Source organism: Bos indicus, chromosome 18 (assembly GCF_029378745.1).
Source record: "Bos indicus isolate NIAB-ARS_2022 breed Sahiwal x Tharparkar chromosome 18, NIAB-ARS_B.indTharparkar_mat_pri_1.0, whole genome shotgun sequence".
In the NCBI taxonomy this organism is placed as follows: Eukaryota; Metazoa; Chordata; class Mammalia; order Artiodactyla; family Bovidae; genus Bos; species Bos indicus.
The window spans coordinates 61,703,091-61,989,623 of record NC_091777.1 but is presented as its reverse complement, the minus strand read 5'-3'; the positions used below and the strand labels follow the sequence as shown (position 1 = coordinate 61,989,623).

General features: G+C 43.9%; 11 protein-coding genes across 22 annotated transcripts in view; all 11 read right to left on the bottom strand.

Annotated features, from left to right (window-relative positions):
* The window catches only part of LOC109572186 (cationic amino acid transporter 3-like), an 8,202-nt gene extending 2,362 nt beyond the window's left edge, over positions 1-5,840 (bottom strand). Inside the window, exons 1-4 of the mRNA XM_070770251.1 lie at positions 5,471-5,840; positions 4,482-4,640; positions 205-391; positions 1-13 (exon numbers count right to left, since the gene is read on the bottom strand). The exon at positions 1-13 is cut by the window's left edge and continues 100 nt beyond it. Of these exons, the coding sequence (XP_070626352.1) occupies positions 1-13; positions 205-391; positions 4,482-4,640; positions 5,471-5,840 (729 nt within the window). The remainder of the gene's footprint in view (positions 14-204; positions 392-4,481; positions 4,641-5,470) is intronic.
* A 21,610-nt stretch (positions 5,841-27,450) lies between these two features.
* Positions 27,451-34,589, bottom strand: LOC109572188 (cationic amino acid transporter 3-like). The gene is made up of 11 exons (XM_019978768.2): positions 34,220-34,589; positions 33,449-33,607; positions 29,962-30,148; positions 29,658-29,770; positions 29,281-29,503; positions 28,974-29,113; positions 28,782-28,884; positions 28,386-28,600; positions 28,021-28,187; positions 27,665-27,773; positions 27,451-27,512 (listed from the first exon to the last, which is right to left on the bottom strand). Exons 1-11 carry the CDS (start codon positions 34,587-34,589, stop codon positions 27,451-27,453), a joined length of 1,848 nt encoding a protein of 615 aa, XP_019834327.2.
* Positions 34,590-76,815: 42,226 nt separating this feature from the next.
* On the bottom strand, positions 76,816-84,013 carry LOC109571840 (cationic amino acid transporter 3-like). The gene is given in 12 exon segments (XM_070770250.1): positions 76,816-76,937; positions 77,090-77,198; positions 77,444-77,610; positions 77,804-78,000; positions 78,183-78,285; positions 78,385-78,524; positions 78,692-78,914; positions 79,061-79,173; positions 79,363-79,549; positions 82,887-83,045; positions 83,646-83,740; positions 83,742-84,013. Coding segments are annotated over 12 exon segments (1,887 nt in total).
* Positions 84,014-103,358: 19,345 nt separating this feature from the next.
* On the bottom strand, positions 103,359-111,703 carry LOC109572110 (cationic amino acid transporter 3-like). Its single transcript, XM_019978650.2, has 11 exons — positions 111,331-111,703; positions 110,657-110,815; positions 109,647-109,824; positions 109,332-109,444; positions 108,940-109,162; positions 108,625-108,764; positions 108,418-108,520; positions 106,735-106,931; positions 106,369-106,535; positions 105,993-106,101; positions 103,359-105,535 (listed from the first exon to the last, which is right to left on the bottom strand). Exons 1-11 carry the CDS (start codon positions 111,701-111,703, stop codon positions 105,414-105,416), a joined length of 1,884 nt encoding a protein of 627 aa, XP_019834209.2. The 3' UTR covers positions 103,359-105,413.
* A 19,857-nt stretch (positions 111,704-131,560) lies between these two features.
* LOC109572162 (cationic amino acid transporter 3-like) lies at positions 131,561-136,836 on the bottom strand. The gene is made up of 11 exons (XM_019978735.2): positions 136,464-136,836; positions 135,754-135,912; positions 134,298-134,475; positions 133,995-134,107; positions 133,602-133,824; positions 133,303-133,451; positions 133,084-133,186; positions 132,716-132,900; positions 132,350-132,516; positions 131,962-132,070; positions 131,561-131,795 (listed from the first exon to the last, which is right to left on the bottom strand). Exons 1-11 carry the CDS (start codon positions 136,834-136,836, stop codon positions 131,674-131,676), a joined length of 1,881 nt encoding a protein of 626 aa, XP_019834294.2. The 3' UTR covers positions 131,561-131,673.
* Positions 136,837-147,624: 10,788 nt separating this feature from the next.
* LOC109572080 (cationic amino acid transporter 3-like) lies at positions 147,625-155,162 on the bottom strand. The gene is given in 11 exon segments (XM_070770249.1): positions 147,625-147,728; positions 147,895-148,003; positions 148,273-148,439; positions 148,636-148,820; positions 149,212-149,314; positions 149,416-149,546; positions 149,706-149,928; positions 150,099-150,211; positions 150,403-150,580; positions 152,363-152,521; positions 153,080-155,162. Coding segments are annotated over 11 exon segments (1,941 nt in total). The 5' UTR covers positions 153,549-155,162.
* Positions 155,163-156,598: 1,436 nt separating this feature from the next.
* On the bottom strand, positions 156,599-173,706 carry LOC109573090 (cationic amino acid transporter 3-like). 3 transcript variants are annotated; one of them, XM_070771687.1, is made up of 14 exons: positions 170,390-173,706; positions 169,455-169,602; positions 168,575-168,781; positions 165,406-165,803; positions 164,448-164,606; positions 162,659-162,836; positions 162,343-162,455; positions 161,955-162,177; positions 161,649-161,788; positions 161,452-161,554; positions 161,065-161,261; positions 160,702-160,865; positions 160,313-160,421; positions 156,599-160,141 (listed from the first exon to the last, which is right to left on the bottom strand). In XM_070771687.1, the coding sequence occupies exons 3-14, from the start codon at positions 168,595-168,597 to the stop codon at positions 160,020-160,022; spliced, it is 1,929 nt and encodes a 642-aa protein (XP_070627788.1). In that variant the 5' UTR covers positions 168,598-168,781; positions 169,455-169,602; positions 170,390-173,706; the 3' UTR covers positions 156,599-160,019. The 3 variants fall into 3 exon arrangements, with proteins under 3 accessions (XP_070627788.1, XP_070627787.1, XP_019835873.2); XM_070771686.1 differs by having other exon boundaries at positions 168,575-169,602; XM_019980314.2 differs by lacking the exon at positions 170,390-173,706 and having other exon boundaries at positions 168,575-169,763.
* Positions 173,707-179,405: 5,699 nt separating this feature from the next.
* Positions 179,406-197,273, bottom strand: LOC109572915 (cationic amino acid transporter 3-like). Of its 2 annotated transcripts, none has more exons than XM_070771685.1 (12): positions 196,871-197,273; positions 188,945-189,347; positions 187,305-187,463; positions 185,792-185,969; positions 185,257-185,369; positions 184,868-185,090; positions 184,561-184,700; positions 184,357-184,459; positions 183,971-184,167; positions 183,610-183,776; positions 183,229-183,337; positions 179,406-183,072 (listed from the first exon to the last, which is right to left on the bottom strand). In XM_070771685.1, the coding sequence occupies exons 2-12, from the start codon at positions 189,315-189,317 to the stop codon at positions 182,951-182,953; spliced, it is 1,884 nt and encodes a 627-aa protein (XP_070627786.1). In that variant the 5' UTR covers positions 189,318-189,347; positions 196,871-197,273; the 3' UTR covers positions 179,406-182,950. The 2 variants fall into 2 exon arrangements, with proteins under 2 accessions (XP_070627786.1, XP_019835643.2); XM_019980084.2 differs by having other exon boundaries at positions 179,407-183,072; positions 188,945-189,344.
* Positions 197,274-200,962: 3,689 nt separating this feature from the next.
* Positions 200,963-208,150, bottom strand: LOC139177199 (cationic amino acid transporter 3-like). 3 transcript variants are annotated; one of them, XR_011561695.1, is made up of 6 exons: positions 207,198-208,150; positions 206,983-207,095; positions 206,612-206,813; positions 206,304-206,443; positions 204,964-205,912; positions 200,963-204,797 (listed from the first exon to the last, which is right to left on the bottom strand). XR_011561695.1 is itself a non-coding variant. In XM_070771683.1 (5 exons), the coding sequence occupies exons 3-5, from the start codon at positions 206,770-206,772 to the stop codon at positions 205,857-205,859; spliced, it is 357 nt and encodes a 118-aa protein (XP_070627784.1). In that variant the 5' UTR covers positions 206,773-206,813; positions 206,983-207,095; positions 207,198-208,150; the 3' UTR covers positions 200,963-205,856. The 3 variants fall into 3 exon arrangements, 1 of the variants encoding a protein (XP_070627784.1); XR_011561696.1 differs by having other exon boundaries at positions 200,963-205,513; positions 205,711-205,912; XM_070771683.1 differs by having other exon boundaries at positions 200,963-205,912.
* A 2,275-nt stretch (positions 208,151-210,425) lies between these two features.
* Positions 210,426-237,495, bottom strand: LOC109572917 (cationic amino acid transporter 3-like). Of its 4 annotated transcripts, none has more exons than XM_070771679.1 (14): positions 235,792-237,495; positions 233,490-233,610; positions 231,781-231,853; positions 228,770-229,169; positions 228,033-228,191; positions 216,365-216,536; positions 216,034-216,146; positions 215,651-215,864; positions 215,345-215,484; positions 215,141-215,243; positions 214,763-214,962; positions 214,403-214,566; positions 214,023-214,131; positions 210,426-213,860 (listed from the first exon to the last, which is right to left on the bottom strand). In XM_070771679.1, the coding sequence occupies exons 4-14, from the start codon at positions 229,146-229,148 to the stop codon at positions 213,820-213,822; spliced, it is 1,794 nt and encodes a 597-aa protein (XP_070627780.1). In that variant the 5' UTR covers positions 229,149-229,169; positions 231,781-231,853; positions 233,490-233,610; positions 235,792-237,495; the 3' UTR covers positions 210,426-213,819. The 4 variants fall into 4 exon arrangements, with proteins under 4 accessions (XP_070627780.1, XP_070627781.1, XP_070627782.1 ...); XM_070771680.1 differs by having other exon boundaries at positions 228,770-229,166; XM_070771681.1 differs by lacking the exon at positions 233,490-233,610.
* A 16-nt stretch (positions 237,496-237,511) lies between these two features.
* On the bottom strand, positions 237,512-269,592 carry LOC139177198 (cationic amino acid transporter 3-like). 4 transcript variants are annotated; one of them, XR_011561694.1, is made up of 15 exons: positions 269,244-269,592; positions 266,978-267,100; positions 261,905-262,713; positions 261,131-261,289; positions 257,461-257,647; positions 257,147-257,259; positions 256,758-256,980; positions 256,449-256,588; positions 256,232-256,334; positions 255,836-256,032; positions 255,471-255,637; positions 255,092-255,261; positions 254,768-254,928; positions 244,534-244,611; positions 237,512-243,653 (listed from the first exon to the last, which is right to left on the bottom strand). XR_011561694.1 is itself a non-coding variant. In XM_070771676.1 (13 exons), the coding sequence occupies exons 3-13, from the start codon at positions 262,275-262,277 to the stop codon at positions 254,877-254,879; spliced, it is 1,884 nt and encodes a 627-aa protein (XP_070627777.1). In that variant the 5' UTR covers positions 262,278-262,713; positions 266,978-267,100; positions 269,244-269,592; the 3' UTR covers positions 254,519-254,876. The 4 variants fall into 4 exon arrangements, 2 of the variants coding, with proteins under 2 accessions (XP_070627777.1, XP_070627779.1); XR_011561693.1 differs by having other exon boundaries at positions 237,512-244,611; XM_070771676.1 differs by lacking the exons at positions 237,512-243,653; positions 244,534-244,611 and having other exon boundaries at positions 254,519-254,928.
* Positions 269,593-286,533: the final 16,941 nt, after the last annotated feature.

Below are 286,533 nucleotides of genomic sequence, written 5' to 3'. Positions count from 1 at the left end.
CAGAAGGCCCAAGCTACGGTGAGAGAAGGAGAGAGAAAGAACGTGGTTGAGGTGAGTTCAGCCATCTCTACTGAGCTTCTCCCTTCATGCTTCAAGTCCTGGGCTCCAGAACTTGCTTCATCTGGATCCATCAGCCCAGATATCTTTTGTCCACACTTTACCAGCTCTGCATGCTCTTCACCCATATATTAAGGCCAGTATTACCCTCCTAAGCCATAGATGTCTCTGGATCCAGATGTGTTCAGTTTGTAGTCCTGTTCTCTGAGCCTCCAGTTATGCAGATCTCCCTTAATGAAGCCAGTGATGATAATGAAAATGAGAACCAAAAGGTTGGTTCCTATGGATATTTTGGTAACCAGGATTAATTCACGAGCTCCCAGAAGCAGTAGTCCTGTGGGAAAGATGTAATATGAAACACTCAAACCATTGGTACTTTCATAGATACAGAAAGCAGGACACACTGGTCATGGAAACACCCCTTTCCAATAAAAAAAGAGAAAACTCCTCACATGGACATCACCAGAAGGTCAATACTGAAATCAGATTGATTGTATTCTTGGTAGCTGAAGATGGAGAAGCTCTATACAGTCAGCAAAAACAAGACCAGGAAGTGACTGTGGCTCAGATCACCAGCTCCTTGTTGCAAAATTCAGGCTTAAACTGAAGAAAGCAGGGAAAACCACTAGACCATTCAGGTATGACCTAAATAAAATCCATTATGATTATACAGTGAAAGTGACAAATAGATTCAAGAAATTAGATCTGGTAGGCAGACTGCCTGAAGAACTATGGACAGAGGTTCCTATCATTGTATAGGAGGCAATGACCAAAAGCATTCCCAAGGAAAAGAAATGCAAGAAGGCAAAATGGTTGCCTGACATACAGATGGCTAACAAACACATGAAAAGATGCCCAACATCACTCATTATCAGAGAAATGCAAATCAAAACCACAATGAGCTATCATCTCATGCTGGTCAGAATGGCTGCCATCAAAAAGCCTTACAAACAATAAATGCTGGAGAGGGTGTGGAGAAAAGGGAGCCCTCTTACACTGTTGTTGGGAATACAAACTACTAGAGCCACTATGGAGAACAGTGTGGAGATTCCTTAAAAAACTGGAAATAGAACTGCCATATGACCCAGCAATCCCACTGCTGGGCATACACACTGGGGAAACCAGACTTGAAAGAGACACATGTAACCCAACTTTCATTGCAGCACTGTTAACAATAGCCAGGACATGGAAGCAACCTAGATGTCCATCAGCAGATGAATGGATAAGAAAGTTGTGGTACATAGGGACAATGGAATATTACTCAGCCATTAAAAAGAAAGCATTTGAGTCAGTTCTAATGAGGTGGATGAAAGTGGAACCTATTATACAGAGTGAAATAAGTCAGAAAAAAAACCACCAATACTGTATATTAATGCATAAATATGGAATTTAGAAAGATGGTAATGATGACCCTATATGCGAGACAGCAAAAGAGACACAGATGTGAAGAACAGACTTTTGGACTCTGTGGGAGAAGGTGAGGGTGGGATGATTTGAGTGAATATCATTGAAACATGTATATTACCATATGTGAAATAGATGACTAATGTGCTTGATGCATGAAACAGGGCACTCAAACCCAGTGCACTGGGACAGCCCTGAGGGATAGTATGGGGAGTGAGGTGGGAAGGGGGTTCAGGATGGGGGGACACGTGTATACCCTTGGCTGATTCATGTCAATGTATGGCAAAACCCACCACGATATTGTAATTAGTCTCCAATTAAAATAAATAAATAAATTTTAAAAATGGTTGTCTGAGGAGTCTTTATAAATAGCTGAGGGAAGATGAGAAGTGAAAGGCAAAGGAGAAAGGGAAAGATATATCCAACTGAATGCAGAATTCCAGAGAATAGCAGGGAGAGTCAAGAAAGTCATCTTAAGTGAACAATGCAAAGAAATAGAAGAAAACCATAGGATGGGAAAGAATAGAGATCTCTTCAAGAAAACTGGAGATACTAAGGGGACACTTCATGAAAGGATAGGCATGATAAAGGACAAAACTTGTAAGGGCCTAACAGAAGCAAAAAAGATTAAGAAGTGGTGGCAAGAACACCCAGAACTATATAAAAAAGGTCTTAGTGGCCCAGATAACCGTTATGGTGTGGTCATTCACCTAGAACCAGACAGCCTGGAGTGTGAAGTCAAGTGGCTCTTAGGAAGAATTACTACAAATAAAACTAGTGAAGGTGATGGAATCCCAGCTGAGCTGTTTCAAATCCTAAAAGATGATGCTGTGAAAGTGCTGAATTCAATATGTCAGCAAATCTGGGAAACTCAGCAGTGGCTACAGTACTAGAAAATATCAGTTTTTCCAATTCCAAAGAAGGGCAATGCCAAAGAATGTTCAAACTACCATACAATTGCACTCATTTCAATGATAGCAATGTTATGCCAAAAATCCTTCAAGTCAGCCTTCAGCAATATGTGAACCAAGAACTTTCAGATATACAGCTGAGTTAAGAAAATGCAAAGGAACCAGAGATCAAATTGCCAACATTCGTTGAATCATAGAGAAAGCAGGGGAATACAGACAAATCATCTAATTCTGCTTTATTGACTACGCCAAAGCCTTTGACTGTGTGGATCACAACAAACTATGGAAAATTCTTCAAGAGATGGGAATACCAGACCACTCTACCTGTTTCCTGAGAAATCTGTATGCAGGTCAAGGAGCACCAGTTAGATCTGGACATGGAATGGTGGACTGGTTCCAAGTTGGGAAAGGAGTATGTCAAGGCCGTATATTGTCACCCTGCTTATTTAACTTATATGTAGAGTACATCATGTGAAATGCTGGGCTGGATGTAGCACAAACTGGAATCAAGATTGCCAGGAGAAATACCAAAACAATCTCAGATATGGAGATTATATCACCCTAATGGCAGAAAGCGAAGAAGAACTAAAGAGCTTCTTGATGAAAGTGAAAGAGGAGAGTGAAAAAGCTGGCTTAAAACTCAACATGCAAAAAGCTAAGGTCATAGCATGTGGTCCCATGACTTCCTGGTGAATAGAAGAGGAAAAGGAGGAAGCAGTGACAGATTTCCTTTTCTTGGGCTCCAAAATCATTGCAGGTAGTGATTGCAACCATGAAATTAAAAGACACTTGCTCCTTGGCAAGAAAGCTATGACAAATCTAGATAGCATATTAAAAAACAGACATCACTTTGCTGACAAAGGTCTGTATAGTCAAAGCTACAGTTTTTCCAATAGTCATGTATAGAGTTGGACCATAAGGAAGGCTGAGCGCTGAAGAATTGATGCTTTTGAGTTGTGCTGAAGATGACTCTTGAGATTCCATTGGGCAGAAAGGGGATCAAACCAGTCAATCCTAAAGGAAATTATCCCTGAATATTCATTGGAAGGACTGATGCTGAAACTCCAAAACTTTGATCACCTGATGGGCAGAGCCAACACATTGGAAAAGATTCTGATGCTGGGTAAGATTGAGGGCAGGGGTAGAAGAGGGTGACAGAGTTGGATAGTATCACTGACTCAATGGACACAAACTTGAGCAAACTCCAGAAAATAGTGGAGGACAGAGGAGCTTGGCATATGCTAATCCATGGGGTTGCAAAGAGTTGGCTATGACTTAGTGACTGAACAACAACAGGAAGCAGAGAAATAGTTGCCCAGGGCTGGCAGTTGGTGGTGGTGGACAAACAGACAGTGCTCAGTGGGAACAGGGTTTCCTTTTTGAGGTGATGAACGTGTTTGGAACTAGAGGAAAGTGATGGTTGCCCAATATTACAGATGTACTAAATGATTGTACACTTTGAGGTGTATAACTATTGTGGCAATCTTCTCAGATACAAGTCTAACAAAGCAAGATGTTGTACACCTTAATCTTACACAATGTTGTGTGTCAATTATACCTCACTGAAGCTGGGAAAAACAATAAAGTGGTTAATTTTATGCTACGTGAAAAAAAGTGAATGTGAACTTCCTCTCAATTAAAAAAAAAAATCTTTGGCCTCACTACAGAGGAAGATTGGTTGGTCGAAGTACATGATCTCAGCTGGGGGGTAATTTTGTCCCCCAAGGGTTAGGGTTAGGGACAAAATTGGGACAAAAATTCCCCAATCCCCTAGGGATTGGCACTGTCTGGAGACATCCTGATTGCCACAGTTTGGGGTGGGTAGATGTCACTGGTATCTAGTGAGCAAAGATCAAGGATGATACTCAACACTCAATAATGATTAAAAAAACACTAAAATTCACAGACAGCCCATGTACACCAAAGAATGATAAACCCAAATTGTCAACAGTGCCAAGTGTGAAACACAATGGTTTATGTCTTAGCTTCTGTCTCTAAGCCCTTCTTGCTATTTCTAATCCCCCACCATTCTGCCATGTCAAGCCTTTCCTATACCAGCTCCCACTCCACACCCCGCTCTTCCCACCCTATTGTTGAGCCCTGTCTCACCTGTCATCAGCAGTACCAGGCCCAGGGCAAAAAAGTCTGCATATGTGGCCAGGGAGTAAGGCAGCTGCAGAGAGAAACTTTCCTGTAATGCCTGAGAGATGTGATTCCCAATCAGGCTGTCAAAGATGTAACTCGAGGCCCTGGCCAAGCTGGCAGTGCCTGCAGAGGCAGAAGAAGGAGCGTTCATTGACAAACAAAAATCGATGTGCCATAGTATCTAAAAACACAGACAAAATACATGTATATACAAAAAGCCTAAATATACACAAATTCCTGTATATACAAATACCTGCTACAAAATACAAAATATCAAAGAGTTTCTTTTCATGAGTTGGGGAGAGTAGAACCAAATGATTCACCAAAATGTCAGGTGTTTTAATACGTTAGGAGCAGATCAATGTTATACAAGAAAAGAAAACACATAAGTGGGACTGGAGGGCTGGGATAAGGCATGGAATTTAAAATCAAGTGGTAAAGGAAAATCCCAGGAAGGCAAAGTGAAAGTGAAAGTGAAGCTGATCAGTCGTGTCCGACTCTTTGCGACCCCATGGAGTCACAGGCTCCTCCATCCATGGGATTTGTGCTGGAGTGGATTGCCATTTCCTTCTCCAGGAGATCTTCCCAACCCAGTAATCGAACGCTGGTCTCTCGCATTGCAGGCAGATGCTTTACCATCTGAACCACCAGGGAAGCAACCCAGGAAGGCAACAACTGAGCAAAGACTTCACTATGATGAGAGGATGAACCTGTGGGACATCCCCCCCTCTCACCCATTCCCTACACTTCCATTTCCTCCTGGGTTCATGGTCCATCATTTAAGGACATAGGATAGAATCGAGTTGAATGCAGTTGTGGGGTCTTCCTGACACTATTATCAACTTCCCTCCATGAGGCCAAGAATAAAGTGCTCATGAATGACTGAGAACCCAATCCTCCAACATAGTTTCCCAATCTTCAGCCCCACACCATTCGCTGCCCCATCATCTCACCAATGACTAAGGGAAGTATGCGGTTCCAGCCAATGACGAAGGCATAGAGTTGACCCATCATGACATAGCTGTAGCGATACGCAGAACCGGAGTGTGGTACCCAGGCACCAAATTCAGCATAGCAGAGCCCAGATAACATAGAAAACAGGGCAGCCACCAAGAACGAGATGATGGTTGCTGGTCCAGCTATGTACTTGGCCACTGTACCAGCCACAAGGTACATGGCACCTCTCAGCATCCTGCCCACACCCAAGATCACCAGGTTTAGGATATTCAGATGAGCCACGGGTCTCTCAGACTCATCTATGAGTTCCAGCGGCAGCTTGCGGATGAGCTTCTGACCAAACTGGCGAACAAACTGACGCACCATCCTAGACATAGTTAAAGAGGCTACAGTCTGCTGAGGAAAGAAGACAGAAAGCCGTTAAGAATGCCCATCCGCCCTTGGCAGTGGGGTCCAGTTCTATGGAGTAAGGAAGTGATGGAGCAGGTGGTAAAAGGACACACTGGGTAAGCTGTCCATCTCTGAGATTTGGTTTCTACAATCATAGAGAAGACTTCTAATTTGTGTCAAAGTTACTGGAAAGTTTGCCTGAAAAGAAGTGAGACGGAGTGGATTATGTCTCCCCAAATGTGCCCTTTTGACCAGTAAAATGTTTTGAGCTAAAGTTAATTAAGACCCATTACATTCAGGAGAAGCTCTTCACCTCTCCCTTAACGGTTCAAAATAATTCAGATTAGGGGACCTATGCCAGGAAGAGAGCTATTACCACAGAGAACTTTTTAATCTCAGAAAGACTTACCTGCTTGGAATGGGCAAACATTTGTTCACCAGGCACTTGCTCTTCTCATCCTTCTGTGCATGGTCTTCCTCCCATTTGAAGGCCCAGATCCCCACCCCTTTCTCCTTAACTCAGGGGGTCATATAAGCCTCAACTGTCTGACAGTCTTTGAGCCTCAAACATTTTTATGGGGCTCCTGTACATATTAAACTATGTTCATCTGTCTTATGTCAACTGAATTGTTAGCCCACCTGAAGAATCTAGAAAGCCAAGTCTTCTGCTCCTACAGAAGCAAAAGTTTCCAACACAGAGGCGGGCACACCATAGGTGCTTAATTGGTATAAGTTGGATGGATAAGAATGCTGATTTTTGAATTGAAATCAACCAGCCCTGCTTGTCTGATTTTTCCGAAACTACATTTCACCTTTGTTCTCCTTTGCCCCACGAAACAGGGGAAATTATCATCACTATTTCCTCCCCTCTTTGATAGGGCTGGAGTGACTCTTTTAGAGGCTTGCTGAGCAGAGTGCTCAGATTCTGCACTTTTCTTCACAAAGGATCCTGAAACCTGGACACTTTCTGTTTCATTGTTTGCAGAGTGACATGGAATAGGAACTCTGTTCTAGGGCAGAATGAGATGACATTTGAGGGGAGGCACCCCATGAATTGCAGCATGCCAGGCCTCCCTGTCCATCACCAACCCCCGGAGTTCACTCAGACTCACGTCCATTGAGTCAGTGATGCCATCCAGCCATCTCATCCTCTGTCGTCCCCTTCTCCTCTTGGCCCCAATCCTTCCCAGCATCAGAGTCTTTTCCAATGAGTCAACTCTTTGCATGAGGTGGCCAAAGTACTGCAGTTTCAGCTTTAGCATCATTCCTTCCAAAAAAAATCCCAGGGCTGATCTCCTTCAGAATGGACTGGTTGGATCTCCTTGCAGTCCAAGGGACTCTCAAGAGTCTTCTCCAACACCACAGTTCAAAAGCATCAATTCTCCGGCGCTCAGCCTTCTTCACAGTCCAACTCTCACATCCATACATGACCACAGGAAAAACCATACCCTTGACTAGACGGACCTTTGTTGGCAAAGTAATGTCTCTGCTTTTGAATATGCTATCTAGGTTGGTCATAACTTTCCTTTCAAGGAGTAAGCGTCTGTTAATTTCATGGCTGCAGTCACCATCTGCAGTGATTTTGGAGTGCAAAAAAATAAAGTCTGACACTGTTTCCACTGTTTCCCCATCTATTTCCCATGAACGGATGGGACCAGATGCCATGATCTTTGTTTTCTCAAAGTTGAGCTTTAAGCCAACTTTTTCACTCTCCACTTTCACTTTCATCAAGAGGCTTTTTAGTTCCTCTTCACTTTCTGCCAGTCGCAAACAGTTCGACACGACTGAGTGACTGAACTGAACTGAACTAAACAGACTCTAGCCCAGCTCAGTCAAAGCATCAAACTACAGTGGCCTCCCAAGTGCCTGGAGGGAGGGGGGACTAATGTTCATTCTGAATCAGAAATGCCAGGACTGTATTTCCTGCTGATTTGGGGCATGAAATGTTTCCTCACTACACTGCTCTGCAAGACTAGTCTGACCCAGTGACCACCAGTTATTGTGAGGGGAGCTTCAACCCCTGATAGTCCAAAGCCCAAGATTAACATTTTGGTTAAGAGCAAGCATTCAAAGAGCCAGGAAACTATGAATACAACCTTGGTTCTGCAAACACTGCAGCACTCTTAAACAAGTCATATCTTTCTCTGGACTGTTTTGTTCTTGCTCAAATGCTGCTACTGAACCTTTCTGCACTGTGAGTAGCAATGTAAAATGGGGCAGGAGCTATGGAGGCAGTATGGTGGTTCCTCAAAAATGAAAAATACATTTGCCACACTATCCAGTAATTCCACATTGGGTGTATACCCCAAAGAATTGAAAATAGGGTTTAAAGACATATTTGTACACCTGTGTTCCTTAGCAGCATTATTCACAATAGCTGAAAGTTGGAAGCAACCCAGATGTCCATCCATGAAGGAATGGATAAACACAATGGATAAATACAGTGGAATATTATTCAGCATTAAACAGATAGAAAATTCTTTTTTTCAAATATATTTTTTAAAGTTTATTTTTAATTGGAGGATGATTGCTTTGCACTATTGTGTTGCTTTCTGCCATACATCAACATGAATCAGCCATAGGTATGCATATGTCCCCTCCCTCTTGACCCTCCCTCCCATCCCCGGACTCCATCCCATCCCTCTAGGTTGTCACAGATCACAGGGTTGAGCTCCCTGCATCACATAGCAAATTCCTACTGGTGATCTCTTTTACATATGGTAGTATATGTTTCAATGCTACTCTCTCAATTCATCCCACCTTATCCCTCACCCTCTTTCCACAAGTCTGTTCTCTAAAAGAGACAGGAAATTCTGATGCATGCTATAGTGTGGACAATGCTACTCTTTCAATTCATCCCACCTTATCCCTCCCCCTCTGTGTCCACAAGTCTGTTCTCTAAAAGAGACAGGAAATTCTGATGCATGCTATAGTGTGGAGGAATACTGAGGACATTATGGTTAGTGACATAATCCAGTCACAAAAAAACATGCTATGATTCCATGTCTATGAACAACTGAGAGGAGTCAACTTCTAAGAGACAAAGTAGAATGGTGGTTTGCCAGGGGCTCGAATGAAGGGTGAAACTCTATTAACTGTTGTTAATAGAGATGCAGTTTTAGTTTTCTTCTTAGAAAAGAGGAGAAAAAAGATGTGAAATGAGTTATTGAGATTGGTTGCACGACAATATAAATATACCTAACATCACTGAACTGTATAGTTAAAAATGGTTAAGATGGCAAATTTTAAGCTATATGTAATTTACCACCATATTTTAATTTTACTGCCAATAAGAAGAAATAGAGCCAACTTCACAGAGTTGCTGGGTTAGCAAACCAATGGTGACTCAATATAAATCACCAGACAGCCCTCCTTTGAGGACACCAAAATCCATGGATGCTCAAGATCCTTACAGTCACTGGAGCATCCACAGAGGAGGAATCTATGGAATCAGAGGGTCAACACTACACAGGAGACTGACATCAGTGGTCCTCACAGCATAAACCCTGATCCAGGGGGAACTTTGACACTGTTTGAGCGCCAGTCAAGAAAAATGAGTCAGAATCTCCATGGTCTGATCCAGCCCCCTGCATCCCCAATTCCCACATAAACCTGACAACTCCCAGCTCCTGTTTTCATCTGGAAAATGGGTCTGTCCACCCTCAGTCAGGAGCCGGGCTGACCCCCTCCACTCTGGGATTCAGAGGTCTCTTTGGGAGGATGTGAACTCAGCACCAAGTCTCCTACAGAAGAGGGTGACCCAGGACTTACTGGATCCTTGGAGCAGAGCCTGGAGCACTGGATCAGTCAGGGAGGCTGAGGTTCATTCATGCAGGACTGGAGCTGAGACATCTCTAAGGACCAAAGAGCGGAGTCCTGAGCAAGGAAGACGTCTGTTACCCTCTGCGTTGTTAGGGTGGAGATGAGGCTGGGCGGGTGGGGAGCATCTGCCATGTAGCTATCAGCCTTGACCCTTCTGTGGTTACTCTCAGGGAGTGGTTCTGGGAGGATTTTTTTAATTTTTATATTATTATTCATAACATAAAATTGACCATTTTAACCCTCTTTAAGACTTCGCTGGCAGCTTAGACGGTGAGATGTCTGTCTACAATGCAGGAGACCCAGGTTCAATATCTGGGTCGGTAAAATCCCCTGGAGAAGAAAATGGCAACCCACTCCAGTACTCTTGCCTGGACAGAGGAGCCTGGTAGGCGAAAGTCCTTGGGGTCACAAAGAGTTGGACTTGACTAAGCGACTTCACTTTCACTTTCAAGTGTCCATTTCAGTAGAATTAAATACGTTTGCATTTTTTGCAACCAAACTCCAGAACTTTTTTCGCCTTGCAACATATCAACTCTGTACCCATTCAACAACAATCCTGCCTTTCTCCTTTCATTGTTCTACTTTCTCTAAATCTGAGCACTCCAGGTGCCTCATTTCAGTGGAATCAAAGTTTATTTATCCCTTCCTGTCAGGCTTATTTTGCTTAGTAGAATGTGTACTAGATTCCTCTGTGTTGTAGCATGGGTTATACTCTTCTCCTTTTTAATGCTGAATAATACTCTAGTATATGCACATACCACAGGGACTTAGCGATTCTTTGATCAGTGCGTACTTGGGTTGCTTTCATGTTTTAGTTATTGTAAATAATGCTGCTGTGAACAAGGATGTAGAAATATCTCTTCCAGAGTGTGCTTTCAATTCTTATGGTTATAGCCTCAAAGGTAGAATTTCTGCATCATAAGGTTCTAACATTTTTATATCCTGTGACGGAGAAGATGTTCACATATTGAGGAATGGGGAAGTCATTTTGGCTTATCCATGGTTTAGGCTGCACTGTGTGTGAACTAAGACAGTCTGTCCAACTCTCACAGCACATCTTTAACCCTGAGGTAAAGAACATCTGTTTTAAAGATAAGAATGAAGAACTCCCTTCTCATGGCATCCATGTTAACACTCCCTGGAAGATAATGTTCCCTTCCCAGACACCAGGGTCCTACTATCTCACTGTCTATGTACTAAGTCTGTTTCTTTTGAAACTTTAAGGAATACACCCTGTCATGTTGATGTATGTGCTTCGTTTGGATGAGGTATAAGACTGTGCTTCAATGGAGCAGTTCCCCAGAGCTATCTGAGAGGGTGCCCCCAAGCTATAGCCCTCCGTTTGGGTCAAATAAAATTTTCCCATTTCTCTTGTGTTTCTTGATTATTTTCCTGGACAGTGGAATTCATTGATCAGCAAGAACACTGAAGTAGAAAGAGTGTAAAACTAGGGGACCCAGCTCACAACCCTCCTCCCTCCCAGTAATTAATTGATTTGTTTTTGGTTGCACTAGGAGTCTGTTGCTGTGCACTGTCTTTCTCCAGCTGCAGTGAGTGGGGCTGCTCTCTAGCTGTCGTGCACTCTGTAGCTGCATTGTATGGGCTTATCACTGCAGGTGCTTAAGTCATAGACTGCCTTTACTTAGTGGCTAAGTCTTGTCTGATTCTTTCACAACCCCATGGACTGTAGCCCATCAGGCTCCACTGTCCATGGGATTCTCCAGACAGTAATACTGGAGTGGGTTGCCATTTCCCCCTCCAGGAGATCTTCCCAACCCAGGGGTCAAACCCACATTTCTTGCATTGACAGGCAGATTCTTTACTGTTGAGCCACTAGGGAAGCCCAGTTACAGACATGGCTTTAAAATCTAATTTTCCACTCCAAGTAGTTTAACAATATTATTTTTCCCAATCAAATACTGTTGTCTCCCTTTAATAATTTTTGGTAAATAAAAAGTTCCCCATCTTGGGTCATGTAAATTATTACATGTATGTGTGATTCTTTTGTTATGCAGCTCATGAAATATGCCTGAGCACTTATTGTATTCCAGACACTGTTTTAGGTGCTACAAAGCAAATGGTAGTCAGAAGTGTGATGGGACTGAATGTATCTCCCCACTTTCAAATTCATATATTGAAGTACTAAACCCTAGGACCTTGGAATATGACTCTATTTAGTGATGAGAGGGTAACAGGCAGAAAGGTCAGGGGTCTCCAAATGGAAGAAATAGGCTGAAAGTGTCAGACATTTTTTTAATGTCCCTTAAGTGGCAGGAGGAAACAAACTACAAGTGTCAGATTTTTTCCCCCTTCTCTAAATTAATTTAAGAGGAGGTTTCTTTTAAAATTCTGTATTGCCATGACAATACCTGGTTCCACCTGAACTTATCTTTTCTCAAACCTTGAACTAAGAATGCGTTTTTCTTATGGAAATGTTTTTCTTACGTATGTTAATGAACTGTGTATTTACCTTCAGTCTGTCTGTCTTCAAGTCATTTCTAGTTAAGACTCAGAACCGATAAATGGCTCAGCAAACCAGTATGTTTTACTCATACAATTATTCTCCTATGTTAAGGAAAGTATATATTTGATTGGAAACCTTCCCTCTTCAAGATTCATGTCAATCATTTTATGGCCCAGGATGACTCACATTGTGTCAATGTTGTCTCAGAATGCATTTTGTGGATGAGGGGCCTGGTACCACTCTCTGAGTTTTGAGACATTTCCTTTCTCTAATTAGCAACCTGCTAGTAGCTATATGGCAACCTACTCCAGTGTTCTTGCCTGGAGTATCCCAGGGACTACGGAGCCTGGTGGGCTGCCGTCTATGGGGTCACACAGAGTCGGACACGACTAAAGAGACTTAGCAGCAGCAGTAGCAGTAGCTATGTAACTTCCTGCTAAAGACTAGCAGGGGGGCACTCTTTCTGCTCCCTTCTGATGTCTATGTCAGAAGCTCTGTCTATTTCTTTTATACTTTAATAAATTTTTATCACACAAAAGCTCTGAGCAATCAAGCCTTGTCACTGGCCTGGGATGGAATTCCTCTCCTCCAGAGAACAAGAATCCCAGCATCTTTCATGGTTCAGCAACAACCTTTCAGTATAGTGCTGCAGGCAGGGGGACTCCTTCCAGGGCTCGAAACTGGGCTCTTGTCTAACATTCGGAAAAGAATTGTCAGAGGAGACACGTGCTGACAAAGCAAGAGATTTTATTGGGAAGGGCACCCGGGTGGAGAGCAGTAGGGTAAGGGAACCCAGGAGAACTGCTCTGCCACGTGGCTTGCAGTCTCGGGTTTTAGGGTGATGGGATTAGTTTCCAGGTGGTCTTTGGCCAATCATCCTAATTCAGAGTCTTTCCTGGTGGCACACGCATTACTCAGCCAAGATGGATGGTAGCAAGAGGTATTCTGCAAAGTGGAGGGACACTCAGTGTCTCCTTTCGACCTTTCCCGAACTCTTCTGGTTGGTGGTGGCTTATTAGTTCCGTATTCCTTATCAGGATCTCCTGTCATAAAACAACTCATGCAAATGGTTACTATGGTGCCTGGCTAAGGTGGGCCATTTCAATCAGTGTGCTCCCCCTAACAGTAGGGCGTTAAAGAGATAATGAAGATTCTATGAGGTCATCAGGATGGGCCCTAAGTCATATAGAATATGATTATACTCCTTGTGTGTGTTAGTTGCTCAGTCATGTCTGACTCATTGCAAGCCCATGGACCATAGCTCTTCAGGCTTCTCTCTCCATGGGATTCTCCTGGCAAGAATACTGGAGTGGGTTTCCAATTCTTTCTCCAGGGTATCTTTCCAATGCGGGGATCCAATGAGATCTCTTGCATTGCTGGCAGATTCTTTACTGTTAGATAGTTAGAATAAGAAAAAGGAGTCCAGAATGGAGCTGGCTAAAAGACAAAGGAGGGAAAAGCTGGCAAAAAAAGAACAAAGGAAGGTCTGAGGTCTGGAGTGAGAACCTCAGGTAAAACAAACAGCCCTCCTGGCTAGCCCAATTTACAAAGGGCAGGCTCAGAGGGGAGGAGACAAATGTATAAAAAGAGGAGCCAAAATTGAGACAGGGGCTTCCTTCTCTTCAAGTCTTTTGGGTCGGTCTGCCCTCCCGCCTCGAGGATGTATTTTCCTTTGCTTTCTAAATAAAACTGAGCTATAACACAGAGCTATAACACTGTTCAGCCTGAAGAAATTACATGGTGCTGTAACACTGGTCTGTCCGAGGAAATTTACACAGGGCTGTAACATTGGTCCATCCGTCGCTTCAAATTTTTGTCGTGAGGAGTCAGAACCCAGGAAATTACAAACTCCCCCAAGATATATGGTGCCATGACTCAGGTTTAACCTGGCTGAAACAACATTGGCTCGGCCCCTGTGGAGCGGAGGCCAACCACAGGAGAAGCCCAACTTGGCGAACGCTCCTGCAGTGAAAGCTGAACGGAAAGAAAATCCAGCACAGAAGAAGTACCAAGAAGCCAAGCATGCTGGAAACCAGGACAGCTAAAAGAAACTCGGCAGAAAGCTCACGTGGCTCAGTCTCAGATTCCAGAGGACCTCCGGTTAAGTTAATAGGTCCTCGCTCCTATGGCTGGTAGGACATATGGCTAACAAAATCTTAATTACTTTACAATTTCTTGTTTCTTGTTTCCTCAAACCCCTGATGAACAGGCAAGCGGCAGTGGGTGCAACTGAGGTACCCTGGCAGGGGCTACTCCTCAGTTCAGTTCAGTCGCTTAGTCGTGTCCGACTCTTTGCGACCCCGTGAATCGCAGCACGCCAGGCCTCCCTGTCCATCACCAACTCCCGGAGTTCACTCAGACTCATGTCCATCGAGTGAGTGATGCCATCCAGACATCTCATCCTCTGTCGTCCCCTTCTCCTCTCGCCCCCAATCTTTCCCAGCATCAGAGTTTTTTCCAATGAGTCAACTCTTTGCATGAGGTGGCCAAAGTACTTGAGTTTCAGCTTTAGCATCATTCCTTCCAAAGAAATCCCAGGGCTGATCTCCTTCAGAATGGACTGGTTGGGTCTCCTTGCAGTCCAAGGGACTCTCAAGAGTCCTGTCCAACACCAGAGTTCAAAAGCATCAATTCCTCGGCACTCAGCTTTCCTCAGAGTCCAACTCTCATATCCATACATGACCACTGGAAAAACCATAGCCTTGACTAGATGGACCTTTGTTGGCAAAGTAATGTCTCTGCTTTTCAATATGTTATCTAGGTTGGTCATAACTGTCCTTCCAAGGAGTAAGCGTCTTTCAATTTCATGGCTGCAATCACCATCTGCAGTGATCTTGGAGCCCCCCAAAATAAAAGTCTGACACTGTTTCCACTGTTTCCCCATCTATTTCCCCTGAAGTGATGGAACCAGATGCCATGATCTTAGCTTCCTGAATTTTGAGGTTTATGCCAACTTTTTCACTCTCCTCTTTCACTTTCATCAAGAGGCTGTTTAGTTCCTCTTCACTGTCTGCCATAAGGGTGGTGTCATCTGCATATCTAAGGTTATTGATATTTCTCCTGGCAATCTTGATTCCAGCTTGTGCTTCTCCCAGCCCAGTGTTTCTCATGATGCACTCTGCATGTAAGTTAAATAAGCAGGGTGACAATATACAGCCTTGACGTACTCCTTTTCCTGTTTGGAACCAGTCTGTTGTTCCATGTCCTGTTCTAATTGTTGCTTCCTGACCTGCATACGAATTTCTCAAGAGGCAGGTCAGGTGGTCTGGTATTCCCATCTCTTGAAGAATTTTCCACAGTTTATTGTGATCCACACAGTCAAAGGCTTTGGCATAGTCAATAAAGCAGAAATAGATGTTTTTCTGGAACTCTCTTGCTTTTTCGATGATCCAGCAGATGTTGGCAATTTGGTCTCTGGCTCCTCTGCCTTTTCTAAAACCAGCTTGAACATCTGGAAGTTCATGGTTCATGTATTGCTGAAGCCTGGCTTGGAGAATTTTGAGCATTACTTTACTAGCATGTGAGATGAGTGCAATTGTGCGGTAGTTTGAGCATTATTTGGCATTGCCTTTCTTTGGAATTGGAGTGAAAACTGACCTTTTCCAGTCCTGTGGCCGCTGCTGAGTTTTCCAAATTTGCTGGCATATTGAGTGCAGCACTTTCAGAGCATCTCAGTGTGTCCCAAAGGCTCCACTATCTGCTGGGCCCCAGTAGCTCTTACCCAAGAGGGTGGGGATACTTCTGTCCTTATGCTTCTTTGTGCCAAGGATCAGGCCAATGAAAACTGTGAGCACAGGTCAGGTATTTAGCAGATTTTCTGGAAGGTTATGAAGGAGATTCCTCAGCACATTTTTCCCACTGATTTTTCCTCCCATCCTTCAACTCCTCTCTCCATCGATGCCACTGCTTACAAAGTATTGGGCAGGTCATCATCTTTCCATTCCTGAAAGTTTAGCTTGAAATTATTTACCTAAGATTGGGGCTCAAATCCACATGGCAGGGACTCTGTGCTATGCTTAGTCACTCAGTTGTATCCGACATGGACTTGAGCCTGGCCAAAACCCATGGTGCCTGGCTTCAGGATCTAATGAAGCTCAGGCTCTTGATGTCTCATTGCAAAAAATTCAGTGAGAGACACAGTGATAAGAAGAGGTGGATTTGTCTGGATGCAGAGAGAAGCACACTCCACAGGGTGTGGGCCATCACAGAGGGTGAGGGCAGCCATGGAATGTGGTGTGGTTAATTTTTTCGAGTGGGTTGATTTCATATGCTAATGAGTGGGAGTAACAGGCAAATTTGGGCTTGGAGTACAGAATGAAGCAGAGGAAAGGCTAATAGAGTTCTGCCAAGAAACCGCACTGGTCATAGCAAACACCCTCTTCCAACAATACAAGAGAAGGTTCTACACATGGCTCTCACCAGATAGTCAATACCAAAATCAGATTGATTATATTCTTTGCAGCCAAAGATAGAGAAGCTCTATACAGTCAGCAAAAGCAAGACTGGGAGCTGACTGTGGCTCAGATCATGAACTCCTTATTGCCAAATTCAGACTTAAATTGAAGAAAGTAGGGAAAACCACGAGATCATTCAGGTATGACCTAACTTAAATCCCTTACAATTATACAGTGGCAGTGAGAAATAGATTCAAGGGATTAGATCTTATAGAGTGCCTGATGAACTATGGATGGAGGTTCATGACATTGTACAGGAGACAGGGGTCAAGACCATCCCCAAGAAAAAGAAATGCAAAAAGGCAAAATGTCTGTCTGAGGAGGCCTTACAAATAGCTATGAAAAGAAGAGAAGTGAAAAGTGAAGGAGAAAAGGAGAGATATACCCATTTGAATGCAGAGTGTCAAAGGATAGCAAAGAGAGATAAGAAAACCTTCCTCAGTGATCAGTGCAAAGAAATAGAGGAAAACAACAGAATGGGAAATATAGAGATTTCTTCAAGAAAATTAGAGATGCCAAAGGAACATTTCATGCAAAGATGTGCACAATAAGGATAGAAATGCTATGGACCTAACAGAAGCAGAAGATATCAAGAAGAGGTGGGAAGAATGAATAGCAGAACTGTACAAATAAGATCTTCATGACTGAGATAATCACGATGGTGTGATCACTCACCTAGAGCCAGACATCCTGGAATGTGAAGCCAAGTGGGCCTTAGGAAGCATCATAGAAACAAAGCTAGTGGAGGTGATGGAATTCCAGTTGAGCTATTTCAAACCCTGAAAGATGATTGATGCTGTGAAAGTGCTGCACTCAATATGCCAGCAAATTTGGAAAGCTCAGCCACAGGACTGGAAAAGGTCAGTTTTTATTCTAATCCCAGAGAAAGGCAATGCCAAAGAATGCTGAAACTGCCTCACAATTGCCCTAATCTCACACGCTACTAAAGTAATGCTCAAAATTCTCCAAGCCAGGCTTTAGTAATACATGAACTGTGAACTTCCAGATGTTCAAGCTGGATTTAGAAAAGGCAGAGGAACCAGAGAACAAATTGCCAACATCCATTGGATCATTGAAAAGGAAGGAGAATTCTAGAAAAACATCTATTTCTGCTTCATTGATTATGCCAAAACCTTTGACTCTGTGGATTACAATAAACTGTGGAAAATTCTGAAGGAGATGGGAATACCAGACCAACTGACCTGCCTCTTGAGAAGCCTATATTCAGATCAGGAAGCAACAGTTTGAACTGGATATGGAACAACAGACTGGTTCCGAATCAGGAAAGGAGTACGTCAAAGGCTTTATATTGTCACCCTGCTTATTTAACTTACATGCGGAGTACATTACAAGAAACGCTGGGCTGGATGAAGCACAAGCTGAAATCAAGATTGCCAGGAGAAATGTCAATAACCTCAGATATGCAGATGACACCACCCTTATGGCAAAAAGTGAAAAAGAGCTAAAGAGCCTCTTGATGTAAGTGAAAGAGGAGAGTGAAAAAGTTGGTTTAAAGGGCAACATTCAGAAAACGAAGATCATGGCATCTGGTCCCATCACTTCATGGCAAATGATGCAGAAACAGTGGAAATAGTGGCAGACTATTTTTGGGGTGTGCCAAAATCACTGCAGATGGTGACTGCAGCCATGAAATCAAAGTACGCTTGCTCCTTGGAAAAAAAGCATACTAAAAAGCAGAGACATTACTATACCAACAAAGGTCCATGTAGTCAAAGCTATGGTTTTTTCAGGAGTCATGTATGGATGTTAGTTGGACTATAAAGAAAATTGAGTGTCGAAGAATTGATGGTTTTTTTTTTTTTTTTTTGCCCACCCCCTCTTTTTTTTTTTTTTTTCCATTTAAAAAAAAAATTTTTTTTTTCACATCCCATAGCTATATATTCCTAAAATACAAACTTTTTAAACTTCAAAATAGAACAGAAGTCCTGATTAAAATTAGACATGATGTCTTTGTTTATCAATGAGAAATCAAATATTAATATGTTTTCATTTTTTTTTATCTTTTTTTTTTTTTCTTTTTAACCCTCCTCCCTCCTCCCTCCCCATACCATCCCTCTGGGTCGTCCCAGTGCACCAGCCCCAAGCATCCAGCATCGTGCATTGAACCTGGACTGGCATCTCGTTTCATACATGACATTTCACATGTTTCAATGCCATTCTCCCAAATCTTCCCACCCTCTCCCTCTCCCACAGAGTCCATAAGCCTCTTGGCCCCGCCCCCTCGAATTGATGGTTTTAAATGGTGTTGGAGAAGACTGTTGAGAGTCCCTTGGACTGCAAGGAGATACATCCAGTCCATCCTAAAGGAAATCAGTCCTGAATATTCATTGGAAGGACTGATGTTGAAGCTGAAACTCCAATCCTTTGGCCACATGATGTGAAGAACTGATTCATTTGAAAAGACCCTGATGCTGGGAAAGATTGAAGATGGGAGGAGAAGGGGACGACAGAGGATGAGATGACTGGATGACATCACCGACTCAATGGACATGAGTTTGAGTAAACCCCGGGAGTTGGTGATAAACAGGGAGGCCTGGCGTGCTGCAGTCCATGGGGTTGCAAAGAGTCAGACACGACTGAGTGACTGAAATGAACTCAACTGCACTATGTCATTCTTTCAAAGTTGTGCCCTGCTCCCTTTCCTTTGTTTCTTACTCTTTTCCCGAGCCCCATCTGGGTCCACCATGTTGCCTCTACAACCTTCTGGAGGGACAACTAGAAAACAGCCGGCCCTTGGGAGGGAAATACTGTACAATATCCAATCCCTCTAGATATTCAGGCCTTCATCTTCCGTGTTTCCTATAACATCTGCAACCAGAGCATCTCTCAGGGACCCTGCTAGGGCAGATGACAGGCACATAACACCTGTTAGAAGTCCATCTGTTGGTGGCATCCCTTCAAGAGCAATTGGGCTTCCAGGGATAATGTTTGCCTCTTTGGGAGTTAGCACTGCAGGCCATTTGGGCACAAACCCTTGCCACCCTTCTCCTTACAAACATACCCCCAGATCAAATCTCCACTCCAGTTTTATGGAACATGTGGTCCATTGCCTCTTATCAATTTGTTCTTAAGCCACTTACTAACCCCTACAACCAGGACTCTGCCCCCTAAAATACTCTTAATGCCCCTAACAGGACCAGATAACCTACTCCTTTGTCATTACTTCTGCTATTACATAAAGTGGGTCTATGACAATGAAATGTTTACCACTGGAGACACTCTAATCTGCTCTTAGTGAGGAGTGCTGCTGCTAAGTCACTTCACTTGTGTCCAACTCTTAACAACCCCATGGACTGCAGCCTACCAAGCTCTTCGGTCCATGGGATTTTCCAGGCAAGAGTACTGAAGTGGGGTGCCATTGCCTTCTCCTAGTGAGGACTAGGGGAGGAAATCAGCAATAAGAGAATAAGGCGTATGGCTTATTCATCAGGTTCCCAGTCTCAGGGCACTGGCTTGGATTGCTTTACATCATGTTGTATATTCCCATCCATCGTGGACAAACCAGCCATGGGTTAAGATTACAACCCCTTAATCCTACCCAGCACTGTTCATGCTGGAGACTTTGGGGGCACCCAACTCCAGTCTGCGGGTCCCAGGAGGTCGACATGCCTTGACCTGCCTAGGGATCTGGCCCCTAGGAGGTAGTCACACCTCAACCTGCTCAGAGATCTGCCAGTTCAGGGGTCCCAGGAGGTCGCCATGTCTCGACCTGCCTAGGGACCCAATTCTTGTGAGGCTGTCGCATCTCAGCCTGCCTGGATATCTGTACCCAGGCAGATGTATAAAATATTTATATAAAATTTATATCAAAAAAGTAATATAAAATTTATAAAAAGTCTATAAAAAATAATGTTGTGATAGTTTCAGGTGGACTGCAAAAAAACTCAACCAAACAGATATATATATATACACACAGATATACATGTATCCATTCTCTCCCAAACTCCCCTCCCATCCAGGCTGCCACATAGCATTGAGCAGAGTTCCCTGTGTCCACAGTATGTCCTTGTTGGTTACCCATTTTAAGTATAGCAGTGTGTGCATGTCCATCCCAAACTCCGTAACTACCCCTTCCCCCTATCCTAAAGGCATTCTTTCATATTGTTTGAACATCAGTCTAAAAAGAGTCTCCCAACCTCCAGACTTGATCCAAACCCCCACCCCGACCCCTTCTTTCACAAACACAACAGTTCTCAGCTCCTTCTCCTTTCAACTAAAAAACAGGTCTCTCCACCCTCAGGATGGAGCCAGGCTGACCCCACTGCACTCTGGAGTTGCAGAGGTCTCTTTGGGAGGATATGAACTCAGCACCCAGTCTCCTAAGGAGAGGGTGACCCAAGACTTAATGGATCTTGGAGCAGAGCCTGGAGCACTGGGTCAGTCAGGGAGGCTGAGGTTAATCCGTGAAGAGCTGGAGCTGAGACATCTCCAAGAACCGAAGCAGGGAGTCCTGAGCACAGAAGACAGTCCTGAACTCCTGGGGATGGGGCTGGGTGTGCAGGAAGCATCTGCAGTGTTGCTATCAGCTCTTGACTCTTCAGTGGTTACCCTTGGGTAAAGTTCTGAGTTTCTTTTATCTTAAAATACATATTGCATTACATTTACCATTTTAGCCATCTTTAAGTGTGCAGTTTAGCCATGTGAAGTTCATACACATTTTGTGTAACCAAACTCCAGGACTTTTTTCATCTGGCAAAATTGAAACTCTACCTTCTTTCTCTATGAATATGACCACTTACTTCATGTAAATGGAATCATATAACATTTGTTATTTCTTGTCACACTTCTTTTACTTACCACAATGTCCACTAGGACATTTGCATTGTAGCCTATGTTATATTCCTTTTTTAATAAAACATATTAAAAAATTTTGGCTGTGCTGAGTCTTTGTTGCAGCTGGCAAGCTTTATTTAGTTGCAGCTCTCAGACTTGCTCTGGGGCATGTGGGATCTTAGTTCCCTGACTGGGGATTGACCGACATACATTGCATTGCAAGGAAGATTCTTAACCCTAGACCACCAAGGAAGTCCCTTCCCTTCTTTTTAAATGCTGAATAAAACTTTGTTATTGGTATATACCAATTTGGTTTACCTATTCTTTGGTCAATGGATACTCGGGTTGCTTTCATGATTTAAATATTGTGAATAAAGCTGCTATGAACATGAGTGTACGAATATCTCTTCCAGGGTATGATTTCAATTCTTCTGGGTATATCCTCAGAGGTAGAATTGCTGGATCCTATGGTTCTAAGATTTTTATCTGCTTGTTCCTAAAGGAGATCAGTCCTGGGTGTTCATTGGAAGGCCTGATGATGAAGCTGAAACTCCAATATTTTGGCCACCTAATATGAAGAACTGACTCATTTGAAAAGACCCTGATGCTGGGAAAGATTGAGGGCGGGAGGAGAAGGGGACGACAGAGGATGTTAGGAAGGTCACATTAAAGGGAAAACATCTGAGACTCAACGGATGCAGAAAGAAGCCTTCTCTGAGTTTCTCTCATCTGACTCAAAGCAGAAAATTCTAGGAATTAAAGTGGTAATAAATTCCTTAGTGGAGAGGCTGCTCCCAAGAGGATGAAGGTGAGTAAAACTGTGACTATAATTCTATACTATGCTTTTATATTTGTAGTAGACACACCCTTCATCTTTGGTGGTTAACTTCACCTGGGGTACTGCTGTTTCATGGTGGAGTTATTTTCTGGGATTTTCTCTGTCTTTGTATCAGTACACTTATTTCACTCTTTCTGCTCCCTCTTGTGGGATAATCCTTTTTAATAATCTTAAATTAATTGATGAAGTGTGTCTGCCCTGGATCTTGGTTACTGCACAGTCTTTCCCTAGTTGCGGTGCACGGGCTTCTCCTTGGGTGGCTTCTCTTGCTGCAGAGCACAGGCTGCAGAGGTTGTGGTATGTGGGCTTAGTTGCCCCGTGGCATATGGGGTCCTCCCAGACAGGGGACTGAACCTGGGTCCTCTGCCTTGGCAGGCGGATTCTTAACCACTGAACCACCAGGGAGGCCTTGTGGGAGAATTCTGAAGCTTTTCTGTCTCTCTAACTCTGACAACCCACCAGGCTGCCTCCTGGAAACTTGTCTCTGGATTTCCAGAAGGTGGCTCTAGAGCTCCAGTCTGCGGGCACCCTCGCCCAGAGCGGGGACTGGGTTTTTGAACCTGCTTTTAGTCTACCTGAGATCCCCAGGACATTGCAGGGGGAGGGTCCCACAAGGAGCCCCCAAAGAGTGTGGGGAGGTGTGGAACCAGCACTCGGCGTACTGAGGGTTCCTGTGGACACAGCAGAGAGATTTCCCATTGTGGTGCTCCCAGAGGCATGCAGTTGGACTCCCTGAGAAAAGCAACCCCTTTCATGCCCTTTGACATGTTTATCTGCATCTTTCCAAATATTTTTCCTCTCCCTCCTCACGGAGGTCCTGTCTCAGGTCTCTGGTGCTGTTGTGGATGTCCTTCTCAGGTGTCTGCTGTGATGTCCTGCAGAACGAGGGTAGCTGAGCACTCACTCATCACTCCCCTTTTCTGTGGGGGGATGTTTCCTTGTGTAGGGCAGGGGAAAGATTCCCTCAGCTCCATCTTTGCTTTGACCAGAATTGTTTTTATTTTTTTTGGAGTGCCAGAATCTCTTTGCAGGAAAGCTGACCTTCTGCAAGTGCTTTCACACATGAGAATCTGCCCGTGTCAGAACCCATGTCTCCTGCCTTGGCAGGCAGATTTACCACTGAGCCACCAAAGAAGCCCCAAATGAAATATTTTTTGACTTCTAGTTATTCTGGGGATTTTTCAGAGAGCTCCTAAAACATCTCAAGGAATGATACTGACCTCATTACAATTAGGCATACTGGCACATATAATTACGTGGGAACCATCAGCAGATCCCCTGGAAGAGAGCAGGGCAACCCACTCCAGTATCCTTGCCAGGAGAATCCCATGGACAGAGGAGCATGTAGGGCTATAGTCTGTTGGGTCTCAAAAGTCAGACACGACTGACTGAAGTGACTGAAGTGACTTGTCTGGAATGACTAAGTGACTAAGCATACACATGTCAAATAAGTGATGATAAACCTTCTTAGGTTATATTGGAAGGATAAGTGTTATTAATATGTGTTCTAAAAATTATATGAAATTCCTAAAAACCTGATATGTCCTGGTAAATTATGTCACATTTCAGGATATTATCTTAAAAATATGAATGTTACAGAAATAACCAAAATTCTCTTTTCTTTTTCTTACTTGAGTGTTATTTAATTTTCCATCAACAGAGCCAGACACCTCAGCTCTGAAATTCCCATCTTACATAGGTTATATAAGCACTCATCCTGTGTCTTATTTCTCCACCTCTTTGCCAAGCCTTTAGACAGTTACAAGGAAGGTTAGGTGATGTTTCCAGGTTCACATGGCCAGTAAAGTGGGGAGGCATGGGGTTGGAGGAGAGGAATGTGTGACGTCTGGAGGGTTTCCATGTTGTATCCCTATCCCTGAAAAGACAGCAGACCCTCAGTCATCTCTCAAATCCCTTCCTCACCTTCTTGCCCTGCTCCCAACCACTCATTGACTTCCTGCGATCTGTGGGAACCACCCATTGAAATAACAGATTCATGCAATAACACACTAATGATTTGTTCTTTCTCCTTCTTCTGCCAGCTGTTTTCCCCCGTCATCAATCTACACCAAGAATAATCATTTTAAAAATCTTTGTTTCCATGAGATGCCCACCTACATCAATCACTTCATGATTTTCATGTGAAAGTGAGATCAGATCAAAGGAAGAGGTTCTCATCTCACAGAACCCTTCACCACCTTCTCACCCCTCTCTTCACTCTCCTCTTCCCAATTTCCCTCTGCATTTTTCTCTCCTGTGAAATGATCTATCCAGCACCAGCTATAGACATTGTTATTGTTTAGTCTCTAAGTTGTGTCTGCCTCTTTTTCAACCCCCTGGACTGTATCCCATCAGGCTCCTCTGTCCATGGGATTTTCCAGGCAAGAACACTGGAAACAGTTGCTATCTCCTCCTCCAGGGGATCTTCCCAATCGAGGGATTGAACGTGTCTCCTGCATTGGCAGGTGGATTCTTTACCATGGAGCCACCAGGGAAGACCAGTCATAGATTAGACATGGCCTTAAAGTCTCATTTTCTGTTCCAAGTCATTTAACAAAATATCATTTTTCCCAAACAAATACTGTGGTCTCCCTTTGATAATTACTGGTACATAAAAAGTTCCCCATCTTGGGTCATGTAAAATATTACATGTACATATGATTCTTTCATTAAATATCTCATCAAATATAACTGAGCACTTATGGTATTCCTGACACTGTTTTAGCCACTGGGAAGCAAATGGTGGTCAAAGTGTGAAGAGGTGAACGCATCTCCCTTCTTTCAAATTCATATGTTGAAGTCCTGATCCCCAGGACTTCAGATTGTGACTGTATTTTGTGGGGGGCCTTAAAGAGCTAATTAAGCTTAAATGAGGTCATGAGGATGGGCCCTAACAAAGTACGACTATACCATATGTCAAGAGGATATTAGAATGCGCAGAGCATACAGAGACACCAAGAGGTGACAGATACAGAAAATAGTATTACAAGATAACTAGATACATTGATTTTAGATCAACAATGAACCTGAACACCTATACTTTAATACATATATTACATATACATCTTTTGTGCACATTAACTATACATCTTTTAATATATACATACACATGTACAAGCATATGTCATTTTATTGTGCTTTGCAGATGCTGCAGTTTTTGCAAACTGAGGGTTTGTGGCAACTCTGGGTTGTAAGATGACAGCTAGCATTTTTCAGCAATAAAATACTTTTAGGTTAAAGTATGTACATTTTTTAGACAGAATATATATCACACTGAATAGACTACAATGTAGTGTGAATGTAAGTTCATATGCACTGGGAAACCAATGAATTTGTGTGACTCTCTTTATTGCCAGTTCTCTTCACTATGGTAGTCTGGAATCAAACCAGGAATATCTCAGGGGCATGCCTGCAGGGTCATGTTGTGGTTGCTCAGTTGCTAAGTCATGTGCAAGAGTTTGTGACCCCGTGGAATGCAGCACACCAGGCTCCTCTATCCTCCACTATCTCCTGGAGGTGTCCATTGAGTCAGTGATGCTATCTAAGCATCTCATTGTCTGTTCCCTCTTCTCCTCCTGCCCTCAGTCTTTCCCAAAATCAGGGTCTTTTCCATTGAGTCAGCTCTGCACATCATGTGGCCAAAGTATTGATGCTTCAACTTCAGCATCAGTCCTTCCAATGAATATTCAGGGTTGATTTCCTTTAGGGTTGTCTGATTTGATCTCCTTGCAGTACAAGGGACAGTCAAGGTCTTCGCCAGTGCCACAGTTTTCAAAAGCATCAGTTCTTCAGTGTTCAGCTTTCTTTATGGCCAAACTCTCACATCGGTACATGACTACTGGAAAAACCGTAACTTTGACTAGACAGACATTTTTTGGCAAAGTAATCTCTCTGCTTTTTAATACACTGTCTATGTTTGTCATAGGTTTCTTTTCAAGGAACAAGCGTTTTTTAATTTCATGGCTATAGTCACTGTCTGCAGTGATTTTGGAGCCAAAGGAAAGAAAACTTGGCACTGCTTCCACTTTTTCCTCTTCTATTTGCCATGAAGTGATGGGACCAGATGCTATGATCTTAGTTTTTTTGAGTCTTGAATGTTAAACCAGGCTTTTCACTCTCCTCTTTCACCTTCATCAAGAGGCTGTTTATTTCCTCTTCACTTTCAGTCATTAGGATGGTATCATCTGAGGCTGTTGATACTTCTCCTGGCAATCTTGTTCCCAGCTCATGATTCATCCAGCCCAGTATTTGGCATGATGTACTCTGCATAGAAGTTAAATAAGACGAGAACATCATACAGCCTTAACATACTCCCTTGCCAGTTTTGAACCAGTCCACCATTCCATGTCCGATTCTAACTGTTGCTTCTTGACCTGCATACAGGTTTCTAGAAAGCAGGTGAGATGGTCTGGTATTCCCATCTCTTTAAGGATATTCCACAGTTTGTTGTGATCCATACAGTGACAGGCTTTGGCATAGTTAATGAAGCAGAAGTTGCTTTTTTCCCTGAATTCTCTTGCTTTCTCTGTGATCCAACAAACGTAGGCAATTTGATCTCTGGTTCGTCTGCCTTTTCTAAAGCCAGCTTGTATCTGGAAGTTCTCAGTTCATGTACTGCCGAAGTCTAGCTTAGGATTTTGAGCATTACCTTGCTAGGCTGTGAAATGAGTGCAGTTGTATGGTAGTTTGACCACTCCTTGGCTTACCCTTCTTGGGATTGGAATGAAAAGTGATCTTTTACTTCAAACTTATTGATGACCGAATATTTAAGGTGTAAATCTTACACAATATATGATTACCTATGTTTCCTCCTCAAGTGGCCAGCTCTGTGCTCATGCTGGAGATGGGAACAAGGAGTTGTTTCTCAGGTGCCAGGTTAACATTTTCTTTCTCCTGCTGATTATGTTGTTGTACTTTCTTTGTGAAAATCGGTATTGCTGCACACTTAAGAAGCATGTGTTTTTCTGTATGTATATCATGCTTTGAAAAGCTTACTTAAAAATTAGACAACATTAAAGTCACTTTGTCCACTGGCAATAAAGACAGGGCTGTAGATGCATACACCTTCACACTCCATAGAGGCTGAAAGTGTTCATGTAGCAGAAGACACCTTCTGTGTATGTAGGGATTCTACACAGCATCTGTGACCTGTGGTTAAGATGAGTCAGCAGTACGGGTGTTTTTGTCAAGAGTCTGGGAGGTGGATGCTGGTGGTTAGTGCTCATCGTTCTCCTCTAAGCTGTGTCGGATCCCGTATCCAAAGTATATGAGAAATCCTAGTAAGGAAATGAGAAAATGAGAAGGATAAGCAGGTACTCTTCCTGGTTAAAAACATCCAATAGGCCTCCTATGGTGGTCAAGAAGCTTAGGGGAGCTCAGTTTGGGATCTGTCACTCAAGAAGTCCCTTTATGCCAGAAAGCCACTTACCAACCACATTCCAGATGCCAAATATGGCCCAGGTCCCAGAAGTTATCTGCATCATCAAGTAAATGTTCACAAAGATGCTCACCAGTGGGAGGAGAGGCAGAGCAGGGACCTGTGGGGCAGAGTCAGTTCATCCCTGAACACACCCCAGATGCCTGAATGAGAGACTCTACCCCAAGTGGGCAAGAAGACCAGCCTTCAGACTGCGTATTCAGTGCCTACTCAGACCGTGTATGTAACATACTGAGGGGGATCAGGAAGAGTCCATTGGTTTTAGCAGTTCCCCTCACTCCCTGGATGTTTAGACCATGAAGCAGTTTCACTCCAGGTGGACAGTTTGGGCACATAAGGTCACTTACCTTAAAATAAAGAGGAATGGGGTTCTGGGGCTGCCTCCAGATTATGACCATGACTCCAATGATGAGCAGCAGCAGCAGCACAGCCACTGGTGTGTACTTGGAGTCTCCAGAGAACCCCTGACTGGACCACTGGACCAGGATCAGGCTCAATATTATCATCAGGAGAACTATAGGGGTCAAGGTGGAGGAGAACAGGTTCACCTTCAGAAGCTGAAGATGTCAAGACCTTGGGCCACACCTCTCCCCAGGCTGCCCACCTCAGCAAGGGCCCTCATATGACCAAGACTCCTCAGTTGACAAAATACACACTCCAACACCATACTGTCAATTTCAGAAAATGACCAAAGAGAAATCCCACTGCTCACCGAGTAGTGAGGCACATCCGTAGACAATCTGGCCAGATTTCCTAGTGGGGATGGTGCTGATAGGGAACCACAGACTCTTTAAATGGTTTAAAACTCTTTGAATGTTTGAGTGTCTTGCTTCAGGTTCAGAGTCCAACGGATGTTCATCAGGGCCAGGCATCTCAAGTCCCTCCTCTGTATTCTCATTCTTGCTTAATTTCTGGTCTGGCTGGTACCTGAATTTGAGATTTTAAGGCAATATTAACAGCAGCCCCTACTCATCCAACATCACACAGCCTATTCCCCATGTGTCCTGTCTTAACCAAGCAGGACTTTTAGACGATAGCATGAAGGCAGAAGATGCTTACCTCCCAACTAATCCCCAAGACTCCCTACTGAAGTGTAGTGGGGTCTCACCTGAGCACAAGAATAGAAAATGCCACCAGGGAGTAAATGAGCAGGGTCCCGACTGCCACGAGCTCCAGAAGATCTGTGTACTTGAATAGTAATGCCATGACTCCTAGAATGAGGGCACAAACAAGGTGGGAAGGGAGTGAGAAACAGCTGGAAAAATGTAAGTTAAAGGTGGGTTTCAATTTTGTTTTTAACCTGCAAGATTTCCAGCAGACATGATGGCCACAATACGGGTGCCTGTGCGGACATGGATCCGGGTAAGTACCCGGAAAAGGAGCCCGTCCTGTGCCATCGTGTAGATCAAAAGAGGCATTCTGAACACGGCACCATGGAGTCTGGAAGAGAAGATGGAAACATGTAAGGATGTGGAGAAGCAGACAGACTGGGACTTCTGCTCTCTTGTCAGCTTAGCGTAAGGTGTCTCCCTGTCTTCACTACCAATTCTAAGGGTTGGGAGATCTGAGTATCTGACAGTAGACAGGGAGAAAACCATGGCACTGACCTGGATATAAGATCACATAGTGTGCCAATAGTCACGAAATATCTGGCAGGGAGCCACCAACTGTGGAGAACGCTTTGTGGCAAAAGGTCGTGAGGCTGAATCTGGTAGTAGGGCACAATGAGGGTGAGTGCCGCTGAGACATTGGAGTAGGCCAAAAAGCAGATGAAGATCGTGATCATGATGCTCCAGGGGATGGAACGATGAGGATTTATAGCTTCTACCCCTGCCAAAAGGGAAGAAGTGTTGGGTCAGGAAAACACAGTCAGGTGAAATCACAAAATCCCCTTTTTTTTGCACTCCACAAACAGGTTTCCCCTAAGCCAGGGGCAGCCAGTCTGTTCCCAAACCCCAGATGGGACCCACAGTGACCATGTTACCTTTAGTGGCAAAGCCATCAACACCCAAAAAATAGTAGAAACATGTAGCTGTTCCCTGGAGAATCCCTTCAAAGCCAAAAGGTGCAAACCCTCCAGAACCCAGAGGGCCCAAGCTATGGTGAGAGAAGGAAAGAGAAAGAATGTAGGTGAGGTGTGTTCTGCCATCTCTACTGAGCTTCTCCCTTCATACCTCAAGTCCTGGGCTCCAGGACTTGCTTCATCTGGATCCATCAGCCCAGATATCTTTAGTCCACACCATATCAGCTCTGCATGCCCGTCAACCATATATTATGGCCAATATTACCCTCCTAAACCATAGATGTCTCTGGATCCAGATGTGTTCAGTTTGTAGTCCTGTTCTGTGAGCTTCCAGTTATGCAGATCTCCCTTAACGAAGCCAGTGACGATAATGAAAATGAGAACCAAAAGGTTGATAACTTGGGATATTCTGATAACCAGGATTGACTCATGAGCTCCCAGAGCCACTATTCCTGTGGGAAAGATGTAATATGAAACACTCAAACTATTGATACATTTATAGATACACTGGTCATGAAAACACCCTTTTTCAACAACACAAGAGATGACTCCTCACTTGGACATAATCAGAAGTTCAATACTGAAATCAGATTTATTATATTGTTTGTAGCTGAAGATGGAGAGGCTCTATATAGTCAGCAAAAGAAGACCTGGAGCTGACTGTGGCTCAGATCATCAGCTCCTTAATGCAAAATTCAAGCTTAAATTGAAGAAAGTAGGGAAAACTACTAGACCATTCAGGTATGACCTAAATAAAATCCATTATAATTAAACAGTGGAGGTGACAAATAGATTCAAGGGATTAGATCCAGTAGGCAGACTGCCTGAAGAACTAAGGCCAGAGATTCCTAACACTGTACAGGAGGCAATGACCAAAACCATCCCCAAGGAAAAGAAATGCAGAAAGGCAAAATGGGTGTCTGAGGAGGCTTTACAAATAGGTGAGGGAAGATGAGAAGTGAAAGACAAAGGAGAAAGGGAAAGATATAACCAACTGGATGCAGAATTCCAGAGAATAGCAGGGAGAGACAAGAAAGCCATCTTAAGTGAACAATGCAAAGAAATAGAGGAAAACAGCAGAGTGGGAAAGACTAGAGATCTCTTCAAGAAAACCTGGGATATTAAGGGAACATTTCATGAAAGGATGGGCATGATAAAGGACAGAAATGGTAAGGAACTAACAGAAGCAGAAGAGATTAAAAGAGGTGGCATGAAAACCCAGAACTATACAAAAAAGGTCTCAATGGCCTGGATAACCAAGATGGTGTGGTCATTCACCTAGAACGAGACATCCTGGAGTGTGAAGTTAAGTGGGTCTTAGGAAGCAATGGGCTTCCCTTGTGGCTCAGACGGTAAAGCGTCTGCCTACAATGTGGGAGACCAGGGTTCGATCCCTGGGTCGGGAAGTTCCCCTGGAGAAGGCAGTGGCACCCCATTCCAGTATTCTTGCCTGGAAAATCCCGTGGACGGAGGAGCCCGGTAGGCTACAGTCCATGGGGTCGCAAAGATTTGGACACGACTGAGCGACTTCACTAGGAAGCAATACTACAACAAAGCTAGTGGAGGTGATGGAATTCCAGCTGAGCGATTTCAAATCCTAAAAGATGATGCTGTGAAAGTGCTGTATTCGATGTGTGAGCAAACTTGGGAAACTCAACAGTAGCTTCAGGACTTCTAGATCAGTTTTCATTCCAATCCAAAGAAGGGCAATGCCAAAGAATGTTCAAACTACTGTACAATTGCACTCATTTCACACATTAGCAAGGTTATGCTCAAAATCCTTCAAGCTATGCTTCAGCAATATGGGAACCAAGAACTTTCAGATGTACAACAGAGTTAAGAAAATGCAAAGGACCAGAGATCAAATTGCCAAAATTCATTGAATCACAGAGAAAGCGGGGGGAAATACCAGTAAATCATATACTTCTGCTTCATTTGACTATACTAAAGCCTTTGACTGTATGGATCACAATAAACTGTGAAAAATTCTTAAAGAGATAAGAATACCAGATCAATTTACCTGTCTCCTGAGAAATCTATGCAAGTCAAGAAGCAACAGTCAGATCCAGACATAGAATAATGGACTGGTTCCAAATTGGAAGAAGAGTACATCAAGGCTGTATATTGTCACCCTGCTTATTTAACTTACATGCAGTAGTACATCATGCAAAGTGCCAAGCTGGATGAAGCACAAGCTGGAATCAAGATTGCCAGGAGAAATAGCAACAATCTCAGATATGCAGATGATACCACCCTAATGGCAGAAAATGAACAGAAACTAAAGAGCCTCTTGCTGAAAGTGAAAGAGGAGAGTGAAAAAGCTGGCTTAAAACTCAATATTCAAAAAGTTAAGACCATAGCATCCGGTCCCATCACTTCCTGGCAAATAGAAGAGGGAAAAGTGGAAGCAGTGACAGATTTTCTTTTTTGGGGCTGCAAAACCACTGCAGATGGTGACTGCAGCCATTAAATCAAAAGATACTTGCTTCTTGGAAGGAAAGCTATGGCAAACCTAGACAGCATATTAAAGAGCAGAGACATCACTTTGCCTACAAAGGTCTGTATAGTCAAAGCTATGGTTTTTTCAATAGTCATGTACTGATGTGAGAATTGGACCATAAGAAAGCTGAGCACCAAAGAACTGATGCTTTAAAATTATGCTAGAGTCCCTTGGACAGCAAGGGGAACAAACCAATCAATCCTAAAGGAAATCAACCCTGAATATTCATTGGAAGGACTGATGCTGAAGCTCCAATACTTTGGCCACCTGATGAGCAGAACTGACTCATTGGAAAAGATTCTGATGTTGGGTAAGATTGAGGGCAGGAGGAGAAGAGGGTGACAGAAAATGAAAGGGTTGGATATCATCAATGATCAATGAACATAAATTTGAGCAAACTCCAGAAGATAGTGGAGGACAGAGGAGCTTGGCATACATAATCCATGGGGTTGCAAAGAGTTGGATATGACTTAGTGACTGAACAACAACAGGAAGCAGAGAAATAGTTGCTCAGGGCTGACAGTTGGTGGTGGTGGACAAACAGACACACAACTGCTCAGTGGGTACAGAGGTGTTGAACATGTTTGGAACTAGATGGAGGTGATGGTTGCCCAACATTACAGATGTGCCTAATGCTACTGAATTGTACACTTTAAGATGTTAATTATTGTGGCAATCTTCTCAGAATACATGTCTAACAAAGCAAGATGTACACCTTAGTCTTATACAATGTTGTATGTCAGTTATATTAGACTGAAGCTGGGAAAAATTACAAAGTGGTTAATTTTATGCTATGTGAATTTCCTCTCAATTAAAAAAAAAATCTTTGGCCTCAGTACAAAGGAAGACTTGTTGGTCTAAGTAAATGATTCTCAGCTTGGGGTAATTTTATTCCCCAAGGGACATTGGCACTGTCTGGAGACACCCTGATTGCCACAGTTGGGGGTGGGTGGATGTCACTGGTATCTAGTGAGCAAAGGCCAAGGATGACACTCAGCACTCAATAATGATGAAAAAAGAAACTAAAATTCACAGAACAGCCCCTCCCCCCTGCCCCACCAAACCAAAGAATGATAAGCCCAAATTGTCAGTAGTGCCAAAGGTGGAAAACAATGGTCTGTGTCTTAGCTTCTATTTCAAGACCATTCTTTCTATTTCTAATCCTCCACCATTCTAACATGTGAAGCCTTTCCTACACCAGCTCCCTCTCCACACCCTGTTCTTCCCATCCTGTTGTTGAGCCGTGTCTCACCTGTCATCAGCAGTACCAGGCCCAGGGCAAAAAAGTCTGCATATGTGGCCAGGGAGTAAGGCAGGTGCAGAGAGAAAGTTTCCTGTAATGCCTGAGAGATGTGATTCCCAATCAGGTTGTCAAGGATATAACTCGAGGCCCTGGCTGAGATGGCGGTGGCTGCAGAGGCAGAAGAAGGAGCATTCATTGAAAAGCAAAAATTAATGTGCCATAGTATCTAAAAACACAGACAAAATACCTGTATATACAAAAAGCCTAAATATACACAAATTCCTGTATATACAAATACCTGCTACAAAATACAAAATATCAAAGAGTTTCTTTTCATGAGTTGGGGAGAGTAGAACCAAATGATTCACCAAAATGTCAGGTGTTTTAATACGTTAGGAGCAGATCAATGTTATACAAGAAAAGAAAACACGTAAGTGGGACTGGAGGGCTGGGATAAGGCATGGAATTTAAAATCAAGCAGTAAAGGAAAATCCCAGGAAGGCAACAACTGAGCAAAGATTTCACTATGGTTAGGGGATGAGCCTGTGGGACAAGCCTCCCTCTCAACCATTTCCTATGGTTCCCTTTCCTTCTGGGTTCATGGTCCATCATTTAAGGTCACAGGATAGAATCAACTTGAATGCAGTTGTAGGGTCTTCCTGACACTATTATCAACCTTCCTGCACAAGGTCAAGAATAAAGTGCTCATGAATAACTGAGAACCCAATCCTCCAACATCCCAGTCTTGAGCCCCACAAGATTGCTGGCCCATCGTCTCACCTGTGACTACGGGAAGTATGGAGTTCCAGCCAGCGATGAAGGCATAGAGTTGACCCATTGTGACATAGCTGTAGAGGTATGCAGAACCAGAGCGTGGTACCCAGGCCCCAAATTCAGCGTAGTAGAGCCCAGATAACATAGAATACAGGGCAGCCACCAAGAGCGAGATGATGATCGCTGGTCCAGCTACGTACTTGGCCAGTCCACCAGTCACAATGTACATGACAGCCATCAGCATCCCACCCACACCCCAGATCACCAGGTTTAGGGTATTCAGATGAGCCACGGGTCTCTTAGACTCCTCTATGGGTTCCAGCGGCAGCTTGCGGATGAGCTTCTGACCAAACTGGCGAACAAACTGATGCACCATACTAGACATAGTTAAAGAGGCTACAGTCTGCTGAGGAAAGAAGACAGAAAGCCGTTAAGAATGTCCATCTGCCCTTGGCAGTGGGGTCCAGTTCTATGGAGTAAGGAAGTGATGGAGCAGGTGGTAAAGGACACACTGGGCAAGCTCTCCATCTCTGAGATTTGGTTTCTACAATCATAGAGAAGACTTCTAATTTATCTCAAAGTTACTGGACAGTTTGCTTGAGAAGAAGTGAGATGGAGTGGATTATGTCTCCCCAAATGTGCCCTTTTGACCAGTAAATTGTTTTGAGCTAAAGTCAATTAAGACCCATTAGACTCAGGAGAAGCTCTTTACCTCTCCCTTAACTGTTCAAAATAATGCAGATTTGGAGACCTATGCCAGGAAGAGAGCTATTACCACAGAGAACGTTTTAATCTCAGAAAGACTTACCTGCTTGGAATGGGCAAACATTTGTTCACCAGGCACTTGCTCTTCTCATCCTTCTGTGCATGGTCTTCCTCCCATTTGAAGGCCCAGATCCCCACCCCTTTCTTCTTAACTCAGGTTGTCATATAAGCCTCAACTGTCTGACAGTCTTTGAGCCTCAAAAAATTTTATGGGGCTCCTGTACATATTAAACTAACTGTGTTCATCTGTCTTATATCAACTGAATTGTTAGCCCAGCTGAAGAATCTAGAAATCCAAGTCTTCTGCCCCTACAGAAGCAAAAGTTTCCAACACAGAGCCCGGCACATCATAGGTCCTTAATTGGTATAAGTTGGAAGGCTAAGAATTCTGATTTTTTAATCGAAATCGACCCCCTTCTTGTCTGATTTTGCTGAAACTACATTTCATCTTTGTTCTCCTTTCCCCTGCAAAACAGGGCAAATTATCATCATCATTTCCTCCCCTCTTTGATAGGGGTGAAGTGACTCTTTTAGGGGCTTGCTGAACCGAGTGCTCAGACTCTGCAATTTCTTCACCAAGGATCCTGAAACCTGGACACTTTCTGTTTCATTGTTTGCAGAGTGACATGGAATAGGAACTCTGTTCTGGGGCAGAATGAGATGACATTTGAGGGGAGGCACAGACTCTAGCCCAGCTCAGTCAAAGCATCAAACTACAGTGGCCTCCCAACTGCCTGGAGGGAGGGGGGACTAACGTTCATTCTGAATCAGAGATGACAGGACTGTGTTTTCTGCTGCTTTGTGACATGGAATGTCTCCTCACTACACTGCTCTGCAAGACTAGGCTGACCCAGTGACCACCAGTTATTGTGAGGGGGACTTCCACCCCTGATATTCCAAAGTCCAAGTTTAACATTTTGATTAAGAGCAAGCGTTCAGGTGCAGAGCGGTTTGGTCATTCATTGGAAGGAGTTTTTCCTGTGTTTCAGCTACTGCGGCTCTTTGGGCAGCAGCGGCGGTGCGCTGGTCGGAGAAGCTGCGTAAAACTTCGGCATTCAGATCAGATCAGTCGCTCAGTAGTGTCCAGCTTTTGCGACCCCATGAATTGCAGCACGCCAGGCCTCCCTGTCCATCACCAACTCCCGGAGTTCACTGAGACTCACGTCCATCGAGTCAGTGATGCCATCCAGGCATCTCATCCTCTGTCGTCCCCTTCTCCTCCTGCCCCCAATCCCTCCCAGCATCAGAGTCTTTTCCAATGAGTCAACTCTTCACATGTGGTGGCCAAAGTACTGGAGTGTCAGCTTTAGCATCATTCCTTCCAAAGAAATCCCAGGGCTGATCTCCTTCAGAATGGACTGGTTGGATCTCCTTGCAGTCCAAGGGACTCTCAAGAGTCTTCTCCAACACCACAGTTCAAAAGCATCAATTCCTCGGTGCTCAGCCTTCTTCACAGTCCAACTCTCACATCCATACATGACCACAGGAAAAACCATACCCTTGACTAGATGAACATTTGTTGGCAAAGTAATGTCTCTGCTTTTGAATATGCTATCTAGGTTGGTCATAACTTTCCTTCCAAGGAGTAAGTGTCTTTTAATTTCATGGCTGCAGTCACCATCTGTAGTGATTTTGGAGCCCAGAAAAATAAAGTCTGACACTGTTTCCACTGTTTCCCCATCTATTTCCCATGAAGTGATGGGACCGGATGCCATGATCTTCCTTTTTTGAATGTTGAATTTTTAAGCCAACTTTTTCACTCTCCACTTTCATCAAGAGGCTTTTGAGTTCCTCTTCACTTTCTGCCATAAGGGTGGTGTCATCTGCATATCTGAGGTTATTGATATTTCTCCCGGCAATCTTGATTCCAGCTTGTGTTTCTTCGAGTCCAGAGTTTTAGGTGAAAGAAAATGGCCCGAAACAAGCAGACTGCTCTCAAGTCAACAGGTGGGAAAGCGCCCCACAAGCAGCTGGCCACCAAAGTGGCCAGGAAAAGCGCCCCCTCTACCGGCAGGGTGAAAAAAACCTCATCACTACAGGCCGGGGACTGTTGGCGCTTCGAGAAATCTGTTGTTACCAGAAATCCACTGAGTTTCTGATCTGGAAACTGCCTTTCCAGAGGTTGGTGAGGGAGATCGCCCAGGATTTCAAAACCGACTTGAGGTTCCAGAGTGCCGCCATCGGAGGCACTGCAGGAGGCTAGCGAAGCGTACCTGGCGGGTTTGTTTGAAGATACTAATCTGTGTGCCATCCACACTAAGAGAGTCACTGTCAGGCCCAAAGACATCCAGTTGGCTCACCGGATACGGGGAGAGAGAGCTTAAGTGAAGGCAGTTTTTACGTGTTTTGTAGTAAATTCTGTAAAATATTTCGGTTTAATTTGTGACTTTTTTTGTAAGAAATTGTTTATAATATGTTGCATTTGTACTTAAGTCATTCCATCTTTCACTCAGGATGAATGCGAAAAGTGACTGTTCACAGACCTCAGTGATGTGCACACTGTTGCTCAGGAGTGACAAGTTGCTAATATGCAGAAGGGATGGGTGATATTTCTTGCTTCTCATGATGCAAGTTTCTGTATGTTAATGACTTTTTGGGTAGCTATTAAGGTACTAGAATTGATAAATGTGTACAGGGTCCTTTTGCAATAAAACTGGTTATGACTTGATCCACGTGTTTAACAATTGGGGTTGTTAAATCTGACCATACATCACTGTGCCTGGAAAATCCCATGGACGGAGGAGCCTGGAAGGCTACAGTCCATGGGGTCGCTAAGAGTCGGACACGACTGAGCGACTTCCCTTTCACTTTCACTTTCATGCATTGGAGAAGGAAATGGCAAGCCACTCCAGTGTTCTTGCCTGGAGAATTCCAGGGACGGGGGAGCCTGGTGGGCTGCCGTCTATGGGGTCACACAGAGTCGGACACGACTGAAGCGACTTTGCAGCAGCAGCATACATCACTGTGATAGAATGTGGGCTTTTTCAAGGGTGAAGATACAAGTCTTAACCACAGTGTAACTTACAATTTCCTTTAAAAAAAAAAGTAAACCTGGCAGCTATAGACTATACTATATGCATTTATAATAGTTATTTTATATATTGTAGTGTCAACATTTTAAATTAAATGTTTTACATTGACATGTGGTGGGGAGTGTTGTCTTTAAGGTGGGTAATTTAGAGTTCGATTGGGTTTCTCCTGAGTAGACTGCACTTGTTTATGTAGTAAAATGCTTTGCATGTAATACCTTGCATAAGTCCTCATTCTATCACATTTTGAACTAACCTTCTAGCTGATAATGCAAACACTAAGGGGGAGGGGGATTTATTTATAAGGGCTCTAGACTATAATACAAGTTATTCACACCAGCATCATCTGTTACTAATATAGTAGTTAGTGCAGCTTTTCTTTGTGTTGTGATTGGTCTCATAACTAGGTTGAACTTTTCTCTACCAAGGAGGAACAATACCTAACTTTTTTTCCTTGTGGGGTTTGTATTATAACTGTTAGGGTGAATTTGCTGTGAGGGAGGGACACAGCTTCAGCTTATGGAACCTCTGCCAGTTAAAATGGTGTTCATGTGGCATAGGTTCTGGAAAATCACTTCATAGAGATGGCTTTCCAAGTGGCTTCAAAATTTATCCTTCTATTGAAGTTTTTAGATCAATTATGTATGTTGACTAAATTTACAAAAAACTTGTTTATTCAAAAAAAAAAAAAAAAAAAAAGAGCAAGCATTCAAAGAGCCAGGAAGCTATGAATACAACCTTGGTTCTGCAAACACTGTGGCACTCTTGAACAAGTCATATATTTTTCTGGACTGTGTTTTCTTCTTGCTCAAATGCCGCCGTTGAACCTTCTGCACTGTGAGTAGGAATGTAAAATGGGGCAGCAGCTATGGATGCAGTATGTGGTTCATCAAAAATGAAAAATTCATTTTCCACATGATCAAGTCATGTCACTTTGGGTGTATACCCCAAAGATTGACAATAGGGTTCAAAGACGTATTTGTACACCTGTGTTCCTTAGCAGCATTATTCACAATAGCTGAAAGTTGGAAGCAACAAAGATGTCCATCCATTAAGGAATGGATTAATACAATGTGGTCTATACATACAGTGGAATATTATTCAGCCTTAAACAGATAGGAAATTCTTTTTTTCAAATATATTTTTAAAATTTATTTTTCATGGAGGATGATTGCTTTGCACTATTGTGTTGCTTTCTGCCATACATCAACATGAATCAGCCATAGGTATGCATATGTCCCCTCCCTCTTGACTCTCCCTCCCATCCCGCTACTCCATTCCACCCTTCTAGGTTGTCACAGAGCATGGGGTTGAGCTCCTTGCATTACATAGCAAATTCCTACTGGTGATCTCTTTTACATATGGTAGCATATATGTTTCAATGCTACTCTCTCAATTCATCCCACCTTATCCCTCCCCCTCTGTGTCCACAAGTCTGTTCTCCAAAAGAGACAGGAAATTCTGATGCATGCTATAGTGTGGAGGAAAACTGAGGACATTATGGTCAGTGACATAATCCAGTCACAAAAAAACATGCTATGATTCCGTGTCTATGAGGAACTGAGAGGAGTCAACTTCTAAGAGACAAAGTAGAATGGTGGTTTGCCAGGGGCTCGAATGAAGGGTGAACTGTTCATTATTAATAGAGATGCAGCTTTAGTTTTCTTCTTAGAAAAGACGAGAAAAAAGATGTGAAAAGAGTTATTGAGATTGGCTGCATGGCAATATAAATATACCTAACATCACTGAACTGTATAGTTAAAAATGGTCAAGATGGCAAATTTTAAGCTATATGTAATTTACCACCATATTTTAATTTTACTGCCAATAAGAAGAAATAGAGCCAACTTCACAGAGTTGCTGGGTTAGCAAACCAGTGGTGACTCAATATAAATCACCAGACAGCCCTCCTCTGAGGACACCAAAATCCATGGATGCTCAAGATCCTTACAGTCACTGGAGCATCCCTAGAGGAGGAATCTACGGAATCAGAGGGTCAACACTACACGCGAGACTGACATCAGTGGTCCTCACAGCATAAACCCTGATCCAGGGGGAACTTTGACACTGTTTGAGCGCCAGTCAAGAAAAATGAGTCAGAATCTCCATGGTCTGATCCAGCCCCCTGCATCCCCAATTCCCACATAAACCTGACAACTCCCAGCTCCTGTTTTCATCTGGAAAATGGGTCTGTCCACCCTCAGTCAGGAGCCGGGCTGACCCCCTCCACTCTGGGATTCAGAGGTCTCTTTGGGAGGATGTGAACTCAGCACCAAGTCTCCTACAGAAGAGGGTGACCCAGGACTTACTGGATCCTTGGAGCAGAGCCTGGAGCACTGGATCAGTCAGGGAGGCTGAGGTTCATTCATGCAGGACTGGAGCTGAGACATCTCTAAGGACCAAAGAGCGGAGTCCTGAGCACAGAAGATGTCCGTTACCCTCTGCGTTGTTAGGGTGGAGATGAGGCTGGGCGGGTGGGGAGCATCTGCCATGTAGCTATCAGACTTAACAGTTCCGTGGTTACTCTCAGGGAGTGGTTCTGAGAGGATTTTTTAAAATTTCGTATTATTATTCATAACATAAAATTGACCATTTTAACCCTCTTTAAGACTTCGTTGGCAGCTTGGACGGTGAAATGTCTGCCTACAATGCAGGAGACCCAGGTTCAATATCTGGGTCGGTAAAATCCCCTGGAGAAGAAAATGGCAACCCACTCCAGTACTCTTGCCTGGACAGAGGAGCCTAGTAGGCGAAAGTCCATGGGGTCGCAAAGAGTTGGACTTGACTAAGCGACTTCACTTTCACTTTCAAGTGTCCATTTCAGTAGAATTAAATACATTTGCATTTTTTGCAACCAAACTCCAGAACTTTTTTCGCCTTGCAACATATCAACTCTGTACCCATTCAACAACAATCCTGCCTTTCTCCTTTCTTTGTTCTGCTTTCTCTAAATCTGAGCACTCCAGGTGCCTCATTTCAATAGAATCAAAGTTTATTTATCCCTTCCTGTCAGGCTTATTTTGCTTAGTAGAATGTGTACTAGATTCCTCTATGTTGTAGCATGGGTTATATTCTTCTCCTTTTTAATGCTGAATAATACTCTAGTATATGCACATACCACATGGACTTAGCGATTCTTTGATCAGTGGATACTTGGGTTGCTTTCATGTTTTAGTTATTGTGAATAATGCTGCTATGAACAAGGATGTAGAAATATCTCTTCCAGAGTATGCTTTCAATTCTTCTGGTTATAGCCTCAAAGGTAGAATTGCTGGATCATAAGGTTCTAACATTTTTATATCCTGTGATGGAGAAGATGTTCATATATGGAGCAATGAGGAAGTCATTTGGGCTTATCCAGAGTTCAGGCTGCACCGTGTGTGAACTAAGACAGTCTGTCCAACTTTCACAGCACATCTTTAACCCTGAGGTAAAGAACATCTGCTTTGAAGATAAGAACGAAGAACTCCCTTCTCATGGCATCCATATTAACACTCCCTGGAAGATAAAGTTCCCTTCCCAGACACCAGGGTCCTACTGTCTCACTGTCTATGTACTAAGTCTGTTCCTCTTGAAACTTTAAGGAATACACCCTGTCATGTTGATGTATGTGCTTCGTTTGGATGAGGTATAAGATTGTGCTTCAATGGAGCAGTTCCCCAGAGCTACCTGAGAGGGTGCCCCGAAGCTATAGCCCTCAGTTTGGATCAAATAAAACTTTCCCATTTCTCTTGTGTTTCTTGATTATTTTCCTGGACAGCGGAATTCATTGATCAGCAAGAACACTGAAGTAGAAAGAGTGTAAAACTAGGGGACCCAGCTCACAACCCTCCTCCCTCCCAGTAATTAATTGATTTGTTTTTGGTTGCACTAGGACTTTGTTGCTGTGCACTGTCTTTCTCCAGCTGCAGTGAGTGGGGCTGCTCTCTAGCTGTCGTGCACTCTGTAGCTGCATTGTATGGGCTTATCACTGCAGGTGCTTTAGTCATAGACTGCCTTTACTTAGTGGCTAAGTCTTGTCTGATTCTTTCACAACCCCATGGACTGTAGCCAACCAGGCTCCAATGTCCATGGGATTCTCCAGACAATAATATTGGAGTGGGTTGCCATTTCCCCCTCCAGGAGATCTTCCCAACCCAGGGGTCAAACCCACATTTCTTGCATTGACAGGCAGATTCTTTACTGTTGAGCCACTAGGGAAGCCCAATCATAGACATGCCATTAAAATCTAATTTTTCACTCCAAGTAGTTTAACAATATTATTTTTCCCAATCAAATAATGTTGTCTCCGTTTAATAATTTTTGGTAAATGAAAAGTTCCCCATCTTGGGTCATGTAAATTATTACATGTATGTGTGATTCTTTTGTTATGCAGCTCATGAAATATAGCTGAGCACTTATTGTATTCCAGACACTGTTTAGATGCTACAAAGCAAATGGTAGTCAGAATTGTGATGGGACTGAATGTATCTCCCCACTTTCAAATTCATATATTGAAGTACTAAACCCTAGGACCTTGGAATATGACTCTATTTGGTGGTGAGAGGGTAACAGGCAGGAGGGCCAGGGGTCTCCAAATGGAAGAAATAGGCTGAAAGTGTCAGACATTCCTTAATCTCTTTCTTAAATGGCAGGAGGAAACAAACTACAAGTGTCAGATTTTTTCCCCCTTCTCTATACAAATTTAAAAGAAGGCTTCTTTTAAAGGTTTTAAAGACAGTTTCTTTTAATTCTGTGTTCCCATGACAACACCTGGTTCCACCTGAACTTATCTTTTCTCAAACCTTGAGCTAAGGAATGCATTTTTCTTATGGAAATGTTTTTCTTACATATGTTAATGAACTATGTATTTACCTTAAACTCTGTCTTTCTTCAAGTCAGTTCCAGCTAAGACTCAGAACCAATAATGGCTCAGCAAACCAGTATGTTTTACTCATACAATTATTCTCCGATGTTATGGAAAGTGTATATTTGATTGGAAACCTTCCCTTGAACTTCAAGATTCATGTCAGTCATTTTATGGCCCAGGATAACTCACATTGTGCCAATGTTATCTCAAAATGCATTTTGTGGATGAGGGGCCTAGTTCCGCTCTCTGAGTTTTGAGACATTTCCTTTCTCTAATTAGCAACCTGCTAGTAGCTATATAACTTCCTGCTAAAGACTAGCAGGGGGGCACTCTTTCTGTCCCCTTCTGATGTCTATGTCAGATTCTTTGTCTATTTCTTTTATACTTTAATAAAACTTTATCACACAAAAGCTCTGAGCGATCAAGCCTCGTCACTGGCCTGGGATGGAATTCCTCTCCTCCAGAGAACAAGAATCCCGGCATCTTTCACGGTTCAGCAACAACATTTTAGTGGTAGTGCTGCAGGAAGGCGGACTCCTTCCAGGGCCCAAAACTGGGCTCTTGTCTAACATTCGGAAAAGAATTGTCCAAGGAGACACGTGCTGACAAAGCAAGAGATTTTATTGGGAAGGGCACCCGGATGGAGAGCAGTAGGGTAAGGGAACCCAGGAGAACTGCTCTGCCACGTGGCCTGCAGTCTTGAGTTTTATGGTGATGGGATTAATTTCCGTGTGGTCTTTGCCCAATCATTTAATTTTTTTTATTTTTAATTTATTTATTTTAATTAGAGGCAAATTAATTTACAATATTGTATTGGTTTTGCCATACATCAACATGAATCCGCCACGGGTGTACACATGTTCCCAATCCTGAACCCCCCTCATCCCAGTGCACCAACCCCAAGCATCCTGTATCCTGCATCAAACCTGGACTGGTGATTCATTTCTTATATGATATTATACATGTTTCAATGCCATTCTCCCAAATCATCCCCCCCGCGCCCCCCCACACACACATACACACACAGAGTCCAAAAGACTGTTCTATACATCTGTGTCTCTTTTACTGTCTCGCATACAGGGTTATTGTTACCATCTTTCTAAATTCCGTAGATATGCGTTAGTGTACTGTATTAGTGTTTTTCTTTCTGGCTTGCTTCACTCCGTATAATAGGCTCCAGTTTCAACCACCTCACTAGAACTCATTCAAATGTATTCTTTTAAATGGCTGAGTAATACTCCATTGTGTATATGTACCACAGCTTTCTTATTCATTCATCTGCTGATGGACATCTAGGTTGCTTCCATGTCCTGGCTATTATAAACAGTGCTGCGATGAACATTGGGGTACACGTGTCTCTTTCAATTCTGGTTTCCTCAGTGTGTATGCCCAGCAGTGGGATTGCTGGGTCGTATGGCAGTTCTATTTCCAGTTTTTAAAGGAATATCCACACTGTTCTCCATAGTGGCTGTACTAGTTTGCATTCCCACCAACAGTGTACGAGGGTTCCCTTTTCTCCACATCCTCTCCAGCATTTATTGCTTGTAGACTTTTGGATAGCAGCCATTCTGACTGGCGTGAAATGGTACCTCATTGTGATTTTGATTTGCATTTCTCTGAGAATGAGTGATGTTGAGCATCTTTTCATGTGTTTGTTAGCCATCTGTATGTCTTTTTTGGAGAAATGTCTATTTAGTTCTTTGGCCCATTTTTGATTGTGTCGTTTATTTTTCTGGAATTGAGCTGTAGGAATTGCTTGTATATTTTTGAGATTAGTTGTTTGTCAGTTGCTTCATTTGCTATTCTTTTCTCCCATTCTGAAGGCTGTCTTTTCATCTTGCTTATAGTCTCTTTTGTTGTGCAGAAGCTTTTAATTTTAATTAGATCTCATTTGTTTATTTTTGCTTTTATTTCCAATATTCTGGGAGGTGGGTCATAGAGGACACTGCTGTGATTTATGTCGGAGATTGTTTTGCCTATGTTCTCCTCTAAGAGTTTTATAGTTTCTGGTCTTACTTTTAGGTCTTTAATCCATTTTGAGTTTATTCTTGTGTATGGTGTTAGAAAGTGTTCCAGTTTCATTCTTTTACAAGTGGTTGACCAGTTTCCCAGCACCACTTGCTAAAGAGATTGTCTTTTCTCCATTGTATATTCTTGCCTCCTTTGTCAAAGATAAAGTGTCCATAGGTGTGTGGGTTTATTTCTGGGCTTTCTATTTTGTTCCATTGATCTATATTTCTGTCTTTGTGCCAGTACCATACTGTCTTGATGACTGTGGCTTTGTAGTAGATCCTGAAGTCAGGCAGGGTGATTCCTTCAGTTCCATTCTTCTTTCTGAGGATTTCTTTGGCTATTCGAGGTTTTTTGTATTTCCATACAAATTGTGAAATTATTTGTTCTAGCTCTGTGAAAAATACCATTGGTAGCTTGATAGGGATTGCATTGAATCTATAGATTGCTTTGGGTAGTATCCTCATTTTCACTATATTGATTCTTCCAATCCATGAACATGGTATATTTCTCCATCTATTAATGTCTTCTTTGATTTCTTTCACCAGTGTTTTATAGTTTTCTATATATAGGTCTTTAGTTTCTTTAGGTAGATATATTCCTAAGTATTTTATTCTTTTCGTTGTAATGGTGAATGGAATTGTTTCCTTAATTTCTCTCTCTATTTTCTCATTATTAGTGTATAGGAATGCAAGGGATTTCTGTGTGTTGATTTTATATCCTGCAACTTTACTATATTCATTGATTAGCTCTAGTAATTTTCTGGTGGAGTCTTTATGGTTTTCTTTGTAGAGGATCATGTCATCTGCAAACAGTGAGAGTTTTACATCGTCTTTTCCAATTTGGATTCCTATTTTTTTTCTTTTTCTGCTCTGATTGCTCTGGCCAAAACTTCCCAAACTATGTTGAATAGTAGTGGTGAAAGTGGGCACCCTTGTCTTGTTCCTGACTTTAGGGGAAATGCTTTCAATTTTTCCCCATTGAGGATAATGTTTGCTGTGGGTTTGTCATATATAGCTTTTATTATGTTGAGGTATGTTCCTTCTATTCCTGCTTTCTGGAAAGTTTTTATCATAAATTGATGTTGAATTTTGTCAAAGGCTTTCTCTGCATCTATTGAGATAATCATATGGCTTTTATTTTTCAATTTGTTGATATGGTGTATTACATTGATTGATTTGTGGATATTGAAGAATCCTTGCATCCCTGGGATAAAGCCCACTTGGTCCTGGTGTATGATCTTTTTAATGTGTTGTTGGATTCTGATTGCTAGAATTTTGTTAAGGATTTTTGCATCTATGTTCATCAGTGATATTGGCCTTTAGTTTTTTTTTTTTTTTTGTAGCGTCTTTGTCAGGTTTTGGTATTAGGGTGATGGTGGCCTCATAGAATGAGTTTGGAAGTTGACCTTCCTCTGCAATTTTCTGGAAGAGTTTGAGTAGGATAGGTGTTTGCTCTTCTCTAAATTTTTGGTAGAATTCAGCTGTGAAGCTGTCTGGACCTGGGCTTTTGTTTGTTGGAAGATTTCTGATTACAGTTTCAATTTCCTTGCTTGTGATGGGTCTGTGAAAATTTTCTATTTCTTCCTGGTTCAGTTTTGGAAAGTTGTACTTTTCTAAGAATTTGTCCATTTCTTCTACGTTGTCCATTTTATTGGCATATAATTGCTGATAGTAGTCTCTTATGATCCTTTGTATTTCTGTGTTGTCTGTTGAGATCTCTTCATTTTCATTTCTAATTTTATTGATTTGATTTTTCTCCCTTTGTTTCTTGATAAGTCTGGCTAATGGTTTGCCAATTATATTTATCCTTTCAAAGAACCAGCTTTTGGCTTTGTCGATTTTTGTTATGGTCTCCTTTGTTTCTTTTGCATTTATTTCTGCCCTAATTTTTAAGATTTCTTTCCTTCTACTTGGCCAATTATTTTAATTTAGAGTCTTTCCTGGTGGCCCATGCATCTCTCAGCCAAGATGGATGCTAGCGAGAGGGATTCTGGGAAGTGGACGGACACGCAATGTCTCCTTTCAACCTTTCCTGAACTCTTCCAGTTGGTGGTGGCTTATTAGTTCCATATTCCTTATCAGGATCTCCTGTCATAAAACAACTCATGCAAATGGTTACTATGGTGCCTGGCCAGGGTAGGCAGTTTCAATCAGTGTACTTCCCCTAAGAACTCCCCCCAGAGAGACTTCATACGCAAGATACTTCTTGGGAATTGAGGCGGAGGTCTCTTTCTTCTGTAACTTCTTTCTGCTGTGCATGGGCATAGGCTTGCCTAGCAGAGCAGAAGTCTCTCTCTATCAGATCTAAGTCAAGGTATTTTTTTTGCCTGAAACCAGCATTCACCCTTGTAATAACAGCAATTTAGTGTGAAACTTTTAGCCCCTCTCAGAGATGAAATAGACAGGGCCAAACAGGAGACTTAACAGGATGGTCATCTCTGGTCCCCAGAAACAGAAGGCAACATTTGGGGTGAGGGTTGCAGGGTTTGTGATCCTTTTTGATTGGTTGGTGGTGAAGCAACAGAGCTGTGTTCCAGGAATCTTGTGTTCAGTCTGAAGTTACCATCCTCCACCTGGGTGGGGGCTCCAGTTCTGTAGAAGAACTAAAAAAGACATTGTTATGCATATTTCTTTGAGTAGGAACCAGGACTGGTTGTAGGCTGTACCAACCTTTGATTGTTTCTCCTGTTTCTGTATCCCCTTCCTTCCCTGATTAGCAATTGTTTGGATCCACTCTTTGAAACTCATGGAAGGTCAAGGAGGCTGAATGAAGCCTATATCCTATAGACAAGAAATGGAGAACACAGAACAGATCTCTACTCCAGAGCCCCACTGAGTTCTACCCAGTTTTAATTTAGGGAACTAGGCAACTATGACTGTGATAAGTTCCTGTCAAAATGGAGCATAGGACTGCCTCAGCTTGTAGTATAGACACTGAATTGGAAGTATTTCTGAGTTCCAAGTTCTAGATCTGAGTCTTGTATGATTAAAATCTCAGTCCCTTGGTCTGCCATTTTTGGTGTAACTGAATTAGAAGTAGTTGGAGGAGTGATAACTGGAATTTAGTAGACAAAATAAATCTCATTTCTTTTTAGAAGAATAGGCCTGAAACCCAGTCTGGACCTGGCACTTCAGGGAGACTTGTAGCCAGGTAGCCAGTTGCCTAGTTTAATAAAAAGTAAGGTTGCAGTTACTAGCTTCCAGCAGACACTGTTTTGAGAATGGTGGCATCTAAGCCTGACACGACTCAGAAAACTCAAGTGTTTAGCAACACAAGGTCTAATCTGAAAGCACACCCATAGCATCACCTAGTTATTTCCCAGGATATCTGAACCATAGCTACTCTATTTTGACTTTTAATTGTAAACTTTTCCTTAATAGCCAAAGGAGATTTCACTGTTAATGATGTCAGTGTTTCTCTAGATATGAGAAGATGCAAGAATTCAGACTCATAAAATCTTCTCCTGAAAAGATCTAACTATTGGAAGGCCTGTTCTGCCAGTTTTTCACAGAGCACAGAGTGCCTCATTGCTGATTTTCACCCTGAACTCCTTTCAGGGGCGTTGAAAGTTGGCAGTTGCAGTGGCCATGATTTAATCTTTGTAGATGTAGATGGCAAATGTCAGTCTTCAGTTGGCAGAGCCCCTTTTTGCTCATAAGCTTGATCATGATTTTGAGGGGGGCATTTCATGACCATTTTATCCCATGGTGCTGAGAATGTCCATTCTCAGGTTTAGCAAAGGTTTTGTTGACAGGCCACTTAATGTACTGTTACTGGACTAAGCCATAAAACAGTATCCAAAATTCTCTGGACCACCTATCTTACTAGGCTCTTGGTCCAAGAAAATATTCTTGTTGCTTCTTCCCATATCTAGAGTTACACTGTTACCAACATCGATCTCATATGGGACTATATATTATTCTATTGGAGTCCTCAGACACACATTTGGCAGTGTAAGAAACAGCAATTTTGTAAAACAGGTGAAATACAAATATCATAGCCAGAAGTATTAGTAAAGTCACAAGTAAGACTTAAGTTAAGAGCTTCCATTAGATGTAGCCCAGTATATCTCAGGTCATCTGACTTAGTCTACTCTGTAGAATTTTTATATTCCAGGGAAATTATATATTGGGACCACTGTCTATAAGGCACATAGCCCAGTTTTCTAGTGTTATGATTATCCTTAGTATGATTTAATTGTTTCCAACACAGAGGAGACTTTAAACCTAAATTACTATAGCCTGGTGTTATCTATATAAATCCATCCCATAATTGTGGGAGAGTTTTTCCTCCTTTGCTGAAACTTTTCTTGTTGCTCTGATTGAGCTTGAGTAATAGAAAAAAGCTCAAATTTATGGCCAGAGTCAGAGCAGCTATTATTAATTGGCCTGGTGAGGGGATCTCATCTAGTAATATCACAGTGACCTGAATATGACTATACTTTTTTTTTTAAGTAAATTTTTTCAGGGCCAACCAGTTAGAGTCTTGTAGTAGAGAAATTTACTAAGGTAACCCAGAACTAGACACAGGTAATTGGCCACAAACCCAACAATTGGATTGATTTCTAAAAGTAGCATAGGATCAGGCCTATGATAGAAAAGCATTTGATTTATATGCAAAGGTCTAAGAAGTCAAGAAAATATTATAAATGATCATATGAATCAGGTCCAGCATCTTGGGCAAGTTTCTACCTCTGATGTCGTCTTCTCATCCTGATGTAGTGTAGTTTCTCCTGATAAAAGAGTCCTTCCATCTAGGTTTGAGACAGTCCCTTAAATTATGTCTTTTTCCAGTCCTGGTTGCAGGTCACGAGGCATCTGATCCTCATCCAAAGATAGATTACTGAGATAAGCTTTATTTATTTTTTTTTTCCATATTGAAATTTTTTTTTCTAATTTTATTTTATTTTTAAACTTTACATAATTGTGTTAGTTTTGCCAAATATCAAAATGAATCCGCCACAGGTATACATGTGTTCCCCATCCTGAACCCTCCTCCCTCCTCCCTCCCCATACCATCCCTCTGGGTCATCCCAGTGCACTAGCCCCAAGCATCCAGTATCGTGCATCGAAACTGGACTGGCAACTCGTTTCTTACATGATATTTTACATGTTTCAATGCCATTCTCCCAAATCTTCCCACCCTCTCCCTCTCCCACAGAGTCCAGAAGACTGTTCTATACATCAGTGTCTCTTTTGCTGTCTCATACACAGGGTTATTGTTACCATCTTTCTAAATTCCATATATATGCATTAGTATACTGTATTTATGTTTTTCCTTCTGGCTTACTTCACTCTGTATAATAGGCTCCAGTTTCATCCACCTCATTAGAACTGATTCAAATGTATTCTTTTTAATGGCTGAGTAATACTCCACTGTGTATATGTACCACTGCTTTCTTATCCATTCATCTGCTGATGGACATCTAGGTTGCTTCCATGTCCTGGCTATTATAAACAGTGCTGCGATGAACATTGGGGTACACGTGTCTCTTTCCCTTCTGGAGAAACAAACTTAGGATGTTTTTTAAGAATTTAATTAAATTTTACATTAATATTACATAACAGCAAAGAACTATCTAAGAAATGAATCTTACTACATGTAGACCTCCATTAACAAACTAGGATTTAACATTTATTGAAACATTTTTTTCCCTAAAATTACCCTCATTTTTATCAAATATAACCAAATTAAGGCCAGTTTGTTTGCAAAATAGGTCTGTTCTCACTAATTTTGGTCTGATGATTTATATAACCATAATTGATCATAGACTTTTTATTTGCTGAAACATTTATAGAGTCTCAGACTGAACTTTTAGAAATAAAACAGGGCTGGGAAACTCACACCAAGGCTTATCACAGATTTTGCCTAACAAATCTAGGTGAATTCTTCCCTTTTTAAGGTCTCAAAAATTTCTTGAGATTTTTGTATCCGTGAGATAACCTTCCTAACTCATTTGATAAACTTACTGGAAACCTAAGAATTTCCAATTTTTGCAGCAGTCAGATAGAGAGAACGTATAATTGTTTTGTTTATAATGTATAATTTTACCAAAGTATTGTCATAATTAGTTTGAGAGAAAGGTTTTCCCTACTTCTGGAAAACATAAGATTCAAACCCGTAATTTTTCAGACAGAAACCATAAAAGTTATAAGCATATTCACTGGTTCATTCAGTCCTTTTGTAAACTTTTGTGAAGTCATCAGGTTTTCCACTAGAATACCAGGACATATCAGAATGTTAAGAACTCCATATAATTTCTAGGATATCTGTATTAGTAATTTTACCATACATTATAACATGAGAGGATTTATTACTCCTTTGATAATCTTCTTCATGTAATTTAACCAACCAAATAAACACAGTTTAGTATCTCTCTTTGGGATGTTTCAGGGGCCCTCTAAAGCACGCCAAAGTTAGCTAGAGGTCAAAAGAACTTCAAAAGAATTCGGTTTAGGAAGTTTTATCGACAAGATCAATTAAAAGCGTTTAGAACATTTGGTCAGATTTAGTCAACGTTGATGGATGTATCATTTAGCTTGTTGATATGTCACAATGGGCGTAAATACCCAGGTTCAAGGTCTAGTGAAAGTCAGCTCCGCCATCTTGGACCTAGTTGGCTCTAACCAGTTTTCTTATGGCTGTGTCATTCCTAACAAAATTCATTTATCTAACTAGTTGTAATCCAATTTTAGAAAATCCTGATCATGCATAACTCTTTTTTGTATTTTTCATACCCCCCCCCCCTTTTTAAACTGAAAACACACTTCCTACTTTCCTTTAGCAACCAAGAACTAACTTTTATATTAGCATTTTATAGATTGGTGAGCATAAATACCAGTGATAATTTCTAAAACCTTTGCTTTCTTAGAATATTTTAGGATGGCACCGAACTTATAGTCCCAAATCTCTTTGTTTCTCTGTAAAAGGAAATTAGTGTTTAGTAGTAAATGTTTCAAAACCTTATTTTATTTGGAAATGACCTAATTATTCAATAGATTTTTAACACTTAGCACACTTGGCACAACCCTTAGAAATTTAAGTTATGCCAATCTGAAGAGACTATTTTAGACAGATATTTCTAAAGAATAATTATCCTTAATAGAATTTATATAAAAGCTCATATCTCATTTACATTTTTAAATTTTTTTTATTTTTCTTTTTTAAAATTTTATTTTATTTTTAAACTTTACATATTTGTATTAGTTTTGCCAAATATCAAAATGAATCCACCACAGGTATACCTGTGTTCCCCATCCTGAACCCTCCTCCCTCCTCCCTCCCCATACCCTCTCTCTGGGTCGTCCCAGTGCACCAGCCCCAAGCATCCAGTATCGTGCATCGAACCTGGACCGGCTAGTACAGCCACTGTGGAGAACAGTGTGGAGATTCCTTGAAAAACTGGAAATAGAACTGCCTTATGATCCAGCAATCCCACTGCTGGGCATACACACTGAGAAAACCAGAAGGGAAAGAGACACGTATACCCCAATGTTCATCGCAGCACTGTTTATAATAGCCAGGACATGGAAGCAACCTAGATGTCCATCAGCAGATGAATGGATAAGAAAACTATGGTACATATACACAATGGAGTATTACTCAACCATTAAAAAGAATACATTTGAATCAGTTCTAATGAGGTGGATGAAACTGGAGCCTATTATACAGAGTGAAGTAAGCCAGAAGGAAAAACACCAATACAGTATACTAACACATATATATGGAATTTAGAAAGATGGTAACAATAACCCTGTATATGAGACAGCAAAAGAGACACTGATGTATAGAACAGTCTTCTGGACTCTGTGGGAGAGGGAGAGGGTGGGGAGATTTGGGAGAATGGCATTGAAACATGTATAATATCATTTACATTTTTTAAGAAGTTTCTTTACTCGAGGTAATTTCCTTGTTGACAAATTTGTAACAGATATAATATTTAACTTACATTAAACCTAGGTACAATGAAAATATTCTACTTAATGTTAATTACTCTAAGACATGTCTATATTAGATAGGTCAACAAACAAACAGTAATATCAGGTGTTTAATACTGAATGTTTCCCAGTTCACATGAACCTGCAATTTATTGTTTAATTTAGAATTATTTGATTTGTAAGGGCTTACCTTTTTTTAAAGCCAATTAAATAGAGCTCATTTACAAATTAACCTCAAAAATATTACCCAGAGACAAAGACATGCCAAGACATATTTAGACAGACACAGTGCAAGATCTAGCTTCATTTTCTAAGTTTAGTAATCCAATCCTTCTAGATATTAAGGCCTTCATCTTCCATGTTTCCTACAACATGTGCAACCAGAGCATCTCTCAGGGAACCTGCTAGGGCAGGTGATAGGCACACAACGCCTGTTAGAAGTTCATCTGTTGGTGGCATCCCTTCAAGGGCAACTGGGCTTCCAGGGAAAATGTTTGCCTCTTTGGGAGTTAGCGCTACATTTGGGTCCAAACCCTTAACACCCTTCTCCTTACAAACATACCCCCAGATCAAATCTCCACTCTACTTTATGGAACATGTGGTCTATTGCCTCTTATTAACTTGTTGTTAGGCCACTTACTAACTCCTACAACCAGGACTCTGCCCCCTAAAATACTCTTAATGCCCCTAACAGGACAAGATAACCCACTCCTTTGTCATCACTTCAACTATTACCTAATGTGGGTCTGGAGAAGGCAATGGCACCCCACTCCAGTACTCTTGCCTGGAAAATCCCATGGGCGGAGGAGCCTGCTAGGCTGCAGTCCATGGGGTCGCTAAGAGTCAGACACGACTGAGCGACTTCACTTTCACTTTTCACTTTCATGCATTGGAGAAGGAAATGGCAACCCACTCCAGTGTTCTTGCCTGGAGAATCCCAGGGACGGGGGAGCCTCGTGGGCTGCCGTCTATGGGGTCGCAGAGTCGGACACGACTGAAGTGACTTAGCAGCAGCAATGTGGGTCTATGACAATGAAATGTTTACCACTGGAGACACCCTAATCTGCTCTTAGGGAGGAGTGCTGCTGCTAAGTCACTTTAGTCGGGTCTGACTCTGTGCGACCCCATGGACTGCAGCCTACCAGGCTCCTCCGTCCATGGGATTTTCCAGGCAAGAGTACTGGAGTGGGGTGCCATTGCCTTCTCCTAGGGATGACTAGGGGAGGAAATCAGCAATAAAAGGATAAGGCTTATGGCTGTTTCACCAGGTTCCCAGTCTCAGGGCACTGGCTTGGATTGCTTTACATCATGGTGTGTATTCCCATCCATGGTGGACAAACCAGCCATGGGTTAAGATTACAACCCCTTAATCCTACCCAGCACTGTTCATGCTGGAGACTTTGGGGCACCCAACTCCAGTCTGCGGGTCTCAGGAGGTCGACCTGCCTAGGAATCTGGTCCCCGGAGGTTTTCACACCTCAACCTGCTCAGAGATCTGCCAGTTCAAGGGTCCCAGGAGGTTGCCATGTCTCGACCTGCCTAAGGACCCAATTCTTGGGAGGCTGTCGCACCTCAGCCTGCCTGGGTATCTGCACCCAGGCAGATTTAGAAAATATTTATATAAAATTTATATGAAAAAGTTATATAAAATTTATAAAAAGTTAAAAAAATGATGTGATATTTTCAGGTGGACTGCAAAAGGACTCAACCAAATGTATATATACACACAGATATACATGTATCCATTCTCTCCCAAACTGCCCTCACATCCAGGCTGCCACATAACATTGAGCAGAGTCCCCTGTGTCCACAGTATGTGCTTTCTGGTTATCTATTTTAAGTATAGCAGTGTGTGCATGTCCATCCCAAACTCCCTAACTACCCCTTCCCCCTATCCTAAAGGCATTCTTTCATATTATTTGAACATCAGTCTAAAAAGAGTCTCCCAACCTCCAGACTTGATCCAAACCCCACCCCCACCCCTTCTTTCACAAACACAACAGTTCTCAGGTCCTTCTCCTTTCAACTAGAAAACGGGTCTCTCCACCCTCAGGCTGGAGCCAGGCTGACCCCACTGCACTCTGGAGTTGCAGAGGTCTCTTCGGGAGGATGTGAATTCAGTGCCCAGTCTCCTACAGGAGAGGGTGACCCAAGACTTACTGGATCCTTGGAGCAGAGCCTGAAGCACTGGATCAGTCAGGGAGGCTGAGATTAATCCTTGCAGGGCTAGAGCTGAGACATCTCCAGGAACCAAAGCGGGGATTCCTGAGCACAGAAAACAGTCCTGAACTCCTGGGGATGGGGCTGGGTGTGCAGGAAGCATCTGCAGTGTTGCTATCAGTTCTTGACTCTTCTGTGGTTACCCTTGGGTAAAGTTCTGAATTTCTTTTATCTTAAAATACATATTGCATTACATTTACCATTTTAGCCATCTTTAAGTGTGCAGTTTGGTCATGTGAAGTTCATTCACATTTTGTGTAACCAAGCTCCAGGACTTTTTTAATCTGGCAAAACTGAAACTCTACCCATTCAACAAAATTTCCCCTTTCTTCTTCCCTGGTTCCTGTCAATCACCACTCTACGTTCTGTCTCTATGAATATGACCACTTACTTTATGTAAATGGAATCATATAGCATTTGTAATTTCTTGTCACACTTCTTTTACTTACCACAATATCCACTAGGTCATTTGCATTGTTATATTCCCTTTCTAAAAAAATATTTTTTTAAATTTTGGCTGTGCTGAGTCTTTGTTGCAGCTGGCAAGCTTTATTTAGTTGCAGCTCTCAGACTTGTTCTGGGGCATGTGAGATCTTAGTTCCCTGACTGGGGATTGAACCCACATAGTAAAAGGTTATTGCTGAATGAAAAGATGCCTGGATTCTTGGCCTCAGGAGTAGAAGAATTCAATCCAGGGCTAGAGACAAGGCTTGATCGCTCAGAGCTTTTGTGTAACAAAGTTTTATTAAAGTATAAAGAAGATAGTGAAAGCTTCTGACATAGGCATCAGAAGGGGGCAGAAAGAGTACCTCCCTGCTAGTATTCAGCTGGATGTTATATAGTCACTCACAGTCTGTTAATAAAAGAAAGAAATGTCTTAAAACTCAGAATGGCACTAGGCCCCTCATCCATAAAATGTATTTTGGGATAATCTTGGCACCAGATGATTCATCCTGGGCCATAAAACGATTGACTTGAATCTTGTAGAAGAGCAGATTACCATACAAATAGTTTCATTTACGTAGATTAGGGAAACAATATCTGAGTATGACATACTGGTTTGTCAAGTGGGTTCTGAGCCATTAGGCAGAACGGACTTGAAGACAGAGTCTGGGGTAAATGCATAGTACATTAACATAGCTTAAGAGAAACATTTCCATAAGAAAAATGCATTGGTTAACTCAAGGTTTGAGAATAGTTAACTTCAGGTGAAACCAGGTGTCATTATAGCAACCCAGTATTTTAAGAGAAACCTCCTTTTAAATTTGTATAGAGAAGGAAAAAAAAAAAAATATCGCCAGTTTGTTTCCTCCTGCTGCTTAAGAGAGATAAAAATGTCTGACACTTGTAACCTATTTCCTCCATTTGGAGACTGCTGGCCTTCCTGCCTGTTACCCTGTCATTCCCCCCTTTTCTTTTAGGAGAATTATGTTCCCTAAGGAAAAGGGGCCTCATTCTCATTCCATACCAGCTTCCGAGCTGACAAGGAGCGTTGTTCCTAAATTGGTGAGGCAACATATTCTCTTAACCCTCATACTGAGGATTTCTGATCCAGGGGTCCCAAATAATAGTTGGAAGAAGCTGCAGCAGTAGCAGGAGTTTGAGCAACCAATTGTTACTTAAAAGCTTTCATGCGACTAGAAAGAAATCCAGTTACACAGTTAGAGATGCAGGGAGCAAACAGCAAAAACAAAACAGAATTATTGTAATTAAGATAGTTCCCCACCATGGGGAACTAGTTAACGTCTCCAAAAATGAGGCAATTGAGGCTTCAGGAATATCCATGGCCCCAATCATCCTGTTCATGTGTTTAGTAAAGTGAGTGACATTAGTGCTCGTATCATACGTACAGCATTGGGTATGAATAATGGCACACGTTCCTCCTTGCGCAGCTGTCAGAATATCTAAAGCCAGTCTGTTTTGTAAAACCACCTTTCTAATTTGTGCTTGTTCAGCATTAAGAGGTGAAATAGCTTTTTGAGAATCTTGTAATGCCTGTTGAGTAAAATTAGTCAAAGCATCCACTCGTAGCATAACATCTGTAGTTCCCAAAGAGGGAACAAAGACTGTAGCCCAATAATCATACCGGTGAAATACAGACCTTGCCCACCGAGTTTTATGGTGGAGTAAATTAGCAGGCTTTTCTGGAAGCTCTGAAAATATAAAGCCATGAGTAAAGGCTAGACCCAGGGTGCATCTCCCTATCCAACCAGGGGGAAGCCATGCCCATAGGTAAGAGCCACATATCCAGTAAGTCCCATTTGGAGCAAGCCAGCTGACTGAGATATCCAGCCCCAATTCGTGCCTGGCCAGACAAAGAGAGGACCTGAATCAGGGTTGGAAAACATGGGAATGATTACGTTGCATATTTCCTGAGGCAAAAATCCCAAGTGTTTCCAGTCATTGTAATTAAGTTGTTGGCTAAATTTGGGGATGGCTCTGTTTGTTCCCAGCATATAGGGGCAGTAGATATTAGACGTTCTTTTTCAGGAGTTAGCCATATAACATCCCATATTTGTTAAACGTCAGGTAAAAAACCATTAGATCTAGACCTATTTGCCTTATGTGTAGCGAAATAGTCATTAAACCGAGACAATGTATAATCAAAATTAAAAGTCACGTTATGTCCATAGTTAAAGTACAAAGTGTTGCACCAGTCCATTTTAGGGTTGGTAAATGTCATCAGATGAAGAAGAGGCATCACATATGATTGTTGTTGAAGGTATTCGCAGGCTTGGAGAAAGTCTTTTCCTTGAAGTGAGATGTCCACCACTGGAAGGCTTCCACTGATGAAGAAGGGAGCACGCCACAGACCCAGCAGTTAGACCAATTGTGGAATGCAGCGTAGGAGTGAGCCCAGGACAGGAGGGCATTGTCTTGAGGATCAAACGGCACACTCAGGATTTTTGGAGTCAGCAGAAGTAGGCTCACATAGATTATCAGGCCCATCTGAAAAGTACAAAGTCAGAGCATAGAAAATAAGACATAAAATGAAGTCACTTAGTTCTGGTCAGGGTGCCACCTCTTAACTCGAGTATGATGTACCCATGAATCAATTCCTGGCACTTTGACAGCTGTGGGAGAAGAAAGAATTACCTGGTAAGGGCCTTCCAAGAAGGGCTTGAGGGATGGGCCCCCAGATCTCAATGTTTTTATGAGGACCTCGGTTCTTGGCTCAAATAGAGGCTTGCTTGACTCGGAGGCTGGGTCAGGAAGTTCTGTTAATGCCTGTTGAAAAGCTGAGAGCTGAGTTACATAACTAGTTAATTCCAAGGCTTCAGGGTCTATAACAATGTCTGTGCGTAAGAAAGGCCTTCCATAAATACATTCAAAGGGGGACAGTCCCTCCTTTTTTGGGACAGTTCAAGCCCTCATTAAAGCTACGGGTAGGACTTTAATCCAATTGTCCTGCGTCTCTTGAATTAATTTGCGCACATGTCTTTTGATAATGTCTTTAGCTTTTTCAATCTTTCCTGAGGATTGGGGTCTCCAGGAACAGTGTAAGCGATATTCTATTCCTAGAGCTTTAGATACCCCCTGAGTTACAGCAGTTTTAAAAGTGGAGCCATTGTCACTCTGAAGGCTCCATGGCAGCCCAAACCTGGGGATAATTTCATGGATTAAAATCTTTATAACCTCCTTAGCCTGTTCACTATGACAGGGAAAAGCCTCAATCCATCCAGTAAAAGTATCTACCCAAACTTGTAAGAAAGAATATCCATTAGCTTTTGGCATATGAGTAAAATCAATTTCCCAGTCCTCTCCAGGATACTTTCCACTTCGTTGTAATCCAGATTTTGCTAGCTTCTCAGTCTTTGGGTTATTTTTCTGAAAAACCTCACACCTTTTGATAATGTTCTTTAAAGTTTTCATTACATTTTTTCCTTCAAACAAAAGAGAAGCCATCTGGTAAGTACTCTCTGCACCCAAATGAAAACTCTGGTGTAAACCCTTAAGAATTTTCCACTGAGCATTTTCAGTAATTATTAATCGTCCATTTTTGGACTGTAACCATCTTTTATCAGTATTCTTTGCCTCTCTTTTCTCATATCTTTCTAATTTTTCCTCAGTATTGTGGTTTTTCCTGTTCCACAGAACCTGTCCAAAGGTGTCTGTGGTGAAGGGGTTTCATAAAGTGCCGCTTTTCTGGCTTGACAGTCAGCCAACTGATTGTCTTCAGCTACTTTACTCCCATCCCTGCTGTGCCCTTTGCAATGCATAACAGCTACTTCTTTAGGACAATATATAGCAGTTAAAAGTCTCGCGGTCTCTCTGAAATGCTTAATAGGTTCTCCTGTTGCTGTTTTAAACTGTCTTTCTTTTCATATTGCAGCATGAGCATGTAAAGTCAAATAAGCATGGTTAGAATCTGTGTAGATATTTACTCGCTGCCCTTTGCTTAACTAGAGCTCGGGTCAGGGCCACAAGCTCTACTAACTGAGCACTGGTTCCCTGGGGAAGAGACTTTGCTTCTAAAACCTGTTCAGCAGTCACCATGGAGTAACCTGCTTTACGCTTTCCATCCCGAACAAAAGAACTGCCATCTGTAAATATTTCCATGTCAAGATTGTCTAATGGGATATCCATTAGATCCTCCCAAGCTGCATAGTTTATAGTTAGAAATTGGAACAATCGTGATCAGGTGTTTCATTTTCCTTCTCAGGAAGGAAAGTCGCAGGATTTAAATTTCCACAAACTTTAGCTTAGTTACTTGTACTTCTAACAACAATGACTGATATTTAAGAAGCCTACTGTCTGTCATCCGAATATTAACCTTAGAATTTAAGATTCCACTCACATCATGAGAAGTCAGTACAGTAAGTTTTCATCCATTAATTATTTTTAAGCTTCAGGTGCTAATAAAGATGTTGCCCCAATTACTCTTAGGCAGTGGGGCCACCCACGTGAAATTACATCTAATTCTCTGCTTAGATAAGCAATAGTTTGCTGGTGAGGCCCTCGGGGTTGTGTCAAAACTCCCAAGGTCATACCTTTTCTTTCAGTGACAAACAAATTAAATCCTGACCCTGTGGGCAAGCTCAAAGCGGGAGCTTGCAGGAGAGCAGTCTAAAGAACCTTAAAAGCCTTTTGAGTATCTGGAGACCAAACCAGTTTGTCTGTTTGGGCCTGCTGAGTTTCAGCTATAAGTTTATATAAAGGCCGGGCAAGTTCCCCATAACCCAGAATCCAAAGACAACAGTAGCCTGTGATTCCCCCAAATCCTCTCAATTGTCTTAAAGTCATAGGTAGGGGATGATTTAGTATAGGTTTAATTCTCTCAGGGCCTATGGCCCTAGTTCCTTCTCATACGATTAGGCCCAGATATCTAACAGATTGTTGACAAAGCTGAGCCTTTTCTCTTGATGCCTTGTAACCGCAGCCTGCCAGAAAGTTTAAGAAATCTTCTGAGGCTTGTGAACAAGCTTCCTCTGCCTCAGCACAAAGCAAAATATCATCTACATATTGTAACACCACTGCTTCAGAGCTATTAAAGTTTTGTAGATCCCATGACAAACTTTGTCCAAATAAGTGAGGACAGTCTCGAAATCCCTGGGGCAAAACTGTCCAGGTTAACTGAGAAGCTGGCTGCTAGGGTCTTCAAAGGCAAATAGAAATTGACTTTCCTCCGCCAAAGGCACAGAATAGAAGACATCTTTCAAATCAATTACTGAGAAATATTTGGCTTGCTCAGGAATTTAAGACAATAGGGTGTAAGGATTAGGCACCACAGGTATAAAGGAACTACAGCCTCATTTACTATTTGTAAATCTTTAACTAGTCTCCATTTACCATTTGATTTCTTTATACCCAAAATAGGAGTGTTGCATAGACTGTTACAGGAACCTAATAGTCCCTGCTCATTTAAATTTTCAATGATGGGTTTTAAGCCTTCCTTAACCTCAGGTTTCAGTGGATACTGCTTCTTATGTGGAAATAAGTGCGGGTCTTTGAGCTTAACAACTACAGGAATAGCATTTTGTGCTCGACCCACAGATTTTCCATTAGCCGATACTCTAGGATTTACATTTTGTTCAATTAAAGGGAGAGAAAAGAAGGGCTCCATATTCATGAAAACAGAGGCATGGATCTTTCTCAGTATATCCCTCCCCAAAAGGGGTGAGGGAGACTCTGGCACGATCAGAAACTCGTGTGAAAATAGCACAGAATCCCAGTTACAACATAAAGAATAACTGAAATAATACCATAATACCTTTTGGCTCATCCAGACAGTCCCATTACAGAAGCAGATCGGGAAGAAAGTGGGCCAGGGGCTTCAGTAAGCACAGAGTAAGTTGCCTCTGTATCTAAAAGGAAATCGACGGATTGGCCCCCTACAGTTATTAATACCCAGGGTTCCTCAGGTGTAATTAGGATGGGAGCTTGTGTGGGGACCCCCAGGCACCTTCGGTCTTGATTGTCTTGAGTGTCTGACCCCTGAGACCTACGCCTCTGGGGGCAGACTCTCCTCCAGGGTGCTTCATTGCAGACCCAGGAGCCAGGGGCGGCTTATATGCCTGAGGGCAATCCCATTTGTGGTGCCCATCCTTTCCACAGTAATAGCAAGCCCATCCCTTTTCACCTGGGTCCCTCTGGGCATTTTTCTCAGGCTGTTTAAGAACGGTGTTCATAGCCATTGGGATGGCTTCCACCTGTTCCTTTGTCTTTCTCTGCCTTTCTTTCTTTTCCTCATATTCCCTACCATAATAGGCTGTCTCAGCCAGTTGTAACAGAGTATGCAAAGACTGATTTGGATATGCCCATTTTAATAGCTTACGGTGGATATCTGGAGCCGACTGAGTGAGAAATCTATCCTTTAAGATCACTTTTCCCTCTTCACTTTCGGGATCAATCTCAGTGAATCTGCAAAGGGCTTCTCTCAGTCTAGGAATTTACCAGGAGCTTCCTTCTCCTCCTGTTCTATGTCTGACAATTTGCCATAGTTTAAAGACTTAGCACACACCTGCCTGAGTCCTTCAAGAATACATCTGACAAAATTACTCTGATCCCATCTTCCTTTAGCTGTGTTGTAGTCCCAGTCTGGTGCTGTAGTTGGGACTGCCTGATTCCCAGTGGGGAGGGCGGTTATCTCGTCCTCCCTCTTCCCTACTGATTCATTACCAAACTATTTATCTCCGTAAGCAACTGCTTTCCCCAAAACTCGAGTCTTTGAGTCGGGAGTCAGAGTTTGTCCCAAGATATACAGCATATCTTTCCAAGTAAGGTCATAAAGCAGAGTAACACCTTTAAAAGCTCTAATATATTTTTCTGGGCCCTCTAAATAGTCTCCCAGATCCTCCTTGATTCTTTGTATTTTTTGATAAGAAAAAGGCTTATTAACTCTCATAGACTGATTATTTCTCCCAGTGGGTGCTTCATGAAGAGGCAACAGCTTGTGTGGCTGCTCCTCAGTCTCTCTGGCTGCTCTGTGCATATGATCCCAGGGATAGATTGGAGAAATCTGCTTTTCTTTATCTCTTTATCTCCTGTCCTCCAACTCATCTCTTACTTTGATGGTTTGAGTTTCTACTGAAACCAGAGTAGTCTGAGGTCATACTGGGATAGGAGTTGTTTGGACCTCTACGTGGGCAGTTTGAATCTCAGTTTTGATTTCCACTGAGACCAAGGTAGTTTGAATCTCAGTTTGGGTTTCCACTGAGACAAAGGCAATCCTTCTTGGGGCGGGGGGGTGGGGGGAGGGGGTTCTCTGGCTTTCAGTTTGCTCAGTTTCGAGCCCCAGGTATGGGGGCAAAGTAGACCAAGAGGGAGCTGAAGGTTTCACACCCAAATCTATACCCTTAGGACATAAGTCTGGCATATTTCGCAGAGACAAAAAGGGCAACACATATGCTACTTATACCCATTTCCCTTATTTTTTACAGAACTGGTCTAATTGTAAAGCAGTATTATACTTAAGAGACCCTCCAACTGGCCACAGTTCACCATTCTCCAGTGGGTACCGCGGCCATGCAGTATCACATAGGAAGACCAGGTGTGTCTTCTTTAAGCCCTGGGGATCAAATCTATCCCAGTTTTTCAGCATACAGTTCAAAGGAGTGAGGCTGGAATTGTTAGCTCCCATGTGTAAGAGAGAAAAAAAAGCGACCAGTGCCATCTTTCTACCAGAGGCGTCCCTCCCTGCTCTAGATGGGGGTGTAGACAGATTTTACACCAAAAGCTTTTCCTTCCTGGTCAGACTTAGTCTGTCCCTTATTGATGCAGTCGTCATACTCGTCCCTCCCAGTTCTACCACCAAGATGGAGTGGGGATGCACCAGGGGTAGACCTGATGGCATCCCTGACTGACGTCCAGCTCTTCACCATTAAAATCCTGCTTGCCTCTGATGCCACCCGGGGTGCAATCAGAGTAACCTTCCAGAATGCTTCCCAAGCTAAGACCGCTGGGGGAAACATTCATCACCTGAGAGCCTGTGCACGACCCTGAGTATATTCCTGACCACAATAAGACCGATACTAACATAATACTGAGATGTTCCTTCCAATCGTCACCACACCAGTATAAGAGCCTCCTCTGGTCCACTAATGGCCAGCGTTACCAAAGGAAAAAACCCATTGCAGTCCCAATCTGAATAACCTTTAACCTCAGAGATGTTCTTGGAGCTAGAGCTTCATCTAGCTTCCGAACTTTTGATTCCCAGCCAGGCTAGGTGCTTCCTGACTACCAACACAAGTTTGGGATCTAACCAGTCCATTCTAAAGGAGATCAGTCCTGGGTGTTCTTTGGAAGGACTGATGCTAAAGCTGAAACTCCAGTACTTTGGCCACCTCATGGGAAGAGTTGACTCATTGGCAAAGACTCTGATGTTGGGAGGGATTTGGGGCAGGAGGAGAAGGGGATGACAGAGGATGAGATGGCTGGATAGCATCACCGACTTGATGGACGTGAGTCTGAGTGAACTCTGGGAGTTGGTGATGGACAGGGAGGCCTGACATGCTGCGATTCATGCGGTAGCAAAGAGTCGGACACGACTGACCGACTGAACTAACTGACTGACTGATAACATCTCAGTTCATAGTTACTAACCTCTCTCATGCATACAATCCACCCTATGTCACCATCAAAAGGAAAAAAAAAAAATACTGAGTGATTGGTGAGCAGTCTCACCTCTGTGCCAAGGGTTATTCTGTTTCCCCCTATCTCCCCAGGAGGAACTGGTGGTGGAACTGCACAAGGACTGGGCGGAGGAACAGTCTCTGAGTACCCTGGAGGTAAGCTCAACTGCCTTAATCTAGGATAAGATTATTGTTTCACTTCTTTTTTTAATTATTCAATCAAATACAGTTATAGTAAGCTGACAATGTGTATTATCACTGATGTATGTAATTACTTGGCTGGTGAAATACTGAGAATAAAACTATTATCATGACAGAGTTGATTCAGTACCCCTCATCCAAGGTAAGGAGCAATGGCTGCGCTTTGCTGGAGCAGCCGTGAAGAGATACCCCACACTCAAGGTAAGAGAAACCCAAGTAAGACGGTAGGTGTTGCAAGAGGGCATCAGATGGAAAACACACTGAAACCATACTCACAGAAAACTAGTCAATCTAATCACACTAGGACCACAGCCTTGTCTAACTCAGTGAAACTAAGCCATGTCCGTGGGGCAACCCAAGATGGGCAGGTCATGGTGGAGAGATCTGACAGAATGTGGTCCACTGGAGAAGGGAATGGCAAACCACTTCAGTATTCTTGCCTTGAGAACCCCATGAACAGTATGAAAAGGCAAAATGATAGGATACTGAAAGAGGAACTCCCCAGGTCAGTAGGTGCCCAATATGCTACTGGAGATCAGTGGAGAAATAACTCCAGAAAGAATGAAGGGATGGAGCCAAAGCAAAAAGAATACCCAGCTGTGGATGTAACTGGTGATAGAAGCAAGGTCCAATGCTGTACAGAGCAATACTGCTTAGGAACCTGGAATGTCAGGTCCATGAATCAAGGCAAATTGGAAGTGGTCAAACAAGAGATGGCAAGAGTGAATGTCGACATTCTAGGAATCAGCAAACTAAAATGGACTGGAATGGGTGAATTTAACTCAGATGATCATTATATCTACTACTGCGGGCAGGAATCCCTCAGAAGAAATGGAGTGGCCATCATGGTCAACAAAAGAGTCTGAAATGCAGTACTTGGATGCAATCTCAAAAACGACAGAATGATCTCTGTTCATTTCCAAGGCAAACCATTCAATATCACAGTAATCCAAGTCTATGCCCCAAACAGTAACGCTGAAGAAGCTGAAGTTGAACGGTTCTATGAAGACCTACAAGACCTTTTAGAACTAACACCCAAAAAAGATGTCCTTTTAATTATAGGGGACTGGAATGCAAAGTAGGAAGTCAAGAAACACCTGGAGTAACAGGCAAATTTGGCCTTGGAATACGGAATGAAGCAGGGCAAAGGCTAATAGCGTTTCACCAAGACAATGCACTGGTCATAACAAACACCCTCTTTACATGGACATCACCAGATGGTCAACACTGAAATCAGATTGATTATATTCTTTGCAGCCAAAGATGGAGAAGCTCTATACAGTCAGCAAAAACAAGACCAAGAGCTGACTGTGGCTCAGATCATGAACTCCTTATTGCCAAATTCAGACTTAAATTGAAGAAAGTAGGGAAAACCACTAGACCATTCAGGTATGACCTAAATCAAATCCCTTATGATTATACAGTGGAAGTGAGAAATAGATTTAAGGGACTAGATCTGATAGATAGAGTGCCTGATGAACTATGGACTGAGGTTCGTGACACTGTACAGGAGACATGAATCAAGACCATTCCCATGGAAAAGAAATGCAAATAAGCAAAATGGCTGTCTGGGGAGGCCTTACAAATAGCTGTGAAAAGAAGAGAAGCAAAAAACAAAGAAGAAAAGGAAATATATAAACATCTGAATGCAGAGTTCCAAAGAATAGTAAGAAGAGATAAGAAAGCCTGCTTCAGCAATCAGTGCAAAGAAATAGAGGAAAACAACAGAATGGGAAAGACTAGGGATCTCTTCAAGAAAATTAGAGATATCAAAGGAACATTTCATGCAAGGCTGGGCTCGATAAAGGACAGAAATGGTATGGACCTAAAAGAAGCAGAAGATATTAAGAAGAGGTGGCAAGAACACACAGAAGAACTGTACAAAAAAGATCTTCACGACCCAGATAATCACGATGGTGTGATCACTGACCTAGAGCCAGACATCCTGAAATGTGAAGTCAAGTGGGCCTTAGAAAGCATCACTACGAACAAAGCTAGTGGAGGTGATGGAATTCCAGTGGAGCTCTTTCAAATTCTGAAAGATGATGCTGTGAAAGTGCTACACTCAATATGCCAGCAAATTTGGAAAACTAAGCAGTGGCCACAGGACTGGAAAAGGTCAGTTTTCATTCCAATCCCAAAGAAAGGCAATGCCAAACAATGCTCAAACTACCGCACAATTGCACTCATCTCACATGCTAGTAAAGTAATGCTCAAAATTCTCCAAGCCAGGCTTCAGCAATATGTGAACCATGAACTTCCTGATGTTCAAGCTGGTTTTAGAAAAGGCAGAGGAACCAGAGATCAAATTGCCAATATCCGCTGGATCATGGAAAAAGCAAGAGAGTTCCAGAAAAACATCTATTTCTGCTTTATTGACTATGCCAAAGCCTTTGACTGTGTGGATCACAATAAACTGTGGGAAATTCTTCAAGAGATGGGAATACCAGACCACCTGATCTGCCTCTTGAGGAATTTGTATGCAGGTCAGGAAGCAACAGAACTGGACATGGAACAACAGACTGGTTCCAAATAGGAAAAGGAGTACGTCAAGGCTGTATATTGTCACCCTGTTTATTTAATTTATATGCAGAGTGCATCATGAAAAACGCTGGACTGGAAGAAACACAAGCTGGACTCAAGGTTGCTGGGAGAAATATCTATAACCTCAGATATGCAGATGACACCACCCTTATGGCAGAAAGTGAAGAGGAACTCAAAAGCCTCTTGATGAAAGTCAAAGAGGAGAGTGAAAAATTTGGTTTAGATGGCAACATTCAGAAAATGAAGATCATGGCATCTGGTCCCATCACTTAATGGGAAATAGACGGGGAAACAGTGGAAACAGTGTCAGACTTTATTTTTGGGGGCTCTAAAATCACTGCAGATGGTGACTGCAGCCATGAAATTAAAAGACGCTTACTCCTTGGAAGGAAAGTTATGACCAACCTAGATAGCATATTGAAAAGCAGAGACATTACTTTGCCAAAAAAGGTTCGTCTAGTCAAGGCTATGGTTTTTCCTGTGGTCATGTATGGATGTGAGAGTTGGACTGTGAAGAAGGCTGAGCACCGAAGAATTGATGCTTTTGAACTGTGGTGTTGGAGAAGACTCTTGAGAGTCCCTTGGACTGCAAGGAGATCCAACCAGTCCATTCTGAAGGAGATCAGCCCTGGGATTTCTTTGGAAGGAATGATGCTAAAGCTGAAACTCCAGTACTTTGGCCACCTCATGCGAAGAGTTGACTCATTGGAAAAGACTCTGATGTTGGGAGGAATTGGGGGCAGGAGGAGAAGGGGACGGCAGTGGATGAGATGGCTGGATGGCATCACTGACTCGATGGACATGAGTCTGAGTGAACTCCGGGAGTTGGTGATGGACAGGGAGGCCTGGAGTGCTGCAATTAATGGGGTCACAAAGAGTCAGACACGAGTGAATGACTGAACTAACTACACAGTAACAGTAGGATCACAAGTCCCTTGAAAGTCTATGATCTGATAGATTAGGTTAGTACTTCTAATTCCCAAGGAGTTATGAAACGATCAAACAGACCGAAAAGTTTGACCAAGAAAGGAGAGTTCGGTCAACACGCTTTGCCCATTTCTGGTTGGTCCCCAAAGGAAACATTGGGTGCCTCTTGGCATTGGCACGTTGGTATAAACCCCCGACAGGTTTCTGCAATAAGCAGGAGGAGATCACTGTGGAACCGCAAAGCAGGGCTCCTCACTTGCTTCTCGCAGGGCGTTTCATTCCTTCACAAAACCACACTGTAGATTTAGTAAAGTACAGTAGAAAACGTGTTTGCTAGGAGAACAAAGAACTAGAGCTCCAAGCATCCTTACCTTGTCCTGAAGGATCCCAGACGAGCCCCCAAGATGAAAGGTTGTTGCTGAACGAAAAGACACTGGGATTCTTGGCCTCCGGGGGAGAAGAATTCAATCCAGGGCGAGAGACGAGGCTTGATCGCTCAGAGCTTTTGTGTAATAAAGTTTTATTAAAGTATAAAGAAGATAGAGAAAGCTTCTGACATAGGCATCAGAAAGAGTACATCCCTGCTAGTCTTCAGCTGGATGTTATATAGTCACTGCTGCTGCTAAGTCGCTTCAGTCGTGTCCGACTCTGTGCAGCCCGAGATGGCAGCCCATCAGGCTCCACCATCCCTGGGATTCTCCAGGCAAGAACACTGGAGTGGGTTGCCATTTCCTTCTCCAAAGCCTGAAAGTGAAAAGTGAAAGTGAAGTCGCTCAGTAGTGTCTGACTCTTACCGACCCCATAGACTGCAGCCTACCAGGCTCCTCCGCCCATGAGATTTTCCAGGCAAAAGTACTGGAGTGGGGTGCCATCGCCTTCTAGCAGTCTGTTAATGAAAGAAAGGAATGTCTTAAAACTCAGAATGGCATCAGGCCGTAAGATGCATTTTGGGATAATCTTGGCACCAGATGATTCATCCTGGGCCATAAAACGATTGACTTGAATCTTGTAGAAGAGCAGATTACCATGCAAATAGTTTCATTTACGTATATTAGGGAAACAATATCTGAGTATGACATACTGGTTTGTCAAGTGGGTTCTGAGCCATTAGGCAGAACCGACTTGAAGACAGAGTCTGGGGTAAATGCATAGTACATTAGGGTAAATGCATAGTACATTAACATAGCTTAAGAGAAACATTTTCATAAAAAAAAAATGCATGGGTTAACTCAAGGTTTGAGAAAAGTTAAGTTCAGGTGAAACCAGGTGTCATTATGGCAACACAGTATTTTAAGAGAAACCTCTTTTTAAATTTGTGTAGAGAAGGAAAAAAAATATGGCTAGTTTGTTTCCTCCTGCTGCTTAAGAGAGAGAAAAATGTCTGACACTTGTAGCCTATCTCTTCCGTTTGGAGACTGCTGGCCTTCCTGCCTGTTACCCTCTCAATAGGCTGCATTTCAAGGAAGATTCTTAACCACTAGACCACCAGGGAAGTCCCTTCCCTTTTTTTAAAATGCTGAATAATACTTTGTTATTAATATATACCATATTTGGTTTACCTATTCTTTGGTCAGTGGATATTCAGGTTGCTTTCATGATTTAAATATTATGAATGAAGCTGCAATGAACATGAGTGTACAAATATCTCTTCCAGGGTATGATTTCAATTCTTCTGGGTATATCCTCAGAGGTAGAATTGCTGGATCCTATGGTTCTAAGATTTTTATCTTCTTGTTTCTAAAGGAGATCAGTCCTGGGTGTTCATTGGAAGGACTGATGATAAAGCTGAAACTCCAATACTTTGGCCACCTGATGCGAAGAGCTGACTCATTTGAAAAGTCCCTGATGCTGGGAAAGATTGAGGGCAGGAGGAGAAGGGGACGACAGAGGATGAGATGGCTGGATGGCATCACCGACTCAATGGACATGGGTTTGGGTGGACTCTGGGAGTTGGTGATGGACAGGGAGGCCTGGCGTGCAGCGATTCATGGGGTCGCAAAGAGTTGGACACGACTCAGTGACTGAACTGACCTGAACTGAACTGTGATGGAGAAGATGTTCACATATTAAGGAAAGGGGAAGTCATTCTGGCTCATCCATGATTCAGCCTGAACTGTGTGTGAACTAAGACAGCCTGTCAGACCCTCACAGCTCATCTGCTTTAACCACTGAGGTAAAGAAAATCTGCAAATCCCTTCTCATGGTGTACAGGTTAACACTCCCGGGAAGATAAGGTTCCCTTCCCAGACAGCAGAGTCCTGCTGTCTCACTGTCTATGTACTAGGTCTGTCTCTTTTGAAACATTGAAGGAATACACCCTGTCGTGTTGATGTGTGAGCTTTGTTTGCATGAAGTGTAAGACTGTGCTGGAAACCATGCTTCAGCAGAGCAGTTTCTCAGAGCTCTCGGAGAGGCTGCCTCCTAAGCTATAGTCCTCAGTGTGAGTCAAATAAAACCTTTCCATCTCTACTGTATTTCTTGATTATTTCCAGGGACACTTGAATTCACTGATCAAGGACCCTAAGTAGAACTGGGATCCACTCACACTCCTCCTCCCGCCCAGTCCTCTTATACGACTCAATTCCCCACAGCCTGCACCTGACCTGAGACACTCCAGTGTGGGGGACTGACCCCAAAGCCCAGCTGGACCCCAACCAGAAGAAGGGGAGTTTACAATCTCTGATATGAATTCAAGCAACAAAGGCATTGAACAAGTGTTGTGTCTGCAGCCTGCCTTGCACAAAGGGATGGAATAGGATCCCAAGGGGTTTGTTTTCTTGGAAGACTGAGCACCAAGTCAGGAAATGGAAATATGCTTTAAGAGGTCAAAAGCACTACGTCCCACAGAAGGAAAAATATCAGGAGTCAGAGGGGAGGGATGAGCGAGTAGCAAGGGGTTAGTGAGTGGACAAGATTCTGACATACAACAAGTGACACACTTGCTAACACACCAGCCAGACACTGTCACTGTGGGGACGACATGTCGTATTCAAGCTTCCGTTAATTTTTTTCTTTTTTACTGTGAAGTAGTGGTCCAAGTTTATTTATCTGCATGTGGATGTATACTTGTCTGATCACTATTGTTGATGAGACTATATTTTACCCATTGTATTGTCTTGGTTCCCATGGGTAAAATGAACGATAATGTAAGTATTTGTCTCAGGACTGTTGATTCTAGCCCACTGATTTAAGTGTCTATCCTTGAAAAGACAACTCCACAAAAGGAATGAAGCAGCTTAAGCTGTTGTGGTGAGCTTTAGTTGGTTGTGTGGGGATGCTCTTGAAACCAGAGTTGTTAGGAAGCTTATTTATAGGAAAAACATCTGAGATGCAACGGATGCAGAGAGAAGCCTTTCCTGAGTTTCTCTCAACTGACTTAAAGCAGAAAATTCTGGGAATTAAAGTGGTAATAAATTCCTCAGTGGAGAGGCTGCTCCCAAGAGGATGAAGGTGAGTAAAACTGTGACTATAATTCTATACTATGCTTTTATATTTGTAGTAGACACACCCTTCAATCTTTGGTGGTTAACTTGAACCGGGGTACTGTTGTTTCATGGTGGAGTTATTTTCTGGGATTTTCTCTGTCTTTGTATCAGTACACTTATTTCACTCTTTCTACTCCCTCTTGTGGGATAATCCTTTTTAATAATCTTCAATTAATTGATGAAGTGTGTCTGCTCTGGATCTTGGTCACTGCACAGTCTTTCCCTAGTTGCGGTGCATGGGCTTCTCCTTGGGTGGCTTCTCTTGCTGCAGAGCACAGGCTGCAGAGGTTGTGGCATGTGGGCTTCGTTGCCCCGTGGCATATGGGGTCCTCCCAGACAGGGGATTGAACCTGGGTGCTCTGCCTTGGCAGGCGGATTCTTAACCACTGGACCACCAGGGAGGCCTTGTGGGAGAATTCTGAAGCTTTTCTGTCTCTCTGCTCTGACAACCCACCAGGCTGCCTCCTGGAAACCTGTCTCTGGATTTCCAGAAGGTGGCTCTAGAGCTCCAGTCTGCGGGCGCCCTCGCCCAGAGTGGGGACTGACTCTTTGAACCTGCTTTTAGTCTACCCGAGATCCCCAGGGCATTGCAGGGGGAGGGTCCCACAAGGAGCCCCCGAAGAGTGGGGGGACGTGTGGGTCCAGCACTCGGGGTACTGAGGGTTCCTGTGGATGCAGCAGAGAGATTCCCCGTTGTGGTGCTCCCAGAGGCATGCGATTGGACTCCCTGAGAAAAGTAATCCCTTTCATGTCCTTTAAAATGTTTATCTGCGTCTTTCCAAATATTTTTCCTCTCCCTCTTCATGGAGGTCCCGTCTCTGATCTCTGGTGCTGCTGTGGATGTCCTTCTCAGGTGTCTGCTGTGATGTCCTGCAGAACTAGGGTAGCTGAGCTGTCACTCATCAGTCCCCTTTTCTGTGGAGATATGTTTCCTTGCATGGGGGAGGGAAAAGATTCCCTCAGCTCCATCTTTGCTTTGAGCAGAGTTGTTTTTATTTTTCTGAAGTGCCAGAACCTCTCTGCAGGAAAGCTGACCTTCTGCAAGTGCTTTCACACATGAGAATCTACCTGTGTCAGAACCCGTGTCTCCTGCCTTAGCAGGCAGATTTACCACTGAGCCACCAAAGAAGCCCCAAATGAAATATTTTTTGACCTCCAGCTATTCTGGGGATTTTTCAGATTTATTACCACTTTAAGAGTCCTATAACATCTCAAGGAATGATACTGACCTCATTACAATTAGGCATACTGGCACATATAATTACATGGGTACCATCAGCAGATCCCTTGGAAGAGTGCAGGGCAACCCACTCCAGTATTCTTGCCAGGAGAATCCCATGGAGAGAGGAGCCTGTCGGGCTATAGTCTGTTGGGTCTCAAAGAGTCGGACATGACTGAAGTGACTAAGCACCCACGTGCTGTCAAATAAGTGATGATAAACCTTCTTAGGTTATATTGGCAGGATAAATGTTATTAATATGTGTTCTAAAAATTATATGAAAATCCTAAAAATCTCATCTGTCCTGGTAAATTATCAGTCACAATTCAGGATATTATCTTAAAAATTTGAATGTTACAGAAATAACCAAAATTCTCTTTTCTTTTTTCTTACTTTGATTGTTATTTCATTTTCCATCAACTGAGCCAAACACCTCAGCTCTGAAATTCCCATCTTACATAGCTTATGTAAGGACTCATCCTGTGTCTTATTTCTCCACTTCTTTGCCAAGGCTTTAGAGGGTTCAGTTCAGTTCAGTTTAGTTCAGTCGCTCAGTCGTGTCCAACTCTTTGCGACCCCATCAATCGCAGAATGCCAGGCATCCCTGTCCATCACCAACTCCATCACTCAGACTCATGTCCATCGAGTCAGTAATGCCATCCAGCCATCTCATCCTCTGTTGTCCCCTTCTCCTCCTGCCCCCAATTCCTCCCAGCATCAGAGTCTTTTCCAATGAGTCAACTCTTTGCATGAGGTGGCCAAAGTACTGGAGTTTCAGCCTTAGCATCATTCCTTCCAAAGAAATCCCAAGGCTGATCTCCTTCAGAATGGACTGGTTGGATCTCCTTGCAGTCCAAGGGACTCTCAAGAGTCTTCTCCAACACCATAGTTGAAAAGCATCAGTTCTTTGACACTTAGCTTTCTTCATAGTCCAACTCTCACATCCATACATGAGGGTTAGAAGGAAGGTTAGGTGACGTTTCCAGGTTCCTATGGCCAGTAAAGTGGGGAGGCATGGGGTCAGGGGAGAAGAATGTGTGATGTCTGGAGGGTGTCCATGTTGTATCCCTATCCCTGGAAAGACAGCAGACCCTCTGTCACCTCCTAAACCCCTTCCTTACCTTCTTGCCCTGCTCACAAGCACTCACTGACTTCCTGCAATCTGTGGGAACCACCCATTTAAATAACACATTCATTGAATAACGCACTCATGATATGCTCTTTCTCCTTCTTCTGCCAACTGTTTTTCCCCCTCATCAGTCTACACCAAGAATAATCATTTTAAAAATCTTTCTTTCCATGAGATGCCCACCTACGTCAATCATTTCATGATTTTCATGTGAAAGTGAGATCAGAACAAGGGAAGAGTTTCTCATCTCATAGAACCCTTCACAATCTTCTCCTCACCCTTTCTTTTCTCTCCTCTTCCCAATTTCTCTTTGCATTTTTTCTCTCCTGTGAAAGGATCTATCCAGCACCAGCTATAGACATTGCTGTTGTTTAGTCTCTAAGTCATGTCTCACTGTTTTTCAACCCCCTGGACTGTAGCCTGCCAGGCTCCTCTGTCCATGGGATTTTCCAGGCAAGAACACTGGAAACAGTTGCTATCTCCTCCTCCGGGAGATCTTCCTAATCGAGGAATTGAACATGTCTCCTGCATTGGCAGGTAGATTCTTTACCATGGAGCCACCACGGAAGACCAGTCATAGATTAGATATGGCCTTAAAGTCTCATTTTCTGTTCCAAGTCGTTTAACAAAATATCATTTTTCTCAAATACTGTGGTCTCCCTTTGATAATAACTGGTAAATAAAAAGTTCCCCATCTTGGGTCATGTAAAATATTACATGACTATATGATTCTTTCATTAAATATCTCATCAAATATAACTGAGCACTTATTGTATTCCAGACAATGCTTTAGCCACTGGGAAGCAAATGGTGATCAAAAGTGTGAAGGGGTGAATGCATCTCCCTTGTTTCAAATTCATATGTTGAAGTCCTGATCCCCAGGACTTCAGAATGTGACTGTATTTTGTGGGGGGACTTAAAGAGGTAATTATGATTAAATGAGGACATGAGGATGGGCCCTAATGACGTTTGACTATACCCATATGTCAAGAGGTTATTAGAATGCAGAGAGCATAGACAGACACCAAGAGGTGACAGATTTAGCAAATAGTATTACAAGACAACTAGATACATTGATTTTAGATCAACAATGAACCTTGACACCTATACTTTAATACATATATTACATATACATCTTTTGTGCACATTAACTATACATCTTTTAATATATATATACACATACAAACATACAACATTTTATTGTGCTTTGCAGATGCTGCACATTTTGCAGACTGAGGGTTTGTGGCAACTCTGGGTTGTCAGATGACAGCTAGCATTTTTCAGCAATAAAATACTTTTAAGTTAAAGTATGTACATTTTTTAGACAGAATATATAGCACACTGAACAGTGTAGTGTAAACATAAGTTTATATGCACTGGGAAACCAAAAAATTTGTGTGACTCTCTTTATTGCCAGTTCTCTTTACTATGGTAGTCTGGAATCAAACCAGGAATATCTCAGAGGCATGACTGCGGGGTCATGTTGTGGCTCTTCAGTTGCTAAGTCATGTACAAGTCTTTGTGACCCCATGGAATACAGCACACCAGGCTCCTCTATCCTCCACTATGGTATGGAGATGTTCATTGAAATCAGTGATGCTATCTAAACATCTCATTGTCTGTTCCCTCTTCTCCTCCTGCCCTCGGTCTTTCCCAGAATCAGGGTCCTTTCCATTGTATCAGCTCTGGACATCATGTGGCCAAAATATTGGAGCTTCAACTTCAGCATCAGTCCTTCCAATGAATATTCAGAGCTGATTTCCTTTAGTGTTGACTGGTTTGATCTCCATGCATTACAAAGGACTTTCAAAGTCTTCCCCAGCACCACAGTTTTCAAAACCATCAGTTCTTCAGTGTTCAGCCTTCTTTATGGCCGATCTCTCACATCCCGTACATCACTACTGGAAAACCCATAGTTTTGACTAGACAGACCTTTGTCGGCAAAGTAATCTCTCTGCTTTTTAATATGCCATCTAGGTTTGTCATAGGTTTCTTTTCAAGGAACAGGTGTTTTTTAATTTCATGGCTACAGTTATTGTCTGCAGTGATTTTGGAGCCAAAGGAAAGAAAATCTGACACTGCTTCCACTTTTTCCTCTTCTATTTGCCAGGAAGTGATGGGACCAGATGTTATGTTATTAGTTTTTTTGAATGTTGAGTGTTACACCAACTTTTCGCCCTCCTCTTTCACCTTCATCAAGAGGCTCTTTATTTCCTCTTCACTTTCTATCATTAGGATGGTATCATCTGAGGTTGGTACTTCTCCTGGCAAACTTGATTCCAGCTTGTGATTCATCCAGCCCAGCATTTTGCATGTTGTACTCTGCATATAAGTTAAATAAGCGGGCAACAACATAGAGCATTAACATACTCCCTTGCCAGTTTTGAACCACTCCAGCATTCCATGTCCGATTCTAACTGCTTTTGCTTATGACCTGCATACAGGTTTCTCAGGAGGCAGGTCAGATGGTCTGGTATTCCCATCTCCTTAAGGATATTCCACAGTTTGTTGTGATCCATACAGTCAAAGCTTTTGGCATAGTTAATGAAGCAGAAGTTGATGTTTTTCTGGACTTCCCTTGCTTTCTCTGTGATGCAACAGACGTAGGCAATTTTATGTCTGGTTCATCTACCTTTTCTAAACCTAGCTTGTATCTGGAAGTTCTCAGTTCATGTTCTGTCGAAGTCTAGCTTAGGACTTTGAGCATTCCCAGCTAGGCTGTGAAATAAGCACAACTGTATGGTAGTTTGACCACTCTATGGCTTACCCTTCTTGGAATTGGAGTGAAAACTGACCTTTTACTTCAAACTTATTGATGACCGAATATTTAAGGTGTAAATCTTACACAATATCGGATTACCTATGTTTCCTCCTCAAGTGGCCAGATCAGTGCTCAGGCTGGAGATGGGAACAAGGAGTTGTTTCTCAGGTGCCAGGTTAACATTTTCTTTCTCCTGCTGATTATGTTGTTGTACTTTCTTTGTGAAAATCGGTCTTGCTGCACACTTAAGAAGCATGTGTTTTTCTGTATGTACATCATGCTTTGAAAAGCTTACTTAAAAATTAGACAACATTAAAGTCACTTTGTCCACTGGCAATAAAGACAGGGCTGTAGATGCATACACCTTCACTATCCATAGAGGCTGAGTGTTCAGGTAGCAGAAGACACCTTCTATGTATGTAGGGATTCTACACAACATCTATGACCTGTGGTTAAGATGAGTCAGCCGTAAGGGTGTTTTTGTCAAGAGTCTGGGAGGTGGATGCTGGTGGTTATTGCTCATCGTTCTCCTCTAAGCTGTGTCGGATCCCATATCCAAAGTATATGAGAAATCCTAGTAAGGAAATGAGAAAATGAGAAGGATAAGCAGGCACTCTTCCTGGTTACAAACATCCAATAGGTCTCCTATGGTGGTCAAGAAGCTTAGGGGAGCTCAGTTTGGGATCTGTCACTCAAGAGGTCTCTTTATGCCAGAAAGCCACTTACCAACCACATTCCAGATGCCAAATATGGCCCAGGTCCCAGAAGTTATCTGCATCATCAAGTAAATGTTCACAAAGATGCTCACCAGTGGAAGGACAGGCAGAGCAGGGACCTGTGGGGCAGTCAGTTCATCCTTGAACACACCCCAGATGCCTGAATGAGAGACTCTACCCCATGTGGGCAAGAAGACCAGCCTTCAGACTGTGTATTCAGTGTCTACTCAGACCGTGTATGTAACATACTGAGGGGGATCAGGAAGAGTCCATTGGTTTTAGCAGTTCCCCTCACTCTCTGGATGTTTAGACCATGAAGCATGTTCACTCCAGGTGGACAGTTTGGGCACATAAGGTCACTTACCTTAAAATAAAGAGGAATGGGGTTCTGGGGCTGCCTCCAGATGATGACCATGACTCCAATGATGAGCAGCAGCAGCAGCACAGCCACTGGTGTGTACTTGGAGTCTCCAGAAAACCCCTGACTGGACCACTGGACCAGGATCAGGCTCAATATTATCATCAGGAGAACTACAGGGGTCAAGGTGGAGGAGAACAGGTTCAACTTCAGAAGCTGAAGATGTCAAGACCTTGGGCCACCCCCCAGGCTGCCCACCTCAGCAAGGGACCTCATATCACCAAGACTCCTCAGTTGACAAAATACACACTCCAACACCATACTGTCAATTTCAGAAAACAACCAAAGAAAAATCCCACTGCTCACCGAGTAGTGAAGCACATCCGTAGACAATCTGGCCAGATTTCCTAGTGGGGATGGTGCTGATAGGGAACCACAGACTCTTTAGAATGTTTGAGTTTCTTGCTTCAGGTTCAGAGTCCAACGGATGTTCATCAGGGACAGGCATCTCAATTTCCTCCTCTGTGTTCTCATTCTTGCTTAAATTCTGGTCTGGCTGGTACCTGAATTACATGTTTTAAGGCAATATTAACAGCAGCCCCTACTCATCCAACACCACACAGCCTATTTCACATGTGTCCTGTCTTAAGTAGAGCAGGACTTTTAGAAGATAGCATGAAGGCAGAAGACGTTTACCTCCCAACTAATCTCCAAGACTCCCTACCGAGGTGCAGTGGGGTCTCACCTGAGGACAAGAATAGAAAATGCCACCAGGGAGTAAATGAGCAGGGTCCCGACTGACATGAGATCCACAAGATCTGTGTACTTGAAGAGTAACGCCATGAGCCCTACAATGAGGGCACAAACAAAGTGGGAAGGGAGTGAGAAACATCTGGAAATATGTAAGTTAAAGCGTGGGTTTCAAAAAAATATAAATATTTTTTAACCTGCAAGATTTGCAGCAGACATCATGGCCAGGACATGGATGCCTGTGCGGACATGGATCCGGGTAAGTACCCGGAAAAGGAGCCCATCCTCTGCCATTTTGTAGATCAAAAGAGGCATTCTGAACACGGCACTATGGAGTCTGGAAGAGAAGATGGAAACATGTAAGGATGTGGAGAAGGAGGATAGGCCAGGACTTTTGCTCTCTCGTTGGCTTGGGGTAAGGTGTCTCTCTGTCTTCTCTACCAATCCAAAGGTTTTGGAGATCTGAGCATCGACAGTAGACAGGGAGGAAACCATGGCACTGACCTGAATATAAGAGCACAGAGGGTACCAATAGACGTGATGTATGTGGCAGGGAGCCACAAACTATGGAGAATGGCTTGTGGGAATGGGTTGTGAGGCTGAATCAGGTAGTAGGGCACCATGAGGGTGAGTGCCGCTGAGACACTGGAGTAGGCCAAAATGCAGATGAAGATGGTGACCAAGATGCTCCAGGGGATTGAACGATGAGGATTTATAGCTTCTGCCCCTGCAGAAAGGGAAGAAGTGTTGAGTTAGGAAAACACACTGGGAAAAATCCCCTTCCTTATTGTACTCCTCAATCAGGTTTCCCCAAAGCCAGAGGCAGCCAGTCTGTTCCCAAACCTCAGATGGGACACACAGTGACCATGTTACCTTTAGTGGCAAGAACATCAACACCAAAAAAATAGTAGAAACATGTAGCTGTTCCCTGGAGAATCCCTTCAAAGCCGAAAGGTGCAAACCCTCCAGAACCCAAAGGGCCCAAGCTACGGTGAGAGAAGGAAAGAGAAAGAAAGTGGGTGAGGTGTGTTCTTCCATCTCTTGAGCTTCTGCCTTCATACCTCAAGTCCTGGGCTCCAGGACTCGCTTCATCTGGATCCATCAGCCCAGATATCTTTAGTCCACACCATACCAGCTCTGCATGCCCGTCACCCATATATTATGGCCAATATTACCCTCCTAAGCCATAGATGTCTCTGGATCCAGATGTGTTCAGTTTGTAGTCCTGTTCTGTGAGCTTCCAGTTATGCAGATCTCCCTTAACGAAGCCAGTGATGGTAATGAAAATGAGAACCAAAATGTTTATTCCTATGGATATTCTGATAACCAGGATTGACTCACGAGCTCCCAGAAGCCGTAGTCCTGTGGGAAAGATGTAATATGAAACACTCAAATCATTGATACATTAGGCATCACTGACTCGATGGACGTGAGTCTCAGTGAACTCTGGGAGTTGGTGATGGACGGGGAGGCCTGGCGTGCTGCGATTCATGGGGTCGCAAAGAGTTGGACATGACTTAGTGACTGATCTGATCTGATCTGATAGATATACTAGTCATACAAACACCCTTTTTCAACAACACAAGAGATGACTCCTCTCTTGGACAACACCAGATGTTCAATACTGGAATCAGATTTATTATATTGTTTGTAGCTGAAGGTGGAGAGGCTCTATACAGTCAGAAAAAGCAAGACCTGGAGCTGTTTGTAGCTCCGATCATCAGTTCCTTAATTGCAAAATTCAGGCTTAAATTGAAGAAAGTAGGGAAAACTACTAGACCATTCAGGTATGACCTAAATAAAATCCATTATAATTAAACAGTGGAGGTGACAAATAGATTCAAGGAACTAGATCTGGTAGGCAGACTTCCTGAAGAACTAGGGACAGAGATTCCTAACACTGTACATGAGGCAGTGACCAAAATCATCCTCAAGGAAAAGAAATGCAAAAAGGCAAAATGGGTGTCTGAGGAGGCTTTACAAATAGGTGAGGGAAGATGAGAAGTGAAAGACAAAGGAGAAAGGGAAAGATATAACCAACTGGATGCAGAATTCCAGAGAATAGCAGGGAGAGACAAGAAAGCCATCTTAAGTGAACAATGCAAAGAAATAGAGGAAAACAGCAGAGTGGGAAAGACTAGAGATCTCTTCAAGAAAACCTGGGATATTAAGGGAACATTTCATGGAAGGATGGGGATGATAAAGGACAGAAATGGTAAGGAACTAACAGAAGCAGAAGAGATTTAGAAGAGGTGGCACGAATACCCAGAACTATACCAAAAAATGTCTCAGTGGTCTGGATAACCAAGATGGTGTGGTCATTCACCTAGAACCAGACATCCTGGAGTGTGAAGTCAAGTGGGTCTTAGGAAGCAATAGTACAAACAAAGCTAGTGAAGGTGATGGAATTCTAGCTGAGCGATTTCAAATCCTAAAAGATGATGCTGTGAAAGTGCTGTATTTGATACGTGAGCAAACTTGGGAAACTCAACAGTAGCTTCAGGACTTCTAGATCAGTTTTCATTCCAATCCCAAAGAAGGGCAATGCCAAAGAATGCTCAAACTACTGTACAATTGCATTAATTTCACATGCTAGCAAGGTTATGCTCAAAATCCTTCAAGCTATGCTTCAGCAATATGGGAATCAAGAACTTTCAGATGTACAACAGAGTTAAGAAAATGCAAAGGACCAGAAATCAAATTGCCAACATTCGTTGGATCACAGGGAATGCAGGGGGAAATACCAATGAATCATATACTTCTGCTTCATTTGACTACACTAAAGATTTTGGCTGTGTGGATCACACGAACTGTGAAAATTCTTAAAGAGATAGGAATTCCAGACCACTTTACCTGTATTCTGAGAAATCTATGCAGGTCAAGAAGAAACACCTAGAACTGGACATAGAATAATGGACTGGTTCCAAATTGGGAAAGGACTGTATCAAGGCTGCATATTGTCACCCTGCTTATTTAACTTACATGCGGAGTACATCATGCAAAATGCCAAGGTGGATGAAGCACAAGCTGGAATCAAGATTGCCAGGAAAAATATCAACAATCTCAGATATGTAGATGATACCACCCTAATGGCAGGAAATGAACATGAACTAAAGAGCTTCTTCGTCTTTTTTTTCTTTTTAGTATCTAGTCATCAAGCAAAGACTTTATTGCTATGACACTAGAGGGATGGAGAAAACCCATAATCAGGTTACAACTGAAATCACAGCTTAAAGAGCTTCTTGATGAAAGTGAAATAGGAGAGTGAAAAAGCTGGCTTAAAACTCAACATTCATAAAGCTAAGACCATAGCATCTGGTCCCATCACTTCCTGGCAAATAGATAAGGAAAAAGTGGCAGCAGTGACAGATTTCCTTTTCTTGGGCTCCAAAATCACTGCAGACAGTGACTGCAGCCATGAAATTAAAAGACATTTGCTTCTTGGAAGGAAAGCTATGGCAAACATAGACAGCATATTAAAAAGCAGGGCCATCACTTTGCCTACAAAGGTCCATATAGTCAAAGCTATGGTTTTTCCAATAGTCATGTACAGACGTGAGAGTTGGACCATAAGAAGGCTGGGCACCAAAGAATTGATGCTTTTGAACTGTGGTGTTGGAGAAGACTCTTGAGAGTCCCTTGGACACCAAGGGGAACAAACCAATCAATCCTAAAGGAAATCAACCCTGAATATTCATTGGAAGGACTGATGCTGAAGCTCCAAAATTTTGGCCACCTGATGGGCAGAACCAACTCATTGGAAAAGATTCTGATGCTGGGTAAGGTTGAGGGCAGGAGGAGAAGAGGGTGACAGTGAATGAAACGGTTGGATAGTATCACTGACTCAATGGACATAAATTTGAGCAAACTCCAGAAGATAGTGGAGGACAGAGAAGCTTGGCATACATAATCCATGGGGTTGCAAAGAGTTGGATATGACTTAGTGACTGAACAACAACAGGAAGCAGAGAAATAGTTGCTCAGGGCTGGCAGTTGGTGGTGGTGGACAAACAGACAGTGACTGCTTAGTGGGCACAGAGGTGTTGAACGTGTTTGGAACTAGATGGAGGTGATGGTTGTCCAACATTACAGATGTGCCTAACGCTACTGAATTGTACACTTTAAGATGTTAATTATTGTGGCAATCTTCTCAGAATACATGTCTAACAAAGCAAGATGTACACCTTAATCTTACACAATGTTGTATGTCAGTTATTTTTGACTGAAGCTGGGAAAAGGTACAAAGTGGTTAATTTTATGCTATGTGAACTTCCTCTCAATTAAAAAAAAATCTTTGGCCTCAGTACAAAGGAAGACTTGTTGGTCTAAGTAAATGATTCTCAGCTTGGGGTAATTTTATTCCCCAAGGGACATTGGCACTGTCTGGAGACACCCTGATTGCCACAGTTGGGGGTGGGTGGATGTCACTGCTATCTAGTAAGCAAAGGCCAAGGATGATTCAATAATGATTAAGAAAAGAAATTAAAATTCACAGGACAGTCCCTTCACACCAAAGAATGATAAGCCCAAATTGTCAGTAGTGCCAAGGGTGGAAAACAATGGTCTATGTCTTAGCTTCTATTTCAAGACCATTCTTTCTATTTCTAATCCCCCACCATTCTGCCACATCAAGCCTTTCCTACACCAGCTCCCACTTCACACCCTGTTCTTCCCATCCTGTTGCTGAGCCCTGTCTCACCTGTCATCAGCAGTACCAGGCCCAGGGCAAAAAAGTCTGCATATGTGGCCAGGGAGTAAGGCAGCTGCAGAGAGAAACTTTCCTGTAATGACTGAGAGATGTGATTCCCAATCAGGCTGTCAAAGATGTAACTCGAGGCCCTGGCCAAGCTGGCACTGCCTGCAGAGGCAGAAGAAGGAGCGTTCATTGACAAACAAAAATTGATGTGCCATAGGATCTAAAAACACAGATAAAATACCTGTATATACAAAAAGCCTATATATACAAATACCTGCTACAAAATACAAAATATCAAAGAGTTTCTTTTCATGAGTTGGGGAGAGTAGAACCAAATGATTCACCAAAATGTCAGGTGTTTTAATACATTAGGAGCAGATCAATGTTATACAAGAAAAGAAAACACATAAGTGGGACTGGGAGGGCTGGGATAGGCATGAAATTTGAAATCAAGTGGTAAAGGAAAATCCCAGGAAGGCAACAACTGAGCAAAGAATTCACTATGATGAGGGGGTGAACCTGTGGGACATACCTCCCTCTCACCCATTCCCTACAGTTCCTTTTCCTCCTGGGTTCATGGTCCATCATTTAAGAACACAGGATAGAACCAAGTTGAATGTAGTTGTGGGGTCTTCCTGACACTATTATCAACTTCCCTTCACGAGGCCAAGAATAAAGTGCTCATGAATGACTGAGAACCCAATCCTCCAACATAGTTTCCCAATCTTAAGCCCCACACCATTTGCTGGCCCATCATCTCACCCGTAACTAAGAGAAGTATGGAGTTCCAACCAATGATGAAGGCATAGACTTGACCCATCATGACATAGCTGTAGAAATACGTAGAACCAGAGCGTGACCCAGGCCCCAAATTCAGTATAGCAGAGCCCAGATAATATAGAAAACATGGCAGCCACCAAGAACGAGATGATGGTTGCTGGTCCAGCTATGAACTTGGCCACTGCACCAGCCAGAATGTACATGCCAGCTATCAACATCCTGCCCACACCCACGATCACCAGGCTTAGGATGTTCAGATGAGCCACGGGTCTCTCAGACTCATCTATGGGTTCCAGTAGCTGCTTGCGGGTGAGCTTCTGACCAAATTGGTGAATGAACTGAAGCAACATCCTAGACATAGTTGAGGAGGCTACAGTCTGCTGAGGAAAGAAGACAGAAAGCCGTTAAGAATGTCCATCCGCCCTTGGCAGTGGGGTCCAGTTCTATGGAGTGAGGAAGTGATGGAGCAGGTGGTAAAAGGACACACTGGGCAAGCTCTCCATCTCTGAGATTTGGTTTCTACAATCATAGAGAAGACTTCTAATTTGTCTCAAAGTTACTGGAAAGTTTGCTTGAGAAGAAGTGAGACGGAGTAGATTATGTCTCCCCAAATGTGCCCTTTTGACCAGTAAATTGTTTTGAGCTAAAGTTAATTAAGACCCATTAGATTCAGGAGAAGCTCTTTACCTTTCCCTCAATTGTTCAAAATAATGTAGATTAGGAGACCTATGCCAGGAAGAGAGCTCTTACCACAGAGAACTTTTTAATCTCAGAAAGACTTACCTGCTTGGAATGGGCAAACATTTGTTCACCAGGCACTTGCTCTTCTCATCCTTCTGTGCATGGTCTTCCTCCCATTTGAAGGCCCAGATCCCCACCCCTTTCTCCTTAACTCAGGGGATCATATAAGCTTCAATTGTCTGACAGTCTTTGAGCCTCAAAAAATTTTATGGGGCTCCTGTACATATTAAACTAACTGTGTTCAACGGTCTATGTCAATTGAACTGTTATCTCAGCTGAAGAATCTAGAAAGCCAAGTCTTCTGCCCCTATAGAAGCAAAAGTTTCCATCACGGAGCCTGGCACATCATAGGTGCTTAGTTGGCATTAGTTGGATAGATGAGAATGGTGATTTTTGAATCGAAATCAACCAGCCAAGCTTGTCTGATTTTGCTGAAACTACATTTCATCTTTTTTCTCCTTTCCCCTGCACAATAGAACAAATTATCATCATTATTCCCTCCCCTCTTTGATAGGGGTGAAGTGAGTCTTTTAGGGGCTTGCTGAGCAGAGCGCTCAAACTCTGCACTTTTTTTCACCAAGGACCCTGAAACCTGGACACTTTCTGTTTCATTGTTTGCAGAGTGACATGGAATAGTAACTGTCCTGGGGAAGAATAAGATGATATTTGAGGGGAGGCACAGAAGGACTGATGCTGAGGCTGAAACTCCAATACTTTGGCCACCTCATGTGAAGAATTGACTCATTGGAAAAGACTCTGATGCTGGGAGGGATTGGGGGAAGGAGGAGAAGGGGACGACAGAGGATGAGATGGCTGGATGGCATCACTGACTCGATGGACCTGAGTTTGAGTGAACTCTGGGAGATGGTGATGGACAGGGAGGCCTGGCGTGCTGCGATTCATGGGGTCACAAAGAATCGGACACGACTGTGCTACTGAACTGAACTGAACAGACTCTAGCCCAGCTCAGTCAAAGCATCAAACTACAGTGGTCTCCCAAGTGCCTGGAGGGAGGGGGGACTAGTGTTCATTGTGAATCAGAAATGACAGGACTGTGTTTCCTGTTGCTTTGGGACATGAAATGTGTTCTGCCTACACAGCTCTGCAGGGCTAGGCTGATCTTGTGACCACCAGTTACTGTGAGGGGGGCTTCCACCCCTCATACTCCAAAGTCCAAATTTAACATTTGATTAAGAGCAAGCATTCAAAGAGCCAGGAAACTATGAATAGAACCTTGGTTCTGCAAACACTGCGGCACTCTTGAACAAGTCATATCCTTCTCTGGACTGTTTTGATCTTGCTCAAATGCTGCTGCTGAACCTTTCTGCACTGTGAGGAGCAATGTAAAATGGGACAGCAGCTATGGATGCAGTATGGTGCTTCCTCAAAAATGAAAAATACATTTACCACATGACCCAGTCACGCCACATTGGGTATATACCCCAACGAATTGACAATAGGGTTCAAAGACATATTTGTACACCTGTGTTCCTTAGCAGCATTATTCACAATAGCTGAAAGTTGGAAGCAACCCAGATGTCCATCAATGAAGGAATGGATTAACACAATGTGGCTGTACATACAGTGGAATATTATTCAGCCTTTAACAGATAGGAATTTTTTTTTCACATATATTGTTAAAATTTATTTTTAATTGGAGGATGATTGCTTTGCACTGTTGTGTTGGTTTCTGCCATACATCAACATGAATCAGCCATAGGTATGCATATGTCTCCTCCCTCTTGACCCTCCCTCCCATCCCCCTACTCCATCCCACCCCTCTAGGTTGTCACAGAGCACCAGGTTGAGCTCCCTGCATTACATAGCAAATTCCTACTGGTGATCTTTACATAGCAAATTTCTACGGGTGATCTCTTTTACATATGGTAGTATATATGTTTCAATGCTACTCTCTCAATTCATCCCACCTTATCCCTCCCACTCTGTGTCCAAAAGTCTGTTCTCCAAAAGAGACAGGAAATTCTGATGCATGCTATAGTGTGGAGGAACACTGAGGACATTATGGTCAGTGACATAATCCAGTCGCAAAAAAACATGCTATGATTCCATGTCCATGAAGTACTGAGAGGAGTCAACTTCTTAGAGACAAAGTAGAATGGTGGTTTGTCAGGGGCTCGAATGAAGGGTGAAACTGGGAGTTACTGTTAAATGGAGACACGGTTTTAGTTTTCTTCTTAGGAAAGAAGAGAAAAAAGAGGTGAAAAGAGTTCTTAAGGTTGGTTGTACGACAATATAAATATACCTAACATCATTGAACTGTAGACTTAAAAATGGTTAAGATGGCAAATTTTAAGCTATATATAATTTACCACCATATTTAAAATTTACTGCCCATAAGAAGAAATAGAGCCAAATCACAGTTTCTGGGTTAGCAAATCAATGGTGACTTAATATAAATCAGCACACAGCCCTCCTCTGAGGACACCAAAATCCATGGATGCTCAAGATCCTTACAGTCACTGGGGCATCCACAGAGGAGGAACCTGCAGAATCCGAGGGTCAACACTACAGAGGAGACTGACATCAGTGGTCCTCACAGCATAAACCCTGATCCAAGGGGAACTTTGATGTTGTTTGAGCGCCAGTCAAAAAAAAAAATGAGTCAGAATCTCCATGGTCTGATCCAACCCCCTGCACCAATTCCCACATAAACCTGACAACTCCCACTCCTGTTTTCATCTGGAAAATGAGTCTCTCCACCCTCAGTCAGGAGCTGGGTTGACCCCCTCCACTCTGGGATTGCAGAGGTCTCTTTGGGAGGATGTGAATTCAGCACCCAGTCTCCTACAGAAGAGGGTGACCCAAGACTTACTGGATCCTTGGAGCAGAGCCTGGAGCACTGGATCAGTCAGGGAGGCTGAGGTTCATTCATGCAGGACTGGAGCTGAGACATCTCTAAGGATCAAAGCAGAGAGCCTTGAGCACAGAAGACTGCCCTTACCCCCTGCATTGGTAGGGTGGAGATGAGACTGGGTGGGCGGGGTACATCTGCCATGTCACTATCAGCCTTGACCGTTCTGTGGTTACTCTCAGGGAGTGGTTCTGAGAGGGTTTTTTTTTTTCCTTCTTTTTTTTTAAATTTTATGTTATTACTCATAACATGAAATTGACCATTTTAACCATCTTTAAGTGTCCAAGAGGACTTCCCTGGTGGCTCAGATGGTAAAATGTTTTCCTACAATGGGGGAGACTCAGGTTCAATCTCTGGGTTGGAAAAATCCCCTGGAGAAGAAAATGGCAACCCACTTCAGTACTCTTCCCTGGATGGAGGAGCCTGGTAGGCTACAGTCCATGGGGTCGCAAAGAGTTAGACATAACTGAACGACTTCACTTTCACTTTCAAGTGTCCATTTCAGTAGAAATAAGTATGTTTGCATTTTTTGCAACCAAACTCCAGAACTTTTTTCGCCTTGCAAAATAGCAACTCTGGCCATTCAGCAATAATCCTGCCTTTCTCCTTTCTGAGTTCCTGACAATCGTTGTCCTACTTTTTCTAAATCTGAGCACTTCGGGTGCCTCATTTCAGTGGAATCAAACTTTATTTATCCTTTCCTGTCAGGATTATTTTGCTTAGTAGAATGTGCTAGATTCTTCTATGTTGTAGCATGGGTTATATTCTTCTCCTTTTTAATGCTGAATAATACTCCAGTATATGCACATACCACAGGGACTTAGCGATTCTTTGATCAGTGGGTACTTGGGTTGCTTTCATGTTTTAGTTATTGTGAACAATGCTGCTGTGAACAAGGATGTAGAAATATCTGTTCCAGAGTGTGCTTTCAATTCTCTGGGTACAGCCTCAAAGGTAGAATTGCTGGATCATAAGGTTCTAACTTTTTTATATCCTGTGATGGAGAAGATGTTCACATATTGAATGGGGAAGTCATTTTGGCTTATCCATGGTTCAGGCTGCACTGTGTGTGAACTAAGATAGTCTGTTCAACTCTCACAGCACATCTTTAACCCTGAGGTAAAGAACATCTGTTTTGAAGTTAAGAACGAAGAACTCCCTTCTCATGGCATCCATGTTAACACTCCCTGGAAGATAAAGTTCCCTTCCCAGACACCAGGGTCCTACTGTCTCACTGTCTATGTACTATGTCTGTTTCTTTTGAAACTTTAAGGAGTACGCCCTGTCATGTTGATGTATGTGCTTCGTTTGGATGAGGTATAAGATTGTGCTTCAATGGAGCAGTTCCCCAGAGCTATCTGAGAGGGTGCCCCCAATCTGTAGCCCTCAGTTTGGGTCAAATAAAACTTTCCTATTTCTCTTGTGTTTCTTGATTATTTTCCTGGACAGTGGAATTCATTGATCAGCAAGAACACTGAAGTAGAAAGAGTGTAAAACTAGGGGACCCAGCTCACAACCCTCCTCCCTCCCAGTAGTTAATTGATTTGTTTTTGGTTGCACTAGGACTCTGTTGCTGTGCACTGTCTTTTTCCAGCTGCAGTGAGTGGGGCTGCTCTCTAGCTGTCATGCACTCTGTAGCTGCATTGTATGGGCTTATCACTGCAGTTGCTTTAGCCATAGACTGCCTTTACTTAGTGGCTAAGTCTTGTCTGATTCTTTCATGACCCCATGGACTGTAGCCAACCAGGCTCCAAAATCCATGAGATTCTCCAGGCAATAATATTGGAGTGGGTTGCCATTTCCACCTCCAGGAGATCTTCCCAACCCAGGGGTGAAACCCACATTTCTTGAATTGACAGGCAGATTCTTTACTGTTGACTCACCAGGGAAACCCAATCATAGACATGGCTTTAAAATCTAATTTTCCACTCCAAGTAGTTTAACAATATTATTTTTCCCAATCAAATACTGTTGTCTCCCTTTAATAATTTTTGGTAAATAAAAAGTTCCCTATCTTGGGTCATGTAAATTATTACATGTATGTGTGAGTCTTTTGTTATGCAGCTCATGAAATATAGCTGAGCACTTATTGTATTCCAGATACTGTTTTAGGTGCTACAAAGCAAATGGTAGTCAGAATTGTGATGGGAGGGAATGTATCTCCCCACTTTCAAATTCATATATTGAAGTACTAAACCCTAGGACCTTGGAATATGACTCTATTTGGTGGTGAGAGGGTAACAGGCAGGAAGGCCAGGGGTCTCCAAATGGAGGAAATAGGCTGAAAGTGTCAGACATTTTTTTTAAATCTCTCTTTTAAGTGGCAGGAGGAAACAAACTACAAGTGTCAGATGTTTTTCCCCCTTCTTTATGCAAATTTAAAAGGAGGTTTCTTTTAAAAATCCTGTGTGCCATGACAACACCTTGTTCTACCTGAACTTAACTTTTCTCAAACCTTGAGCTAACCAATGCATTTTTCTTATGGAAATGTTTTTCTTACATATGTTAATGAACTATGTATTTACCTTAAACTCTTTCTTTCTTTAAGTCAGTTCCAGCTAAGACTCAGAACGGATCATGGCTCAGAAAACCAATATATTTTACTCACACAAGTATTCTCCTATGTTAATGAAACTATATATTTGTTTGGAGACTCCCTTTCTTCAAGATTCATGTCAATTGCTTTATGGCCCAGGATGACTCACATTGTGCCAATGTTATCTCAAAATGTATTTTGTGAGTGAGGGGCCTGGTACCACTCTCAATTTTGTGACATTTCCTTTCTCTAATTAGCAGCCTGCTAGTAGCTATATTACTTCCTGCTAAAGACTAGCAGGGGGTCACTCTTTCTGCTCCCTTCTGATGTCTACGTCAGAAGCTCTGTCTATTTCTTTTATACTTTATTAAAACTTTATCACACAAAAGCTCTGAGCGATCAAGCCTCATCACTGGCCTGGGATGGAATTCCTCTCCTCCAGAGGCCAAGAATCCTGGCATCTTTCATGATTCAGCAACAACCTTTCAGTGGTAGGGCCTTAAAGAGATAATGAAGATTCTATGAGGTCATCAGGATGGGACCTAAGTCATATAGAATATGACTATGCTTTTTGTGTGTGTTAGTTGCTCAGTCTTGTCTGACTCACTGTAAGCCTATGGACTGTAGCCTGTCAGGCTCTCTGTCCATGGGATTCTCCAGGCAAGAATACTGGAATGGGTTTCCAATTCTTTCTCCAGGGTATCTTCCCAATGGAGTGATCCAATCAGGTCTCTTGCATTGCTGGCCAATTCTTTACTGTTAGGTAGCTAGAATAGGAAAAAGAAGTCCGGAATGGCGCTGGCTAAAAGACCAAGGACGGAAAAGCCCACAAAAATAGAACAAAGGAAGGTCCAAGGACTGGAACGAGAACCTCTGGTAGAACAACCAGCCCTCCTGGCTAGCCCAGTTTACAAAGGGCAGGCTCAGAGGAGATGAGACAAATGTATAAAAAGAGGAGCCAAAATTGAGCCAGGGGCTTCTCTTCTCTTCACGTCTTTTGGGTCGATCTGCCCTCATGCCTCAAGGATGTAGTTCCCTTTGCTTTCTGAGCTGTAACAAGGAGCTATAACACTGGTCCGCCGAATAAATTATGTGGTGCTAAAACACTGGTCTGTCTGAGGAAATTTACACAGGGCTGTAACACTCGTCTGTCCGTTGCTTCAAATTTTTGTCACAACGAGACAGAACCGAGGAAATTAAAAACTCCCTTGACATATATGGTGCCATGACTCAGGTTTAACCTGGCTGAAACAACCCCAGCTCGGGCCTGTGGAGCAGAGGCCAACACAGCAGAAGCCCAACTTGGCGAAAGCTCCTGCGTGAAAGCTGATCGGGAAGAAAACCCAGCACAGCGGAAATGAAAAGAAGCCAAGCATTGTGGAAACCAGGACAGCAAAAATAAACGCAACAGAAAGCTCACATGGCTCAGTCTCAGATTCCAGAAGACCTCCGGTTAAGGTAAGAGTTCCTTGGTCCTATGACTGGAAGGACATACGGCTAACAAAATCTTGATTTTTTAACAGTCACTTGTTTCTTGTTTCCTCAAACCTCCGATGAACAGACAAGCGGCAGTGGGTGCAAATGAGGTACTCTGCAGGGGCTACTCCTCAGTGTGTCCCAAAATCTCCAATATCTGCTGGGCCCCAGTAGCAGTTACCCAAGAGAGGGGGATTCTTCTGCCCTTAATCTTCTTTTTGCCAAGGATCAGGCCAATGAAAACTGAGAACAGGTCAGGTATTTAGCAGATTTTCAGGCAATTTATGAAATGGATTCCTCAGCACATTTTTTTCCACTGATTTTTCCTCCCTTCCTTCAGCTCCTCTCTCTGTCGATGGCACTGCTTATAAAGTATTGGGCAGGGCATCATCTTTTCATTTCTGAAAGTTGTGCTTGAAACCATTTACCTAAGATTGGGGCTCAAACCCACATAGCAGGGACTCTGTGCCATGCATGTCACTCAGTTGTATCCGACTGGGACTTGAGCCTCGCCAAAACCCATGGTGCCTGGCTTCAGGACCTAATGAAGCTCAGGCTCTTGATGTCTCATTGCAAAAAAATTCAGTGAGGGATACAGTGATAGGTAAGAGGTGGATTTGTCAGGATTCAGAGAGAAGAACACTCCACAGGGTGTGGGCCATCACAGAGGGTGAGGGCAGCCATGGAATGTGGTGTGGTTAGTTTTTGCGAGCGGGTTGATTTCATATGCTAAGTGGGAGTAACAGGCAAATTTGGGCTTGGAGCACAGAACGAAGCAGAGCAAAGGCTAATAGCATTCTGCCAAGAAACTGTGCTGGTCATAGCAAACACCTTCTTCTAACAATACAAGAGAAGATTCTACACATGGCTATCACCAGATAGTCAATACCAAAATCAGATTGATTATATTCTTGGCAGCCAAAGATGGAGAAGTTCTATACAGTCAGCAAAAGCAAGACTGGGAGCTGACTGTGGCTCATATCACGAACTCCTTATTGCCAAATTCAGACTTAAATTGAAGAAAGTAGGGAAAACCACTAGACCATTCAGGTATGACCTAATTTAAATCCCTTACAATTATACATTGGCAGTGAGAAATAGTTTCAAGGGATTAGATCTGATAGACAGAGAGCCCGATGAACTATGGATGGAGGTTCATGACATTGTACAGGAGACAGGGATCAAGACCTTCCCCAAGAAAAGAAATGCAAAAAGGCAAAATGGCTGTCTGAGGAGGCCTTATGAACAGCTATGAAAAGAAGAGAAGTGAAAAGCAAAGGAGAAACGGAAAGATATACCCATTTCAATGCAGAGTTCCAAAGGATAGCAAAGAGAGATAAGAAAACCTTCCTCAGTGATTAATGCAAAGAAATAGAGGAAAAAAATAGAATGGGAAAGATAGAGATCTCTTCACAAAATTAGAGATACAAAGGGAATATTTTATGCAAAGATAGGCACAAGAAAAGACAGAAATGCTATGGACCTAACAAAAGCAGAAGAAATTAAGAATAGGTGGTAAGAATACACAGGAGAACTGTACCAAAAAAGACCTTCATGACCGAGATAATCACGATGGTATGATCACTCACGTAGAGCCAGACATCCTGGAATGTGAAGCCAAGTGGGCCTTAGGAATCATCACTACAAACAAAGCTAGTGGAGGTGATGGAATTTCAGTTAAGCTATTTCAAAACCTAAAAGATGATGCTGTGAAAGTGCTGCACTCAATATGCCAGCAAATTTGGAAAACTCAGCAGTGGCCGCAGGACTGGAAAAGGTCAGATTTTATTCCAATCCCAAAGAAAGGCAATGCCATAGAATGTCAAACTGTCTCACAATTTCACGCATCTCACACGCTACTAAAGTAATGCTCAAAATTCTCCAAGCCAGGCTTCAAAAATATGTGAATTGTGAACTTCCAGATGTTCCAGTTGGATATAGAAAAGGCAGAGGCACAGGAGATCAAATTGCCAACATCCAGTGGATCATTGATAAAGGAGGAGAATTCCAGAAAATAATGTATTTCTGCTTTATTGATTATGCCAAAACCTTTGACTGTGTGGATCCCAACAAACTGTGGAAAATTCTTAAAGAGGTTGGAATACCAGAGCACCTGACCTGCCTCTTGAGAAATCTGTATGCAGGTCAGGAAGCAACAGTTCAAACTGGAGATGGAACAACAGACTGGTTCCAAATCGGGAAAGGAGTACGTCAAGGCTTTATATTGTCACCCTGCTTATTTTACTTATATGCAGAGTACATGACGAGAAATGCTGGGCTGGATGAAGCTGAAGCTGAAATCAAGATTGCTGGGAGAAATATCAGTAACCTCAGATATGAAGATGACACTACCCTTATGGCAAAAAGCGAAGAACTAAAGAGCCTCTTGATGAAAATGAAAGAGAATAATTAAAAAGTTGGTTTAAAACTCAACATTCAGAAAACTAAATCATGGCATCTGATCCCATCATTTCATGGCAAATAGATGGGAAAACAGTGGAAACAGTGGCAGACTATTTTTTGGGGGGCTCCAAAATCACTGCAGATGGTGACTGCAGCCATGAAATAAAAAGATGCTTGATCCTTGGAAGAAAAGCATATTAAAAACAGAGACATTACTTAGACAACAAAGGTCCGTCTTGTCTAAACTATGGTTTTTCCAGTGATCATGTATGGATGTTAGAGTTGGACTATAAAGAAAGCTGAGTGTTGAAGAACTGATGCTTTTGAACTGTGGTGTTGGAGAAGACTCTTGAGAGTCCCTTGGACTTCAAGGAGATCCAACCACTCCATCCTAAAGGAAATCAATCCTGAATATTCATTGGAAGGACTGATGTTGAAGCTGAAACTTCAATGCTTTGGCCACGTGATGGGAAGAGCTGACTCATTTGAATAGACCGTGATGCTTGGAAAGATTGAAGGAAGGAAAAGGGGATGACAGAGGATGAGATGGTTGGATGGCATCACCGACTCAATGGACATGAGTTTGAGTAAACTCCGGGAGTTGGTGATGAACAGGGAGGCCTGGCGTGCTGCAGTCCATGGGGTCGCAAAGAATCAGACATGACTGAGTGACTGAACTGAACTGAACTGGGCTATGTCATTCTTTCAAAGTTGTGCCCTGCCCCCTTCCCTCCTGTTTCTTGCTCTTTTCCTGAGCCCTGACTGGATCCACAATATTGGCTCTACAACCTTCTGGAGGGACAACTAGAAAATAGCCGACCTTCGGGAGGGAAATACTGTACAATATCCAATCCCTCTAGATGTTCAGGTCTTCATCTTCCATGTTTCCTACAACATATGCAACCAGAACATCTCTCAGGGAACCTGCTAGGGCAGGTGACAGGCACACAACGCCTGTTAGAAGTCCATCTGCTGGTGGCATCCCTTCAAGAGCAACTGGGCTTCCAGGGATAATGTTTGCCTCTTTGGGAGTTAGCGCTGCAGGCCCTTTTGGCCAAACCCTTACCACCCTTCTCCTTACAAACATACCCCCGGATCAAATCTCCACTCTACTTTATGGAACATGTGGTCTATTGCCTCTTATTAACTTGTTGTTAGGCCACTTAATAACTCCTACAACCAGGACTCTGCCCCCTAAAATACTCTTAATGCCCCTAACAGGACCAGATAACCCACTCCTTTGTCATTACTTCTGGTATTACCTAAAGCAGGTCTATGGCAATGAAATGTTTACCACTGCAAACACTCTAATCTGCTCTTAGGGAGGACCCTAAGATCTGCCTAGGGATCTGGTCCCTGGGAGGTTGTCATACCTCAACCTGTTCAGAGATCTGCCAGTCCAGGGGTCCCAGAAGTCGACATTCCTCGACCTGCCTTGGGACCAAATTCTTTGGAGGCTGTCATGCCTCAGCCTGCCTGGATCTACACCCTGACCTAGGGATGCCCGGCTCTCAGATTACAACAGTACTGGGTAGGATAAGCTTCAGAAAGACTCACCCCTAAGGAAGTCCACCCGCAGAAACAAAAGGAAGCCTTGTAGTTGTGGGACTGTGCCTGGTCTCAGCAATAACTCAGAAGCCCAATGAAAACCCCAATGCCTTTCTGGAAAGGCTAAAGGAGGCCCTCCAAAAGTTTACCAATCTGGACTTAGACTCTTATGAGTGACAGGTGATTTTAAAGGACAAATTCCTGTCCCAATGTGCATCAGGCATCAGGATAAAGTTACAACAGCTCCAGCAGCAGGACTCTGTTGCCTCTTTAGATGAGATGTCCAGACAGCTACCGATACCTTTTATAACAGAGAACAGGAGAGGGAGGCCCAGGCCCAGGAAAGGGAGAAAAGGAAAGAGACAAGGCATGCCCAGATGCTAGCCGCCCTCTAGGGAAGCCCTACGGCAAAGCCTGAGTCCTTGAAGGACAAGGCATGAAGCAAATGCCTTATCTGTAGACAGTGGGGCTTTGGGCCAAAGAATGTCCAAACTGTGACAAGTCTCCTAAAAGGGCTTGCTACAAATCCCATCAATTGGGACATTGGGTGGCACTCTACCCTGGGGACCCAAGAGCCTCAAGGTCAAACGCCAAGCCTTTGCTCATGATGGCTCAACAGAACTGAAGCAGTCTACTCCAGCCAGCCCGCCTGTCACAGATAACCACCATGGGGATGGAGCCAAGGGTACAATTGGATGTGGCAGATAGGTCTGAAAATTTCTTGGTTGACACAGGGGCTGCCTACTCTGTCCTGATCTCCTTCCTATTCTGGAGCCTTCTCCTTCCAAACCTGTACTATTTTGGGTGCTCCAGGAAAAACAATTACAAAAAGATTCACCTGTGCACTTCTTTGTTGCTGGGATGGACACATATTTTCTCACCAGTTTCTGGTGGTCCCTGTGTGTCCTACTCCCTTACTGGGGAGAGATCTTTCCCTGCCTTCGAAATCTTAGAGCTATGGCAGTCCTGATAGAAGACGCTTTGAAACTCTCTCGTGGGGGCAAACTAACTATTTTGAAACATGGTGGATGAAGCACAAGCTGGGTTCAAGATTGCTGGGAGAAATATCAATAACCTCAGATATGCAGATGACACCACCCTTATGGCAGAAAATGAAGAAGAACTAAAGGGCCTCTTGATGAAAGTGAAAGAGGACAGTGAAAAAGTTGGCTTAAAACTCAAACATTCAGAAAACTAAGATCATGGCATCCAGAGTCATCACTTCATGGCAAATAGATGGGGAAACAGTGGCAGACTTTATTTTTTGGGTCTCCAAAATCATTGCAGATGGTGACTGCAGCCATGAAATTAAAAGATGCTTACTCCTTGGAAGGAAAGTTATGACCAACCTAGACAGCGTATTGAAAAGCAGAGACATTACTTTGCCAACAAAGGTCCATCTAGTCAAGGCTATGGTTTTTCCAGTAGTCATGTATGGACGTGAGAGTTGGACTATAAAGAAAGCTGAGCGGTGAAGAATTGATGCTTTTATAACTGTAGTGTTGGAGAAGACTCTTGAGAGTCCCTTGGACAGCAAGGAGATCCAACCAGTCCATCCTAAAGGAAATCAGTCCTGAATATTCATTGGAAGGACTGATGCTGAAGCTGAAACTCCAATCCTTTGGCCACCTGATGTGAAGAGCTGACTCATTTGAAAAGACCCTGATGCTGGGAAAGATTGAAGGCAGGAGGAGAAGGGGAGGACAGAAGATGAGGTGGTTGCATGGCATCACCAAGTCGATGGACATGAGTTTGAGTAAGCTTCAGGAGTTGGTGATGGAGAGGGAAACCTGGCATGCTGCAGTCCATGGGGTCACATAGAATTGGACACGACTGAGCAACTGAACTTACTAAGTGAAACAACTCCTGAATGGGAGAGGCCATTTATGGATGTCTGATCAAAGGATCCTCAGATATCAAGTAGTGCTGATGTTCTCCTGTCTACTTCCGTGGGCTCTCTCCCATTTCACTCTTGCCTAGAAACCTTGGACCACTGGAAAAAACCATGAGAGAGATTGTAAGAAGATCCTCTGATCAATCTTGAGGTAATCTGGTACACTGATGGAAGCAGCTTTGTCTTGGATGGAAAAAGAAGAGTGAGATATGCAGTAGTCTCCAATTCTGAGACCTTAGTGGCTAAACCTTTGCCACCAGGTACTTCAGCCCAATTAGCTGAGCTCATAGCCCTGATTCGAGCTTTAGAGCTGGGAAAAGGAAAAAGAGTAGCCATTTACACTGACTCCAAGTATGTGTTTCTGGTGCTACATGCACATGCTGTTATTTGGAAAGAAAGAGGCCACTTGACCACCCGAGGGTCCCCAGTCAAATATGGTGATCAAATCCTTAGGCTTTTTGAGGCAGCCCATCTGCCTGCTGATGTTTCAGTCTCCCCTGTAAAGGACACCAAAAAAGGGAGCAGGGAAGTGGTACGAGGGAACCAAGCAGCTTACCAGAAAGCTAAGAGAGCAGCATTACAGAACAATGACATAATAGGGGTTGCCACCTTAGTTCCACAGACAAATTTTCCAGAAACTCCTTCATATACTGAAGGTGAGACTCTTAAAGCTAAGAGTGAGGGCTTTCAAGAAGATCGTATGGGGGTGGTTCCACAAGGAGGGACTCCTTTTTCTGCCTGGGAACCTCCAATGGAAGTTGGTTAACTCCTTACATGCTACCACTCATTTAGGTGAAAAGGTCATCCAAAGATTAATAGAAAGGTCCTTCAGAGGAACAGGCCTCCAAACGACTATAAGGCAAGTGGTCTCCTTTTGTCCCACTTGCCAATTAAACAACTCCCAAGGAGCTCAAAGACCCCAGCTGGCTCAGCCCATCCAAAGACGTGGGGCCTACCCAGGAGAGGACTGGCAGATGGATTTCACCCAGATGCCAGTTTCTCAAGGGTATAAATACCTATTAGTCATGATAGATACATTCACAGGATGGATTGAAGGCTTTCCCATCTGGACTGAGAAGGCTGAGGAGGTGGTAAAAACACTGCTCCATGAAATCATTCTGAGATTTGGTCTGCCTAGTTCAGTCGCAGCACGCCAGGCCTCCCTGTCCATCACCAACTCCCAGAGTTCACTCAGACTCACGTCCATTGAGTCAGTGATGCCATCCAGCTATCTCATCCTCTGTCGTCCCCTTCTCCTCCTGCCCCCAATCCCTCCCAGCATCAGAGTCTTTTCCAATGAGTCAACTCTTCGCATGAGGTGGCCAAAGTACTGGAGTTTCAGCCTTAGCATCATTCCTTCCAAAGAAATCCCAGGGCTGATCTCCTTCAGAATGGACTGATTGGATCTCCTTGCAGTCCAAGGAACTCTCAAGAGTCTTCTCCAACACCACAGTTCAAAAGCATCAATTCTTCGACGCTCAGCCTTCTTCACAGTCCAACTCTCACATCCATACATGACCACAGGAAAAACCATAGCCTTGACTAGACGGACCTTTGTTGGCAAAGTAATGTCTCTGCTTTTGAATATGCTATCTAGGTTGGACATAACTTTCCTTCCAAGGAGTAAGCGTCTTTTAATTTCATGGCTGCAGTGGTCTGATATTCCCATCTCTTTCAGAATTTTCCACAGTTTATTGTGATCCACACAGTCAAAGGCTTTGGCATAGTCAATAAAGCAGAAATAGATGTGTTTCTGGAACTCTCTTGCTTTTTTGATGATCCAGCGGATGTTGGCAATTTGATCTCTGGTTCCTCTGCCTTTTCTAAAACCAGCTTGAACATCAGGAAGTTCACGGTTCACGTATTGCTGAAGCCTGGCTTGGAGAATTTTAAGCATTACTTTACTAGTGTGTGAGATGAGTGCAATTGTGCGGTAGTTTGATCATTCTTTGGCATTGCCTTTCTTTGGGATTGGAATGAAAACTGACCTTTTCCAGTCCTGTGACCACTGCTGAATTTTCCAAATTTGCTGGCATATTAAGTGCAGCACTTTCACAGCATCATCTTTCAGGATTTGAAATAGCTCAACCGGAATTCCATCACCTCCACTAGCTTTGTTTTTAGTGATGCTTTCTAAGGCCCACTTGACTTCACATTCCAGAATGTCTGGCTCTAGGTGAGTGATCACACCATCGTGATTATCTGGGTCGTGAAGATCTTTTTTGTACAGTTCTTCTGTGTATTCTTGCCACCTCTTCTTAATATCTTCTGCTTCTCTTAGGTCCATACCATTTCTGTCCTTTATCAAGCCCATCTTTGCATGAAATGTTCCCTTAGTATCTCTAATTTTCGTGAAGAGATCTCTAGTCTTTCCCATTCTGTTGTTTTCCTATATTTCTTTGCATTGATCACTGAGGAAGGCTTTCTTATCGCTCCTTGCTATTATTTGGAACTCTGCATTCAGATCCTTATATCTTTCCTTTTCTCCTTTGCTTTTCACTTCTCTTCTTTTCACAGCTATTTGTATGGCCTCCCCAGACAGCAATTTTGCTTTTTTGCATTTCTTTTCCATGGGGATGGTCTTGATCTCTGTCTCTTATACACGAACCTCAGTCCATAGTTCATCAGGCACTCTATCAGATCTAGTTCCTTAAGTCTATTTCTCACTTCCACTGTATAACCATAAGGGATTTGATTTAGGACATACCTGAATGGGCTAGTGGTTTTCCCTACTTTCTTCAATTTAAGTCTGAATTTGGCAATAAGGAGCTCATGTGCGGGGCCACAGTCAGCTCCCGGTCTTATTTTTACTGACTGTATAGAGCTTCTCCATCTTTGGCTGCAAAGAATATAATCAATCTGATTTCAGTGTTGACCATCTGGTGATGTCCATGTGTAGAGTCTTCTCTTGTGTTGTTGAAAGAGGGTGTTTGCTATGATCAGTGTGTTCTCTTGGCAAAACTCTATTAGCCTTTGCCCTGCTTCATTCCGTATTCCAAGGCCAAATTTGCCTGCTACACCAGGTGTTTCTTGACTTCTTACTTTTGCATTCCAGTCCCCTATAATGAAAAGGACATCTTTTTTTTGAGTGTTATTTCTAAAAGGTCTTGTAGGTCTTCATAGAACCGTTCAACTTCAGCTTCTTCAGCATTACTGGGTGGGGCATAGACTTGGATTACTGTGATATTGAACAGTTTGCCTTGGAAATGAACAGAGATCATTCTGTCGTTTTCAAGATTGCATCCAAGTACTGCATTTTGGACTCTTTTGTTGACTATGATGGCTACTCCATTTCTTCTAAGGGATTCCTGCTCACAGTAGTAGATACAATAGTCATCTGAGTTAAATTCACCCATTCCAGTCCATTTTAGTTTGCTGATTCCTAGAATGTCAACGTTCACTCTTGCCATCTCCTGTTTGACCACTTCCAATTTGCCTTGATTCATGGACCTGACATTCCAGGTTCCTATGCAATACTGCTCTTTACAGCATCGGACCTTGCTTCTATCACCAGTCACATCCACAACTGGGTGTTGTTTTTGCTTTGGCTCCATGCCTTCATTCTTTCTGGAGTTATTTCTCCACTGATCTCCAGTAGCATATTGGGCACCTACTGACCTGGGGAGTTCCTCTTTCAGTATCCTATCATTTTGTCTTTTCATACTGTTCATGGGGTTCTCAAGGCAAGAATACTGAAGTGGTTTGCCATTCCCTTCTCCAGTAGACCACATTCTGTCAGACTTCTCCACCATGACCCATCTGAATTGGGTGGCCCCATAGGGCATGGCTTAGTTTCATTGAGTTAGACAAGGCTGTGGTCCTAGTGTGATTAGATTGACTAGTTTTCTGTGAGTATGGTTTCAGTGTGTCTGCCCTCTGATGCCCTCTTGCAACACCTACCATCTTACTTCGGTTTCTCTTGCCTTGGACGTGGGGTATATCTTCACGGCTGCTCCAGCAAAACGCAACCACTGCTCCTTACCTTGGACGAGGGTTATCTCCTCACCGCCGCCCCTCCTGACTTTGAACGTGGAGTAGCTCCTCTAGGCCCTCCTGCGCCCGCGCAGCCACCGCTCCTTGAATGTGAGGTTGCTCCTCTTGGCCGCCGCCCCTGACCTCGGGTGTGGGGTAGCCCAGTTGATTACAAAGTGACAATGGGAGGTCATTTACTTCTAAAGTCACCCAAGAGGTCTCTAAAGCATTCAGATCAGATCAGATCAGATCAGTCACTCAGTCGTGTCCAACTCTTTGTGACATTACTTATTATCTCTTTTGTGCCTGGAGGCCTCAGTCTTCAGGAAAAGTAGAAAGAGCCAACCAATTCTTAAAACCAACGATAAAAAAGAAAAGCCAGGAGACCTCCCTGGGATGGAAGGAGGCTTTACAAAGAGCTCTCCTCTGCATCCGTATTGCCCCTAAGGAACAGGTTGGTCTTAATCCTTATGAAATGCTATATGGGAGACCTTTTGTTTATGTCAATCACCTCTTCTTTGATCCAGAGGCTCAGACTCTCTGGCCTGATACCATGGTCACTGGGCAATTCCAACAGGATATACACTTGTGGGGTGTCAACCAGGACCCAAAAGATTCTAAAGAGTCACTACTATCTGCTCCAGGGACTCAAGTCCTAATTAGTCTGGAAAGATGGGTCCCCAAAGGCTCAATGCCAGCCCACATGGAAGGGCCCCCACCCTGTAATACTTTCTACCCCCACAGCAGTCAAGGTACCAGGACATGACTCCTGGATTCACTACTCATGAGTCAAGCTGTGGAAGAAAACAGAAGAGGACACTCAATATACCTGTGAGCCCCTGGGAGATCTCATATACCTATTCAGAACTACAAATGAGTGCCATTCCAATGAATGCCCCCAAAATTAAGTTTCTGGGGATAAGATTTCTCAGGATATCTCTAAAGAGCCAACACAGCCTGGCAGAGGTTGTACTCCAAAACAGACAAGAGATAGATTTCCTAATCCCTGAGCAAGGAGGGACTTGAGCCATCTTGAATGAGACGTGTTGTTTCTGGGTAAATACCTCCAGCTAAGTTAAAGACAGTTTCACAGTCCTCAGGAAAATCATTCAGATCCAACAGGATCTCAAAGAACAATCTGGAGAGTTCTCAGGGTGGCTACAATATCTCTTTGGGGGATCCTCCTGGTGATGGGAAATTTGGAGGTGGCTAATGCTCCTACCAATCCCTGTTATCATATGTAAGCACCATATTGATGCTGCTTATGATTGCTCCATGTATTATCAATTGTCTAACCCATTTTGTCTCTGCCCAGGTCAACAAGCTGCAACTTGCAGTGCCAGTTCAAAAAGGATATATAAAACTAGAGACAACCATGGAAAATATCACTCACCCATAGGTGGACACCACTATAAGGACTCTGAGGCTTGAGACTAGCAAGAGAGGGAGGCCCAATGCCCCCTCGCTGTCTCAGTTCAGCAGGAAGTATCCAGAGAGATCTCGATGCCCTTATTCCCAAAGAATTGGGCCTCCCATCTCTTGAGGAGGGTATGTTAGATAGTTAGAATAAGAAAAAGGAATCCAGAATGATGCTGGCTAAAAGACAAGGAAGGGAAAAGCCCGCAAAAATAGAACAAAGGAAGGTCCGAGGACTGGAGTGAGAACCTCAAGTAGAACAAACAGCACTCCTGGCTAGCCCAGTTTACATAGGGTAGGCCCAGGGGGAGGAGATAAATGTGTAAAAAGAGGAGCCAAAATTGAGCCAGGGGCTTCTCTTCTCTTCACGTCTTTTGGGGTCGGTCTGCCCTCACGCCTTGAGGATGTATTTTCCTTTGCTTTCTAAATAAAACTGAGCTGTAACACGGAGCTGCAATACTGATCTGCCTGAAGAAATTACATGGTGCTGTAACACTGGTCTGTCTGAGGAAATTTACACGGGGATGTAACACTGGTCTGTCAGTTGTTTCAAATTTTTGTCCACAACGAGACAGAACTGAGGAAATTACAAACTCCCCCGACATTACCATCTGAGCCATCAGGGAAGCCCATACTTCTTATACCAAGAGGATCTTAGATTAAATTATAAGACAATTAGATACACTATATTTAGATCAACAATGAACTTTAACACATATTATAATACATATATCATATGTACATATTTTATGCATATTAATTATAAACATACACATTTAAATATATATACATACATACACATGTACAAGCATATGTTATTTTATTGTGCTTCACAGATGTTGCACTTTTTTCCAGTTGAAGATTCATGGCAATCCTTGGTTATCAGATGATTCACATTTTTTAGCAATAAAGTTCTTTTAAATTAAAGTATATACATTTATTTACAACAGAATGCTATATAGCACACTGAATACATTGCAGTGTAGTGTGAACATAAGTTTTACATGCACTGGGAAACCCAAAAAATTGCATGTCTTTCCTTAATGCCAATTCTCTTTACTGTGGTGGTCTGAAATCAAACCAGTAATGTCTCTGAGGCCTGCCTGTAGGGTCGTATCATTTAATTATTACAGAAAGTGCACAATTTTTCTTTCCTGGAGAATGGCCCACATTCTGGGTTTGGCTGATTGTGTTTTCAGTTGAAATTGGAAGCTATCCCTCATGTCTGATATGATCTGGTATTTGATCTGGAGATTGATTATATTCTGATACAACTTTTCATCAAGACTATGGGTGATGTTCTGTTTTGCCATTACAGCACAGTGGGAAGCACATTATATCTGGCTGTTCCACAGTAAGGGAAGAACAAGAGTCAGATGATGTCAACCTCTTCCATCAAAGTTTCACCTGACAGTTTCAGCCTCCATTGTTTCCTAAACTGATAATTTCAGTAGAACTTGCAATATAGTGATTTTTTTCCAGTTCTGTTAGTCCTCCTCCATCTACTTTTTAATTCACCTAATAATTTTGCTATACATTTTCTTGACCACCATACCCCCTTCACTCAACTGCAGTTGTTCATTCTCACAAACAATACTTCATTATTACCAACATCTTCAGTGTCCATAATCTCCATTTCAATCATTCTGTTCTGCATCAATAACTTTTTAAAAAATTTATTTATTTTAATTGGAGGCTAATTACTTTACAATATTGTAGTGGTTTTTGCCATACATTGACATGAATCAGCCATGGGTGTGTATGTGTTCCCCATCCTGAACCCCCCTCCCACCTCCCTCCCCATCCCATCCCTCTGGATCATCCCAGTGCACCATCCCTGAGCACCCTGTGTCATGCAATAACTTTTAAATCTTGTCTCTGCGATTTAACTTTGTTTTAGTTCCACTCAACTGTAACCATTTATCAATCAACCATTACTTCCCATCTTATTGCCCTTCCTCTAGCAATGCAGGAGAAGGCAATGGCAACCCACTCCAGTACTCTTGCCTTGCAAATCCCAAGGACGGAGCAGCCTGGTAGGCTGCAGCCCATGAGGTCGCTACGAGTCGGACACGACTGAGCGACTTCACTTTCACTTTTCACTTTCATGCGTTGGAGAAGGAAATGGCAACCCACTCCAGAGTTCTTGCCTGGAGAATCCCAGGGATGGGGGAGCCTGGTGGGCTGCGGTCTCTGGGGTCGCACAGAGTCAGATACAACTGAAACGACTTAGCAGCAGCAGCAGCAGCAGCAGCAGCAGCAGCAGCAGCAAGGGTCTTTGACAGAAAAGTAATCATTTATACCTTCTTACATGATATCTCAATAAAGTTGGAAAAAAGAATTAAAATGATCATTTCTCTTTACCATTATGAATGATCCACTTCATCTGTTATTATTTCTCTTTTTCTCAAAATCTATTTTGATATTACCATATCTCCCCTAGCTTTCTTGTGTTACTGTTTGCACAATTTATCTGTTTCTTTCCTTCTATGTCCAACATTGCTATGTCCTAATATTTAAAGTGCAACTCTCAACACAATATACAGTTACCTGTATTTTCTTCCAGAAGTGGCAAATTTCTGGCACAAGAACTTGTTTCTCATGTGCCAGGTTAATATTTTATTTCTTCCTCTGGTTGCTGGTAATATTTTTGTACTTTGTGAAAATTCACCTTGGTGCACACTTATGAAGCATGTGCTTTTCTGTATGTATATCATGCTTTGAAAAGTTTACTTAAGAATTTTACCACATAAAAGTCATTTTGTCTGCTGGCAGTAAATTCAGGCTTTCAATGCCTATCACCTTTAAATTCCATAGAGACTCACAGTGTCCCTTGAAGCAGCAGATCCTCCAGTGCCTGGAAGGATTTCACACAGCATTTACTTCCTCTGGTTAAGATGACTCGGTACCAGGGATGTTTTCATCAACAGTCTGGAAAGTGGAGGCTGGTGGCTGTTGCCCATTGTTCTCCTCCAGGCTGTGTTGGATTCCATATCCAAAGTATATGGCAAAGCCTAGGGGGGGAAATGAGACAGTGAGAAGGGAAAGTAGGGTCTCTCCTCACTTACAAATGCCCAATGGGTTTTCTGTTATGGCACCTGACACAATGTGGGGCGAGGGATAGTAGGAAGAGGACTGGGTTCAGTCACTCAACAGTGCTCTTTAGGGCACTTCCCTGGTGGTTCCATGGTTAAGAATCTGCCCACCAATACAGAAGCTTCGAGTCCAATTCCTGGCCTGGGAACTAAGATCCCACCTGCCTTGGAGCAACTAAGCCTGCACTGAGACCACATGCCAAAACTCAGCAGTTACCTGTGACTACGGAGCCCACATGCTCTGGAGTCTGTGTGTCACAACTAGAGAGAAGCCCATCGGCCACAACGAAGAGCCTTCGAGCTGCAACTAAGACCCAATGTGACCAAATAAATAAATATTAACAAAGAACCCTCTTTTTAGTAGAAAACCACTCACCAATCACATTCCAGATGCCAAGTTGGACCCAGATCCCAGAGGTCATCTGCATCATCAAGTAAACATTCACAAAGATGCTCACCAGTGGGAGGACAGGCAGAATAGGGACCTGTGGACCAAGTCAGTTCATCCCTGAGCACACCCCAGACGTCTGAAAGGGAAACCCTACTGGGGTGGGAAGACTCCAGTCCAACTGCAGCTGTGTGTTCAGTGTCTACTTAGGTTGGGTGTATAAAGGACTAAGTGTGGATCAGGGAAAGGTCCATTGGTTTTAGCAACTCCCTTTCTTCCCTGGTCCAGCAAAGGATATTTAGACCTAAAGCACACAGATCTCCTTCACTCAAGGTGGACACTTTGGGCACATAAGGTCACCTACCCTGAATGTAAGAGGAGAGGGGTTCTGGGGCTGCCTCCAGATGATGACCGTGATCCCAATGATGAGCAGCAGCAGCAGCACAGCCACTGTTGTGTACACGGGGTCTCCAGAGAACACATATCTGGACCCCTGAGCCAGTATTATAGTCAGGATCATCAGCAGGAGAACTGCAAGGGTCAAGGAGGAGGAGAACAGGCTGGACTCCAGAAGACCAAGATGTCAGGACCTTGGGCCACACCCCTCCCCAGGCTGCCCATATCAGGAAGGGCCATCATATCTCCAAGACACCTCAACAGCCAAAGACACAGGCTCTCACTCTATCTTGCCAATTTCAGAATATGATCAAAGAGAAATTCCACTGCTCACCAAGCAGTAAGGCACATCCGTAGACAATTTGGCCAGATTTCCGGGTGGGGTTGGTGCTAATAGGGTCACACAGACTCTTTAGAATCCTTGAGATTCCTGCTTCAGGTACAGATTCCAAAGGACTTGCTTCACGTTCAGAAATCTCAATTTCATTTTCTGTTTTCTCCTTCTTGCTTAAATTCTGGTCTGGTTGGTACCTGAATTAGAGGTATTAAAGCTATATTATTAGATTGGAACAAAAGTAATTGTGGTTTTTACATTGTTGAAATTTACCATTTGATATTAGAATACATTCTAAATAAATGTGGCTATATTATACGACATTTTAATGTGCATTATGTTTTTTTTTTATTTGCTGTTTATTTTATATTTATTTTAGACTATGGCATTGATGTTAGACAAAAAGCAAATTTGAGTGATTTTTCTATTTGAGTTCAAAATAGGTCATAAAGCAGCAGAGACAACTTGCAACATTAATAATACATTTGGCCCAGGAACTGCTATTGAATGTACAGTGCAGTGGTGGTTCAAGAAATTTTGCAAAGGAGATAAGGGACCTGAGGAAGAGGAGCACAGTGGCCGGCCATTCGAAATTGACAACGACCAATTGAGAGCCCCTTGGACTGCAAGGAGATCCAACCAGTCCATCCTAAAGGAAATCAGTCCTGGGTGTTCATTGGAAGGACTGATGTTGAAGCTGAAAGTCCAATACTTTGGCCACCTGATGCGAAGAGCTGACTCATTTGAAAAGACCCTGATGCTGGGAAAGATTGAGGGCAGGAGGAGTAGAGGATGACAGAGGATGAGATGGTTGGATGGCATCACCGAGTCGATGGACATGGGTTTGGGTGAACTCCGGGAGCTGGTGATGGACAGGGAGGCCTGGCGTGCTGCAGTTCATGCAGTCGGTAAGAGTCGGTGACAACTGAGCGACTGAACTGAACTGAATTGAACTGAGAGCCATCATCAAAGCTGATCCTCTTCCAACTACATGAGAAGTTTCTGAAGAACTCAACACTGACTCTTCTATAGTCATTCAGCATTTGAAGAAAATTGGAAAGTTGAAAAAGCTTGATAAGTGGGTGCCTCATGAGCTGACTGAAAAGTTTTTTTAAATTGTCATTTTGAAGTTTCACCTTCTCTATCTATGCAACAACAACAATGAACCATTTCTTGATCGGATTGTGACATGTGATGAAAAGTGGATTTTATATGACAACTGGTGATGACCACCTCAGTTGTTGGACTGAGAAGAAGTTCTAAAGCATTTGCATGAAAAGAAAGATCATGGTCACTGTTTGGTGGTCTGATGCTGGTCTGATCCACTACAGCTTTCTGAATCCTGGTGAAACCATTACATCTGAGAAGTGTGCTCAGCAAATCAATGAGATGCACTGAAATTTACAATGCCTGCAGCTGGCATTGGTTAACAGAAAGGGCCCAATTCTTCTCCATGACAATTTTAAATTCCATTTAAAATTCATGGTCCAAAACTGTAATTATGTTTGCACCAACCTTAAAACATCAGCCCATAGTCTCCCAACATAGATGTCCCCATCAACCTTTTTCCTGCCTTAAGCCTAGTGGGGCACTTAGAAAGTGGCATGGATATAGAAGACGATCACCTCCCCCATCAATCCCTACCAGGTCAAGACCCCCAGTCAAGGTGTAGCAGAGTCTCACCTGAGGACGAGAACAGAAATCACCACGAAGGAGTAAGCAAGCAGGGTCCCAATTGCCATGAGGTCCACAAGGTTACTGAATTCTAAGAATAATGCTGTGACCCCTAGGATGAGGGTACAAACAAGGTGTGGGGAGAGAATGAGAAACCACTGGAAACATACAAGTTAAGGACATTGATCAAAGAAGGAACGAGTTTTGTTCACTCACCTGCAAGAGTTCCAGAAGCCAAGATGGCCATGATGGGAGTGCGTGTGCGAGGATGGATCTGGGCAAGTCCTTGGAAAAGGAGCCTGTCATCTGCCATTGCATACGTCACTCGAGACATGGAGAACATGGTACCTAGGAGGCTGGAAGAGAAGATGGAAGCATAGGTGAGAACATGAGAAGTAGGACAGGCCGAAGGTTCTCCTCCCTAGTCTACATGAAGTGGAGTAAGATGTCTCTTCATCTTATCTCTCAAATAACAAGGGATGGGTTACCTGAACATCTGACAGTAAATGGAGAGAAAACTTTGACACTCACCTGGATGAAAGAGCACAGAAGGTGCCCACAACCACGACATATCTGGCAGGGCCCCACCCAATATGGAGAAAAGCCTGTGGCAAGGGGCTCTCAGGATGAATCTTGTAGTAGGGCACCATGAGGGTGAGTGCCGCTGAGACACCAAAATACGCCAAAAAGCAGATCAAGAGTGAGACCACGATGCTGAAGGGGATGGACCGCTGGGGGTCCTGGGCTTCTCCCCCTGCAAGATGGGAGGAAATACTGGGTCAGTAAACATGCCGGGGTGAAAGCACAAAATCAAATTCCCTCCTCCATGTTCAAAAGCAGGCTAACCTTCTCCCAATCCCTATGCCTGAGGATGGCCCAACCTGTGCCCAAACCCCTGATGGGAAGCACAATGACCATGTTACCTGTAGTGGCAATGGCATCAAACCCAACAAACCCGAAGAAGCATGTTGCCGCTCCCTGGAAAATCCCATCAAAACCAAAAGGTGCAAACCCTCCAGAACCTGGAGGTCCCAAGCTATGATGAGAGAAGGAATGAGGAAGAACATGGGTGAGGTGAGTTCATCCATCCCTAATGGACTCCTCCCTTCACACCACAAGTCCTGGCCCTAGGACCCCCATCCCTTAGACCTATCAGCCCAGATCTCTTTAGTCCCCACCTTATTCTCAGCTCCATACCATCTGACATGCATTACTGTGGACAAGGGTACCCTCCTAACCTAGAGGAGTCATTGGATCCAGCTGCAGCCAATGTGTAGTCCTGTTCCGTGAGCTGCCAGTTGTGCAGGTCTCCCTTAATGAAGCCAGAGAGGACGACGAAGCTGAGAACCAAAATGTTAATGCCCGTGAACCATTTGTTAACCAGTGCTGACTCACGGGCTCCCAGAACCAGTATTCCTGTGGGAGAGATGGAATACGAGACATTCAAGATAACCAAATCCATAGACACAGAAAGCAGACTAGTGGTTGCTGGGGGTTGAAGGTTGTGGAGGGTGGGAGTGGACAGATGGATAGGTGAGTGATCAGTGGGTACAGGGTTTCCTTTAAGGGTGATGCACCTGTTTGGAACTAAATGGAGGTGATGGTTGTACAACATTGTGAATGTACTAGTGCCACTGAATTATACACTTTAAGATGGTTAATTTCTTATTGTGGCCAGTGTCACACACAACGATCAAATCACCATAGTGTCCACCTTAAACTCATACAATGTTGTCTGTCAGTTATGTCTCAATAAAGCTGGGAACAATTGGTTAATTTGAGGCTAGATGAATGTCCTCTCAATTAAAAAAAAAAAAAAAAAAAAGAAGTTTGATCTTGGTACAGAGGAAGAAAGTTGTCATTTGAAATCAATGATTCTGAGCTGGGGAAATTTTATCTCCCAAGGGAATTTTGGGGATGTCTAGAGACATCCCAGTTGTCACGATTTTGGATATGAGCTTCACAATTGTCTCATAAATAAAGGACACTCAATCATCAGACAATGATTAAAAAAAAAAAAAAAAACTACAAGGCACAAGACAGTCCCTCAGACTAAAGAATGTTCCTCCTGAGAATGTCAGTAGTGCCAAGGGTGGGAAACTACGGTCTATGTCTTGCTTTCCTGTCTGTCATATCACAAATCCTTTCCAGTGCTAATTCCCTCACCATTCTGCCATCCCAAGTCTTTCCCAGCCAAGGTCCCCTCCCGCTCTCCTTTCTTCCCATCCTATCTTTGACCCCATCTCACCCATCATCACCAGCACCACACCCAGGGCAAGAAAGTCAGGATACTTGGCCAGGAAAGAGGGCACGTGCAGTGGGAAAGTTCCTCTTAACGCCTGAGACATGTGGTTCCCAATCAGGCTGTCGAAGGTGGAGCTCCAGGCTCTGGCAACACTTGCAATGGCTGCAGGTGCAGAAGAAGAAAGATTCATGAACAAGCTTTAACTGAACCCCTACCATGTGCCATGGGATGTATGTCATGGAGGGGAGCAGACAAAGTAATTAATCTCAAAGAGTTTCATTTCACGGGATAGGGAGAGAAGGTACAGCTGATTCACAAAACAGGTCATCCTCTCAGAGGGTTAGGAGGAGATTGGTGTTTTGCAAGAAAAGATAACAGGAAATTGGGGCCAGCAGGGCTGGAAGGTAAGAATTGAAATTTTAAGCTGATGTGTAAAGAAAACTTCCATGAAGCCAACAGCTGAGCAAAGGCTTCAATACGATGAAGGGATGAGCCTGTGGGTCATGCGTCCCTCTCACCCACTCACTCCCTACAGTTCCCTTTACTCTGGGTTCCTAGTCCATCACTTTGCCCGCAAAGTGGATAATGAAATTCTCGTGAATGAGTTGAAGACCCTAATTCCCCCTCCTTGTTTCCTCATCTCAACTCCCACACCTTTCCCCTCCCCATCATCTCACTGATGGCGTAGGACAGTAAGAGGTTCCAGCCAGTGACGAAGGCGCACAGTTCTCCCACGGTGACGTAGCTGTAGAGATATGCAGAACCGGACCCAGGGGCTCGGGCCCCAAACTCTGCATAGCAGAGCCCGGACAGCACAGAAGACAGGGCAGCCACCAGGAAGGAGATGACGATCGCTGGTCCAGCTTTGTTCCTGGTCACTTCTCCAGGCAGGATGTACACGCCAGCTCCCAGGGTGATGCCCACACCCAAGGCCACCAGGTCGAGGGTGTTCAGACAACGGGACATGCGGCCCTCAGACCCCTCCCTGGGCTTGAGCGGCCGCCTACGGACCAGCTTCTGACCGCATTGACGGAGGTCCTGACATCGCATCCTAGATGGAGTTGTGGATCTGTGATCTGCTGAGAAAACAAGACGCCAAACCATCAAGAATGTCCATCCAGCACTGGGGCCTGGCACACAGTACCTGCTTAATTGTTATGACTTGGGTGGGTAAGAATCATGAGAGTTTTTTCCTTTCTTTCTTTTTGTTTGCCAGGCTCATGGCTTGCAGGATCTTAGTTCCCTGACCAGGGATTGAACCTGAGTCATGGCAGTGAAAGCCTGGGATTCTAACCAAAAGGCCACCAGGGAACACCCTGGAAGGTTTTTTAAATTTTTATTTTAATTGAGGTATAGTTAACATACAATATTTTTAAATTTCAGATGCAACACATAGGGATTCATAATTTTAAAGGTCTTATGCCACTTATTGGAGAAGGCAATGGCCACCCACTCCAGTACTCTTGCTTGGAAAATCCCATGGATGGAGGAGCCTGGTGGGCTGCAGTCCATGGGGTCACAAAGAGTCGGACACGACTGAGCGACTTCACTTTCACTTTTCCCTTTCATGCATTGGAGAAGGAAATGGCAACCCACTCCAGTGTTCTTGCCTGGAGAATCCCAGGGATGGTGGAGCCTGGTGGGCTGCTGTCTATGGGGTTGCACAGAGTCGGACACGACGGAAGCGACTTAGCAGCAGCAGCATGCCATTTATAGTCATTATAAAATATTGGGAAAGATTGAAGGCGAAAGGATAAGGAGGTGGCAGAGGATGAGATGGTTAGATAATATCACCAACTCAATGAACATGAATTTACGCAAATTCTGGGAGATAGTGGAGGACAGGGGAGCCTGGTGTGCTGCAGTCCTTGGAGCTGCAAAGAGTCAGACAAGAGTTGTTGACTGAATAACAACAATATAAAACCTTGGCTGTATGGCACTGAATGTTCATAGTCACAGTGTTTATAATACCCAAGGCATGGAAGCAACCTAAGTATCCATCAACAGATGAATGGATGAATAAAATGTGATAGGCATATATGAATATGTATGTATGCGGACACATCTATATATATGTATGTGAGGTGATTATACTAAGTGAAGTCAGAGAAAGACTAATATTATACGATATCACTTCTATGTGGAATTTGAAAAATAATATGAATGAACTTGTTTGCAGAACAGAAACATAAGAAAAAAGCTTGTGGTTACCAAAGGGGAAAGGTAGGGGGGAGGGATAAATTAGGAGATTGGGGTTAACATACATACACTTATATATGTATAAAATATATAATCAACAAGGACCTGCTGTATAGCATAGGGAACTCTATTCAATACTCTATGATAACCTAGACGGGAAAAGAATCTGATGAGGAATGGATATATGTATCATTGAATCACTTTCTGTACACCTGAAACTAACACAACATTGTAAATCAGCTGAATTCTGATATAAAAATAATAAAAGAAAGAGAAGTGTCCAGGAAACATGAAATATTTGAGAGCAATTGAATAAAAGCACATATTTATTCAGAGGGAAAAGAAGCAAAAATAAGTGACAGGACTCTGTATCCCCTCCTTTGGGGCATGGAATGTCTCCTCACTACCCGGCTCTGCAGGGTGAGGCTGACCCAGTGACCATGAGTTACTATCTGCAGGCTTCTGTCTGTGATATTCCAAAGTCCAAGTTTAGCGTTTTGGATTAAGAGTGTAACTGAGCAGGACCCTGTGAGGTTTTCCCAAAGTAGACCCCTATCCATGTCCTCCACCTGCCTTTTATCTGTAGAAAAACCTCAAAGAATACATTTAATCAGAGAAGTGAGAAAATGCAGAATGAAAACAGTCAGGCAAGACAAAATAATAATACTTTAGCTGTTAAAGTCAAAGTTCTTCCTCAAGGATTACAATAATACTCTGAGTCATGTCCTTTGAAGTGTTTTGCAGATACTAAAACCCTCACCAGGTGGAAGATGTTGGCTGTATGCTACCCATAACCACAGAGACCCCAGGCTGTTTGGAAGCAGAAGGTTGATGATGCTGACTTCCAATTTCCTCACCACCAACCAATCAGAAGAGTGTCCATGAGCTGATCACAGCCAGCTCCTTGAACACTCTGACCCCTCCCTACCTGGGCCAGGGCAAGACACACAGTACTGAGGGCACTAGACCACTGTGGCTCCCTTTGCCCAGCAAAGCAGTAAACTCTTCTCTTTTCTACTTCACCCAGAACTCTGTCTCCAAGCATCTATTGGGCGTCAGTGAAGAGAGGCCGAGTTTTGGCTATAAGAACAAGCATTCAAACAGCCAGAAAACTCTGATGAGAATCTTGGCTTCACCATCATCTCTGTGTCTTTGGAGAAGTCATTTACTTCTCTGGACCTCTGTTTCTTCTTGTTCAAATATGATGAATATAAAACAATTTTAGTTTTATAAGATGAGAAGAGTCCTGATGGCTGATTGCACGATAATGTAAATATAGTTAACATTACTGAACTGTACACTTAGAAATGGTTAAGATGGCAAATTTTATAACATATGTAATTTACCACCATATTTTAAAATTACTGCCAATAATAAATAATAGAGCCAGCTTCACATCGGGTTAACAAACCCAATGGTGACTTAATTTAATATAAATCACCATACAGCCCTCCTCTCAGATACCAAAATCCATGGATACTCAAGTCCCTTACAGCCACCTGGGCATCCATAGAGGAGAAACCTGCAGATACAGTGATCAACACTACACAGGGGACTGACATCAGTGGTCCACACACCATAAACCCTATACAAGGGGAATCCTTGATATTGTTTGAGTACCAGTCAGAAAAGTGAGTCTTAGTTCATTTAAACTGAGGTGGATGAAACTAGAGCCTGTTATACAGAGTGAAGTAAGTCAGGAAGAGAAAACAAATGTCACATATTAACACACATATATATGGAATCTAGAAAAATGGTCCTAATGAATGTATTTGCAGGGCAGAAATAGAGGCACAGACATAGAGAACAGACTTGTGGACACAGCAGAGGAAGGAGAGAGTGGAACGGGTTGAGAGAGTAGTGTAGACATATATACACCACCATATGTAAGACAGGTAGCCAGTGGGAACCTGCTATACAGCACAGGGGGCTCAACCTGGTGCTCTGTGATGACCTAGAGGGGTGGGAGGGAGATTCAAGAGGGAGGGGATATATGTATACTCATGATTGATTCATGTTGTTAGATGGCAGAAACTGACACAACATAGTAAAGAAATTATCCTCTAGTTAAAAATAAATTAAAAAAAAAAGTCTTAGAATCTCTAGGAACTGATTAAATTCCAACCGATTCTCACACAAACACAACAGCTCTCAGCTTTCATCTAGAAAATGCGTCTCCCCACCCTCAGTCAGGAGCCAGGCTGACCCCCTGCAATCTGGGGTTGCAGAGGTCTCTTTAGGAAGATGGGAACTCAGGGCCCAGTCTCCTACAGGAGAGGGTGACCCGAGACTTACTGGATCCTTGGAGCAGAGTCTGGAGCACTGGGTCAGTCTGGGAGGCTGAGTTTAAGCCATGCAGGGCTGGAGCTGAGACATCTCCAAGAACTGAAGCGGGGAGTCCTGAGCACAGAAGACAGTCCTCACCCCTGGGATGTGGGGTGCGGATGGGGTTGAGTGGGTGGGGAAGAGTGTTGCTATCAGCTCTTCACACTTATGTGGTTACCCTCAAGAGGTGGTTCTGAGGGTATTTTTTTTTTTGCTTGTTTTTTGTTTTTTTAATTGTGGTTAAGTACCCATAGCGTATTATTTACTATTTTAATTATTTTAACCCGTTAAGTACATTCACACTTTGTATAACCAAACTCCAGAGCTTTTTTCGTCTGGCAAAACTGAAACTCCATTTCCATTAAACAATTCCCCCTTTCTCCTCTCCCAGTTCCTGGCAATCACCATTCCTCTTTCTGCCTCTATGAATCTGACCACTATAGGTACTTCATTTAAGTGGAATCACTCAATATCTGTTCTTTCCTGTCAGGCTTATTTTATTTAGTACAATGTCTACTAGATTTCTGCATATTTATACCATTAAAAAAAATAATTGATTTCTCTTTGGGGTTGTTAGGTCTTCGCTCTGCACATGGGCTTTCTCTAGTTGCCGTGAGTGGATCTACGCTCTAGTTGCAGTCATGGACGTTTCAATTCAGCGGCTTCTCTTGTTGTGGTGCATGGGCTTCAGTGGTTGCAGCTCGTGGCCTGAGATTGCCCCACAGCATGAGGAATTTTCCTGGATCAGGGATCAGACCTGTGTCCCCTGCACTGGCAAGAGGATTCTTATCCATTGTGCCACTAGGGAAGTTCTTGTGTGTTTATGTGTGTTAGTCACTCAGTCATGTCCGTCTCTTTGAAACCCCATAGTCTGTCCATGGGATTCTCTGGGTAAGAATACTGGAGTGGGTTGCCATTCCCTTCTCCAGGGAGATCTTCCATGCCCAGGGATGAAACCCAGGTCTCCTGCATTGGCAGGCGGATTCTTTACCATCTGAGCTAAATGCTGAATAACACTCCATTATGGGTACCTGTGGGGAGCGAGCTCCGCCCTGGCAAAGGTCTTGAGGAAGGAGGCTTGGCATACGCAAAGGCGGGATCAAGCCTCAGGAGTCTCCCTGGAAATTCTGGAGCATCTACCCCCAAAACTAGAGTGTGCCTACTTTCTGCTTTGTGCTTTCACCTACACCTCTGACTTTATGGGGGGCTGTCCCCCACTACCTCTCTGAAAAAAGAGTTAGCTTACAGCTCCAGTTAATAATTCCTGGGTGTGACAGTGTTTAACCTACAAACTGCTTTGGAAATCCTCTAGCCTGCCTGAATAGGTTTTTCCGGCCACATGTGATTGTTCAGAGCCTCCCAACTGTGAGAGGCAGGAGATGTTCTAGACTGTCTAAACACAGATTCTTTTGAGTAGTTAAAAGATTGATTAGAAATTGTATTGGTGAAGGGATTTTCACTTGTTGGGCCAATGTTTGCTGCTAAGTTTCCATATCCCTTATCTGCTGTGTCCCTGGCAGTGTATTGATTAATATAATTGGTGTAAGTAGTAGCTTTAATGTTTGTAACCTGGGACCCTTGAGTTAATTCTTTTTCTTCTTGTAGCCCACCACACCTTTGCTCTGTAGGAATGCAACTTTATCTAATGCTTTTTGGAGGCTGGCGCCTGACTTTAGAATAATCACCTTTAGAGAAAAAGGCCTCCGGGCCAGAAGATGATGCAAATCACCTAAACTTTTGCATATGATAAGTTTGCAGGAAGAAAACCTGGCTTACTGCATGACTCTACCCCTTCCCCTATTATCCTCTATGCATAATTTAAGGTATAAAAACTACTTTGGAAAATAAAGTGCGGGCCTAGTTCACCGAAACTTGGTCTCACCATGTTGTTCTTTCTCTTACCTTCTGGCTGAATTGTTCAGCCTCTTTTCTCCACTGAATTTCCTCACTGAGCTATCCTTATTTCAGCCTCTTTTCTCCACTGAATTTCCTCACTGAGCTATCCTCATTCTATTACTCTTTATATCCTTAATTAAAGTTTAATTAAGCAGTTGTTTCCTGATCCTCGCCGACGCCGTCCCCACTTCAAATACCCTGGATCAGCCGGGGCTGGTCCCCGGCAGGTACCTACCACATTGGCTCATCCATTTAATGGTCAATGGACACTTGGGTTACTTTCATGTTTTAGCTATCATGAATAATGCTGTTATGAACATGAGTGTAAAAATATCTCTTCCAGAGTATGCTTTCAACTCTTCTGGGTATAGGTTCAGAGGTGGAATTGCTGGATCATATGGTTTTAAGATGTTTTTCTGCTTGTGATGGAGAAGATGTTCACATATTGAGGAATGGAGAAGTCATTTTGGCTTATCCATGGTTCAGCCTGACCTGTGTGTGAATTAAGACTGCCTTTCCAACCCTCACAGCTCATCTGCTTTAACCATTGAGGTAAAGAGTGTCTGTTTTGAAGATAAGGATGAATAACTCCCTTCTCATGGCCTCCATGTTAACACTCCCTGTGAGATAAAGTTCCCTTACCAGACACCAGGGAACTGCTGTCTCACTCTCTGTACTAAGTCTGTCTCTTTTGAAACCTTGAAGGAATACACCCTGTCATGCTGATGTATGTGCTTTGTTTGGATGAGGTATAAGACTGTGCTGGAAACCATGCTTCAACAGAGCATGTGCCTGTTTTTATGTGCCTGTTGGCCATCTGTATTTCCTCCCTGAAAAAAGGTCTAATCATTTCTTCTGGCCAGAAGAAATGTTGATCTGTAAGAGCATTTTATGTACATGGGATTTTTTTTTGTTGATCTGGAAAAGGTCAGTTTTCATTCCAATCCCAAAGAAAGGCAATGCCAAACAATGCTCAAACTACGGCACAATTGCACTCATCTCACAAGCTAGCAAAGTAATACTCAAAATTCTCCAAGCCAGGCTTCAGCAGTATGTGAACCATGAACTTCCAGATGTTCAAGCTGGTTTTAGAAAAGGCAAAGGAACCAGAGATCAAATTGCCAACATCTGCTGGATCATGGAAAAAGCAAGAGAGTTCCAGAAAAAAAATCTATTTCTGCTTTATTGACTATGCCAAAGCCTTTGACTGTGTGGATCACAATAAACTGTGGAAAATTCTTCAAGAGATGGGAATACCAGACCACCTGATCTGCCTCTTGAGAAACCTATATGCAGATCAGGAAGCAACAGTTAGAACTGGATATGGAACAACAGACTGGTTCCAAATAGGAAAAGGAGTACGTCAAGGTTGTATATTGTCACCCTGCTTATTTAACTTATATGCAAAGTACATCATGAGAAATGTTGGGCTGGAAGAAGCAGAAGCTGGAATCAAGATTGCTTGGAGAAATATCAATAACCTCATATATGCAGATGACACCACCCTTATGGCAGAAAGTGAAGAGGACCTAAAAGTCCTCTTGATGAAAGTGAAAGTGGAGAGTGAAAAAGTTGGCTTAAAGCTCAACATTCAGAAAACTAAGATCATGGCATCTGATCCCATCACTTCATGGGAAATAGATGCGGAAACAGTGGAAACAGTGTCAGACTTTGTTTTGGGGGGCTCCAAAATCACTGCAGATGGTGACTGCAGCCATGAAATTAAAAGATGCTTACTCCTTGGAAGGAAAGTTATGACCAATTTAGATAACATATTCAAAAGCAGAGACATTACTTTGCCAATAAAGGTCCGTCTAGTCAAGGCTATGGTTTTTCCAGTGGTCATGTGTGGATGTGAAAGTTGGACTGTGAGGAAAGCTGAGGGCCGAAGAACTGATGCTTTTGAACTGTGGTGTTGGAGAAGACTCTTGAGAGTCCCTTAGACTGCAAGGAGATCCAATCAGTCCATTCTAAAGGAGATCAGCCCTGGGTGTTCTTTGGAAGGAATGATGCTAAAGCTGAAACTCCAGTACTTTGGCCACCTTGCCAGAGTACAACCCCAGCAACCAGGGATTCAACCTGAAGAGAGGGACGGTGTCAGCCAATGAGACAGCCTCTCAGTTTTCTATGGACTGCCTGTTTATCCCAAGTTTAAGATTCTCTTTTATACTTTTACAAAAGCATTAGGCCAGAGGTTTGACATTTTCAGTTCCCCCTCTCCCAGATTTATTATCTCCATAAATCATTGTTGCTCTTCAAACAGAGTTCCTGCTTCAGTGATTCTCTTGGAATCAGCCTTATCATCTATTATCTACCTCCTCTAATGTGTCCTATAGTTAACTTGTGATTACATTGTAACTCATGCTACATTCCTCAGTTTACTACTTATCTTCCTAAATCCTGTTTGCCCCTAACATCCTGAACCCACTATCTCTTAAAAAGGCTTCTAGCTATAGTGTCTCTAAAAATTCCTAACTTCTATAAGCTATAGTAAAATATGCTAACTTTACAATATTCATTAAATCTTTAACTTCTAACTATTTTAATTATTTCTAAGCCCTAAATTCAGTAAACTCCTTTGCCATAAACTTTCTCCTCACAAATAAGCTTCAGTTATCAATCCCTCCCATGGCCTCAAGCTATGGCCTATGTGCTCATCCTGGAACACTCTTTTGTAAAAGTCCTTGAACAAATGTCAATGATTAACTTTATGAATTATTTTCTGAGCAATGCTTCAGAAGGCTTTGTGCCTTCTCATGCTCCTCTCAAGACCAATAAGCACCTTAATATTCCTTTTCAATCAACTCAGCCGAGGGGAGGAAAAGACAAGTCAGAATTACAAGGCCTAACTCCTTCATCCTGGGATCCGTGCCTGCGGAATGAGGAGAGGGGGCTGGGGACCGTGCCTCCATTTTGTCAGTAATGCCTAACGTGGCTCCCGACATCTCCCCCTTTTTTATTTTTTAGAGCATAGGTATGAAACTCAGTAGATTGAGCAGAGACACTTCAACTGAGTATTCTGAAAAGGCACGGGGCTATTACACAAATCAGAACTAACAGGCATAAGCACATGGCTGCATTAATCATTATTGTAGAAAAGGATCCATTGGAAAGATACCCCTCCAGATTTTCGAAGAGGGAATTAGAAAGCCATTGAGAGGAAGAGTCAGACCCCGCCTGCTTCACATTCTGAATATCCTCATGTAACTTAGAAATATCAATAATAAAATCTGAATGATTCCAGACGCCTAAAATATGATTCCTAATGCGTTCCCAAGAGTGCACGGACTCATTCACTTCTAGAGGGGTAACGCACATCCATTTAAATTCAGCATGGCACCTTAAAGACAATTTAATTTTTAAATTTGTAATTTCTTGCCCCATAAGCAGAACTGCTTCTTCTAAAGCATTGACCTTATTTTCTATTTTCTTATCCATAATTTCCTGTGTAGTAAGAGCTGCGGAGACATTTTTTGGACAGCTGATTGACAAACGAGGCCGTATGCACTTCTTTTGACAGGGCAACAGCAGAAACCGTGACTGATGCACTATGGCAATCAAGGCAGTTATTCCAACAACCAGAGCTGCAATGAATCTCTTAGGTCAAGAAATTAAGCCACTAAGTTCATATAAAACTTTCAATGCATAATCATCAAACCATTGTCCCTCTAATTTTACAGGAACCATCAAATATAGTGGTTGCTTTACGATCATCACAGCCTTATAATTATTACAATCATTCCCATCAGCACAATTTGATATAAAACAATTTACACATATAACATTGTAAACAGTTTCTCTTTCAGAAACTTCTAAATCACTTTGATTTCAGGCTAACAAAAAGGCATAGGGAGAATGCATGCAGGCCCATACAATATATCTTTGTTCATTTAAAGGTCTATGTAAAATCACAGGTGCCATAGCAGCCAATGCTTTCCATAACTCAGGCTGCATGGGACCCGTTCCATCGAAGCTCACTAAAGGAGGAACCCATCCATCAGCATGCCACCTAGTAATTACTAAAGGCATATGGAGAAATGAATTATTCCATGTGGACCTATAAGGTTCTACATAAATCAAGCCCCATCGTTGATTTGAAAGATAGGGGCACCCCCATTCGGTCAGAAAATGTCTGGTGGTAGCAATGGGAATAGAGAATTTTATGCTGTATATGCATTCTTTCCAGCGAGGAAAGCCAGAAATTCTGCTTATGCTTTCCCAGGCCTGTAGTCCTTGTTCATCAGAGTCTGAAGTGGGAGTGCACAGTTCGGATAGTCCTTTAAATGAGGGGCTGCCTTTTTTAAGTCATCAAATCGTCTTTCTTGCGCCCCCAGCATCAGCAGCTGTAAAGACCAAAAGTCTCTCTTGCCATCGCTTCTCAGAGAATCAGTAAGCATGCCTTTCAAGGAAGTGCTAAAGCATCCATTCAAAACTGGAGCTGCTTCTTGTAGAGAGCAAGGTATGGCAAAGAAAATAGGTGGATAAATGGACACGCCTGAAAAATTGAAGGGAGTGCTGACCACTGTTTTAATATTATTAGGATAGATGGAAGCCCCGTCCAAAAGAAGAGTATCATTAACAAAAACATGAATGGGCTCATTCATCCAATCAACAGGCTGGAAAGAAGGTGGGTTAGGCAAATAGGCCCAATGAATCTTTTCTGCTCTGGAGGGCCTCGGCTGACAAGCCAACACAACAAGCATAGCCACAAACATTACCATAGGAGTGGCCTCATATCTCCCCTTTCTATTAATTCTTCAGCCTGCTGAGTGAGATGTTTTAGCTGGCCCCAAGTTGGTACCGTGCTGGAGGTGGTTGTTTAAGTACGATGACGGTGACGAGGTGGGGCAGAATACGGTTGAACTCGATCAGCATGTCTCTCCTGAAGCGCCAGGTGCCTGAAGCGATGTACTAGCGGTGAAGCCTCAGGTGAAGGGTCACTAGCCCTTTGGCGTTTCCTTGCCTCCCTCCGGTCTGGACTCAATGAGCTTCTGGTCTCCCCATCTTTCCTCGGTCCTGGACTCCAGGACTTCAGGGGTTTTAGTAACCTCAGGGGTCCAAACAGGAGAAGTGGAATCCTGTGGAAACACACAATCATGCCCTCTCCCACAAGTTAGCGGTATGTCTGGCCCTTTCCACTCTCCTGTAAGGAGGTCTTTTCACTTAACCAGAGGCCGAGTCGTAGCCCATTCAGGAGTCCAGTGTCTCGTCATTGCAGTCTGCCCCTGTGTGTCCACGTTAAAATGGTTAATTACAAACATAGCATGGTGTAAAACATGATGTGGAGAGGAATATTTAAATTCTCCCTGTCTTAATTTAGCTATCTGACTTTTTAAAGTCTGATGCGCCCTTTCCACTATGGCTTGGCCTTGGGGATTATAAGGTATTCCTGTTGAATGTACTATGGAAAATTGTTGACAAAATCTCTTAAAAGCAACAGAAGTATAAGATGGAGCATTATCTGTTTTTATCTGTTCTGGGAGTCCTATTTGGGAAAAGCATTGAAACAAGTGCTGAATTACATCTCTTGCTGCTTCACCTGATCTAGCAGAGGCTGTAACAACATGAGAAAACGTATTCACAGTAACATGCACAAAGGACAGTTTTCCAAAGGCCGGGATATGAGTTACGCCCATTTGCCAGAGAGCATTAGGCCTAAGGCCTCGGGGATTTGCTCCTAATGGTGGAGATGGATTAAATGTTGGGCAATTTGGACATAACTATTTGTCTAGCTCCTTCCCTAGGGATATGAAATTCATACCTTAAACCAGCTGCATTTTGATGGTGAATTTTGTGAGAATTTTTGGCTTTGTCAATTTTTTCATGTAAGTTTAAAGCAATTACTTTAGTTAATGTATCTGCCAAAGCATTTCCTTCATGCAAAGGGCCAGGCAAGCCGGAATGGGCTCTAATATGTCCCACAAAATATTTCTTATCTCTATGCTTAATCTCCTTCTGTAAATCAAATAACAAGGAGAAGATGGTAGTTTTATTTTCCATTAGCAGTTTCAATATGAAGAAATAACCCTACAATATATCGGGAGTCAGTCAAAAGATTGAAGGTGTGGTCTCTTAAATGTTGAAAAGCCCAAATAACTGCCCTCAACTCAGCTCTCTGGGCTGATGTCTCTTCAGTTACCTGAACATGGGATTTTCCATCAATAATTGTGACTGCTTTACCATTAGAGGAACCATCTGTGAAAACTAAAATTGCCCCTTCCAAAGGTTGAATAGAAAATTTCTTTGGAAAAACCACTGGATGTGTTTTCAAAAAACGCAATAGGGGGCTTGAGGGTAAATGAAACAAAATTTGACCCCTGAAATCTATCAGGGCAACTTGCCAATCATCACTATTTTGTAAAAGAAATTGCAGTTGATCCTTATTGAATGGATCCTAAATGGAATCACTATATTTGCTACTTCTTTTTTTTTTTTTTAAAGTTCCACACTTCTTTTTCTACCTTTTATATTTAATTGTGCCACCAAGCTGGGATAAGATAAAACTATTTTTCTTGGGGTCACTGGTAGATGGAGCCATTCCAATGGGCCTTCTTGCCACAAGCATCCTGTAGGTGTATGCTCTGTGGCAAGAATAATTAAATCCCATCCTCTGGTAATATTAATCCTAGTTAACTGATCATTTAAAGACTCATCCACTTTAACAAGAGCCGACTCTGCCTCACTAGTCAACTTTCTCTTAGAACTGGGATTAGGATCGCTTTTTAAGCAATTAAACAAAGGCTTTAAATCTGCAGTGGTCAGTTTTAAATGTGGGCATATCCAATTAATATCCCCTAATAATTTCTGGAAGTCATTTAAAGTTAGTAAACGATCTCTCCGCAGCTGCAAAGGGTCATGACTCACAGCATGGTTATTTAATACCCTCCCTAAATAAGAAAAAGGAGGATTTACTTGTATCTTATCTGGAGCTATCTTTAAACCCCAGCTTTCCAAGGCCTCAATCAATTCAGATAAAATTTATTGCAACAAGGCTCTGTCCTTATGAGCTGCCAAAATATCATCCATATAATGTATCAAATATAGGTCTTTATCTTTTCCTCTAACATTTTGCACAACTTGGCCTACAAATTTCTGACGCAAGGTAGGGCTATATTTCATTCCCTGAGGCAAAACTCTCCATTGAAACCTTCTATAGGGCTGTTTAAAATTAGTTGAAGGGAGACTGAAAGCAAACGGTTTATAATCTTGATCAGGCAGCAGAATGGCGAAGAAACAATCCTGTAGATCTATAACTATCACATTATACTGAAAAGGCACAACCACCAGGGAAGGGAGGCCTGGCTGGAAGGCCCCCATGTCTTCCATAGTTGCGTTTATAGCCTTCAAATCTTGTAACAATCTCCATTTTCCTGATTTTTTTCTTAATAACAAAAATAGGAGTATTCCAGGGGCTATTAGAAGGCTCTATATGGCCGGCTGCCAGTTGTTCCATAACTAATCCCCAGCTGCCTGTAACTTTTCAGCTGCTAATGGCCATTGCTCCACCCATACCGGGTCATCAGATTTCCAGGTAATAGGGTCGGCAGCAAGAGCAACAGCCTCTAGGATAAATTTGAATATCCCAGACCTTCTCTATTCTTGTTGGGAACCATCTCTAATGGCGAAACAATTCCCTGCTGATCTTTACCAAGCCCCTTATCAGGATTATACCTCATTTGCAGCATTTGATTAGTAACCTTTTCATCTGGGCTATATAAAAGCATTCCCATCTGAGATAATATATCTCTCCCTCATAAAGAAAAAGGTAGTGAAGGAATCACAAATGGACAAAAAAGTACCTTGTGCCCCCTTCTCATCTGGCCATGTCAAAATTTGTGAGCTCTTAGCAACCGAGGGCACTGACCCTATTCCTACCAGGCTGGCACTGGTCAAGCGTGTCGGCCAGGACCAGAGCCAATCTTTTCCAGCAATGCAAGAGATGTCTGCTCCAGTATCTAAAAGCCCTGATATTTTATTTCCTTGAATTAAAAGAGCTTTTAAAGGCCTAGAAGCTGTAATTTCCTGCACCTTTAAAAAGCTAGATCACTAGATACAAATCCTCTGGGGCCCCTAGCTTGAGAAGTCAGGGTTTTTCCTGTCTGATAATAAGGTAAAAGCAAAAGCTGTGCTGTTCTTTGACCTTTATCAATTTGCACAGTTTTAGTAGGCAGCGAGATCAAAACTTAAATTTCCCCAGTATAATCAGAATCTACTACACCAGGCACCACTGAAATTCCTTGAAAAGAAAGCGAGCTACCCCAGCACAAGTCCTACAATGCCCTCAGGTAGGGGGCCAGCCACTCCCGTTGGAATCGGAGTAACCGGCACGTCAGGGGTTAATATTGTTGCAGTGGTGGAACTGAGGTCCAGTCCTGCGCTACCTGGGGTTGATTGGCACGGCTTGTTATCCCTGCTTGGCAGGACATTGCCGCCAAAAATGCCCCATTTGGCCACAAGAGAAACATTTTTTATTTGTAGGATCGTTTCCACTAGGGTTGATCTTTTTTCTTTCTTCTTTTTTTTTTTTTAGCCTGGGTGAGGGCCCCCTGAGGGGGTTTTCTCCAAGAAGCAGGCTCTGTATTTTGTGCATGCGTCTGCTTTAAAAGCTCCTTTGTTTCAAAAAAAACTCTTAATCTTTCTCAGCTTTAGGCAATGCTCTGGGAGGCTTTGGAGGCAAAGTAGGGAACTCCTGGGCCCTGGGAGGCACAAGCAGAGGTGGCGGTGGTCGCCTTAAATAAGAAAGTGGTGGATAAACTTTTAAAGGTTTGCGTAGAGGGGGAGGGGGCTCGCCAGGGTGCCCAGCCGCAGCATCCTGTAAGCCCTCTCCTTCCTCAGGAGGTAGAGCACAGTCTCCCTCCTTTACTTCCTCAATGGCAGAAAACATGATCTGCGCAGAAGGTGGAGACCCACCACCACCCACCGCTATAGCCTCCCCCATATGCTATCTAACAGCCTCATGACGGGGGTCCAGAACATTTCTAATCATATTCCACAGAGCAAAAGCATCTACAGGAACCTTTGCAAAGGTTAAAACAACGTAGAAATTTAGACAGTCTTCCTGTGCTTACTTGATGCCTCTATGGGCTAACATATGAAGTAATATTTCAATAAACATTTGTCTATTCTTAGATGCAGAGAAACCCATTCTTCTAGAGAATATTCTTACTGATTCTGTACCCTCCTCACCCTGCCTAAACGGCAGAGGGGCGCCGGCCACCCACAGGTACAATCCTAACTGTCCCGCGTTACATTCCCAGATTACTTCCTCTTCAGTGTCCCCTGTTCTGGGCGCCACTGGCCGGAGTCCAACTCCAGCAACCAGGGATTCAACCTGAAGAGACGACGGTGTCGGCCAATGAGACAGCCTCTCAGTTTTCTATGGACTGCCTGTTTATTCCAAGTTTAAGATTCTCTTTCATACTTTTACAAAAGCATTAGGCCAGAGGTTTGACATTTTCAGTTCCCCCTCTCCCAGATTTATTATCTCCATAAATCATTGTTGCTCTTCAAACAGAGTTTCTGCTTCAGTGATTCTCTCGGAATCAGCCTTATCATCTATTATCTACCTCCTCTAATGTGTCCTATAGTTAACTTGTGATTACATCGTAACTCATGCTACATTCCTCAGTTTACTACTTATCTTCCTAAATCCTGTTTGCCCCTAACGTCCTGAGCTCACTATCTATTACAAAGGCTTCTAGCTATAATGTCTTTAAAAATTCCTAACTTCTATAAGCTATAGTAAAATATGCTAACTTTACAATATTCCTTAAATCTTTAACTTCTAACTAATTATTTCTAAGCCCTAAATTCAGTAAACTCCTTTGCCATAAACTTTCTCCTCACAAATAAGCTTCAGTTATCAATCCCTCCCATGGCCTCAAGCTATGGCCTATGTGCTCATCCTGGAACACTCTTTTGTAAAAGTCCTTGAACAAATGTCAATGATTAACTTTATGAATTATTTTCTGAGCAATGCTTCAGAAGGCTTTGTGCCTTCTCATGCTCCTCTCAAGACCAATAAGCACCTTAATATTCCTTTTCAGTCAACTCAGCCTAGGAGAGGAAAAGACAAGTCAGAATTACAAGGCCTAACTCCATCCTGGGATCCGTGCCTGCGGAATGAGGAGAGGGGGCTGGGGACCGTGCCTCCATTTTTTCAGTAATGCCTTATGAGGCTCCCAACACCACCTCATGCGAAGAGTTGACTCATTGGAAAAGACTCTGATGCTGAGAGGGATTGGGGGCAGGAGGATAAGGGGATGACAGAGGATGAGATAGCTGGATGGCATCACTGACTCGAGGGACGTGAGTCTGAGTGAACTCCAGGAGTTGGTGATGGACAGGGAGGCCTGGCGTGCTGCAATTCTTGCAGTCGCAAAGAGTCGGACACGACTGAGCGACTGAACTGAACTGAACTGAACAGAGGAACTTTTTAATGTTGATCTGTAAGATCAACATTTTCTTTTGATCTGTTGATCTGTAAGAGCTTTTTATGTACATGGGATTCTTTCATTATGTGTTGTGCTGCATGCATGCTCAATTGTGTCTGACTCTTTGTGACCCTATGGATTGCAGCATGCCAGACTTCCCTGTCCTTCACCATCTTCTGGAGCTTGCTAAAACTCATGTCCATTGAGTCAGTGATGCCACCCAACCATCTCATCCTCTGTCATCCCCTTCTCCTCCTGTCTTCAATCTTTCCCAGCATCAGGGTTTTTTTTCCAAGGATTCAGTTCTTCGCATCAAGTGGCCAGAGTATTGGAGTTTCAGCTTCAGCATCAGTCCTTCCAATGAGTATTCAGTACTGATTTCCTTTAGGATGAACTGGTTTGATCTCCTTGCAGTTCAAAGGACTCTCAAGAATCTTCTCCAGCACCACAATATGAAAGCATCAATTCTTCGGTGCTCAGCCTTCTTTAATGGTCCAACTCTCACATTCGTACATGATTTACTGGAAAGACCATAGCTCATAGATTAGACCTAGCTTTAAACTCTCATTTTCCTTTTCAATTAGTTTCACAAATATTTTTTCCCCAAATGAATATCATGCATTCCCCTTGATAACAACTTCTAAATAAAATTTTCTCTGTTTGGGGGCACATAAAATATTATATGTACATGTGATTCTTTTATCACATATCTCATCAAATATAGTTGAACACTTTCTGTATTCCAGACACTATTTTGGCTGCTGGGAAGAAAACAGTATCAAAAGTGTGATGGGCTGAATCCATATCCCTGCTCTCAAATTCACATGTTGAAGTCCTAATCCCCAGGAACCACAGAATGTGACTGTATTAGTCACTGGGCCTGAAAGACGTCATTAAACTTAAACGAGGTCACTAGAGTGGATCCTAACTCAGTATGACTGATGTCTTCATAAGAAGAGGATTAGAATGCAGGGAGTATACGCAGAAACCAAGAGGTGAGAGATTAAGCAAATATAAATACAAGACACCTACATGTAGTGAATTTCATAGAAACAGAGAACAATAAAAAATATATATTTAATACATATATCCTAGATGCTGCTAAGTCGCTTCAGTTGTGTCCGACTCTGTGCGACCCCATAGACGGCAGCCCACAAGGCTCCCGTCCCTGGGATTCTCTAGGCAAGAACACTGGAGTGGGTTGCCATTTCCTTCTCCAATGCATGAAAGTGAAAAGTGAAAGTGAAGTTGCTCAGTCGTGCCTGACTCCTAGCGACCCCATGGACTGCAGCCTACCAGGCTCCTCTGCCCATGGGATTTTCCAGGCAAGAGTACTGGAGTGGGTCGCCAGTGCCTTCTCCATATCCTAGATAGATACATATTTTATGCATGTTGATTTTACATATATACATATCTTACTATGTACAGATACAATCACAAGTACAGACATAACTTGTTTTTTGTGTGTGTGTGTGCTTTCCAGATAATGGTTCTTTTTTTTCCCTTTCTTTTTTTTTTTGGCAAATTGAAGATTTGTGGCCACTGAAGTTAATATTTACCACATTTTAAAAAATATTTTAAAATCAAGGTATGTACATTATTTTTTTACAGAATGCTCTTGCACACTGAGTAGAGTGTAGTATGACATAACTTTTACATGCACAGGGAAACTAAAAAATTTGTATATGACTCCGTTTATTGCCAGTTCTTTTTATTGGGTTGTCTGGACTCAACCAGAGATATTTCCAAAGTACGCCTGTGTGGGTGATAGTATTTGATTAATGAATGAATCTCCAGTTTGGGTCATATCACTTATTTTGTTTGCTGCACTGTGCAGCTTGTGGGATCTTAGTTCACCCATAAGGGACAGAACCCACAATCTCTGCAGTGGAAGCATGGAGCCCTAATGACCAGACCACCAGGGAATTCCCCATACCATTCAATAATTATGAAAATGCACCATTTTCTTTCCTGGAGAATTACCCACATTCTGGTTTCAGGTAATGGTGCTTTCAGTTGAAATGTGAATCTATCTGTCCTGTCCACTATGAGCTGGTGGTTGATCTGGAGGCTTGACTACATTGTGATTCAACTTTTCATTGAGTCTTGCCTATCACAGCACATGGAGTAGCACAGGATATCCGGTTGTCCCGGAAGTAAGGGAAGGATGATAATCAGGTGAGGTCAACCTCTTCCATCAAAGTTTTACCAATAGTTTCAGTCTCCGTTACTTGGATCCTATGCTTTTAATTTCATCACGGCTCTCAATTTGGTGACTTTCCTACTTCTGTTCAACCTCCTCCATCTATTTTAAAACTATACTTCCTATTTTTCTTATTTGGCTGCTCCAGGTCTCAGCTGTGGCACCTGGGGTCCTTCATTGTGGCGTGAAGACTCTCCCTGCACAGGCAGGCTTCTCCCTAGCTGGGGTGGGCAGGCTCAGTCACCCCCCAGCATATGGGATCTTAGTTCCCTGACCAGGGATCAAACTCATGTCTTATGCATTGGAGGGTGGATTCTTAAGCACTGGACCACCGGGGAAGTCCCCTGTTCCATCTAGTTTTAATTCATCTCATAACTTGCTACTCAGTTTCTTTTTTTAAATTATTATTTTATTTATTTATTATTGGCTGTTCTGGGTCTTTGTTGCTGCGTGGGCTTTTCTGTAGTTGTGATGAGCAGGGGCTCCTCTCTAGTTGTGGTGCACAGGCTCCTCATTGCAGTGGTTTCTTCTGCTGCAGATCATGGGCTCCAGGGAATGCAGGCTTCAGGAGTTACGGCTCCCAGGTTCTAGAGTGCAGGCTCTGTAGCTGTGGCACAGGCTTAGTTGCCCCATGGCAAGTGGGATGTTCCTGGACCAGGGATCAAATCTGTGTCTCCTGCATTGACAGGTAGATTCTTAACTGCTGGACCATTGGCGAAGTCCCATCTTCCATCTAGTTGTATATCATCTCATGAGTTTTCTACTCCATTTCTTTTTTTAAAAAATAATTTTATTTATTTGTTTATTTATGACTGTTCTGGGCCTTTTCTGTAGCTGCAGTGCACATGCTTCTCATTGTGGTGGTTTTTCTTGTTTCAAAGCTCAGATTCTAGGGCATGCAGGCTTCAGGAGTTGCAACTCATGGGCAGTAGAGCACAGGCTCAGTAGTTGTGGCCCAGGGGCTTAGTTGCTCCATGGCATGTGGGATCTTGCGAGATCGGGGATCAAACCTGTGTCTCCTGCATTGGCAGGCAGATTCTTTACCACTGAGCTACCAGGGAAGCCTGCTACTCAGTTTCCTGACTTTCATCCCTCCTTCACTCTATTTCAGTTGCTCAGTCCCACAACCAATCCTCTACTTCATTATAACCACTGTCTTCATTGTTCATAATCTCCATTTCAAGCATTCTGTCCTGCAACAGCTTAAACTTGTCTTTTCAGTTTCACTTCCTATTTTTCAGTTCCACCCAACATTTATCAACATACCCTTGACCCACCTCTGTCAGTGCCGATTTTTTCCCCAGTTAAGAATTTTTCCTAATTAACTCTACTGTGCAGCTCTAAGAGTCTGAGACAGAAAAGTCAAGAAAAATGATTATTTTCACTATTGACACTATATCTCAATAACGCCAGAGGAAAGGCATGAATGAGCATATCCCTTTGTCATTATGAAAGGATCCACTTTATCTGTTATCACTCTCTTTTCCTTAAGGTCAGCTTTGTCCGATATTGACCCAGCCCTGCTAGCTTTCTCGTGTTACTGTTTCCACAGTGTATCTGTTCTTTTCGTTTTACTTCCAATATATTTGTGTCCTAATATTTCAAGTGCAATACTGGACACATATACTGTTACCTGAATTTCCTTCCCATATGGGAGTCCCTGGTGTTTTTACCAGAAAGAGGCAGGCGGGGGAGCTTCTTATGTGCAGGTGAGTGTATTATTTCTTCTTCTGGTTGCTGCTTACATTGTAGTTTTTTGTGAAAATTCATCTTGCTGCACTTGACAAAATTTTTAAAAATTTATTTAAAATTTATGCAATGTTACAGTCACTGTGTCCACAAACAATAAAATACAGGGCTCTAAGTGCATCTGCCTTCACAGTCCATAGAGGCTCACGGTGCCCCTTGAAACAGAAGATCCTCCAGTGCATGGAGGGATTCTGCACAGCATCTACTTCCTGTGGTTAAGATGGCTCAGCATCAGGGATGTTTTTGTCAAGAGTCTGGGAGGTGGAGGCTGGTGGCTGTTGATGATTGTTCCCTGCCAGGCTGTGTCGGATCCCGTATCCAAAGTATATGACAAATCCTAGTAGAGAAACGAGACAATGAGAAGGAAAATTAGGCCTTCTCCTCACTTACAAATGCAAGATGGGCTCCTGCTATGGTGTCTGACACAATATAGGGAAGAAATGGTAGAAACATGGGTGAGTTCAGCCACTCAAGAGGTCTCTTTATCCCAGAAAGTCACTTACCAACTGCATTCCAGACACCAAACTGGGTCCAAGTCCTATGGGTTATCAGCATCATCAGGTAAATGTTCACAAAGATGCTCACAAGTGGGAGGACAGGCAGAGCAGGGACCTGTAGGGAAAGTCAGCTCATGCTGAACACACCCAACACACCCTAGACATTTGAAAGGGAGACCCTACTCCACATGGGTGAGATGATTCTAGTCCTTTTCAGGCTGTATGTTCAGTGCCTACTGAGATTGTATGTAAAGCACTGAGTGTGGATCAGGGAAGTGTCTGTTTGTTTTAGCAACTTCTCTTCTTCTCTGGGCCAGCAGAGGATGTTTAAATCTCAAAGCCTGCAGACTTCATTTATTCAATATGGATGCTTCTGGTATGTAAGGTCACCTACCTTGAAGTAAAGAGCAGTGGGGTCCTGGGGCTGCCTCCAGATGATGACCGTGACCCCAGTGATGAGCAGCAGCAGCAGCACAGCAACTGTTGTGAGCCCGGGGTCTCCAGAGAACACCTGGCTGGGCCACTGGGCCAGGATCAGGCCCAGGATGGTCAGCAGGAGAACTGCAAGGGTCAAGGAGGAGGAGAACAGGCTGGATTCCAGAAGACAAAGATGTCAGGACCTCGGGTCACACCCCTCCCCAGGCTGCCCACGTCAGGAAGGGCCATCATATCTCCAAGATGTCTCAATAGGCAAAGACACAGAATTCCCCTCTATCTTGCCAATTTCAGAATATGACCTAAGAGAAATCCCACAGCTCACCAAGCAGTAAGGTGCATCCATAGATAATCCGGCCAGACTCCTGGGTGGGGAAGGTGTTGATAGGATACCACACAGTCTTCAGGATGTTTGAGGTTCCTGCTTCAGGTATAGTTTCTAAAGGACTTGCTTCACATTCTGAAATATCAATTTCTTCCTTCCTGCTTAAATTCTGTTCTGGTTGGTACCTGAATTGGAGGTATTATGCTAAGAGTGGCCCATACTCATCCAACATCACACAGACTATTCCACATCTGTCCTACCTTAAGCACAGAAGGACATATAGAAAGCAGCATGAATGCACAAGATGGGTACTGTCCCATCAGCCCCCACAAGTCCAAGACCCCAGTCAAGGTGCAGTGGAGTCTCACCTGAGAACAAGCACAGAGAAAGCCACCAGGGAGTAAACAAGCAGATTCCCAATTGACATGAGGTTCAGAAGGTCACTGAACTTGAAGAGCAATGCCAAGAGCCCTAGAATGAAGGCAAAACAAGTTGGTGGAGGGGGGAGATGGTGGAGGGGGTGAGAAACTGGAGGAAGTACTCAAGCTAAAGAAATTGATTAAAGAAGGAGTGGGTTTGTTATTCACCTGCAAGACTTCCAGAAGACATGATGGCCATGATGGGGGTTCTCGTGCGAGCAAAGACTTTCCAAGGACTGGCAAGTCCTTGGAAAAGGAGCCCACCATGTGCCATATCCTTGATCACCTCGGGTATGGGGAAGAAGATGTCCTGGAGTCTGGAAGGGAAAACAGGAACATGAGGACAGACCAGGGCATCTGCTCTCTGGTCTACAAGGTGTAAGGTGTCTTTATCTCTTGTCTCTCAATCCTAAGGGCTGGGAACCTGACCATCTGACAGTAGGTGGGGAGAAAACCATGACACTGACCTGAATGTAAGAGCACAGAGGGTGGTAACAGCCACAACATATCTGGCAACGTCCCAGCCAATGTAGAGAAAAGCCTGTGGCAAGGGGCTCTCAGGGTGAATCAGGTAGTAGGGCACCATGAGGGTGAGCGCGGCTGAGACTCCAAAGTGTGCCAGAAAGCAGATGAAGATCGTGATCAAGATGCTCCAGGGGATGGAACGACGAGGGTTTAGGGCTTCTTCCCCTGCAACAGTGATGGAGGTACCATGTCAGGAAAGCATACTGGGATGAAAGCACAAAATCCCTCTCCTTCTTGTACCGTAAAAATAAGCCTAACCTTCTACCCACCCCTGTGCCCAAGGGGCAGCCCAATCTGTCCCAAACCCCTGATGGGACACACAATGACCATGTTACCTTTAGTGACAATGGCATCAAAACCAACAAGTGCATAGAAACATGTAGCTGCTCCATGGAGAATTCCATCAAGGCCAAATGGCACAAATCCTCCAAAACCCAGAGGACCCAAGCTATGGTGAGAGAAGGAATGAGGGAGAACATGGGTGAGGTGTGCTCAACCATTTCTACTGGAATCCTCAGTTAATACCACAAGTCCTGGGCTCCAGACTCCCAATATTTGGATCCATCAGCCCTGGTCTCTTAGTCCCAGCTCTGCACCCTCAGCCCATGCATTACTAAGGTCAAGAGCACCACCCTAACCTAGAAATGCCACCCGATCCAGGTGTGATGGATGTGTAGTCCTGTTCTGTGAGCTTCCAGTTGTGCAGATCTCCCTTGAAGAAGCCAGAGAGCATGATGAAGATGAGAACCAAGACGTTGATGCCTGTGTACACTTTGGTTATCAGGGCTGACTGGCGAGCTCCCAGCGCAAGGGCCCCTGTGGGAAGATGGAACATGAGACATCCAAAATAACTAAATCTATAGAGACAGAACACAGACTGGTGGTTAACAGGGGCTGGGAGTTGTGGGACTGGGGCAGATGGATGGACAGTGACTGCTCAGCGGGTGCAGGGTTTCCTTTGTTGTGATGAACATATTTGGAACTACATGGAGGTGATGGTTGTGTAATGTTGTGAATGTACTAAGTGTCACGGAATTGTATACTTTAAGGTGGTTAATTTCTTAGTGTGGCCATCATCTCACAATATACACATTGAACACCTTAATCTTATATAGTGTTGTATGTCAATTATATCTCAATAAAATTGAGGAAAAATAGTAAAATTGTTAGTTTTATGCTATGTGAGCTATCTCCCAACTAAAATCACATCTTTAGTCTTAAAACAGCAGAAGGAACTTGTCCAAGTAAATGATTCCAAGCTGGGCTTGATTTTGTGCCCCAAGGGACATTTACCAATGTCTGGAGACAAATATTGAATTGTCACGGTTTGGGAGACAGACATAACTGGTGTCTAGTGAGGAAAGCCTGGAATGATACTTATCTGACAATGATAAAAATTAAGAAAATCCTACAGTTCAAAGAGCCAACTCTTTGGAAAAGACCCTGATGCTGGGAAAGATTGAAGGCAAAAGGAGAAGAGGGTGGCAGAAGATGAGATGGTTAGATAGCATCACTGACTCAATGGACATGAGTTTGAGCAAAACTCCAGGAGATAGTGGAGGACAGAGGAGCCTGGCTTGTTGCAGTCCATGAGGTTGCCAAGACTCGAACATTACCTAGGGACTGAACAACAATAACAATGGACAACACAGCCCCCAACACCAAAGGATATTCCAGCCTAGGCGGTCAGTATTGCCAAGGATGGGAAACAACAGTCTATGTCTTGCCTTCCTCTCTCTCATATCCAGACCTTTCTTGGAGGATGGGTTGTGCGTGTGTGCTCAGATGCTGAATTGTGTCCAACTCTTTGTGATCCCATGGACCATAGATGGCCAGGTTTCTCTGTCCATGGGGTTTTCCAGGCAAGAATACTGGAGTGGGTTGCCATTTCCTCCTCCAGAGGGTCTTCCCCACCTAGGGATCGAACATGCGACTCCTGTATAGACAACAGTTTCTTTACCACTGAGTCACCAGGGAGGCCATACCCGAGACCCTTCTTCTCAGTCCTAATCCCCCACTATTCTGCCACCCCAAGCCTTTCCCACCCCAGTCCCCCCTCCACACCCCACTCTTCTCACCCTAACTCTGTCTCACCTGTGAACAGCAGCACCATAGCCAGGGCAACAAAGTCTGGGTACGTGGCTAGGTAGTCAGGCATGTACTGAAAAAAAGTTTTCTGTAATGCCTGAGAGATGTGGTTCCCAATCAGGCTGTCAAAGGTGGAGCTCCAGGCCTTGGCCACACTTGCACTGGCTGCAGGAGCAGAAGAAGGAACAGTCATTGGTCACATGAATTGAATCACTTCGTGCACCATGGTATGTATTTTGGGGAGGAAAAATACAAAACACCAAATCTCAAAGAGTTTCTTTTCATGAGATGAGAAGAGTAGACCCAGGTGACTCCAAAATAGGTCAACAATTTAATATTAGAGTGAGACATCAATGTTATGCAAGAAAACAGGGAAGAGGGAACAAGAGGTCTGGGAGATAAAGGACTAAAAATTTAAATTCAGTGCTAATGGAAACTCCATGAAGTCAACAGCTGAGCAGAGACTTCAATATGGTGAGGGGATGAGCCTATGGAATATGCCTCCTTCTCACCCACTCCCCACAGTTTCCTTTCCTCTGGAGGAGGGAAGGGAGAGAGAGAGAGCTGAGTAGAATGAAGTTGTGGAGTTTCCCTGACACTATTACTCTCCTCACCTCACTAAGTGGATGACAAAATGCTCATGAATGACTGAAGACCAAATCCCCACTCCAAATTTCTGGTCTCAACCCCCACATCCTGTCCAGCCATCATCTCACCAACGATATAGGACAGTATGAAGTTCCAGCCAGCGATGAAGGCCCACAGTTCTCCCACACTGATGTAGCTGTAGCGATACACAGAACCGGTCCACAATATCCGTGTCCCAATCTCAGCATAGCAGAGTCCAGACAACACAGAAGACAGGGCAGCCACCAAGAAGGAGATGATGATCGCTGGTCCAGCAACAAACAGGGCCACTTCTCCAACCACGATATACACACCAACCCCCAGGGTGCTGCCCACACCCAAGACCACCAGGTGGAGGATGTTCAGATGACGGGTCACGGGAATCTCAGACCTCTGTCTGGGCTTCAGTGGCTGTCTGCGGACCAGCTTCTGACCACACTGGCGGGGATCCTGACACCGCATCCTAGGTGGAATTGAGGAGCTGTGATCTGCTGAGAAAGGAAGATGCCAAGCCATGAAGAATGTCCATTCACTCTTGGCCCCAGGAGTCCAATTCCATGGAGCAATGGAGTGATGGGGGGCAGGTGGTGGAAGGACACTTGGGGCAAGTTCTCCATCTCTGAGCATTGGTTTCTTCAAACATAAAGAAGCCTTTTAACAAGTTTCAAATTACTGGAAGGGACTTCCCTGGTGGCCCAGTGTTTAAGAATCTACCTGCCAACTCAGGGGACACAGGTTCAATCCGTGGTCCAGGAAGATTCCACATGCTGAGGGGCAATTAAACCGGGGCACCACGACTACTGAGCCTGTGCTCTAGAGCCTGTGCTCCACAACTAGAGGAGCCACTGGGATGAGAAGCCCATGCACCAGAACTAAAGAGTAGTCCCCACTCACCACAAGTGGAGAAAGCCTGCTCACAAAAATAAAGACCCAGTGCAGCCATTAATTAATTGTTTTTTTTTAAGTTACTGGAAAGGTTGTTTAAAGAGAAGTGAGGTAGAGTGGATTATGTCTCCCCTGCAATTGTGCGCCTTTGTAAGATGGGTAGTTTTGAGCTGAAGGCAATAAAGACCCAGCAAACTCAGAAGCTTCTTGCCCCTCCCCCCCAACCCTTAACTGCTCAAAATAATGTAGTTTAGGAGGAGAGTTATTACCAGAGATAAATTTTTATCTCAGAAAGACTTGTCTGCATTGCACAGCAAACTTTTGTTCACCAAGCATTTGCTCTTCCCATCTTTCCTGTAGGTTTTCTTCCCCTTGAAGCCCCAGATCCCTACTCCCTTCTCTTTAGCTCAGGGGAGTGTATAAGCCTTAACTGCCTGACTGTCACCATGGCTTAGAGTTTTTATTGGACTCCAATACATAGCAAATTAAACTTGTTCATCTGACTTTTGCTGACTTAATTATTAGACTGGGCAAAGAACCTGGAAGGAAAAGCTTCCTGCCCCACAGAAGCAAAAGTTTCCAACATAAAACCTGGCACAGCAACTGCTTAATTGGCATGAGTCGAATGGATGAAGAGGCTGATCTTTGGATTGAAATCAACCATCCCTGTTGGTTCAAATCCAGCTATACTACATACTAGCTTGTCTTATTTTGCACAAACTATGTACAATCTTTGTCTTCTTTTCCTGTATAAAACAGTGAAGAATATTGTCATTGTTTACTCCCTTCCTAGATCTGAGTGAGGTGACTCTTTTAGGAACTTGCTGATCAGAGTGCTCAGACTCCATACATTTCTTCACCAAAGATTCTGAAACCTGGTAGATTTCTGTTTCATTACTTGCAGAGGGAAATGGAATAGGATCTCTGCTCTGAGGCAGAAGGAGATGGAATCTATAGGAGGCACAGACTCTAGCCCAGCTCAGTTAAAGCACCAAACCTGAGTGGTCTCCCAAGTGCCTGCAGGGAGTGGGGGACTAACCTTCATTCTGAATCAGAAATGACAGGACTCTGTTTCCTGCTCCTTTGGGGCATGAAATGTCTCCTCACTATATGGCTCTGTAGGACTTCCACCCCTGACACTCTGAAGTCCAAGTTTATCATTTTCGTTAAGAGCAAGCATTCAAAGAGCTAGGCAGCTGATCAGAATTTTGGCTCCATGATCACACTTATGCCTTTGAACAAATCATATATTTCTCCAGACCTATGTTTCTTTCTATTCAAATGCTCTCTACTGAAACCTTGTGCACTGTGAGTAGGAGTGTAAAATGCTGCAGTTGCTGTAGATAAAATATGGTGGTTCCTCAGAAAATTAAAAGTGGAATTACCATATAATCCAGCTAATTTCACTTATGGGTATACACCCAAAGGAACTGAAAATAAGGTCCCAAAGAGAAATTTGTACACCCACATTCACAGCAACATTATTTACAAAAGCTGAAAGATGGAAGTAGCCCCAATGTCCATTCATGAAGAAATAGATATATGCAATGTAGTCTGTACTACCAGTGGTATAGTATTCAGCCTTAAAAAATCAAGAAATTCTGACACAAGCTGCAACATGGAGAACCTTGAGGACACTATGCTAAGTAACACAAGCCAGTAACAAGGAGACAAATATTATATGATTTCACTTCAATGAATTACATGGAGTTGTCAAATTATAGAGATAAAAAGTTCTGAATCATGGTTCTCCAGGGGCTGGAATGAAGGGGGAAATGGGGTGTTAAATGGGGGCACACTTTCAGTTTTACAGGATAAAAGAGCTATGGAGATTGGTTGCATAACAACGTAAATAAAAAATGGATGAGAATCCTACAGCCCTTCTCCCCCTACCCCCTATTCCTCTACCTGCCTTTTGTCTGTAGAACAATTTTAACCACAGAATAACAGAGAAGTGAAAAAATGCAGAAACCAAGGAAAGTAAACAAAGAGGACAAAATAATAATTGTTTAGTCACTAAGCAAAGTCAAGGACCTTTACTTCCTTCTCATGGTCAATAGATCATATTCTGAGCCATATTCTGTGAGCTATCTTATAGGTACTGAAACCCCAGGGTGGAGACGTTAACTACAGGATGACCAGACTGTAGCCATGACATAACCTGCCAAAATTCTGAGATCTGTTCTCAAAAAATGGGAACAAATCAACCCTGGAACTAAAGATTAACTGTACTCAAAACAATCAGGATGATGCTGGTCGGGCCACCCCATAACCAATTTCAGGATGTTGGTCAGAGTTGACTGTGTTGTTTCTGAACGTATCTCCCCTCCTCCATCTATACACCCTTCAGTTCAGTTCAGTTCAGCTGCTCAGTCGTGTCCAACTCTTTGCAACCCCATGAATCGCAGCACGCCAGACATCCCTGTCCATTACCAACTCCCGGAGTCCACCCAAATCCATGTCCATCGAGTTGGTGATGCCATCCAGTCATCTCATCCTCTGTCGTCCCCTTCTCCTCCTGCCCCCAATCCCTCCCAGCATCAGGGTCTTTTCCAATGAGTCAACTCTTTGCATGAGGTGGCCAAAGTACTGGAGTTTCAGCTTTAGCATCATTCCTTCCAAAGAAATCCCAGGGCTGATCTCCTTCAGAATGGACTGGTTGAATCTTCTTGCAGTCCAAGGGACTCTCAAGAGTCTTCTCCAACACCACAGTTCAAAAGCATCAATTCTTTGGCGCTCAGCTTTCTTCACAGTCCAACTCTCACATCCATACATGACCACTGGAAAAACCATAGCCTTGACTAAACAGACCTTTGTTGGCAAAGTAATGTCTCTGCTTTTGAATATGCTGTCTAGGCTGGTCATAACTTTCCTTCCAAGGAGTAAGCGTCTTTTAATTTCATGGCTGCAATCACCATCTGCAGTGATTTTGGAGCCCCCCAAAATAAAGTCTGACACTGTTTCCACTGTTTCCCCATCTATTTCCCATGAAGTGATGGGACCAGATGCCATGATCTTCGTTTTCTGAATGTTGAGCTTTAAGCCAACTTTTTCACTCTCCTCCTTCACTTTCATCAAAAGGCTTTTTAGTTCCTCTTAGCTTTCTGCCATATACCCTTACTTGCCTTTAAAACCCTTGCCCACTGATGGTCAGTTGGGGAGTCAGCCTTTGGACTTTCTCCCCTCCCTGTCCCCCTACTCCAGTTGTCAGCTGCCAGAATAAAGCAAACTCTCCTTTCTACCAACTTATCCTCTTGACTATTAACTATTAGCTTTTGAGTGGCAAGCAGTTTTGACAGCCAATAGACTTAATAGTATGGAACTGTACACTTAAAGAAGGTTGGAATAGCAAATTTTATGTTATGTGTATTTTACCACCATTTTAAAAAATTGCTGCCCAATGATAAATAATAGAGCTGGCTTCACAGGCTTGCTGGGTGTAATAAACCCCAAGTGATTTATAGACTATAATCACCATAGTCTTCCCAAGGAATCTGCAAATGTTCAAGTCCCAGATGGAGAATCAGAAAACACAGAGATCCCACAGTATAAAGGGGACTGAATCCAGGGGTCCACATATCATAAACTCTACGTAAGTGTAATCTTTATTGTTTGAACACCACTCAACAAACACATCTAGAGACTCCAGACACTAATGCAGTCTCCCCCACACCACCTCGTCACACACACACACACACACACAAACTGAGTTCTCATTTCCTTCTGCTTTCGTCTGTAAAATGGGTCTCTCTGCCCTGGCTGGAGCCGGACTGACCCCCTGCACTCTGGGGTTGCCGAGGTCTCTTTGGGAGGATGTGAACTCAGCGCCCAGTATGCCACAGAAGAGGGTGACCCAAGACTTACTGGATCCTAGGAGCAGAGTGTGGAGCACTGGGTCAGTCAGGGAGGCTGAGGTTAAGGCGTGCGGGGCTGGAGCAGAGACACCTCCAAGAACCGAAGCGGGGAGTCCCGAGCACAGAAGACAGTCCTTACCCCTGGGTTGTTGGGGTGGAGATGGGGCTGGGCGGGCGGGGAGCATCTGTGTGTTGTTATCAGCTCTTGACTCTTCTGTGGTTACCATCGGGGGAAGTTCTGAGACGTTTTTTAAAATATTATTATTATGGTAAAATACGTATAACATAAACTTTACCATTAACTGTTTTTAAGTGTTCAGTTCAGTTGTGTTAAGTGCATTCACATTTTGTGCAACCGAACGCTAAGACTGTTTTCATCTTGCAAGACTTCAACTCTGTACCCATTCAACAATTCCCCTTTCTCCTCCACCAGTTCATGTCAATCACCATCCTACTGTCTGTTTCTGTTAATCTGACAACACTAAGTCCCTTTTCTAAGTGGGATCATAGAATGCTTGCCGTTTCCTGTCAGGCTTATTTCACATAATAAAATGTCCACAAGTTTCCTCCATGTTGTAGCATGTGTTGGAATTTTCTTCCTTTTCAATGCTGAAGAATACTCTACTGTTTGTGTCTACCACATTGGCTTATCCATTTGTCGGTCAGTGGGCACCTGGGTTGCTTTCATGTTCTAGTTTTGTGAATAATGCTGCTATGAAAATGAGTGTACAAATACTTCTTCCAGAATGTGCTTTCAGTTCTTTTGGGTATAGCCTCAGAAGTAGAATAGCTGGATCCTATGGTTCTAAGATTTTTATCTGTTCCCAATGGAGAAAACATTCACATACTGAGGAATGGGGAAGTCATTTTGGTTTACACATGGTTCAGCCTAAACTTTGTGTGAACTAAACCCTCACAGCTCATCTGCTTTAACCATTGAGGTAAACAGTGTCTGTTTTGAAGATAAGGATGGGTAACTCCCTTCTCATGGCATCTATATTAACATCCCCTCCAAGATAAAATTCCCTTCCCAGGCACCAGAGAGCAGAGAGCTGCTGTCTAACTGTTTATGTACTAAGTCTGTCTCTCTTGAGACCTTGAAGGAGTACACCCTGCCGTGTTGATGTGTATTCTTTGTTTGGATGAGGTGTAAGATGATGCTGGAAACCATGCTTCAGCAGAGCATTTTCTCAGAGCTCTCTGAGAGGCTGCCTTTCCAACTATAGTCCTCAGTTTCGTTCAAATTAAACTTTTTTCTGTCCCTATTGATAGTTTCTGTGGGCACAAATTTATTTGATTATCAAGAACCCTGAAAAGTTGGGGCTTTAAAACCAGGGACTGAACTCTCATTTTCCTCACTCCCAGTTTTATTTACACTACTTGGCTTTCCACAGTCTGCATGTGACCTGAGATACTCAATTGTGGGGAACTCTTAAACCCAGCTTGGCACCAATCAGGAGTTTGTTGTTGTTGCATTCAGTTGCTAAGTGTGTCAGACTCTTTGCAACCCAATAGACTGCAGGGCACCAGGCTCCTCTGTCCTCCATTATCTCCCTGAGTTTGCTCAAATTCATGTTCATTGAGTCGGTGATGTTATCTAACCATCTCATCCTCTGTCGCCCCCTTCTCCTTTTGCCTTCAATCTGTTCCAGCATCAGGGTCTTTTCCAGTGAGTCAGTTCGTCTCATCAGGTGGCCAAAATATTGGAGCTTAAGCTTCAGCATAAGTCCTTCCGATGAGTATTCAGGGTTGATTTCCTTGAGGATGAACTGGTTTGATCTCATTTGCAGTCCAAGTGACTCTCAAGAGTCTTCTCCAGCACCACAATATGAAAGCATCAATTCTTCAGTGCTCAGCCTTCTTTATGGTCCAACTCTCACATTTGTATATGACTACTGGAAAAACCATAGCTCATAGATTAGACCTAGCTTTAAACTCTCATTTTCCTTTTCAATTAGCTTCACAAATATTTTTTTTCCCAAGTGAATACCATGCATTCCCCTCGATAACAACTTCTAAATAAAATTTTCTCTGTTTGGGAGCATGTAAAATATTATATGTACATGTGATTATTTTATCACATATCTCATCAAATATAGTTGAACACTTTCTGTATTCCAGACACTATTTTGGCTGCTGGGAAGAAAACAGTATCAAAAGTGTGATGGGCTGAATGCATCTCCCTGCTCTCAAATTCATATGTTGAAGTCCTAATCCCCAGGAACCACAGAATGTGACTGTATTAGTCATTGGGCCTGAAAGGCGTCATTAAACTTAAATAAGGTCACTAGAGTGGGTCCTAACTCAGTGTGACTGATGTCTTCATAAGAAGAGGATTAGAATGCAGGGAGTATACACAGAAACCAAGAGGTGAGAGATTTAGCAAATACAAATACAAGACGCCTACATGTAGTGAATTTTATAGAAACAGAGAACATTTTAAAATGTACATTTAATACATATATCTTAGATAGACACATAGTTTATGCATGTTGATTATACATATCTTACTATGTACAGATACAATCACAAATACAGCCATAACTTGGTTTTTTGTGCTTTCCAGATAATGGTTCTTTTCTTTCTTTCTTTTTTTTTTTTTCCCCACAAATTGAAGATTTGTGGCCACTGAAGTTAATATTTACCACATTTAAAAAAATATTTTAAAATCAAGGTATGTACATTATTTTTTTACAGAATGCTCTTGCACACTGAGTAGAGTGTAGTATGACATAACTTTTACATGCACAGGGAAACTAAAAAATTTGTATATGACTCCGTTTATTGCCAGTTCTTTTTATTGGGTTGTCTGGACTCAACCAGAAATATTTCCGAAGTATGCCTGTATGGGTCATAGTATTTGATTAATGAATGAAACTCCAGTTTGGGTCATATCACTTATTTTATTTTGATGATTGCACTGTGCTGCTTGTGGGATCTTAGTTCACCCATAAGGGACAGAACCCACAATCCCTGCAGTGGAAGCATGGAGCCCTAATGACCAGACCACCAGGGAATTCCCCATACCATTCAATAGTTACGAAAATGCACCATTTTCTTTCCTGGAGAATTATCCACATTCCCATTTCAGTTAATGGCGCTTTCAGTTGAAATGTGAATCTATCTGTCCTGTCCACTATGAGCTGGTGGTTGATCTGGAGGCTTGACTACATTGTGATTCAACTTTTCATTGAGTCTTGCCTATCACAGCACATGGAGTAGCACAGGATATCCGGTTGTCCCGGAAGTAAGGGAAGGATGATAATCAGGTGAGGTCAACCTCTTCCATCAAAGTTTTACCAACAGTTTCAGTCTCTGTTACTTGGATCCTACGCCTTTAATTTCATCACGGCTCTCAATTTGGTGACTTTCCTACTTCTGTTCAACCTCCTCCATCTATTTTAAAACTATACTTACTATTTTTCTTATTTGGCTGCTCCAGGTCTCAGCTGTGGCACCTGGGGTCCTTCATTGTGGCGTGAAGACTCTCCCTGCGGCAGGCAGGCTTCTCCCTAGCTGGGGTGGGCAGGCTCAGTCACCCCCTGGCATATGGGATCTTAGTTCCCTGACCAGGAACCAAACTCATGTCTTATGCATTGGAGGGTGGATTCTTAACCACTGGACCACTGGGGAAGTCCCCTGTTCCATCTAGTTTTAATTCATCTCATAACTTGCTACTCAGTTTCTTTTTTAAAATTATTATTTTATTTATTTATTATTGGCTGTTCTGGGTCTTTGTTGCTGCGTGGGCTTTTCTGTAGTTGTGATGAGCAGGGGCTCCTCTCTAGTTGTGGTGCACAGGCTCCTCATTGCAGTGGTTTCTTCTGCTGCAGATCATGGGCTCCAGGGAATGCAGGCTTCAGGAGTTACAGCTCCCAGGTTCTAGAGCACAGGCTCAGTAGTTGTGGCACAGGCTTAGTTGCCCCATGGCAAGTGGGATGTTCCTGTACCAGAGATCGAATCTGTGTCTCCTGCATTGACAGGTAGTTCTTAACTGCTGGACCACTGGCGAAGTCCCATTTTCCATCTAGTTTTATATCATCTCATGAGTTTTCTACTCCATTTCTTTTTTTAAAAAATAATTTTATTTATTTGTTTATTTATGACTGTTCTGGGCCTTTTCTGTAGCTGCAGTGCACATGCTTCTCATTGTGGTGGTTTTTCTTGTTTCAGAGCTCAGATTCTAGGGCATGCAGGCTTCAGGAGTTGCAACTCATGGGCAGTAGAGTACAAGCTCAGTAGTTGTGGCCCAGGGGCTTAGTTGCTCCATGGCATGTGGGATCTTGCCAGATCAGGGATCAAACCTGTGTCTCCCGTATTGGCAGGCACATTCTTTACCACTGTGCTGCCAGGGAAGCTCGCTACTCAGTTTCTTGACTTTCATCCCTCCTTCACTCTGTTTCAGTTGCTCAATCCCACAACCAATCCTCTACTTCATTATAACCGCTGTTTTCATTGTTCATAATCTCCATTTCAAGCATTCTGTCCTGCAACAGCTTAAACTTGTCTTTTCAGTTTCACTTCCTATTTTTCAGTTCCACCCAACATTTATCAACATATCCTTGACCCACCTCTGTCAGTGCAGATTTTTTTCCCCAGTTAAGAAGTTTTCCTAATTAACTCTACTGTGGAGCTCTAAGAGTCTGAGACAGAAAAGTCAAGAAAAATGATTATTTTCACTATTGACACTATATCTCAATAATGCCAGAGGAAAGGCATGAATGAGCATATCCCTTTGTCATTATGAAAGGATCCACATTATCTGTTATCACTCTCTTTTCCTTAAGGTCAGCTTTGTCTGATATTGTTTCAGCTATGCTAGCTTTCTCGTGTTACTGTTTGCACAGTGTATCTGTCCTTTTCGTTTTACTTCCAATATATTTGTGTTCTAATATTTCAAGTGCAATACTGGACACATATACTGTTACTTGAATTTCTTTCCCATATAGGAGCCCCTGGTGTTTTTACTGGAAAGAGGTAGGAGGGGGAGTTTCTTGCCTGCAGGTGAGTGTGTTTTATTTCTTCTTCTGATTGCTGCTTACATTGTAGTTTTTCTTTTTTTTTTTGATGTTTCTATGTATTTATTTATTTTTTGTTTGTTTGTTTTTTTAAATTTTATTTTATTTTTAAACTTTACAATATTGTATTAATTTTGCCAAATATAGAAATGAATCCGCCACAGGTATACCTGTGTTCCCCATCCTGAACCCTTCTCCCTCCTTCCTCCCCATACCCTCCCTCTGGGTCATTCCAGTGCACCAGGCCCAAGCATCCAGTATCGTGTATCGAACCTGGGCTGGCGACTCGTTTCATACATGATATTATACATGTTTCAATGCTATTCTCCCAAATCTCCCCACCCTCTCCCTCTCCCACAGAGTCCATAAGACTGATCTATACATCAGTGTCTGTTTTGCTGTCTCGTACATAGGGTTATTGTTACCATCTTTCTAAATTCCATATATATGCGTTAGTATACTGTATTGGTGTTTTTCTTTCTGGCTTACTTCACTCTGTATAATAGGTTCCAGTTTCATCCATCTCATTAGAACTAATTCAAATGTATTCTTTTTAATGGCTGAGTAATACTCCATTGTGTATATGTACCATGGCTTTCTTATCCATTCATCTGCTGATGGACATCTAGGTTGCTTCCATGTCCTTGCTATTATAAACGGTGCTGCAATGAACATTGGGGTACATGTGTCTCTTTCCCTTCTGGTTTCCTCGGTGTGTATGCCCAGCAGTGGGATTGCTGGATCATAAGGCAGTTCTATTTCCAGTTTTTTAAGGAATCTCCACACTGTTCTCCATAGTGGCTGTACTAGTTTGCATTCCCACCAACAGTGTAAGAGGGTTCCCTTTTCTCCACACCCTCTCCAGCATTTATTGCTTGTAGACTTTTGGATTGCAGCCATTCTGACTGGCGTGAAATGGTACCTCACAGTGGTTTTGATTTGCATTTCTCTGATAATGAGTGATGTTGATATTGGAAATAAAAGCAAAAATAAACAAATGGGACCTAATTAAACTTAAAAGCTTCTGCACAACAAAGGAAACTATAAGCAAGGTGAAAAGGCAGCCTTCAGAATGGGAGAAAATAATAGCAAATGAAGCAACAGACAAACAACTAATCTCAAAAATATACAAGCAACTCCTACAGCTCAACTCCAGAAAAATAAATGACCCAATCAAAAAATGGGCCAAAGAACTAAATAGACATTTCTCCAAAGAAGACATACAGATGGCTAACAAACACATGAAAAGATGCTCAACATTGTAGTTTTTTGTGAAAATTCATCTTGCTGCACTTGACAAAATTTTAAAAAGTTTATTTAAAATTTATGCAATATTACAGTCACTGTGTCCACGAACAATAAAATACAGGGCTCTAAGTGCATCTGCCTTCACAGTCCAAAGAGGCTCACGGTGCCCCTTGAAACAGAAGATCCTCCAGTGCATGGAGGGCTTCCACACAGCATCTATTTCCTGTGGTTAAGATGGCTCAGCATCAGGGATGTTTTTGTCAAGTCTGGGAGGTGGAGGCTGGTGGCTGTTGATGATTGTTCCCTGCCAGGCTGTGTCGGATCCCGTATCCAAAGTATATGAGAAATCCTAGTAGAGAAATGAGACAATGAGAAGGGAAAGTAGGGCTTCTTCTCACTTACAAATGCAAAATGGGCTCCTATCATGGCATCTGACACAGTTTAGGGGAGAGGTGGTAGGAACAGGATTGGGTTCAGTCACCCAAGAGGCCTCTTTATCCCAGAAAGCCACTTACCAATGGCATTCCAGATGCCAAATTGGGTCCAAGTCCTCGGGCTCATCAGCATCATCAGGTAAACGTTCACAAAGATGCTCACCAGTGGGAGGACAGGCAGAGCAGGGACCTGTGGGCAGAGTCAGTTAATTTCTGAACACACCCCAGATGTCTGAAAGGGAGATCCTACCCTACATGGGTGGGAAGACTCTGGTCCTTTTCAGGCTGTGCATTCAGTGCTTACAGAGATTGTGTATGTAAAGCACTGAGTGTGGATCAGGGAATGGTCTGTTTGTTTTAGCAACTTATATTGTTTGGGCCAGCAAAGGATATTTAGACTTTAAGCCTGCAGACTTCATTCATTCAAGGTGAAGAGTTTAGGCACATAAGGTCACCTACCTTGAAGTACTCAGGAGCTGGGTCCTTGGGCTGCCTCCAGATGATGACCATGACCCCAGTGATGAGCAGCAGCAGCAGCACAGCCACTGTTGTGAGCCCGGGGTCTCCAGAGAACACCTGGCTGGGTCACTGGGCCAGGATCACACTCAGGATGGTCAGCAGGAGAACTGCAAGGGTCAAGGTGGAGGACAACAGGCTGGACTCAAGAAGCCAAAGACGTCAGGTGGGTCACCCCACCACCCCCAGGCTGCCCACCTCACAAAGGGCCATCGTATCTCCAAGACTCCTCAACTGACAAGACGCACACTCCCACCACCTCCTGTCAGTCTCAGAATATGACCAAAGAGAAATTCCACTGCTCACCAAGCAGGGAGGTACATCCATAGACAATCTGGCCAGATTTCAGAGTGGGGATGGTGCTGGTAGGGAACCACAGAGTCTTCAGAATCCTTGAGGTTCTTGCTTCAGGTACAGGTTCTGAAGGACTTGCTTCAGGTTTTGAAATATCAATTTCCTCCTTCTTGCTTAAAGTCTGTTCTGGTTGGTACCTGAATTAGAGATATTAAGGCAGTGTTAATAGCAGCCCCTACTTATCCAACATTAGGCAGCCTGTTCTACCTCTCTCTTGCCTTAAGCATAGAAGGACATTTAGAAGGTGGCATGAAGACAGATTTAGAAGAAGACATTTAAAAGGTGTTTTCAATGTTGGAGGTCTGGGTTTGATTCCTGGGTTGGGAAGGTCCCTGGAGAAGGGAAAGTCTCCCCACTCCAGTATTCTGGTCTGGAGAATTCCATGGGCTGTATAGTCCATGGGGTCACAAAAAGTCAGACGTGACTGAGTGACTTTCATTCACTTCAATTTATGAAGGCAGAAGATGATGACCTCCCCATCAGTCCCCATGAGTCCAAGACCCCAGTCAAGATGCAGTGGAGTCTCACCTGAGGACAAGCACAGAGAAAGACACCAGGGAGTAAACAAGCAGATTCCCAATTGACATGAGGTCCACAAGGTCACTGAACTTGAAGAGCAATGCCAAGAGCCCTAGAATGAAGGCAAAACAAGATGGCGGAGGGAGGGAGAAACCGGAGGAAATACTCAAGCTAAGGAAGTTGATCAAAGAAGGAGTGGGTTTTGTTATCCACCTGCAATATTTCCAGAAGACATGATGGCCACGATGGGGGTTCTTGTATGAGCAAAGACACTGGCAAGGCCCCGGAAAAGGAGTCCATCACTTGCCATATCCCTGATCACCTGGGGTATGGGGAAGAAGATGCTCTGGAGCCCGGAAGGAAAAATAGGAACATGAGGACAGACTTGGGCATCTGCTCCCTGGTCTACAGGTGTAAGGTGTCTTTATCTCTTGTCTCTCAATCTCAAAGTGCTGGCAACCTGAGCATCTGACTGTAGATGGGGAGAAAACCATGACACTGACCTGGATATAAGAGCACAGAGGGTGGTAACAGCCACAACATATCTGGCAATGTCCCAGCCAATGTAGAGAAAAGCCTGTGGCAAGGGGCTCTCAGGGTGAATCAGGTAGTAGGGCACCATGAGGGTGAGCGCGGCTGAGACTCCAGAGTATGCCAGAAAGCAGATGAAGATCGTGATCAAGATGCTCCAGGGGATGGAACGACGAGGGTTTAGGGCTTCTTCCTCTGCAAAAGTGATGGAGGTACCATGTCAGGAAAGCATACTGGGATGAAAGCACAAAATCCCTCTCCTTCTTGTACCATGAAAATAAGCCTAACCTTCTACCCACCCCTGTGCCCAAGGGGCAGCCCAATCTGTCCCAAACCCCTGATGGGACACACAATGACCATGTTACCTTTAGTGACAATGACATCAAAACCAACAAGTGCATAGAAACATATCGCTGCTCCACGGAGAATTCCATCAAGGCCAAATGGCACAAATCCTCCAAAACCCAGAGGACCCAAGCTATGGTGAGAGAAGGAATGAGGAAGAACATGGGTGAGGTGTGTTCAACCATTTCTACTGGAATCCTCAGTTAATATCACAAGTCCTGGGCTCCAGACTCCCATCATTTGGATCCATCAGCCCTGGTCTCTTAGTCCCAGCTTTGCACCCTTCAGCCCATGCATTACTAAAGTCAAGGGCACCACCCTAACCTAGAGATGCCACCCGATCCAGGTGTGATGGATGTGTAGTCCTGTTCTGTGAGCTTCCAGTTGTGCAGGTCTCCCTTGAAGAAGCCAGAGAGCATGATGAAGATGAGAACCAAGACGTTGATGCCTGTGAACACTCTGGTAACCAGAAGTGATTCACGAGCTCCCAGAACAAGTGCCCCTGTGGGGAAAATGGAATATGAGATGTCCAACATAACAAAATCCATAGAGACAAAAAGCAGACCGGTGTTTACCAGGGGCTGGGGGTTGTGGGATTGGGACACATGGATGGACAGTGACTGCTCAGTGGGTGCAGGGTTTCCTTTGTTGTGATGGACATGTTTGGAACTACGTGGAGGTGATGGTTGTACAACGTTTTGAATGTGCTTAGTTCCACGGTATTGTATACTTTCAGAAGGTTAATTTTTTTTATTGTGGCAACCATCTCACAATATATACACCTAACACCTTAAACTTATACAATGTTGCATGTCAATTACATCTCAATAAAACTGAAGAAAGATACTAAAATGGTTAATTTTATGCTATGTGAATTATTTCCCAATTAAAAACACATCTTTGGTCTCAATACAGAGGAAGAAACACATCAAAGTGAATGATTCTCAATGGGGGTTGATTTTGTGCCCTAGGGATGTTTGCCAATGTCTGGATACATTCTGATTGTCATTGTCACTACTTGGGAGGTAGGCATAGTGTCTAGATAGGCATGGTATCTAGCGAGGAAAGTTCAGGAATGCTAAATATCTGGCAATGATAAAATTAAGAAAATATGACAATGCGAAGAGCCTACTCATTGGAAAAGACTCTGATGCTGGGAAAGATTGAGGGCAAAAGGAGGAGAGGGCAACAGAGGATGAGATGGTTGGAAGGCATCACTGACTCAATGGACATTAGTTTGAGTAAACTTTGGGAGATAGTGAAGGACAGGGAAGCCTGTAGTCCATGGAATCATAAAGAGTTGGACCTGACTTAGAAACTGACAAAAACAACAATAATGGACAGGACAGCCCCCAGTACTGAAGGCTGTTCCAGTCTAGAAGGTCAGTAGTGCCAAGAGTGGGAAACAACAGTCTATGCCTTGCCTTCCTGTCTCTCATACCCCAGACCCTTCTTGGTGGATGGATTATGCATATCTGCTCAGTTGCTCAGTTGTGTCCAACCCTTTGCAACCCCATGGACAGGCTCCTCTGTCCATGGATTTTCCCAGCAAGAATACTGGAGTGGGTTGCCATTTCCTCCTCCAGGGGATCCTCCTGACCCAGGGGTTGAAACTACGTCTCCTACATTGGCAAGTAGGTTCTTTACCACTGAGCTACCAGGGAAGCCATATCCCAGACCTTTATTCCAAGTCCTAATCTAGCATATTCAAAAGCAGAGACATTACTTTGCCAACAAAGGTCCGTCTAGTCAAGGCTATGGTTTTTCCAGTGGTCATGTATGGATGTGAGAGTTGGACAGTGAACAAAGCTGAGCGCCGAAGAACTGATGCTTTTGAACTGTGGTGTTGGAGAAGACTCTTGAGAGTCCCTTGGACTGCAGGGACATCCAACCAGTCCATTCTAAAGGAGATCAGTCCTGGGTGTTCATTGGAAGGACTGATGCTGAAGCTGAAACTCCAATACTTTGGCCACCTCATGCAAAGAGTTGACTCATTGGAAAAGACTCTGATGCTGGGAGGGATTGGGGGCAGGAGGAGAAGGGGACGACAGAGGATGAGATGGCTGGATGGCATCACCAACTCAATGGACATGGGTTTGGGTGGACTCCGGGAGTTGGTGATGGACAGGGAGGCCTGGCGTGCAGCAATTCATGGGGTCGCAAAGAGTCAGACACAACTGAACGGCTGAACTGAACTGAATCTCCCACGATTCTGCCACCCCAAGCCTTTCAGCTCCTCCACCACACCCCTCTCTTCCCATCCTAATTCTGACCCCTGTCTCACCTGTGAGTAGCAGCACCATGGCCAGGGCAATAAAGTCTGGGTACCAGGCCAGGTAGTCGGGCATGTACTGAGAGAAGGCTTTCCGTAATGCCTGAGAGATGTGGTTCCCGATCAGGCCATCAAAGGTGTAGCTCCAGGCCTTGGACACACTTGCAGTGGCTGCAGCAGGAGAAGAAACATTCAGTGACAAACATGAATTAAATCCTCTATGCACCATGGGATGTATTTAGGGAGGAAAATTGCAAAATGTCAAATGTCAAACAATTTCTTTTCATGAAGTGGGGAGGGTAGCCCAGATGATTCACAAAATAGGTCAATTATTAAGTATTTTAGTGGGAGATCAATGTTATGCAAGAAAACAGGGAAGAGGGAACAAGAGGTCTGGGAGATAAGGATTAAAATTTTAAATCCAGTGCTAATGGAAACTCCATGAAGGCAAAAGCAGAGCAGAGACTTCAGTATGGTGAGGGGATGAGCCTGTGGGCCATGCCTCCCTCTCACCCACTCCCCACGGTTCCCTTTCCTCTGGGTTCTTGGTCCATGATTTAAGGAAAGTAGGGGAGAGCTGAGTAGGATGAAGCTGTGGAGTTTTCCTGACACTATTACTCTCCTCGCCTCACAAAGTGGATGACAAAATGCTCATGAATGACTGAAGATCAAATCCCACTCCTAGTTTCCCGGTCTTCAACCCCACACCCTCTTCATCCATCATCTCACCAAAGACATAGGACAGTATGAGGTTCCAGCCAGCGATGAAAGCCCACAGTTCTCCCAAGCTGATGTAGCTATAATGATATGCAGAACTGGTCCACTTTATCCGTGTCCCAAACTCGGCATAGCAGAGCCCAGACAACACAGAAGACAGGGCGGCCACCAAGAAGGGGACAATGATCACTGGTCCAGCGACAAACAGGGCCACCTCTCCAACCACAATGTACACGCCAACCCCCAGGGTGCTGCCCACACCCAAGACCACCAGGTGGAAGATGTTCAGATGATGAAACAAAAAAATCACAGGCTCTTTCCTGGGCTTCAGTGGCTGCCTGCGGATCAGCTTCTGACCACACTGACGGGGATCCTGACACCTCATCCTAGGTGGAGTTGAGGAGCTGTGATCTGCTGAGAAAGGAAGACACCAAGCCAGGAAGAATGTCCATTCACTCTTGGCCCCAGGAGTCCAATTCATGGATCAATGGAGTGATGGGGGGGCAGATGGTGAAAGGACATTTGGGGTAAGTTCTCCATTTCTGAGCGTTGGTTTCTTCAAACATAAAGAAGCCTTCTAACATGTTTCAAAGTTACTGGAAGGGACTTCCCTGGTGGCACAGTGTTTAAGAATCTACCTGCCAATGCAGGGGACATGGGTTCAATCCCTGGCCCAGGAAGATTCCACATGCCGAGGGGCAACTAAACCAGTGCACCATGACTACTGAGCCTGTGCTCTGGACCCTGTGAGCCTCAACTACTGAGCCTCTGTGCCTTGAGCCCATCCTCTGCAACAGGAGAAGTCACCACAATGAGAAGCCTGCGCACCAAAACTAGAGAGTTCTGCTTGCCACAATTAGAGAAAGCCTACACGCAGCAACAAGGCCGCCACACAGTCACTAATTTTTAATTACTTTTTAAAAGTTAGTGGAAAGGTGGAGTGGATTGCATCTCCCCCAAATTGTGCCCCTTTGGAATATGGATAGTTTTGAGCTGAAGGCAATGAAGACCCAGCAGACCCAAACTCCTTGCCACTCCCCTTAACTGCTCAAAATAATGTAGTTTAGGGGCCTATGCCTAGAGGAGAGCTATTACCAGAGATACATTTTTATCTCAGAAAGACTTGCCTGCATGGAATAGCAAACATTTGTTCACTAAGTGTTGGCTCTTCCCTTCTTTCCTGTGGGTTCTCTTCCTCTTGTTTGAAGCCCTGGGTTCCTGCCTATACTTCTTCCTTCACTCAGTGGAGTGTATAAGCCTCAACTGCCTGACTGTCTTTGTGCCTTAGAGTTTTTATTGGGTTCCAATACATAGCAAATTAAACTTGTTCATCTGACTTATGTCAACTTGATTATTACACTGGGCAAAGAGCCTGGTAAGAAAAGGTTTCTGCCCCACAGAAACAAAAGCCACCAACACAGAACTTGGCTCAGTAGATGCTTACTTGGTATGAGTTGAATGGATGAAGATAGTGATTTTTGTATTGAATTCAACCAGCTCTTCTGGTTCAAATCGACCTACAGTACTACTTACTAGCTTATGGGATCCCCTGGTAGCTCAGCTGATAAAGAATCTGCCTACAATGCAGGAGATACCAGTTCAACTTCTGGGTCAGGAAGATCCCCTGGCAGAGGGATAGGCTACCCACTCCAGTATTCTTGGTCTTCTCTAGTGGCTCAGACAGTAAAGAATCTGCCTGCAATGTAGGAGACCTGGGTTTAATCCCTGGGTTGGGAAGATCCCCTGGAGGATGAAATGGCAACCCACTCCAATATTCTGGCCTGAAGAATCCCCATGGACAGAGTAGCCTGGCAGACTCCAGTGCATGGGGTTGCAAAGAGCTGGACACGACTGAGCGACTAAGCATACACACACACACATTAGTTCATCTGATTTAATATAGCTCACCACAGTCTTCCCAAGGAAACTGCAAATGTTCAAGTCCCAGATGAAGGACCAGAAAATACGGAGATCCCACAGTATAGAGGAGACTGAATCCAGGGGTCCACATATCATAAACTCTATGTAAGTGTAATGTTTATTGTTTGAGCATCACTCAACAAACACATCTAGAGACTCCAGACACTAATGCAATCTCCCCCACACCACCTCTTCACACACGCACGCACACACACACACACACACACACACACACACAAACTGAGTTCTCATTTCCTTCTGCTTTCATCTAGAAAACGGGTCTCTCCACGCTCAGGCTGAAGCCAGGCTGACTCCCCTGCACTCTAAGGTTGCAGAGGTCTCTTTGGGAGGATGTGAACTCAGAGCCCAGTCTCCTACAGAAGAGGGTGACCTGAGACTTATTGGATCCTTGGAGCAGAGCCTGGAGCACTGGGTCAGTCAGGGAGGCTGAGGGTAAGTCATGCAGGGCTGGAGCTGAGACATTTCCAAGAACCGAAGCGGGGAGTCCTGAGCACAGAAGATAGTCCTCACCTCTGGGTTGTTGGGGTGGGGATGGGGCCGGGCGGGCGGGGAGCAGTGTTGCTATCAGCTCTTGACACTTATGTGGTTACCCTCAGGAGGAGGTTCTGAGAGGTCTTTTTTTACTCTGGCAAAATACCTATAACATAAAATTGACCGTTTTAACCATTTTTACGTGTCTAGTCGTGTTAAATATATTTGCATTTTGTGTCGTGTTAAGTACATTCGCATTTGGTGCAACCAAACTCCAGGGCTGTTTTCATCTCGCAAAAGTTCAACTCTGTTCCCATTCAACAACAATTCCCCCTTTCTCCTTTCCCAATTCCTGGCAATTACCCTCCTCCTCTCTGTGGCTATGAATAGACACTCCAGATACTTCATTTCAGTTGAATCAGAATATTTGTCATTTCCTGTCAGGTTAATTTAGCTTAGTAAAATGTCCACCAAGTTCTTTCATGTTGTAGCATGCGTTGGAATTCCCTCCCTTTTTAATGATAAATAACACTCCATTATTTGTACCTACCACATTGTCTTATTCATATGTTGGTCAGTGGGCACTTGGGTTGCTTTCATGCTTTGGTTTTGTGAATAATGCTGCTATGAAAATGAGTGTTCAAATATCTCTTCTAGAGTGTGCTTTCAATTCTTTTGGTATTGCCTTGGAAGTAGAGTGAGCTTCCCTGGTGCTCAGACAGTAAAGAATCTGCCTGCAATGTGGGAATACCCAGGTTCGTTCCCTGGGTCAGGAAGATTCCCCAGAGAAGGGAATGGCTACCTTCTCTAGTATTCTTGCCTGGAGAATTCCAGGGACAGAGGAGCCTGGTGGGCTATAGTCCATGGGATTGCAAAGAGTCAGACACGAGTGAGTGACTAACACTTTCTCTTTCAGAAGAAGAATGGCTGGATCATATAGATTTTTGTCTGCTTGTGATGGAGAAATATTCACATACTGAGGTATGAAGTCCTTTTTTTCTTATGGTTCATCTTGAACTGTGTGTGAGCTAAGACAGCCTGTCCAGCTCTCACAGCTCATCTGCTTTAACCATTGCGGTAAAGAGAGTCTGTTTGGAAGATAAGAATGAGTAACTCCCTTTTCATGGCATCCATGTTAACACTCCCTCCAAGATAAGGTTCCCTTCCCAGACACCAGGGTCCTGCTGTCTCGCTGTCTATGTACTAATTCTGTCTCTCTTGAAATCTTGAAGGAATTCACCCTGTCATGTTGATGAGTGAGTTTTGTTTGAATGAGGTGTAAAAGGATGCTGGAAACCATGCTTCAGCAGAGCAATTCCTCAGAGCTCTCTGAGAGGCTGCCTTCCCAACTATAGCCCTCAGTTTGGTTCAAATTAAGTTTTTTTTCTATCCCTATGGTAGGTTCTTTATTGATTGCTCCTGTGGACACAGATTCTTTTGATCATTAAGAACCCTGAAAAGGAGGGGCTGTAAAACCAGGGACCCAACTCTCAATCCTCCTCCCTCCCAGTTTTATTTACATGACTTGGCCTTGCAAAATCTGCTTGTGACCTGAGACACTCAATTGTGGGGAATCCTTAAGCCCAGCTCAGCACCAATTAAGAGTTGTTGTTACATTCATTCACGAAGTCGTATCCAACTCTTTGCAACTCCATGGACTGCAGCATGCCAGGCATCCCTGTCCTTCACTGTCTCCTGGAGTTTGCTCAAAATCCTGTCCATTGAGTTGGTGATGCTGCCTAACCATTTCATCCTCTGCCACCCCTTCCTACTCCTGCCCTCAATCTTTCCCAGCATCAGGGTCTTTTCCATTGAGTCAGTTCTTCGCATCAGGTGGCCAAAGTATTGTAGCTTCAGCTTCAGCATCAGCCCTTCCAATGAATATTCCAATGAATGATTTTCTTTAGGATTGACTGGCTTGAATTTCTTGCTGTCCAAGGGTCTCTCAAGAGTCTTCTCCAGCAACACAGTTCAAAATCACCAAAGTTCAATTCTTTGGTGCTCAGCCTTCTCTATGGTCCAGGTCTCACATTCACACACGACTACCAGAAAAACCACCAAAGCTCATAGATTTAGACATAGCTTATTTCCCATTTCAGTTAGTTTCACAAAATATTTTTTTTCAAGTGAATACTATTCATTCCCCTTGATATCATCTGAAAAATAAAATTTTCTCTGTTTTGGGGCACATAAAATATTACATGTACATGTGATTCTTTTATTATATATCTCATCAAATATAATTGAACATTTTCTGCATTTCAGACACTGTTTCAGCTGCTGGGGAGAAAATGGTGGTCAAAAGTGTTGTGAGTTGAATGCATTTCCTTTTTCTCAAATTCCTCTGTTGAAACCCTAACCCCCAGGACCACAGAATGTGACTGTATTTGGTGAGAGGGCCTTAAAGAGGTAACTAAATTTAAATGAGGTCATTAGAGTTGGCCCTAACCCAATATGACTGATATCTTCATAAGAAGAGGTGATTAGAACACAGCATACAAAGAGACAAAGAGGAGGAGAGATTTAGCAAATAAACATACAAGACACCTAAATGCAACGAATTTCATAGAAACTGTGAACATTTAAAAATATATTTTAATACATATATCTTATATAGATACATATTTTATGCATTTAATTATACGTATCTTACTATGTGCAGATATATTCACATGTACACACATGCTTCACTTTTTACAAATACTGCATGTTCTACAAATTGATTTGTGACCACTGTATTATCAGTTGATATTTACCATATTTTAGAAAAAATATTTTTAAAAATCAAGGTATGTACTTTTTAACAAAATGCTATTGCACACTGAGTAGAGTATAGCATAACATAACTTTTTTAAACATGACTTTTATATGCATGGGGAAACTAAAAAAATTGTGTATGATTTCTTTTATTGCCAATTTTTTTTATTGGGTCATCTGGACCCAACAAGCAATATTCCCAGTGTATACCTGTATGGGTGATCATATTTGATTAATGAATGAATCTCCAATTTGGGTCACATCACTTATTTCATTGGTTGCACTGTGCAGCTTGTGGGATCTTAGTTCCCCCATTTGGGACAGAACCCGCACATCCTGCAGGTGAAAAATGGAGCCCTAATGACTAGACCACCAGGGAATCCCCCATACCATTTAATAGTTATGAAAATGGTGCATTTTCAAAATGCACCATTTTCCTTCCTGGAGAATTACCCACATTCTGGTTTTGGCTGATTGCATTTTCAGTTGAAATGTGAATCTACCCTTTATATCTGCTGTGAGCTGGGAGCTGCTCTAGAGGCTTGATTGTATTCTGATGCAGTTTGTCATCAAGGCTGTGTTCCCGGAAGTGTTCTGTACTGCTTATCACAGCTCACCGGCTAGCATGATTCCCGGGTGTCCCACATCAGTGAGGGAAGACTGACAACCAGATGATGTCAACCTCTTCCATCGAAGTTTCACCTGACAGTTTCAGTCCTCATTAATTTCTAAGCCAGTAATTTCATTAGAACTCGCAAGATAGTGGTATCTCTAATTCTGTTAATCTCTCTTCACTTATTCTTTAATCCATCTGATAATTTTGCTGTTTAGTTTCTTGACTTCCATCCCCCTTTTACTCTACTTCAGTTGTTCATTCCTACCAACAACCTCTATATCATTATCACTGACATCATTAAAGTCCATGACCTCAGTTTTAAGCATTCTGTTCTGCAGCAACCACTTCTCATCTTGTTTCTCCAGGTTCATTTTCCAGCTTTTACTTTCACCCAACTGTAAGCATTCATCAACCAGTTATTCCTCCCCATCCCGTTCCCCTTCCTCTAGCAATGCAGGTGTCCTGGTTGTTTTTTCAATTAAGAACTTTTTCTCATAAACTCTGTGGTGCAACTCTAACGTTCTACCACAGAAGAGTAAAGAGAAATGATCATTTGGACGATGTTACACTACCTCTCAATAAGCTGGGGGAAGAGATTAAAATGAGCATTTCCCTTTATCATTACTCAAGATCCACTTCACCTGTTATTCTCTTTTTCCTAAACTCTACTTGGTTCTGTAATAAGATAGCTGCCCTAGCATTCTTGTGTTACTGTTTGTACAATGTGTTTGTTCCCTTCCTTTTACTTTCAACCTATTTATGTCCTAATGTTTAAAGTATAACCCTGGACAGAAAATATACTTACCTACATTTCCTTCCCAGGTCACAATCTCTGTGTTTTCAGTGGAAATAGACATAAGAAGGTGCTTCTTATACACCCATTAACATTTTAGTATTTTCTCCGGTTGATGGTTATTTTGTTGTACTTTCTTTGTGGAAATTCACCTTGAGGCTCACTTATGAAGCATGTGCTTTTCTGAATATATATTTTGCTTTGAAAAGTTTACTTCAAAATTATTCAACAGTAAAGTCATTTTATCTGCTGGCAATAAGCACATGGTTGTAAATGCATTTCAACTTCAGGCTCCATAGAGGCTCAAAATGTCACTTGAACTGGAAGATACTTCTGAGTCTGGAGGGATGCCACACAGCATCTATGTCCTGTGGTTAAGAAGATTCATCACCAGGGATATTTCCATCAAGCATTTGGGAATTGGAGGCTGGCGGCTGTTGATCATTGTTCTCCCCCAGGCTGTGTCGGATCCCATATCCAAAGTATACAACAGATCCTAGCAGGGAGATGAGACAGTGAGAAGGGAAAGTAGGTGCTTTCTTCACTTATGAAAGCCCAGCAGGTGTCCTACGCCTTCTGTTGCGCCTGACAGTTTAGGGGAGAGGTAGTAGGAAGACACTTGGGTTCAGTCACTCAAGGGGCCTCAGTTTCCAAGAAACTCACTCACCAATCCCCATCCAGAAGCCAAACTGGACCCAGGTCCTAGTGTTCATCTGCATCATCAAGTAAACGTTGACAAAGATGCTCACCAGTGAGAGGATGGGCCAACAAAGGACCTGTGGACAAAGTTAATTCATCCCTGAACACACCCCAGACGTCTGAAAGGGAGGCCCTACTCCACGTGGGCAGGAAGAGTCCAGTTCAACGCAGGCTGTGTGTTCAGTGCCTACTGAGATTGTGTGTGTAAAGCGCTGAGTGTGGATCAGGAAAGGGTCCATTGGTTTTAGCAACTTCCCTTCTGGGAGCAACTCCTGATCCAGCCTACAGCATTTAGATGTCAGAGCAGGCAGCCTTCATTCCTCACCCTGGAGAGCTTGGACACATAAGGTCACTCACCTTGTAGTGAAGAGGAGAGGGGTTCTGGGGCTGCCTCCAGATGATGGTTGTGATGCCAGTGATGGGCAGCAGCAGCACAGCCACTGTTGTGTACACTGAGAGTCCAGAGAATACACGGCTGGTCAACAGGGTCAGGATCAGGCTCAGGACCATCAGCAGGAGAACTGCAAGGGTCAAGGTGGAGGAGAACAGGCTGGACCCAGAAGATAAAGACATCAGGACCTTGGGTCACACCCATCTCAAAACTGCCAACCTCAGGAAGGGCCATTATCTCTCCAAGATTCCTCCTCAACTGCCCAAAACACACTGCCCTCCCCATACTGTCAAATTTAGAATACAGCCAAGAGAAATCCCACTTCTCACCAAGCAGAAAGGCACATCCATAGACAATCCGCCCAGATTTCCGAGTGGGGATGGTGCTGGAAGGGAACCACAGAGTCTTCAGAATCCTTGAATTTTCTGCTTCAGGTACAGATTGTAAAGGTCTTGCTTCCAACTGAGAAATATCTATTTCCTCTTCTGCTGTCTCATTCTGGCTTAAATTCTGTTCTGGTTGATACCTGAATTAGAAATATTAAGGCAGTGTTAATAGTATCCCCTACTCATCCAACATCACCCAGATGATTCCATCTCTTTCCCAAATTAACGATCGTTGGTCATTTTGAAGGCAGTGTGAAGGCAGAAGAGGATCATCTTCACATCAATCCCCACCAGTCAAAGACTTCCAGTCAGCATGTTGTGGGGTCTCACCTGAGGACAAGCACAGAAAAGGCCACCAAGGAGTAAGCGAGCAGGGTCCCAATTGACATGAGGTCCGCAAGATCAGTGAGCTCAAAGAGTAGTGCCATGACAGCTAAAATCAGGGCACAAACAAGGAGGGGGGAGAGAGTGAGATAGTGGAAATATGCAAGTTAAGAAAACTGGTCAAAGAAGTTTTGTTTATTCACCCGCAAGACTTCCAGAAGCTAAGATGGTCCACATGGCGGTTCGTGTGTGGGCATGGATTTGGGCAAGTCTCCTGAAAAGGAGTCCATCCTCTGCCATTGTGTAGATCACACGAAGCATAGGGAACATGGTGCCCAGGAGGCTGGGAGAGAAAGTGGGCACGTGGGAGGAAGGGGAGAAGCATGAGAGACTGGGGTTTCTGCTCCCTAGTCTACATGGGGTAAGCTGTCTTTCCCTTTTGTTTCTCAATCTGAAGCTACAATATCTGATAATCTGATAGAGGATGGAGAAAAAGCTTTGACACTGACCTGAATGAAAGAGCACAGATGGTGATAGCAGCCAGGACATATCTTAGAGGGCCCCACCCAACACTGAGGAAAGCCTGTGGCAGGAAGCTCTCAGGATGAATCTGGTAGTAGGGCACCATGAGGGTGAGTGCTGCTGAGCCACCAACATACACCAAAAAGCAGATGAAGATTGTGATCACGATGCTAATGGGGATGGAATGCTGAGGATTTCTGGCTTCTACTCCTGCGAGATGAGTGGAGCATTAGGTCAGTAAACACACTGGAATGAAAGCACAAAATCCAATTACCTTGCACCTCCAAATGCAGTCTAAACTTCTTCCAACCCCTATGCCCAAGGGCAGCCCAACCTGCCCAGACCCTTGATAAGAAACACAGTGACTACAGTTACCTGTAGTAGCAATGACATCAAAGCCATCAAAGGCATAGACACATGTTGCTATTCCATGGAGAATCCCTTCAATGCCAAAAGGTGTAAACCCTCCAGCACCCAGAGGACCCAAGCTGTGATGAGAGAATGAATGAGGAAGAACATGGGTGAGGTGAGTTCAGCCATCCCTACCTGTATCCTCAGTTAATATCACAACTCCTGGACTCCATGACTCCATCATCGGATTCATCAGCCCTGATATCTGTGGTCCCCACCACGTTCCCAGCTGTGCACATCACACACATAGACATTATTCAGCCAAGAGTACTCTCCTAACCTAGAGGTGTCAGTGGATTCAGATGTGTTCAACGTGTAGTCCTGTTCTGTGAGCTTCCAGTTGTGCAGGTCTCCCTTAATGAAGCCAGAGACGATGATGAAGATGAGAATAGAAAGGTTCAAGCCTGCGAACACTTTGTTAAGCATGACTGATTCATGAAGTCCCAGAACCAGCAGTCCTGTGGAAAGATGGAATATGAAGCATCCAAAATAACTAAATCTGTAGCATACAAAGAAAACTAGTGGTTGTCATAGGCTGGGGTTTATGGGTGGGTGAGAGGCAGACAGTGACTGCTCAGTGGGTACAGGGTTTCCTTCCGTAGTGATGAAGATGTTTGGAGGTGCATGGAGGAGACGGTTGCACAACACTGTGAATGTACTAAGTGTCACTGTATGGTACACTTTCAGATGGCTAATTTCTTACTGTGGCGATCATCTCACAATAAACACATTGACCAACATCACTTTATACATCTTAAAATTATGTAATATTGTATCTCAATTAAGACAAGCTATGACAAACCTAGACAGCACCTTAAAAAGCAGAGACATCACTTTGCCAACAAAGGTCTATATAGTCAAAGTTGAGGTTTTTCCAGTAGTTATGTATAAAAGTACGAGTTGAACCATAAAGAAGCCTAAGCACCAAAGAATTGATGCTTTCAAACTGTGCTGCTGGAGAAGACTCTTGAGAGCTCCCTGGACAGCGATGAGATCAAGCCAGTCAGTCCTAAAGGAAATCAACCCTGAATATTCATTGGAAGGACTGATGTTGAAGCTGAAGCTCCAATAGTTTGGCCACCTGATATAAAGAACCAACTCACTGGAAAAGATGCTAATGCTGGGAAAGACTGAAGGCAGGAGGAGAAGGGGATGACAGAGAATAAGATGGTTGGATGACAGAGAATAAGATGGTTGGATGGCATCATCAACTCAATGGACATGAGTTTCAGCAAACTCGGGGAGATAGTGAAGGACAGGGAAGCCTGGTGTACTGCAGTTCATGGGGTCACAAAGAGTTGGATGCGACTTAGCGACAGAACAACAATAACAATCTCAATTATATCGCAAAAAATCTGGGGGGATATGGTAAAATGGTTAATTTTATTTTGTGTGAATTTCCACTCAAATAAACAAATATCTTCAGTCTCAGTACGGGGAAGAAACTTGTAGGCCTAAAGCAAATGATTATCAGGTGGGGATGATTTTGTCTCTGAAGAGACTCTTGGCAATATCTTGAGGCATTCCGATTGTCATAATTTGGCTGGTGGGCATTGCTGTTATCTAGTAAGTAAAGACTGAGGGTGCTAATCAACAGTTGACAATGATTGAAAAAAAATTCACAATGAATAAGACAGCTCCCTGACATCGAAGAACGATTCTACCCAGAATGTCAGTAGTGCCAAGGGTGAAAAACAATGGTTTGTATCTTGGCTTCTTGTCTCTCTTATCTCAGACAGTTCATTCCAGTCCTACCTGATGTGAAGAGCTAACTCATTTGAAAAGACCCTGATGCTGGGAAAGATTGAGGGCAGGAGGAGAAGGGGATGACAGAGGATGAGATGGTTGGATGGCATCACTGACTCAATGGACATGAGTTTGGGTGAACTCCAGGAGTTGGTGATGGACAGGGAGGCCTGCTGTGCTGCGCTTCATGGGGTTGCAAAGAGTCAGACATGACTGAGTGACTGAACTGAATTATCCCACCATTCTGGAACTCCAAGCTTTCTTTACCCCAACTCCCCCTCCACACCCCACTCTTCCCATTCTATCTCTGAGCCCTGTCTCACCTGTGAGCAGCAGCACCAGGACCAGGGCAAAAAAGTCTGGATGCCTGGCCAGGAAGTAGGGCATATATGGAGAGAAAGTTCCCTGGAACGCCTGAGAGATGTGGTTCCCAATGAGACTGTCAAAGGCGATGCTCCAGGCCCTGGCCTCACTGGCGGTGCCTGCAGCAGCAAGAGAACACTCACTGACAAAGAGAAGCTGAATCTCTATCATGTACCACAGGATGTTCTGGGGGGAAAAAACAGACAAAATACCTAATCTTACAAAGTTCCCTTTTATGGAGTGCAGAGGGTACACCCTTTGCAAGCAGCACTAATGGTGAAGAACTTGCCTGCCAATGCAGGAGACATAAGAGATGCAGGTTCAATTCCTGGGTTGGAGAGATCATCAGTGGTAGGAAATGGCAACCCACTCCAGTGTTCTTGCCTGGAGAATCCCATGGACAGAGGAGCCTGGTGGGCTACAGTCCATGGGATCGCAAAGAGTTGGATGTTCCTCAAGCAACTTTGCACTCAGAGTAGACCCAGATGATTCACAAAACAGGTCAACTATTTAATATGTTAGGAGAAGATTAATATGAGGCCAGAAACTATAACAGGGAAGTGGGACCTAGAGGACCAGGAGATGAGGGTGACAATTTAAGTCGAATTGTAAACAAAAATCCCACAAAGGAAACAGCAGAGCAGAGACTTCAATATGGTGAGGGGAAGGGCCTGGGGGACATGCCTCCTTATCACCCACTCCTTTCAGTTCCTTTTCCTGCTCAGTTCTTGGTTCAGTCATTTAAGGAGAGCAGAGCTGCCCTAACTAGAATACAGTTATAAGGGTTTCCTGCCACAGTTATCCACGTCCCCCCACAAGGTGCATTAATGAAGTTCTCATGAATCAGTGATGACTCCAATACCTGCTCTGAATTTCCTGATCTTAAGCCCCACACCTTCCCCTACCCCACTGTCTCACCAATGACAAAGGACAGGATGAGGTTCCATCCAATGACGAAGGCACACAGTTCTCCCACAGTGACGTAGCTGTAGAGATACGCAGAACCAGAGCGTGGTACCCGGGCCACCAACTCCGCGTAGCACAGCCCGGACAAAAGAGTTGATAGGCCGGCCAGCAAGAAGCAGATGATGATCGCTGGTCCTGCTTCATACACAGCCACTTCTCCAACCACGATGTACACGCCAGCTCCTAGGGTACCGCTCACACCCAGAGCTGTCAGGTCTCTGGTGTTCAGAGAGTGGGCCCTGCCCGTCTCAGACTCCTCCCTGGGCTCCAGCCGCCGCCTACGGATCAGCTTCTGACCAAACTGGTGAACATCCTGACACAACATCCTAGAGAATCGAGGAGGCTCAGATCTGCTGAGAAAACAACACAGCAAGCTGTCAAGAATGTCCACCTACCCTTGGCCCTGGGAGTCCAGTTCCATGGAGTGACAGAGTGATGGGAACAGGTGGTAAGAGGACATATTGAGCAAGTTCTCTATCTCTGAGATGTGGTTCCTTAAACCTAAGTTAATCTTTCAAGATGTTTCAAAGTTACGGAAAGAGTTGCTTGAAGAGAAGCGAGGGGGAGCACTTCTCTTAATGAAGTGTGATTTTATTCCTCCTATCTTCTTTACTGAAAATACACATCCTACTTTCCTGTTATACGCTAAAATGCTTCCGTTATTATTTCTAGTAGATTTACCTATATATTTCAAATAGAATCCTCAACTCTTAATACCTAGAAAAGCTAAAACATAATTATTTCTAAAGTGTTCATTCAAAAACTTTTATCTGATGCCAAGCCAATTTTCTTGCTAACAAATGTTGTAACATAAATTTAGTGACTTTCAGGCAACCCAGTTGCAGTAAAAGTATTATGCTTAATATTGATGACTCTGAAGATATTTTATTCTAAGTTTGTTTTTATATTAACAAACTTAAACTGACTTTAAGGTCAGATATCAGTTTAACACTGAATATTTCCCAGAGTGTGTGAACCTGCATTTAGCTTCATTCTTGTATTTAAAATTATTTGCTTTCTTTTCTTTAAGCCAATTTAATAGCGGTCCTTTACAAATCAGCAACACTATCCAAAAGCAAAGACACATACTGAGACGTACATAAATCCAGACAGAGACCTCACGGTTTCATTTTCTAAACTTAGCCATGAATCAGCTATTACAATAGGAAACTCACTAGTTTGTAAATAACTGTAACAGTAAAATACAATTACTCGTTAAAATAAATATATTTATGTAAAATTTTTATAAAGTTTTAAAATAAGTAATAAGTAAGATTCTTCCACGTTTTATCCTCAGTCTCAGAAATTAGACAAGGCTTGGATAAGTGTTCCTAAGAGCCCTGGTGTCAAGGCATAGGCAGAGAAAATCATGTTCTCCTAGCAAGAGTTGTCCTTTAAGGGTCAGAATTCTGAAAAATAAAAAGTATTTTAAAAGTCAATTTTCTCTAATTACACATGCAAAAAGAACCAGTATTTTTTCTTCAACAGAATTTTTAATCTTAACAAATTTTCTCCAGAGTCCAGAGAATATTGTGGCCACACAATGTTAGAATAACATATCTTCTTTCTTTTCTGTAGTCATAGTTTCATAGGTTAATTTTAGACCAGAGAGTTCTCAAATTGGCCCTGATAACAGGCGGAAAGTGGCTGATAAAATGTTGTACCAGCAAAGACTATTTCTCTGGAAAGAAGGGGGTCTTCTTTTAATCCAAAGAATCTGAAGCAGTAAGGGAACTTGCAGGAGTTGGGGAAGCTTGGTTCCCCCTCCGAGAGCTGGGAAAAATTAGAAGGGGATCATTTAGAATAAATAGGACACTTAATCTCAGTTTATTTTCCCATCCATGGCAATAAAGATTTAATTGTAAGATACTATAATATTATAAGATAGTATAATATTATAATCCAGAGACCCAATATTTTAGGTCATTTTCCATCCCTCAACTTAAATAAAGACCAGCGATCATTAAAGCAAATCTAAGTTTTCTCTTTCTTGGCCCATCTGGCTTAAAAAGGACAATGTCCCAGGTTGAACAACCTGCAACCAAGAACAGCACTCCTAGAAATGAAGTCCAGCCTCCCAGAAACACGACTCGGGGGCCCCTGGGGAGACCCAGACTGCCCTCTGAATTTCCTTCGAATCCTGTGCGTGATGGAATTTTGAGAGTCCTCTACTCTCCCATTGCTCACTGACCAGAAGTCTGTAGTTGACCCAGTCCCTCCCATGAGGGGTTCCCAGTGCGGGGGTGGAGTGGGGGCGGGGGTGGGGGGTTGAGGGAACATTTGAACCAGTGCCAGCGTCACCGGGGAGCCCCTCGAGGAGCGTCCGCTATAGTGGTGAGGTCTGCGTGAACGTGGCCGGCCCAGTAGGCTGTGCCCCTTGCAGTGCATGGCTGTCGCAGCCTGGAGTGGCAGAGAACTGCTGGAGTAACTGGAGTTGGCTACAAGGCAGAAGGCCACGGGGGTCAGGACCTGAGAGCCAAGTGGTGAGAACAGTCTCACAGCGGATTTGTGGACACGGAGTACAGTGGGAGATAAAACAGCAGAAATAGCCTTAGGTCTACCACCCCGTTTGTTTGGCGTCTAAGGTAAAACTGAAGGGGACATAAGGCTTAGGTGAAAAAGAAACCTTGCTTCTCAAGTAAATTAGTAAATTCTAATTAGTAAAATCAAGTCAATTCTTTACTTCTCAAGTAAAGAAAATCACAGGACAAGAAGAATTTGCCTGCTGGTGGGTTGCTTGGGGAGAAAGACATGGAAGACTGATTGTGGGGCCTGCGGGTTGTAATTTTTCTACTCCTGGGAAGTAAAAGTGCAGTGTGTAGCAGGGAGCGATTTGTTGGAGGCAGTGGTAGGTGCCAAGCTAAGATCCCTGCTGCCTTGCTCTCAGTGTTGAAGAGGATGGGCACAGGGCATGCTGGGAGTAGTAGTTCCTGCAGAGCCAGCAAAAGACAGAGAAAGGAGCGAGAAGAACATGACTTGGGCTCCTTCACTGAGCTGACCTGTAGCCCTGCGGATCTTGGAAGGAGAACAAAGCAGAGAGTGAGAGCAAGCAAGTTCTCATGGGAGAGAGAGAAAGACTCAGAGGTCTCCAGCCAGCAGCCTGGGGAGACCTGCAGTTTACCTTGAAATCCTGGGTCTCAGCATCAGACGTTCTCAGATAGAGTCAGGCGTGAGCGGTGGCTTAGTTCTCTGCCCAGGAATTGGACCCAGGTGGCCTGGGGGAAAACCAGGAATCCTAGCCGCTTGTCCACCAGGGGCCAGAGGCTAGAGATAAGATTCCCCTGGCTCTCATCCCCATAGATAGATTCATTTCTCAAGAAGTCAAAAGCTGTGAAAAAAACAAACAAACAAACAAACAAAGAAAAAGTGTACGAAGTAGATTAAAGACACAGCCCAGGAAGCCAGAGGGCACAGAGAAACTGCTTGTTCAGTTCAGACCAAAGTGAGGCAGAATTACACACCTGGAGAGAAGAGATGTGGGCCTTCCCCTGAGGAGGAGGAGCCCCATAAGATGGCAGTTAAGTCATTCACACAGGGCACTTCTTCCAGATTTGTTCACCTTTGGCCAATTGTTTGGTTTCTTTTTCCACACCTGCCCTGCCCTAGGATCCTCCCCAAAACACATGTGCAACTTCTTTCCAGGACGGATTCTAGTCCAGAGCCCTGTGAGGGGGTCCTTGACATCACCTATTATGGGATGGTGCCCCCTTCTTTTTGACCTCCAAGGAGCCTTTCTGGGGATGTGCAGAGTCTCCCAGTCCCAAGGGTAGGAAATATGTGACCTCTTGATCTTTTAATCAAATAGAGTTTAGCCCTGCCCTGATTGTTATCTTAGGTGTCCACAGGAGACAAAGTCCAGCTACTTACTATGTTCTTGTCATTTCCATCTTGAAGTTGCCAACAGGAGGCTGGTTGTAAATGTCTAGCCAAGTGCCCACCTGCCTCCTTCCTCAGGAAATGTAAACAGGAGTCTAATTGTGAATGCCCAGCCTGGAGCTTACCTAGATCCTGCTTCAGTGCAGTATGGGGCTCCTGGGTGTTATTTCTGTCCCCTGTTTCTTGTAGGCAGACTCCAGTCTCCACGACCTTCCCTGAGTTCCAAAGTGCAGTTTCAAGCAGTTGCTAATCACGGAGCTTCCGAGAAACCACCTGAGACAAAATTAAAGGGGCCAAAGCAATTTCCTTGTCTAACAATGTTCTATGTACAAGAAGAGACCTTGAAAAAGTAAGGTTGCAGTTACTAGCTGCCAGCAGACATTGTTCTGTGAATGGATGTGGCATCCTAGTCTGATGCAACTCAGAAAACTCATTTTTGGACTTGTCTGAGATCACAGCCAGCGTCACCTAGCTATTTCCTCAGATGTCTGCACCGCAGCGACTTCATTTTGACTTTTAACTGTAGTTTTCTCCCCAGTAGCCAAAGCAGGTGTCACCATTAGTGATGTCAGTGTTTGTCTACGTATGCAAAGATGGAAGAATCAGGGCTCATAAGATCTTCTCCTGACTTGTGGACACAGTGCAGGAAGGAGAGGGTGGGACAAATTGATAGAGTAGCACTGAAATATATGCGCTGTATGTGCTAAGTCACTTCAGTCGTGTCCAACTCTTTGTGACCCCGTGGACTGCAGCCCTCCAGGCTCCTCTGTCCTTGGGATGCTCCAGGCAAGAATACTGGAGTGGGTTGTCATTCTCTTCTCCAGGGGATCTTCCTGACCCAGAGATGGAACCCGGATCTCCTGCATTGCAGGCAGATCCTTTACCATCTGAGCCACCAGGGAAGCCCCCAATCATATACATTACCACATGCAAAATAGACAGTTAATGGGAAGTTGCTGCGTAACACAGGGAGCTCAACCCGGCGCTCTGTGACAACCTAGAGGGGTGGGATGGGGGGTGGGTGAGAGGGAGGTTCAAGAGGGAGGGGACACATGTATACCTATGGCTGGTTCACGTTGTTGTACGGCAGAAACCAACAGAACATTGTAAAGAAACAATCTTCTGATTGAAAATAAATTTTAAAAAGTCTTCTGAAAGTGTCTAACTCCCTGACGGCCTGTTCTGCCAGTTTTCCCAGTGCACAGACTGCTTCATTCCTTATCTCTGCCCTAAACTCCTCTCAGCGGGTGTTGAAAGTCAGCAGCTGCAGCAGCTCCTGATTTAATCCTTGTAGAGGTAGATGGCAAGTGCCAGTTTCCAGTCGGCAGGGCTCCTGTATGGTCATAAATTCAACAACGGTTTGGGAGGCAATTCATGACCATTGGGAGGCAATTCATGACCATTATGGTCCAGGAAAATAGGTCCAGGAAAATACTCTCTCTTGTTGCTTCTCCCAACATTTAGAGTTACATGGTTACCGGCACTGATCTCATATGAAACTACACATCATCAGTTTATCAGAGGCCAGTAGTGGAAGAAACAACAATTTTGCGAAACAGGAGAAACACAAATAACAAAGCTGGCAGAATTCGTAAGATCATAAGTAAGAATTAAGCCGAGAACTTCCATTAGATGTGGCCCAGGTAGATTTCAGGTCGTCTGACTCAGTCCATTCTGTATCAGTCCTTATCTCTCAGAGAAATTATTTATTGGCACCGTCCATAAGGCACCAGCCCTCTCATTGTTCTCCGAGCTGTGTCGGATCCCGTATTGAAAATGTGGAGTGTTCTGATGAGCCATGGGACTGTCAGACTTCTCTATGGGCTCCAGCGGCCGCCCATGACCAGCTTCTGAACAAACTGGTGAACATACGGATGCAGCATCCTAGACACAGCTGAGGAGGGTACGATCTGCTGAGAAAGCGAGACACAAAGTCCTCAGGAATGTCACCCTAAACAACACAGTCCTACCGTGGAGACCAGGAAACTCTACTCACTATCCTGCGATAAACCATAGGAAAAGAATATGAAAAAGAAGGACTTCCCTGGTGGGCCAGGAGCTAAGACTCTATGCTCCAAATCAAGGGGCCCAGGTCCCATCCTGGGTCAGAGAACTAGATTCCATACACCACAACTAAGCGTTGGCTCAGACAAATAAATATTTTTTAAAATATGAAAACTGTATACAGAACTGAATCACTTTGCTGTACAGCTGAAATTAACACAACATTAGACATCAACTTTACTTCAATAAAAGAAAAAAAAAAAAAGAATATCCATCCGCCCTTGGCCTTGGGAGTCCAATTCCATGAAGCAATGGAACGAGGGGAAGCGGGTGATATAAGGACACATTGGGCGAGTTGTCCGTCTCTGAACTTTGGTTTCTTCACACATAAACAACACTTTTAACATATTTCAAAGTTACTGGGAGACTTACTTGAAGCGATGTGAGGAGGAGGAGAACACATCTCCCCAAAATGTCCTACTTTGGATATGGGTTGTTTTGAGCTGAAGGCGATTCAGACCCAGCGGACTCAGGAGAAGTTCTCTGTCTCTCCTTTAACTGCTCAAAATAATTATATTAGGGGACCTACGCCAGGAAGAGAGCTATTACCAGAGAACAGCTTTTAATCTCAAAAGGACTTGCCTGCCTGGAGGAGCAAGCAGCTGTTCCCTGACCTCCTGTAAGTTGTTTTCCTCCCCGTTGAGGCCTCAGATCCCTACCTCCTTATCCTTAGCTCAGGGGAGCGTCTGAGCCTCAATTGCCAAACTGTCTCTGAGCCTAGGGGCTTCCCTGGTGGCAGTCAGTAAAGAACCCGCCTGCAATGCAGGAGACCGGTGTTTGATACCTGGGTGAGGAAGATCCCCTCAGTATTCTTGCCTGGAGAATCCCATGGACAGAGGAACCTGGAGAGTTAGAGTCCACAGGGTCGAAAAGAGTCGGACACTACTGCAGCAAGTTAGCATGCAGGCCCTGATCCTAGTTGCAGCGTGCAGACTGTTTGTGGCAGGCTCCCTGTGGGCTTCCCTTCAGTGGTGGCCTGCGGGATCCAGGCCCTGTGAGCTCAGGAGCTGCGGGCATGTAGGACCTTAGTTCCCAGACCAAGGATCTTGAACCTGCCTCCCCTGCATTGGCAGGCAGATTCTTTAGCACTGAGCCGCCTGGGAAGCTCTCTGTGTATTTTACCACCATTTAAAAAAAAGTACTGCCCATGATAAATAATAAAACTTGGGCATAGCAAACCCAGAAGTGACTGAATGTAAGTCATCATGCGTTTATTCTTTACACATACCTAAATCTGGGTGTTCAAGTCCCTTACAGTTACCCCAATATCTGCAGAAAAGGAAGAACCCATAGATTCGAAGGGCCCAGAGTAAAAAGAGATTGAAATCATAAAACCTATTCTAGGGCATGATCACCAACCCTACATCATAAACCTTATATAAGGGTGATCTCTAATATTATATGAACAACAGTAAAAATTGTCTTAGAGCCTCAAGGCACTGATCCAATCTCGCCCCACCCTTCCTTACACACACACACATACACACACACACACACACACACACACACACACACACACACACAGCGCAGACACCAGCTCCTGCTTTCATCTGTAAAACGGGTTTCTCCACCCTCAGGCTGGAGCTACTATGACCCCTTGCACTCTGGGGTTGCAGAGGTCTCCTTGGGACGATGCAAACTCAGCGCCCAGTCTCCCACAGAAGAGGGTGACCCGAGACTTACTGGATCCTTGGAGCAGAGCCTGGAGCACTGGGTCAGTCAGGGAGGCTGGAGCTGGGACATCTCCAAGAACCCAAGCCGGGAGTCCTGAGCGCAGAAGACGGTCCTCACCCCTGGGTTGTTGGGGTGGGGGTGGGCTGGGAAACACCTGCAGTGTTGTTATCAGCCCTTGACTCTTCTGCGGTTACCCCCAGGGGGTGGTTCGGAGATGGTGTTTATTATAGTAAATTACACATAATGTATAATTTAGCATTTTAACCATTTTAAGTGTCCAATTCAGAAGTGTTAAGAACATTCACATTTTGGGCAACCAAACTCCAGAACTTTTTTTCATCTTGCAAAACCAAAACTGTACACATTCAACAAAAATTCCCCCTTTCTCCTCCACAGTTGTTGGCAATCACCACTCTACTTCCTGTCTCTATCGCTCTGACCACTGTAGGTACTCCAGGGGAGTCATTCAATATATTTCATTTTCTATCAGGCTTGTTTCACCTAGTAAAATGTCCACAGGTTCATCCATGTTGTAGCTTATTGGAAACAGGTTATATTCTTTTTGTGATGGCGTGTTTCTTTAACGTTTCATGCTTTTTTGTAGTTTTCCATTGGCGCTCTCTCATTTGAAGTAGCAGACATCTTTGCTGGTTACCTTCAGCTGGGGTATTCTTTTAACGATGGCGGTGTATTATCTGGATCTTTCTCTTCCTATCCCTACACCTACTCCACTTTTCTTGCTCCGTCTTGTGGGAGAACTCTTAGCTTTTCTGTCTCTCTGTTCTGACAACCCACCAGGCTGCCTCCTGGAAAGCTGTGTCTGGATTTCCAGAAGGTGGCGCTAGGGCTCCAGTTTGCGGGCGCCCTCGCCCAGAGCTGGGGCGGGGCGGGGCGGGGGTGGGGGTGGGGTGGAGGGGGCGGTTGTCTGAGCCCGCTCCTTGTCTCCCCCGGCTCCCCTGGGGGCTGCAGGGGGAGAGTCCCACAAGGAGCCCCTGGAGAGCGGGGGGAAGTGTGGGTCAAGCACTCGGGGCACTGAGGGTGCCTGTGGACGCAGGAGGTAGATTCCCGGCTGTGGTGCTCAAGGAGGCATGTGTTTGGGTTCCCTGTTGAGAGCAATCCCTTTCACGCCCTTTGAAATGTTGATCGGCCTCTTTGCCAGTAGCCTTCCTCTCCTTCCTCATGGAGGTCCCCTCTCAGCACTGTGGAGGCTGCTGTAGAGACACAGATGTCGCCAGCAGTGTCCTCAGAACTAGGCTAACTGGACACTCACTGGGCTCTTTCCTTTTCTGTGATGGGAGATCAGCCCCGTGAGATGTTTCCTTGTGTGTGTGTGTGTGTGTGTGTTTGGGGGGTTGTGGGGCGGTGGTTCTGCTACTTTTTCTTTGATCCTTTTTTGGAGTGCCAGTCTCTTCCCTAGTGAAGGCTGACCTTCCGCGAATTTTCTGTTTTGTTACTGTTCTCCAGGTTACGCCTCCACCCCCAGAGGGGTCCGGGCAGGTTCCCTGGCTCTGCAGGTTCTGCAGCCCATAGTGAGGTCTGCCAGCCTGTGACCCAGATGCACAGACAGACAAGACTCCCCCAGGGCTCTTTGGGCACATGGAGCTAAGTCCCACCACAGTCACAGAGGTACTTTTCCAACCCAATCCAGAAAATGGGCAGAAGACCTAAACAGACATTTCTCCAAAGAAGACACACAGATGGCCAACAAACACATGAAAAAAAAGATGCTCAACATCGCTCATTATCAGAGAAATGCAAATCAAAACTACAATGAGGTATCACCTCACACCAATCAGAATGGCCATCATCATAAGTCTGCAAACAGTAAATGCTGGAGAGGATGTGGAGAAAAGGGAACCCTCTCGCGCTGTTGGTGGGAATGTAAACTGATACAGCCACGACGGAGAAAGCACGGAGGTTCCGTAAAAAACAGAACTACCACATGATCCAGCAATCCCACTACTGAGTGCATACCACGAGAAAAACAATTCAGAAAGACACAAGTACCCCAATGTTTATTCCAGCACTGTTTGCGGTCGCCAGCACATGGAAGCAACCTAACTGTGATGGGTAGAGAAGATGTGGCACATAGGTACAATGCACTATCACTCAGCCACACAAAGAAACGAGACTGGGTTATTTGTAGTGATACGGATGGACCTAGAGTCTGTCATACAGAGTGAAGTAAGTGAGGAAGAGAAAGACAAATATCATATATTAATGTATATGGATGGAATTAAGAAAAGATGAGCCCGTGTGCAGGGCAGGAACAGAGACGCAGGGCGAGAGAACAGACATATGAGCCCAGGTGGGGGAAGGGGAGGGTGAGACGAACTGAGAGAGTAGCACTGACATATGTACACTAGTGTGTGTAAGGCTGATAGCTAGTGGGAAGCTGCTGTCTAGCTCAGGGAGCTTGGCTCAGTGCTCTGTGATGACCTGGAGGGTGGGATGGGGGGAGGGGGGAGTTCAAGGCGGAGGGGACATATGTATACATGTAGCTGGTTCACTTCTTTGTATGGCAGAAAAACCACCCCAACTTTTTCAAAAGGTGCTTTTCTTCCTGAATGGATGTCTATTTGTTCTTTGGTTATTGAAATATAGTTGGTTTATATTAGTTTCAGGTGTATGGCATAGTGATTCAATATTCTTACAGTTACTGTCATTTGTATAATACAAGTAAATGTATCAAAGGAGAAACAGACTCACAGATCCAGAAAACAAATTAGTGGTTACCAGTGGTGCGAGGGAAGGTTGTTTTTGTTCAGTCGCTAAGTCGCGTCTGACTCTTTGCGACCCCATGGACTGCAGCACTATCTCTGTCCTCCACTATTTCCTGGAGTTTGCTCCCAATTCGTGTCTATTGAGTTGGTGATGCTATCTAACCATCTCATCCTCTGTCACTCCCTTCTCCTTTTGCCATCAATCTCTCCCAGCATCAAAGTCTTTCCAATGAGTCGGTTCTTCGCATCAGGTGGCCAAAGAGAGGAAAGGAGGCAGGATCAAATTAGGGATACGGGATTCAGAGATACAAACTATTATACCATGTATACAATAGATAAGCAGCAAGGATAGGTCGTAGAGTACACGGAATTGTCACCCTTATTGTGTAATAACTTTTGACGGAGTGTAATTGGTGAAACTACGCACCTGAAACTATTATTAATATAATACTGTAAAACAAGTCTACTTCAATTAAAAAGAAATACTGATATAACCAACAGTTCACAATTACTTATTTAGTTTTCACTAGTAATTAGAATTGCTATGGGGTTTTACGAATGGCTCACTGCGTAAGGAGTCTGCCTGCAATGCAGGAGACACAAGAGATGGGGGTTTGATCCCTGAGTTGAGAATGATCCTCTGGGTAAGGAAATGGCAACCCACTCCAGTATTCTTGCCTGGGAAATCCCATGGACAGAGGAGCCTGGCGGGCTACCATCCATGGAGTTGCAAAGAGTCAAACATGACTGAGCAACTAAGCAAAAATGTTAAGAAGTCTGATTAATATGTGTCATTAAAACTACTGAAATTAATAAGGAAAATATATTTGTGTTCAAGGAAATTTTTTTTAAGTTATAAGGATGAACGTGTATTTTGTTAAAGGGAAAGGAAGTAATTTTGTCCTAAAGTGACATTAAAATGGGGGAGGGGAGAAGCAGAACACTGAAAATCTGAGTGTAATAAAGGAAGTTATAGAAAATTTGTGGAGGATTTCCCTGGTGGTCCAGGGGTTCACAGCAGGGGGGCCTGGGTAATATACCCCTGGTCTGGGAACTAAGATTCTGCAAGTTGCAGACAGGGTAAAAAAAAAAAAAAAAAAAAAGAAGTTGTGCTATCTTTGAAAATCTTCCCAAATCAAATTCCTTTACCACACACACACACATACACACACACAAATTATTTGGCCATGGTAAATCTTAGTTGCATTATGATGTGGGATCTAATTTCCTGACCAGGGATCAAACTTGAACCCTGTGCTTTGAGAGCATTGGATCACCAGGGAAGTCACTCCCAAATAATACTATAAGTGAAATATTTTTTTGACCTCTAGCTAATTTGGGGATTTTTCAGTGAGCCCCCACAACATCTCAGAGAAATATATTGAACCCATTATAATTAGGAAAATTGGCAAATATCATTACATAGCTATCACAGTCAAGTAAGTGATGATGAACCTTCTAAGGTGATATTGGAAGGATAAATGTTATCGATCTTTTTTTTCTAAAAAACTATATGAAATTGTAAAAAGCCTAATATGTCTCAGCATATTGTTATCAGTCATAATTCTAATTATTATCTTGAAATATTAAATGTCATGGAAATAGCCAAAACTCTCCTTTTTCTTACCTCAATTGCCATTTAATTTTCTATCAACAGAGCCAAACACCTCACCTCTGGAATTCCCATCTTACATAGGTTATGTAAGGACTCATCCTGTGTTTTATCTCTCTACTTCTTTGCCAAGCATAGCTTTGACTAGATGGACCTTTGTTGGCAAAGTAATGTCTCTGTTTTTTAATACACTGTCTAGGTTTGTCATAGCCTTTCTTCCAAGGAGCAAGCATCTTTTAATTTCATGGCTGCGGTCACAGTCCACAGTGATTTGATATATCCTAGCTGGAGAAGGCAGTGGCACACCACTCCAGTACTCTTGCCTGGAAAACCCCATGGACGGAGGAGCCTGGTGGGCTACAGTCCATGGGGTCACTAAGAGTCGGACACGACCGAGCAACTTCACTTTTCACTTTCATGAATTGGAGAAGGAAATGGCAACCCACTCCAGTGTTCTTGCCTGGAGAATCCCAGGGACAGGGGAGCCTGGTGGGCTGCTGTCTATGAGGTCGAAGAGTCAGACACGACTGAAGCGACTTAGCAGCAGCAGCAGCAGCAGTAAATTGTTATCAGTCATAAGTTATCTTAAAATTTAATACATTATCTTAAAATTCTGTGTTATGGAAATAACCAAAATTCTCTTTTCTTTTTTCTTACCATGGTTGTTATTTAATTTTCCATCAACAGAGACAAACACCTCAGCTCTGAAATTCCAATCTTACATAGATTATGTAAGGAGTCATCCTGTGTCTTATTTCTCCACTTCTTTGCTAAGCTTTTAGAGGGTTAGAGGGAAGGTTAGGTGACTTTTCCAGGCTCATGTGGGCAGTAAAGTGAGGAGGCATGGGGTGTGGGAGAGGAATATGTAAAGCCTGGAGGGTGTCCACGTTGTACCCCTGTCCCTGGAAAGACAGCAGACCCTCAGTCATCTCCCAAACCCCTTCCTCATCTTGTTGCCCTGCTCACAACCACTCACTGACTCCCTGCCCTGTGGGAACCACCCATTTTATGAATCAGTTCAGTTCACTTCAGTTCAGTCACTCAGTCGTGTCCGACTCTTTGCGACCCCATGAATCGCAGCACACCAGGCCTCCCTGTCCATCACCAACTCCTGGAGTTTACTCAAACTCATGTCCATCAAGTCGGTGATGCCATCCAGCCATCTCATCCTCTGTCGTCCCCTTCTCCTCCTGCCCCCAATCCTGCCCAGCATCAGGGTCTTTTCCAATGAGTCACCTCTTCACCTGAGGTGGCCAAAGTATTGGAATTTCAGCTTCAGCATCAGTCCTCCCAATGAACACCCAGGACTGATCTCCTTTAGAATAGACTGGTTGGATCTTCTTGCATCCAAGGGACTCTCAAGAGTCTTCTCCAACACCACAGTTTAAAAGCATAAATTCACCCAAAGCAATCTATAGATTCAATGCAATCCCTATCAAGCTACCAACGGTATTTTTTACAGAGCGAGAACAAATTCACAATTTGTATGGAAATACAAAAAGCCTCGAATAGCCAAAGCAATCTTGAGAAAGAAGAATGGAACTGGAGGAATCAACCTGCCTGACTTCAGGCTCTACTACAAAGCCACAGTCATCAAGACAGCATGGTACTGGCACAAAGACAGAAATATAGATCAATGGAACAAAATAGAAAGCCCAGAGATAAACCCACGCACCTATGGACACCTTATCTTTGACAAAGGAAGCAAGAATATACAATGGAGAAAAGACAATCTCTTTAACAAGTGGTGCTGGGAAAACTGGTCAACCACTTGTAAAAGAATGAAACTAGAACACTTTCTAACACCATACACAAAAATAAACTCAAAATGGATTAAAGATCTAAACATAAGACCAGAAACTATAAAACTCCTAGAAGAGAACATAGGCAAAACACTCTCCGACATACATCAGAGCAGGATCCTCTATGAACCACCTCCCAGAATATTGGAAATAAAAGCAAAAATAAACAATGGGACCTAATTAAAATTAAAAGCTTCTGCACAACAAAAGAGACTATAAGCAAGGTGAAAAGACAGCCTTCAGAATGGGAGAAAATAATAGCAAATGAAGCAACTGACAAACAACTAATCTCAAAAATATACAAGCAACTCCTACAGCTCAATTCCAGAAAAATAAACGACCCAATCAAAAAATGGGCCAAAGAACTAAATAGACATTTCTCTGAAGAAGACATACTGATGGCTAACAAACACATGAAAAGATGCTCAACATCACTCATTATCAGAGAAATGCAAATCAAAACCACAATGAGGTACCATTTCACACCAGTGAGAATGGCTGCGATCCAAAAGTCTACAAGCAATAAATGCTGGAGAGGGTGTGGAGAAAAGGGAACCCTCTTACACTGTTGGTGGGAATGCAAACTAGTACAGCCATTATGGAGAACAGTGTGGAGATTCCTCAAAACACTGGAAATAGAACTGCCATACGACCCAGCAATCCCACTGCTGGGCATACACACTGAGGAAACCAGAATTGAAAAGAACACGTGTACCCCAATGTTCATTGCAGCACTGTTTATAATAGCCAGGGCATGGAAACAACCTAGATGTCCATCAGCAGATGAATGGATGAGAAAGCTGTGGTACATATACACAATGGAGTATTACTCAGCCATTAAAAAGAATACACTTGAATCAGTTCTAATGAGGTGGATGAAACTGGAGGCTATTATACAGAGTGAAGTAAGCCAGAAAGAAAAACACCAATACAGTATACTAATGCATATAAATGGAATTTAGAAAGATGGTAATGACAACCCTGTATGGGAGACAGCAAAAGAGATGTATGGAACAGTCTTTTGGACTCTGTGTGTGTGGAGCGGGGGATGATTTGGGAAAATGGCATTAAAACATGTATAATATCATATAAGAAACAAATCGCCAGTCCAGGTTTGATGCAGGATACAGGAAGCTTGGGGCTGGTGCACTGGGATAACCCAGAAGGATGGTATAGGGAGGGAGGAGGGAGGGGGGTTCAGGATGGGGAACACGTGTACACCCATGGCAGATGCATGTTGATGTATGGCAAAACCAATATAATATTGTAAAGTAAATAATAATAATAGTAAAATAATAAAGTAACAACAACAACAGCAAAAAAAAACAAAAGCATCAATTCTTCGGCACTCAGCTTTCTTCACAGTCCAACCCTCACATCCATACATGACCACTGGAAAAACCATAGCCTTGACTAGACGGACCTTTGTTGGCAAAGTAATGTCTCTGCTTTTGAATATGCTATCTATGTCGGTCATAACTTTCCTTCCAAGGAGTAAACGTCTTTTAATTTCATTGCTGCAATCACCATCTGCAGTGATTTTGGAAACCCCCAAAATAAAGTCTGACACTGTTTCCACTGTTTCCCTATCTACTTCCCATGAAGTGATGGGGCCAGATGCCATGATCTTAGTTTTCTGAATGTTGACCTTTAAGCCAACCTTTTCACTCTCCTCTTTCACCTTCATCAAGAGGCTCTTTAGTTCCTCTTCACTTTCTGCCATAAGGGTGGTGTCATCTGCATATCTGAGGTTATTGATATTTCTCCCAGAAATCTTCATTCCAGCTTGTGCTTCTTCCAGTCCAGTGTTTCTCATGATGTAATCTGCATATAAGTTAAATAAGCAGGGTAACAATATACAGCCTTGATATACTCCTTTTCCTATTTGGAACCAGTCTGTTGTTCCATGTCCAATTCTAACTGTTGCTTCCTGACCTGCATACAGGTTTCTCAAGAGGCAGGTCAGATGGTCTGGTATTCCCATCTCGAAGAATTTTCCACAGTTTATTGTGATCCACACAGTCAAAGGCTTTGGCATAGTCAATAAAGCAGAAATAGATGTTTTTCTGGAACTCTATTGCTTTTTCTATGATCCAGCGGATGTTGGCAATTTGATCTCTGGTTCCTCTGCCTTTTCTAAAACCAGCTTGAACATCTGGAAGTTCATGGTTCACGTATTGCTAAAGCCTGGCTTGCAGAATTTTGAACATTACTTTACTAGCATGTGAGATGAGTGCAATTGTGCAGCAGTTTGAGCATTCTTTGGCATTCCCTTTCTTTGGGATTGGAATGAAAACTGACCTTTTCCAGTCCTGTGGCCACTGCTGAGTTTTCCAAATTTGCTGGCATATTGAGTGCAGCACTTTCACAGCATCATCTTTCAGGATTTGAAGTAGCTCAGCTGGAATTCCATCACCTCCACTAGCTTTGTTCGTAGTGATGCTTTCTAAGGCCCACTTGACTTCACATTCCAGGATGTCTGACTCTAGGTGAGTGATCACACCATCATGATTATCTGGGTCGTGAAGATCTTTTTGGTACAGTTTTTCTGTGTATTCTTGCCACCTCTTCTTAATATCTTCTGCTTCTGTTAGGTCCATACCATTTCTGTCCTTTATCGAGCCCAACTTTGCATGAAATGTTCCCTTGGTATCTCTAATTTTCTTGAATATTAGAGGAATAAACTGTTAATGATTTGCTGTGTCTCCTGACCTGCTTCAGCCAACTGTTTTATCCTCCTAGCTGATCTACACCAAGAATAATCGTTTTAAAAATCCTTCACGGCTTTCCATGAGATGCCCACCTACATCCATCACTTCATGATTTTCATTTGAAAGTGAGATCCAATGAAGGGAACTCCTTCTCATCTCACAGAACCCCTTCACCACCTCCCAGCCTTCTCTCTCCTCTTCCCAGTTTCTCTCTGTATTTACCTTCTCCTGCAACATAACATGCACCACTCATAGATCAGACATGGCTTTAAAGTCCAATTTTCCATTTTAATTAGTTGGGAAAAAATTTTTTTTCCATATGAATACTGTACATTCACTGTGATGAGATCTGCTAAATAAAATTTTCTCCCTCTTGGGGCACATAAAACATTACATATACATGAGATTCTTTGATTATATGTCTCATCTCCTATAACTGAACACATGGTATTTCAGACATTTCACTCTGTTTTAGTTGGTCATTCCCACAACTCTAGACACAAAGTATGGTTACCTGTATTTCTTTCCAGGTCACAATCTCTGTGTTTTCACTGGAAATAGGCATAAGAAGCTGCCTCCTATATGCCCATTGATATTTTATTACTTCCTTTAGTTAATAGTTAGGACTTCCCTGGTGGCTCAGATGGTAAAGCATCTGCTTACAATTCGGGTTCAAGCCCTGGGTTGGGAAGATCTCCTGGAGAAGGAAATGGCAACCCACTCCAGTATTCTTGCCTGGAAAATCGCAGAGTCGGACATGACTGAGCGACTTCACTTTCACTTTTAGTTAATAGTTGTATTTTCTTTGTGAAAATTGATCTTGCTGCCCACTTGTGAAGCATGTGCTTTTCTGTATACATATTATGTTTTGAAAAGTTTACTTAAAAATTATTCAACAGTAAAGTCATTCTATATGGTGGCACATGGCTGTCACTGCATTTCACCTTCAGACTCCATAGAGGCTCAAAGTCACCCTTGAATGGGAAGATACCTCCAGTGTGTGAAAGGATTCCATACGGTATCAGTTTCTTATGGTTAACCTGATTCATCATTGGGCATGTTTTGGTCCAGCATTTGGGAGGTGGAGTCTGGTGGCTGTTGATCATTGTTCTCCTCCAAGCTGTGTCGGATCCCATATCCAAAGTATATGGCAAATCCTAGGAGGGAAATGAGATGATGAGAAAGAAAAGTAGGTGCTCTCCTCACTTAAAAATCCCATTAGCCCTCCTATTTCAGTGTCTGACACAGTTTCTGGGAGAGGTGGTAGGAAGACACTTGAGTTCAGTCACTCATTTTCCAAGGAAGGCACTTACCAATCACCATCCAAATGCCAAATAGGACCCAGGTCCCAGTGTTCATCTGCATCAACAAGTAGATGTTCACAAAGATGCTCACCAGTGGGAGGACAGGCAGAGCAGGCACCTGTGGGCAGAGTCAGTTCATCCCTGGACACACCCCAGATGTCTGAGAAGGAGACTGCACCCCATATGTGTCAGAAGACTCCCATTCTACTCAGCCTGTGTGTTCAGTGCCTACTGAGATTGTGTGCATAAAGCACTGAGTGTGGATCAGGGAAGAGTCCAGTGGTTTTAGCAATTCCTGTCATTCCTGGTCCAGCGAAGGACGCTTAGACCGCAAAGGACGCAGACCTCCTTCACTCAAGGTGGACACTGTGGGCACATGAGGTCACCTACCTTGAAGTGAAGAGGAGTGGGGTCCTGGGGCTGCCTCCAGATGATGGCCATGACCCCAGTGATGAGCAGCAGCAGCAGCACAGCCACTGTTGTGAGCACGGGGTCTCCAGAGAACACCTGGCTGGGCCACTGGGCTAGGACCAGGCTCAGGATTATCAGCAGGAGAACTGCAAGGGTCAAGGAGGAGAATAGGCTGGACCCAGAAGACAAAGATGTCAGGACCTTGTGCCACACCCCTCCCCAGGCTGCCCACCTCAGGAAGGGCCATCGTATCTCCAAGACTCCTCAATTGCTCAAAACACACTGCCTTCTCCATGCTGTCAATTGCGGAATACAGCCAAAGAGAAGTCCCACTGCTCACCAAGCAGGGAGGCACATCCATAGACAATCTGGCCAGATTTCACAGTGGGGGTCGTGCTGGTAGGGAACCACAGAGTCTTTAGAGTCCTTGAAGTTCCTGCTTCTGATGCAGGTTCCGAAGGACTTGCTTCCCACTGTGAAATATCAATTTCATCATCTTTTTTCTCATTCTTGCTGAAATTCTGTTCTGGTTGATACCTGAATTAGAAATATCAAGGCAGTATTAATGATAGCCCCTACTCATCCAACATTACCCAGACTAATCTGTCATTTGCCAACTTAATGATAGCAGGACATTTACAAGATAGCAGGAAGGAAGAAGAGAATTATCTCTGCATCAATCCCCATGAGTCAAAGACCCCCAGGCAAGGTGTAGAGAATCCTTACCTGAGGACAAGAACTGAAAAGGCCACCAGGGTGTAAGCAAGCAGGGTCCCAATTGACACAAGGTACACAAGATCGATCAGCTCCAAGAGTAGAGCCAGGACCGCTAAAATCAGGGCACAAACGAGGTGGGAGAAGAGAGTGAGACTGTGGATACATACAAGTCAAGAAAATTGATCAGAGAAGGAGTGGATTTTGTTTATACACCTGCAAGCATTCCAGAAACCAAGATGGCCCAGATGGGGGTTCCTCTGCGGCCATGGAGTCGGGCAAGTCCTCGGAAAAGGAGCCCATCCTCTGCCATTACGTAGATCAACCGAGGCATGGTGAACATGGTACCCAGGAGGCTGGGACAGGAAATGGAAACATGTGAGGATGTGGAGAAGCAGGAGAGACCAGGGCTTCTGTTCCCTGTCTTCCTGGGGTCACAAGTCTTTTCCTGTTGTCTCTCAACCCAAGGACTACGATCCCTGATAATCCCACAGTGGGTGGATTAAAAACCTGTGGCACTGACCTGGATGTAAGAGCACAGAGGGTGCCAACAGCCACAACATATCGGGCAGGGTTCCACCCGACATGGAGGAAAGCCTGCAGCAAGGGGCTCTGGGGTTGAATCTGGTAGTAGGGCACCATGAGGGTGAGTGCTGCTGAGACACCAAAATACGCCAAAAAGCCGATAAAGATAGTGATCACGATGCCCAGGGGGATGGAGCGACGAGGATTTTGGACCTCTTTCCCTGCAAGATGGGTGGAGTACAGGGTCAGTAAACACACTGGAATGTAAGCACAAAATCCAATTTCCCCTTGCACCTCCAAACTCAGTCTAACCTTCTCCCAACCCCTGCGCCCAAGGGCAGCCCGACCTGCCCAGACTCTCAATAAGACACCCAGTGACCGTGTTACCTGTAGTAGCAATGACATCAAAGCCAACAAAGGCATAGACACACGTTGCTGCTCCCTGGAGAATCCCTTCAAAGCCAAAAGGCAGAAACCCTCCAGAACCCAGAGGCCCCAAGCTGTGTTGAGAGAAGGAGCAAGAAAGAACGTGGGTGAGGTGTGTTCACCCATCTCCACTGGACTCCTCAGTTAACTTCACAAGCCCTGGGCCCCAGGATTCATATCATCTAGATTCGTCAGCCCCAAAGTCATTGAAAGAAAAGTGAAAGTGAAGTCGCTCAGTCGTGTCCGACTCTTAGTGACCCCATGGACTGTAGCCTACCAGGCTCCTCCGTCCATGGGATTTTCCAGGCAAGAGTACTGGAGTGGGTTGTCATTGCCTTCTCCAGGAGATCTTCCCAACCCAGGGATTGAACCCAGGTCTCCTGTATTGTAGGCAGATGCTTTACCATCTGAGCCACCAGGGAAGTACCTCCTCAGCTTATTCCCAGCTCTGCATCAAACACACAGGCATTAGTGTGACCAAGAGCACCGTCCTGACCTATAGGTGTCACTGGATCCAGATGTGGCTAATCTGTAGTCCTCTTCCGTGAGCTTCCAGTTGTGCGGGTCTCCCTTAATGAAGCCAGAGAGGATGGTGAAGCTGAGAACCAAAAGGTTCAAGCCAGTGAACACTTTGTTAACCAGGGTTGACTCACAAGCTCCCAGAAACAGTAATCCTGTGGGGGAACATGGAAGAAGAGACATCCAAAATAACTAAATCCACAGAGACAGAGAACAGACGAGCGGTTGTCAGAGGCTGGTGTTTGCGGGTGAGTGGAAGGTGGACAGTGATCGCTCAGTGTGTACAGGTTTCCCTTTTCTTGCAATGAAAAAATTTGGAACTAGAAGCAGGTAATGGTCGTATAGCAATGTGAAGGTACTGAAAGTGAAAGTGAAATTCACTCAATCGTGTCTGACTCTTTGCAACCCCATGGGCTTAGTCCATGGAATTCTCCAGGACAGAATACTGGAGTGGGTAGCCTTTCCCTTCTCCAGGGGATTTTCCCATCGCAGGGATCAAACCCAGGTCTCCCACATTGCAGGCAGATTCTTTACTAGCTGAGCCACAAGGGAAGCCCAAGAATACTGGAGTGGGTAGCCTATCCCTTCTCCAGTGGATCTTCCTGACCCAGGAATTGAACTGGGGTCTTGAAGGTACTCAGTGCCACTGAATTGTCCACTTTGAAGATGGTTAATTTCTTACTGTGGCAACCATCCCACAATAAACCAATTGATCAAATCACACTTTGCACATCTTAAAATTATATAATATTGCAATCTCAATTATATCCCAATGAATCTGGAGTGATATAGTAAAAAGAAAAAAAAAAGTTAATTTTGTGTGAATTTCCTCTCAAACATCTTCAGTCAGTACATGGAAGAAACTTATAAGTCTAAGTAAATGATTATCAGGTGGGGGTGATTTTTCTCTCTCAAGAGACTCTTGGTAAAGTCTGGAGACATTCTAATTGCTGTAATTCAGGAGGTGGGCTTCATTATTTTCTAGTGAGTAAAAACCAGGGTGGTGGTGGTTTAGTCATGAATCGTGTCCAACTCTTTTGACCCTGTGGACTGTAGCCCGCCAGGCTCCTCTATCCATGGGATTCTCCCCTCAAGAATACTGGAGGGGGTTGCCATTTCCTTCTCCAGGGGATCTTCCTGACCCAGGGATTGAACCTGGGTCTCCTGCACTACAGGCAGATTCTTTACTGACTGAGCTATTGACTGTTTTACCCCTGGAAAAACCAGGGGTGCTACTCAATATTTCACAATGATTGAAAACAAAACCTACAATGAATAGGGCAGTACTCCACACACACACCAAAGAATGATTTTACGCAGAACGTCAGTAGTGCCAAGGGTGGAAAACCATGGTCTATGTCTGTCTTGCCTTCCTGTCTCTCTTGTCCCAGACACTTCATTCCAGCCTTAATCCGCCCCTAGCCTTTTACACCCCAGCTCCCCTCTTCCATACTCTACTCTGCCCATTCCATCACTGAACCCTGTCTCACCTGTAAGAAGCAACACCAGGCCCAGTGCAAAAAAGTCTGCATATGTGGCCAGGAAGTAGGGCACGTTCAGAGAGAAAGTTCCCTGGAACGCCTGAGAGATGTGGTTCCCAATCAGGCTGTCAAAGGCAGCGCTCCAGGCCCTGGACACACAGGCGGTGCCTGCAGCAGCAGAGGAAGAAACATTCATCAACAGACATGAACTGAACTCCTGCCATGTCATGGGAAGCATGGGGGAAAGAAGCCAACAAATCACTTAAGCTCAAAAAGTTTCTATGTATAGAGTGAAGAGTGTAGACCCAGATGACTCACAAAATAGCTCAACTATTTAATATATTGCTGTGTGCTGTGTTTAGTCGCTCAGTCGTGTCCCACTCTTTGCCACCCCTTGGACTGTAGCCAGCCAGGCTCGTCTGTCCATTTAATACGTTAGCGGGAGATTAACGTGAGGCCAGAAAAAATATAACTGGAAGGTGGGATCAAGAAGGTGGGAAGAATGTAGGGCAAAAATCACTACAATATTGTAAATAATTAGCCTCCAATTAAAATTAATTAATTAAAAAAATGAAGGTTGGAAGATGAGGGTGAAGGTTTATTTACTTTTCTTTATTTTTTAAAGATTTTGTTTATCGATTCATTTATTCTTGGCCACACTGGGTCTTCACTGCCACACGTGGGCTTTTCTCTAGATGCAGGGAGTGGGTGCTGCTCCCGAGTTGCAGGGCATGGGCTTCTCACTGTTGTGGCTTCTCTTCTTGTGAAGCATGGGCTCTAGGGCGTGCGGGCTCAGTAGTTGTGGCACACAAGCTTAGTGACCCCATGGCATGCGGAATCTTCTTGCATCAGGGATTGAACCCGTGTCACCTGCATTGGCAGGCAGATTCTTAACCACTGGACCACCAGGAAAGTCCCTCTGTTTTTAAAAAAATTATTTATTTAGCTATACCAGGTCTTAGTTGCTGCATGCAAACTCTGTGGCATGTGAAATATAGTTCCCTGACCAGGGATCGAACCTGGGCCCTCTGCTTTGTGAGCTCGGAGCCTTAGCCATTGGACCACCAGGGAAGTCCCGAGGGTAAAATTTTGAATTGAGTTGCAGGATTTCTCTGGTGGTGCAGTGGTTAAGAATCCGCCTGCTAATGCAGGGGACATGCAGGTTTTGATCCCTGGTCCAGAAAGATTCCGCATGTCCCAGGGCAACTAAGCCCATGTGCCACAACAAGAGGAGCCACGGCGATGAGCAGCCCTCACACCAAAACTAGAAGAGCAGCCCGTGCCAGCAACAAAGACTCAGCACAACCCAATAAATAAAAAAAATTAAAAAAAAAAAATTGGGTGGTAGAGGAACTCACTCAAAGGCAGCAGCTAAGCAGAGACTTCAAAGAGGTGAAGGGATGAGCCTGTGGGCCATGCCCGCTTCTTACCCACTCCCCACAGTTCCCTTTCCTTCACGGTTCCTGGTCCATCATTTAAAGGAAGCAGGATTGTTCTAAGTAGAAAGAACTTGTGGGGTTTTCCTGCCACAATAACCCACTTCAGCCCACAAGGTTGAAAACAAAGTTTTCCCAAATTAATAAGACTCCAGTACCTCCTATGAGTTTCTGATCTGAAGCCCCACACCTTCCCCCACCCCATCATCTCACCCATGACATAGGACAGGATGAGGTTCCAGCCAGTGATGAAGGCACACAGCTGACCCATGGTGACGTAGCTGTAGAGATACACAGAACCGGAGCGTGGTACCCGGGCCGCCAACTCTGCATAGCAGAGCCCAGACAAAAGAGTAGACAGACCGGCCAGCAAGTAGCAGATGATGATCGCTGGTCCAGCCTCATACACAGACACTTCTCCAACCAAGATGTACATGCCATTCCCTAGGGTGCCACCCAAACCCAAGGCAATCAGATCGAGAGTGTTCAGACGACGAGCCGTGCGCTTCTCAGGTCCCTCCCTGGGCCGCAGCCGCTGTCTGCGGACCAGCTTCTGACCAAATTGGTGAACATACTGACGCAGCATCCTAGGCACAGTTGAAGAGGCTCAGATCTGCTGAGAAAACAACACAACAAGCCGTCAAGAATGTCCACCCGCCCTGAGTCCTGGGAGTCCAATTTCACAGAGCGTAGGAGTGATGGCAGCAGGTGGGGAAGGACGCATTGGCCAAGTTCTCCAGCTCTGAGATTTGGTATCTGAGGCATGAAACCTTGAATACGCTTCAGCGTTACTGGAAGGGCGGTTGAAGAGAAGTGAGGGGAAAGAGAATGCGTCACTCTAAAATGTGCCACTGGCTTGTGGACTGTTTTCAGCTGAAGGCAATTAAGACGTTGCAGCCTGAAGGAAAGCCTTTTGCCTCTCCCTTCTTGGCTCAAAATAATTTAGATTACAGTGCCTATGCCAGGAAGAGAGCTATTATCAGAGAAGTTTTGATCTTTGAAAGACTTGTCTGTGGAGAGGGGCAAACGTTTGTTAACCAATCATTTGCTCTTCCCATTTTCTGAAACCGAGAGGGGTTGATCTCAGAGACAGCGAGCAAGCGAGAGACAGCCTCAAGCGGTGGCTTGAAATGAAGTCTTAGTTCTTTGCTCAGGAACTGGACCTGGGAGGCCTGGATGAAAACCAGGAATCCCAGCCTCTCATCCACCAGGGGCTAGAGGCTGGAGACAAGGTTCCCCTGGCTCTTGACCTCACTGAAAAATGCATTTCTCAAGGAGGAAAAAGCTGTTAAAAAAACAAAAACAAAAAAACACAGGTACAAAGTGTATTATTAGAGACACAGCACAAGCGGGGGAGCACACGGAGGAGCAGTGCCGGGGTCCAGCCCCGGTGGATCCAGGGAATTCGAAGCGGGGACGGCGTCGGCGAGGATCAGGAAACAACTGCTTAATTAAACGTTAATTAAGGATATAAAGAGTGGTGAAATAAGGATAGCTCAGCCAAGAAATTCAGTGAAGAGAAGAGGCTGAATAAAATTCCAAAGCAGGGAATTTACGTCACCTACGAAGGCCGCAGGCGTCCTCCCGGTCTCCCGAAGGAGAGGAGACACTAAGGCCTCCCAGGTCAGATCTTAGAAGCCCAGGCAAAATTAGTAGGCTTGACGAGCTTCCCCGCCTCAGAGGAAAAGTTCAGCCAGAAGGTGAAAGAAAGAACAACACGGGGAGACCAAATTTTGGTGAACAAAAAGACATACTTTATTTTCCAAAGTAGTTTTATACCTTAAGTTGTGCATAGAGGATAATGGGGGAAGGGGTGGAGTCATGCAAGGACAGGAGTCCCTGATTCTAATCGAAGCCAGGCTTTCAAACTTATCATATGCAAAAGTTTAGGTGATTTACATCATCTTCTGGCCAGGAGGCCTGTTAACATTTTAAGAAACTTATTTTTCTCTAAAGGTGATTATTCTAAAGTCAGGCGCCAGCCTCCAAAAAGCATTAGATAAAGTTGCATTCCTATAGGGCAAAGGTGAGGTGGGCTCAATCAAGAAAAGAATTAACTCAAGGGTCCAAGGTTACAAACATTGAGGCTACTACTTACATTTCTTTTTATTTTATTTTATTTTATTTTTAAACTTTACATAATTGTGTTGGTTTTGCCAAATATCAAAATGAATCTGCCACAGGTATACACGTGTTCCCCATCCTGAACCCTCCTCCCTCCTCCCTCCCCATACCATCCCTCTGGGTCGTCCCAGTGCACTAGCCCCAAGCATCCAGTATCGTGCATCGAACCTGGACTGGCAACTCGTTTCTTATATGATATTTTACATGTTTCAATGTCATTCTCCCAAATCTTCCCACCCTCTCCCTCTCCCACAGAGCCCATAAGACTGTTCTATACATCAGTGTCTCTTTTGCTGTCTTGTACACCGGGTTATTGTTACCATCTTTCTAAATTCCATATATATGTGTTAGTATACTGTATTGGTGTTTTTCCTTCTGGCTTACTTCACTCTGTATAATAGGCTCCAGTTTCATCCACCTCATTAGAACTGATTCAAATGTTTTCTTTTTAATGGCTGAGTAATACTCCATTGTGTATATGTACCATAGCTTTCTTATCCATTCATCTGCTGATGGACATCTAGGTTGCTTCCATGTCCTGGCTATTATAAACAGTGCTGTGATGAACATTGGGGTACACGTGTCTCTTTCCCTTCTGGTTTCCTCAGTGTGTATGGCCAGCAGTGGGATTGCTGGATCATAAGGCAGTTCTATTTCCAGTTTTTTAAGGAATCTCCACACTGTTCCCCATAGTGGCTGTACTAGTTTGCATTCCCACCAACAGTGTAAGAGGGTTCCCTTTTCTCCACATCCTCTCCAGCACTTATTATTTGTAGACTTTTGGATCGCAGCCATTCTGATTGGTGTGAGATGGTACCTCATAGTGGTTTTGATTTGCATTTCTCTGATAATGAGTGATGTTGAGCATCTTTTCATATGTTTGTTAGCCATCTGTATGTCTTCTTTGGAGAAATGTCTATTTAGTTCTTTGGCCCATTTTTTGATTGGGTCATTTATTTTTCTGGAGTTGAGCTGTAGGAGTTGCTTGTATATTTTTGAGATTAGTTGTTTGTCAATTGCTTCATTTGCTATTATTTTCTCCCATTCTGAAGGCTGTCTTTTCACCTTGCTAATAGTTTCCTTTGATGTGCAGAAGCTTTTAAGGTTAATTAGGTCCCATTTGTTTATTTTTGCTTTTATTTCCAATATTCTGGGACTACTTACATTTCTATACACCAATTATATCAATCAATACACTGCCAAGGACACAGTAGGTAAGGGATATGGAGACTTAGCAGCAAACATTGGCCCAACAAGTGAAAAATCCTTCACCAAAACAATTTCTAATCAATCTTTTAACTGCTCAAAGGAATCTGTATTTAGACAGTTTAGAACATCTCATGCCTCTCACAGTTGGGAGGCTCTGAACAATCACATGTGGCTGGAAAAACCTGTTCAGGTAGGCTAGAGGATTTCCAAAGGAGTTTGTAGGTTGAAACACTGTCACACCCAGGAATTATTAACTGGAGCTGTAACTAACTCTTTTTTCAGAGAGAGGTAGTGGGGGACAGCCCCCCGTAAAGTCAGAGGTGTAGGTGAGAGCACAAAGCAGAAAGTAGGCAGACTCTGGTTTGGGGGGTAGATGCTCGAGAATTTCCAGGGGGACTCCTGAGGCTCGATCCTGCCTTTTTGAATGCCGAGCCTCCTCCCTCATGACCTTTGCCACGGATGGAGCTCCTCAAGCCAGCTCCCGGCAGAGCAGCCTGTTCAGTTAAGACAGAAACGAGGCAGAGTCACATGCCTGGAGAGAAAGAGTGTGGGCATCTCCCCTCATGAGAAGGAGCCCTGTAAAGAGGCGTGAAAACCCTTCATACCGAGCAGTTCTTCCACATCTTTGCTCACCTTTGGCCAATTATCTGGTTTCTTTTTTCACACCTGACCTGCCCTACAATCCTCCCCAACACATATGTACAGCTCTCTTCCAAGAGGGATTCCAGGCCAGAGGCCTGAGGGGGCCTTTGCATTACCTGTTATGGGATGGCACTCCCTCCTTTTGGGGCCCGCAGAAGCCTTCCTGTGTACGTGGAACATCTCCCTTGCCCTAAGGATGGGAAATATGTGACCTCTTGATCCTTTACTCAGACAAGGTTTTGTCATTGTTGTGTAGTTGCTAAGTCATAACCAACTGTTTTGTGACCCCATGGACTGTAGCCTGCCAGGCTCCTCTGTCCATAGGACTTCCAAGGCAAGAATACTGGAGCAGGTTGCCGTTTACTTTGAGGGATCTTCCATAACCAGGGATTGAACCTGCATCTCTTGCATTGGCAGGTAGCTTCTTTACCATTGAGCCACCAGGCAAGCCCCAGACATAATTGTTTTCTCTGTATCACTCAGGAAAGGAGGACAGACAGTGGTATGTAGCTCTCGCAAAGTCAGACAAGTTAATATGTAGTCAACCCAGATTTGAATCAGCACATCTAGCTGATCTTAGGTCCACTGACCTATGACCACATAGGTTCCTCCATAGTGAAAGTGAAAGAGTTAGTCGTTCAGTCGTGTCCAATTCTGTGACCCCATGGACTGTGGCCTGCCAGGCTCCTCGGTCCATGGGATTCTCCAGGCAAGAAGACTGCACTGCGTGGCCATTCCCTTCTCCAGGGGATCTTCCTGACCCAGGGATTAAACCCAGGTCTCCCGCATTGCGGGAGGATTCTTTACCATCTGAGGCACCAGGGAACAGTGACCCTGGTGTAATCCTTCAGAAGCAATTTCTGACTAAAATTTCCAAATGGCCCCTTAAGGCCAAGAAAGCCATGTCAAAGGCTTATCATCAGATTTTGCCTAGGTGGATTTCTGTCTCACAGAGGTCTGCCAAAAACTTGCGTTTCCTGCATGTGTCTTTTTAACCCAATGAGACTGTTCAGAACCCAGAGATCCTCATTTTCTGGAGGGACCAGGCAGAGAGAAAAGAAAAATGTTTTAATTTTATCTGCGGATGTCAGTTACCAAGTTGTTGTAAATCATCAACAGCTTGAGAATAGCTTTTTTAATATCTGAAAACCAGATTAGAAGCCAATAATATGTCAGAAAAAAAGTCATAAACATTATAATCATACTTAGCAGTTTGGGGCTTTCCAAGTGGTGCTAGTAGTAAAGAATCTACCTGCCAATGCAGGTAGATATAAGAGACACAGGCTTGATCCCTCGGTCAGGAAGATCCCCTGGAGGAGGGCATGGCAACCCACTCCAGTATTCTTGCCTGGAGAATCCCACGAACAGAGGATCCTGGTGGGCTGCATGCAGTCCATGGTGTCGCAAGGAGTCAGACAGGACTGAAGCAACTCAGCATACACACACACATGTCTTTAGTGATTCATTTAATCTCCCGTAATTAATGTTTGTTCTTTTTGAGTCCAATTTTTTCCATTATCTCTGTTGATCTTGCCTAATGATTGAGGATTAGTGACAGTGATGGTTGCAAGATAGTTTGAAGAAATTTAAGGGAAGGTTTGTATGATCTGTATGGTGAAGGGGGTACTTTGATCACTAGAGACTGTGGAAGGTATACCCCACGTGGAACATATGTTGTAACCATTTTCTTTCCATCATGAGGCAACAAAGCCAGGTAGTCAGAAAAGGCTTTAACACATGAAATAACAATGAGGTTTGCCAAGGAGCTGGGAAAAGCTAAAGGGTCATCTTGGATTTTCCATCAATGTGACTTTAATTCACACCTATTGTTCACCCACTTTAACTTCCTAACTTAAGAGTAGACCATTGCCATGGCACAAAGGCATCAGGATGGGCAAAAGTCTGAAAACAAGGTGTTGAGTTTTGTAGAAGCAGAATGAACTGTAACTACATGTGCCGTAATCTTCAGAGATCATCGTGAAATAATACTTATTCACTCAACCAAAGTAACAGAAAGATTTCCAAAGCAAATATAAATGACTGAAAGGCAAGGAAGTTCACATGGTCTGCTGTCAAAAGCAGTGTTCCAAGAAAACTGTGTTCTTTTCACAGAGAGAGAAAACCAGACTTCTCTCTGGCACTGGCTCACCATTACTAACAAAATTTATTTACCTAATTCATTTAAATTTAATCTTAGAAAGTCCACTCTACAAATCTGGAAGAGGAAGCACTTTTACAAAGGCATAAGAGTGTAAATACACATGTATATCCAGACAGCAATCTCATAATTTCATTTTCTATACTTAGTCATGAATCAGACATTACAATATAAAACTCACCAGTTTATAAATAACAGTTGGGATGAGTAAAATTTTAAAAGGCTTTGTCCTCATTTTTTCCCTCCATTCTCAGGAATTAGAGATTATTAAGTGCTATAAGTGTTCCTGGGAACCCTGGTGTCAAGGTACAGGGAGAGAAAACCACATTCTCTTAGTAGGACTTGTTCTCTCAGGGTCAGAATTCTGAAAGAAAAAAGTATTTTAAAAGCTGGCTTTCTCTAACTGTACATGCAAAAAAAAAAAAAAAAGTGTTTTTTTTCCCCCCAATTTCAGATTTTTATCTTAATTTTCTCTGAAGTGCAGAGAATATTGTGGCCACACCATGTCATAATGAAATATCATCTTTCTTTTCTGTAGTCATAGTTTCGTAGCTAAAATTTAGACCAGTGCTCAAATTGGCCCTAATAATAGGAGCAGATAAATGGATGATAAACTGTTGCCCCAGCAGGGATTGCCCCCTGGAGAGGTGGGATCTTAGTTTGATCAGAAGAATCTGAAGAAGTAGAGGAAATTGCAGGAGTTGGGGAAGCTTGTTACACCACCCTGAGAGTTGGGAGAAGTTGATGGGGATCGTTTAGAAGTTCAGGAGAGTTGATCTCAGTTTATTTTCCAATCCTGTGGTGATAAAGATCTAATTGTAAGATAGTATTACAATCTAGAGACCTCAATCTCTAGGTCACTTTCCATCCCCCAACCTAAATAAAGTTCAGGTCATGTTACAGCAAAATCTAAGTTTTCCCTTTCTTGGTCCATCTGGCTTAGAAAGAGGATCCTCCCATGCTGAACAACCTGCAACCAAGAACAGCACTCCTAGAAATGAAGCCCAGCCTCCCAGAAACATTACTTGGGGGCCCCTGAGGGAGACCCAGAGTGTCCTCTGAATTTCCTTCGAATCCTGGGCTTTATAGAATTTCGAGCATCTTCCACCAGACATCTCTGGTCAACCCTGTCCTTGTGCCAGGGGTCTAGGGGCGTGTGGATATTTGAACTAGTACCAGTCCATCACCAGAGCTCTCTTTGAGTGACATCTGTTGCTGCTTTGCGGTATGGTTCAAAATAGCCAGCCCAGTAGGCTGTCCATGGCAGCATGTGGACTGTCAGAGCCTGGCATTGGTGGGGCGGGGGCAGACTGCTGGAGTCATTGGAGTTGACTGCAATGCAAAATGCCACGGGGGTCAGGACCTGAGGCTGAGAGGTGGAGTATTCCCCCTAGGGGATTTCTGACATGGAATAAGGTGGGACATTAAACAGCAGAAGTACCTTAGGTTTATTGCCTTGTTTGTTTGGCATCTAAAATAAACATGAAGGAGATATAAGGTTTAGGTCAGGGGCGAGGCGGGGGGTGGGGGGCGGACCAACCACCTTACTTCATGAGTAATGCAGAAAAAGAAATCATGGGGAAAAAAAGAGGAATGTGGTGTTTGTGGTAGCAGAGCACTCAGAGAGAAACATTAGAAGACAGTGGGGCCCAGGGGGTAAAGTGTGGGTGTAGCAGGGAGCGATTTGTTGGAGGTGCTGAGCTAACAGCTCCCAGCGTGCTGCTTGCAAAGTCAATGAGGAAACTGCTTGGGTGGAAGACCTCCTGGGGGTTATAGCTCAGGGAGAAAGAGGGAGAGAGGAGGGATAAAGAAAGAGAGAGGAGGGAGAAAGAGGGAGAGAGGAGAGAGAAAGATATAGCGAGGGCTCCTTCATTGAGTGGACCCAGATTGAGCCCTGTGGATCCAGGAAAGAGAACAAAGCAGAGAATGAGAGCAAGCAAGTTTTCAAGGGATAAACTGAAATTCAGAAGTCTCCCGCCAGCAGTTCAGGGAGAACAGCAGTTTACCTTGAAATCCCGGGTTTCAGCATCGGTGATCTGAGAGAGAGTCAGCCGTGAGCGGTGGCTTAGTTCTCGGCCTGGGAACTGGACCTGCAGTTGACCTTGAAATCCCATTCTTGGAGACAGACGGCCATGAGGGGTGGCCTGAAGCAAGTTGTCTTAGTTTTCTACCCAGGGGTCGGACCTGAGTGGCCTGGAGGAAAACCAGGAGTCTAGCTGCTCGTCCACCAGGGGCTAGAGGCTAGAGACAAGGTTTTCCTGGCTCTTGCCCCCACTGAAAAATGCAGTTCTCAAGAAGGCAAAAGTTGTAAACAAAACAAAACAACAGGTACAAAGTGTACTATCAGAGACACAGCACAGCAAATGAGAGCACACACAGAGAAACTGCTCAGTTAAGACAGAAGTGAGGCAGAGACACACACCTGGAGAGAGAGAGTGCTGGCGTCCTCCCAGGAGGAGGAGCCCCGTAAAAGGCAGTAAAACCAATCATAAGGACAGTTCTTCAAGGCTTGTTTACCTTTCGCCAATTATCTAGTTTCTTTTTCCACACCTGACCTGCCCTAAGGATCCTCACCAACATGCATATGAAATTTTTTTCCAAGATGGATTCTAGTCCAGAGCCCTGTGAGGGGGTCCTTGGCATCACTTATTATGGGATGGCATCCCCTTCGTTTTGACCTCCAAGGAGGCTTTCTGGGCATGTGCAGCGTCTCCCCAGTCCCAAGGGTGAGAAATATGTGACCTCTTGATCTTTTAATCAAATAGAGTTTAGCCCTGCTGTGATTGTCACCTTAAGTGTCCACAGGAACAAAGTCCAGCTACTTATGATGTTCTTGTCATTTCCATCTCGAAGTGCCAACAGGAGGCTAGCTGTAAATATCTAGCCTAGAGCCCACCTGTCTACTTCCTCAGGAAATGTAAACAGGAGTCTAATTCTAAATGTCCAGCCTAGAGCTTACCTAGATCCTACCTCAGGACCACATGGGCTTCCTGGGCACAGAGGCATATTTCTGTCCCTGTGTTTCTTGTAGGCATGACTCCAGCCTCCATGACCTTCTCTGAGTTCCAAAGTGCAGCTTCAAGCAGTTGCTAATCACAGAAGAAATGATTGGCAACTGCTTGAATGGGTGTTCCCATTCCATGGATGGGAATGAATACCAGAGAAACCTGTATGCAGGTAAAGAAGCAACAGTTAGAACCGGACATGGAACAACAGACTGGTTCCAAATTGGGAAAGGAGTACATCAAGGCTGTGTATTGTCACCCTGCTTATTTAACTTATATGCAGAGTACATCACGTGAAATGCCAGGCTGGATGAAGCACAGCTAGAATTAAGATAGTCAGAAGAAATACCAATAATCTCAGATTTGCAGATGACACCACCCTAATGGCAGAAAGTGGAGAAAAACTAAAGAGCCTCTTGATGAAGATGAAAGAGGAGAGTGAAAAAGTTGGGTTAAAACTCAACATTCAAAAAATGAAGATCATGATATTCAGTCCCATCACTTCGTGGAAAATAGATGGGGGAAACAATGGAAACAGTGATAGACTTTATTTTCTTGGGCTCCAAAATCACTGCAGATGGTGACTTCAGCCATGAAATTAAAAGCTCTTTGGAAGAAAAGCTATGACCAACTTAGACAGCATATCAAAAAGCAGAGACATTACTTTGCCAACAAAGGTTCATATAGTCAAAGCTACGGTTTGTCCAGTAGTCATGTATGGATGTGAAAGTTGGACCATAAAGAGGACTGAGCGCCAAAGGATTGATGCCTTTGAAAAGTGGTGTTGGAGAAGACTCTTGAGAGTACCTTGGACTGCAAGGAGATCCAACCAGTCCCTCCTAAAGGACATCAGTCCTGAAGATTCATTGGAAGGACTGATGCTGAAGCTGCAGCTCCAATACTCTGGCCACCTGATATGAAGAACTGACTCATTGGAAAAGACCCTGATGCTGGGAAAGATCAAGGGCAGGAGGAAAAGGGGACGACAGAGGATGAGATGGCTGGATGATATCACCAACTCGATGGACATAAGTTTGAGCAAGCTCCGGGAGTTGGTAAAGGACAGAGAAGCCTGGCGTGCTACAGTCCATGGGGTCGCAAAGTATCCAACATGACTGAACGACTGAATAACAACAATCATGGGAAGGAGCAGCTGAGAAACCATCTAAGGCAAGATTAAAGAGACCAGACAGTTATAAGATTAGGGGCCGACCACATGAGACCCTGCACACACCCTAATCTTGTCAGCAGCCTCTTCCTGGAACCTTTGCCTAAAACTCACCAAACTCGCCTGGGTAGGGACTTAGTTTCAATGGCAGGAGCAAGCTCTGTCTTCCTGGACTGGCAAAGCAATAAAGCTGTTCTTTTCTCCTCCACACAAAACTCTGCCTCTGAGGTAGACTCCACACTGGTGTTCAGAGAGGCTGAGCTTTCAGCATCACTTCCTGTTAATGCGGGTGTAACAACCCAGATAGAAGGAGTTGAAGGGGTGACAACGTGATAATAGACAAGGGAGACCTCATTTCTTTTCAGGAGAAGAAGGCTGAAACTCAGTCTGGACCTAGGGCTTTGCAGAGACTTGTAGCCAGGTAGCTGACTGTCTAGTTTGATCTAAGTAGGTTTTAACTTTTAATGTGGTATTAACACATAGATACCACATTCTCTGGTGGCTCAGATGGTAAAAAAAAAAAAAATCTGCCTGCAATGCAGAGACCTGGGTTCGATCCCTGGGTTGAGAAGATGGGTCAGCGATCCCCTGGAGAAGGGAATGGTGACCCACTCCAGTATTCTTGCCTGGAGAACTCCATGGACAGAGGAGACTGGTGGGCTACAGTCCATGGGGCTGCAAAGAGTCAGACAAGACTGAGTGACTAACACTTTCACTTTTAACACAGACAACAGGTGCTATTGGTTACCGTACATGTCTCTTCTTTTTGTTGATGCGTGATCCAAAGCAATTTCCTTGTCTAAAATTGTTCTAGTGACAAGCGAAGACCTTTAAAAAGTAAGTTTGCAGTTGCCAGCTTCCAGCAGATATTGTTCAGGTCTGATCCAGCTCAGAAAACTCAAATTTTCAGCAACACAAGGACTTGTCTGGAATCACATTGTCTGAACCACAGCTACTCCATTTTGACTTTTAATTGTAGTTTTCTCCTTAACGGCCACAGTAGATGTCACCATTAGTGATGTCGGTGTTTTACTAGATATAAGAAGAGGCAAGAATTGGGGCTCATAAAAATCTTCTCCTGAAAGTACACCTGCTCCACTCTTCATACTCCCCCTTGTGGGAGAATTCTTCATCTATTCTGTCTTCTCTGGTCTTACACTTTGGCCACTGTATGCGAAGAGCCAATTCACGGGAAAAGACGGGGGACAAAAGAAGGGAACGGCAGCGAATAAGACGATTGGATGGCATCACTGACTCAATCAATGGATGTCAATTTGAACAAACTCCAGGTGATAGTGAAGGACAAGGAAGCCTGGCAGGCTGCAGTCCATGGAGTTGCCAAAGGTTGAACACGAGTTAGAAAAACAACAGACAACTGCTCTGACAACTCACCAGGCTGCCTCCTGGAAACCTGTCTCTGGATTCCCAGAAGGTGGCGCTAGGGCTCCAGTCTGCGGGCGCCCTCGCCCAGAGCGGGGGGCGGTTTTCTGAGCCCGCTTCTTGTCTATTGAATTCTTGTGGACGCTGCAGGGGGAGGGCCCCACAGGGAGCCCCCGGAGAGCGGGGGCAGGTGTGAGTCCAGGACCTGGGGCACTGAGGTGCCAGTGGAACAGGTGGAGCTAGTGGTAAGGAACCCGCCTGCCAACGCAGGAGACGAAAGACACAGGTTGGATCCTTGGGTTGGGAAGATCCATGGAGGAAGGCAGGACAACCCACTTCAGTTTTCCTGCCTGAAGAATCCCACGGACAGAGGAGCCTGGCGGGCTACAGTCCGTGGGGTCGCAAAGAGTCGGACGACTGAGGTGACTTAGCGCGGAGCGCGTGCAGGCAGTAGGGAGATTCCTGGGTGTGGTTTGCCCAGAGGCTCCTGTGTTGAGGGCAGTCACTCTTTGAAATGTTTATCTTTCAAAGGTAAGAAGTTTACCAAAACCCTTCCTCTCCCTCGTCATGGGGGTCCACCCTCAGGTCTCCGGTGCTGCTGTAGAGAAACACGTGTCCCCAGGGATGTCTGCAGAACTACGGCAGCTTTTTCTGTGGTGGGAGATCAACCTCGTGGGATGTTTCCTTGTGAGGGGGAGGGGAAAGCGTCTGCTACGCCTTGATCAGACTCCTTTTTTTTTTCTCGCCAGAATCCTACTCCCCTCCTCCCCGCAAGTGAAGGCCCCGTGCATAGTCTCTTCAGTCCTGTCCGACTCTTTGCAACCCCATGGACTGTAGCCCACCAGGCTCCTCTGTCCATGGGGATTCTCCAGGCAAGAATCCTGGAGTGGGTTGCCATGTCCTCCTCCAGGGGATCTTCCCAACCCAGGGATCGAACCCGTGACTCCTGTGTCTCCTGCATCAACAAGCGGGTTCTCTACCGCTGAGCCACAGGGCGAAGCCCCTAGTCAAGGTTGACCTCCAAATCCCCTCCCTTGCATGGACTCTCTGGGTCAGTATCTGGGTTCCCACCACCACCGTCACCACGACCACCGCCACCACTGGCAGCATCACCGTCAGAGGGGTCCGGGTAGGTTCCCTGGCTCCGCAAGTTCTGCAGCCCATAGCCAGGTCTCTCGACCTGTGACCAGACGCACAGACGGACAAGACTCTTCCAGGGCCCCTTGGGCAGATGGAGATGTGTCCCCCACACCCACAGAGATGCTTTTCCTCCTGAGTGGATGTCTAACTCATTGTTTCTTTATTTATTGAGAGAGACTTGGTTTTTAATATTAGTTTTAGGTACACTCCATAGTGATTTGGTATTTTTACAGATGCTGTTATAGTATATGTGGACTCTCAAAAAATAATACAAATGAATGTATATAGCAAAATAGAAACAGCCTCACCTAACTAATTTCACCTAACTAGTGGCGATTTGTGAAGAGAGAGAAGGGGGAAGGGGCAAAGTGGAGGTATGGGATTAAGAGATACAAATTACTATATATAACATACATAATCAGTAAGGATATGTTGTGGAGCACAAGGAATTATAGCCATTTTTCTGTAATAACTTCCACTGGAGTATCATTTGTAAAATACCAAATCACTGTGCTGTATATTTGAAACTAGGGTTATATCAACACTACTTCAATTTTTTAAGTTGATAGCCATTTCTACAAATTTATTTATTTTTAATTGAATATAATTCAATCTTTAAAAATGCTGGTATAACATAGTTCACAATTGTTTACTTTTTGTTTTTAATTGTGTGGATCACAATAAACTGTGGAAAATTCTGGAAGAGATGGGAATACCAGACCACCTGACCTGCCTCTTGAGAAACCTATATGCAGGTCAGGAAGCAACAGTTAGAACTGGACATGGAACAACAGACTGGTTCCAAATAGGAAAAGGAGTTCGTCAAGGCTGTATATTGTCACCCTGCTTATTTAACTTATATGCAGAGTACATCATGAGAAACGCTGGGCTGGAAGAAGCACAAGCTGGAATCAAGATTGCTGGGAGAAATATCAATAACCTCAGATATGCAGATGACACCACCCATACGGCAGAAAGTGAAGAGGAACTCAAAAGCCTCTTGATGAAGGTGAAAGTGGAGAGTGAAAAAAGTTGGCTTAAAGCTCAACATTCAGAAAACGAAGATCATGGCATCTGGTCCCATCACTTCATGGGAAATAGATGGGGAAACAGTGGAAACAGTGTCAGACTTTATTTTTTTGGGCTCCAAAATGACTGCAGATGGTGACTGCAGCCATGAAATTAAGAGACGTTTACTCCTTGGAAGGAAGGTTATGACCAACCTAGATAGCATATTCAAAAGCAGAGACATTACTTGGCGAACAAATGTCCATCTAGTCAAGGCTATGGTTTTTCCAGTGGTCATGTATGGATGTGAGAGTTGGACTGTGAAGAAAGCTGAATGCCAAAGAATTGATGGTTTTGAACTGTGGTGTTAGAGAAGACTCTTGAGAGTCCCTTGGACTGCAAGGAGATCCAACCAGTCCATTCTGAAGGAGATCAGCCCTGGGTATTCATTGGAAGGACTGATGCTGAAGCTGAAACTCCAATACTTTGGCCACCTCATGCGAAGAGCTGACTCACTGGAAAAGACTCTGATGCTGGGAGGGATTGGGGGCAGGAGGAGAAGGGGACAACAGAGGATGAGATGGCTGGATAGCATCACTGACTCGATGGACGTGAGTCTGAGTGAACTCCGGGAGTTAGTGATGGACAGGGAGGCCTGGTGTGCTGCGATTCATGGGGTCGCAAAGAGTCAGACACGACTGAGCGACTGAACTGAACTGAACTGAAAGTTTCTAAGGGCTAAGAATTCTGATTAATACATGTAATTAAAATGACTAAAATGAAAAAAGGTAACCACCTTTGTGTGCAAGGAAATGTTTCAAAAGTTATAAGGAAACCACTTCATCCTACTGCATCTGTATTTTAATTCATCTAATAACTTGTTTCTCAGTTTCTTGACGTCCATCCCTCCTTCACTCTACTGCAGTTGTTCATTCCCACAAACAAGCCTCTACTTCATTATTATCAATATCCTGAAGGTCCATAATCCCAATTTCAAGCACCTTGTTCTGCAATAACTCTTTATCATGTCTATCCAGTTTTGCCTCCTATCTTTCAGTTGCACTTGATTATATCAGTTTGTCAACCAATCATTACTTACTACTTCTTTCCCACATCTCTGACAATGCAGGTTTTTTTCTTTTTAAATTAAGAACTTTCCTTCATCAACTCTAGTATGTAACTCTAAGAGTTTGTAACAGAAAACTGAAGAAAAACAAACATTTCCCCAAAGTTACATTATGTCCCAATAAATCTGGGGGGAAAAGGAAAATTGATCATTTCTTTCTATCTTGATGAAATGAGCCACTTTATCTGTTGTTTTCCTCCTCTTCCTAAAGTCTGCTTCATTTGATAGTAATATAGCTGCCCGGGTTCCTTCTACCACTGTTTGCAAAGGGTATCTGTTCCCTTCCCTTTACTTCCGATTTGTTTGTGTCCTAGTTTTTCAAGTGCGGCACTGGACACAATATGTAGTTAGCTGCCTTTCCTCCCCTTGTGGCAATATTTGTGTGTTTGCCAGAGAGAGCCCCAAGGAAGAGCCTCTTTAACATTTGTTTATGGTTGGTTATGCCGGGTCTTTGCCGCTGCCGCTGGGCGCTGCTCTGGCTGCGGGCACGGGCTGCTCAGTGCGGCAGCTTCTCTTGTTGCGGAGCCTGGGCCGTGGGCTTCGTGGGCTCAGGACCTGCGGTGCGTGGGCCCAGCTGCCCGCGGCATGTGGAATTCTCCCGAACCACAGATCGAACCAGTATCCTCTGTGCTGGCAGGCCGATTCCCAACCCCTGAGCCCCCAGGGAAGTCCCGAGGAAGAGCTTCGGGGATGCAGGTGGATATTTTATTTCTTCCTCCAGTTGCTGACTACTTTGTTGTATATTCTGTGTGAAATGCCATCTTGCTGCACACTTTACGAAGCAGGCGCTATTTTCTATGTATGTTACCCTTTGAAAAGAGTACTTAAAAAATTAGACAACTTTAAGGTTGTTCGTCCACTAGCAATAAATATAGGTCCCTAAATGCATTTCACCTTCACACCTCACAGAAGCTCAAAGTGCCCTGTGAACCTGCAGATCCTCCAGTACATGGAGGGACTCCACACAGCAGCTGTTTCCTGTGGTTAAGACCATTCATCACTAGGGGTGTTTTTGTCAAGAGTCTGCGAGGCGGAGGCTGGTGGCTATGGCTCATTGTTCTCCTGCAAGCTGTGTCAGATCCCGTATCCAAAGTATATGGCAAGTCCTAGTAGGGAGATGAGACAGTGAGGGGGAAAAGCAGGCACTCTCCGCACTCACAAGTGCCCAACAGGCCTCTGTTACGGCATCTGACACAGTGATGGGGAGAGGTGATAGGAAGAGAGTTGGATTCAGGCACTCAAGAGGCCTCTTTATCCCAGAAAGTTACTTACCAATGACATTCCAGATGCCAAACAGGGCCCAGGTCCCAGAGGTTGTCTGCATCATCAGGTAAACATACACGAAGATGCTGACCAGTGGGAGGACAGGCAGAGCAGGGACCTGTGGGCAGAGTCAGTTCATCCCTTGACACAGCCCAGACGTCTGAAAGGGAGACCCTGCCCGACATGTGGGCAGAGAGACTCCAGTCATATTCCAGCTGGGCGTTCGGTGCCTACTCAGCCAGTGTATGCAAAGCACTGAGTGTAGATCGGGGAAGGGTCCACTGGTTTCAGCAATTCCCCGTCTTTCCTGGTCCAGCGAAGGATGTTTAGACCTCAAAGCACACAACTTCATTCACTCAAGGTGGACACTCTGGGCATGTAAGTTCACCTATCTTGAAGTGAAGAGGACTGGGGCTCTGGGGCTGCCTCCAGATGATGACCGTCACCCCAATGATGAGCAGCAGCAGCAGCACAGCCACTGTTGTGAGCATGGGGTCTCCAGAGAACACCTGGCTGGGCCACTGGGCCAGGATCACACTCAAGATGGTCAGCAGGGGAACTGCAAGGGTCAAGGTGGAGGAGAACAGGCTGGACTCCAGAAGCCAAAGACGTCAGGACCTCAGGTCACACCCCTCCCCAGGCTGCCCACATCAGGAAGGGACATCGTATCTCCAAGACTCCTCAACTGACAAAATACACACTCCTACCCTATCCTGTCAGTTTCATAATATGACTAAAGGAAATCCCACTGCTCACCAAGCAGGAAGGCACATCCATAGACAATCTGGCCAGATTTCTGGGTGGGGGTGGTGCTGGGAGGGAACCACAGACTCTTCACAATGTTTGAGGTTCCTGCTTTAGGTTCAGTTTCCAAAGGATTTTCTTTGATTTCAGGCTCCATCTCAGTTTCTTCCTCTGTTTTCTCCTTGCTGAAATCCTGATCTGGCTGGTACCTGCACTAGAGATGTCCAGGCAATGTGTACAGCAGGCCATCCTCATTTAACATCACACGGCCTAATCCGTAACTGTCCTGACTTCAGCCTATCAGGACATTTAAAAAACACAGCTTGAGGGCAGACCTCCCCATCAATTATCATTAGTCTGAGACCCCTCCCAACCAAGGTGTCGTGAAGGAGTCTCACCTGAGAATGAGAACAGAAAACGTCCCTAGGGTATAAACAAGCAGGACCCCAATTAACATAGGTTCCACAATATCAAGGAGGTTAAAGAGTAGTGCCAAGACCCCTAGAATGAGGACACAAACAAGGTGGAGAAGGGAGTGAGAGGCTGGAGGAGATAGCCAAGCTAAGGAACTTGATCAAAGAAGGAGTGAGTTTTTGTTTATTTACCTGCCAGAGTTCCAAAAACCACGATGGTAATGACAAGGGTCTGTGTGTGGGCGTGGATCCAGATAAGTCCCCGGAAAAGCAGTCCGTCTTCTGCCATTTCATAGATCAACTGAGACATGACAAACGTGGTGCCCAGAAGGCTGGAAGAGAATATGGAGACATTGTGCCAATGCAGAGAGGCAGGACAGACCTGGGCTTCTGCCCCCTAGTCTATGCCTGGTGTTGCATCTTGCCCTCTTGTCTCTCAGTGCCAATGGAAAGACTGTCTGAGAATCTCACAGTAGACTGGGAGAAGCTTTGACACTGACCTGTATAAAAGAGCACACAGGAAGACAACAGCCATGATATATCTGGCCGGGTCCTGTGGTAAGGGTTTGTCAGGCTGAATCTGGTAGTAGGGCACCATGAGGGTGAGCGCCGCTGAGACACCGAAATACGCCAAAAAGCAGATGAAAATGGAGATCATCATGCTCAAGGGGATGGAACACTGAGGATTTCGGGCTTCTTTGCCTGCAGGAGAGGAGGAAGTACTGGGTCAGGAAAACACACAGACTGAAATCAGAAAAAATCCTTTCCTTTTGCGCCTCCAAAACCTCGTTCATCTTCTAGCAACTCCTGTGCCCAAAGGCAGCCCAAACTGTGCCCACACCCACAACGGGACACGCCATGACCATGTTACCTGTAGTGACAATGGCTTCAACACCAAAATACGCGTAGAAACATAAAGCTGCTCCTTGAAGAATCCCATCAAGGCCAAAGGGCACAAACCCTCCAGAACCCAGAGGGCCCAAACTATGGTGAGAGAAGGAGCAAGAAAGGTGAGTGAGGTGAGTTCAGCCATCTCTACTGGACTCCCCCCTTAATACCACAGGTCCTGGACTCCAGGATTCTCACCATTGGATCCATCAGCCCAGATCTCTTTAGTCTCGACCATATTTCCAGCTCTGCACCTCCTCCCCCTCCATGCATTACTATGACCAGAAGTACTCTCCTCCTAACATACAGATGTCACTGGATCCAGATGTGTTTGATTTGGAGTCCTGTTCTGTGAGCTGCCAGTTGTCCAGGTCTCCCTTAATGAAGCCAGAGATGAAGATGATGATGGGAACCGAAAGGTTCATGGCTGTGAACACTTTGATAACCAGGGCTGACACTTGAGCTCCCAGAACCAGTACTCCTGTGAGAGAAATGGAATATGAAGCATCCAGAATAATCAAATCCGTAGACACAGAAAGCAGACTAGTGGTTGCCGAGGGCTGGGTGGCAGGGGGCATTGGCAGATGGACTTCTCAATGGGTTATGGGGTTTCTTTTATGAGTGATGAGCATGTTTGCAATCAGATAGAGGTTATGGTTGCCCAATATTATGACTGTACTAGGTGCCACTGAATTATACACTTACAGATGGTTAATTTCTTATTGTGGTGATCGTCTTGCAATAAGTCTATCAAATCTTTGCATTGTACACCTTGACTTATACAACATTGTACATCTGTTATATCTCAGTAAAGCTGGGAAAGAATAATAGAATATTTAATTTTATGCTATCATAATATCCTCTCAATTAAAAAACAATGTTTGATCTCAGTACAGAGGAAGAAACTTGTTGGTCTGAGTAAATGTTTATGAGCCAGGGTGATTTTGTCCCCCAGGCAGTTGGCACTGTCTGGAGACATTCTGATTGTCCTAGTCTTGGGGGAGGGTGGGCATCCCTGGTGTCTAATGATTAAAGGCCAGGAATGCCACTCACCCTACAATGGTTTTCTTAAAACCCTACCATGCACAGACAGCCCCCCCACACCAAGAATGATCCAGCCTGAATTGTCAACGGTGCCAAGGATAAAAAACAGCAGTGTGTGTCCTCCCCTCCTACCACCTTTCCTTCCAGTCCTAACCGCCGCCCCCCCCCCACATTCTGCCACCCAAGCCTTTCCCTCCCCAGCTCCTGCTCCACACCCGACTCTTCTCATCCTGTCTCTGTCCCTTCTCACCAATCACCAGCACCACAGACAGAGTGACAAAGTCTGGGAATGTAGCCAGGAAAGAGGGCACATACGGAGAGAAAGTTCCCTTTAATGCCTAAGAGATGTGGTTCCCAATCAGACTGTCAAAGGTGATGCTCCAGGCCTTGGACACACAGGCAGCGGCTGCAGAAGCAGAAAGAATATTCATTCACAAAACTACTTGATCCCCTACCATGTGGCATGGGCTTCCCAGGGGGAACTAGTGGTAAAAAACTCACCTGCCAATGCAGGAGACATAAGAGAAGTAAGTTCAATCCCTGGGTCGGGAAGAACCCCTGGAGAAGGGCATGACAACCCACTCCAGTATTCTTGCCTGGAGAATTCCATGGACAAAGGAGCCTAGTGGGCTACAGTTCATGGAGTCTCAAAGAGTTGGACACAACTGAAGCACCTTAGCACGCACGCACCCACCATGTGACATGGGATGTGTTTTTTAAAAAATAGATAAAGTACTTAACCACAGAGAGTTATCTCTTCTTGGGGTGGGAAGAGCAGACACAGGTAACTCACAAAATAGGTCAACTATTCAATATGCTAGGTGAAAATAAATATTATGCAAGAAAAGAACACAGGGAAATAGAAACTGGGGTACTGGATGATGAGGGTTGAAAAGGAAGTCTTAAAGGAAAATCCTGCAAAGACAACAGCTGAGCAAAGACTTGAAAATGGTGAAAGGATGAGCTGTGGGCCAAGCCTCCCTCTCACCCACACCCTAGGTTCCCTTTCCTTCTGGGTTCGTGGCCCATCATTAAAGGAAAACAGGATAGAGCTGAGTAGAACGAAGTCGTGGGGTTTTCCTGCTGCTATTATCCCCTTCCCCCTGCAAGTCCAATAACAAAGTACCTATGAATGAATGAAGACCCCCCTCAATCTTGCTTCCTGATCTTAAGCCCCACACCTCCCCCCACCCCCCCATCCTCTCACCAACAACTTAGGACAGGATGAGGTTCCAGCTAGTGATGAAGGCACACAGCTGACCCATGGTGACGTAATTGTAGAGATACACAGAACCGGAATGTGGTACCCAGGCCACCAGCTCCACATAGCAGAGCCCAGACAACAGAAATGACAGGGTGGCCATCAAGAAGCAGATGCTGATCGCCGGCCCAGCTGTGTATGTGGCCACGGCACCAGCCACGATGTACACGCCAGCTCCCAGGCTGCTGCCCACACCCAAGGCCACTAGGTCCAGAGTGTTCAGACATCAGGCCACACGCCTCTCAGACCCCTCCCTGGGCTCCAGCTGCCACCGGTGAACCAGCTTCTGACCAAACTGGTGAACATCCTGACACTGCATTCTAGACCCAGTTGAGGCTCCGATCTGCTGAGAAAACAACACAGCAAGCCATCAACAGTGTCCACCTGCCCTTGGCCCTGGGAGGGCAATTCCAAGAAGTGATGGAGTGATAGGGAGCAGGTGGTAAGAGGACTCATTGAACAAGTTCTCCATCTCTGAGATTTGGTTTCTTAAACATAAATGAAACTCTTTATATGTTTCAAAGTTACTGGAAGGGTTGTTTGAAGAGAAGCAAGGCAGAGGAGACCATGTCACTCTAAAATGCGCCACTTGGTGGGTAGACTGTCTTGTACGTGCGTGCATTCTAAGTCACTAAGTTGTGTCCAACTCTTTGCGACTGTATGGACTATAGCCCACCAGGCTCCTCTGTCCATGAGCTGAAGGCGATTCAGGCCCTATGGGCTGCAGCCTCAAGAAAAATTCCTTGCCTCTCTCTCAACTGATCAAAATAATTCAGTTTACGGTGCCTATGTCAGGAAGAGAGCTACTACCAGAGAGAACTTCTTGTCTTAGAAAGATGTCAGTGAAGAGAGGCAAACATTTGTCAATCAATCATTTGCTCATCCCATCTTCTGTAACCAAGTGGGGTTGATCTCAGGGAGAGAGAGACAGCCCTGAGCAAGCGGTGGCTTGAAGCGAAGTCTACGTTCTCTGCTCAGGAATTGGACCTGGGAAGCCTGGATGAAAACCAGCAATCCCAGCCGCTCATCCACCAGGGGCTAGAGGCTAGAAACAAGATTCCCCTTACTTCTGCCCCCACTGAAAAATGTGTTTTCACACAGGCAAACACCATTTAAAAAAATTAAAATGACAAAAGCAGTTTATTATTAGAGACACAACAAGCAGGGGAACACACAGAGAAACAGTTTATTTAAGACAGAAGCGAGGCAGTTACACACCTGGAGAGAAAGGGTGTGGGGGTCCCCTCTAGTGAGGAGGAGCCCCATAAAAAGCAGGTAAATCATTCATACAGGTCAGCTCCTCCAGGTTTGTTTGACTTTGTTCAATTATCTGGTTTCTTTTTCCACACCTGACCTGCCCTAGGACCCTCCCTAAAACTCCTGTGCAACATTTCTTCCAAGATGGATTCTAGTCCAGAGCCATATGAAGGAGGTCCTTAGCATCCGTCTCCTATTAGGGGGTGACACTCCCTCTTTTTAACTCCCAAGGAACCTTTCTGTGCACGTGCAGTGTCTCCTTTGCCCCAAGCGTGGAAAATATGTGACCTCATGACCTTTTAATCAGTGTTAAGCCATGCTATAATTGTAGTCTTAAAGTGTTCCCAGGAGGCAACGTGCAGCTATTTACTCTCTTCCTGTTATTTCAGTCTTAAAGTGTGAACAGGAGGCTGATTGTAAATATCCAGCATAGAGCCCACCCTCCTCCTTCCCCAGGAAAGGTAGACAGGAGGCTGTTGAGAAATGCCGAGCCTTGACCCATGTATCTCCTGTCTCACTTGGGAGGCCACTCTGGTTCGACGCTTTGACAGAGCTGTGCTAGAGTCTGTCCCTCCCTACAAATTCCATCTCATTTTGACCAAAACCAGATTTTCATTTCGTTCAGCAAGCAGTGAAACAGGAAGGCCTCAGGTTCAGGACCCTTGGCGTAAACCTGTGATCCAAGCTCTCTAACCACCAAGTCTCTTAAATAATCACACCTGTCAAGGAGAGGAGGGAATAATGATAACTATTTTCCTGTATCGTTCAGGAAAGGAAGACAAAGGTGGTGTGCATTTTGTGCAAAATCGGACAAGCTGGTATGTAGTGGAGCTGGATTTGAACCCATAGACATGGCTGATTTCAGGTTCATTGAACACGTAGGTTCCTTCACACCATCTCTGGTATAACTCCTCAAGAGTCTCTAAATTCCCAAAAGACTTCTCATGGTCAAAAAGCCAAGTCAAAGATCTGCCATCAGATTTCTCTAAGTGGATTTCTTTCTACTAGAGATCCCCAAAATATTTTGAAATTCCTGCACGTGTCCGCAGATAGTCCATTTCATTTACCCATTAAGGCTGTTCATAATCTGATTTCTGAAGCGACCAGCCTGAGACAAAAGAAAAATGTTTTTTTTTTTCTTTCTTTTTTTTATTATCACCCTGCTTATTTTTTTTTAAATAGGTGTAAATTACCGAAGTGTTGTAAATCATACGTAGCTTCAGGATAACCGCTGCTTTATGTCTGAAAAAATAGTAATTAGAAGACAATCATAATATGTCAGACAAAAGTCATAAAATTATAATCATATTTAGCATTTCATTTGTAGGTATTAGTCACTCTGCTGCTGCTGCTGCTGCTAAGTTGCTTCAGTTGTGTCCGACTCTGTGCTACCCCATAGACGGCAGCTCACCAGGCTCCCCCATCCCTGGGATTCTCCAGGCAAGAACACTGGAGTGGGTTGCGATTTCCTTCTCTAATGCATGAAAGTGAAAAGTGAAAGTGAAGTCACTCAGTTGTGTCTGACTCTTCATGACCCCATGGACTGCAGCCTACCAGGCTCCTCCGTCCATGTGATTTTCTAGGCAAGAGTACTGGAGTGGGGTACCATTTCCTCCTCCAGGGGATCTTCCAGACCCAGGGATCAAGCTCAAGTCTCCTGCATTGAAGACAGGTTCTTACCATCTGAGCCACCAGGGAAGCCCAGCAGTTCATTTAATGCTGTGTAATTAATTTCTGTTACATTTGAGTCCAGTTTTTCTATTAGTTCTGTTGACCTGGACTGATGATTAAGGATGACAGTGATAGTGAGAGTTTCAAGAAGTTTGTTAGGTTTTTGTTAAGGCTGGTATGATTTGTCCAGTGAGGTGAGTACCTTGACTACTGGATATTGTGGAAAGCATACCCCAAGTGGAAAACATTGATTTTTTTTTTTTTTTTACAATATTCTTTTCATTGTGAAGGCATCAATCCCGCCGCCAGGAAAGGCTTAAACCCATCATATAAAATGAGATTTGCCAGGGAGCCAGGAAAAGCCAGGCAGTCCTCTCCAGTGTCTCAGAGCCCTGAATGTTTAATCAACAGCCATTGTTTACCCATTTTAAATCCCCTCAATTAGAAGTAGACTGTTGCCATGTTCTTAACTGGTAGCTCAGACGGTAAAAACCTGCCTGCAATGCAGGAGACTCATGTTCAATCCCTGGGTTTGGAAGATCCCCTAGAGAAGGAAATGGCAGCCCACTCCAGTATTCTTGCCTGGAGAATCCCGTGGACAAAGGAACCTGGCGGGCTACAGTCTATGGGGTCTCAAAGTCAGACAAGACTAAGACTAACACTTTCACTTTCAGTTGCTATGCTACAAGGATATCAAGGTAGCAAAATTCTGACAATAAAAGTTAAGTTTTGTAGAAGCAGAATGAACTTTATCTACATGTGCCATAATCTTCAGAGATCACTGTGAAATACTCCTTATTTTCTCAACCAAAGTAATGAAAGATCTCAAAAGCAAATACAAATCACTTAGACCCAAAGAGTTCACACAGTCTGTTATCAAAAGCAGCACTCCAAGAAAACATTGTTGTCTTAACAGACAGAGAAAACCATACTCCAGTGTGGCAACAGCTTACTGTTAATAACAACATCTGTTTACCTAATTAATTTTAATTCAATTTTAGAAAGCCCTCTCTATAGATCTTGAAGAGGTAACACTTTTGGAAACACTTTCATCAGAGTGAAATCACAACTACATATTAAAAGAGACTTCGCAAGTCATATTTAAAGTCTGACTATAAACTTTCCTGCTGAGTCCAGGGGTAAATAATCCACCTGAAAATGCAGTTGGATCCCTGAACCAGAAGCTTCCACATGCTGTCGTGCAATGAAGCCTATGCTAATATTTTATTTCTTCCTCTAGTTGTCAGTAACATCATAGTACTTTCTTTGTGAAGATTAATCTTACTACACACCTATGAATCATGCAATTTTCTGTATGCATATTAGGCTTTAAAATGTTTACTTAAAAATTATACAATAGCAAAGTCATTGCATCCACTGGCAATAAATATAGGGCACTAAATGCTTTCCATTTTCACGGTCCATAGAGGCTCAAAGTGCACCTTGAACCAGCAGATACCTCCAGTATATGGAGGGGTTCCACACAGCATCTATTTCCTGTGGCTAAGATGCTTCATCATTAGGGGTGTTTCAGTCCGGAGTCTGGGAGATGGAGGTCGGTGGCTGTGGCTGTGGCTGTGTTCTCCTTCAACTGTGTCGGATCCCATATCCAAAGTATATGGCAAATCCTAGTAGGGAAATGAGACAGAAGAAAAACAGGGGCTCTCCTCATTTATGAATGCCTAGTAAGCCTCCTATTATGGCATCTGACACAGTATAGGGGGGAGGTGGTTAGAAGAGAATTGGGTTCAGTCACTCAAGAAGCCTCTTCACCCCAGAAAGTCACTCACCAATCACATTCCAGAGGCCAAAGAGGGCCCAGGTCCCAGAGGTCATCTGCATCATCAGGTAAATGTTCAGAAAGATGCTCACCAGTGGGAGGACAGGCAGAGCAGGGACCTGTGGGCAGAGTCAGTTCATCCCTGAACACACCCTAGACGTCTGAAAAGGAGACCCTATGCAACATGCGTGGGACAAGTTCAGTCCAATTCAGGCTGTGTGCTCAGTGCCTATTGAGCCTGGTTTGTAAAGCACTGAGTGTGGATCAGGGAAGAGTCCATAGGTTTCAGCAACTCCTCTTCTTCTCTGGTCCAGCAAAGGATGTTTAGACCTCAAAGCATGCAGACCTGCTTCACGAAAGGTGGACAGTTTGAACACATAGGTCACATACCCTGAACGTAAGAGGACTGGGGCTCTGGGGCTGCCTCCAGATGATGACCATGACCCCAGTGATGAGCAGCAGCAGCACAGCCACTGTTGTGAGCCCGGGGTCTCCAGAGAACACCTGGCTGGGCCACTGGGCCAGGATCCGGCTCAGGATGGTCAGCAGGAGAACTGCAAGGGTCAAGGAGGAGGAGAACAGGCTGGACCAGGAAGACAGACGTCAGGACCTCGGGTCACACCCCTTCCTGAAACCACCAACATCAGGAAGGGCCATGATATCCCCCAGACTCCTCAACTGACAAAATACACACTCTCACTCCATCCTGTTAATTTCAGAACATGAATAAAGGGAAACCCCACTGCTCACCAAGCAGGAAGGCACATCCAGAGACAATCTGGCCAGATTTCCACGTGGGGATGGTGCTGGTAGGGAACCACAGACTCTTTAGAATGTTTGAGATTCCTGCTTCAGGTTCAGATTCCAAAAGACTTCCTTCAACTACAGGTTCCATCTCAGTTTCTTCTTCCATTTTCTCATTCTTACTTAAATTCTGGTCTGGCTGGTACCTGAATTAGAGGTTTAAAGGCAATATTAACATCAGCCACTATTCACACAACATAAGATTGTCTATTCCACTTCTTTCTTCTCTTGAACAATCAGAAGGCAGTATGACACAGACCAGGATGACCTCCCCATCATCCCCATGACCCCAAGCCCCCCGATCAAGGTGTAGTGGGGTCTCACCTGAGAACAAGGACCGAGAAAGACACCATGGAGTAAGCAAGCAGAGACGCAACTGCCATGAGGTTTGCAATGTCGCTGAACTCAAAGAGTAATGCCATGATCCCTAGAATGGGGGAGCAAAAACGGCAGGGTTGGGATTAAGAAACCACGGGAACTGCACTTAAGGGAAATGGATCAAAGAAGAATTGAGTTTTCTTTATTCACCTGCAAGGCTTCCAGAAGACATGATGGCCATGACAGGGATTTCTTTGTGACCACAGACCTTGGCAAGTGCCCGGAAAAGGAGCCCATCCTCTGCCATTGCACAGATTAACCGAGACATGGGGAACATGTCACCCAGGAGGCTGGGAGAGAAAGTGGAGACACGTGTGAGGATGTGAAGAAGCAGGGGAGACCAGGGCATGCGCTCCCTAGTTTGGAGCAAGATGTCTTTCCCTCTTGTCTCTCAGTCCCAGGGGCTGGGGTGCATGAGCATCTGACAGTAGACGGGGAGAAACCTGTGACACTGACCTGGATGTAAGAGCACAGAGGACACCAACAGCCACGACATATCTGGCAGGGCCCCAGCCAACGTGGAGAAAAGCCTCGGGCAAGGGGCTGTAGTGATGAATCTGGTAGTAGGGCACCATGAGGGTGAGTGCCGCTGAGACAGCAAAATATGCCAAAAAGCACATGAGGAGTGAGAACAGGGAGATGGAGCGCTGAGGCTTTAGGTCTCCTCTCTCTGCAAAAGGGGTAGAAGGAGCAGGTCACGAAAATACCATGGGGTGAAAACACAGAATTGCCTTCCCTCTTGGGCTTCCAAAAGCAGGCTAACCTTCTCCCAACCTCTATGCCCAACGGCAGCTCAAACTCTGTCCAAACCCTGATGGGACACACGGTTACCACCTTACCTGTAGCGGTAATGGCAGCAAAACCGACAAATGCATAGAAACACGTAGCTGCTCCTTGGACAACCCCCTCAAAGTCAAAAGGCACAAATCCTCCAGCACCTGGAGGGCCCAAGCTGTGGTGGGAGAAGAAGCAAGAAAGAATATGGGTAAGGTGGGTTAAGCCATCACTTCTGGACTCTTCCCTCAATACCACAAGCTCTGTACTCCAGGAAACCCACCATCCGGATCCACCAGCCTTGGTCTCTTTAGTCCCTGCCAAATTCTCAGCTCTGACTCCCTTACACATATACACACACACACACATTAATATGACCAAGGGTATGCTCCTAACCTATACGTGAATACAGCTGTGGTCAATGTGTAGTCCTGATTTGTAAGCTTCCAGTTGTGCAGGTCTCCCTTAATGAAGCCAGAGACGATGGTGAAGCTGAGAACCAAAATGTTGATGCCCGTGAACACTCTGTAAACCCGGGCTGACTCAGGAACTCCTAGAGCGAGTAGTACTGTAGGAGAGATGGAGTATGAAACATGCACAGTAACTAAGTCCATAGAGACAGAGAGTAGCCTCGGGGGCTGGCAGTTGTGGGGGTGGGGTGGATGGACCGTGACTACTCAGTGGATACAGGGTGTCTTTCAAGGGAGATGAACATGTTTGAAACTCGATGCAAATGATGGCTGAACAACATTGTGAATGTACTAGCACCCCGAATTGTCCCTTTTAAGATAGTTAATTTCTTTTCTTATGATTTTTTAAAGTATTCATTTTATTTATATTTGGCTGTGCTGAGTCTTTGCTGCGGCATAACAGAATCTTTAGTTGTGGCTTGTGAACTCTCAGTTGTGACAAGTGGGATCTTAGTTCCCTGACCAGAGGTGGAACCTTGGTCCCCTGCCCTGGGAGCAAGGAGTCTTGGCCACTGGACCACCATGGAGGCCCTAATAGCCCATTTCTTATTGTGTCGATCATCTCACATAGGCAGGTCTATCAGGTCATCACTGTGGGATTTCCCTGGTGGTCCAAGGGTTGGGAGTCTGCCAGCCAATGTAGGGGACACAGGTTCCATCCCTGGTCCAGTGAAATTCCACGTGCCACAAAACAGCTAAGCCCATGTGTTGTAACTACTGATCCACAGCTCTAGAGCCCATGCTCTGCAACATGAGAAGCTGCCAAAATGAGAAGCCTGTGTATCGCAACAAAGAATAACCCATGCTCTCTGCAACTAGAGAAAACCTGTGAGCAACAACGAAGACCTAGAACAGCCAAAAACACAACATTGTACACTTGAAACTTATTGTGCTGTATATCATTTATATCTCAGTAAAGCTGGGGGAAATAACAAAATGATAAATTTATGCTATGTGAATTTCCCCTGAAATTAAAAAAAAAAAAAATCTTTGGTCTCAGTATCAAGAAAGAAATATGGGGGCTGTCCTAAGATGGTGGAGGAATAGGACAGGGCGACCACTTTCTCGCCCACAAATTCATCAAAAGAATATTTAAACGTTGAGTAAAATCTACAAAACAACTTCTGAATGCTGGCAGAGGACATCAGGCACCCCGAAAAGCAGCCCATTGTCTTCGAAAGGAGGTAGGAAAAATATAAAAGACAAAAAAAAAAAAAAGAGAGAGACAAAAGAGGTAGGGATGGAACTCCATCCCAGGAAGGGAGTCTTAAAAAGAGAGAAGTTTCCAAACACCAGGAAACACTCTCACTGCCGAGTCTGTGCCGAGCCTTGGAAGCACAGAGGGCAACATAATAGGGAGGAAAAATAAGTAAACAATTAAAACCCACAGATTACAAGCCCAGCAGTAACTCCCCCAGCGGAGAAGCAGTGCAGACGCCTGCGCCCACCACTAGCAAGTGGGGGCTGGGCAGGGAGGTGCGGGCTGCATTGCTTAGAGTAAGGATCAGGCCTGGATGTCCCCGAGGGTAATCAGAGCGAACTAATTTGGGCTAGCAAACCAGACTGTGGGATAGCTACCATGTGAAAAGCCCTAAGACACTGCCAGGCCCGTGCACAGAACAAAGGGTGGAACAGAACTAGCCGGCTGCAGACCATCCCCCTCGGGTGACAGGCGGCCAGAGCCGGAAGGGGGCAATCTCAGCCCCAGAGAGACATTATCTACCAAACTGCAAGCAGGCTTCTTTGCTTACTAGACCTCTTGGGGTTCTGACAGTCATCCGCCTGAGAAGGTGGGCCGGTTGTACACCCAGAAAACCAAGTGGCAGGGACGGGAGAGGTGGTAAGTCGCAGTGATTGCGCTTGCCAAACACCTCATCACCCGAGCTGCTCGGAGCTGGGAAGGGCACAAAACGCAGGCCCAATGGAGTCTGAGCCTCTGAGGACTACCTGAGTGCCTGAACCAGAGCGGCTTAGACCTGGGAGGTGCATGCAGCCCAGAGCCGGCCTCGGGCGGTTCCTGGAGGAGCAACCTAGAGCCTGAGCTGTGTGGGCAGGGAGGGTGCACCTGCTGTGAGCGGGAGCAGGCCCAGTTTGGTTGAGACACTACGAGCACACACCAGTGTTATTTGTTTGCAGCGTCCCTCCCTCCCACAGCGCGACTGAAAAAGTGAGCCTAAAAAGTGTCCACCACCGCCCCTTTGTATCAGGGCGGGAATCGGACACTGAAGAGACCAGCAAACAGAAGCTAAAACCGAGGGAACTGCCTTGGAAGTGACAGGTGCAATAGATTAAAACCCTGTAGTTAGTACCAACTACATAGGGAGGGGCCTACAGATCTTGAGAAATATAAGCCAGACCAAGAAACTATCCGAAAATGAACTGACCCCACACTGCCCACAACAACACCAGACAAAGTTCTAGATATATTTTTATGATCATTCTTTTCTTTTTCTTTTCTTCTTTTTTTTTTGACTTCTAAAAAATTTTAAGTCCTCTATTACTCCTTTAATTTTCATTTTTATAACCTACTATTACTTAAAAAAAAAGACTATTTTTTAAAGCAAACTTCATATATATATATATTTTAATAACTTTTGTGACTTTTTTTTTTCTTCTTCTTTTCTTTAATATTGTATTTTTGAAAATCCAACCTCTACTCTAGAATTTTAATCTTTGCTTTTTGGTATTTGTTATCAATTTTGTACCTTTAAGAACCCAATCTTCAGTACCTATTTTTACTTGGGAGCGAGATTACTGGCTTGACTGCTGTCTCCCTCTTTGGACTCTCCTTTCTCTCCACTAGGTCACCTCTGTCTCCTCCCTCCCCCTTCTCTTCCCTACCCAACTCTCTGAATCTCTGTGTATTCCAGACAGTGGAGGACACTTAGGGAACTGATTACTGGCTGGATCTGTCTCTCTCCTTTTCATTCCCCCCTTTTATCCTCCTGGCCACCTCTGTCTCCTTTCTCCCTCTTCTCTTCTCTGTATAACTCCATGAACATCTCTGAGTGGTCCAGACTGTGGAGCGCACATAAGGAAGTGATTACTGGCTAGCTTGCTCTCTCTTCTTTTGATTTTACCTCATCTCATTCGGGTCACCTCTAACTCCCTCCTCCCTCTTCTCTTTTCCATGTAACTCTGTGAACCTCTCTGGGTGTCCCTCACTGTGGAGAAACTTTTCATCTTTAACCTAGATGTTTTATCAATGGTGCTGTATAGAAGGAGAAGTCTTGAGACTACTGTAAACATAAGACTGAAAACCAGAGGCAGGAGGCTTAAGTCCAAATCCTAAGATCATAGAACACCTGACTCCAGGGAACATTAAGCAATAGGAGCTCATCAAATGCCTCTATACCTACACTGAAACCAAGCACCACCCAAGGGCCAACAGGTTCCAGAGCAAGACATACCACGCAAATTCTCCAGCAACACAGGAACACAGCCCTGAGCTTCAATATACAGGCTGCCCAGAGTTACCCCCAATCCACTGACATCTCATAACTTGTTACTAGACACTTCATTGCACTCCAGAGAGAAGAAATCCAGCTCCACCCACCAGAACACTAACACAAGCTTCCCTAACCAAGAAACCTTGACAAGCCACCTATACAACCCCACCCACAGTGAGGAAACTCCATAATAAAGAGAACTCCACAAACTGCCAGAATACAGAAAGGCTACCCCAAACTCAGCAATATAAACAAGATGAAGAGACAGAGGAATACCTAGCAGGTAAAGGAACAGGATAAATGCTCACCAAACCAAACAAGAGGAAGAGATAGGGAATCTACCTGATAAAGAATTCTGAATAATGATAGTGAAAATGATCCAAAATCTTGAAATAAAAATGGAATCACAGATAAATAGCCTGGAGGCAAGGATTGAGAAGATGCAAGAAAGGTTTAACAAGGACCTAGAAGAAATAAAAAAGAGTCAATATATAATGAATAATGCAATAAATGAGATCAAAAACACTCTGGAGGCAACAAATAGTAGAATAATGGAGGCAGAAGATAGGATTAGTGAAATAGAAGATAGAATGGTAGAAATAAATGAATCAGAGAGGGAAAAAAAATGAATTAAAAGAAATGAGGACAATCTCAGAGACCTCAAGGACAATATTAAATGCTACAACATTCGAATCATGGGAGTCCCAGAAGAAGACAAAAGGAAAGACCATGAGAAAATAGTTGAGGAGATAATAGTTGAAAATTTCCCTAAAATGGGGAAGTAAATAATCATCGAAGTCCAAGAAACCTAGAGAGTCCCAAACAGGATAAGCCCAAGGCAAAACACCCCAAGACACATATTAATCAAATTAACAAAGATCAAACACAAAGAACAAATATTAAAAGCAGCAAGGGAAAACAACAAATAACACGCAAGGGGATTCCCATAAGGATAACAGCTGACCTTTCAATAGAAACTCTTCAGGCCAGGAGGGAATGACAAGACATACTTAAAGTGATGAAAGAAAATAACCTACAGCCCAGATTACTGTACCCAGCAAGGATCTCATTCAAATATGAAGGAGAAATCAAAAGCTTTACAGACCAGCAAAAGCTGAGAGAATTCAGCACCACCAAACCAGCTCTCTAACAAATGCTAAAGGATATTCTCTAGACAGGAGACACAAAAATGGTGTATAAACTCGAACCCAAAACAATAAAGTAAATGGCAACTGGATCATACTTATCAATAATTACCTTAAACGTAAATGGGTTGAATGCCCCAACCAAAAGACAAAGACTGGCTGAATGGATACAAAAACAAGACCGCTACATATGTTGTCTACAAGAGACCCACCTCAAAACAGGGGACACATACAGACTGAAAGTGAAGGGCTGGAAAAAGATATTCCATGCAAATAGAGATCAAAAGAAAGCAGGAGTAGCAATACTCATATCAGATAAAATAGACTTTAAAACAAAGGCTGTGAAAAGAGACAAAGAAGGACATTACATAATGATCAAAGGACTAATCCAAGAAGAAGATGTAACAATTATAAATATATATGCACCCAACATAGGAGCACCACAATGTGTAAGACAAATGCTAACAAGTATGAAAGGAGAAATTAACAATAACACAATAATAGTGGGAGACTTTAATACCCCACTCACACCTATGGATAGATCAACTAAACAGAAAATTAACAAGGAAACACAAACTTTAAATGATATAATAGACCAGTTAGACTCAATGGATATCTTTGGACCTTTCACCCCAAAACAATGAATTTCACCTTTTTCTCAAGCGCACATGGAAACTTCTCCAGGATAGATCACATCCTGGGCCATAAATCTAGCCTTGGTAAATTCAAAAAACCTGAAATCATTCCAAGCATCTTTTCTGACCACAATGCAGTAAGATTAGATCTCAGTTACAGGAGAAAAACTATTAAAATTCCAACATATGGAGGCTGAAAAACATGCTGCTGAATAACCAACAAATCACAGAAGAAATCAAAAAATAAATCAAAATATGCATAGAAAAGAATGAAAATGAAAACACAACAACCCAAAACCTGTGGGACACTGTAAAAGCAGTGCTAAGGGGAAAGTTCATAGCAATACAGGCATACCTCAAGAAACAAGAAAAAAGTCAAATAAATAACCTAACTCTACACCTAAAGCATGTAGAAAAAGAAGAAATTAAGGACCCCAGGGTTAGTAGAAGGAAAGAAATCTTAAAAATTAGGGCAGAAATAAATGCAAAAGAAACAAAGGAGACCATAGCAAAAATCAACAAAGCCAAAAGCTGGTTCTTTGAAAGGATAAATAAAATTGGCAAACCATTAGCCAGATTCATCAAGAAACAAAGAGAGAAAAATCAAATCAATAAAATTAGAAATGAAAATGAAGAGATCACAACAGACAACACAGAAATACAAAGGATCATAAGAGACTACTATTAGCAATTATATGCCAATAAAATGGACAACGTGGAAGAAATGGACAAATTCTTAGAAAGTACAACTTCCCAAAACTGAACCAGGAAGAAATAGAAAATCTTAACAGACCCATCACAAGCACAGAAATTGAAACTGTAATCAGAAATCTTCCAGCAAATAAAAACCCAGGTCCAGACGGCTTCACAGCTGAATTCTACCAAAAATTTAGAGAAGAGCTAATACCTATCCTACTCAAACTCTTCCAGAAAATTGCAGAGGAAGGTAAACTTCCAAACTCATTCTATGAGGCCACCATCACCCTAATACCAAAACCTGACAAAGATGCCACAAAAAAAGAAAACTACAGGCCAATATCACTGATGAACATAGATGCAAAAATCCTTAATAAAATTCTAGCAATCAGAATCCAACAACACGTTAAAGATATCATACACCATGACCAAGTGGGCTTTATCCCAGGGATGAAAGGATTCTTCAATATCTGCAAATCAATCAATGTGATACACCACATTAACAAGTTGAAAAATAAAAGCCATATGATTATCTCAATAGATGCAGAGAAAGCCTTTGACAAAATTCAATATCCATTTATGATAAAACCTCTCCAGAAAGCAGGAATAGAAGGAACATACCTCAACATAATAAAAGCTGTATATGACAAACCCACAGCAAACATTATCCTCAATGGGGAAAAATTGTAAGCATTTCCCCTAAAGTCAGGAACAAGACAAGAGTGCCCACTCTCAACCACTAGTACTCAACATAGTTTTGCAAGTTTTGGTCACAGCAATCAGAGCAGAAAAAGAAATAAAAGGAATCCAAATTGGAAAAGAAGAAGTAAAACTCTCACTGTTTGCAGATGACATGATCCTCTACATAGAAAACCATAAAGACTCCACCAGAAAATTACTAGAGCTAATCAATGAATATAGTAAAGTTGCAGGATATAAAATCAACACACAGAAATCCCTTGCATTCCTATACACTAATAATGAGAAAATAGAAAGAGAAATTAAGGAAACAATTCCATTCACCATTGCAACAAAAAGAATAAAATACTTAGGAATAAGTCTGCCTAAAGAAACTAAAGACCTATATATAGAAAACTATAAAACACTGATGAAAGAAATCAAAGAGGACACAAATAGATGGAGAAATATACCATGCTCATGGATTGGAAGAATCAATATAGTGAAAATGAGGACACTACCCAAAGCAATCTATAGATTCAATGCAATCCCTATCAAGCTACCAACGGTATTTTTCACAGAGCTAGAACAAATAATTTCAAAATTTGTATGGAAATACAAAAGCCCTTGAATAGCCAAAGCAATCTTGAGAAAGAAGAATGGAACTGGAGGAATCAACCTGCCTGACTTCAGGCTCTACTACAAAGCCACAGTCATCAAGACAGTATGGTACTGGCACAAAGACAGAAATATAGATCAATGGAACAAAATAGAAAGGCCAGAGATAAACCCACGCACCTATGGAAACCATATCTTTGACAAAAGAGGCAAGAATATCCAATGGATTAAAGACAATCTCTTTAACAAGTGGTGCTGGGAAAACTGGTCAACCACTTGTAAAAGAATGAAACTAGAGCACTTTCTAACACCATACACAAAAATAAACTCAAAATGGATTAAAGATCTAAAAGTAAGACCAGAAACTATAAAACTCTTGGAGGAGAACATAGGCAAAACACTCTCCAACACACATCACAGCAGGATCCTCTATGACCCACCTCCCAGAATATTGGAAATAAAAGCAAAAATAAACAATGGGATCTAATTAAAATTAAAAGCTTCTGCACAACAAAAGAAACTATAAGCAAGGTGAAAAGACAGCTTTCAGAATGGGAGAAAATAATAGCAAATGAAGCAACTGACAAACAACTAATCTCAAAAATATACAAGCAACTCCTACAGCTCAACTCCAGAAAAATAAACGACCCAATCAAAAAATGGGTCAAAGAACTAAATAGAAATTTCTCCAAAGAAGACACACAGATGGCTAACAAACACATGAAAAGATGCTCAACATCACTCATTATCAGAGAAATGCAAATCAAAACCACAATGAGGTACCATTTCACGCCAGTCAGAATGGCTGTGACCCAAAAGTCTACAAGCAATAAATGCTGGAGAGGATGTGGAGAAAAGGGAACCCTCTTACACTGTTGGTGGGAATGCAAACTAGTACAGCCATTATGGAGAACAGTGTGGAGATTCCTTAAAAAACTGGAAATAGAACTGCCATACGACCCAGGAATCCCACTGCTGGGCATACACACTGAGGAAACCAGAATTGAAAAGAACACGTGTACCCCAATGTTCATTGCAGCACTGTTTATAATAGCCAGGACATGGAAGCAAAATAGATGTCCATCAGCAGATGAATGGATAAGAAAGCTGTGGTACATATACACAATGGAGTATTACTCAGCCATTAAAAAGAATACATTTGAATCAGTTCTAATGAGGTGGATGAAACTGGAGCCTATTATACAGAGTGAAGTAAGCCAGAAAGAAAAACACCAGTACAGTATACTAACGCATATATATGGAATTTAGAAGGATGGTAATGACAACCCTGTATACGAGACAGCAAAAGAGACACAGATGTATAGAACAGTCTTTTGGACTCTGTTGCGGGGGGGGGTGGGGGATGATTTGGGATAAGGACATTAAAACATGTATAATATCATATAAGAAATGAATCGCCAGTCTAGGTTCGAAGCAGGATACAGGAAGCTTGGGGCTGGTGAACTGGGATGACCCAGAGGGATGGTATGGGGAGGGAGGTGGGAGAGGGGTTTGGGATGGGGAACACGTGTACACCCGTTGCAGATGCATGTTGATGTATGGCAAAACCAATACAATATTGTAAAGTAAAAATAAATAAATAATAATAAAAAAAGAAGGAAATATGTCTCCCCAAGAAAAAGAAATGCAAAAAAGCAAAATGGCTGTCTGAAGAGGCCTTACAAATAGCTGTGAAAAAAAGAGAAGCAAAAAGCAAAGGAGAAAAGGAAAGATATACCCATTTGAATGCAGAGTTCCAAAGAACAGCAAGGAGAGATAAGAAAGTCTTCCTCAGTGATCAATGCAAAGAAATAGAGAAAAAACGATAGAATGGGAAAGACTAGAGATCTCTCCAAGAAAATTAGAGATAAGATGGGCTCAATAAAGGACAGAAATGGTATAGACCTGACAGAAGCAGAAAATATTAAGAAGATGTGCCAAGAATACACAGAAGAACTATACAAAAAAGACCTTCATGACCCAGATAATCATGATGGTACGATGACTCACCTAGAGCCAGACATCCTGGAATGTGAAGTCAAGTGGGCCTTAGGAAGCATCATTACGAACAAAGCTAGTGGAGGTGATGGAATTCCAGTTGAGCTATTCCAAATCCTGAAAGATGATGCTGTGAAAGTCTGCACTCAATATGCTGGCAAATTTGAAAAACTCAGCAGTTTTCCACAGGGTTGGAAAAGGTCAGTTTTCACTCCAATCCCAAAGAAAGGCAATGCCAAAGAATGTTCAAACTACCACACAATTGCACTCATCTCACATGCTAGTAAAGTAATGCTCAAAAGTCTCCAAGCCAGGCTTCAACAATACATGAACCATGAACTTCCAGATGTTCAAGCTGTATTGTGAAAAGGCAGAGGAACAAGAGATCAAATTGCCAACATCCACTGGATCATTGAAAAAGCAAGAGAGTTCCAGAAAAATATCTATTTCTGCTTTATTGACTATGCCAAACCCTTTGTGTGGATGACAATAAACTGTGGAAAATTCTGAAAGAGATGGGAATACCAGACCACTTGACTTGCCTCTTGAGAAACCTGTATGCAAGTCAGGAAGCAACAGTTAGAACTGGACATGGAACAAGAGATTGGTTCCAAACAGGAAAAGGAGTATGTCAAGGCTCTATACTGTCACCCTGCTTATTTAACTTATATGCAGAGTACATCATGAGAAACACTGGGCTGGAGGAAGCACAAGCTGAAATCAAGATTGCCGGGAGAAATATCAATAACCTCAGATATGCAGATGACACCACACTTATGGCAGAAAGTGAAGAAGAACTAAAGAGTTTCTTGATGAAAGTGAAAGAGGAGAGTGAAAAAGTTGGCTTAAAGCTCAACATTCAGAAAACGAAGATCATGGCATCTGGTCCCATCACTTCATGGCAAATAGATGGGGAAACAGTGGAAAGAGTGGCTGACTTTATGCTTTTGGCCTCCAAAATCACTGCAGATGGTGACTGCAGCCATGAAATTAAAAGACGTTTACTCAGTGGAAGGAAAGTTATGACCAACCTAGACAGCATATTAAAAAGCAGAGACATTACTTTGCCAACAAAGGTCCATCTAGACAAAGCTATGGTTTTTCCAGTGGTCATGTATGGATATGAGAGTTGGACTATAAAGAAAGCTGAGCACCGAAGAGTTGATGCTTTTGAACTATGGTGTTGGAGAAGACTCTTGAGAGTCCCTTGGACTGCAAGGAGATCCAATCAGTCCATCCTAAAGGAAATCAGTCCTAAATATTCATTGGAAGGACTGATGCTGAAGCTGAAGCTCCAATACTTTGGCCACTTGATGCGAAGAGCTGACTCATTTGAAAAGACCGTGATGCTGGGAAAGATTGAAGGCAGGAGGAGAAATGGACAACAGAGGATGAGATGGTTGGATGGCATCACCGACTCAAAGGACATGAGTTTGAGTAAGCTCTGGGAGTTGGTGATGGACAGGGAGGCCTGGTGTGCTGCAGTCCCTGGAGTTGCAAAGAGTTGGACACAACTGAGCAACTGAACTGAATGGAACTGAAGAAAATGATTCTCACCTGGGAGTAAATTTTATTCCCCCAATATTTGGCATGGTCTGGAGACATTCAGTTGTCAGAATTTGGGGAGTGGGTTTCACTGGTATCTAGTGAGCAAAGGCCAGGGACCACTAAGCATCCAACAATGATTTTTTAAAGCATCCTGAAATGCACAGACCAGCCCCTCCTACCAAGGAATGAACCGGCTCAAATTGTCAAGAGGGCCAAGAGTGGGAAACAACGGTCCAGGTCTTGCCTTCATGTCTCTCATAGCACAAACAGTCCTTTCCAGTCCTAGTCCCCACCCCCAAGTCTTTCCCAACCTCAGCTCCCCCTCCATACCCTACTCAGTCCATCTTTTTTTAAAAAGTATTTTATTTAGTTAGTAATTTGGCTGAGTTGGGTCTTAGCTGTGGGATCTTTTGTTGTGAGCCAAACATCGAAGTTTGGGAATCAGTGGATAAAGAATCCGCCTGCAACGCAGGAAATGCAGGAGATGTGGATTCACTTCCTGGGTCAGGAAGATCCCCTGGAGAAGGAAATCAACCCACTCCAGTGTTCTTTCCTGGATAATCCCACGGACAAAGGAGTCTATTGGACTATAGTCCAAAGGGTCGGATGTGACTGAGCAACTACACACACACACACAGACACACACACAGATTCTCTAGTTGTAGTGTGCGGGCTAAGAAGTTGGGCATAGTTGTTCTGTGGCACATGGGGTCTTAGCTCCCTGACCAGGGATCGAACCTGTGTCCCCACATTGCAAGGCGGATTCTTAACCACTGGACCACCAGGGGAGTCCTCTCATCCCATCTTATATCTGACCCCTGACTCACCTGCAAGCAGCAGCACCAGGCCCAGTGCGAAAATGTCTGCATAAGTGGCCAGGAAGTAGGGCATATGCAGAGGGACAGTTCTCTCCAATGCCTGAGAGATGAGGTCCCCAATGAGGCTGTCAAAGGCGTACATCCAGGCCCTGGCTGTACACGCAGTGGCTGCAGCAGCAGAAGAACAAACATTCACAGACAAAATTGAACACCTAGTAAGTGCCAATGGATGTATTTTGGAGGAAAAAATAGGCAAAACATAATCTCAAAGATTTTTTTCCATGGGGTGGTGAGAGCAGACTGTGATGACTCACAAAATAGGTCCATTATTTAATACATTAGGAGATCAGTGTTTCACAAGGAAAGAAAACAGGGAAGTTGGATAAGGAGGGCTAAAAGATGAGGTATAAAATATCAAGTGGCAGCCCTCCCCCCCAAAAAAAATCACTCAAAGGCAACAGCTGAGCAAAGACTCCAATATAATGAGGTGATGAGTCTGTGGGACACGCCTCCCTCCCACCCATGCCATTTCCTTTCCTTCTTATTCTTAGTCCAATTATTTAAGGAAAGCAGGAGAGAGCTGAATAGAATGAAGTTGTGGGGTTTTCCAGCTACTGTTACCCACTTCCCCTAACAAGTCAGGTAACAAAGAGCCCATGAATAAGACCACAATCCCATCTCCCAGTTTCCTGACCTTAGCCCCCACACCTTTCCCCCACACCTGTCGCCTGGTCCCATCACCTCACCAATTAAAAATAACAGTATGATGTTCCAGCCAACGATGAAGGCCCAGAGCTGCCCCATCGTGACGTAGCTGCAGACATACGCAGAAGAGGAGCGTGGTACCCGGGCGTCAAACTCCACATAGCAGAGCCTCGACAGCAGAGAAGACAGGCCGGCCACCAAGAAGCAGATGACAATCGCTGGTCCAGCTACGTACTTGGCCACTGCACCAACCACGATGTACAGGCCGGCTCCCAGGTTTCTGCCCACACCCAAGAACACCAGTTCCATGGCACTCAGATGAATCTTGAGACCGTCAGATTCCTTTATGGTGTCTGCCCCTCGCCTGTGGACCAGCTTCTGACCAAACTGACGAACACACTGATGCATCATCCTAGACATAGTTGAGGAGGCTATGATCTGCTGAGAAAACAAGACACAGAGTCATCCAGATTGCTTATCCGTCCTAGACCCTAGGAGTTAAAGTCCGTGAAGTACTGGAGTGATGAGGGGCAGGTGGTAAAAGGACACACTGGGCAAGTTATCCATCTCTGAGCCTAGGTTTCTTCAAACATAAATAAGCCTCTTAATGTGCAAGAGTGTTTAAAGAGAAGTGATGGGGAGCAGAATCAGTTCAGTCGCTCAGTCGTGTCCAACTCTTTGCAACCCCAGGGACTGCAGCATGCCAGGCCTCCCTGTCCATCACCAACTCTCAGAGCTTACTCAAACTCATGTCCATCGAGTCAGTGATGCCATCCAACCATCTCATCCTCTGTTGTACCTTCTCCTCCTGCCTTAAATCTTTCCCAGCATCAGGGTCTTTTCTAGTGGGAGCAGAATACATCTTCTCAAATATGCCCCTTTGACGGGTTGACTGTTTTGAGCTGAAGGCAGTGAAGACCCAGCAGACTCAGGAGAAGCTCCTTGCCTCTCCCTTAACTGCTCAAAATAATGTAGATTAAGGGGCCTACACCAGAAAGAGAGCTATTACCAAAGACTACATTTTATTTCTAAAAGGATTATTTGTCTGGAGTGGCAAACATTTGTTTATCAAGCATTTGGTTTTTGTTGTTGTTGTTGTTGTCATTCAGCCACTCAGTTGTGTCCGACTCTTTGTGACCCCAAGAACTGCAGCACACGAGGCTCTTCTGTCCTTCACTGTCTCCCACAGTTTGCTCAAACTCACTTTCATTGAGTCGAAGTTGTCCTCTAACCATCTCATCCTCTATCTTACCCCTCTCCTTCTGCCCTCAATCTTTCCCAGAAGCAGGGTATTTTCCAGTGAGTTGGCTCTTCACATCAGGTGGCCAAAGTATTGGAGCTTCAGCTCCAGCATCTGTCCTTCCAATTCATATTCAGGGTGGATTTCCTTTAGGATGGACTGGTTGGATCTCCTTGCCATCCAATGGACTCTCAAGAATCTTCCAAGTATTTTCTCTTTCCATCTTCCTGTGGGTTCTCTTCCTCCCATTTGAAGCCCCAGATCCCTACAACTCCCTTCTCCTTAGGTCAGGGGAGGATATGAGCCTCAATTGTTTGAATGTCTTTGAGTCTCAGAACTTTTATGGGGCTCCCCTATGCAGCAAATTGAATCTCGTAATCTGTCTTTTTTCTTTTTTTGGCTGCACTGGGTCTTAGTTGCAGCACGCAAGATCTTTTGTTGAGGCAGGTGAACTCAGTTGCGGCATATGGGGTCTAGTTCCCCAATCAGGGATCGAACCCAGGCCCCCTGCAATGGGAGCATGGAGTCTTGGCCACTGAACCACCAGGGAAGTGCCTGTTTGCCTGTCTTATGTCAATTTAATTATTAGACAAGTCAAAGAGTGTAGAAAAAGAAATTTCTGCCTCTACAGAAGCAAAACCTTTCAGCATAGTGCCTGGTTCACAGTATCTGCTTAACGGGTATTATCTGACTGGATAAGAACCCTGATTTCTTGGTTTTAAGCAAAATCAACCAGTTCTGCCATTTCAAATCCAGCTCTGCTATTTATTAGCTTGTTGCTATTGCACGTGCTATATACCATCTTTGACCTGCTTTTCTCTATACCACTGGGAAAACTGTCATTAGGATTGTTTCCTTCTATCCTAGATAGGGATGAAGTGACTAAGGGGCTTGGTAATCAAAATCACAGACTCCACATGTTTCCATGATGAAGATTCTAAAACCTGGTAGCTTCCTGTTTTGTTGCCTGCAGAGTGACATGGAATAGGGACTCTGCTTTGGGGCAGAAGGAGATGGAATTTGTAGGGAGGGACAGACTCAAGCCCAGCTCAGTCAAAGCATCACAGCAGAGTGGCCTCCCAACTAACTGCCTGGAGGGATGAGGGACTAACCTTTACTCTGAATCAGGAATGACAGGACTCTGTTTCCTGCTGCTTTGGGGTGTGAAATGTCCCCTCACTACACTGCTCTGCAGGGCTAGGCTGACCCAGTGACCACAAGTCACCACCAGGGGGCTTCCACCCCTGATACTCTGAAGTCCAAGTTTAGCATTTTGGTTCAGAGCAAGCATTCAGAGAGCCAGGACACTGATTAGAATCTTGGCTCCTTGAACACTACTGTGCCTTTGAACAGGTCATATACTTCTCTGGACCTATGTTTCCTTCTTGCTCAAATGCTGCTGACAAACCCTTGAGCGCTGTGAGTAGGAATGTAAGGGTTTCTAGAAAATCTAAAAATGGAATTACCGCATGATCCAGCAATTTCACTGCTGTGTGGTCACCCAAAAGAACTATAAATAGGATCTCAAGGAGATATTTGCACACCTATATTCATATCAGCATAATTCACAATAGCTGAAAGTTGGAAGCAACCCAGATGTCCAACCTCAAAGAAATGGATAAACGTGATGAGGTCTATACATGCATTGAAAATACAGCTTCATTTTCTAAATTTAGTTATGAGTCAGGTATTATAAAACTCACTGGTTTATAATCAACAGTTTTAATAAGTAAAAGTTTAGAAGACTTCCTTTCCATTTGCCCCTTCAGTCTCAGGAATTAGAGATTATTAGATTAAATAAGAGTAACATACTTGAGAGCACTGGTCTTAGACACAGGGAAAGTCTTGTTCTTCTAGCAGGACATGTTCTCTCAGTGTCACAATTCTGAAAAAAAAAAAAAAAGTATTTTAAAAGCTAGCTTTGTCTAATTGCAGATATAAAAAAACCAGGTTTTTGTCCGTTTGTTTTTGTTCAGAGAGGTTGTTTTTGATGTTTGTTTCCCCCAATTGCAAAAAGTTTTATCTTAGCCAGTTTTCTCTGGAGTCCAGAGAATTTTGTGGCCACACCATAATAAAATGTCATCTTTCTTTTCTCTAGTCAAAGTTTTATAGCTAAAACTTAGACCAGATAGTACTCAAATTGGCCCAGATAAGAATGGCAGACTGGCTGAGAAAATGCTGTCCCACAGGGATCGTCCCTCTGGGGAAATGGGGTCTTAGTTTGATTAGATGAGGGGGAATGAGATGGCAGAGGAGCAGGTGGGTGTGGAGTTCATCTCTCTCCAGAGATACATCAGGAAGACACCTTCAGACACAGGAGATCTTGCAGAACGGCAGCTGAGAGCAGGCAGGAGCCACTGGAGAAGACTATATAGAACCACACAAAACTCGGTAGGGTGAAGGAAGTGGGGGGAAAGAGGAGAGTCAGTAGGACTGGACCTACCCTTGGAGGGTGGGGGGACTGAAGCAGGGGTCTGGTCCCTACGTGGGTGCCCTTGGAGGCTGAGGAAACTGTTCAGGGGACAGAGGGAGAAGCACTTGAGGCTGAGAGTTAAGCAGCTGATATGTGAGAGTCTGAATGGAATGAGAATCACTGAGACAATCCTTGCCGCAGCCATATGTTCCCCGGGGAGAGGGATGCAGGGACGCAAGTCTCCTGGAAGGTGCAGGGCTGGGAGCTGGAGCGCAGGGATTGTGGAGCGATTCGGGGTGAGCTCAGCTGTTGACTGCGGGGGAGAAGCCCGAGGGGACGTGAGGGAGGAGGTGGCAGTAGGAAATGCCTGTGCAGGAAACCCGGGCAGCCGTGGAGGCAGGGCGATCCTGCAGAGTCACTCACAGGCGGTGGAGCCATCGCTGTGGCCTCTCTGTCCCCACAAGTCAGCCCTGGACAGTGGAAGGCCCCAGAGACAGGCTGGCCTGTTACTGCCTTAACGGGGGAGGGAGCAGGGAGCAATAGAGAAGGATCAGCCACAGAGGCGCTCTGACTGCAGCTGCCAGAAGTGAGAATGACACCCTGAGAGGGCCAGAGCTCCCTCGGCTGAAACAGCTGGGGTCCCTGCACACTCGGAGCTCCCAGAGTTCTCACGATCTGAGCAGCTGTTCCACCTCCATGCTGGATCCTCACTGGGGCAGAGCTGCTGCCAGAGGCTAGAAAAAGCCCTAATAGCACCGTATCTCCTGTGACAACAGCCCCTTTGTACCCAGCATTGCCAGGGTCCCCGTGATCCGAGCAGCTGTGCCACCTCCATGCTGTATCCCCACTGAGGCAGAGCTGCCAGAGGCTAGAAAAGCCCCTTTCCTGTGGCCCTAGCTGCCAGTTCTGCTGAGCACCTGGTGCTCCAGGCCCTGCCACCCCAGCAGCTGTACCCCCCTCACCCCGTCCTCCCTGGGGCAGACCCATGCCTCCAGGGCAGCCTCAGGAACAAAGCCCTGTGGACGACTCACAGGCAGAGGTGGAGACAAAGCTACAGCTGATACCCAGGGGCAGTGCAGCTAAGGAAGAGAACTCAGAACCTTCCCACCTGCTGCACAAGTTGCAGATTGAATCCACTTGATCAAGGAGGCAGACTCTGTGTCTGAATATATGAAAGGACACGGAGCACTCCCGCAGAAGAACCCATGCCAGCTCTGGCAGCTGTGGACCTTGGAGGCAAGAACAGGCAGGAGAGGACCAGATTAGAATCTGAGCTGCCCACGCAGCAGGGCCAGAGACCAGCGCAGTGTTGGAGGGCTCACAGGGAGGCGAGGTGCATGGAGACTCCCAGGGAGGGAAAGGACGCTGACAGCCAAGATCCAAGGAAAACATTTATTATTCTTATATTTTGACTTGTTCTCTAGTTGCTTCTGGATTTTTTCCCCCCTACTCTGTTGCTGTAGTAGTTGATGTTATTAGTACTGTTAAATCTACTTAAGTTTTTGAGAATTTTTTACCCCGCAGGGAGAATTTTTTTATCACACTTTTTATTTCCTGTTTATACTTCTGCCTCTATGTTGGTGTTCTGTGGTTCTTTGGGGTTTTCCTTTTAAATTCTTAAAGTTTTAAATTTTATTATTATTTTTTTCTACATTTATTCTTTGGCTTTTCTTACTGCTATTTTCCTGTTGTCTCTATTCCTTAATATACATAAATCTTTGTCTACCTCTACTTAACTTTGCTTCTTCCTTCTTCCTCTTCTTTCTTTTTCTCACCATATTTGTTTTGTTTCCGTTGCTTTATTCCCCAGTTGGCACCTTGATTTGGTTTTATTTTCCAGTTTGTGCTGTAGTTAATTTTGTTTTTCACTGGTGGCTGTCATTTTTGGTTCCCTTTGCTTGCCGGGTCCATCTCTTGTACTTTATTTAGTTTTTGACTGTTTGGGTTTTGTTTATGGGTGAATATGTCTGTGTGTGTGTATTCCATTGTTTTCATTTGGCAGATCAGAACAATCTGAAGGAGTAAGGGAACTTGCAGGAGTGGGGAAAGCTTGATTTCCCCCCTGAGATTTGGAGGAAGATTGAAGGGGATCGTTTAGAATGTAGGGGAGTTAACCTCCATCCATGTTCCCATACTTTGGCAATGTAGATCTAATTGTAGGATAGTATTATAAGCAAGAGACCAAATTTTTTCATGCCCTAACTTAAATAAAGGCCAGGCAATATTACAGCAAAGCCTAGTTTTCCTTTTCTCAGCCTCTTTGGCTTAGAAAGGGGATTCTCCATGTTGAGCAACCTGCAACCAAGAACCGCGCTCTTAGAAATAAAGTCCTGTGTTCCAGAAACATTCCTTGTATTAGTAGGAGTGTTAGTGTTAGTCATGCAGTCGTGCCTGACCCTCTGCAACCCCATGGACCGTAGCCCACCAGGCTGCTCTCTCCATGGGGATTCTCCAGGCAAGAATACTGGAGCGGGTTGCCTTTCCCTTCTCCATGGGATCTTCCCGATCCAGGGATAGAACTTGAGTCTTTGCCTCTCAGAGAAATTCTTTGCTGTTTGAGCTACCAGGGAAGCCAGAAACATTCCCAAGGGGCACCTGATGGTGGCTCAGAGTGTTTTCTGGATTTCCCTCAAACCCTGTGCTTGGTGGGATTTTCAGTGTCCTCTGCTCTACCTTTGATCCCTGACCAGACATCGCTGGTGGACCAGTCTCTCCCATGAGGCACTGCCAAGACTTTCCTTGGAGACATCTTTTGCACCAATGAGGTCTGCTGGAACGTGGCCCACCCAGCAGGCTGTCCCTTGCCCGGAGAAAGGGGGGACTTGCTGGAAGACCTGAGGGCCTGGAGGCAGGAGGGTTTTCAGAGGGGATTTATGGGCACCGAGCATGGTTGGAGATTAAACAGCAGGAGCACCCCAAGTCTATCACCCTGTTTGTCTGGCGTCTGGGGTAAAACTGAAGGGGACATAAAGTTTAGGGGAGAAAGTAATCTTGCTTCTCGAGTAAAGTAGGAAAGGAAATCACAGGAAAACAAAATTAGAGAAAGGCAGTGTTTGTGCTGGCTGCTCGGGGAGAAATACGTTAGAAGACAGTGGGGCCTGGGGGATAAAATGTGGGTGTAGCAGGGAGCGATTTGTTGGAGGTGGTGGGAGGTGACCTATGGCTCCCAGCACCTTGCTCGCGACCCTGATGAAGGCGGCGGACATGCTGGGGGTGTAGTTTAGCTGAGCGAGAGAGAGGGAGAGAGGAAAGAGAAAAACCAGAACTTGGGCTCCTTCACCGAGCAGATCTAGACTGAAACCTGTGGGTCTTGGAAAGAGAACAAAACAGAGAGTGAGAGCAAGTTCTCATGGAGAGAGAGAGAGACTCAGAAGTCTCCAGCCAACAGTTTAGGATGACCTGAGGTTTACCTTGAAATCCCAGATTTCAGCACCAATGATCTCGGAGAGAGTGTCAGCCGTGAGCGGTGGTTTGAAGCCAGAGCCTCGTTCTCTGCCCGGGAATTGGACTTGGAAGGGCCTGGATGAATGGCAGGAAATCTAGCCGCAGCCGCTCATCCTCCAGGGGCTAGAGGCTCAAAACAAGGTTCCCCCAGCCTTTGCCCTCATTTAAAAATGCATTTCTCAAGAAGGCAAAAGCTGTAAAAACAAGAACAGGTAGAATGTGTACTATAGACACTCAGCCCAACAAGCAGGCGAGCACACAGTTTGTTCAGTTAAGACGGAAGCAAGGCAGTCACACACCCAGAAGGAAAGGGTGTGGGGGGGTCCCCCGCCCCATGAGGAGGAGCTCCATGGACACACAGGTAAACCGTTTACACGGGGCAGTCCTTCCGGGTCTCTGTAGCCTTTGGCCAGTTTCCTGGTCTCTGTTTCCACACTGGACTGCCCTCGGTTACCGAAGACTGAGACTCTCTGTACACCGATGCCAAATCAACCCCCAAGACAATTGTGGGGGGAGTAGAAGAGGAGAGCTTTCTCATTTACCAGGCAAAGGGAGACACACCAGGCTTCGGCCTCGAAAGAGTGATGTGTTCAATCCCAGGGAATTTAATCAGGGCTTTTACAACTGTGGGTCCAAGGTGGGGTCCCTGACAAGATTGCGGGGTGAGCAGGGCTTGCACTCCCTTAATCTCATCTCAGGGGATCCACTGTCTTTGGTGGTAGGCTCTCCCAGTCTTGATGACCTTCTCTGGACCCTTTAATCTCAGATGGTTCTGGGGCTGCTCCTCCCTCCATCAGCAACTGCGCGAATCTGCCCTTTGGAACGCATGGAAGGTCATCACGGCCGGAGTCTTGCCTACAAGAAACGGGGGACAGAAAGGCCTCTGTGCCTGGGAGCCCCACTGGGCAGACGCAGAGAACAGACTTGTGGGGAAAGAGAGGGTGGGGCGAATTGAGAGTCGCACTGACATACATACACCTCTGTGTGTAAACCACAGAGCTAACGGGAAATCGCTGTATAACACAGGGGGCTCAGCCCAGTGCTCTGTGATGACCTAAAGGGGTGGCTTTGGGGGAAGGGAGGGAAGCTCAAGGGGAAGGGATATATAATTATGACTAAGTTGAGTTGTTGTATAGCAGAAACGAGCACAATATTGTAAAGCAACTATCTTCCAGTTGAAAAATAAATTAAGCAGAAAGAGTTTTCAGGACTCTCACACATAACAAATCAAACTTGTTAATTTGTCTCACGTCAAATTAATTATTAGATCAGCGAAAGAACCTAGAAAGCAAAATTTTCTGCTTCTTCAGAAGCAAAAGGTTCCAGCACAGTCCCGGGCACATGCAGTAGCTGCTTAATCGGTAAAAGCTGAGTGGATAAGAATGATGATTTTTTAATTGAAATCAACTTGCTGTGCTGGTTCACATCCAAGCTCCTGCTCCTCTCAGCTGGTCCGATTTTGCACAAAGTACCTACCGTCTCTGTCTTGCTGTCCTGTGTAATTCAGGGGAGGTTTTTATCGTCATTATTCCCTGCCTTCTTGGATAGAGATGAAGTGTCTTTTAAGGGCTTGCTGATCGGAGAACTCAGACTCCACACATTTCTTCACCAAGGATCCTGAAACCTGGAAGCTTTCTGTTGTGTTGTTTGCAGACTGACATTAAATTGGAACTGCTTTGGGGCAGAATGAAATGGAATTTGTAAGGAGGGACAGACTCTAGCCCAGCTTAGTCAAATTAGCAAACCAGAGTGGCCTCTTTTTTTCTTTTCTCTTTTAAAAAAACTTTTTATTTTGTATTGGGGTATAGCCGATTAAGAATGTTGTGACAGTTTCAGGTGAAAAGCCAAGGGACTCAGCCATACATATTCACATATCCATTCTCCCCCAGTGCCCCCCTACACACACACCAGAGCGGCCCGTCTCTGATTTACTTCACTCTGTGTGACAGGACCTAGTGTATATTAATGCAAGTATATGGAATCTTAAAAAAAAAAAAAAAAAAAAAAACACAGTATTGATGAATCTATTTACAGGTTAGGAATGGAGGAGCAAATGTAGAAAACGGACTTGTGGACACAGGGTGGGGAACAAATTGAAATCGTAGCATTGAAATATACACGACCATGTGTAACATAGACAGCTAGTGGGAAGCTGCTGTATAGCACAGGGAGCTCAGCTGGGGGCTCTGTGATGACCTAGAGGGTGGGATGCGGGAGGGAGGGAGGGGGGCGGTTAAAGAGGGATAGGATAAATGTAAACATATGGATAATTCACGTTGTTGTACAGCAGAAGCCAACACAACATTGTAAAGCAATTATATTCCCCAAAAAACCACTGCCTGGAGGGCGAGAGGCCTCGTCTCCATTCTCAATCAGAAATGGCAGGACTCTGTGTCCTGCTCTTTGAGGCATGAAATACACCTCACTACAGGGCTTCTCCAAGCCAGGCTTCAGCAATGTGTGAACAGTGAACTTCCTGATGTTCAAGCTGGTTTTAGAAAAGGCAGAGGAACCAGAGATCAAATTGCCAACATCCGCTGAATCATGGAAAAAGCAAGAGAGTTCCAGAAAAGCATCTATTTCTGCTTTATTGACTATGCCAAAGCCTTTGACTGTGTGGATCACAATAAACTGTGGAAAATTCTGAATGAGATGGGAATACTAGACCACCTGATCTTCCTCTTGAGAAATTTGTATGCAGGTCAGGAAGCAACAGTTAGAACTGGACATGGAACAACAGACTGGTTCCAAATAGGAAAAGAGGTTGTCAAGGCTGTATATTGTCACCCTGGTTATTTAACTTATATGCAGACTACATCATGAGAAATGCTGGGCTGGAAGAAGCACAAGCTGGAATCAAGATTGCTGGGAGAAATATCAATAACCTCAGATATGCAGATGACACCACCCTTATGGCAGAAAGTGAAGAGGAGCTAAAAGGCCTCTTCATGAAAGTGAAAGAGGAGAGTGAAAATGTTGGCTTAAAACTCAACATTCAGAAAACGAAGATCATGGCATCCGGTCCCATCACTTCATGGGAAATAGATGGGGAAACAGTGGAAACAGTGTCAGACTTTACTTTTCTGGGCTCCAAAATCACTACAGATGGTGACTGCAGCCATGAAATTAAAAGACGCTTACTCCTTGGAAGGAAAGTTATGACCAACCTAGATAGCATATTCAAAAGCAGAGACATTACTTTGCAACAAAGGTTCGTCTAGTCAAGGCTATGGTTTTTCCTGTGGTCATGTATGGATGTGAGAGTTGGACTGTGAAGAAGGCTGAGCACCAAAGCATTGATGCTTTTGAACCGTGGTGTTGGAGAAGACTCTTGAGAGTCCCTTGGACTGCAAGGAGATCCAACCAGTCCATTCTGAAGGAGATCAGCCCTGGGATTTCTTTGGAAGGAATGATGCTAAAGCTGAAACTCCAGTACTTTGGCCACCTCATGGGAAGAGTTGACTCATTGGAAAAGACTCTGATGTTGGGAGGAATTGGGGGCAGGAGGAGAAGGGGACGACAGAAGATCAGATGGCTGGATGGCATCTGACTGGATGGACATGAGTCTGAGTGAACTCCGGGAGTTGGTGATGGACAGGGAGGCCTGACGTGCTGCGCTTCATGGGGTCGCAAAGAGTCGGACACGACTGAGTGACTGATCTGATCTGATCTGACAGGGCTCCGCAAGGCTAGACTGACCCAGTTACAGAAGTCACCTGCCAGGTGGCTTCCATGCTGTTACTCCAAAGTCCAAGTTTAGCATTTTGGTTCAGAGCAAGCATTCAAAGAGCCAGGCAGCTCTGGTTAGAATCTTGGTTCCGCCAACACCTTGTGCCTTTGAGGAAGCCATTTAGTTTTCTGGACCCGCGTTTTCTTCTTCTTTAGATTCTGCTGATGAGCCCTTGTGCCTGTCAAATGGCTCACATGCTCTGGATAACGTATGGTGGTTGCTCCAAAGTTAAAAATAATTTGCAATAGACCAGTAATTCCACTTCAGCCAGTACATCCAAAAGAAATGAAAATAGATTCTCAAAGAGATAGCTGTACACCCAGGGTCATAGCAGCATTATCCATAGGAGCTGAAAGCATATCTGATTGTTCGCGACCCCATTGACTGTAGCCTGCCAGACTCCTCTATCCGCAGGATTCTTCTGGCAAGTTGGAAAGTTGGAAGCAACACAAATATTCACCCAGGAAGGAATGAATAAACACAAGGAGGTCTATACCCACAGTGGAATATCACTAAGCCTTAAAAAGGCAGGACTTTGTGACGCATGCTACAGTGTGGAGGTGCTTTGAGGACATTATGCTGAGTGACTTAAGCCAGTCACAAAAATACAAATATCGCATGATTCCATTTCTATGAAGTACTGAAAAGAGTCAAAGCCGTGGAGACAAATGTAGAATGGTGGTTGCCAGGGGCTGAGGTAAAGGGGGAACTGGGGAGTTATCATTTAATGGGGACACAGGTGAAAGTGTTCCAGGGACTGGGTGCACAATCATGTAAACACCCGTAACATTTTTGGACTGTACACTTAAAACGGTTAAGTTGGTTAATGTTATGTTATGTGTATTTTGCCACCATTTTAAAAAATTGCTGCCCATGATAAGTAATAGAACAAGCTTCACACAGTTACTGGATGTAGCAAACCCAAAGGGGACTGAATATAAGTCAGCAAGCATTTGGTCCTCCACACAAACCTAAATCTGTGGGTGTTCAAGTCCCTTACAGTTACTTCAATACCTGTAGAAGAGGAAGAACGCATAGATTCCAAGGGCCAGAAGAATACAGGAGCCTGAAATCAGTGTCCACATCATAACCCTTACTTAAGGGTAATTAATCCCTAGTATTATTTGAACATGAGTAAAATTGTCTTAGAGTCTCACAGCACTGATCTAATCTCCCCCACCTTTCCTTACACACGTGCACACAGACACAGCACAGACACTTTCATCTAGAAAACAGGTCTCTCCACCCTCCGCCTGGAGCTGGAATGATCCCCTGCACTCTGGGGTTGCAGGGGTCTCTTTGGGAGGATGTGAACTCAACGCCCAGTCTCCTACAGAAGAGGGTGACCCTAGATTTACTGGATCCTTGGAGCAGAGGCTGGAGCACTGGGTCAGTCAGGGAGTCTGAGGGTAAGCCGTGCGGGGCTGGAGCTGAGACATCTCCAAGAACAGAAGCGGGGAGTCCTGAACACAGAAGACAATCCTCACCCCTGGCTTGTTGGGGTGAGATTGGAGTCGGGGGGAAACACCTGCAGTGTAGCTATCAGCCCCGACTCTTCTGTGGTTACCATCCGTGGGTAGTTCTGAAATGGTCTTTATTGTGGTAAAACATGTGTAACGTAAAATTTACCATTTTAACCATTTTAAGTGTCCAGTTCAAAACTGTTAATGACAAAAAAAAAAAAAGTGTTAAGGACATTCATAGTTTGTACAACCAATCTCTTGAACTTTTTTTCATCTTGCAAAACTGAAACTGTACACATTAAACAAAAATTCCCTCTTCCTCCGCTGCAGTTCCTGGCAATCACCATTCTACTCTATTAATCTAACCCCTCTAGGTACTTCACTTAAGTGGAAACCTTCGGGCTTTGTCATTTCCTATGGAAATGCCTTCTCTTAGTAATGGCCACAAGGTTCATCCATGTTGAAGCTTATTGGAAACATAGTATCTTTATTTCTGATGGCACATCTGCTTGATTTTTAATGTATTTTTTTGCAGTCTTTCATCACTGCTGTCACATTTGAAGGAGCAGACTCATCCTTCAGTCTGTGGTGGTTCCCTCGAGCTGGAGTATTCTGTTTGACGGTGGTGTTAATTCCTGGGGTTTCCTGTCTTTCTCTCCCTACACCTGGTCCACTTTCCTTGCTCCGTCTTGTGGGTTAGGGTCGTCTGCCATCCCAAAAGAAATCAGTCCTAAATATTCATTGGAAAAACTAATGCTGAAGCTAAAGATGCAATACTTTGGCTGCCTGATGAGAAGAACTGACTTATTGGAAAAGACCCTGTGGCTGCATGGTGACTGCAGCCATGAAAGTAGAAGATGCTTGCTCCTTGGGAGGAAAGTTATGACCAACCTAGAGAGCATATTAAAAAGCAGAGACATTACCTTGCTGACAAAAGTCCTTCTGTCCAAGCTATGGTTTTTCCAGTAGTCATGTATGGATGTGAGGGTTGGACTATAAAGAAAACTGAGCGCCGAAGAATTGATGCTTTTGAACTGTGGTGTTGGAGAAGACTCTTGAGAGTCCCTTGGACTGCAAGGAGCTCCAACCAGTCCATCCTAAAGGAAATCAGTCCTGAATATTCATTGGAAGGACTGATGCTGAAGCTCAAAGTCCAAAACTTTAGCACCTGATGCGAAGACTTGGTTTATATTACTTTTAGGTAGACTGCCTAGTGACTTTGGTATTTTTACAGATGCTGTATAATATTATGTGTAGAATATGAAAAAATAATATAAATGAATGTATATAGCAAAGCAGAAACAGCCTCACCAATTCAGAAAACTGACAAGTGGCAATCTGTGAAGACAGGGAAGGGGGAAGGGGCAAATTGAGGGTATGGGATTAAGAGACACATGGCAGGAGGAGAAGGGGACCACAGAGGAGATGGTTGGATGGCATTACCAACTTGGTGGACACGAGTTTGAGTAAGCTCTGAGTGTTGGTGATGGACAGGGAGGCCAAGCATGCTGGAGTCAGTGGGGTCGCAAAGAGTCAGACATGACTGAGTGACTGAACTGAATACGTAATCATTAAGGACATATTTGGAGCGGAAGGAATTATAGCGATTATCTTGTATAACTTCTACTGAAGTATCATCTGAAAAAATACCAAATCACTATGTTGTATATTTGAAATTAATGTTATATGGTAAACCAATGATATTTCGATTTTTTTAAGTTGATAGCATTTTTTTATTTAAAAAATTATTTCATTTTAATTGGAGGTACTTCAATTAAAAAAATACTGGTATAACAAATAGTTCACAATTGTTTACTTCTTGTTTCTCAATACTGGTATAACAAATAGTTCACAGTTGTTTACTTCTTGTTTCTCAATAGAAACTAAAGTTTTTAAGGGTTAAGAATTCTGATTAATATGTGTAATTAAAATGACTAAAATTACTAAGGCAAACATCTCTGCATGCAAGCAAATGTTTCAAAGTTATCAGGAAACCCACTGAGACTTGTAGATCTGAGTCCCCTCTTTGTCTTATGTTCTCTACCTGACCTGGCTAACATAAATCTACCGACCATTTGTTTTTCCATCTTCATGTGAATTGCCTTCCTTCTCTTTCAAGTCTCAAACCACTACCCCCAACACTCTCTTTAGTCTTTAACTGAAGACGGTATGGAAGGGAAAGGATTTGGTTATTCTGGTCAGTTGCTCAGTTTTCTTTGGTCTCTCCCCTGAATTGTTGTTCAGTCGCTCAGTCTGCAGACTGCAGCATGCCAGGCTTCCCTGTCCATCACTAACTTCCAGAGTTTGCTCAAAGTCATGTCCATTGAGTTTGGTGATGACATCCAACCATCTCATCCTCTGTCATCTCCTTTTCCTCCTGCCCTTGATCTTTCCCAGCATCAAGGTCATTTCCAATGAGTCAGCTCTTCCCATCAGGTAGCCAAAGTATTGGAGTTTCAGCTTCAATATCAGTCCTTCCAATGAATATTCAGGACTGATTTCCTGTAGGATGGACTGGTTGGAGCTCCTTGCAGTCCAAGGGACTCTCAAGCTTCTTCTCCAACACCACAGTTCAAAAACATCAATTCTTCAGGGCTGAGCTTTCTTTATAGTCCAACTCTCACATCCAACATGACTACAGGAAAAAGCATAGCTTTGACTATATGGACCTTTGTCGGCAAAGTAATATCTCTTTTTAAAATTCACTGTGAAGCCTTGTCATAGCTTTTCTTAGCAAGTGTCTTAATTTCATGGCTGTAGTCACTGTCTGCAGTGATTTTGGAGCCCAAGAAAATAAAATCTGCCACTGTTTCCATTGTTTCCCCATCTATTTGCCATGAAGTGATGGGACTGGATGCTGTGATCTTCATTTTTTGAATGTTGAGTTGTAAGCCAGCTTTTTCACTCTCCTCTTTCACCTTCACCACATTATTGAGCTATCACTTGATTTTTGTCCCATTAAGCTATCTCATGTTAATTTAATCCTTATACCGGCCAGAATAACCTGGAAGGGTTGATTCAATTTCTCATCAAGGCTCTTTTATGGGCAGTGTTCTGTGTTGCCTCTTATAGCACATTGGTAGCACAGGATATCTGGTTGGCCCACAGCAGTAAGCAAAGAACAGAATCGGGTGATGTCAACCCCTTCTGACAAAGTTTCCCCTGACAGTTTCAATCTCCATTAACTTCTTCCTAAGCCTGTACGGTCATGCGAACTAGGAAGGCAGTGATATTTCTAATTCTGTTCGTCCACCTCCATCTGTATTTTAATTCATGTAATATCTTGCTGCTCAGTTTCTTGACCTGTATCCCTCCTTCACTCTACTACAGATACTCATTCCCACAAACAACTCTCTAGTTCATTATTATCAATATCTTGAATGTGCATAATCTCGGTGTCAGACACTCTGTTCTAACTCTTTAACCTGTCTATCCTTTTTCACTTCCTGTCTTTTAGTTCCACACAATTGTAATCATTTATCAATAAATCATTACTTACTACTTCTTTCCCTCACCTCTGACAATGCAGGTGTTTTTTGTTTTTTCCAATTAAGAACTTTCCATCATCAAGTCTACTGTGTAACTCCAGGAGTCTGTGACAGAAAAGTAAAGAGAAATAGTCATTTACAAAAGATTACACTATGTCTCCATAAAGCTGGGGAAAAGAGAAAAGTGATCATTTTACCATGATGACATGATCCACTTTGTCTGTTATCTTCTCCTTTTCTTAGAGTCTACTTTGTCTGATAGTAATATAGCCGCCTTAGCTTTCTTGTGTCACTGTTTGCAAGTGGGTCTGTTCCCCTCCTTTTACTTCCAAATTACCTCTGTCCTATATTTCAAGGGCAGCACTAGACACAGTATACAGTTACCTGCCTTTCCTCCCCAGACAGCCCTCTCTGCATTTTTACTAAAAAGAAGCACGAGGAGGCGCTTTGTATGTGCAGGTTAATATTTTATTTCTTTCTCCAGTAGCTGCTTCCATTGTTATACATTCTTTGTGAAATATCATCTTGCTGCACACTTACAAATCATGCCCTTTTTGTATGTGTATTGGGGTCTGAAAAGAACACTTAAAAATTATACATCATTACAGTCACTTATCCACTGGCAATAAATATAGGCCCCTAAAAGCATTTCGTGGTGCAGGAGCAGTGAGCAGCAGAGGTGTGGCACAGGAGCGATGAACAATCAGAGGAGATACCCCACTTCTAAGGACAGGAGTGGCAGCCGTGAGCAGATACCCCACCTCCAAGGTAAGGAGCAGCGGCTGCGCTTTGCTGGAGCAACTGTGAAGAGATACCCCATGTCCAAGCAGATGACACCGCCCTTATGGCAGAAAGTGAACAAGAACTAAAAAGCCTCTTGATGCAAGTGAAAGAGGAGAGTGAAAAAGTTGGCTTAAAGCTCAACATTCAGAAAACTAAGATCGTGGCATCTGGTCCCATCACTTTATGGCAAGTAGATGGGAAAACAGTGAAAACAGTGACTGACTTTATTATTTTGGGCTCCAAAATCACTGCAGATGGTGACTGCAGCCATGAATTAAAAGACACTTACCCAGTGGAAGGAGAGTTATGACCAAACTAGACAGCATATTAAAAAGCAGAGACATTATTTTGCCAACAAAGGTCCATCTAGTCAAGGCTATGGTTTTTCCAGTAGTCATGTATGGATGAGAGTTGCACTATAAAGAAAGCTGAGTGCTGAAGCATTGATGCTTTTGAACTGTGGTTTTGGAGAAGACTCTTGAGACTCCCTTGGACTACAAGGAGGTCTAACCAGTCCAACCTAAAAGGGAACAGGCCTAGCTGTTCATTGGAAGAATTTATGTTGAAGCTGAAACTCCAATACTTTGGCCACTTTATGTGAAGAGCTGACCCATTTGAAAAGACCATGATGCTGAGAAAGATTGAGGGCAGGAGGAGAAGGGGACAAGAGAGGATAAGATGGTTGCATGGCATCACTGACTCAATAAATATGAGTTTGGGTAAACTCCAGGTGTTGATGATGGATAGGGAGGCCTGGCGTGCTGCAGTTATGGGGTTGCAAAGAGTAGGACATGACTAAGCAACTAAACTGAAGGCAAGAAAAACCCAAGTAAGATGGTAGGTGCTAAGAGAGGGCATCAGAGGGCAGACAGACTGAAACCACAATCACAAAAAACTAGCCAATCTGATCACATGGACCACAGCCTTGTCTAACTCAGTTGAACTAGGCCATACCCTGTGGGGCCACCCAAGACGGACGAGTCATGGTTGAGAGGTCTGACAGAGTGTGGTCCACTGGTGAAGGGAATGGCAAACCACTTCAGTATTCTTGCCTTGAGAACCCCATGAACAGTATGAAAAGGCCAAAAGATAGGACACTGAAAGATGAACTCCCCAGGTCGGGAGGTGCCCAATGTGCTACTGGAGATCAGAGGAGAAATAAATTCAGAAAGAATGGAGGGATGGAGCCAAAGCAAAAACAACACCAAGTTGTGGATGGGACTGGTGATAGAAGCAAGGTCTGATGCTGTAAAGAGCAATATTGCATAGGAACCTGCAATGTTAGGTCCATGAATCAAGGCAAATTGGAAGTGGTCAAACAGGAGATGGAAAGAGTGAACGTTGACATTCTAGGAATCAGCAAGCTAAAATGGACTGGAATGGGTGAATTTAACTCAGATGACCATTATATCTCCTACTGTGGGCAGGAATCCCTTAGAAGAAATGAGTAGCCATCATGGTCAACAAGAGAGTCTGAAATGCAGTACTTGGATGCAATCTCAAAAATGATAAAATGATCTCTGTTTGTTTCCAATGCAAACCATTCAATATCATGGTAATCCAAGTCTATGCCCTGACCAGTAATGCTGAAGAAGCTGAAGTTGAACGGATCTATGAAGACCTACAAGACCTTTTAGAACTAACACACCCAAAAGATGTCCTTTTCATTATAGGGGACTGGAATGCAAAAGTAAGAAGTCAAGAAATACTTGGAGTAACAGGCAAATTTGGCCTTGGAGTACAGAATGAGGCAAGGCAAAGGTTAATCGAGTTTTGCCAAAGAATGCACTGGTCATAGCAAACACCCTCTTCCAACAACACAAGAGAAGACTCTGCACATGAACATCACCAGATGGCCAACACCGAAAGCAGATTGATTATATTCTTTGCAGCCAAAGATGGAGAAGCTCTATACAGTCAGCAAAAACATGACCAGGAGCTGACTGTGGCTCAGATCATGAACTCCTTATTGCCAAATTCAGACTGAAGTTGAAGAAAGTGGGGAAAACCACTAAACCATTCAGGTATAACATAAACTAAGTCCCTATGATTAGACAATGGAAGTGAGAAATAGATATAAGGTACCAGATCTGATAGGCAGAGTGCCTGATGAACTATGGACAGAGGTTTTTGACACTGTATAGGAGACAGGGATCAAGACCATCCCCATGGGAAAGAAATGCAAAAAAGCATAATGGCTGCCTGAAGAGGCCTTACAAATAGCTGTGAAAAGTAGAGAAGCGAGGAGCAAAGGAGAAAAGGAAAGATATACTCATTTGAATGCAGAGTTCCAAAGAATACCAAGGAGGGGTAAGAAAGCCTTCCTCAGTGATCAGTGCAAAGAAATAGAGGGAAACAATACAATGGTAAAGACTAGAGATCTCTTCAAGAAAATTAGAGACACCAAGGGAGCATTTCATGCAAAGATGGGCTCAATAAAGGACAGAAATGGTATGGACCTAACAGAAGCAGAAGATGTTAAGAAGAGGTGGCAAGAATACACAGAAAAACTTTACAAAAAGATCTTCATGACCCAGATAATCACGATGGTGTGATCACTCACCTAGAACCAGATGTTCTGGAATATGAAGTCAAGTGGGCCTTAGGAAGCATCACTATGAACAAAGCTAGCAGAGGTGATGGAATTCCAGTTGATCTACTTCAAATCCTGAAAGATGATGCTGTGAAAGTGCTGCACAATATGCCAGCAAATTTGGAAAACTCAGCAATGGCCATAGCACTGGAAAAGGTCAGTTTTCATTCCAATCCCAAAGAAAGGCAATGCCAAAGAATGTTCAAACTCCTGCACAATTGCACTCATCTCATACGATAGTGAAGTAATGCTCAAAATTCTGCAAGCCAGGCTTCAGCAAAACATGAACCGCGAACTTCCAGATGTTCAAGCTGGTTTAAGAAAAGGTAGAGGAACTGGAGATCAAATTGCCAACATCTGGTGGATCACTGAAAAAGCAAGAGAGTTCCAGAAAAACATATATTTCTGCTTTATTGACTATGCCAAAGCCTTGATGGTGTGGATCACAATAAACTATGGAAAATTCTGAAAGAGATGGGAATAGCAGGCCACCTGACCTGCCTCTTGAGAAACCTGTATGCAGGTCAGGAAGCAACAGTTAGAACTGGGCATGGAACAACAGACTGGTTCCAAATAGGGAAACGAGTACGTCAAGGCTATATATTGTCACCCTGCTTATGTAACTTCTGTGCAGAGTACATCATGAGAAACGCTGGGCTGGAAGAAGCACAAGCTGGAATTAAGATTGCCGGGAGAAATATCAATAACCTCAGATATGTAGATGACACCACCGTTAGGCAGAAATTGAAGAAGAACTAAAAAGCCTCTTGATGAAAGTGAAAGAGGAGAGTGAAAAAGTTGGCTTAAAGGTCAACAGTCAGAAAACTAAGATCATGGCATCTGGTCCCATCACTTCATGGCAAATAGATGGTCAAACAGGGGAGGAGCTAAGATGGCGGAGGAGTAGGATGGGGAGAACACTTTCTCCCCCACAAATTCATCAAAAGAACATTTAAACGCCGAGTAAATTCCACAACACAACTTCTGAATGCTGGCAGAGGACATCAGGCACCCAGAAAAGCAACCCATGTCTTCGAAAGGAGATGTTTTATCAATTTTGCTGTATAGAAGGAGAAGTTTTGAAACTACTGTAAAAATAAGACCGATAACTGGAAGCAGACTTAAGTCTAAACCCTAACTCCAGGGAACTCCTGACTCCAGGGAACATTAATTGACAGAAGCTCATCAAACGCCTCCATACCTACACTGAAACCAAGCACCACACAAGGGCAAACAAGTTCCAGGGCAAGACATACCAAGCAAATTCTCCAGCAACACAGGAACACAGCCCTGAGCTCCAAGATACAGGCTGCCCAAAGTCACCCCAAAACCATAGACATCTCATAACTCATTACTGGACACTTCATTGCACTCCAGAGAGAAGAAATACAGCTCCACCCACCAGAACACTGACACAAGCTTCCCTAACCAAGAAACCTTGACAAGCCACCTGTACAAACCCACACACAGCAAGGAAACGCCACAATAAAGAGAACTCCACAAACTGCCAGAATACAGAAAGGACACCCCAAACTCAGCAATTTAAACAAGATGAAGAGACAGAGGAATACCCAGCAGGTAAAGGAACAGGATAAATGCCCACCAAACCAAACAAAAGAGGAAGAGATAGCGAATCTACCTGATAAAGAATTCCGAATAATGATAGTGAAATTGATCCAAAATCTTGAAACTAAAATGGAATCACAGATAAATAGCCTGGAGACAAGGATTGAGAAGATGCAAGAAAGGTTTAACAAGGACCTAGAAGAAATAAAAAAGAGTCAATATATAATGAATAATGCAATAAATGAAATCAAAAACACTCTGGAGGCAACAAATAGTAGAATAACAGAGGCAGAAGATAGGATTAGTGAATTAGAAGATAGAATGGTAGAAATAAATGAATCAGAGAGGATAAAAGAAAAATGAATTAAAAGAAATGAGGACAATCTCAGAGACCTCCAGGACAATATTAAACGCTACAACATTCAAATCATAGGGGTTCCAGAAGAAGAAGACAAAAACAAAGACCATGAGAAAATAGTTGAGGAGATAATAGTTGAAAATTTCCCTAAAATGGGGAAGGAAATAATCACCCAAGTCCAAGAAACCCAGAGAGTCCCAAACAGGATAAACCCAAGGCAAAACACCCCAAGACACATGTTAATCAAATTAACAAAGATCAAACACAAAGAACAAATATTAAAAGCAGCAAGGGAAAAACAGCAAATAACACACAAGGGAAAACCCATATGGATAACAGCTGATCTTTCAATAGAAACTCTCCAATCGGGAGGGAATGGCAAGACACACTTAAAGCGATGAAAGAAAATAACCTACAGCCCAGATTATTGTACCCAGCAAGGATCTCATTCAAATATGAAGGAGAAATCAAAAGCTTTACAGACAAGCAAAAGCTGAGAGAATTCGGCACCACCAAACCAACTCTCCAACAAATACTAAAGGATATTCTCTAGACAGGAAACACAAAAAAGGTGTATAAATTCGAACCAAAACAATAAAGTAAATGGCAATGGGATCATACTTATCAATAATTACCTTAAACGTAAATGGGTTGAATGCCCCAACCAAAAGACAAAGACTGGCTGAATGGATACAAAAACAAGACTCCTACATATGCTGTCTACAAGAGACCCACCTCAAAACAGGGGACACATACAGACTGAAAGTGAAGGGCTTGAAAAAGATTTTCCATGCAAGTAGGGACCAAAAGAAAGCAGGAGTAGCAATACTCATATCAGACAAAATAGACTTTAAAACAAAGGCTATGAAAAGAGGCAAAGACGGTCACTACATAATGATCAAAGGATCAATCCAAGAAGAAGATATAACAATTATAAATATATATGCACCCAACACAGGAGCGCCGCAATATGTAAGACAAATGCTAACAAGTATGAAAGGAGAAATTAACAATAACACAATAATAGTGGGAGACTTTAATACCTCACTCACACCTATGGATAGATCAACTAAACAGAAAGTTAACAAGGAAACACGAACTTTAAATGATACAATAGACCAGTTAGACCTAATTGATATCTATAGGACATTTCATCCCAAAACAATGAATATCACCTTTTTCTCAAGTGCACATGGAACCTTCTCCAGGATAGATGACATCCTGGGCCATAAATCTAGCCTCGGTAAATTCAAAAAAATGGAAATCATTCCAAGCATCTTTGCTGACCACAATGCAGTAAGATTAGATCTCAATTACAGGAGAAAAACTATTAAAAATTCCAACATATGGAGGGTGAACAACACGCTGCTGAATAACCAACAAATCACAGAAGAAATCAAAAAAGAAATCAAAATTTGCATAGAAATGAATGAAAATGAAAACACAACAACCCACAACCTGTGGGACACTGTAAAAGCAGTCCTAAGGGGAAAGTTCATAGCAATACAGGCATACCTCAAGAAACAAGAGAAAAGTCAAATAAATAACCTAACTCTACACCTAAAGCAACTAGAAAAGGAAGAAATGAAGAACCCCAGGGTTAGTAGAAGGAAAGAAATCTTAAAAATTAGGGCAGAAATAAATGCAAAAGAAACAAAAGAGACCATAGGAAAAATCAACAAAGCCAAAAACTGGTTCTTTGAAAGGACAAATAAAATTGACAAACCATTAGCCAGACTCATCAAGAAACAAAGGGAGAAAAATCAAATCAATAAAATTAGAAACGAAAATGAAGAGATCACAACAGACAACACAGAAATACAAAGGATCATAAGAGACTACTATCAGCAATTATATGCCAATAAAATGGACAACGTGGAAGAAATGGACAAATTCTTAGAAAGTACAACTTTCCAAAACGGAACCAGGAAGAAATAGAAAATCTTAACAGACCCATCACAAGCAAGGAAATTGAAACTGTAATCAGAAATCTTCCAGCAAATAAAAACCCAAGTCCAGACGGCTTCACAGCTGAATTCTACCAAAAATTTAGAGAAGAGCTAATACCTATCCTACTCAAACTCTTCCAGAAAATTGCAGAGGAAGGTAAACTTCCAAACTCATTCTATGAGGCCACCATCACCCTAATACCAAAACCTGACAAAGATGCCACAAAAAAAGAAAACCACAGGCCAATATCACTGATGAACATAGATGCAAAAATCCTTAACAAAATTCTAGCAATCAGAATCCAACAACACATTAAAAAGATCATACACCATGACCAAGGGGGCTTTATCCAAGGGATGCAAGGATTCTTCAATATCCGCAAATCAATCAATGTAATACACCACATTAACAAACTGAAAAATAAAAACCATATGATTATCTCAATAGATGCAGAGAAAGCCTTTGACAAAATTCAACACCCATTTATGATAAAAACTCTCCAGAAAGCAGGAATAGAAGGAACATACCTCAACATAATAAAAGCTATATATGACAAACCCACAGCAAACATTATCCTCAATGGTGAAAAATTGAAAGCATTTCCTCTAAAGTCAGGAACAAGACAAGGGTGCCCACTTTCACCATTACTATTCAACATAGTTTTGGAAGTTTTGGCCACAGCAATCAGAGCAGAAAAAGAAATAAAAGGAATCCAAATTGGAAAAGAAGAAGTAAAACTCTCACTATTTGCAGATGACATGATCCTCTACATAGAAAACCCTAAAGACTCCACCAGAAAATTACTAGAACTAATCAATGATTATAGTAAAGTTGCAGGATATAAAATCAACACACAAAAATCCCTTGCATTCCTATACACTAATAATGAGAAAACAGAAAGAGAAATTAAGGAAACAATTCCATTCACCATTGCAACGAAAAGAATAAAATACTTAGGAATATATCTACCTAAAGAAACTAAAGACCTATATATAGAAAACTATAAAATACTGGTGAAAGAAATCAAAGAGGACACAAATAGATGGAGAAATATACCATGTTCATGGATTGGAAGAATCAATATAGTGAAAATGAGTATACTACCCAAAGCAATTTATAGATTCAATGCAATCCCTATCAAGCTACCAACAGTATTCTTCACAGAGCTAGAACAAATAATTTCACAATTTGTATGGAAATACAAAAAACCTCGAATAACCAAAGCGATCTTGAGAAAGAAAAATGGAACTGGAGGAATCAACCTACCTGACTTCAGGCTCTACTACAAAGCCACAGTCATCAAGACAGTATGGTACTGGCACAAAGACAGAAATATAGATCAATGGAACAAAATAGAAAGCCCAGAGATAAATCCACGCACATATGGACACCTTATCTTTGACAAAGGAGGCAAGAATATACAATGGATTAAAGACAATCCCTTTAACAAGTGGTGCTGGGAAATCTGGTCAACCACTTGTAAAAGAATGAAACTAGAACACTTTCTAACACCATATACAAAAATAAACTCAAAATGGATTAAAGATCTCAACGTAAGACCAGAAACTATAAAACTCCTAGAGGAGAACATAGGCAAAACACTCTCTGACATACATCACAGCAGGATCCTCTATGATCCACCTCCCAGAATATTGGAAATAAAAGTAAAAATAAACAAATGGGACCTAATTAAACTTCAAAGCTTCTGCACATCAAAGGAAACTATTAGCAAGGTGAAAAGACAGCCTTCAGAATGGGAGAAAATAATAGCAAATGAAGCAACCGACCAACAACTAATCTCAAAAATATACAAGCAACTCCTACAGCTCAACTCCAGAAAAATAAATGACGCAATCAAAAAATGGGCCAAAGATCTAAATAGACATTTCTCCAAAGAAGACATACAGATGGCTAACAAACACATGAAAAGATGCTCAACATCACTCATTATCAGAGAAATACAAATAAAAACCACTATGAGGTACCATTTCACACCAGTCAGAATGGCTGTGATCCAAAAGTCTACAAATAATAAATGCTGGAGAGGGTGTGGAGAAAAGGGAACCCTCTTACACTGTTGGTGGGAATGCAAACTATTACAGCCACTATGGAGAACAGTGTGGAGATTCCTTAAAAAACTGAAAATAGAACTGCCTTATGATCCAGCAATCCCACTGCTGGGCATACACACTGAGGAAACCAGAAGAGAAAGAGACACGTGTACCCCAATGTTCATCGCAGCACTGTTTATAATAGCCAAGACATGGAAGCAACCTAGATGTCCATCAGCAGATGAATGGATAAGAAAGCTGTGGTACATATACACAATGGAGTATTACTCAGCCATTAAAAAGAATACATTTGAATCAGTTCTAATGAGGTGGATGAAACTGGAGCCTATTATACAGAGTGAAGTAAGCCAGAAGGAAAAACATAAATACAGTATACTAATGCATATATATGGTATTTAGAAAGATGGTAACAATAACCCGGTGTATGAGACAGCAAAAGAGACACTGATGTATAGAACAGTCTTATGGACTCTGTGGGAGAGGGAGAGGGTGGGAAGATTTGGGAGAATGGCAATGAAACATGTGAAACGTCATGTATGAAACGAGATGCCAGTCCAGGTTCAATGCACGATGCTGTATGCTTGGGGCTGGTGCACTGGGACGACCCAGAGGGATGGTGTGGAGAGGGAGGAGGGAGGAGGGTTCAGGATGGGGAACACATGTATACTAATTAAATAATTTTCTATTAAAGAAAAAAGAAAAAAAATATTTTATTTGTTCCTCAGCTCGATGTTTCCATTGTTGTACTTTCTTTGTGAAAACTGATCTTGCAACTCACTTATGAAGCATGCACTTTTCTGCATGCATACTAAGCTTTGAAAACTTAAAAGTATACAACTCTGAAGCCATTTTGTCCACTACCAATGAACACAGGGCTCTAAATGCATTCCAACCTCAAGCTCCATAGAGGCTCAAAATGCCCCTTGAACCACAAGATACCTCCAGTGCATAGAAGGATTCCACACAGCATCTGTTTCCTGTGGTTAAGACCATTCATCACTAGGAATGTGTTTGTCAAGTCTGCGAGGTGGAGGCTGGTGGCTGCGGCTCATTGTTCTCCAGGCTGTGTCTGATCCCATATCCAAAGTATATGGTGAATCCTAGCAGGCAAATGAGACAGTGAGAAAGAAAATTTGGCACTCTTCTCACTTACAAATGCGCAACGGGCCTCCTTTTATGATGTCTAACAGGAGGGGAGAAGTAGTAGGAAGGTGATTTGATTCAGTCCCTCAGGAGGTCTTATTTTCCAAGGAAGCCACTTACCAATCCCCATCCAAATGCCAAATAGGGTCCAGGTCCCAGTGTCCATCTGCATCATCAGGTAAACATTCACAAAGATGCTCACCAGTGGGAGGACAGGCAGAGCAGGGACCTGTGGGCAGAGTCAGTTCATCCCTGAACACAGCCCAGACGTCTGAGAGGGAGACGCTGCCCTGTATGGGTAGGGTGACCACAATCCTATTCAGACTGAGTTCAGTGCCTCCTGAGATTGTGTATGTGAAGCACCAAGTGTGGATCAGAGAAGTTTCCATGGGTTTTAGCAACTCCCCTTATTCCTTGGTCTGACAGAGATGTTTAGACCTCAAAGCAGGCTGACTTCATTCACTCAAGGTGGACACTCTGGGCACATAAGGTCACTTACCTTGAAGTAAACAGGAAAGGGGCTCTGGGGCTGCCTCCAGATGATGGCCGTGACCCCAGTGATGAGAAGCAGCAGCAGCACAGCCACTGTTGTGAGCACGGGGTCTCCAGAGAACACCTGGCTGGGCCACTGGGCCAGGACCAGGCTCAGGATGGTCAGCAGGAGAACTGCAAGAGTCAAGGTGGAGGAGAACAGGCTGGACCCAGAAGACAAAGATGTCAGAACTTTGGGTCACACCCATCTCTGAAACTGTCCACCTCATGAAGGGCCATCCTACCTTGATTCTTCCTCAACTTCCCCACATGATCTGCCCTCCCCATTCTGTTAATTTCAGAATACAACCAATGAGAAATCCCAACACTAACCAAGCAGGAAGGCACATGAATAGACAATCTGCCCAGATTTCAGAGTGGGAATGGTGTTACTGGGGCAGCAGAGACTCTTTAGAATGTTTGAGGTTCTTGCTTCAGGCCCAGGTTCAAAATGACTTGCTTCTAGCAGAGAAATATCAATTTCCTCCTCTGTTGCCTCTTTGTCGCTTAAGTTCTGGTCTGGCTGATACCTGAAGTAGAAATATTAAGTCAATATTCATAGCAGCCCCTACTCATCCAACATCAGACAATCTAATCTTTCCCAACTTAATGATAGCAGGACATTTAGAAGGGAGCATGGAAGGCGGAAAAGGATTATCTCCCGATTAAACTTGGACAAACCAAAGACCTTTCTCCCCTGACCCCAGTCAAACTATACTGGAGTCTCACCTGAGGACAAGGACAGAAAATGCCACCAGGGAGTAAGCAAGCAGCATCGCAGTTGACACGAGGTCCACAAGATCACTGAGCTCAAAGAGTAAAGTCATGACCCCTGGAATGAGGGAACAAACAAGATGGATGGAGATAGTGAGAAACCAGAGGAAATATACAAGTCTAGAAAATTGATCAAGGACAGAGTGGATTTGTTGTTGTTGTTGTTTTTAACCTGTAAGACTTCCAGCAAATATGATGGCCAGGATGGGGTTGCCTGTGCGGGTACGGGTCCAAGCAAGTCCCCGGAAAAGGAGCCCATCCTCTGCCATTGCATAGATCAACCGAGGCATGGGGAATATGGTACACAGGAGACTGGAAGAGAAAATGGAAACACATATGAGGACGTGCAGAAGCAGGGCAGACAGTGGCTTCTGATCCCTAGTCTACAAGGGCAAGATGTCCTTCCCTCTTGTCTCTCAATCCCAAGGGCTGAGATACCCAAGCATCTGACAGTGGATGGGGAGAAAACCAAGACACTGACCTGGACGTAAGAGCACAGAGGGCGCCAACAGCCACAACATATCTGGCAGGGCCCCACCCAATGTGGAGAAAAGCCTGCGGCAAGGGGCTCTCAAGCTGAATCTGGTAGTAGGGCACCATGAGAGTGAGTGCCGCCGAGACACCAAAACACGCCAAAAAGCAGATGGAGAGTGAAATCACGATGCCCAAGGGGATGGAACGATGAGGATTTAGGACTTCACCCCCTGCAAGATCGGTGAATTACTGAGTCAAGAAAGACACTGGAATGAAAGCACAAAATCCCCTTCCTTCTTGCACCTCCAAAAGCAGTCTAACCTTCTCCCAATCCCTATGCCCAAGGACAGCCCTACCTGCCCAGACCCTCGATAGGACACACAGTGATCACGTTACCTGTAGTGGCAATGACATCAAAGCCAACAAAGGCATAGAAACATGTCGCTGCTCCATGAAGAATCCCTTCAAAGCCAAAGGGCACAAGCCCTCCAGAACCCAGAGGGCCCAAGCTATGGTGAGAGAAGGAACAAGAAAGAAGGTGGGTGAGGTGAGTTCAATGACCTCTTCTGGACTCCTCCCTTAATACCACAAGTGCTGGGCTCCAGGACTCCCACCCCCTGGATCCATCAGCCCAGGTCTCTTTAGTCTCCACCATATTCGCAGCTCTGCACCATCCACATGCAAGAGCTGGCCAAGAGGACCCTCCTAACCGAGAGATGTCACTGTATCCAGATGTGTTCAATGTGGTCAATGAGTAGTCCTGATTCGTGAGCTTCCAGTTGTGCAGGTCTCCCTTAATGAAGCCAGAGAGGATGATGAAGCTGAGGACCAAAAGGTTCAAGCTTGTGAACACTTTGTTAACTAGGGCTGACTCATGAACTCCCAGAACCAGTAGTCCTGTGGGAAAGATAGAATATGAGACATCCAAAATAACCGAATCCATAGACACAGAAAGGAAACTAGTGCTTACAGGAGCTGGGGTCTGGGCATTAGTAGCAGGTGGATGGTGACTGCTCAGAGGGTACAGGGTTTCCTTTTGTTGTTGTTGTTGTTTTTTTAATTTATTTATTTTCAGTTCAGTTCAGTCACTCAGTTGTGTCCGACTTTTTGCGACCCCATGAATTGCAGCACGCCAGGCCTCCCTGTCCATCACCAACTCCCAGAGTTCACTCAAACTCACATCCATCAAGTCGGTGATGCCATCCAGCTGTCTCATCCTCTGTTGTCCCCTTCTCCTCCTGCCCCCAATCCCTCCCAGCATCAGTCTTTTCCAATGAGTCAACTCTTCACATGAGGTGGCCAAAGTACTGGAGTTTCAGCTTTAGCATCATTCCTTCCACAGAACACCCAGGACTGATCTCCTTTAGAATGGACTAGTTGGATCTCCTTGCAGCCCAAGGGACTCTCTAGAGTCTTCTCCAACACCACAGTTCAAAAGCATCAATTCTTCCGCGCTCAGCTTTCTTCACTGTCCAACTCTCACATCCATACATGACCATTGGAAAAACCATAGCCTTGACTAGACGGACCTTTGTTGGCAAAGTAATGTCTCTGCTTTTGAATATGCTATTTTGGTTGGTCATAGCTTTCCTTTCAAATAGTAAGCGTCTTTTAATTTCATTGCTGCAATCACCACCATTTGTTTGCTTTTTTTTTTTTTAATTTATTTATTTTAGTTGGAGGCTAATCACTTTACAATATTGTAGTGGTTTTTGCCATACATTGACATGAATCAGCCATGGGTGTACATGTGTTCCCCATCCTGAACCTCCCTCCCACCTCCCTCCCCAACCCATCCCCCAGGGTCATTCCAGTGCACCAGCCCTGAGCACCCTGTCTCATGCTTCGAACCTGGACTGGCGATCTGTTTCACATATGGTACTATATGTGTTTCAATGCTATTCCCTCAAATCATCCCACCCTTGCCTTCTCCCACAGAGTCGGAAATACTGTTCTATACATCTGTGTCTCTTTTGCTGTCTTGCATAGAGGGTCGTTGTTACCATCTTTCTAAATTCCATATATATGTGTTAGTATACTGTATTGGTGTTTTTCTTTCTGGCTTACTTCACTCTGTATAATAGCCTCCAGTTTCATCCACCTCATTAGAACTGATTCAAATGTATCCTTTTTAATGGCTGAGTAATATTCCATTGTGTATATGTGCCACAGCTTTTTTATCCATTCATCTGCCGATGGACATCTAGGTTGCTTCCATGTCCTGGTTATTGTAAACAGTGCTGCGATGAACATTGGGGTACATGTGTCTCTTTCAATTCTGGTTTCCTTGGTGTGTATGCCCAGCAGTGAGATTGCAGGATCATGTGGCAGTTCTATTTCCAGATTTTTAAGGAATCTCCACACTGTTCTCCATTGTGGCTGTACTAGTTTGCATTCCCACTAACAGTGAAAGAGGGTTCCTTTTTCTCCACACCCTCTCCAGCATTTATTGCTTGTAGATTTTTTGATAGCATCCATTCTGACCAACATGAGATGGTACCTCATCGTGGTTTTGATTTGCATTTCTCTGATAATGAATGATGTTGAGCATCTTTTCATGTATTTGTTAGCCATCTGTATGTCTTCTTTGGGGAACTGTCTGTTTAGTTGTTTTTGGCCCATTTTTTGATTGGGCCATTTATTTTTCTGGAATTGAGCTGCAGGAGTTGCTTGTATATTTTTGAGATTAATTCTTTGTCAGTTGCTCTGTTTGCTATTATTTTCTCCCATTCCAAAGGCTGTCTTTTCACTCTGCTTATTGTTTCCTTCGTTGTGCAAAAGCTTTTAAGTTATTTAGGTTCCATTTGTTTATTTTCACTTTTTTTTTCTTTTTTTAATTTTTATTTTATTTTTAAACTTTACAATATTGTATTAGTTTTGCCAAATATCAAAATGAATCCGCCACAGGTATACCCGCATTCCCCAGCCTGAACCCTCCTCCCTCCTCCCTCTGGGTCGTCCCAGTGCACCAGCCCCAAGCATCCAGTACTGGAGAAAAGGGAACTCTCTTACACTGTTGGTGGGAATGCAAACTAGTACAGCCACTATGGAGAACAGTGTGGAGATTCCTTAAAAAACTGGAAATAGAACTGCCTTATGATCCAGCAATCCCACTGCTGGGCATACACACTGAGGAAACCAGAAGGGAAAGAGACACATGTACCCCAATGTTCATTGCAGCACTGTTTATAATAGCCAGGACATGGAAGCAACCTAGATGCCCATCAGCAGATGAATGGATAAGAAAGCTGTGGTACATATACACAATGGAGTATTACTCAGCCATTAAAAAGAATACATTTGAATCAGTTCTAATGAGATGGATGAAACTGGAACCTATTTTTGCTTTTATTTCCATACTCTGGGAGGTGGGTCATAGAGGATCCTGCTGTGATTTATGTCAGAGAGTGTTTTGCCTATGTTTTCCTCTAGGAGTTTTAAGGTCTGGTCTTATGTTTAAATCTTTAGGGATTTCCTTTTGTTGTGATGAAAATGTTTGGAAGTAGGTGGAGGTGATGGTTCCACAGCACTGTGAATGTAATACAAGTCCCACAGAATTGTACACTTGCAAATGGCTAATTTCTTATTGTGGCAGTCATCTCATAGTAGACAGGTCTATCAAATCATTACTTTCCTCATCTTAAAATTATATAATCTTGTGTAGCAATCATATCTTAGTAAACTGGGGGAGTACAGTAAAATAGTTAATTTTACTCTGTGTGAATTTCCTCTGAATTAAACAAACATCTTCAATCTCAGTACAAGGAAGAAACTTGTAAGCCTAAGTAATGATTATCAGATGGGGGTGACTTTGTCTCTGAAGAAACTTCTGGCAGTACCTTGAGGCATTCTGATTGTCATACTTTGGGTGGAGGGCATCAATTTTTCTAGTCAGTAAAGATAAGTGGCGGCTTCCCTAGTGGCTCAGTGGTAAAGAATCCACCTGCCAATGCAGGAGATGCAGATTTGATCCTGGGGTCAGGAAGATCCCCTGCAGAAGGAAATGGCAACCCACTCCAGTAGTCTTGCCTGGAAAATCCTGTGGACAGAGGGACCTGGCGGGCTACATTGCATGGGGTGGCAAAGAGTCAGATAACGACTTATCGACTAAACAACAAAGACCAGGGGTGCCACTCAGGATCTGACAACGACTGAAAGCAAAACCTACAATGAACAGGAGAGCCCCCGACACCACAGAATGATTCAAGCCAGAATGTCAAGACTGCCAAGGGTTGAAAACAATGGTCTGTGTCTTGCCTTCCTGTCTCTCTTATCTCAGACACTTCATTCCAGTCCTAATCCTCCCACCATTCCAGAACCCCAAGCCTTTTGTACCCCAGCTCCCCTTCCACACCCCACTTTAGCTGACCTCTGTCTCACCTGTGAGCAGCAGCACCAGGATGAAGGCAAAAAAGTCTACATAGGTCGCCAGGAAGTAGGGCACATGCAGAGAGAAAGTCTCCTGGAACACCTGAGAGATGTGGTTCCCAATCAGGCTGTCAAAGATGTAGCTCCAGGCTCTGGCCTCACAGGCAGTCGCTACAGCAGCAAAAGATGAAGACCCATTGACAATTACAAATTGCACCCTCACCGTGTACCATGCGATTTATTTGGGGGAGAAAACAGAAAATCCCTAATCTCCAAATGTTTCCTTTTATGGAGTGGACAGAGTAGGCCCAGATGATTTACAGAACAGGTCAACTATTTAATGTGTTGTTGTTGTTGTTGTTAATCACTCAGTCGTGTCCAACTCTTTGTGACCCCATGGACTGTAACCTGGCAGGTTCCTCTGTCCGCGGTACTCCCCAGGCAAGAATACTGGAGTGGGTTGCCATTTCCTTCTCCAATTTAATATTTTAGGAGGAGATGAAAGGAAACAGCTGAGCAGAGACTTCACTACGGTGAGGGCAGGAGCTTGTGGGCTCCTCTCACCCACCCCCTATAGGTGCTTTTCCTTCTCGGTTCTAGCTCCCATCATTTCAGGAAAGCAGTGTAGATCTAAGTAGAATAAAGTTTCAAGCTATGAAGTTCCTCTACAATTACCCACTTCACTCCACAAGGTGGATAATAAAGATCTCATGAGTCAGCAACACTCCAATCCCCCTCTGAATTTTCTGACCTTAAGCCCCGCCTTCCCCCATCCCATCTTCTCACCCATGACAAAGGACAGGATGAGGTTCCAGCCAATGATGAAGGCACACAGCTGACCCATGGTGACGTAGCTGTAGAGGTAGGCAGAACCGGGGCGTGGTACCCAGGCTGCCAACTCCGCATAGCAGAGCCCAGACAAAAGAGTAGACAGGCCAGCCACAAAGAAGCAGATGACAGTTGCTGGTCCAGCCTCATACACAGCCACTTCTCCAACCAAGATGTACACACCAGCTCCCAGGGTGCTGCCCACACCCAAGGCCACCAGGTCCAGAGTATTCAGATGACCGGTCTTGGGCCTCTCAAACCCATCCCTGGGCTCCAGCAGCCGCCTGCGGACCAGCTTTTGACCAAATTGGTGAACATCCTGACACAGCATCCTAGATAAAGTCGAGGAGGGTCAGATCTGCTGAGAAAATGACACAGCAAGCCGTCAAGAAAGTCCATGTGCCCTTGGCCCCAGGAGTCCAGTTCTAGGAAGCAAAGGAGTGATGGGGAGCAGGTGAAAAAGGACACATTGACAAGCTCCCTGTCTCTGAGATTTGGTTTCTTAAACATCCGTTCAGTTCAGTTCAGTGACTAACTTTTGTCCAACTCTTTGCAACTCCATGGACTGCGTGGATGCCAGGCTTCCCTGTCCCTCACTGTCTCCTGGAGTTTGCTCACACTCATGTCCATCGAGTCGGTGATGCCAACCAACCATCCCATCCTCTGCCGTCCCCTTCTCCTCCTGCCCTCAATCTTTCAAGCATCAGGGTCTTTTCAAATTAGTCGGCTCTTCACATCAGGTACCCAAAGTGTTGGAGCTTCAGCATCTTAAAAAAAAAATTTTTTTTATTAAAGTGTTTTTGATTTATAATGTTTCAATTGTTCAGCGAAGTGATTCATATATACATATAATGTATATTTATATATTCTTTAAATATATTTCGAATAATATACTATTATTATATACTGGAAACATTGCTTAAGGAGAAGTGGCGGGGGGCAGAATTTCCACTGTAAAATGTGCCACTTTGGCTTGTAGATTATTTTGAACTGAAGGCAATTAAGATGCTGCAGCCTAAAGAAAAGCCTTTTGCCTCTCCCTTCATGGCTCAAAATAGTTTAGATTATGGGACCTATGTCAGAAAAAAGAGCTGTTATGACATAATTTCTTGTCTTTGAAAGACTTGTCAGCATGGAATGGCAAAGATTTGTTTACCAATCATTTGCAATTCCCATCTTTTGAAACCGAGTGGGGCTGATCTCAAAGAGAGAGAGAGAGAGCCATAAGTGGGGGCTGGAAGCAAAGTCTTAGTTCTCTGCTCAGGAATTGGACCTGGGGGGCCTGGATGAAACCCAGGAATCCTAGCCGCTCATCCACCAGGGGCTAGAGGCTGGAAACAAGGTTTCCCTGGCTCTTGCCTGCATTGAAAAATGCATTTCTCAAGAAGGCAAAATGGTAAAAAAAAAAAAAAGTGTATTTTTAGAGACACAGCACAACAAACAGGAAAGTACAGACAGAAGCTGTTTTGTTAAGACAGAAGCAAGGCAGAGATGCACATCTGGAGAGAAAGGGTGTGGACATTCTCCCTAAAAGGGTGGAGCCCCTTAAAGAGGCAGTTAAATCAAAGCCTCCCTGGTGGCTCAGTGATAAATATCCACCTGCCGATACCAGAGACATGGGTTCCATCCCTGGTCCTGGAAGATCCCACATGCCGTGTGGCAGCTAAGCCCATGTGTCACGACAATCGAACCTGTGCACTCGGACCCAGGAACCGCAGCACCTAGGGAAGCCAGGGAGCCCTAGAGCCTGTGGTCCCCAACACGTGACGTCGCCGCAGTGAGAAGCCAGAGCGCGGCAACTGGAGACTCGCCCCTGCTCTCTGCAACTACAGAAAAGCCTGCAGGGCAGTGAAGACCCATCAGAGCCAAAATAAATGGGTAAATAAAACAAATTAAAAAAAAAAAAAAAGAGACAGCTGAATCATTCATAGAGGGCATTTCTTCCAGTTTTGTTTACCTTTAGCCAATTAGGTCCTGACCAGCTCTAGGACCCTCACCAACATGAGTGTGTAACTTTTTTTTTCCAAGACAGATCCCAGCCCAGCAGCTTCTGGCACCTATTATGGGATGGTGCCCCCCTCTTTTTTGACTTCCAAGGAGCCTTTCCACACATGCACAGTGTCTCCCTTAACACAACTTTCCTACTGTATTCCAAAATATTTCCTTTATTGCTTTGAGTAGCTTTAAAGACCTTTCAAGTAGAATCCTCAGCTCTTAAAACCTTAACCTATATTGAAAAATGAGAAGAAAGCAATTGTGAACCACTGGTCACATTAGCGATTTTTGATTGGGAAACTTAAGAGCATATTTCATAGGTTGCATTTTCCCAAATTACAGTTTCTTTCCCCAACATAATACAAAGCATGTCCAATAAACCCAAGATTTTTAGTTTTGCTCTCCCAAGAAGACAAAAGTAGGTAAATGTAGATTTGTTCAGTGATCCATATTCCAGTATTTTATCTTAAAAATACTTTAGACATTTAATGAGTTATTATTTGACTTGGTTTAGTAAAACTCTGTAGCTCCAAGTTACCAAAAACCTAGAAAACCTAAAACATAATTATATCCAAAGGGTTCACTCAAAAGCTTGTATCCTATACCAAGTTAGATTTTGCTGACAAACGCTGTAACATACATGCATAAATTTAATGACATTCAGTCCATCCAGGCACAATAAAAGTATTAGATTTAATATTAATGACTCTAAAGACATATTAAGAGTCATTAATATGACTCTAAAGTACATAATGAGACTTCAACTTTCATATCCCATATTTAACACTGAATATTTCCCAGATCATGTGAACCTGAAATTCATTTAGTTTAATGTCTCTTATTTTTAGAATTGTTTGATTTGTAAGTGCTTACTTTTCTTTAAGCCAATTTAATAGAGCTCCTTTACAAATTACTCTCAAAAATCCAAAACAAAGACAAATACTGAGACATACATACATCCAGATAGGGATCTTTCAGCTTTATTTTCTAAACTTAGTCATGAATTGGGTATTATAAAACTTACTGGTTTCTAGCCAGCAGTTTTAATAAGTGTAAGTTTAACCCAGTGTGTGAGACAGCAAAAGAGACACTGATGTATAGAACAGTCTTATGGACTCTGTGGGAGAGGGAGAGGGTGGGAAGATTTGGGAGAATGACATTGAAACATGTAAAATATCATGTAAGAAACGAGTTGCCAGTCCAGGTTCGATGCACGATACTGGATGCTTGGGGCTAGTGCACTGGGACGACCCAGAGGGATGGTATGGGGAGGGAGGAGGGAGGAGGGTTCAGGATGGGGAACACATGTATACCTGTGGCGGATTCATTTTGATATTTGGCAAAACTAATACAATTATGTAAAGTTTAAAAAAAAAAAAGACTTCCTTTCCATTTCCCCCCTCAATCCCAGGAATTAGAGATTATTAGATTAGATAAGAGAAATGTACCCAAGAGTGCTGGTCTTAAGGCACAGGGAAAGCCATGTTCTTCTAGCAGAACTTGTTCTCTCAGTGTCAGAATTCTGGGGGGGGGGGGGGAGTATTTTAAAAGCTAGCTTTCTCTAATTGCACATGCAAAAAGAACCAGTTTTTTGTTTGTTTGTTTTTGTTTGGAGAGGTTGTTTTTGTTGTTTGGTTTTTTTTTTTCCACCCAATTTCAAAAAGTTTTATCTTAGCCAGTTTTCTCTAGAGTCCAGAGAATTTTGTGGCCACACCATGTCATAATAAAATGTCATCTTTTTTTTCTCTAGTCAAAGTTTTATAGCTAAAATTTAGACCAAATGGTGCTCACTTTGGCCCAGATAAGAATGGCAGACTGGCTGATAAAATGCTGTCCCATAGGGATCGTCCCTCTGGGGAGATGGGGTCTTAGTTTGATTAGATGAGGGGGAATGAGATGGCAGAGGAGCAGGTAGGTGTGGTTCATCTCTCTCCAGAGATACATTAGGAAGACACCTTCAGACACAGGAGATCTTGCAGAACGGCAGCTGAGAGCAGGCAGGAGCACCTGGCCACTGGAGAAGACTATATAGAACCACACAAAACTCGGTAGGGTGAAGGAAGTGGGGGGAAAGAGGAGAGTCAGTAGGACTGGACCTGCCCTTGGAGGGTGGGGGGACTGAAGCAGGGGTCCGGTCCCTACGTGGGTGCCCTTGGAGGCTGAGGAAACTGTTCAGGGGACAGAGGAGAAGCACTTGAGGCTGAGAGTGAAGCAGCTGATCTGTGAGAGTCTGAATGGAATGAGAATCACGGAGACAATTCTTGCCGCAGCCATACGTCCCGGGAGAGGGATGCAGGGACGCAAAGTCCCCTGGAAGGCGCAGGGCTGGGAGCTGGAGCGCAGGGATTGTGGAGCGATCTGGGGGCAAGCTCAGCTGTTGACTGCGGGGAGAAGCCCGAGGGGACGTGAGGGAGGAGGTGGCAGTGGGAAATGCCTGTGCAGAAAACCCAGGCAGCCGTGGAGGCAGGGCGATCCTGCAGAGTCACTCACAGGCAGTGGAGCCATCGCTGTGGCCTCTCTGTCCCCACATGTCAGCCCGAGACAGTGGAAGGCCCCAGAGAGAGGCTGGCCTGTTACTGCCTTCACGGGGGAGGGAGCCGGTAACAGTAGAGAAGGACCGGCCACAGAGGCGCTCTGACTGCAGCTGTCAGAGGCGAGGAAGACACCCTGGGAGGGCCAGAGCTCCCTCGGCTGACAGCTGGGGTCTCTGCACACTTGGCGCTCCCAGAGTTCCCACCATCCGAGCAGCTGTGCCACCTCTATGCTGTATCCCACTGGGGCAGAGCTACCAGAGGCTAGAAAAGCCCCTTTCCTGTGGCCCTAGCCACCAGTTCCCATGAGCACCTGGCGCCCCGCGCCCTGCCACCCCAGCAGCTGCACCCCCCTCACCTCCTCCTCCCTGGGGCAGACCCATGCCCTACAGGACAGCCTCAGGAGCAAAGCCCTGTGGACGACTCACAGGCAGAGGTGGAGACAAAGCCACAGCTGATACTCAGGGGGAGTGCGGCTAAGGAGGAGAACTCAGAACCTTCCCACCTGCTGCACAAGTTGCAGATTGAATCCACTCGATCAAGTAGGCAGATTCTGTGTCTCTGAATATGTGAAAGGACACCAACCGCTCCCGCAGAAGAAACCACGCCAGCTCTGGCAGCTGTGGACCTTAGAGGCAAGAATAGGCAGGAGCAGGACCAGATTAGAATCTGAGCTGCCCACGCAGCAGGGCCAGAGACCAGCGCAGTGTTGGAGGGCTCGCGGGGAGGCGAGGTGCATGGAGACTCCCAGGGAGGGAAAGGACGCTGACAGCTAAGATCCAAGGAAAACATTTATTATTTTTATATTTTGACTTGTTCTCTAGTTGCTTCTGGATTTTTTTTTTTCCCCACTCTGTTGCTGTAGTAGTTGATTTTATTAGTACTGTTAAATCTACTTAAGCTTTTGAGAATTTTTTACCCCCCAGGGAGAATTTTTTTTTTATCACACTTCTTATTTCCTGTTTATACTTCTGTCTCTATGTTGGCGTTCTGTGGTTCTTTGGGGTTTTCCTTTTAAATTCTTAAAGTTTTAAATTTTATTATTATTATTTTTATACATTTATTCTTTGGCTTTTCTTATTGCTATTTTCCTGTTGTAGTTATTCCTTAATGTACATAAATCTTTATCTACCTCTACTTAACTTTGCTTCTTCTTTCTTTTTCTCACCATATTTGTTTTGTTTCTGTTGCTTTATTCCCCAGTTGGCACCTTGATTTGATTTGATTTTCCAGTCTGTGCTTTAATTAATTTTGTTTTTCACTGGTGGCTATCATTTTTGGTTCCCTTTGCTTGCCAGGTCCATCTCTTGTACTTTATTTAGTTTTTGACTGTTTGGGTTTTGTTTATGGGTGTATATGTCTGTGTGTGTGTATTCCATTGTTTTCATTTGGCTGATCAGAACAATCTGAATGAGTAAGGGAACTTGCAGGAGTGAGGAAAGCTTGATTTCCCCCCTGAGATTTGGAGGAAGATTGAAGGGGATCGTTTAGAATGTAGGGGGGTTAACCTCCATCCATGTTCCCATACTTTGGCAATGTAGATCTAATTGTAGGATAGTATTATAAGTGAGAGACCAAATCTTTTCATGCCCCAACTTAAGTAAAGGCCTGGCAATATTGCAGCAAAGCCTAGTTTTCCTTTTCTCAGCCTCTCTGGCTTAGAAAGGGGATTCTCCATGTTGAGCAACCTGCAACCAAGAACTGCGCTCTTAGTAATAAAATCCTGCGTCCCAGAAACATTCCTTGTAGTAGTAGGAGTGTTAGTGTTAGTCGTGCAGTCGTGTCTGACTCTCTGCAACCCCATGGACCATAGCCCACCAGGCTGCTCTCTCCATGGGGATTCTCCAGGCAAGAATACTGGAGCGGGTTGCCATTCCCTTCTCCAGGGGATCTTCCCGATCCAGGGATAGAACTTGAGTCTTTGCCTCGCAGGGAAATTCTTTGCTATTTGATCTACCAGGGAAGCCAGAAGCATTCTTAGGGGGCACCTGATGGTGGCTCAGAGTGTTTTCTGGATTTCCCTCAAACCCTGTGCTTGGTGGGATTTTCAGTGTCCTCTGCTCTACCTTTGATCCCTGACCAGACATCGCTGGTGGACCTCTCCCATGAGGCATTGCCAAGACTTTCTTTTGCACCAATGAGGTCTGCTGGAACGTGGCCCACCCAGCAGGCTGTCCCTTGCCCGGAGTGAGGGGGGACTTGCTGGAGGACCTGAGAGCCTGGAGGCAGGAGGATTCCCAGAGGTGATTTGTGGGCACTGGGCATGGTTGGAGATTAAACAGCAGGAGCACCCCAAGTCTGTCACCCTGTTTGTCTGGCATCTGGGGTAAAACTGAAGGGGACATAAAGTTTAGGTGAGAAGGAAATCTTGCTTCTCAAATAAAGTAAGAAAGGAAATCACAGGAAAAAAAAAAAAACAAAATTAGAAAAAGGCAGTGTTTGTGCTGGCTGCTTGGGGGCTGGGGAATAAAGTGTGGGTGTAGAAGGGAGAGATTTGTTGGAGGTGGTGGGAGGTGACCTACGGCTCCCAGCACCTTGCTCGCGACCCTGATGAAGGCGGCGGACATGCTGGGGGTGTAGTTTAGCTGAGCGAGAGAGAGGGAGAGAGGAAAGAGAAAAACCAGAACTTGGGCTCCTTCACCGAGCGGATCTAGACTGAAACCTGTGGGTCTTGGAAAGAGAACAAAGCAGAGAGTGAGAGCAAGTTCTCATGGAGAGAGAGAGAGACTCAGAAGTCTCCAGCCAACAGTTTAGGATGACCTGAGGTTTACCTTGAAATCCCAAATTTCAGCACCAGTGATCTCGGAGAGAGTGTCAGCCGTGAGCGGTGGTTTGAAGCCAGAGCCTCGTTCTCTGCCCAGGAATTGGACCCGGAGGAGTCTGGATGAAAACCAGGAAATCTAGCTGCTCGTCCTCCAGGGGCGAAAGGCTCAAAACAAGGTTCCCCCAGCCTTTGCCCTCATTGAAAAATGCATTTCTCAAGAAGGCAAAAGCTATAAAAACAAGAACAGGTAGAACGTGTACTATAGACACTCAGCCCAACAAGCAGGTGGGCACATAATTTGTTCAGTTAAGACGGAAGCAAGGCAGTCACACACCCAGAAGGAAAGGGTGTGGGGGTGCCCCGCCCCATGAGGAGGAGCTCCATGGACACGCAGGTAAACCGTTCACACGGGGCAGTACTTCCGGGTCTCTGCAGCCTTTGGCCAGTTTCCTGGTCTCTGTTTCCACATTGGACTGCCCTCGGTTACCGAAGACTGAGACTCTCTGTACACCGATGCCAAATCAACCCCCAAGACAATTGTGGGGGGAGTAGAAGAGGAGAGCTTTCTTATTTACCAGGCAAAGGGAGACACACCAGGCTTCGGCCTCGAAAGAGTGATGTGTTCAACCCCAGGGAATTTAATCAGGGCTTTTACAACTGTGGGTCCAAGGTGAGGTCCCTGAAAAGATTGCGGGGTGAGCAGGGCTTGCACTCCCTTAATCTCATCTCGGGGGATCTGCGGTCTTTGGTGGTAGGCTCTCCCAGTTTTGATGACCTTCTCTGGACCCTTTAATCTCAGGTGGTTCTGGGGCTGCTCCTCCCTCCATCAGCAACTGCACGAATCTGCCCTTTGGAACGCATGGAAGGTCATCACGGCCGGAGTCTTGCCTACAAGAAACGGGGGACAGAAAGGCCTCTGTGCCTGGGAGCCCCACTGGGCAGAGGCAGAGAACAGACTCGTGGGGAAGGAGAGGGTGGGGCGAATTGAGAGTCGCACTGACATACATACACCTCTGTGTATAAACCACAGAGCTAACGGGAAATCGCTGTATAACACAGGGGGCTCAGCCCGTTGCTCTGTGATGACCTAAAGGGGTGGGTTGGGGGAAGGGAGGGAAGCTCAAGGGGGAGGGATGTATAATTATGACTAAGTTGAGTTGTTGTATGGCAGAAACCAGCACAATATTGTAAAGCAACTATCCTCCAATTTAAAAATAAATTAAGCAGAAAGAGTCCTATGGGACTCTCACATATAACAAATCAAATTTGTTAATTTGTCTCATGTCAAATTAATTATTAGATCAGTGAAAGAACCTAAAAAGCAAAGTTTTCTGCTTCTTCAGAAGCAAAAGATTCCAGCACAGTCCCGGGCACATGCAGTAGCTGCTTAATCGGTAAAAGCTGAGTGGATAAAAATGATGATTTTTTCATTGAAATCCACCTGCTCTGCTGGCTCACATCCAAGCTCCTGCTCCTCTCAGCTGGTCCGATTTTGCACAAAGTGCCTACTGCCTCTGTCTTGCTGTCCTGTGTAATTCAGTGGAGGTTTTTATTGTCATTATTCCCTGCCTTCTTGGATCAGGACGAAGTGTCTTTTAAGGGGCTTGCTGATCAGAGAACTCAGACTCCACACATTTCTTCACCAAGGATCCTGAAACTTGGAAGCTTTCTGTTGCATTGTTTGCAGACTAACATCAAATTGGAACTGCTTTGGGGCAGAATGAAATGGAATTTGTAAGGAGGGACAGACTCTAGCCCAGCTCAGTCAAATCAGCAAACCAGAGTGACCTCTTTTTTTCTTTTCTCTTAAAAAAAAAAACAAAAAAACCCTTTTTATTTTGTATTGGGGTATAGCCGATTAAGAATGTTGTGATAGTTTCAGGTGAAAAGCAAAGGGACTCAGCCATACATATTCATGTATCCATTCTCCCCCAATGCCCCCCACACACACCAGAGTGGCCTGTCTCTGATTTACTTCACTCTGTGTGACAGGACCTAGTAGATATTAATGCAAATATATGGAATCTTAAAAAAAAAACAGTATTGATGAATCTATTTACAGGTTAGGAATGGAGGAGCAAATGTAGAAAACGGACTTGTGGACACAAGGCAGGGAGGGGTGGGGAACAAATTGAAATCGTAGCATTGAAATATACATGACCGTGTGTAACATAGACAGCTAGTGGGAAGCTGCTGTATAGCACAGGGAGCTCAGCTGGGGGCTCTGTGATGACCTAGAGGGTGGGATGCGGGAGGGAGGGAGGAGGGCGGTTAAAGAGGGATAGGATAAATGTAAATATATGGCTAATTCACGTTGTTGTACAGCAGAAGCCAACACAACATTGTAAAGCAATTATATTCCAAAAAAAAAAAAAAAAAAAACGCTACCTGGAGGGCGAGAAGCCTCATCTACATTCTGAGTCAGAAATGGCAGGACGCTGTGTCCTGCCCTTTGAGGCATGAAATATGCCTCACTACAGGGCCCTGAAAGGCTAGACTAACCCAGTTACAGAAGTCACCTGCCAGGTGGCTTCCATGCTGTTACTCCAAAGTCCAAGTTTAGCATTTTGGTTCAGAGCAAGCATTCAAAGAGGCAGGCAGCTCTGGTTAGAATCTTGGTTCTGCCAACACCTTGTGCCTTTGAGGAAGCCATTTAGTTTTCTGGACCCGTGTTTTCTTCTTCTTTAGATTCTGCTGATGAGCCCTTGTGCCTGTCAAATGGCGCACCTGTTCTGGATAACGTATGGTAGTTGCTCCAAAGTTAAAAATAATTTGCAATAGTCTAGCAATTCCACTTCAGCAAGTACACCCAAAAGAAATGAAAATAGATTCTCAAAGAGATAGCTGTACACTCAGGGTCATAGCAGCATTATCCATAGGATATGAAAGCGTAACTGACTGTTTGCGACCCCATTGACTGTAGCCTGCCAGACTCCTCTATCCGCAGGATTCTTCTGGCAAGTTGGAAAGTTGAAAGTTGGAAGCAACACAAATATCCACCCAGGAAGAAATGAATAAACACAAGGAGGTCTATACCCACAGTGGAATATCACTAAGCCTTAAAAAGGCAGGACCTTCTGACGCATGCTACAGTGTGGAGGTGCTTTGAGGACATTATGCTGAGTGACTTAAGCCAGTCACAAAAATACAAATATCGCATGATTCCACTTCTGTGAAGTACTGAAAAAAGTCAAAGCTGTGGAGACAAATGTAGAATGGTGGTTGCCAGGGGCTGAGGTAAAGGGGGAACTGGGGAGTTATCGTTCAATGGGGACACAGGTGAAAGTGTTCCAAGGACTGGGTGCACAATCATGTAAACATCCTTAACATTTTTCGACTGTACACTTAAAACGGTTAAGTTGGTTAATGTTATGTTATGTGTATTTTACCATCATTTTAAAAAATTGCTGCCCATGATAAGTAATAGAACGAGCTCCACACAGTTACTGGATGTAGTAAACCCAAAGAGGACTGAATATAAGTCAGCAAGCATTTGGTCCTCCACACAAACCTAAATCTGTGGGTGTTCAAGTCCCTTACAGTTACCCCAATATCTGCAGAAGAGGACGAACGCATAGATTCCAAGGGCCAGAAAAATACAGGAGCCTAAAATCAGTGTCCACATCATAACCCCTACTTAAGGGTAATTAATTGCTAGTATTATTTGAACATGAGTAAAATTGTCCTAGAGTCTCACAGCACTGATCTAATCTCCCCCACCTTTCCTTACACATGTGCACACAGACACAGCACAGACACTTTCATCTAGAAAACAGGTCTCTCCACCCTCCGCCTGGAGCTGGAATGATCCCCTGCACTCTGGGGTTGCAGGGGTCTCTTTGGGAGGATGTGAACTCAGCGCCCAGTCTCCTACAGAAGAGGGTGACCCGAGATTTACTGGATCCTTGGAGCAGAGGCTGGAGCACTGGGTCAGTCAGGGAGTCTGAGGGTAAGCCGTGCGGGGCTGGAGCTGAGACATCTCCAAGAACAGAAGGGGGGAGTCCTGAACACAGAAGACAGTCCTCACCCCTGGGTTGTTGGGGTGAGATTGGAGTCGGGGGGAAACACCTGCAGTGTAGCTATCAGCCCCGACTCTTCTGTGGTTACCATCCGTGGGTAGTTCTGAAATGGTCTTTATTGTGGTAAAACATGTGTAACATAAAATTTACCATTTTAACCATTTTAAGTGTCCAGTTCAAAACTGTTAAGGACAAAAAAAAGTGTTAAGGACATTCATAGTTTGTACAACCAATCTCTTGAACTTTTTTTCATCTTGCAAAACTGAAACTGTATACATTAAACAAAAATTCCCTCTTCTTCCACTGCAGTTCCTGGCAATCACCATTCTACTCTATTAATCTAACTCCTCTAGGTACTTCACTTAAGTGGAAACCTTCGGTCTTTGTCATTTCCCATGGAAATGCCTTCTCTTAGTAATGGCCACAAGGTTCATCCATGTTGAAGCTTATTGGAAGCATAGTATCTTTATTTTTGATGGCACATCTGCTTGATTTTTTATGTATTTTTTTGCAATCTTTCATTGGTGCTCTCACATTTGAAGGAGCAGACTCATCCTTCAGTCTGTGGTGTTTCCCTCGAGCTGGAGTACTCTGTTTGACAGTGGTGTTAATTCCTGGGGTTTCCTGTCTTTCTCTCCCTACACCTGCTCCACTTTCCTTGCTCCCTCTTGTGGGAGAATTCTTAAGTGTTTCTGTCTGGTCTGCGACCCTAAAAAAAATCAGTCCTGAATATTCATTGGAAAAACTGATGCTGAAGCTAAAGATGCAATACTTTGGCTGCCTAATGGGAAGAACTGACTTATTGGAAAAGACCCTGTGGCTGCATGATGACTGCAGCCATGAAAGTAAAAGACGCTTGTTCCTTGGAAGGAAAGTTATGACCAACCTAGACAACATATTAAAAAGCAGAGACATTACTTTGCTGACAAAAGTACTTCTAGTCAGAGCTATGGTTTTTCCAGTAGTCATGTATGGATGTGAGAGTTGGACTATAAAGAAAGCTGAGCACCGAAGAATTGATGCTTTTGAACTGTGGTGTTGGAGAAGACTCTAGAGAGTCCCTTGGACTGCAAGGAGCTCCAACCAGTCCATCCTAAAGGAAATCAGTCCTGAATATTCATTGGAAGGACTGATGCTGAAGCTCAAAGTCCAATACTTTAGCACCTGATGCGAAGAGCTCACTTGTTGGAAAAGACCCTGGTGCTGGGAAGATTGAAGGCAGGAGGAGAAGGGGATGACAGATGGTTGCATGCATCACCGACTCGATTGACATGAGTCTGATTAAGCTCCGGGAGTTGGTGATGGACAGGGATGCCTGGCGTGCTGCAGTCCATGGGGTCGCAGAGTCAGACAGGACTGAGCGACTGAACTGAACTGCTCTTACAACTCACCAGGCTGCCTCCTGTCTTTGGATTTCCAGAAGGTGGCGCTAGACCTCAAGTCTGAGGGCACCCTCGCCCGTAGCAGGGGCTGGTTTTCTGAGCCTGCTCCTTCCCTACCAGAGCACCCATGGGCGCTGCAGGGGGAGGGTCACACAAGGAGACCCCGGAGAGTGGGGGGGGGGGGCGCCGGCGCGGGGGCGCGGTGGGTCTTGCACCCGGGGCACTGAGGGTGCCCGGGGACCCAGGAGGGAGGTTCCGGAGTGTAGTGCTCCCAGAGGCTTGTCAGTGAACTGCCTGTGGGGAGCGGTCACTTTCTTGCCCTTCCCAGTGTTTATCAGCCTCTTTACCAAAACCCTTCCTCAAAACCCTTCCTCTCCCTCGTCATGGGGGTTCCCCCTCAGGTCTCCGGTGCTGCTGTAGAGAAATAGGTGTCCCCAGGTATGTCCCGCAGAATTAGACCAGCTTTTTCTGTGGTGGGACATCAACCCCATGGGATGTTTCCTTGTGAGGGGGAGGGGAAAGCTTCTGCTATGTAAGCCTTGATCAGACTCCTTTGGTTTTTTGTTTGTTTGTTTGTTTTAACTTCAGAATCCTCGCCTCCTCAGTGAAGGCTGCATGCCTAATCAGTCTCTTCAGTCTTGTCCGACTCTTTGCAACCGCATGGACCCTAGCCCACCAGACTCCTCTGTCCATGGGATTCTCCAGGCAAGAATCCTGGAGTGAGTTGCCATGTCCTCCTCCAAGGGATCTTTCCAACCCAGGGGTCGAACCCATGACTCCTGTGTCTCCGGCATTGACAGGCAGATTCTCTACCGCTGAGCCATGGGGGAAGTCCCTAGTGAAGGTTGCTGCTGCTGCTGCTGCTGCTAAGTCGCTTCAATCACGTCCGACTCGGTGCGACCCCATAGACGGCAGTTCACCAGGCTTCCCAGTCCCTGAGATTCTCCAGGCAAGAACACTGGAGTGGGTTGCCATTTCCTTCTCCAATGCGTGAAAGTGAAAAGTGGAAGTGAAGTCGTTCAGTCGTGTCCGATTCTTAGCGACCCCATGGACTGCAGCCTACCAGGCTCCTCCATCCATGGGATTTTCCAGGCAAGAGTACTGGGGTGGGGTGCCATTGCCTTCTCCAAGTGAAGGTTGACCTGCAAATCCCCTCCCTTGCATGGAATCTCTAGGTCAGTATCTGGGTTTCCACCACCACCATCACCGTGACCACCACCACCACTGGCAGCATCACCATCAGAGGAGTCTGGGCAGGTTCCCTGGCTCTGCAGGTTCTGCAGCCCGTAGCGAGGTCTGTCGGCCTGTGACCCAGACGCACAACAGAAAAGACTCCTCCAGGGCTCCTTGGGCAGATGGAGCTGTGTCCCCCATACCCACAGAGGTGCTTTTCCTCCTGAGTGGATGTCTAACTCACTGTTTATTTATTCAAATAGACTTGGTTTATATTACTTTTAGGTAGACTGCCTAGTGATTTTGGTATTTTTAAAGATGCTGTGTAATATTATGTGTAGATCTGAAAAAATAATATAAATGAATGTATATAGCAAACAGAAACAGCCTCACCAATTCAGAAAACTGACAAGTGGCGATCTGTGAAGAGAGGGAAGGGGGAAGGGACAAATTGAGGGTATGGGATTAAAAGACACAAGGCAGGAGGAGAAGGGGATGACAGAGGAGATGGTTGGGTGGCATCACCAACTCGGTGGACATGAGTTTGAGTAAGCTCCGAGTGTTGGTGATGGACAGGGAGGCCAAGCATGCTGGAGTCAGTGGGGTCGCAAAGAGTCAGACACGACTGAGTGACTGAACTGAATACATAATCAGTAAGGATATGTTTGGAGCACAAAGAAATATAGCCATTATCTTGTATAACTTCTACTGGAGTATCATCTATAAAAATACCAAATCACTGTGCTGTATATTTGAAACTAATGTTATATGGTAAACCAATGACACTTTGATTTTTTAAAGTTAATAGCATTTTTTTATTTAAAAATATTTCATTTTAATTGGAGATACTTCAATTTTTTTTTAAAAAAGTACTGGTATAACAAATAGTTCACAATTGTTTACTTCTTGTCTCTCAATACAAACTAAAGTTTCTAAGGGTTAAGAATTCTGATTAATATGTGTAATTAAAATGACTGAGATTACTAAGGCAAACATCTCTGCATACAAGCAAATATTTCAAAGTTATCAGGAAACCCACTGAGACTTATAGATCTGAGTCCCCTCTTTGTCTTATGCTCTCTACCTGACCTGGCTAACATGAATCTACCGACCATTTGTTTTTCCATCTTCATGTGAATTGCCTTCCTTCCCTTTCAAGTCCCAGACCACTACCCCCAACACTCCCTTTAGTCTTTAACTGAAGACGGTATGGAAGGGAAAGGATTTGGTTATCCTGGCAAGTTGCTCAGTTTTCTTTGGTCTCTCCCCTTTATTGTTGTTCAGTCGCTCAGTCCAGAGACTGCAGCATGCCGGGCTTCCCTGTCCATCACCAACTCCCAGAGTTTGCTCAAAGTCATGTCCATTGAGTTTGGTGATGACATCCAACCATCCCATCCTCTGTCATCCCCTTTTCCTCCTGCCCTTGATCTTTCCCAGCATCAAGGTCATTTCCAATGAGTCGGCTCTTCCCATCAGGTGGCCAAAGTATTGGAGTTTCAGCTTCAATATCAGTCCTTCCAATGAATATTTAGGACTGATTTCCTTTAGGATGGACTGGCTGGATCTCCTTGCAGTCCAAGGGACTCTCAAGCATCGTCTCCAACACCACAGTTCAAAAGCATCAATTCTTCAGTGCTGAGCTTTCTTTATAGTCCAACTCTCACATCCAACATGACTACTGGAAAAAGCATAGCTTTGACTATATGGACCTTTGTCGGCAAAGTGATATCTCTTTTTTAATTCACTGTGAAGCCTTGTCATAGCTTTTCTTCCAAGGAGCAAGTGTCTTAATTTCATGGCTGCAGTCACTGTCTGCAGTGATTTTGGAGCCCAAGAAAATAAAATCTGCCATTGTTTCCATTGTTTCCCCATCTATTTGCCATGAAGTGATGGGACTGGATGCTGTGATCTTCATTTTTTGAATGTTGAGTTGTAAGCCAGCTTTTTCACTCTCCTCTTTCACCTTCATCACATTGTTGAGCTATCACTTGATTTTTGTCCCATTAAGCTATCTCATGTTAATTTAATCCTTAGACTGGCCAGAATAACCTGGAAGTGTTGATTCAATTTCTCATCAAGGCTCTTTTATGGGCGGTGTTCTGTGTTGCCTCTTATAGCACATTAATAGCACAGGATATCTGGTTGGCCCACAGCAGTAAGCGAAGAACAGAATCAGGTGATGTCAACCCCTTCCGACAAAGTTTCACCGGACAGTTTCAATCTCCATTAATTTCTTCCTAAGCCTGTACTGTCATGAGAACTAGCAAGGCAGTGATATTTCTAACTCTGTTCATCCACCTCCATCTGTATTTTAATTCATCTAATATCTTGCTGCTCAGTTTCTTGACCTGTATCCCTCCTTCACTATTGCAGATGCTCATTCCCACAAACAACCCTCTAGTTCATTATTATCAATATCTTGAATGTGCATAATCTCGGTGTCAGACACTCTGTTCTAACCTGTCTATCCTTTTTCATTTCCTGTCTTTTAGTTTCACAAAATTGTAATCATTTATCAATAAATCATTACTTACTACTTCTTTCCCTCACCTTTGACAATGCAGGTGTTTTTTTGTTTTTCCAATTAAGAACTTTCCATCATCAACTCTACTCTGTAACTCCAGGAGTCTGTGACAGAAAAGTAAAGAGAAATAGTCATTTACAAAAGATTAGACTATGTCTCCATAAAGCTGGGGAAAAGAGAAAAGTGATCATTTTACCATGATGACATGATCCACTTTGTCTGTTATCTTCTCCTTTTCTTAGAGTCTACTTTGTCTGATGTAATATAGCCGCCTTAGCTTTCTTGTGTCACTGTTTGCAAGTGGATCTGCTCCCTTTCTTTTACTTCCAGCTTACCTCTGTCCTATATTTCAAGGGCAGCACCGGACACAGTATACAGTTACCTGCCTTTCCTCCCCAGACAGCCATCTGTGCATTTTTGCTAAAAAGAAGCACGAGGAGGAGCTTTGTATGTGCAGGTTAATATTTTATTTCTTTCTCCAGTAGCTGCTTCCATTGTTATACATTCTTTGTGAAATATCATCTTGCTGCACACTTCCAAATCATGCCCTTTTTGTATGTGTATTGGGGTCTGAAAAGAATATTTAAAAATTATACATCATTACAGTCACTTATCCACTGGCAATAAATATAGGCCCCTAAATGCATTTCGTGGTGCAGGAGCAGTGAGCAGCAGAGGTGTGGCACAGGAGAGGTGAACAATCAGAGGAGATACCCCGCTTCTAAGGACAGGAGTGGCGGCCGTGAGCAGATACCCCACCTCCAAGGTAAGGAGCAGCGGCTGCGCTTTGCTGGAGCAACTGTGAAGAGATACCCCATGTCCAAGCAGATGACACCACCCTTATGGCAGAAAGTGAACAAGAACTAAAAAGTCTCTTGATGCAAGTGAAAGAGGAGAGTGAAAAAGTTGGCTTAAAGCTCAACATTCAGAAAACTAAGATCGTGGCATCTGGTCCCATCACTTTATGGCAAGTAGATGGGAAAACAGTGAAAACAGTGACTGACTTTATTATTTTGGGCTCCAAAATCACTGCAGATGGTGACTACAGCCATGAATTAAAAGACACTTACTCAGTGGAAGGAGAGTTATGACCAAACTAGACAGCATATTAAAAAGCAGAGACATTATTTTGCCAACAAAGGTCCATCTAGTCAAGGCTATGGTTTTTCCAGTAGTCATGTGTGGATGTGAGAGTTGGACTATAAAGAAAGCTGAGTGCTGAAGCATTGATGCTTTTGAACTGTGGTATTGGAGAAGACTCTAGAGAGTCCCTTGGACTGCAAGGAGATCCAACCAATCCATCCTAAAAGGGAACAGGCCTAGCTGTTCATTGGAAGAATTTATGTTGAAGCTGAAACTCCAATACTTTGGCCACTTGATGTGAAGAGCTGACCTATTTGAAAACACCATGATGCTGGGAAAGATTGAGGGCAGGAGGAGAAGGGGACAAGAGAGGATAAGATGGTTGCATGGCATCACTGACTCAATGAACATGAGTTTGGGTAAACTCCAGGTGTTGGTGATGGACAGGGAGGCCTGGTGTGCTGCAGTTATGGGCTTGCAAAGAGTAGGACATGACTGAGCAACTAAACTGAGGGCAAGAAAAACCCAAGTAAGATGGTAGGTGCTGAGAGAGGGCATCAGAGGGCAGACAGACTGAAACCACAATCACAGAAAACTAGCCAATCTGATCACATGGACCACAGCCTTGTCTAACTCAGTTAAACTAGGCCATACCCTGTGGGGCCACTCAAGACGGACGAGTCATGGTTGAGAGGTCTGAAAGAATGTGGTCCACTGGTGAAGGGAATGGCAAACCACTTCAGTATTCTTGCCTTGAGAACCCCTTGAACAGTATGAAAAGGCCAAAAGATAGGACACTGAAAGATGAACTCCCCAGGTCGGGAGGTGCCCAATGTGCTACTGGAGATCAGAGGAGAAATAAATTCAGAAAGAATGAAGGGATGGAGCCAAAGCAAAAACAACACCAAGTTGTGGATGGGACTGGTGATAGAAGCAAGGTCCGATGCTGTAAAGAGCAATATTGCATAGGAACCTGCAATGTTAGGTCCATGAATCAAGGCAAATTGGAAGTGGTCAAACAGGAGATGGAAAGAGTGAACGTTGACATTCTAGGAATCAGCAAGCTAAAATGGACTGGAATGGGTGAATTTAACTCAGATGACCATTATATCTCCTACTGTGGGCAGGAATCCCTTAGAAGAAATGGAGTAGCCATCACGGTCAACAAGAGAGTCTGAAATGCAGTACTTGGATGCAATCTCAAAAACGATAAAATGATCTGTTTGTTTCCAATGCAAACCATTCAATATCATGGTAATCCAAGTCTATGCCCTGACCAGTAATGCTGAAGAAGCTGAAGTTGAACGGATCTATGAAGACCTACAAGACCTTTTAGAACTAACACACCCAAAAGATGTCCTTTTCATTATAGAGGACTGGAATGCAAAAGTAGGAAGTCAAGAAATACTTGGAGTAACAGGCAAATTTGGCCTTGGAGTACAGAATGAGGCAGGGCAAAGGTTAATCGAGTTTTGCCAAAAGAATGCACTGGTCATAGCAAACACCCTCTTCCAACAACACAAGAGAAGACTCTGCACATGGACATCACCAGATGGCCAACACCGAAAGCAGATTGATTATATTCTTTGCAGCCAAAGATGGAGAAGCTCTATACAGTCAGCAAAAACATGACCAGGAGCTGACTGTGGCTCAGATCATGAACTCCTTATTGCCAAATTCAGACTGAAGTTGAAGAAAGTGGGGAAAACCACTAAACCATTCAGGTATAACCTAAATTAAATCCCTATGATTAGACAGTGGAAGTGAGAAGTAGATTTAAGGGACTAGATCTGATAGGCAGAGTTCCTGATGAACTATGGACAGAGGTTTGTGACACTGTACAGGAGACAGGGATCGAGACCATCCCCATGGAAAAGAAATGCCAAAAAGCAAAATGGCTGCCTGAAGAGGCCTTACAAATAGCTGTGAAAAGTAGAAAAGCGAGGAGCAAAGGAGAAAAGGAAAGATATACTCATTTGAATGCAGAGTTCCAAAGAATACCAAGGAGGGGTAAGAAAGCCTTCCTCAGTGATCAGTGCAAAGAAATAGAGGGAAACAATACAATGGTAAAGACTAGAGATCTCTTCAAGAAAATTAGAGACACCAAGGGAGCATTTCATGCAAAGATGGGTTCAATAAAGGACAGAAATGGTATGGACCTAACAGAAGCAGAAGATGTTAATAAGAGGTGGTAAGAATACACAGAAAGACTGTACAAAAAAGATCTTCATGACCCAGATAATCACGATGGTGTGATCACTCACCTAGAGCCAGATGTCCTGGAATATGAAGTCAAGTGGGCCTTAGGAAGCATCACTATGAACAAAGCTAGCAGAGGTGATGGAATTCCAGTGGAGCTATTTCAAATCCTGAAAGATGATGCTGTGAAAGTGCTGCACAATATGCCAGCAAATTTGGAAAACTCAGTAATGGCCACAGGACTGGAAAAGGTCAGTTTTCATTCCAACCCCAAAGAAAGGCAATGCCAAAGAATGTTCAAACTACTGCACAATTGCCCTCATCTCACACAATAGTGAAGTAATGCTCAAAATTCTGCAAGCCAGGCTTCAGCAAAACACGAACCGCGAACTTCCAGATGTTCAAGCTGGTTTAAGAAAAGGTAGAGGAACCAGAGATCAAATTGCCAACATCTGGTGGATCACTGAAAAAGCAAGAGAGTTCCAGAAAAACATCTATTTCTGCTTTATTGACTATGCCAAAGCCTTGACGGTGTGGATCACAATAAACTGTGGAAAATTCTGAAAGAGATGGGAATAGCAGGCCACCTGATCTGCCTCTTGAGAAACCTGTATGCAGGTCAGGAAGCAACAGTTAGAACTGGAAATGGAACAACAGACTGGTTCCAAATAGGGAAACGAGTATGTCAAGGCTGTATATTATCACCCTGGTTATTTAACTTCTATGCAGAGTGCATCATGAGAAACGCTGGGCTGGAAGAAGCACAAGCTGGAATTAAGATTGCTGGGAGAAATATCAATAATCTCAGATATGCAGATCACACCACCGTTAGGTAGAAATTGAAGAAGAACTAAAAAGCCTCTTGATGAAAGTGAAAGAGGAGAATGAAAAAGTTGGCTTAAAGCTCAACATTCAGAAAACGAAGATCATGGCATCTGGTCACGTCACTTCATGGCAAATAGATGGGCAAACAATGGAAACAGTGACTGACTTTATTTTTTTGGGCTCCAGAATCACTGCAGATGGTGATTGCAGCCATGAAATTAAAAGATGCTTACTCCTTGGAATGAGATTGTGACCAACCTAGACAGAATATTAAAAAGCAGAGACATTATTTGATCAACAAAGGTCCATCTAGTCAAGGCTATGGTTTTTCCAGTAGTCATGTATGGATGAGAGAATTGGACTATAAAGAAAGCTGAATGCAGAAGAATTGATGCTTTTGAACTGTGCTGTTGGAGAATATTCTCAAGAGTCCCTTGGATTGCAAAGACATCCAACCAATCCATCCTAAAGGAGATCAGTCCTGGGTCTTCATTGGAAGGAGTAATGTTGAAGCTGAAACTGCAATACTTTGGCCACCTTATTCGAAGAGCTGACTTATTTGAAAAGACCCTGATGCTAGGAAAGATTGAGGGCAGGAGGAGAAGGGGACGACAGAAGATGATATGGTTGCATGGCATCACCGACTCAATGGACATGAGTTTGGGTAGACTCTGGGAGTTGGTGATGGACAGGGAGGCCTGGTGTGCTGCAGTTCATAAGTCGGAAGAGTCGGACATGACTGAGCGACTGAACTGAACTGAACTGAAATGCATTGCACCTTCAAGTCCATAGAGCCTTAAAATGCCCCTTTAACCAGAAGATTCCTCTAGCATATGAAGAGATTCTACATGGCATTTATGTCCTGTGGTTAAGATGATTCAGCAGCAGGGATGCTTGAGTGAAGAGTTTGGGAGGTGGAGGCTGTTGCTTCTAGTTCTCCTCCAGGCTATGTCGGATCCCATAGCCAAAGTATATGGCAAATCCTAGTAGGGAAATGAGATGATGAGAAGGGAAAGTAGGTACTCTCCTTACTGATACACAGTCGTGTACATGCTCGTGTGCATGCTCAGTCCCTCAGTCGTGACTGACTCTTTTGTGACCCCATGGACCATAGCCCTCCAGGCTCCTCTGTCCATGAGATTCTCCAATGAAGCGTACTGGAGTGGGTTGCTATTTCCTCCTCCAGGGGATCCTCCTGACCCAGGGATCGAGCCCATGTCTCTTACATTTCCTGCATTGGCAGGTGGATTTTTTACCACTGAGACACCAGGGAACCCCACACTTGCTCACTAGGTCTCCTATGAAGGTATCTGACACAGAATAGGGGAGTGATGTTAGGAAGAGGATGGGGATCAGTCAACTGAGAGATCTCTTAATCCCAGAAAATCACTTACCAATGGCATTCCAGACACTGAATTGGATCCAGGCCCCAGAAGTCATCTGCATCATCAGATAAACGTTCAGAAAGATGCTCACCAGTGGGAGGACAGGCAGAGCAGGGACCTGTGGGCAGAGTCAGTTCATCCCTGAACACAGCCCAGATGTTGGAAAAGGAGCCTGCAACCCACATGTGGGCAGGAAGACTCCAGTCCTATTGAAACTGTGTGTTCAGTGCCTACTGAAACTGGGTATGTGAAGCACTGAGTGTGGATCAGGGAAGGGTCCATTGATTTGAGCAATTTCCTATCTTCCCACATTCAGTAAAGGGTGTTTAGACCTCAAAACAGATAGGCTTCATTCACTCAAGGTGGATAGTTTGGGCACAAAAGGTCACCTACTTTTAAAAAATTAATTAACTAATTAATTTGGCTGTGTCAGAACTGAGTTGTGGCCCAAAGGCTTCTCTAGTTGTGGGTCATGGGCTTATTTGCCCTGCAGCATATTGGGTATTTTGTTCCCCCACAAGGAATCCAACCTACATCCCCTGCATGGCTAGGTATATTTTTAACCACTGGACCACCAGGGAAGTCCCTCACCTACCCTGAATGGAAGAGGAGAGGGGCTCTGGCGCTGCCTCCAGATGATGATCGTGACCCCAATGATGAGCAGCAGCAGCAGCACAGCCACTGTTGTGAGCACGGGGTCTCCAGAGAACAACTGGCTGGGCCACTGGGCCAGGACCAGGCTCAGGATGATCAGCAGGAGAACTGCAAGGGTCAAGGTGGAGGAAAACAGGCTGGACCCAGAAGACAAAGATATCAGGATCTCGGGCCACCCCCCTCCCCAGGCTGCCCACATCAGGAAGGGGCATAATTTTTCTACTACTTCGTAACTGAAAAAGACACATATTTCCAGCCTGTCCTGTCAATTTCAGAATACCACCAAAGAGAAGTCCCATTGCTCACCAAGCAGGAAGGCACATCCATAGACAATCTGGCCAGATTTCCGGGTGGGGATGGTGCTGGTAGGGAACCACAGACTCTTCAGAATGTTTGAGTTTCCTGCTTCAGATACAAGCTCTGAAATGTTTTCTTCAACTTTAAGTTTCATCTCAATTTCCTCCTCTGTTTTCTCCTTGCTGAACTTCTGATCCGGCTGGTACCTGAGTGAGAGGATATTAAGGCAATATTAACAACAGACCATATACTCATCCATCATCAGAGAGTTTAATCCAACTCTTTCCCGACTTCAGCAGAGCAGGACATAAAGCTAGAAGAGTCTTAGGTCCCCTTGAGTCCACGACCCCCAGCCAAGGTGTAGCGGAATCTCACCTGAGGGCAAGCACAGAGAGAGCCACCAGGGAGTAAGCAAGCAGGGTCCCGATTGATAGGAGGTCCACCAGATCACTGAACTTGAAGAGTAACGCCATGACCGCTAGGATGAGGGCACAGACAAGGTGGGGAAGGGAGTGAGAAACAGCCGGAAATATCAAAGGTAAGGAAATGATCAAACAAGGGATGGGTTTTGTTTATTCACCTGCAAGGTTTCCAGAAGACATGATGGCCATGACAGGGGTGCCTGTGTGGGCATGGATCTGGGCAAGTCCCCGAAAAAGGAGTCCGTCCTCTGCCATCACGTATACCACCTGAGGCATGGGGAACATATCACCTAGGAGACTGGAAAGGAAAATGGAAATGTAGATAAGGACATGGAGAGACAGGAAGGGAGGACCGGGGCTTCCATGATGTAGTCTACATGGTGCCAGGTGTCCTTCCTTCTCGTCTCTAAATCCGAAGGGCTGGGATACCAGAGCATCTGACAGTCAGTGGGGGGAAAGCCATGATACTGACCTGGATGTAAGAGCACAGAGGGTGCCAACAGCCACAACATATCTGGCAGGGCCCCACCCAACAAGGAGGAAAGCCTCTTGCAAGGGGCTCTCAGGATGAATCTGGTAGTAGGGCACCATGAGGGTGAGTGCTGCTGAGACACCAAAGCACACCAAAAAGCAGATGAAGATCGTGATCATGGTGCTCACGGGGATGGACCGCTGAGGATTTAGGGCTTCTTCCCCTGCAGGATGCATAGATGTACTAGGTTAGGAAAACACAGGGAGCGAAAGCACAATATCCCCTTTCCTCTTGCACCATCAAAAGCAGCTTATCCTTCTTCCGACCCCTGTGCCCAAGGGCAGCCTAATCTGTGGCCAAACCCCTGATGAGAAGCACAGTGACTATATTACCTTTAGTGACAATGGCATCAAAACCAATAAACATGTAGAAACACATAGCTGCTCCCTGGAGAATCCCATCAAAACCAAAAGGTACAAACCCTCCGGAACCCAGAGGGCCCAACCTATGGTGAGAGAAGGAATGAGGAAGAACATGGGTGAGGTGAGTTCAGCCAACTCTACTGGACTCTTCCCTTCACACCCCAAGTGCTGGACTCCAGGACCCCCATCACTGAGATCCATCAGCCCAGGTCTCTTTGGTGGTGGTTTACTCATTTAGTCATGACTGACTCTTTCGACCCCATGGGCTGTAGCCTGCCAGGCTCCTCTGTCCATGGGATTATCCAGGTAAGAATGCTGGAGTGGGTTGCCACACTTTAGTCCCCATCAGATTTCCAGGCTTGCACCCACTTTCACACAAGTGTCGCTATGGACAAGAGAACCCTCCTAACCTAGAGGTGCCAATGGATTCAGATGTGTTC

What these genes read in the sequence shown, in the direction of transcription:
- LOC109572915 (XM_070771685.1), bottom strand. Translation starts at nt 189,317, where the DNA reads ATGCTGCGTCAGTATGTTCACCAATTTGGTCAGAAGCTGGTCCGCAGA. An exon ending in TGGATGTGCCTCCCTGCTTG is followed by an intron (nt 183,777 to 183,970) that starts GTGAGCAGTGGG and finishes TGACCCTTGCAG; the next exon opens with TTCTCCTGCTGATAATCCTG. An exon ending in CCACTCCTCTTCACTTCAAG is followed by an intron (nt 183,338 to 183,609) that starts GTAGGTGACCTC and finishes CTCTGCCCACAG; the next exon opens with GTGCCTGCTCTGCCTGTCCT.
- LOC139177198 (XM_070771676.1), bottom strand. Translation starts at nt 262,277, where the DNA reads ATGCTGTGTCAGGATGTTCACCAATTTGGTCAAAAGCTGGTCCGCAGG. An exon ending in TTTTCTGTCCTTGTCCTCAG is followed by an intron (nt 256,033 to 256,231) that starts GTGAGACTCCAG and finishes TTTCTACTTCAG; the next exon opens with GTATCAGCCAGACCAGAACT. An exon ending in CCTTTCCTGTTTACTTCAAG is followed by an intron (nt 255,262 to 255,470) that starts GTAAGTGACCTT and finishes CTACCCATACAG; the next exon opens with GGCAGCGTCTCCCTCTCAGA.
- LOC109572162 (XM_019978735.2), bottom strand. Translation starts at nt 136,836, where the DNA reads ATGCGGTGTCAGGATCCCCGCCAGTGTGGTCAGAAGCTGGTCCGCAGA. An exon ending in CATACTGTCCTATATCGTTG is followed by an intron (nt 135,913 to 136,463) that starts GTGAGATGATGG and finishes CTGCTCCTGCAG; the next exon opens with CCAGTGCAAGTGTGGCCAAG. An exon ending in CTCTGTGCTCTTACATTCAG is followed by an intron (nt 133,452 to 133,601) that starts GTCAGTGTCATG and finishes TTTCCCTTCCAG; the next exon opens with ACTCCAGGACATCTTCTTCC.
- LOC109572917 (XM_070771679.1), bottom strand. Translation starts at nt 229,148, where the DNA reads ATGTCTAGGATGATGCATCAGTGTGTTCGTCAGTTTGGTCAGAAGCTG. An exon ending in TTCTCGGTCCTTGTTCTCAG is followed by an intron (nt 214,963 to 215,140) that starts GTGAGACCCCAC and finishes CCTCTAATTCAG; the next exon opens with GTACCAGCCAGACCAGAATT. An exon ending in CCAGTCCTCTTACGTTCAGG is followed by an intron (nt 214,132 to 214,402) that starts GTATGTGACCTA and finishes CTCTGCCCACAG; the next exon opens with GTCCCTGCTCTGCCTGTCCT.
- LOC109572188 (XM_019978768.2), bottom strand. Translation starts at nt 34,589, where the DNA reads ATGGTGCATCAGTTTGTTCGCCAGTTTGGTCAGAAGCTCATCCGCAAG. An exon ending in TGATGGCTTTGCCACTAAAG is followed by an intron (nt 29,504 to 29,657) that starts GTAACATGGTCA and finishes CCCTTTTGGCAG; the next exon opens with GGGTAGAAGCTATAAATCCT. An exon ending in GTCTGCTGGAAATCTTGCAG is followed by an intron (nt 28,885 to 28,973) that starts GTTAAAAACAAA and finishes CCCTCATTCTAG; the next exon opens with GAGTCATGGCATTACTATTC.
- LOC109572110 (XM_019978650.2), bottom strand. Translation starts at nt 111,703, where the DNA reads ATGCGATGTCAGGACCTCCGTCAATGCGGTCAGAAGCTGGTCCGTAGG. An exon ending in CTTACTGTCCTACGCCATCA is followed by an intron (nt 110,816 to 111,330) that starts GTGAGATGATGG and finishes CTGCACCTGCAG; the next exon opens with CCATTGCAAGTGTTGCCAGA. An exon ending in TTCTGTGCTCTTTCATCCAG is followed by an intron (nt 108,765 to 108,939) that starts GTGAGTGTCAAA and finishes CTTCTCTTCCAG; the next exon opens with CCTCCTAGGTACCATGTTCT.
- LOC109573090 (XM_070771686.1), bottom strand. Translation starts at nt 168,597, where the DNA reads ATGCTGAGACCCAGGATTTCAAG. An exon ending in CTGAGACCCAGGATTTCAAG is followed by an intron (nt 165,804 to 168,574) that starts GTAAACTGCAGG and finishes TTTTCTCAGCAG; the next exon opens with ATCTGAGCCTCCTCGATTCT. An exon ending in GAATCCACTGACACCTCTAG is followed by an intron (nt 162,456 to 162,658) that starts GTTAGGAGAGTA and finishes CTCTCATCACAG; the next exon opens with CTTGGGTCCTCTGGGTGCTG.
- LOC139177199 (XM_070771683.1), bottom strand. Translation starts at nt 206,772, where the DNA reads ATGATGATCTCCATTTTCATCTGCTTTTTGGCGTATTTCGGTGTCTCA. An exon ending in CTGTGTGCTCTTTTATACAG is followed by an intron (nt 206,444 to 206,611) that starts GTCAGTGTCAAA and finishes ATTCTCTTCCAG; the next exon opens with CCTTCTGGGCACCACGTTTG. An exon ending in GGTTTTTGGAACTCTGGCAG is followed by an intron (nt 205,913 to 206,303) that starts GTAAATAAACAA and finishes GGACATCTCTAG; the next exon opens with TGCAGGTACCAGCCAGATCA.